Source organism: Phalacrocorax carbo, chromosome 7 (genome assembly GCF_963921805.1).
Source record: "Phalacrocorax carbo chromosome 7, bPhaCar2.1, whole genome shotgun sequence".
NCBI lineage: Eukaryota > Metazoa > Chordata > Aves > Suliformes > Phalacrocoracidae > Phalacrocorax > Phalacrocorax carbo.
In genome coordinates, this window is record NC_087519.1 from 28,433,459 (window position 1) to 28,721,816 (window position 288,358).

Genomic DNA, 288,358 nt, shown 5'->3' on the forward strand with positions numbered 1-288,358 from the left:
ACACACCTGGAGATGCAGGACCTGCCTGACTACAGCACAGCAACTGGGGGATATCAATTTGCTGAGCTGCTGAGCATGCAGGTGTGCAGGAAGCACATGGCACCCCGTGACAGTCCCACTTAGAAAGCAAAAATTCTCATGACTGACCTTTTCCAACTCTGAGAGATGGGAGGGGAAGGACTAAGACATACACGCATCTTTAAGAGAGAGCAGCTGGTAACTTAGCTGACCTGGGGGTGGGTGGGGGGAGCGCTGCCTATCATGCACTGTATTACCAGTTCCAGACCTCACTGGTCACTGCCTGTTCTTCAGAGGCTGTTATATTTCTCACCATTCACCCTCTACTAAGCACAGTCACCTCATGTACAGCACACCCTCTCGGCTTCCTCCTAAAAGATATCACAGAACAGAGAACCAACTGCTTTGTTTGATTAAAATTAATTCCTAACCCTAAAGCCATGCTGTTGGTTTTTTTCATTTTAAACTTCCTCTTCCCCTTTTCTGGGGAAAGTTTCTGCCATTCATACTTACTATATCTTCTTTCTTCGCTGAAAATGATCGGTTGCAGATCTTAGACTCTTATTCTTCAAACTTTTCTCTCCTTGTAGGTGTTTATTTACCACAACCAACATACAGTAAGGACTTCCAGAGCTCAAAGTATTTCCTTCAGCCTTTAGACTGTTTTCTTGATATTTTCTCGTTTGCTTGGTTGAGTGTGTTTTAAATAAAGAAAATCTTGGCACCAAAACTGGATACATTATTCCAAGTATTCCAGGATCAATTTCATCAACAGTGCATAAAGAAAAAATGTTTGCGTTCATGTATATTTCTGTACATCCACACTCATCCTACTGAGTATTTGCCCTTTATACCATCAGCAACCACATCCCACTGAGAATTTCTTTTGAACTGCTTGTTCACTACAATCAATAAACACCCCTTTTTTTGACTCAGGAATATAGTCCCTTATTTGTTGGAAGTCCTTGTGCTACTTATTCCTAGACATCCAATTTCAAATTTGCCTTACTGAAATGCTTTTATTGTTCCCCTCCAGAAAGAGGCCCCAAGAAATTTGCATTGCTGTTTATGATTCACTGCTGCTCAACAGCTGTCACTGCGATTGCTTCCAGACCTATGAGAGTGCACTGAAAACAACAGATCACTGCAGAGCAAAAGAATCTCAAACACCTATTTGATAAGGATTTCTACTATTACTACTAAAAGCTTGCTAACTGGTTCTTAATCCTTTTAACGCATGCTTTAAGGATATACTACAGAGTTACATTATCTTGGAGCAACAAGGTAGGCTTTTGTGAAGCATTTACGTATACGTTCAGCGTTGCTATTAAATCCAAACCTGTAATTCCTCAAAGTCACACTTGTTTGACAAGAAATACATCCCATAAACCTCTCTCAAGAGTCCTTTCAGCTCTCAAGGCACCACTGATGTCCCAGGACCTTTCCCCTCTGTTTTGTTTCAGACAGATACCTGGACAAGTAACTCCTTGCCGCACTTTTCTGGAACATGTGCTTTATCTTTCACAGTTTATTGAAACCTAACATCATTGGGTCAGTGATTTCCCCAGTCACCTCTTCAGACTCTTCCTAAATACTAGCTATTGAGCTGTCCCTTTAGAAAAATCTTAAAATATCAGCTGCTTAACGCATATTGCATCAGGCTGATGAAGCTATCCCAGTACTGTCAATGAACAAGAGCACACCATTCTGATTCTTTCTACGTACGTTACACAGACACCTAGTAATCATCCCACTTTTTATTAAACAATTTTGCAGTCTTCACCTAGGAACAAAGCTAAATGAGTTAAGAACATTTTTCCTAATGTTCTACTTCTTGTCCTTAAATTGAACTGTATTTAAGATGTGTCCAAGATTGTGTTTCTCGGGTAAACAAGGCCTTATCTGTCACTATACTGGCAGCCACAGAGGCCAATTAGCAGGCACGCTGACCGAATTAGGCTCCTACCCAGGAACATCTTTAACTCTGAATGGAGGTATGTTGGCAGGCTTATATGGGAAAACTCCTTGCTGCTGTTGATCTGTGCAGATCTCTCTAAGAACACATTGCTTTGTTTTCATAAGCCATTTAACTCAGGTCTTTCAAAAAACCGTCGAAAATAAGTAAGCGACTTACTAATAAGTCTTACAAGGGGCTTTTGCCTTCTTGAACATCTTAACTGTCCCAACAACACTGCTGACTGATGGCTTGAAAGGTGCCATCTGAGTCACCAAATCCATTACCTTGATACCACAGCTACTATTGCATGATCCCGCTCCCAGATTTATCCAGATCACTTTAAAGGATTTGGGTTTCTTACTCTTCCAGCTTGCTGCTGGGAAACAGTTCAAATCTCACCACACTGACAGTGATGGAAATAATCTTCCAGTTGCCCACCTAAACTTGCATATGGCAACCTCACACTCATTTCTCCCCTCACGCCAACGTTTAAACATTTACTTTTGACTTCTACCGGTTTGTTGGTAGTTTTTTTTAACTCCCTGCTACCACCCCACTTCACATGTACCGACCTCATCCTTTCTCACTGAACAAAAAATCCAAGTTTTTTCTCCCAAAGAAACTACCCTTTGGAAGGTGAACTTATGGTTCACAATCTTCTGTTAAAAGCTGGTTGCTCAGAGTCACAGCTGGTGGACCCTGTGAGGTAGCTTTTTAGCTACATTATGGTTTCATTAATATAATTGAAGGAATGCACTCTGACCATGCTGACCAACGATGACAGCAGACATTTTGACCTGTAGATGGAGCACTTGCACTGCTGAAAAAGATCCACAAGTGCCTGCCGACCCCATCCTGGCAATACCCAGCGTTTTTAAATTGGGAAATATTAATAAATTGAATTTCTTATTCGTTAGCCGCCACTATCGAGCAATGCTATTTGAGTTGGTTATTATCTATCGGTGTACAATAAAGAAAGGAATCAAAATTAACGAATCAATCATTTTTATTAATAGAGTTAATATCAGTTAACATCAATAATAAACTATGTGAAAAACTAATATTAATTATCGATTAATAAAGTTCAATTATTTTATTAGTTTTTTACAATACTCTATTAATTAGCATGTATTATTATTTACTATTGTTATTTATCATTACTGTTATTTACTATTTATTATCGATTGATAGTTAATTATGAGTTAATCATCATTAATGATGTGCACGCACTCTCAATAGAACAGCTCTGGTCCTGATCTAGAACTTGTTATCAATACAATAGTTCATTATTAATGTGATCTTAATCCAGTAGATGTTAATTAATTCTAGTAAAAAGTAATCCATATTGCTCTATCACTGATTATTAATTTATATATTAATTACCCACTGATGAATTATTCATTATGTTCATTAACCATCAGTTGGTGTATGTTAATTCTATCAACAACTAATAGAGAGAGATAGATTAAGATACATCCTAAATCCACCCTCCCTACCCTGTCTCTGCACAAACTGACCCATCCCGGAGAGGTTTGGGTAAAGCAAAACACACACACCCTGCCTCTACACCCCCATTTCTTTTTTATTTATATATTCATTTATTTTAATTTATTTGTCTATTTATTTCGGTGTTTGTTTTTGTGGGGTTTTTTTTGTGGTTTTTTTTTTAACCCTTATTTCCTTTTCTTTATTATTTTCTTGCTGCCAGGTGCTGCGGACGGGCAGACTCCCTCTGTGGTGCCAAGGTAGACATGGCCTCCCTGCCCTGCCCAAGTGTCTGGAGTTGTGTGGTGGAGTGGGGGCACTGGGGGGTGCTCATGGTGGTGGTTTTTTGTTTTGTTGCGGGGGTTTGTTTTGGGTTTTTTTAATTAATTAATTAATCAATCATTGATTGATACCCTGGTAAGAAGTTAGTAATAAAAAGGAATAACTAACTTGTTAATTTATCTTCACTGAATTTACTATTAATCAGATATTAATTAGATTAATGATTATGTATAATTATTAAATGATTGGATTATAATTATTAATAGCTATTAATCAACTCTATTTTGGTTTTATTTATTTGTTATTGGTTACCTCCTTGCATACCCTAAAGGAATTAATGAAAATTTAATAAAAGAAGTCATTATTTTATCAGCTTTATTATTCATCATTGATATTTTTAAAAAGTAATTCATGAATTAATCATCCTGTACTATTTAGGGGCCACCAGGGTACTATAAAGCTATTGGCATGTCATCAACAAATGAGTACAAAATTAACAGGTGATTCATTATTGTTAATTTATTAATGGTTAACAAATACACTTCGTTTGCATTGTTTACAGCTTATTACCTATTTATTTATTGATCTATTGCTATCCATAAGTCATTACATAATATAAATGTATTAATAGCCTGAGAAGGAATAAATAAACACTACATTAAAAGTAACGGTAATAAGTTATTAATAAACATTAATAAATTGTTCACTATGCATTATTAAGTTATTGATTACTAATTCTTATTTAAGATTTTTTTCTTGATTATCAGTACTGTTATTAGTCACTGTCTGAATGCGTCATATAAATCTATGGGTGTACGGTGAACTAATCAATATAAAAAATAATCAACCAACTCTTAATGACATATGGTCTACTGTGGCATTCTGTTAAAAAAAATGGAGGGGAAAAAAAAAAAGCCCAAGCCTGAAGACAGAAGACTGGAGCTTGGCAAGCTCTACTCGAAGCAGCCCAAGTAGGAAGCACATTCTCATGCCCTGCAGCTGCACGCTGGCTTCACTGCATGCATGTTAAGACATGCAATGAGTACCATCTTTGTGAAGCACCAATACATTTGCTAGACTTGCTGCTATTAAGCCATAGGCTTTTCAGTGAAGTTCAAATACAGTTACCCTGAAAAGGTCCAAATTCTTCCAGGAAAAGCAGCAGCCACACAGATCACTTCTGGATCTACTGTGGGTGGGTTTTTGTTCACTTGTTTGTTTGGCTGGGGTTTTTGTTTTGTGTGTGGTTTGTGCGAGTTTGGAGTTTGGTTGGTTGGTTGGTTTTCTTGTTTGTTTGGTTTTTTTTAAACTATTTGTTAATAATAAAATCCTTTGGAACTGCTTTTATTCCACTTACCATCAGCTTTCCAGTGCAAATCAAGAGCCAATTTATTCATTCAAATGAAGACTATCATCCCCTTTTAGTACTACACTAGAATTAGGACACTGCTTTTACAAAAATGGATTGGTTCTAGGAGAAATGGGCTGGAAACACAGAAATCTTCATGCTACATTGAACCACGTTTATTTGATCCACTGTCTTGTATCTGACAACTATCAGAAGCTCTTTGGCGAGACCGGGTAAGAAAACCCTGAAGTAATATAGAAATGCTGCATAGTTTGAGAATCATCTTCCTACCTCCCACAGTGGCAGAAAGGACTCAGACATAAGGGCAGAAGTCTGTATTACTTACATGGAGATCATATTTCCAAGGGAAGTTGTCATCTCACATTCTGCTCAGAGAAACACTTTTGCCTGGGTAACATTAACACCCAAAGACTCATATAAGGCTCTACATCAAATAGACATTTTCAAGACTTTAATTTTCATTCTGTTCCCTGATATAACTGATAAACTTACTTTCTTTCTGAAGGGTAAGCACTGGAAATACAGTGTGTGTTGTGACTGCCCCCCCCCGCCTTTTTTTTTTTGGTAAAGCAACCAAAAGCATACAGTGATTGAGCTCCCTCATAAAAGTACATGCTGTTGTGTGAGTGGAACAGGAGAACTAAACCTATGCTCTGTTTACCCTTTGAAGCAAGTTTATTTTTCCGAGTTTCCAAGGGTCTTTCTGCTTACTTCTTTCGGACAAACCCATTGAGGAACAAGAGGCACTCCTCTTCCTCATCGTCAAAGTTCCTGCCTTGCTTTACTTTCCCTCCGCCAGATAGCTGATGCATGAGAAACCTATTGCCAGCTCATATCCATGGAATAATAAATGTACCTGATCACTCTGTGTTTCTGATGAAAACAAGAACTGGATTCTAAAAGCAGAAATGTAATCTGAAGACAGTGTTAGCCCCATCAAGCATAAGCTGAATATTTTAACAGCTGGAATTCAATTTTAAAAGCTCTTCAGCAAAGCCCAGGTATTTCAGGGATGAAGGTGTCAAGGAATGAGATATTAGAAATCTCTCACTCAAGGGATTCAACCTTGCAACCACCTAAAAGCTGTCCAACTTGTTTACTCATTCATTCATTTACTTAAGGCTGTAAAGCTTAACGCCTATGCAGCAGAAAACAAGAGAGAAACTGCTCTGACAAGTCAGTAGCTGCTAAGCACATTAACTAAAGCACCAGTGCACATGGAACCAAGATGCTACAAGAAATCCCTCTGCTGCCAGCAAACAGCACAGAATTTGAGGAAGAAATTAAGTGGTTGCTTTAGATACTGCTCAGTATCCTAAACTATCACTATCTGGTTTGAAAAATCCTCATTATAGGCACACTTTTTGTTTGTTATCCCTTTCTTATCCCAAGTTACACCGGGAAACGTGAGGAAAGCCCCCCCTCCACTTACCAACCTTATTATAGGCAAGACTCATCAGCTTCTGCTATTTAAATGGCATTGATATAACTGAGAAAAGGCCATTTCTAGGTAGGAGAAAATTTTCCAGCCCCTTTAACAAAGATGTCCCTCAGATGGGCAACTCTACCAAAGTAACTCATCACACCATCCTTCTGTCTGCAACATGCACACTTTCCCTTGCCACTTCTCAGCACAGAACTAACAAGCCCAATATATGCACACTTCCCACCTTTGTACAGCCCTACCCTGGGGGAGGAAGGAAGGAATAGTCCCAGGAAGCCAGGCGTGGGGCTAGAGAAGATATCTTCCTGGGGTTTAGGAGGGTCTCTAAACAGAGTCCTGTGAGCAGCAGAAGGGGTGAAGGAAAAGGGAGAGGTACACAGTGCCCCTCTACAGCATCCAACCCCAGAGGATGCACAGGTCTGCAGCACCAAGAGAGTAACAGGAGACGACACGCCTGCAGGGACTGGAGAACTGCTGCAGGTGCGTATATCCAAACATAGCACCGTGATTGATCCAGATGAACTCTGGAATTGTGGCTGCACACCTGCAGGCTCTTGGGGATGGGAAAGGGGAGGGGCTTCTAAAAAAATTGCACCCAGGACTGCTAATTAATGTAGTAATCATGAACACCCATTTTTCTCTTAAAACGAGATGATTATCCACAAAAAAATTGAAGAGCAAGAAACAGCCACTACCCTAGAACAGCCACAGAAAGTCAGGCCCTAAAAATAAATGCTTTTCTGACTTCCTTTTTATTTCCTTTTATTTTCTTATATTCTTCATATCTGAGCATGATAGAGATGAATCTGAGCTACAGCCTTTTCATGTAATCCCAGCATGACCATCGCATTCAAACTCAGACCCAAACTCCCTTCTGTTTTGGGCTACAGTTTCCTCAGATTGGGTGGGAGGGGAGTAAGAAGTCACATGCCTGGAACACAGCAGGAACCTACAATTCAGTGTCTTTCCAAGACACTGTTTGCTCGACCCACTACAACATACTCAGGCATGCCCGCAGAGAAGAGAGCGGTTTCACAGACTCTCTCCTATGCTTTCTCCAGGAAGAGTTCAGAGATGTCACATTCACTCCAAAACAAGTACTCTACATGCTCCCAGTTTATATGTCACAGGAGAACTACCAGTAAATAATTAAAGTCTTACTGAAATCAGTAGCCAGGCTACTCTGATAACAGAAATCCAAAGCAGAACCAGAAGGGAAAGGAAAGAATTAATTCATCATCTAATTAGAAAACAACACACAGCCTTTTCTAACTAACCTAATGGCAGGAGGCAAAGCGATCAAATAAAAACACGCAGTACTGAATAGCTAAGCTATAAAAATGATGCAAAGAAACCCACTATTGTTTAAATGATGGACTCATGACCTGAAAGCAGATACATTATTTCTTTCTACTATTTATGTCCTTTTTGATTCCCTTTTGGCTCTGATTTGCTGTCACTGGCAAGTTACAAGGTTATTAATAACGCATAGCAATGAATAATGTATCCACAGTCACAACAACTGAATTTTGTCTGTCTGTATGGCCCACTGAGTATTTGTAAATGAATTATACTTGGGGCTTTTTCTGAATGGTAGCTAAGGCCTGTATACATAGACTAGTTCAAACCTATACAACAATAAAAATATTTTGAAGTCATTTCTGGAGAGGTAGCAAACATGGAAGTAGTCAGTTGTCAATTTTAGTTCAGACAGCTACCAGGAGACATGAATCAAGGCACCAGAGCTTCGGTTAGAAAGTCCCATACAGAATACCTCCTCTGTCATTCAAACAGTCTTTTGGAGCCACAACTTGCAAGAACATTTTCAACTGTTTGAATTTATTACAAAAAATGAACACCCACATAAACCATACAATCCATCAACTCCCCTCTTCTCCTGCACTTGAAATGGAGTTTCATGACAGCAAAAGAGCTTCTCAAGAATGCAAAAAGTGCCATTCATTTAAAGGCTTGTTCCACACAATACCATCCAGCTTCCTTGTGAAGCCTGGGGGAAAAGAACCCCTGAAAACATAGCCCAAGGTCATGCTAGAGAGTGGCCCTTAACAGCACACAGTTAACTCCTGAGCAGCTCAGGATACCTAAGCATTTGTATAGAAGATAAAATCCAACATGGAGAATACCATTGTCATTCATATAAAAACAACATCATGTGACCATACTTACACGTCCAGAACGAAAAAATAAGTTAGTTATACAATAAGAACACAAAATAGAGACATCCTAGCTTCAGAAGGTGAAATTTGGATTTTTAAAAAAGTTACCAACCCGTCACTGTACCAATGCTTTTTATTATTACTAGCAAAGTTGTAAACCAGTCCCTTCTGAACATCTCATTGTGAGCAAACTGCAGGATGGAGTAACACAGGTACAGTCTGACCTATATCTAGTTTAAGTGTAGTCCCAGAGAGGGCTGCTCCCAGCCCCCTTCTTTTCACCCACAGAATTAACTACATACCTTGAAAGCAAATAGATTCAGCAAGCTGATCAGATGAGAATAAATGTTTGGGGTTTTTTGGTGGGGTTGTTTTTTGCCAGGCCAACTTTCTAAACAGGCTGATTTTAAGGCCAGGTCATCACTACATACAACAGAAAGAAAAGCAGCGGGACCACACGACTTAAAAATACCTATCTATATTGGAAGGGCAGAGAGTGGGCGGTGGGATGGGACTAAGCTTATTTTCCATAGCTGCTGAAAATGACACAAAATTAGATGCAATGCAGAAGCAAACCTTTAAAGTAAGAGTAAGGATTTAAATGAAGCAAGCCTGTAGTAGTTATTGAGAAGACAAATGAACTTCTTCATGTCTGAGCCAAATCACTGCATAAATAACTGTTCCATTAAAGCTGTAAATAAGCAGTTTAGAAAAACTCCCTATGTATTCCCCTAGTGCTGTGTGATATATTAACACTTTAAGTATTTACTAAGCAGTCCCCACCTATTATTTAAACACATTTGAATACAGTACAGCAAAGTATGATCACATTCCAGAACTGTGTCAACTCCCTGCTATAAAATGCAGAGAGAAAGACTCCTAAGCAAATTGTCATTGAACTGTTAGTTAATTAATGAGGAGATGAGCAAATGATAAGATCAAGCACAAATCTGCCAACAAATTTTGAACTTAACAATTACGACACAGCTGCATGAGTGTGCAGAACCAATATTTATTTGCACTGTTAAAAAGCAAAGGAAAGTAACTCAACAGAGATCCAGGGTCCTGCTGCTGATTTAAGGTCAACAGAGAAACAATTTGTGACTGAGCTGAATGTTGCTTACTTGCAGGAAGAGCACTACATCAACAGGCATCAGCTCCCATGCATTTTCTGAGACTAGATCCAGAAGAGGTGTCCATTTTCTCTGTTATCAAAAATCCTGTAATGAAAAACAGAGCTCAGTCTAATCCACAGTTTCAAGGTAATAATTTCACACTGCTCAGCTGAAGCAGAACTTCACAGCTCATCAGTTCGCAAGTGGAAAAATGATTTTTGTCCTAAATGAGTTTCTGTTCCTCTAGTGAAGATACCAGCAAAACCTGTGCCATCAGGTTTTAATGGAGGCCTGCCTAGTGCAGAGGCCATGCACAGGAAAGGATTTAATCACAAAGCTCAACACTCACACTGACCAGTGACTATGAATTCTCACTTTCACTTATCAGTGCTCTGCAAGATACTAAAATACGTCATATGTGTAACAGCCTGTGTATGTATGTTATTAAACAGGACATATATATGGTATGTGCATAATAAATGCAGCATGAGCTCAGTTGTAACACAGCAAATAAAAAGCCCAGGTTACCTTTGACAGTCTGTATCTCACACTGCAGGCACAGAGACACCTTGCTAACAGATGTGCTACCTGAAAATGTTCCCATCCTGTGTTTATTTTTTCTGCAGGTCAACCAGTATAAGATGCTCACATAAAACACTTCAGGCAAAGCCTGCCTGGTTAGGAGGTTTGAATCACTCCACTATGGCACGGCAGGTTAGGAAACTCCACGCAAACCTCTCTCACCTGTAGGGATGCTAACTCCTGCAACCCCTCCCTTGGCAAACAGCATGGGGAAGCATGGTCTGATCTGAAAACCATTAAGTTAGCCACAGCCCTCAATAAAATTATTACACCTCCATGATCCCTACAGCTCTCAGCTGGGACTTTTTTAAAAAAATATTTTTGTTTACATTTAAACCGGAAACATTTAAACTGACCATGGGTGGAGTTGAACCTGTAACAGATAATAAGCTTCTGGAATAAAAAAGCTGCAAATTACAAAAAGTTCAATCCTGCAAGGAGCTGCATGTGCGGCTCAGTCATGGTAAAGCCATTCAGCATGTACCACCACATGAACAGCTTATCATGAAATCAAAATATCCTACTCTGGTTATTCTGATCTGAAAGCCTGCAGTATAAGCAGAATCCATAGGCTCTGAGGTTCTCAAAGTTAATGAACAAAACACAAGCCTGTTCCTTGTACAGTTAAAGCATACCATACAGTGGTACAAAACTATATTGGAAAATAACAATCACTAGCCTGTAAAAATAAAAATTGAATACTACTGCTCTACATCTTTTCCATACCAAAGGTAGCAGCCAAATTGTGTTTTCCTTACATTTGTATCCAAAGCCAGTACGGAATATCCAGAAAAAAAGATGCAGAGTAAATTCCCTGAAAACCAGCTGTAGTTCTACATTGCCTCTAACACTGACACTCTATTACCTCTTAAAATCTGTTGCAGCAAGTCTAAAGGCTCATGTTTGGTCAGACTCCTACAGACATCAACTTCAAGGACAGGGAGAGAAGTTGGGGCATTCTGGGCATCAGAGAAAACCCCAGGCTCAAGCTAAGAGAGAGGCTTTGTTAACTTCAGCCCCTTCCCACCCACCAAAGATGGCTATTTTGGGGCCCCTCACCCACTTTCTTGCAAATGCTATCATGTCCACAGCATGGCATGGGATTTGGCTCTGGGGCAGAAAAGGTGAATGTAACAGCCAAGCTTTCAGACACATGGAAGGGCCAGGAGATCTGCACCCCCTGTGCCCTCGGTGATGCTCTGACAGCTGCTCTTGCCAGCCTAGTTAGGCATGTTTGTGAATTGTTCCATTCCACCCCACCAGTATGGAGAGGCAGGTTTTGCACGGAGTGAAATAATTCCTGACAATTTAAATGGCTTTTGGATCTGGACCTTAGTTTCCAAGAAAGACAAACGCTTGTCTCAGACTATTTAGGAGAGCAGAACCCAAGATTCAGTGAATGGGAAAGAAGAGCTTCCTAAAACCTAGTCCGCAATACCTGACACAATGCTTATGCGGTAGACTGAGACAGTAACTTTTCCAACAGAGCTACAGAGGAAACCACCCAATTCTGCACTATACTGTACACAGTATCTAAGGCCCCTTTTCTTAAGTGACTCAAAGCTGAACTGTATTTTAATATGCAGAGCATGAAAACCAAAGGGTTTACTCAGGCTTTATGCCAGGTACTTTGCTCTATACCTAAGCACCAGACTACACTGATAATGTTTTTTAGACACTCTCAACATATAGATGGATTTAGGATCCAATTTTCAGTATTGGACATGCACTTTATGCCCTCACTGATGGGCCAAGTTCACGTGGCTCTGGGCACTTCGGTACTTCAAGAGCAGCATCACAGTTGCTCAGCAGCTTACGGCTAGGCATTCAGGCTTCTGGACAGGTTAGTTAATCTACTTTTAAATATTCTTTTCCTCCTTCCCCCTCCCTCCTTTTTCAGAGCAGAGTTGTTTTTCTCCCTCTCAGAGCGAAGGGCAGGGAGGCAGCCATGCATGCACACATCTAGCAGCTAACTGTGCGTGATTCCCTCTGGCAGCCCTGTCAGGACCTCAGCATTTTTATGTATGAGATGTTACTCTGGGAAAGGTTTTTACACCTGTACTGAGCCCCTTCAAAATTAAAAACCAAGAAATAGTCATTACAAATCAAAAGCCTTTTCTTTTCAATTCTCATTCCTTGGCTGGGTGTTCTTTGAGAGGAGACCAACATAACAGTTGGGCCTGATCTTCCACAAGATCACATGCTGATTTCTTGAGGGCAGGGGGGTGTGGGGGGACAGAATTTCAAGTCCTGCATCAAAGGGCATCTCCTCTCCCTGGCTGCAGGAACCACACAGTTTAACAGCAAGCTCTCTCCAGCTGCAGTGGAGCAGCACAAACCCTCCTTAGCATTATTGTGGGAAATTCCCTGATTTGGAAAGGTCATTACTCCTTGGAGCTTCAACCAGAGCAGGTTACTTTCCTTCTCACCAGCACACTTCTAAACAGGGAAGCACGAGTAATTTCTCAGCTGTCTTCTCCTTTTTAAGTGTACTTACTAGTGTCCCAGTTGGGCAAAATGTTTTGAGAACTGAACACAACTGTTGTGGTTTAGCTGGCAACTCAGGCCCACACAGTCGCTTGCTCACTCCCCCACCGGTGGGATGGGGAGAGAATCAGAAGGGTAACACTCGTGGGTTGGGATAAGAACAGTTTAATAATTAAAATAAAAAAACAACAACAAATATGCAATGGAAAGGAAAACAACAAGAGGCACGACACCCGGGGTGGGGTGGGGGAATGAACCACTGAAACAAACCACACACAACACAGCCACTCACCACCCACCGACCCAACACTGCACCTCCCGAAGCACAAACTGCCCCCATTAATATACTGGTCATGGTGTCACATGGTATGGAATGAACATCCCATTGGCCAGTCGGGGTCCCGGCCGTGGCCCCGCCCCTCCCAGCCTCCCACCGACCTGGCAGAGCGCAGGAAGCTGGAAAGGTCCCTGACCACCACAAGCACTACAGTGAAGAAATTAAGCCCTTCTCAGCCAAAACCAGCACATTCTCCACCCCTTATTCCATACCATTTAGACCATGCCCAGGTCCCATATGATCTAACAAAACCTCACCAACCACCACCCCTCCCCTTCCCATCCTTTAACATAATACACAGACATCATTCCCTTAGTTTATGGACCTTCGCTGTAAAATGTCCATAAAAATGCCTGTTGGGTTCACCCAGTCCATGACTCTGGGCTCCATCTGTCATATCAGTCTTTCAGGGTGGGAGAGAGGGTGTGTGTGGCCTTGGCTTGCTGCATGCCAAGTTAGTCATCGTTCCATCACTGCTGCACTTTGCTTGTTTCATCAAAGTTTATCTTCCATGGATTGAGAGGTTTGTACTATGATATCATTGATACAACACAGAGATGACACACAATATTATATTGCAGTTCGCATTGTGCCATTCAGTTCATTGGCTGTTTTTCCCCAAAATCAAATCCCCTTGAGGCACGCATCGGATTTCTCCATCCTCCCGTATCACCCACCAAGTGCACCCAGGTCCTTGAGCAAAAGCAGTCCCACAAATGGGTCTGCCTTTGCCTGAGGCAGGAATAACCCAGACTGTTTTGCCCAGCATACTTTTTGCGTGCACTATAGGGACTCTGTCCCCTTCCACAGTATGTAGGATTTCTGACTGAGCAGGGCCAGCTCAAATGGCAGATCCCCTCTGGCTTTTGCTAAATGTGTATCCCAGTGCTTGAATGTCCCACCCCCCATTGCTCTCAGTGTAGTTTTTAACAGTCCATTGTACTGTTCAATTTTTCCAGAGGCTGGTATGTGATAGGGGATGTGATACACCCACTCAATACCATGCTCTTTGGCCCAGGTGTCTATGAGGTTATTTTAGAAATGAGTCCCATTGTCTGACTCAATTCTCTCTGGGGTGCCACGTCGCCACAGGATTTGTTTTTTTGAGACCCAGGATAGTGTTCCGGGCAGTGGCGTGGGGGACAGGATATGTTTCCAGCCAGCCAGTTGTTGTTTCTACCATTGTAAGCACACAGTGCTTGCCTTGGTGGGTTTGTGGGAGTGTGATATAGTCAATTTGCCAGGCCTCCCCATATTTATATTTCAGCCATCGTCCCCCATGCCACAGAGGCTTTACCCGCTTCGCTTGCTTGACTGCAGCACACGTTTCACATTTGTGGATAGCCTGTGCAATAGCATCCATGGTCAAGTCCACCCCTCAATCAAAAGCCCACCTGTATGTTGCATCTCTCCCTTGATGACCTGAGGTGTCATGGGCCCACCGAGCTAGAAATAGTTCACCCTTACGTTGCCGGTCCAGATTCACCTCAGCCACTTCAATCTTGGCAGCCTAATCTACCTGCTGGTTGTTTCGATGTTCTTCAGTGGCCTGACTCTTGGGGTCGTGAGCATCCACATGACGTACTTTCACAACCAGGTTCTCTACCCAGGCAGCAATATTTTGCCACAGTGTGACAGCCCAGATGGGTTTCCCTCTGTGCTACCAGTTGTTCTGCTTCCACTGCTGCAGCCAGCCCCACAGGGCATTTGCCACCGTCCACAAGTCAGTATAGAGATAGAGCACTGGCCACTTGTCCCATTCAGCAATGTCTAAGGCCAGCTGGATGGCCTTTACCTCTGCAAACCGGCTCGATTCACCTTCTCCTTCAGCCGTTTCTGTGACTTGTCATATAGGACTCCATACAGCAGCCTTCCACCTCTGGTGCTTCCCCACAAGGCGACAGGACCCATCAGTGAACAGGGCATACTGCTTTTCATCCTCTGGCAGTTTGTTATACAGTGGGGTTTCTTCAGCACGTGTCACCTCCTCCTCTGGAGATATTCCAAAGTCTTTGCCTTCTGGCCAGTCCATGATCAATTCCAAGATTCCTGGGCAACTGGGGTTTCCTACCCAAGCCCACTGGGTGATCAGTGCAACCCATTTACTCCACGTAGCATCAGTTGCGTGGTGTGTAGAGGGGAACTTCCCTTTGAACATCCAGCCCAGCACTGGCAGTTGGGGCACCAGGAGCAACTGTGCTTCAGTACCAACTACTTCTGAAGCAGCTCAAACCCCTTCATATACTGCCAACATCTCTTTTTCAGTTGGCGTATAGTGGGCTTTGGACCCTCTGTATCCCCGACTCCAAAACCCTAGGGGTCGACCTCGGGTCTCCCCTGGCGCTTTCTGCCAGAGGCTCCAGGTAGGGCCATTCTCCCCGGCTGCAGTGTAGAGCACATTCTTTACATCTTGTCCTGACCGGACTGGCCCAAGGGCTACTGCATGAACTATTTCCTGTTTAATTTGTTCAAAGGCTTGTCGTTGCTCAGGGCCCCAGTTGAAATCATTCTTCTTCCGGGTCACTTGATAGAGAGGGCTTACGATCAGACTGTAATCTGGAATATGCATTCTCCAAAAACCCACAACGCCCAAGAAAGCTTGTGTCTCCTTTTTGCTAGTTGGTGGAGACATGGCTGCTATTTTGTTGATCACATCCATGGGGATCTGACGACGACCATCTTGCCATTTGATTCCTAAGAACTGGATTTCTCGTGCAGGTCCCTCCACCTTACTTTGTTTTATGGCAAAACCAGCTTTCAGAAGGATTTGGACTATTTTCTCTCCTTTCTCAAAAACTTCTTCCGCTGGGTTGCCCCACGCGATGATGTCATCAATGTACTGAAGGTGTTCTGGAGCTTCTCCCTGTTCCAGTACAGTCTGAATCAGTCCATGGCAAATGGTAGGACTGTGTTTCCACCCTGGGGCAGTCGATTCCAGGTGTACTGGACACCCCTCCAAGCGAAAGCAAACTGTGGCCTGCACTCTGCTGCCAGAGGGATTGAGAAGAATGCATTAGCGATATCAATTGTGGCACACCACTTGGCCGCCTTTGACTCCCGTTCGTATTGAAGTTCTGGCATGTCTGGCACAGCAGCACTCAACGGTGGAGTGACTTCATTCAGGCCACGATAGTCTACTGTCAGCCTCCACTCTCCATTAGACTTCCGCACTGGCCATATGGGACTGTTAAAGGGTGAGTGGGTCTTACTGATGACTCCTTGGCTCCTCAGTTGGTGAATGAGCTCATGGATGGGAATCAGAGAGTCTCAGTTGGTGCGATATTGCCCCTGGTGCACTGTTGTGGTGGTGATCGGCACCTGTTGTTCTTTGACCTTCAGCAACCGCACAACAGCAGGGTCCTTCCAGAGACCCAGCAAGGTAGACAGCTGTTTAATTTCCTCCGTCTCCAAGGCAGCTACACTAAAAGCCTACCTGTACCCTTTTGGGTCCTTGAAATACCCTCTCCTGAGGTAGTCTATGCCAAGGATGCACGGAGCCTCTGGGCCAGTCACAATGGGGTGCTTCTGCCACTCATTCCCGGTTAGGCTCACTTCGGCCTCCAATACAGTTAGCTCTTGGGATCCCCCTGTCACTCCAGCAATACTGATGGGTTCTGCCCCTGTATAGTTTGATGGCATTAAGGTGCACTGTGCACCGGTGTCCACTAAAGCTTTATATTCCTGCGGATCGGATGTGCCAGGCCATTGGACTCACACAGTCCAGTAAACCCGCTTATCCCTTTCCTCCACCTGGCTGGAGGCAGGGCCCCTCTAGTCCTGATCATGGCAGTCACAACTCACTTCCTGTAAATGTGAATCAAGAGTGTCTCTATTAAGCTCAGAAATAAAATCAGTGCTTCTACTCCTCTGTCTGGGGACCTGCTCACTGGAAACTGGAGCAGCAGCTGTCCTGGAAGAACCTCCCTAGGTGACTGTTCTTCCTTGCAGCTCACAAACCTGTGCCTCTAGGGTTGAGGTAGGCTTACCATCCCACCTCATCATGTCCTCTCCAGGGTCACGCAGGTAGAACCATAGGGTGGCCCGTGGTGTGTATCCTCTCCTTTGAACAGAAGTATGCTTATTCCTAACAGCTGAGACACTACTCCATATAGGTGGGGAGTAGGACATATCTTCTTTGAGTTGCTGGACCTCTTGGGATAGTTTCTCCACAGCAGAGACAAGCGAGGAAGAGATATTTGCTTTGTAGTCCTAGAGTCTATCAATCAACTCTGCCACTGTTGGTGCCTCGTCATCTTTCCAGGACATCACTGCCAATGAGTTTGTATACGAGGATGGTACACTCCGTACAAACTTCCACCACATGGGTCATGTGCACTCGGCTTCATCTAGATCTGTGGATGACTGCTGATCGTCCAGGTCACCATAAATCACCTCAAGCACAGCTAATTTCCTTAGATACTGGATGCCTTTCTCCATAGTTGTCCATTTCCCTAGGCGATATGTAGCACCTTCTTTAAAGGGATACCTTTCCTTCACTCCAGACAGGAGTCGCCTCCAGAGGCTGAGGGCTTGTCTTCTTTTTCCAATTGCTTTGTCAACGCCCCCTTCCCCAAAAAGGGATCCCAGTTGTTTGGCTTCTTTTCCCTCTAGTTCCAGGCTACTGGCACCATTATCCCAGCATCAGAGCAGCCAGGTGACAATGTGCTCACCTGAACGATGGCTATAATCTTTTCGCATATCTCGCAACTCACTCAAGGACAGGGATCAGGCGGTCTCTATTTCATTTATGACTTCTTCCTCCTCTCCTTGTGACGGCCCTGCTTCTTCATCATCCTGCTCTAAACAAGTTGACGTCTGCTTCCAATATTTCGTCTTGTATATGGGGGGAACTGATACTGGCACGGGTTGATTCTCTGAGTCAGCTCCAGTACTTGTCACGGGGGTTTGAGTAGCCACAGTGCTTGTCCTGGGGGTTTGAGTGGCCGCAGTGCCAGTCACTTTGCCTTTCAATCCAGAGACCACCTCTTCCACTTGGGAGCACTGAATACTGTTGAGCAGGGATTGGTACACATGGGCCAGGCCCCAGCACGTTGCAGTTATCTGTGTCTCTCTGGAGTTCCCAGCTTAACAACATACTTTCTCCAAATATTCTACTAGTTTTTTAGGATTCTGCACTTGTTCGGGGGTGAAACTCCAAAACACTGGGGGTGCCCACTGCCCTAGGTATTTACCCATGATATCCCACATGCCCTGCCACTCGTAACTATCAAGCCTTGGGGCAGATTTCTGGGTGATATTCTTAAGTTGCTTAGTCAAAACCAAAACAACATGCCCCAAAACTAACAATAAGTATATCTTAACTACCCAAGGATGTTCAAAATACAAAAAGGTTGTTGTTATAAAGGTGGAGACATCATAGAAAAAAGTTGCAAAGATACCATTCTGTATTTCCTCCTGTTTCAGTTTCAGCTGGGATAGAGTTAAATTTATTCACAGTAGCTAGTATGGGGCTGTGTTTTGGATTTTTGCTGGAAACAGTGGTGATAATGTGATGTTTTAGTTGTTGCTAAGTAGCGCTTACACTGGTCAAGGACTTTTTCAGCTCCCTGTGCTCTGATGGGTGCACAAGAAGCTGGGAGGGGGCACAGCCAGGACAGCTGACCCAAACTGACCAACAGGATATTCCATACCATATAATGTCATGCTCGGTATGTAAAGCTGGGGGAAGAAGGAAGGGGGGGGGGATGTTTGGAGTGATGGCATTTGTCTTCCCAAGTAACTGTTACTCGTAATAGAGCCCTGCTTTCCTGGAGATGGCTAAGCACCTGCCTTCCCATGGGAAGTGGTGAATGAATTCCTTCTTTTGCTTTGCTTCCATGCACAGCTTTTGCTCTACCTATTAAGCTGTCTTTATCTCAAGCCATGAGTTGCCTCACTTTTACTCTTCTGATTCTCTCCCCCGTCCCACCAGGGGGGAGTAAGCAAGCAGCTGCGTGGTGCTTGATTGCTGACTGGGGCTAAGCCAGGACACCTCCATATAATATCTCTCAGAGGAGGAGGTATAATTGCTAATTGCCTCAACAAGGTGGTATCCAAAGTACAGTAACAGTTTCAGCAAAAACCCCAAATACCAGACAAAGCTGAAATCCAGTGTTTGCATAACAAGTCTCTTAGGCAAAACATTACTAATCACAGCAGAACACAGCAGACTAAACAAATCAACACCAATCTTTAACACAAACTGCAAAAATGAGAACATGGTGCTGGGACCAGCAGCTGCTACTACCTCCAACCCTTGGGCCTCACGTTGGGCTACAAAAAAAAAAAAAAGACTGCTGTGGTTTAGCTGGCAACTCAGGCCCACACAGTCGCTTGCTCACTCCCCCACCGGTGGGATGGGGAGAGAATCAGAAGGGTAACACTCGTGGGTTGGGATAAGAACAGTTTAATAATTAAAATAAAAAAACAACAACAAATATGCAATGGAAAGGAAAACAACAAGAGGCACGACACCCGGGGTGGGGGAATGAACCACTGAAACAAACCACACACAACACAGCCACTCACCACCCACCAACCCAACACTGCACCTCCTGAAGCACAAACTGCCCCCATTAATATACTGGTCATGGTGTCACATGGTATGGAATGAACATCCCATTGGCCAGTCGGGGTCAGCTGCCCCGGCTGTGGCCCCGCCCCTCCCAGCCTCCCACCGACCTGGCAGAGCGCAGGAAGCTGGAAAGGTCCCTGACCACCACAAGCACTACAGTGAGGAAATTAAGCCCTTCTCAGCCAAAACCAGCACAACAAGCCTCTCTGTTTTCAAGTGTGGAAACAACTAGCAGGTACTTATACTTCCTCAGGGCTCCCAGGGAGAAGCCCTGAAACACTGGTTACCCTTCTGAGCACCCTCAGCAGCAACAGCCTTGCGTGAAGCAAGTGGAAATGCCCTCATAAATATATTAAGACTCCCATAAGAGCAAACGCTCACACACTTACTTGTTTTATCACTGTGTCAGGGATGAGATACAAACATGGCAGGTATTGCACAGAGCAGCACCAAAGGGAGAAGCAATCAAACAGTGTCTGCTACCAAGAGAGTATGGAAAGAATAGTCCCTACTGAACTGTTGCCTTTGAGAACAGGTACTACCTAATCCTTACTTAAACCCTGGCTCCCTTCCTTTCCCACAGGATCACTTTACCTGTCAGAAAATGTACTTATTCCCCTGACTTCTGAATGGGTTTTGTCCAGGAGAGTCAATCTGGACTGGCAACTCCTTCAATACTGCCTACTGCACCAAGTCTAATACAGTGAAGCATGGGGTAATTAAAGGGAGCAGAGAATTTGGACTGAAAGGCAATGAAACCTGAACTTGGAAAGGAGTAAGAAGGATTAATTTGTAAGAAGCTCTGCTGTGATAAGAAACTCAAAATAAGCAGGTAGGTTGCAACAGGATAACGTGCTGTTGAATACTCTGGTTACCATGCATGGCAAGCTATAGCTGCAAAAGCTTTGCACTCCTCACAGAGAACGTGCATGTATCAGAACAGATTCATGTCCTCTCTACCACTTTCATTTGCAGTTCAAAAGCTACACAGGTCTGGCTCCCCACACCTTTTACTAGTTGCCACAAAGGAACATGATTACTGAAAATAGTCCATGTCTGGGCATGGACTTTAATTCTTGAATAAAAGTGTGGAAGCAATCTATTTTTCTGCAGTTTCACAACTAAAACTCTTGCTGGTGGGGCTGTCAAGACTTCCTAGCTCGATTACCACAGCCTCCCCTCCCCAGGCTCTCCCACACCCACACTGTCTGCTCCCATCCATAGGGAGAGCTGCTGCCTACAGCTTCCTTAGGCTCTGATCAGATCATTTCTCCTCCCTTTTCCATCCCCAACTCTTTTCCTCATGCGCTGTACAACATTCAAACATGCTGTTCTAAATCCCAGGACCAAGCACAATTTTACTTCCTGCAAACAGTCGTCTGTCACATCCCACCCTCTGCCCAGATAATAACATGGACCTTCCTTAAGTCACCTTGGCTGCCTCCTGCCTTGCAAAAAACAATCCAGATGCAAATTTTTAGAGCTGGTCCACAAGAAATTTCTGTGTAGCTTAATAAAAATCACACCATAATGCTTATAAAGCAGACAGCTGGATTTTGGGTAATAGTCTGGCTACTGCTATCTCCAGTACTTCCAATCCCAGAATTTTAAAATTACTAAAAAAAAAAAAATTAAAACCCACCACCACCCTTGCAAGTTTTGCATCCTCAGGGTGTAAGACAACCTTTGTCACCTAAGGACCTAAAAAGAAAAAAAAAATCCCAAAAAACCAAATACCCTCTCCCCAAAAAAGCCCTGTTCTACTCTAGGTAAGTTATTATTTCAACTTCCTTCTTTATCATATGCTGCCACATACTGAACATTAAGAAGTAAGGGGGGTAAAGACACAAACTCCTGTGATAAAGCCAGCAGCACTGTGAGGGGCACAGTTGCCCCTTACCGCTCGTGAAGCACCATACTTGTGCTCATTCCTCAAACCTAGCCTGCTCTAGCACTGCGAAGAGATCTGGGGATGAAAACCAAGAAATTCCTGTGGTTAAGTGGGTCAGTATTTTCCAACTGGATGAAGGAGAGGGAGATGGGGTCAGTTTTTGCAGACTTGGAAGGAATATTATGCCATAGAGAGCAGCTGTTACAAGAAGTTGGTTTCCAGCTCCCTGAGATATCCCACATTTTTAAAAAGACTCCTTCAAAATAATGAAAATTCCCCTCCAACACTACCAGAATGAACAGTGGATGTCCCCACAGACAGAAACCTTGGATCCAGCGCATCTGCTAGTAAAGGAGAAAAATGACTTCCAATACTTCAGCTCAGCTCTCCCACCAACTTCCAAGAAAAATCTTGGCCATTCTTCCCCAGACTTTCCTGTGATCTAACAGCACAGTCAGAGAGCATGACCTGGCCCACCCAACATGCACGTGCCCATAGCGAATTCATAGCATGACGGGGCTTGCCCAGGTGGAAGTCCCCAAGTGTACTAGTAGCGGGGTTGCTCCTTAGCAGCAGAAGAGACACCGTACAGCACCTCCAGCAAGCAGCAGGGCACACGGGGGACTGTGCCTCCAAGAGGGAGAGAGCAGTGGGGCTTTCCACTAAACCTCCAGATTCCCTCCCCTCTGTGATAAGCCCTGCACTCCTCGCTTGGAAGGACATGTCAGGAGAACGCGTGGTCCTGGCTCTCCACAGCTCCTGCACCACAGTACTCGCTTGGCAGCACCACTCAGAGAGTGGCAATTAGTGGCATTGAAAATTATGTCCTGCTTTTAATTCAGTAACTGATACTTAGTCAGGTTCTAATATAATTTTCTGCATATAATTGCCTATGAAACTCCAAGCTGTAGTTCCAACTCTGTACTTCTGTGAAATAGAGTATAACCTTGGAAAGTTTTTACTCAAAGAAAAGAAACTAATATTTTGCACACTTATAAAAGCCCCGTAATATGAAGAGGTTTTGGCAGAGGAGAAAGAACAGTCCATCTGGATATAATAATAAATCTGACAAGAGACAGAAATTCTAGGATCAAAGACAGAACTTCATTATATTAGGAAAAATGACTAATTAACTTGAGAGAAAAATCTTATGATTCATGCACCCTAATGGAGTTTGAGAGTTCAGTTTTCCTCATCAGTGTCATCAAACCATTGTCCCCTCAAAAATTATGGCTCATTCCCTGCTCTGCAGATCAGGAAAGCATGATAGATTAATTGGGTATTTAAACAGGGTGACAATAATTTTAAGGAGGAATTTTGTATTTTTACATGCTCCACTAGGCCATTTTTAAAAATACTTAAGAAAAATCTTAAGTTAGTAACATTTACTTTTTGGGGGACTAAAAGTAGATCTGACAAGAGCCAGCTTTTATTTATTCTTAACGAGACAAGTTTGCAGATCCTCACACCATTAACAGTGAGAAATTCCTAATCTTACCTTACTGTTAATGCAAAGATTACTGATTATGCCATAGTCCAGGGGTGAAGCAAAACTAATTCTCCTTTCTCATGATTTAAGTTACAGCTTCCTGAGGCAGGGTCTCCTAGTGTTCTGTGTTTTTCTGGCACAGTGAGGGCATACTTGATGAACTAGCATACAAATGCTACAACATTTCAAAATAGTAAGATATGTGAAAACCTGCAGTGTTTATTATGTATCAAAAAAACCCAGACAAGACAGGTCTTTTTTTTTTTTAGGCCAGAAGCTCCACAGAGAGGGGAAACAACTAAGTTCTTAAACAGATGAGAAAAACACCCCTCCTACATCCGTGTTTTAAGCAAGTTTTCCTGCAATTCTTTATTGCCACACACCACTGTTTAACAACATGAAGCACCTTAAGAAATACAACAAGAAGAATAATTTAGCTTATACTCAGAGTACTCACACTTAAATGGAAACTACCTGACATGGCTGATGAGTTATGCCTGCAGTTACCAAGATGGCAGGGAGATCAAGATAGAGTTAGGGTGAGAAGTCATGGGCAATTAATCAAGATGACCTTTTCATTTATTTTCTCCCAGAACATCATCTCTTCCAGCACTCTGTGTATCACCCTGCTTTTGCATGTTAACTGTAGACAGACACTTCTCTGTATTATCTGTTTATAAACAAGGCTGCAGAGTGTCTAGAGCACAGCACCATGGATGCTTCTTGGCTTCTGCCCTTCTCCACCATTCCATGCTGAAACTTGCATTGTGTTACTGTCAGGTAATCCACAGAAGAAAAGTAAAGGATTAATGTATAAGAAATGGTCCTTTATAACAATGACTGGATAGTGTGCTGCCTTTCCATCACTCCCCTCCTTGTACAAAGTGAAGGAAATAAAATGGACACTTAAGCTTTCTTGGCAGGACCAAGGAAGAACCCATGCTTACCCCAGCCTCGCACTCCAGAACAAGGCAGCCATTTTTTGGATATGGTTCAGAGCATGGAAGAATCTATGTACTCCTTTTTAAGAGCGTGAAGGAAAGGAAGGTCAACAATCTCACTACAGTTATTAAAGCTATGGTCTTAAGAGCCCCATTTGCAAGAAGATGCTTGAAGTCAAGTTCTACCACAAAGCCTTCTGCCCTGGCTCTGATGCAGGGAACTTCCCACATGTGGTCTGACACCAGGGTGAGGAAGTGGCAGCACATCACACTGGGTTTCAGGGATGGTGCCTTTTTTGCCAGTACAAAAGAGGGGGAGAACTTTGGGTTCCATCCTACCCTTAAAAAGGATGACATGGTTTGGTGACCACCAGCTTGTTTGCCTTTATCCCCTTATGCTCATCCTCTAACTTTCCAACATTTCAGCCTAATTTCAGTCACAGAAACTTCTGCTTTAATTATTGAAGCTAGTATATGAGTGAATATATGGGAGTGCAGAAAGCGTCAGCCACCTTATAGGAAGAACTAATAGTTTTGCCTGTAAGTCATCTATGCCTAATAAAAAACAAATATAATATCAGTATGAGAAGAAGGACTGAGGGGAAAACACTACGGACAACTAGAAAACAGATTTTGGAGAGGGAAAAACACACCTAAGCACTTTCAACACAGAAAAGGCAGCTCCAGACCACCTAAGAAGTGAATGATAGCAGCAAGGGCTCCTGTAAGAAACATATCACTTCCCACCTACCACCTTCCACCTCCCCACCCAAGAGAGTGACCAGAAGAGGTATCTGCTGCCTTGGGTCCTCTCATTGCCAGTTACTGTAGGTTTTGGCTAACCCAGACCTGCAGGGTTACCCTTACAACAAATGAGGGAAGACAAAGCAATTTGTTTTCACAAAGAAGCCACAGGAGGGTTGGGGGAACACAATCAACAACCCACAAACAAAAATGTAAGATGGCTAATGAGATTCCCAAACAGAGAGAAAACAAAGAAGTAAAATCTGCTGATATGGTTTGCAACTCTAGTCCTGCAACAGATGTTACAGACATTGTGAATTATAAGTGCTTCTACTTAAGAGTTCTTTTCCCTTGTCAAGATGACTAAAATATACACAAAACCAAGCATGGGCCTAGGAGAAAAACCCTAACAAGCAACTGCTAACAAATGGCAGATCCCTTGATGAGGAGACAGTAAAGCCTGCTACTTTGGCATGCGAGCAAAAAGCTTTATTTATTGCTGTGATTGTTCCTCCCAACACACTGCCCCTGCAGATGTATGGTTTGATATTCTTGTGGATGTCCTTAAATGTACATGTAAAAAGTCAAAGCTTATGATCCCAAAGAACTAGAAACATTTCTTATTTTTAACCAATGCTTAAAGTTAACAGTGAAATAAAGTCCAAACAAAAGCTTCAAGCATACATCTCATATGCATCGAGAATGAACTATTAATTTACAGACATTATTTACCCGTACAACAATGGAGTACAAAATAAAGCCCAACAGTCCAGAAAAAATAAAATACTTCTAGGGAAGGGAGAATCCTGCCCAGACTTATTAGGGAATCACATGAACAACATCTGCAAAACCTAGCTGCCAGGCTAACAGCCGTCTTTGCTGGAGAATACCACTGTACCACAAACAATCCACACCACAGCTGCTCAGTTTGGCCAGTGTTAGGACCCCCCTACATTTTTTGCCTGCCAAAAGTGTGCTATGTTGGCAGAGCTCATCTTGGGTTTGTTCCTGCATTGGAGAAGGCAGCCATGCTAATGCCTCAGCTGCAGCACGCATAGTAATGGCATGGCATGTGGCACTTGCCAGAACAGAGGCAGACAGGCAGATGGACTGTTAAAACGACCTCTACATTATTAAGACGTTGCAAAGAAGAAACAAAACCCCTGCCTACTTGCTCAGATCGAACGCTGTTTCCAAAATGTCTCCAAGGGTGACCGCAAAGAACCAGACATAAGGCCACGCCCATGAGGGGCAGGTCTTCAGCCAGCACTCGGGCTTCCAGCTTTGCACACTTCCCTTTGGCAAGCTTTCCAAGTGGGGGAGAAATATCATTTGCCTCACAAAACTATTCAGAAATAAATGCATGAAGATCTGTGCAAAACAGTTGTGATAAAGGGTCCTATGATAACATCAGCTAGGTTCCTGTCATGAGATTTCTCCTCAAACAGGACTATTGCCTCTACTCCCACCCCCAAAACAACTGAATGTCAGTCATTTTAGCTGCTTCAGAAGGTTTGATTGCCCTCAAAACAGATGACCACACACTCTTGCATTCTTTGCAATTACTCCTCACCTGATCTTGAACAAAACTTAAGAAACTTTAACAGACTCACAGCAAATCTCACAGTTCAGGAGGTCATACATCTCTCCCAGTAGCACTGTTCTCCAAGGCCCAAGTTCTCCAGCCTGGAAGCAGAGCCTCCGTTAATTACCCCAGAACCCAGTACTAAGCAGCATGGCTTAAATACTTCCAGTAACAAAAAAGGTCTGATCATGCATTAACCTGGCAAAATTTAATAGCCTACAAGAAGTTGTGGCTAATTGGCATCAGTTTAAAAATTCTCATTTAGCACCAAAATATTTGAGATTAAGGAAACAAAAGAACACATGATCAGTAGAAACATGTACTGATGGGGGTTGTTGCAATACGCAAAACGTGAGCGTTCACTAATTTGGCTGCAAGCTCTTGTTCTGAAAACAGTGTCTGGCAATAATAAAACAATTGCCAAGAAAGGGCTCTACAGGGAAGCTATTTACTCTCTCACAAAGGCCATATGATTTATACATGTTGTCACTGCCTATGCCAGAAAATTGATGACTGATTACCGCATATTCATTTCAGTATCAGGTATCCAGCCTGAATTAACTAGATTAGGCCACATGGAATTTCTTTACTATTTACAGCACAACTGAGTATAACATTTGGTTTAAGTCAATATAAAGAAGGAGCTTTTAAACAGAATCCAGTAAGAACTAGAATATATTAAAGTCGCATGACTAAATGTTTATTATTTATCACTATTATTCATTTATTGCACAAACATCTGGATTCTATAACCATAGCCTAACAGAATGATATTATTAGTGGAGAGAGCAAAAAAATACATAAATAACATCTAGTTCATTAAACATCTGCAAAGCACTGCTATCACTCATCCATTCCCAGTTCCTGGAGGACAGGTATTCAGCTTTCCCCTTGTGTTGCTGGCTGGATATTGATTAAAAAGTTTTGGTATCTCCATTCTGTAGCTCCCTGTGCAAAGGACACGAGATCTCCGCTTGAGATACTGCATGTCCTCCATCACTGGGGACAAACCTTCTGCACAGCAGGACTAGGAGTGGGGAAGAATAAGGCAGGGACATGAAAAGAGTAAAAAAACCTTTTGAGAAGAGCATCACCAACAAAAGAAACAAGTAAATTCATACTGGGCAAAGAATTTCTAAAACTTAAAAAGGAGTATCACATACCAAAGCACCCAAATATGCTACAGTATGGTCTGATTAATATTAATAGAGACTGATGATTTTATTCATTTTAGGCTTATACACAATGCTTGCAGAATATGAACATGTATGGCTTCTTTTCCAAGCCACTTACTTCCCAGGTCAATTAAAGCATGCAGGGTCTTGCTAGTAAAGCCTTCCTCACTTGCAACCTCTAATTGCTTTAACAGATACACGGCAATGGTCTATTAAATATTGTTCAATTCATGAATATTTCATTGACTACTCCTTTTAGCTTGAATTTTATGAAATAACTATAGTAAAGCTCAAACTGCTTTATTGTTACACCTACAATGTTGGGTTTTTTTTTAATATAATGCATGAATGTGTCTTAGTTTCCCGCTGCAGCAGAGAGGGTCTGAGCTGATGTGCCCAAATCAGTCATGAACCTTTCCAGCTGCAGAAAGTCTAGAATTTTATTTTAATCTGTATATAAATTTATTTTTGTCCCTACTGTAAGTGCCATCATAAAGTTTTATGAACTGCAATACATGGGGCTTTCCTAAAGTCTGCCCAGTTTTACAAAATCCACAGAAACATGCAGTCATTGCTAGATATAAATTTAATTATGCAAGAACCTCTATTCCTCTTTCTGCTCTTTGACAAAAAGGCTGTTCAGCCTCACATGACTCCTGAACAAGGAGAGAAGGAACCTCTACTACCCAAAGATCAATCGATTGGCACTGAAAACCTTTGGCATGATAGTGTTAAAGCAGACTTGCTCTGCTTTTCCTCCTCCTTTAGACAGCAGCAAGAAAGATATTAAAGAGTTAAAGTAACTCCGTGTGAATTTGTGAGCCAAAGAAACAAAACACAACCCTCTGACAAGAGCTCAGCACCACCTCCTCTGATATGATACTGTCAGGATCAGCTTTTCCATTCAGGAAGAGCAGGCTGTCATCTGGGGCAGCAGAGCAGCCAGGGGCTGCTTATTGTTAGGGTAACAGCAGGATGTATAGGAGGGCACTTTCCAATTAACCTGAGGCAGCACATCCCCCACAGGCAGCGCTGGATAGTGTAAAATGACCAAATATAACACGAACAGGAACATCCTGAACTTAAGCATAAGGAAACTAAACAATCATCAGCGTGACCAAGAAAAAAAAAAAAAACACCTCTGGAGGCTCTCCCTTTCTTTTAACCCTCCTTCAGCATCCTTCCTGCTCTTTTCCCCTTCCTACACCAGTTCTTGCACTAGAAGCAGCCTTCCTTCCACCGGCTTGCTAGCTGTCCTCCCTCCTTTTCCTGTAAGCTTCTAGCAACGATCGAGAGGAAAAACCATATTAAAGATGATACAGAAGACCATGTGCAAATGAAAACATTTTGCCTGCACAGACTTCTTGTGACAGAGTATCTCTAGCTTTTGGGAAAGGAAGGTAAAGGAGGAAAAAAAGAAAAAGCACTTTCAAACAGGAACACTGCCATTTGGAGGACAAGTAGGGGGACAAGCTGTATCCATACCTAGGCTGCCACACCCTCTTAAAGCTCTGGAAGGATCACAGGCCACCAGCCCCTGGTGCTCCAAGCTACTGATCATCTGGAGACAGAAGCACCCATGTTTCAGCAACTGAAACGCCCAGACTCACTGCCCAGCCTGCCCCAATTCAGGCAGCCAGGCTCTTTGGTGCCTACTCTGCTTACTGGGAAAGTGATGACAGTGGATAACATCCCATGCAAGCAAACTGCAGGAGGGGGCTCAGCTGCTACCCAAAGCCCCTTCAGCAGCAGCCACTCAGAGGCCCTCACAGAGCAGCCATGTGCACAAACCCCAGGGAAGCCTGCAGAGCACCGCACCCCGCAGTCCGTGGAGAGCCCCTGCTTCAGCTCCTTCACGCCGGGCCTGGCGCACCGCAGCCCCTGGGGGGGGCGCTGGACCACCCTCCAATAGCACCCTAAGGGGGAGCACATCGGTGCGAAAGTGCTAGTGCTCCACTCCCCTCTCCCCGGCCTCCCTGTGAGAAGACGGCCGCCAGAGCCGGGCACCGTCGCGGAGGAAGATGAGGCTGTTGCGCTGCCGCCATTTTAGGGCTGAGGGGGCAGCGGGGTGTTGCGTGCCTCCCGCCGCTTATGGGAAATTTCTACACGTGTGACCGCGCGGTGCCGGTGGCAAGTGGCTCTTGTTATTCTAAAAGTAAATGAAAGTAGGAAATAATAAAAGCCCGGTTCCTTTGGAGCGTGGCTCCTTTTTCAGCAGTAGTGATGGTTAGGAGGAGGCGTCAATGGGAGGCTCAGTGTGATGATGCAATCGAGGAACCTCTCCCTCATGGTTATGGTAAAAGGCAGTGAGCCAGAGGAACGGGATTTGAAGGGTCTTTTTGCAACAGGCCCCTGGCACAGCCTGGGGCAAGTGCCTGCATTGCTCTTGTGCCTTCGCTTCTCCTCGAGACCAGTGATATTGGCCTCACGCTGACACCTGGACCTTCCACCAGCACCTGCACTGCCCAGCAAGTAAAATGAGAACCCCTCAGCAGCATGCATTGATGCAGCATTGTGTGCCTGCTAGTTTGTACATTTTACTTAGTTGGGCCTCCAGTAACTTGAGTGGAATTACTTTCACAGGTGGAAGAGAAAAAACGCCCAAGCAGCCTAGCTGGGAAGGTCCATACACTCTAGCTCCTCCAGCATATATGGTGCAAAGTGTGGTGTGATGATGCTTGGGTAAAATAACAGTGGTATTTGCTACACTTGCATAAACATCTAGCTGTTCTCACTTAGGATGCTGTACAGTGCTTGTAACATTTTCTTACCCTCTAACTTACCCTCACTGTATCAAAACCAGGTGCAGAGCTTATTTCAGTTCTGTTAACAGGAGAACATTTTCAGAGGTCACATTTGGTGAAAGTACTTCTGAACAAGAAATAAAAACATTTCTGTTAATTATTCTGTAATATTTGGTATAACAGCCACCATTTATTGCCTGCAAATCTGTTCATTGCAATGACTGAAAAAGAAAACTAAGAGGACTGTACAGTATTAAAGGTAATTAATTTTTAAAAGATGATGGGTTTTAGAAGGCTCAAGGGCTTTTTGTAATGTTGGTTCAAATGTAACAACAAGAAAAAACAGACTGCAGTTTCTGCCTGAATATTTCTGTGTTAGGAGTCTGTTTTTTAGCAGAAAACAAATATTCTCCATCAACTCCACTGGCAGCTTTATCTCTCTGTAATAGGAAGGCAAGCAATATTACACTGAAACAGCTTTCAAAGGCCAATGCAAGGACAACACACACGACAGATGCTCAGTTTTAAGGTTTATTTCACCTGCTAACATTCATTCTTGATCTAGACAAAAACAATTAGATGATTATTTTTTTAAATCCAATTTTTCTTGTGGAAGAAAAAACTTTCAACACTTTTTGTAAGATGCTATAAATAAATATATAAAGCTTTAAGTGTTACTCGGCTCAAGTTAAACAGTTGTCTTTTATTTTTTGTTGGTTTTAAGTTCCTGAAGTGGGAAAAAAAAGTGCAAACCATACACATTCAGCCCAATGGAATGACTCCAGCCACAATCACTTTCAGAGAAGCTGAATCTGTTTGATCTACAATATGGAGGATGGAAGGCAGGCGGGGGGACATTTGTATTTGTTTACCCTCAGTCACACAACTCCTTGAAGATAAGAACTGAGTTCCTTGGTAGGTAAAGCACACAAGACGGGGGAGGAAGAAAGTCCCGCCTGCATTGTCCTTTCCCTTCCCTGTGCAGATTGTGCGGCAGAGAGGACAGAAGAGACAATATAAGCAAAGCCTCAGACAAAACCAAATGACAATAAAAAATAAAATCTGATACCAGTAGGGATGGTGAGAAATGCTGTGGCTGTTGCATGTTTGCCTGGCAGACTACACGCAAACACGGAGGAATTTCACATTGAGAGAGGGTGCAGATTTTTGCCTTCTCCTTACAAAAAAAAGATGAAAAGGGGCAATAAAAATAAGTTAAATCATATTCCAATATGTACAAAACAAATCATGCTCAGTAAACCATTTGAATATAAAATTATTCATTATAGTACAACTCTCTCAATCCAGTCTGCAGAATTGACACCTGGAGGAAAACAGGGAGGGAGAATTGTGGGGCTTTGAGGGATGAGACAGGCTTATTTGCAAATCTTGGGTTTTTTCAGCTTGCATGGCTAAAAATTACAGAGAAAACCACCTGCAGCTGGGACAATACAGGCTTTAATACCCACATGCTTATCAGGATTGTATTCACCTTGGCAGAACTCCTGTAGGTGGGGCAAAACAAACAGCCACAGACAGCTCAGACTGTGTGCGCAGACATGAGCTCCGTTGCTTGCTGCCTGAACTGCTGCTAACCAACCTGTCCTTTAAAGGCGTGGCTCTGCTGCTGATCAGGCAGCAAAGCCTGCATTCGCTTCTGTCGCTGGAACATGATCCGCTTATATTAGTGAAAACAAGAACAAAAAGATAATGCAGCCAGCCCTGTGATTTAAATCCAGCAGGAAGTGAGAGTTGCATTCCAAGATACAGCCTTGGAAATACAATGTTTAGCATAGTCTGGGTTGCAAATTCCTGTAGTGTTACCCATTTTTATTAGATCTGGAAAATTCTACAGGATAGTGGAGGGTCTGACTAACTCTAAATGTCAGTACAAAGCTAGAGAAGCTTTAACCCCAGGATATAGATCTTGGTCAGGCCCTGTTCTGTAGTGTTGGTCATTACCTTCTGTACCTGTTCAGTGGTCTCTATGATTTAAGGGGCTCAGAGTGAAAACTTTGTAACTGACATCTGTCTGTACTGCCACCGTGCTGGTTCTTCTGCCTTGCTTGTATTCTCAGCAACTGCACTGCCCTTTCTGCTCCTACGGGACAGCCCTGGGAGAGGCTTCAAAAGCTTGTTGGGATCTTCTTTATGCTGCTTTCATTGCCATCCCAGTTTTGTAAGCAAGTAAGGGACTATGGGGTGGAAAAATCAGACTGAAGTGCTCCCCATTTATTCCAAAATGTTGGACACAAAGAAAAAATTCAGGCAAGCCAGAAATTCACACTGATCATTGAGATTTTTTTTTGTTAGTGAAGTTAACACTGTTCAGGTGACTAGAAGCAAAAAAGACCACCTCCTTCTCAGCACTGCAGCTCGTCTTGGCATTTCCACCTTCCCAAAGCAGGAATGGAGTCTGCTGGGAAGTCCCCAGAGCTTCACCTTTGTTTGTGAATGTAAAAGGGTCAGCAGAGTGTAAGATGGCAGAGGCTAAAAGCCCTCATCTTTGGCCTGGTACCACGTAACTGCCTGTCCAAAATACTCACACTAATACTGCTGATGGTATAAACCCTTAGAAATACCTTACACAGCCCCAGTTTTTGTAAGGCTTTTCACAGGGTGTCCCTGGAACCATGGCAGAAACACTGTGGGATGGACACACATCTGAGTGTCAGAGAACCAGGTAAAATCTGAATTCCAGGGGAACTGCTTCAAGAACTCCAGTAAGAGAGAGGTCGCAGTCTTGTACCTGGCCTCACTGTACCCAGCACTCACCTATCCTGACCTGGATCATGATGCATTGATGGGCCCTATGAAGAAACACCTCCTGAAGTGAAGAAGGTCTCAGCTTGTCTAGAAGTCACAGGAAAAACATTTTGGAAGAAAGGGGCATGTATTGAACAAGAATGTACTATCTGGCCACTACTTCTGCCAGATTGCCTTAAAGCTGTTGTTCTCCATTCATTTTAAAACTACACATACATTTTTTCATGTTACTGTAGCATCAAATAATCAGTCCTAAAAATAAAAGAGGTTGTACCACTTCAAACTGTAGTACATACAAATCACAAAAAACTACATTCACATTATGTTAAAGAAGTTCATTTAAACCCACTAAAGGAAGAAAATAGTGCCAGGTACGGCCTGCAACCAGTGCTCTGGCACACAGCACTTAGAATAAATTAAAGCATGGCCTACAGCTGTAAACACACCAGCACAGCAGCCAGGGTAAGCAATGGCTTTGGGGTCATTCTCTTAATGTCCTATACTTAGAATCTGTTTCAAAGTACCCTATACTTCTCATACCTTGGAGTACCTCTTTAGAGTCCATAAATTTGTTAGTCCCAATGTACAGGTGGAGAAACTGAAGCATTTGCCGGGCGCAGGATTTGAATCTAGAAATTTCCACCTCAGTGCTAAGCTGAGGTCAGCCTTCCTTTTGTGGGTTGAAGTGAAACTGTTACCAAGACATTTTTCAAGATACTTCCATTTCTTTTGCTCGTTACTGTAATATAGTACAAAGAAAATGATGGAACAAGGTCTTCTACTGACATGTTTCTAGGGTCAGAGGCTGCCTCTGATTTAGAGAATGCTGCAGATAGATCCATTAAAATCCAGCTGGTTACTCAGAGCCCACAACACAGAAACAACTCAGGCAGACCAGGCCAAATTATGCTGGTCCTAATCATCCATGATCCTGTTTACTGTCACCCTTTGGTAGATGAGAACAGAATTTGGCCTTCGGTACAGAATGGCTATCAGAAGTCAGTGCCGGCACACGCAGACCTGCCTGGGCATTCACCACACGGCCCTGCCAGAGCTGTGCCACTGTGCACCTCGAATATGGATTAACTGCAGTAACCATTTGTGCATTATGGATCCATAACACAGGATGCACAGTGAAAAGCCTGTGGGGAAAGCTGGTAACTGTGCAGTTGCTTTTTATATCATGTGTATTGATTTTGTGGGTAAACAGCCTGTAAAATTGCATTTTTTTAAAATACAAATGTTTTCTTTAGTTACAGCAACACATAAAAGCGCTGGGAACTAGCAGACATAGCTCCCCCCAGTCTTGGAATTCAGAGATGAGCAAATGTATTTGTAATACCTTCTGCCCCCAAGCCAAAACCCCAAAATTGCTTCATTTTGCTTCCCACTTTTCAGCTAGGAGGAAATGCTTATGGCCAAGCTTCACATCTCTGGGAACAGGGGCCATTTTGTGGCAGAATCTTAAAGACAGAGACACCACTAGCAAATATTGGTATGAAATGCATGGGTAACAACATCCCACTGTGCTTGTAGAAGGGTGAGCGTGTGCTTGGGGACTTTGCAGCACCAGGATGCAGATCCGATCAAAATTAATCTGAAATCAATAGGAAAGACATCCTTTGACTTTGGTGGACTTTGGATTGGGGCTGTAACAGGGTTGTATTTGAGCCCTAAGTGCTGTTTTTACTTCCTGTTCTTAAGTTTTAGTCATCTTCACTCTTCTGGAGAAGATCTCCAAAAGCAAGGTGTATCCCCCAGGGTGTACACAGAAGAAGCAAGGCAGCTCCTCTGCTTAAGGCAGCTACCTCTTTTGCAAAACTTAGTCTGAATTTGAAACTGGTGGGAACTGTGTACAGAGGCAGAAAGAGCGAATTAAAATACAAAACAAGCAGCACTTCAGTGGATTCATGTGATGGGAAAGGAACACACTAAAAACAACATGCTAAAGCTGAATGGATCAGCTCTCTGCCTCTCCTCCAGTGATTTCAATGCCATAGTTGATCTGCAGTTAACATGGCCTTTGAAAATCAAATCATATTCCATTTGGTTTGTAGTTTACCCTAAACTGGGTAAGCTGGTTCAGGTCTTACAGGCTGAGTAATAACAGGGTGAAATGTGAAACAGGCAAAAACTGCTTCATTTCCATGCTTATAGCCAAACAAAGAAGTGCTTGCAACAGCAAGAAAATAAGCCATACTTTAATTTGGTGAGTGGGAAGAGGAACTAGAGAAGTCATTGCTGTTCTGTGACTCGAAAGTCAGTATGCAGAACCTGGTTAGACTGTCACCACACTGGAGGATTAAACTTACATGAGTCCCTAAAAAACAGCATTGAAAGAGTTCTGCTTTGAAAGTGGTCTGAGACTAAAAAAAAATTATCCATGATTCTCCTTTCCAGTTTTATGAACACAGCTTGTTCATTTAAAGTAAGAGCTGCAGAACAGGCACTCTGCCAAAAGACAATGTACACTGTCTCATAATTTATTCAGACCCATAGTCAGAAATTTTCACAGCTCTGGAAGACAGCCCCATTCTATTCCCACTTAAATCAGTTCTAGTGACTTCACTGGAAGCAGGCTGATGCCCATTATCTCCTGATAAAAGCAAGTAAAAATAACTGAAAAAAATACAGATATGGGTACTCTGTATGCTTGTTCTAGTCTGGTATTTCACATAGCAACAAACAAAACAAAATCACCCCCGGATCAGTTTGCCATTAATGACTGATTATTTGCTGAGTCTTCTTGGAACTTGTCGTGCAGATTTGTCGTCTTCCTTTTTTTTAGTATTTAGGATAAGTTTTTCATGTGCTCTTAACACATAATACTGATGAAGGCATGAGCGGCAGTTGTGTAGGGTGACAGGATGGCATGTGAGTGCATGTTTGAGCCTATGTGGAATTTGGTGGGCTTTTAACTTGTTTTGGGACCTGTCTGTAAAAAAAATCTGGGAGCTCAGTGCATGAATTCCCTATTATTTTTGTGATGAAGTTGCATATGTAGATGTGACACCAGTGCAACGTATCAAAACCACTGTGCTAAGTACATATCCTAGGCTGTAGTCAATTTGTTTTAATGTTTCTCATCCTCTGACGTTTTTCTTCTTTTATTTTGATGGCGCTCTACTTTCTGGCAGTGGCTGCCAGCTGAAACAAAGTGACCACCCTTGTGCTCAGATCACAGCCTGACAGGATAGTACATTATCAGCTTAGTCACCGTTGTAATTTACTTACAAGCAATGCAATTCCCACCCCAGCTCCAAAAACACCCACAAAAGAAAACCTCAGTTTCCTTGTTTTTTAATTACATATCTTTGTATCATTGTGCTCAGGGGATAAACAGATCTTAAAAAATCCTACTTCTTCCATTTGTGTTTGAATTGTGAGGATAAGAAACATTCTTTTGTATTTGTCCTTAAGAGTGGGTAACTGCATTTGTGCATTTTTTTACCTCTGCATTATAATGTTGACCCTTTTTTTATTTTTATGCATTTATATTTTTTTTAAGAATCTCATCGGTCTTGTAAGAAACAGTAAAAAGACCCTATGCTTAAGGAAGCAATCTATCTTCTGTTTTACAGACTTGCTTTTAAATAAAATACTTTTTGTTGGTTTTGTAATTTTACTTCCATGATCTTTTATATGGAAACCCTAGAATATCATTAATATAAAAGTCTGCCTACGCTACCACTTCTCTATAATATGGCTCATGTAGTCCTCAGTGGGCAAGCGTCCTTGTTCTTCGGTCTCTTCCTTGGGAAGTGCTTCATTGGACCGGTGAAGAAGCCTCTCTTCCCGATTCTTTATCCTCTGCTCCATCCTCTCTAGCTGCCGTTTGTATTGGTAGCGCTGTTGGAAGAGGTCCTTTGCATAGTCATAGAGTTGCATGTCCAAGTCATTGAGCTCCTCGATCCTCCGGATGGTGTCGTTATCCACCTCCACCCCTCCTGCCCTAGTACTGTTGTACTGCATAAAGGGCCGGATGAATTTCAGATTAAAAGTTCTCTCAAACAGGTACTGAGTCTTTCTCTGGAACTCTGTCAGGCCGAAGAAGGCCATGTCTTTGAGGTTCTTTTTTGCGCTCTCCAGCAGGATCTGTGCTCGTTTGTTTTCTGGGATGAAAGACATGTTGTAGCAGCCCACTAAGCTCAAGTCAGCCAACATCCTCACTTGACGGTTGTTGGCCAAATTATATGGGCAATCCATGAACTCCTGCAGCGTGCAGCCTGACCAGTCCGTGCCTTCATAGCACGATGGCAGCTCTTCAGGAGTTGGTGTCCTGCCATCACACATGTGCAAAGAGGTCTTCCAAGTAGCACCTCGTTGGACATGACGCCATTCGCTGAGGTAACGAGATACAGGGTCTCTCAGCAGTGTGATGTAGTAAAATTTTCTACAAGAAGAAAAGAAATAAAATAAATATTCTGCTAGTAACAAGAATTATGTTTGGGAAGCTGAGATCTAGTGCAGATATCTAAAAGACGAGTAAATCAACATTACAGTATCCATTTCACTGTACTCTTGGATTATTTTCTTCTTGCAATATCTCATGCAAAGCACTTTGTGCAACATTAGACCCATGTTTCTCTTTCTCATTGCCCACCATTTTAGCCTTGCCAAGTAGTAATGCTTTCACCAGGACATCCATTTCCAGAAACAGACTGCAATGTCAGAACAAATCAGGATTCAACCGATCTACCAACTTCAGAGAGCAACTGTGACTTTAGGGACTGCCTGGCCTTTCACACAACCATGCACTCCCTGAATCAGCCAGGACTGCTCTGTTTATGAGCTGAGCCTATCATTTTCACTTTGTGCAGATGCTGACCAGGACACCTACTGCTTGATTGATCTGGCTGCTGAGCTGAAATCTGGGAGCCTGCACCAAGTTGCAGCATAACACCACAGGAACATAAGTGAAAAATAATGGGAAATCAGGAATGCAATATGCTTTGTAGAGAGAGAAGGCAAGAGTTGACAACCAGCAATGGTAGCAATAGTCCTTATTTCAGCTAATCTGCTCTCAATTCGAACAAACTTAATACACACTTTTGACACATAAGACTAGAAAGGAGGGACTTTCACGCCTGGCAAAATTATGGAGAAGATTATTCTGGGAGTAACTGAAAAACACCTGAAAGACAACATAGTCATTGGTCCCAGCCATAACAGGTTCACGAGGGGAAAGTCCTGCTTAACAAACTTAATTTCTTTCTATGACAAGGTTACCCACCTAGCTGACCAAAGAAAGATAGTAGATGTAATCTTTTTTGCATTTCAGTAAAGCTTTCAATACTGTCTCTCACAGTGTCCTCCTGGACAATATGTCCAGCGTACAGCTGGATAAACACATAATGCAATGGGTGAGCAATCGGCTGAGGGGTTGGGCTCAAAGGGTTATAGTAAATGGGGTTACATGGGGCTGGTGGTCGGTCACTAGCGGGGTTCTGCAGGGATCCTTCTTGGGGGCCGGTACTCTTTAATATCTTCATAAATGACTTGGATGCAGGACTGGAAGGAATACTGATTAAGTTTGCTGATGACACAAAACTGGGAGGAGATGTTGACACTCTTGAGGGCAGAGAGGCCCTGCAGAGAGTCTAGACAAACTAGAGAGCTCGGCAGTCACCAACCATATGAAGTTAAACAAGGGCAAGTGATGGATTTTGCACCTTGGGCACAGCAATGTCTGGATGTACATACAGACTGGGGAACAAGAGATTGGAGAGCAGCCCCGTGGAGAGAGACCTGGGGGTTCTGGTTGACGGCAAGTTGAACATGAACCAACAGTGTGCCCTGGCAGCCAAGAGGGCCAACCGTGTCCTGGGGTGCATCAAGTACTGCACTGCAGCTGTTTGAGGGAGGTGATTGTCCCGCTGTACTCTGCGCTGGTGCAGCCTAACCTTGAATATTGTGTGCAGTTTTGGGCGCCACAGTATATTAAGGATATAAAGCTACTAGAGTGTGTCCAGAGGAGGACCGCAAAGTTGGTGAAGGGTTTAGAAGGGAAGCCATATGAGGAGCGGCTGAAGTCACTTGGTTTGTTCAGCCTGGAGAAGAGGAGACTGAGGGCAGACCTCATTGCTGTCTACAGCTTCCCCACAAGGGGAGGAGGGGGTGCAGGTGCTGATCTCTTCTCTCTGGTAACCAATGATAGGACCTGAGGGAATGGCAGGAAGATGTGCCAGGGGAGGTTTAGGTTGGATATTAGGAAAAGGTTCCTCACCCACAGGGTGGTAGAGCACTGGAACAGGCTCCCCAGGGAGGCAGTCACGGCACCAAGCGTCACAATATTCAAGAAGTATTTGGACAACACTGTCAGACACATGGTGTGAATTTGGGGTTGTCCTGTGCAAGGACAGGACAACCTGTTGGACTCAATGATTCTTGAAGGTCCCTTCCAACTCAGAACATTCTATGATACTATGTTTCTATGAAAAAGCAAGACAATCAGGAGGAACACACATAGAGACACAGGGCATTCTTGCTCTTCTAAGAATAATGAAGTCCCCAACAATACAAGCTGTCCTGTGAACCGAAAACATGACAGCTGTCTTGTACAGACAGACCCTCCAGCTTCAGCCCACCTTGAGTCTGGATAAAGTTCTGGGATTGATAGCAATGGCAGTCTGCAATGACACTCCCCAGACACAGAGAAATGGGCCCTTTTTCCCTGACTTCCAGTAGCTTGGGACTACAGTGCCTCTGAGTGTTTCTAGAACAAGGAAATACTCTCTCTACTTGCTAAAGCTGGCAGGGAATTAAATCCACATGTGCTCTGAGTGCATGGGGCTGTGTGACAGTGCAAACGGAATTACCTGGCTTTGGCGGGGTAACGCATGCATGCTACTGGAAGTGGTGGTGGTGCACTCATTTCCACATCTTTGAAATGCTGCTATAGCTCACTGCCCTGCTGACATGGCTTGGGAGAGCTGAAAATGATGGCCATTATGAGGGCACTGCACAATTTTTTGAGGGAAAAAAAAAGTAAAAAAAAATCTGCTTTGGCTAATATTAACACCCATATTTTCCTAGTACCTTCAATATTATTATTCCAAGCAGAAACCTAAATTACTGCAATATAGGTAATTTAATTTTAAGAAAATACATTGAAGTCATTGCCCGGGAAGTCTGATTTTAAGGAATGTTTGCTTTCCCAATTTATTATTAACTTGCTGAAGGGTTGTTCCAAAGCAGTAAATTTTGTTCTTTCCAACAATGGCAATGGGTGTCCACTGCAGGTCCAACTCGTCTCCTGCTTTCTGCCTTCTGAACTAGGGCTGGTAAAAACATTTGCTATTTTTGGAAACTTTTTGATCTGTCTTCATAGTAGGGATATCATGCTGTCTAGTGCTGTCTAGTAATACTGTCTAGTACTGTCTGTGTACCGGGAGAGGGGAGAAAGACGGCGATCCGAGTGTGTAAGAGAAACACCTCCCTTAAATTTCCCTCTTTTTTCTTCATTTACATTGCAGCCTGTAATGATTCAACTACCCAGACTGAGATGCAGCTATAATTTATATAGACAGTGCTATGAAACCTCTAACAGATGGGGATAAAATATGACAGTGGAAGGAAAATGAGAGCAATGATAAATGCCAGATGTTCAAACAACAGACATTGATGCTAAACACTACAAGCAGTTTTTGACTTGTGTACTGCAGTGGACTTTTTATTTACACCAATGTTCCAAAGGTTGCACTTTTTCCTGAAACAGGTTGAAGCCCAATTATTATTATGTGGCTTACAGAAGCAACTAGAAGTTTCACCTAAGATCAGGGACTCATTTGTGAAGCATTCAGAGGTAAAGGAGAAGCTGATTCTTGTCCAAACCTGTGCTCTATACAAGTATGGATGGGGAAACAAAGAAGAATTAGTACCTGCATTAGACGGCGGAACCACAAATATTAAATGATGTGCATAAAGTCAAATGGGTGTCTGTGGCAGATCTAGTATAAACCTGATTGCTGTAAGCCTGAGTCCAGTTCATCTTTTCTTGCTCCCTCTGTTTAAATTTTAGGAGTCTATTAGTAAATCAGATTAATAAATATCATGCAAAGCTTCTAGGGTCCACTGAAATAGAGACAGCTTCAAGAGAACATGGACTGAAAAAAGGTTCAGGAGCAAGTATTTCTTTCTTCATGCCTGCACTATAAGAGCTATTATTTTAGTTGAGGCAATGCACTGGTAAAGATTTCACTATGAGTGACCTCTCTCTAAGATTCATCTCAGTGAATAGAAAGCAGAGTAAAATAGGTTACATTTTTTTAAATTATACTGAATTTGATGTGCCCCTTCCAGGTCTGTCACATAGAAAAGTGCTTGAAGGAGGAGAGCTGGCCTCCTAACATGGAAACATGATACATCCTTGGAAACTGAAACAACAGGACCAGGCCCCTTGTGGTACTTTAGGAAGCTGCCCCCCCCCAAGAGCATAAATTAAAAGCAAACCAAACCAAAACAGAGACTGCAATGCAAAAGAATAAAATGCAAAAACTGTCTAAGCTGAGGTGCGTCATTGACATACTGAAAGTCATGCTCCTAAACCTGTATTTAGCTTTCTAGAAGGATGTTGGTTTCAGAGGTGCAGATTCACTCAGCTCTCAGGAAACTGAACAGCACACCTTTAGGAAGACTGGAGCCTCAGGAATCAGAGAGATGAGCCACTTTGATATCAGATGAATGACCATGGAAGCATTCACCCAAGGTTCTTAAGGTACTGAACTTTCCATTGTCAAACTGTTATTTGGGGATTGCCTTGAAGTTCAGAGAAAAGTTAGATATCTCTCCAAAGCATGATCCATTAGCAGCATTGTTATTAACACAGAGAGCCAGAAAGTCATGGAAACTTTGCACCAGTGTAGTTGAGAACACAAGCAGTGCCACTTGTCAGCAGTGGCTTGAAATTTATGAGGAACCACATGACTAGTAAGTTCTCTTTTGTCATCAGAGATAAAATAAACCCATAAAATACATGCAGCTGTGAGTGCCCTTCCTTTCAGCATGGTGCCCCAGACAGCTACTTAACTTAAGTAATCCTAAAGGCTCGTTTCAGAAGTGTGGTCTTCTAGCCCAGATGGTTCCACTCAATACTGCCTCATAAAAAACCCAAACAGCCCCAGTTTGGTCATGCAATGCCAAGTCTCACTGGTCTTCCTGGAGTTAACAAGCTTGAGCAAGAAAAATGGACATTCTAGTTAGAAAGATACTTCTTTTCTTTTTCTTCCCACGTGAAGGTGGGCAGAACAGTGTTACTACTCTTGCAGGCTTCCCTTCTACATATCCATGGGGTCGTGATCCCCAGGAGGACAAAAAAAAAAAAAAAAGCAGAAGCTGGAGTCACACTTCTGCCTTCCTTTGAATTATTATCCCTGTCGGTCTGAATGTGAAAATGCACCTGAAGCTCCCTGGGGCATTTGTAACTTCAGCATTGCAACTCAGATCTTTATGCAAGCTGCATAGTTTTGCTGAGGAAGGAATCACTAGCATGTTTAATACACAGAGCAAAATGAAATAATGTTTCTAATAAACAACCCTGTATTAGAACTGAAGTTTCAGGGAGAAAAATATCCGATATTAGAAAGGAAGGGCAATTTTGCAGTTGTAGTACAGAAATGAATTCAGGAAACATGAGTGTAAGTACCCCTTCTGTCAAATTTAGTCTATGTGCTCCAGAAAAATCTTCCTTTCTCTGCCTCTGTTTCCCATGTGTGAAGGGCTGACAGTATCTCCTTTGTCTGTTTTGGCAATTCAAAACATAACATCTTTTGGAGCAGGAACTGCCTCCTTCAATGATTATGCAAAGCCCATTTCAGCATGGATTGAGGTCAGAGGGCAATAGTTAACTTGAGGCATATTTTCATGACACAGGCGTCAGGGGCACTGTTGCCCTACAAGATTCCCACCCCGGACCTCTCCTTCCCATTCTCACATAGCAGCACAAAGCAGCCTTAGTTTTGCCAGCAGAGTGGGTTTTTTTTTTTTTTTTTTTGCAGGGCCATGCTGCAAATGCAGTTACTGAGCAGATCTGGGTTAAAAATAACCCTTTCTTGAAGATATGAGGGATTGGCTGAAGCTCCTATTTAGTAATGTTCTGCCTTAATTCCTGTCAGCAGGTTCCTCAGCTAATGATGGGGAAATAAAACCCTTCTTCCTCTGAAAAAACAATTCCCTTTCTTTTGCCAATAACCAGTCATCATAAATCTGATAAAGTGACAGATTCTAAATATGATGCTATTATCTCTCTTCAGTTCATTTCCATTTGTTCTTTCCTACACTCCTGTTTGATACACCCTTCTTACTTCCCACTGCTGGTCTCTAATATCTGCCAAGAACTACTTATTTGACTGTGCGATCCCCTATTCTTTGCTGTGATTAAATGCTTCCCTCTCACACAGCCAAAATATCTTTTTTTTTTAATTATTATTTCTACAGGTTATTCACTGAGCTTTCAAGCATCCCTCACAGGAAAAGCAAAATCTATAACAAGTCCTTCTTTGCTACTGTGGTGGCCTTCCATCAGATAAAGAGCAAACTAAGGATAGCCACTGCCAATCATATATGCTTCATCCCGCCTGCCAGGAGGGGGAAGGGGAAGGAAGTTGCATAGGTCAGCTTCAACCATATAACCCCAATCTGTCAAAGCAGCATGCCCCCAGGCTACAATTTTCTACTGCTAAAGAAAAAAAAAAATCTTTCTATGTCCTTGCTGAATTAACTGAATTGAACAGGGTGTCTGCCGGCTTGCAGGAATGAGAAACGCTCTGTTTTGTTTAAAAGAAGTAGCAATGTCAAATTTGTGGCTGATTTAAGGCATCTTTGTAAGCTAAGCCCATGTATTACACACTCCTCAAATAATTAATGGGGGTCCTAATTCAATTCATACTGGCTCTCACTGTAAATAGTTTATCACTAAAACAACCAGTGATTTTGCCTCCCACCAGCGAAATGAAAATGTGCACCTACCCTGCTGTTAGTCTGCAGAGATCCAGGGAAGAAGAACTAGAGCAGTCAGCAGCCCTACTGCGATCCCTTAAACCCTCACCTTACAGAGACAATTAAGGGGATCATTAGGTAACCATTATCTCTGCTGAAAATGGACACTGTATTCTAAAGAAGCCATTCCAGCAATGACTTAGAGATAAATAATAAGTAAAGGTGAATCCGGTATCTCTAATGATGGAAGAGCTGAGAATGTGGCAGATGAAAGTTTGTAAGGAATTTATATTCTGATTACAAAGTCATACCAAATGTTAGCAACAAATAACAGATGTAGTAAAATCTCTTTTACCCTTCTGCACAGAGCCACAAAATGACCTTCCACTATGGTGGGAAACGCTGGGGTGCAGAACACTCTCCACCCAACCTCAGCATGTGCTTTGGTAAAAGTTGCCTTCTGCCTTACTTACCACCAGTACACCAAACCCCTGCTTACAACTTTTAAAGCCCAAACTTGGGAAGACTCCACGTATTTCCATTTTGGGTTACTCTACAGTCAGATTTCTTGCATAGCAAAACACACTCTCAGCTAGAGATTGGAATTTAATACATGTACAATGATTACTTCCTTTGGTAGCAAATAGCCCCAATTTTCCTCAGTCTGTTTCCTCTCATCTGGTGTTCATTTAGACTCTTCCTGCATTTCGCACACAATAAACTCTTCAGCCCTTTAAAGTGATAGAAAAAGAAACAAAGCCCCAAACAAACAAACAAAAAGTCTCTTCTGTCCCCTATGTTTAAATAAAGGTTGCCACATGGAACACCGAAAGCCATGAAACATAATAGCAAGGCCAATCCTCCACTATTCAGACTGTGTAAACACCTACATCCATGTTTTTCTTTTCCAGTAAATGAGGGGGGTGTCTTTACAACAAGCCAGTGCTTGCTTTGGTAACCGGGTTTGTTTTGCACAGTTGTATTTGTTTTGCATGATGGTCTCTGCTCCTGGGAGTCTGCTGTATTAAAAGATAGGATGTTTTGAAACTTAATAACCTACCATTGCACAGGCTCTGCTCACCCTCCAGATCTTCACTCAGGGACTCTTCCTAGGGTCCAATTTCATCATGGGCCAATTCCTCGTGCAACGACACCTGGGTCATGCTTCTCACAGCCCACTGAGAGCAAACCCCTAAAAACAATCCCCAGGCTGCTTCAGGAGTTGGAGGCAGAAGAGGATACTCTCATACTACAGACAAATTGACATGCTTTTCTTCCAAATGGAAAAATTAAACTCTCAAAGGCTTTCTCAGCTGGATGCAATCCAAAGCATGGGTTTCTAAATACACAAGGGTGGGTTTCAGCAGGTAAAACTGGGTGTTTCAGTCCACCTCCCCCTTCTTAAAAAGGAAGCAGAGTTGTGGTGAGGCTACACCCTTTCACAATTTGGCTGTATTTTTGAGAGCGTTTATAGAAAAAGCTGCTATATGAATGCCTGTTTGTATGTGGATGCTCCAGAAACAACTCACCTGCTTATCCTAATCTCAGGTATATGCAAAGTGGAGTCTCACATGTCACAGCAGCGCCAACAAACCACTAATAATTGATCTGCACCCCCAGCGCCTGTTATGGCAATTGGGAGTAAGAAGGGCTGTTCTTCCAGAATAGCTTAAATGCAGTTTAATTCAAAAATATATTCCTCCATTCCCAAGAAAGGGGTTTCAAAGCAGTTTCTGGAGTCTGTGGAAGACCCTGGCCTAGCAACTCAGCCTCTGAGTGCTTGCTGGGTGCTTGGAGCTTCGGATCCTCACTGACATGACATGTCTCACTCCCTCTGAAACACAGGATGGGGTGTGAGCACCAGCAGCCCCTGGAAAAAGAGCACTTCCATAGCTGGCAACATTTATATGGCTTTTGAGGCTGCAGCCTTACCTGCTGCTCTTCCAGTTCACAGTAACTGCCCAGGAGAACTGCAGATGGACTAGAGGATCATTGTAAGTCCCTCCCAACTATTTCTATTTCTATTTCTATTTCTATTTCTATTTCTATTTCTATTTCTATTTCTATTTCTATTTCTATTTCTATTTCTATTTCTATTTCTATTTCTATTTCTATTTCTATTTCTATTTCTATTTCTATTTCTATTTCTTTCTATTGCTAAAACCTCTTTGTGAAGAACAGATTAAAAAATGGGAAGACAGAGTCAATTCTAATTCCAGCAGCTACAACAATACTGGCTGAGGGTGTAAGTAGATCTATACCACATTTCAGAGTGTAAATTATCCTGAGATTACTTAGGTCTGATGTTCCGGATTTAAATAGCTGTAGAGTCAGACTCTATGACGTATTTCTGTCTTTTAGCAGGAATTAAAATGTGTTATATTCACTAAATATACTCTTTAAAATACCAGTACTATTTAACTCTGAGTTTAAAAAATAATTTAACTGTGAGCAAGCACGCATGAAAAGACACACCTCTTTTTTGACCCTGTGTATTTCATAAAATGTGAAGGATTTTGAATGCTTCACAATCCTGGTGATGCAGCCTTTCATCATACCATGAATGGTCATGCAGCAGTGTCAGCCAGGGAGCATGAAGCTTGTGAGTGGGTGTTCCTGTGTGTACCAAACACAACACATCTTTCTTGCAAAGGCAGTAGAAAAGATAACAGAAGCTGACAGTGAAGAACGAGACAAAAGAGCAAGCAGAGCTCAGGCATTTCACAAGAGGAAAAAACACCCCTCCATCCACTCAGAACAACTTTAAACAAAAGCTCCCCTTTTGGTGTTTGCAAGACAGGCATGGGCTCTGAGTCGCAGCTTTAAAAATGCTGTATGGAGTCAACCACAATTGCAAGGGCCTTCTCCAGCGTGGTGGTGAAGAAACCTGCAGGCATACAACCAAGGAACTGTGTGCTCGATCAGGACATCCTGCAAGCAATCTAGCCTTGATTTTGGATGTGATAGGAGCTGCTATGTGATAGATGCTGCGTTTCTGCACAAGCCTCCGCACACACGGTGGCTGCAGCGCAGTAACAGCTCAATGTGAGACGTCGCTTTGAAAAGTTGACCTTTGTAGGTCTACAAAGCAATAGTTGGAATACTATTACATATATGTTCTTTTTACATAGGTATTCCTTCTGAATTATATTGGCAAAGGCTGCAGAGCTAGAGTGGAAGTATAAAGGATGTAAGTCATCTGCCCAAGGGCCGATGGGTGAAACTGTAGTTTGTTAGAAAGCTGGGAGGACATGTAGCCTTGATATGCACCTTGGGAGTGGCAGTATGATACAGACTATTCTACACTGATGAGTATTTTATGTCTGGTATCAAATGCAGCATCAAGATAGGTAATGGGTGAGTATTAATTCCTCTGAAACCACCAGAAATGGACATTTCCCGGATCATTATCTCCATAAATGAAATGAGAGTATGCTTTTACCTTTGATCTAAGTGTTGTGCAGTACCAATAGTTGCGGTGTTCATAATACACTGTTACACACACAGCCCCAGTTCAGATTTGTTAGCAATATACTACTAATAGGCTTTTACTTAGGAAACAAGTATGGTTGTATCATCCTCATGTCTCATGACTGTTTTATATCCAATTAGCAGAGTAGAAACATACTATGAGTTCTAATAACATCTCTGCTTTTTAAGAAAATTGAGCTGCTGTGTAAGCACAAGAATTTCCTGTTGCACTGTCTCTTACAAACCAGTTAATCTAGAAAAAGATACGTGACATGTTATGAACCTTAGGAGCGAACTGCCAGTTCATTTTTCAAAATGACAGATGTGATGAAAATTGGCCAAAGGCTTGGGAAAAAAAAGTGGGGGTCAGGGTGAGGGGAGCAGACGGGGTGGAGAGGAAGGCATTCCAGAGCCCCCTGGAGCCTTGGACTCTTCTAGGACCCATTAAATGCTTATGTTACTTGTACCATTTATAAACAAGTGCTTTCTTTTGCCATCATAACCTTCCTCATGTCAAGCGCTTAGGAAGTGTTGACTGCTGTCTTCTGCTGAAGCAAGGCACCGAAAATGATGGCAAGTTACAAATCAAATTCCTTTGATTTATTACCTTTCCCAAGTTTCAGGAGGTTTGTTGTGATTCCTAAGTGACCTTAGTAAACTGACTAATCAATAGCACATCTGAATGCTGACGGACTGCAGCGGAAAGTTGCACTGCCAGAAGGATTACATCAGCGCTGGCAGAGGACAGATGGTAGAAATGTGGACTGCAACCATGCCTATTCTTTGCATTCTTTTGCTTTGATTATTGCCTCTGCTGTCATCAAAGTAGGAAATTTCAGGATGAAAAACCACTGCAATCCTCCATAAACTTTTTCACTCCCTTCACTTATTACCTAATAAAGCAGGATTTCTGCATTTGATTCCTGCACACTTCAGGACACAGAAGAAAGAACAATCATGGTATTGCCACAAAGAAAAAGAAAACCAGAAGCAAGTTGAAAAAGTACAAAGACAAAGCAGAAGTAATATGCAATATGCAAATATACTTTATCTGAATCAGCTGCAAACAAAGCAGATAGGCTGGAGTTTGCCTTTTTTTTTTAACTGTAAGCCAGCTTCTCTTCTGAATTACAGGAGCTCCAATGGCAGTGAGATTCAAGAAAGATTCAGAAAAGTGTAACAGCATGATTGACGGGAAGTATGTCTCCTTGAAGAAGATTAAATTATAAAGAAACCATACAGGACGATTAAGGAAGCACAAGTAGTCAGAGGAGCAGATACTGATTGCTTATGCAGAACGACTGAATTCCTCGGCAACTGCCTGCCTCAGCCAAAAGGGATGCAATATTTGTGTCAGGCAGCTGCAGCTGCAACACAGACACCCATGAGTTGCTTGTGGATCAACAATCTTGTTCCAATCAAAAACTGATGGATGGCTACCTTTATTGATCAGGGTGGTAAGACTCAGGAAACAGAATCTAGAAGCACAGAATTTTGAAACTAGCCTGACATGTCCTGGATGCACAAGTAAACATTATAACTTTCAAACAGCCAGGGTACATCAAGAAACAAGACATCCCAAGGAAGAAAACCACAAAGAGCAGCGCAACCCATTCCCGGAAGCAGCCACGGTGCAAGCTGTTGCAAGGACTGGTTTCCAAAGAGCTCCTTCGCATGCTGCCTGTGAGCCACGGAGGGCTGCTAATGAAAAGGAAAGACTACTGCCCAGCAAAGCAACTTAATGTGAACTAAATACTGCCATACCAATGGCAGGAGGTAGGTGACTTGTCCCAATACCATTTACCCAGTTCCTTCTTAAAATTAGTGCTGAGAGAGGTTCCCAAACTGCTTCTTTTCTTGAGAATAGCTGTATCAGTGGCTTACAAAGAGTACCAAAGCTCTGTCTTCTCAACTAACTGACTCTCCCTTCCTCAGGAATAGCAAATGCTGTCAAGCAACAAATATATAATCCTCAAGAAAGCAGAGCTACTAATCAGTCACTTTTACAATTAAGATCCCTTGGAGTTGCCACTGCCTTATACTGTTTTTCTAATTAACTGCACTGGAATGCACTTAAGCAAGCCCCGCATCAAAGAATCATCTGCACAGATTGAAATAAATCCTGCCTGTGTTGCTAATGCCTTGGAAATGGATGACTTGCTGTGCATTCAAAATCCTGGGTACCACTGGCTTAAAACTGCAGATAGTGTGAGACACTTTCAAAGGAATAGATTTAAGAATAAAGAGGAAAAAGCTCCCTTCATTTGCTCGTAAAAGACAATTAAACAAAGGCAATTGTCCAACTAACTTATTGTGAGGTTTGTATATCTTAAGTTCCTTATCCTCTACTTTCCTATCACCAGAAGTCACAGTGTAGGAGCATCAATTTTTGTTGCAGCAAAACTTTATCATCATTACAGATTTCTTTCTTTCTTTTTTAATCCACTTTTATGAATGGTTGAAATATTTTTAAAATAATTATATATAAAAATGACTGGGGATGGATGTGTTACCAGTTGGTGCAATAAATCATTGTCTCTTCCTGCATGAGTCTCTCTCTCTCTCATGGTTTAGAATATCATCAGAATGCTTTTGATTGATTTACAATTTAGTAATCCAGCTATCATCATCCATAATTCTACAATAAACCACACCACTTAATGTAGCTGTTACAGATGTTCAGAAGTTCATTCCCTGCCTTTTAGGAGGTGATATTTAGACAGCAGCTGCAGACACCAGGATTAGCTGGGGAAGAAAAATCTGTCTTCAGCACAGGAAAACATCCCATTTTCCTATAACAATTCTCTGTCTTTAAAGCTGAAATACATGCTGCCAACCTTGATATATCGAGGTTCAATTATTAAACACCAAATATCTATAAGCATACATGCACCCCCCTTGCCAGTTGGCAGGAGTAACAAGATGCCTGGCTTCTGTCTAAAACACATTACTTCCTGGGAAATCAAGACATTACTACAAGCTGTATGCAACGAATCCATCAAAGGCTATGAAGCGAAAAGCAACTATCTCGCACAGGCCATGCCAGCATCAGCAAACCCATGTTGCGGTACATTCTGCATGTGGCACAGCATCCAGAGTCAGACCTAAGGAAGTGCCCAGAGTTTACTCTTAAAAACACTGCAGAAGTTGGGCTGAGGCAGGCAGGAAGGGCTGCAGCCTGATGAAGAGGGTGCTATTCATTATGCTGTTACTGTAACCAATACCAGCCCTTCGTGACAGCACAACTGGAGACTTCATGGGCATCATTACTCATTTTCTCACAAATTACTGATCTGAAAACAGTAAGTTAATTCTTGGTTTCAACTTCCTTTGGCTTGAGCCTGAAAACAACACAGCATGAGCTGACCTGCAATTAACACTTTTGTTGATACTGTTTCTTAAAGAAAAGGAAAATATGTAACACGCACAATACAAGGTGCACATATTTTATACCCAACAGCAGTACTGCTTTCTGCCAACCCCAGCAGCCACAGTTCATTTAAAGCAGGCCTACAGAAATATCCAACAGGAATTGTCAAAGTGATGGTCTAGGTCACAGAAACAATTTCTCTCCTAAGTGAATCACCATACTGAGGAATCTGACAAAGACTGCAAAATTCATTAGCTGAGCAGTGCTGGAAAGGTCCGCTCCAAATCCATCACTGATCGGTCTAGGCCAGCCAGCATCCTGTCTCTGACAGTGACCTGGCCCAGGCACTGCCGACAGAGGTGCAAGGAATCGCAAAGCTATTTCTAATTACAGGAATCCGCTTGTTTCCTCTTAGATGCACTTGCAGGAATCACAAATCAGACTTGTGGTTTGGGTCTTCGGAGGGACATTTCAGCCTTCAAAACTTAAACAACGACAGGATTTCTCTGTTGGGTGATCTCTCAGGTCAATACATTATGAGGCTGAAAGAGTTAGCAAATCTGAGTGAATATAAGGCCCAATGAAATACCAAGTGGGTATTTCACAAGGACAGCACCCCTGGACTGTGAAGAAGGGATTATCATGCCCTAACAAACCATGGGTTCTTCTGCTTCTAAGGGTGGTAAATGAGATCCCTTGCCCTGTGGCTAGCAGGAGCACTTAAAACTACCACAGAAGCAGCAATGTGTTGAAGGTGATTTTGAAAAGCAGCTTTTTGGTTAATAAATCCTTGAAAGACTTTTTTTTTTTTAAAATACAGGTCAATATTATTGCTTCATGTTCCATTTGAAGGACTCTGGAGGTGTCCTAGCTGGCTGAAAGGCAACCAAGCTCCTCTGCAACTCTACTGCAGATAAGTCTAATTATATGCTTAAAAGTGTACATTGCAATTCCCCAAAGCACTGCTTTCAACTTAGAAAACCCCTTCGCATCTCTCCAAAAAAAGTGTTCAGTGGGACTCTTCCTCCTGCTTCTATTGCGGCCTGTGAATACCCCAACATCCCAGCGCAAAGGGAAAACCCAGCTCTCCCCGCGACCCAGCCCGGCTGCGGGGCTGGATGTGGCCCAGTTCCCACTAGGTGGCACCTGCCCGCTGCTGAATGTCATCTGCAGCTGAGTGCTGCCCGCCTGGTCCAGCAGGGAGGGGAAGCTCTCCTTATGGCAATATTTTTCTTCCCTTCTCATGGGATTTGTTATGTCTTATGTATTAAGGCCACAGTGCAATTTCATTTCAGTGGGTTGGTGGGGGAGGACAACGACAGGAGTCAGTAACTGTGAGTGTCTCCGTTTCCTCGCTGGGGCTGGAGGCGGCGATGCCAGTGTGCCACCTGACAGCACCCCATGCTACACTGAAGTCACCGTACAGCAGGGTACCAACTGCAGCATCTGATAAGGTGGCAAAACCAAGTACAAGAGTCAGCAGAAGCACATCCTCCCAAGGCAATCCTCTGCACACACAACTTTGCTTCCAGAGGGACTTACACAACTTGCCACCGGTATTTACATTTCCAATTTAACGGCATCTCTTCACTGCTTACACAAACACTGCATAGGAAGTGCCCCCTGGCCGGCAGGTGATGTTGCATACATAACCGTGGAGCACTGGGTTTTGCATTGAGCGATTACAATTCTGTACCTGTAGAGCCTTTTGCTTAAGTCTCTGCCTCAGGCTTGACTATGAAACATCACCTCCAAAAACTATACACAGGGTTTTTCTCCCTCATAGGCTTAGATTACATGGAAAAGTTTTGCTGGCATAGCTGTACTGTGAGAAGTAAATAATAAAAGAACATTGTCAGCCCAACAGCATTGCCAGCAAAAAGCTGTGGGTAGTTATATATACAGTTGTGGGTATAGCTTATTCTGTCCAGGGAAATGGGTTAAGTTATAGAGGCAGAGGAACGTTTGCCAGTGTGAGTTCTCTTCCAAAACGGGTTTATCAGCACAGCTCTACTGAAATAATCACATTTTGAATGCAGGCATGTGCTTAGTCTCTCTGTCAAAACAATTATCGCAGAGAAAAAGTTTCTTGTGTTTGGTAAATTCTGAAATAAGAATGTGGCACTCTACATCCCTAGAGCGTGCTGTGATAAGTCTCTGCCCACTGGGGTCTACTGGGCTGAGGCCAATAGTTCTTTCAGATACACTGGCAAACTGCTGAGCTTGGAGAGGCTTTCAGTCACCACCAACCTAGGATGGATGAGAGCTGGTGATCTTGTTATATGAGGCTCCATATCCCACAGCCCTGAGTCATTCAATCCCTTGACTGTCTCCTCCCATAAGAATTTATCTTTTCTTTGAGTATTTTGCCAACAGGAGCTGGAGGGTAGCAGGGTCATTGCAATCCACGTCTTTGAATACTCTGTGGGATCTCAGCTTGGTGTATTTCATTTTTCCATCCCAAAGAGGGGGTGAATGAAAGCAAAAGATCTGGAAAGCATTTAGCATCTCAGGACAGGGCAGCCTGTTTCCTTTGTTTGCTCTTTTTAGCCTGATGACATTTTTATCATCATTAGCTCAAACACAGGAAAGCTGCATCTCTCAGTTGACTGTGGGACATGGGCAGTGGGGTTCGAATTCCCCTTGTTAGTCTTTCTGGGAAGCTGGGCGGATGCTTGTTGTGCATCCTGTTATTCCAGTCAGCCTAGAGACAAGTGCCAGAGCTGGCATGAAAGGCATGTATCAGAGACAGAGAAATCCAAAGGTAAATTCCTCCCACTCAGTGCTTGGGCTTTGTGTACCTGTTACTACATGTGTATCCTCTTTATGCCAAACATAACAAAGGCAGAAGCAGTTGTAGGGAGGGACAGAAAGGGGACTGCTAATACAGAAAATTAATATTGAAAGAATCAGTACAGTAAAGAGTCACAATATTCACTCTGGGAAGACAAGGTCTTCCTATGGGAGAATTCCCTGAAGGGAGGAACAGTAGCAATAGATTTGAAAAAAAAAAAAGGAGGGGAAAAAAGAAATCCAATCATATACTCTATATTTAAAAATTAAAAAGTCTAGCAGATGCAATTACATCCATGATTAAAAGATCTAACAGAAGCATATTTAAATTCATTAACTTAGTCCACACTTTACTACCTCAGGAGACCAGCTGCTCCTGGAATACAGAGCAGCAAAATACAAACTACATCTTGCTTGTATTTGATCAAAACCTTTTGGAAGTTTCAATGATCTGGCTGTTAACATCTCTTAGGTGATAATTAGGCTCTTGGGGCAGCAAACATTGTTTGGGAGAGAAAATACACTGCGGAAACATAAGTAGTGGAGCCTTCTGCCTTGCGGAAGAGTCAGTTACTGCACTATCTAAAAAAAGGCAGGCAAGGGCAAAACGAAGCCATTTTCATACAGAGACTCGTTTTGCCAGTGTGTATCAGCAATCTGCAGCTGCCCACCTCTGTGTAAACTTTAGGTTTTGCTCATTTCTTGCAATGTATGTTTTAACCAAGAGATTTTAGCCCTTGCGCACTGTGGCTCACAAGCATGGCTCTCCTCTGGAAAACAGACGCTGCATGGTTTTTCCATCACTTTTTGACGGCTTTTTGGTAGGAGGTACCAGCTGGGGCTGAACAAACACTTCTCCCAATTCCCATCCTCCCAACCAGAGTCTCTGGTCTGCCCCGGCCTCCTGACAGGGCTGGCGTGTCTGCTCGGGGGATGCTCCAGGGCTTCTGGCTGCAGGACAAGGCTTCAGGACGCTTTTGGAGACACTGGGAAGAGCCAGAACCTCTCTGTGGGATGAAGCCTGTTAGCAGGGCAGATGCACAACAGTATTCTCCATCTATCCCAGGAGGGCACTAAATTAAGAGCAGAGGCACTGACTTACTTCCTTACTGTTATTGCCATGGGACCTATTTCCCTGTGACTGGACAGGAAGAGACTTAATTAACGAAAACTGGGAATTTCTGCTTATTATTGGATCTGACACATATCTGTCCTTCTAGACTTTCTCTCCGTATGCTATGCCTGGTTTTGGTCTCCTCCATCCTGCAAGGCAAAGCTCACCTCCTCTGGATGAAGACTTTCCTTCTCAAGAGATCTTTTAAATAATCCTGACAGTTGGAGTCTTTCCTGTCCTTCCTGCACAGTCCCCCATAATCAAGAAACATCAAAGGATGGAGTTGACCTTTCAGACAGACAGCTACATGTGTGTGTGAACTGTCAGGCAGATGTTTTCAGGACCCATTTCAGGATTTTACTCTTGTGAGTTAGTTATGATTCATGGCAGGGAGCTCTGCATTATGGAAGCATCTGCTCTCCCTCCATGCTTCTGGGGCGTTGCACCATTCCTGAAGAGCTGTAATTCAGCTTGAAACCAGCAGATTTAGACTCCAGCTATTTGTGCCACATAAATGTTATTTTCTCACTGTCTGCGAATGTAACTGAAGTGCTTGGTCTCTTCCAGCACTGCTGAAGAAGCCCTGATGGTATGCACAGGAGCAGGAATAGGCTCCTGCTGTCTGTGTCTCCCAACCAAGCCAGCCCCATTCATTCCAATGAAGTCGGTGGAGATGTAGCTACACCAGTTGTCCCGCTCAACTATATTTCTCCTTTGTCACTAAAGGACTGGAAAGATATATTTTATTATACTTTGAAAGCCATATAAGGCAGCTGACTTCCATTGACAAAAACTTGAAAGCCAAGAATTATTCAGGTGTGAAAATCACCGCTTCAGATGTTCCTTGTTTGAGTGCTAGCCTGGCAATACCTCACTGCTAAGGGCATGGAGGTGAGAGCTCCTGCAGGGGCTGGAGAAAGATGCTCTTCCATGACTCATCAACCACCCCTCCAATGAACAAAGACATAATGACGGGATTAGTCAGAAAAATTGTAACTGTAACCAAAAGCAAGAAGAAAACAGAATTAAAAATAGGGAAGAGGATGGGAAATTGCACTGGTCCAAAAACACTCAGCACCAACTTTCAATTATAAAGCTGTTTGCTACCAACTCAGCTCTAGACATGTGATTCTGGACATGTTTCTGTGTCATAATCAGAATTAAATGCAGTCTCAGATCCTCGTTCTGATGAATGGTAACTACATTTTTTTCTTGTTACATATGGGAACATGTATCATACATATTATACTGTGTTTCAAATATGTAGGAAGATTCCCCCTATTGCCATATTTTTGGGACAATCCTTAGTACTGCTCCAAAAGTCAAAAAAATACATGCTTAAGGCCATTACAATATGAGAAAACTTTCATGAATGGGACCTGGAATTCAACCTGAGCTGAAGTTACTTATAGCAAAACCCAAACATATTTCATGCAAAACCTGTGCTGTGCATATGACTTGGAAAATAATGGGATTCTATTTTGCGAGGAATTTATATGAAATTGTGAGTGGATCTTTCTAGAGTACTCAGTCTCAGAGAAAAGGCAGATTATTTGCATCTAAGAACAAAATGCCCATTAATACCATGAACAAAATTCTACAAATGAGGCTTTTGACGGCGCTTAGAGAGACTGGGTGCCAAAAGTGCCTTCACAAAGAGAGATGTGCCTTGCATTGTTCTCATCATCTAGGAGCCTGTAAAGGCTGCTGTGAGTCTTGAGATTAGGTGCTGAACATGGTGGGTGGCAGATCTATGAGTCACACTCCAATTTTTTAACCCAAAGAGCCTTCAATACCTTTTACTACCCTTTCCCTTCATCAGAAAGTTACCAGTTATCCTTGACAACAGATAGCTCAATCTGCACTTTTATTCCATCCCCAGTGAATACACAGATTTTCTTTAAACACATTCTCATCTGTCTAAGATTTATGGAGTAGCAAAATATTCTGGGAGGAAAACTCGGAATGATCCAGGTGACAAGATAGGGAGGACAAGGAAGGAAGACAAGAAAAGAGGATCTTGAGATGAGCTGTGATTAGACTTCTAAGTTTAAATTTGATTCAATTTGGTACATTAAATTTGCAAAATTACCTAAGAGTATTGAACATATCAGCCTTGAGTTCACCATCAGGTCAATCTGGTCATAAAACAAAGGGCTTCCCTTTTGAAGAGGTAAAATAAAAATATTAGACATTTTCTCTTTTAAAACCAGTTTGTGCAGGAGGGCATGTTCTGGCTGTAAATTACATGATTCTTTTTTTTGTGAGTGTTTGGGGTGAGGTTAGCTGCATATGTCATCATACAAAAGGTTTATATTTAGACCTATATCTACTATAATCCTACCTTTTATTTTTCTTTATGTGGATAAGGTTTTCACGGGTCTTACTTAAAAAACTGCATTAATTCCAAAATGAGAAACAAGCACCTTTCAAATGATTACTATTAATACGGATGCATTACAAGCAAACCTGGCCTTGATGCAGGCTGAAAGCTGTACACCTCAGAGGTCAGTTGTCACTTTTAATATGCTGAACATGCCTGTACTCTGACAGAGAACTGCTGTTGTTACAAATGTTTTTTCGGGCATCAGTGCTGACCTCTCCTATTCTGTCTGCTTTTAAGATGAGCGCTTGGACTGTTGAACTCATCTTAAACTGTTGGTTTGCTGAAATCTTTTTGCCTAATTCTTAAGTCACAACTACTCCATGTATTCTTCTGCCAAATTTTCATTCCATAATGGCACGATCTGAAGCTCACTGAACTCAAAGGAAAGATTTGCACTGTTTTCTAGGATTTTGGATCATACTTCACCTGCCTGCCTGCCAAATGCCTTCCTTGAAGACAAAGAAAACACTGTGCTTGAGCTCTCTTATTAAGGAGCGACAACTGCTAGGGGAGGACATGAGAGGAAATGTGAGGAGAAGCTTGAGGAGCCATGGGGAGGGAAAGACTGCTGAGGACAGAGGGCTGGAGACATGCTCATCAAAGCAGGGACTGTGACCTAGGGAGGACCCATGTCAGGGCAGGGGCTCTCCTGAGGGGCTGGAGCATGCTGGTGATCCATGCTGGAGCAGCAACAGTGAGAAGAGCAGAGTAGAAGAGAAAACCACTAAGAACTGTGGAAGAGGGGCAGACAGAAACCCCTACACCATTACACATTACAACAATCACACACAATCCTGCCATTCGTGCCCAAACACTAATTTAGAAGAATAATCTCTAGGTAAAGCAGGAACTTCTGTCTCCGTGTTGTTTCAGTACTGGGTCTTTCTCAGAAAAGGACAACTAGGACCCCACTGGTGTTATCACCTTCCTGCAAAAAGAGCAGATACGTTTTACTGAAGATGTGTGGACCCTTCCCAATTCATGTTCAAAGAAAGAGCTTTTGAAAAATATCAGCTGGAGCTACTTTGCTTTCTGTGCCTCCACCAATTCTCTCAGGCTATGTCTAAGCTAATCAGATCCAGGAACTCTTATCTCGGTGGGATAACCAATTTGTCCTGGCTTCCAGGGGTGCTGCAGCCATGCTGTGCTGTGGTTTTGATGTGCTGGAGGAGAGCTGTGAGCTGCTCCAGGCAGGTACCTTGTTAGCATGACAGAGGGATCAGGGTATAAGGGATTGCCACAAAACACACGTATCTCATACCTTAGACAGAAGTAGAGTGACCCACATCCTTTGGAGGGACAATTTGTGAAAAAAGTGATTGTCGAGCCTTGTTTAGGGAACCAAATACTGTCTTCTCCACAGAATTATGTCTTATTTGCCATTATCACAATGTCAACTTTCTGTGCCCAGTTTGTCACCTGGGACTCTGCTGATCTCATTGCCTTCAGTAGAAGCACTGGGGACTCCCAGCTTTTCAACAGCAGCCAAGAAAATGAAACACTTCTCCCTTTGCTAATTCAGTAAGAAGATAAAAGGTAGAAAATAAAAGCCTTAGTAGAAAGTTGAGGCCTCTTAGTTCAGTTAGTGCTCTGCCATGAAAACACCAGAGTCTCTCAGTACATTCATGTGGCATCTACTGACCCTAAATTCCCTCCTGTCCACATGTACATGCAGGTTTTATACTGTTTGTGGCTGATGGTTATAAAAGCCAAAAGACTTATGAATTGCCAGACTCATGCATTCAGCAAATTTGACTCAGACCTCTGGAAAACCACCAGACCAGCTGAAAAAATCCACCACATTAAGCTGACCTCATTCTGCTTAACTCCAAGGACTCTGGCAGTGGAGCCCAGGATCCTTCCAGCTCCAAGCCATTCACTCTAGTAACTGCACGAAAGCTGCAAGAGGTGTCCTCTGCCAAACCTCCTTCTCTAACAGCAGTGATGCCTCTGTTCATCAGCAGGCAGTCATGATTTCTGTTAGTTGTGGCCCAGTTCTGGTCTATTTTAGGATCTCTAGAAGCTGTTAAAAACTAATATCCTCTCACTCCCTCCTCCTAGAATCTCATTTATCACTCTGCCTCCTGCACAGTTACACTTCTCTCTCTTAGCTGGCAATTTCTTTCCTATGATATAAATTTTGGATGACCCTAAGGGGTTGTCAGCACATGGGTGCAGTGGACAAAACTACCAAGTGATGGGGAAAGATTTAAGGAATTGGGACTGCTAGGCAAGGGGGAACTGTGCTAATTAAAAGGAAAAGGAACAATAAATAGCCAGAGACAAAATGTGAAGATACCCAAGCAGGAGCATCCCGGCAGTAGAGGAGCTCCTTGTGATCTGTCCTGCGTACAGTACAGCTCTCCTCCAAAACTAGGCTCCTCCAAAAAGGGCTATGAAATGCACCAATTTAGTAATAGACAGGTTCTCTCACTGAGTGTATTCATTGTCATGTCTGCTGACTTGAGGTATTTTTAGTACATTCTTACAACTATTTGCAATACAGTCACTATAATTACAAGCATGTCAGTGAACTCAGCTTTGTCTTTTGTCTCATAAATAGAACAATTGTTAATTAAGCCTGATAACCAAGTTCTGTCCCTAATGGCCCTTGGTTAGCCACATGGTGGTGTAAAGATCAAAACAGTGACCTTAGTTTGCACATATGTGATAAGGGAAATATTTTGGCTTACAGATTCCCTGTGATAAGGAATGATGCTTCAGACAGTGTGGCTTACTGATCAAATACAAGGCTGCATTTGTTGGACCAACATAAGAAGTTCTACCTACAATTTCAGTGGACCCACATGACTGCTGATCTCATTTATAGGTAATTTTATATGTAAGCAGATGCTAACTACAAATAAGGTGTGAAACTAAGAATAGGTGCCTGGAAAGGGAGGTAGTACAGGAGGAAAGGAAGCTTTCTAAAACCACTAATCAGACTGCACTGTTTCTAAATGTCAACTAAAGTTACTGAACTCTCCCTGTATGAACAGCTCAGCTTTGCACTAAAATATCTATATACCTGCCTGCATAGATATGAGTGTGCACACACAGGGAGGAACTCTGAGAGCCCCTTCCAGGGCAGCAGCTTCTCAGGCTGGACTATAGTGAAGTAAATGAATCACTCTCCAGATCTAACAGGGTTTTTTTCTCACAAGTGCCACCTGTCTTAATACACTGACAACCCACTGGTTCAAAAAGGAACACAGGTGTTCATGGGACTGTCATTTGGTATAAAGCATTTGTAGACTGTGAAACACAACCAATCACCGACCTGCTCTGTCTCCAAGCACTATGGCATGTCTGCTGCTACAATCAAGAAATGTGTACTATGGGTCAAGAAAGGGCCAGAGGTAGCTGCTGAATGCCACTGAGCCCGAATCTGCCTTGTGCCTAGTAGTAAATGGCAATAGTACAAAAACTGGCTTAAGTTTACAAGCTGTCAGTGGCTCCTGTGGGCCAATAAAGCACCAGGAGATCAGTGGTAGCATGTAGAGAAACCCACTCCGGTTCCCTCAGACTAACACTGGGGAGCCACAATAAAGGCTCCAGAATGCAACAGGGTTCCCCTCTGCTGAGATCACAATTCAGCGATCAATTGCACTGCTGTTAAGTCCCCGACTTAGTACCAATGCAGATCAAAGTTAGCACCACAAGACTTCTGTCTTTGTCTGGAAAGGCAATGGAAGGTATATGCTATACAGTCCACCTGGTGCTGAAACACCGCATAATGTCTAACAGACTGGTTATACCACCAAACATCACTGGGCATCGCATTTCATGCACAGCTCACTGTCTTGCTTTCAAACAATCAATATTCCTTCTGCTTTTTGTGCACATTCACACACAAAAAGCAAACAAACAAAGCCAAATTTTCCCTGCTTCTCATCTCATTACTGTGCAGCTCACTAATTTTATTCTCTCTCAGGTGTGAGCACTCCCAGCAGCAGGTTTCCAGCAGCAAATTAGGCAAGCTAAATTACTGGAAGTTTACCAAAGGAAAGGAAATAAAGACCTCAAACACCTTGTGGACTTTTCTCTCCCTCAAATCAGTAGCTTGTTTATTCTAATAATAATAAAGCACCAGAAGGATGTAATTAATGTCAAGCACAATTCGCTCCTGTTACTTTGAGGTTCTAAAATCAAAACCAGAAATCCTGACTTTGAAGCAATATACACACAAAAACACAAGAAAACTTTTATATGTACGATTTTCTAATTTAGGAACATCCATGTGCAATGTGAGCTGCTCAGCAAATTGAGCCAGGAAATACATTAACTGGAAGCTAATTTAGGGCAGAACTATTTTACCTCATGTTTTGAAACTGTTCCATCAGGTTATTTCACTGCAGAAAGTCAGAACATTTTGGAGAGGAGAAGGAGCGCACTAAGGGGAAGAGAGAAGGCAGGAGATTTTGAATGGTGGGGTTTTGGCTAAAAGGGAAGGGAAGCTATTTCTGGTAGACTCTCCCCCACACCCGATTAATGATACATCACGTAAGAAAAATGTCTCCATCCCAAGGCAGACCCAATTATATTCTGCGTTAACTGAAACATATGGGAACATTTCAGTATGAACAAAAACTGCACTGTATGAGCTTTTTTCTATGAGCTTTCCAGTTCATTTAACCCTTGCTATGGTGTGCATTAAGGACAGCCTGAGATTACTGGTGTAACACTCCACTGAGTATTTTTTTGGCTCAGATAATGCAACAGTAACTCCCAGCTTTTATACTGATAAACTGGAAGCCTACTTGCATTTCAAAACACTGTAGGCCCCCTTCTTCATGCCAAATTTTTCAGCTCAAGGGGGTGGATGTTACAGTGGGCTTCCTGAGAGCACCCATGTTGAACAAAAAACAATTTTTTGAACAGAGGATGGCAACACTTTAAAATAATCTGTGAGAAAGATGATCCTAAATGCTATTCATGGGAGCTTAGGTTCCCATATTACCAGGCTGCCTTTGAAAATGCTGCCTCTGAGTAATCCCTAGTTTTTGCTTCTTCCCTTTCCTGACTGTGCCCTTGTTCACCTTCACGTTGGGGTTCCAGAAGCACTTTTTCTTGATTGCAACAATGAATACCAGTGGTCATGGTGAACCACCACAAACCAAACCTGCATTAAAACTCATGCCCCTCTGGGGTTCCAGAGCAGCCCAACCTAACTGGGCAATGCAGCAAAGCAGTCTGCTTTTCTCTTGCCCTTTCATCTTCTTGCTTTCCTTGTTGACAGATGTGCCTGGCTGAGATGATCAGCTGCACCACCACTTTTTTGTCAGGTAGATGAGGAGCTATCAAGACTTAGACCATTTTCTAATGTTAACTATTCGACTTATGTTTCAGTACTAATGTTTACTATGTCAACTAGTTTACTTTCCTCTTTTGAGAGCACACTGACATTAAATGAGTTAATGTACCTCCAAACTCTCATATTTTCCTGACTGTCAAAACAAGCAAACCCCAGCAGCTCGGGAATAGCTGTAATGAAAAGCTTTGGTTTTGTATTTTCATACTGTGGGTGTGGCAGGAAGGAAATGCCCCAAATCAAAGCGGAAGGTCCTTCTGCCATGGGAAACAAGGGAAGATATCTCTCCAAGTCAATGCCACGGTATTGAGTGACAGGATACACATTGGTTTTCATTTCCGGACAAATCTCAGCAAAGCCAGGAACATATTCATCTCATTGTCATTCATGGAAAGTAAAACCACAAAAAAGAATGTTGCAATTTTGACTTCTGAATTTCAGGGACCATCAGGCTTCTATGAATTAATTTTTTTTTCATTCAGCATGTATTCTTAAAATAATCTTATTTCAATTTAACACCTGTCAGCAATGCTTCACCTATATAACCCAGTGAATTTTGTACAATTTTTAGTCCAAATTTGTCTAGCTTCAGCTTTCATTTGTCTGTTACTCTATTGCCAACTTGCTGCTCCCCTTACAGACTGCAAATCAATGGCCCTTTAAACTTAAGCTTGAACCCAACAGACTGTCCTCTGCAATTTTTCTCTTGAGGCCTGGTTTCCAGTCTTTTTATCTTTCACATAGTTTTTCAATGACTCCTTCCCTATTTATTTGCCATCTCCTCCAACTGTGGGCACCAGCATGGAGGAGGGTTAATGCTAGACTCAAAGCTGCAGGAGTGGATACCTGTCGTGTACCTATAGTACAGCTCACACAGAAGGATCCCAAGCAGCAAATCCCACTAACATCCCCTGGGCTGCTTCAGATGCGTTTGGGATACAAATAGTATTCAGAAACTGATCCCATGTCAGTGAACAGATTGTCTTTCTCAAAAAGAGTACAAATGAAATAACCATAAAGACGAAAATACTGCCAGGGATATTCTGGACAAATTTCACTTTCCGTTACACTGAGAAACAAGGACCTGAAATTGCTCAGGATTGAAAACGAGATGTTACAGCATTTGGTTTCTGGATCAGGAGTTCAAATCGGATGGAGGAGGGTAATGAACAAAACCTCATTATCAGCTAGCAGCCACTAATGAGTGCCAGTAGCTAGATGAATACAGGACTTTGCTAACTGACAGTGGCAGCTCCTGTTTTAGCAAGAGCTGTCTTTGTAAGAAGGTCTGGAAAACTGAGTCAAAATTCTGAAACTAAATAATCCTGGGCTACAAAATGACTTGCAGGATGGCAAATAAAGGGCAGTGACTTTACTTCTAGGTCATATGCTTTTAACCAGACTGGAGAAACAGTAATGTGAAGCAGTTAATGTTTAGTAGCCTGTGTGTAAATCATTTACTTATGTCCAGAGGGCAAATACCCAGGATGAGTACCACAAGCAGCAGCTTCAGCAAAAATGGTAGAGGGGTAGATATGCCCGACTCTCCACACTGGAGTAAGCGGGGAGGCACAGCAGTGGTGCTGAGTAAAACTGTGGCAGAGCTGCTGGGGCAGCTCCAAGCCTGGAAGTCCAAGAGCCCACAGACCTTTCAGGGTTTTGCAACCATCAGCTTCAATGATTTTAATTTGGCTGGCTGGAGAAGGGGCGGTCAGTGTGTAACTGTCCTCCAAGCAACTGTCTCACAAAGATAATTGTATTCTAACTTTTAAAGAGGACTTTCATTGCATAAACAAAAGTCTTTTTCAAAGATCTGTGATACAAATAAGGAGGGTGCCTGTCCTCCCTCCAAAAGTTTGGACTGCTTTGACAGCGCTGTGACACAAGGCAAGTCCCCTTCCCTCTCCCTCTGTGTGCTCTACCCTCACTGTTTGACTGCCTGAGAGATTTTCATCTTTTTTTCCCCGAACATGTTTTTTTCTTTGGCTATTTTTTCTTTCCTATATAAAGCACAAGCCCAGTAATATTTAAGATGGTGACAACTGTCAGACCCACAGTTTTTGAGTCAGCTAAAATGTTGATGAAATTATTTTGCTTCTCCCCGATCTTCACTGCTGTCAGTTCTGGTACTTTTCACACAGTTTGAGATTCACTTTCAAATGTGTCATCTTGGCTGAGGCAGGCTCTTTGACCTCAGAATGACACCCAGGCACCTTAAATCCTCACACCCCAGAGCAAACCTGCTGCTACGGAAAAGCCTTGCTTGGTTTGCAGACAGAAGGGCTGGCTGCCCTACCCCACCTAACTCCCACAAATACCCACTGCGCTCGGGTTAATGGAGGAAGGGACAGTGGAATTCACTGCTCTGCCATGGCTAGCCATTGGCAGCAATAACAAACCAAGAGAAAGAGAGTCAGGAAAATTCCTGGGTAGAGAAGCCCCAGGAGGAAGCATGTGGTTGAGCCACGTTGCACAATTTGCAGCAGAGGATGGAAACTGGAGGAAGAGCATACACAGCCTGGGTAACTCTGCTGGAGCACTGGGGCAGGCTTGGGAAGCGGAGCAGAACTTTTTCTAGACATTAAGAATGTGGTAAGAATCTTCTCATAACCCTTTTTCCACACTCCTTAGTTTAACTTTCCTTGATGACCTTCCCTACTCCTAAGGTGTGGTGTAAATCACAGACACAAAATTACATGCAGTTCTGTGTGAGCAAGCATTTCTCCACTGCAAGGCTGACTCACTCCCTAGGTAATGGGGGATATTAAGAAGTTAAATCCTTCAAACTACTGTTGTGAACAGCAGTACTTGACATGATGACCCAGGACCTGAATAATCTTGGACTCTGATCTAGTTAAACACCCTTGTCTAATAACCGCCCCAGGCTTTCAGACGGCAAAACTGGAAAAATAGAGCGCATCACAATACAAAAAATCTTACTCATGACATTCTTGGCTAAGAACCTGCTCACCTTGAGCTGCCAGGTCAAACAGGCAGGTAGGAAGCGCTGGGGGTATAGATGGCCAGGCAGGAATGGACAGTTCAGGCTGCAGTTCAGCTGTGAATGAAACCAATTACCCTTCCAAGCTCTCAGCACTTTTGTTTCAGCCCATTACATCTGCTCTGTAATGTGTGCTTCACTGCTCGGTGAGGTGGGCTTTACTAATGATGGGAGTCAGGCTCTTTGTCTTGGGCATGCCAGGCTTTTCACATCTACGCTCACTGCCTGTTTCTGAGAAGGAATTAGATGAATTTTTCCTGAGTATGCGCAGGAAACCCCTGGATGCTGACATTTGGAAATGGGGTCAGGAAAGACTGTTATCTTTCGGTCTGGGAGTGCACAGCCCTTTCTGGAAGCAGCATGCTGCCAGCATGTTTGCAGGGAGAATTGCAGGATAAGCAAGAGCCTCCAAGCAGAGCTATGTTACACATCAGTGATCCCTAGAGAGCATGAAGAAGCTTAAAAGCAGCAGTTCTTAAATAAATAATAATAAAAAAGAAATCTGGAGTAAATGAGTAAATAAAGCGAGGCCATACTCAATGATGGAAAAAACCATATTACAATAGGCCATATTTCCCATTGGTGGTGTCCGACTCTCTCAAATCACTCTGCCTTTCTATGCCGCAGCACTTCGTCCTCTTTAAAATGCCATTTCAGCGAATTAGCCTTTTGATAGCCACTCCCAGCCCTGCCAGCCTTGGTTAGTATCTGCCTTGCTGTCAGACAGAGATTTGCAGAACTGGAAAGTGACACCAGACCAGGGACATGCCACCCCACCAAACTGCGGGGCCCCTCAGAGGGGGAGACTCCAGGATACCGCTTTTGGCTCCTAGTCCTGTTTCAGTCTTACGAGAATTACAGTACAGTGCCATGTCAACCACTGGGATAGGATGGAAAAATTAGAGCCTTTGAGCTTCATTTACTGCATGACAGGTGTAATATTCAGAGACCTTTCTTTTGCTTTTCAACAGCAGGCAGCAGTTTAAAAAGACCCTTAAAAATTCTTTTTTGTGCACTGTTCTAAGAGCTGCAACTATACACACCCACTCCTGGACAGGATCCAGAAGTGTCAGCAATAGCCTGAGGGTTAAGTCCCTTCCTTTCTTATCGAAAACAATAGTCTAAAGCTCACCATGAAACTCTTTGTTCCATACCCTCTACAATGAGGTGGAATGAGACCCCAGGGCATTCCACCACGGTAAGCCCAAACCAGCCTCGTGTAACTTGCCTGAGGGCCTGTGAATTAACATTTGCAGTGACTGGGTAGGTAAAAACTTTCCTCACAGCCATTTTTTGGCACTGCAACACCCATCAGAGCCTCAAGTATTCCTATGGCGGCCACACAATGTGTAATGTTTATTATGGCCTTGTACTCAGCACTTTGGTAGATATCCAGTATATGATTCCTCCCACTTTTTCCATGTTTTTCTGCTCTTCTATCAATTAACTTTCTTATAGATACGTATCCTGCTATAAAACACATTTTTGATGTAGAAACCCCAATATTCCTAACACGTTTTTATTCTATAATGGTCAGGAACAACCACCTCCTCAACAAAACCCAGGAACCCTAATGTAGTTGATTTAATTTCTCGTGACACACTTGCAGTGCTTGTAATTTCGCCTCTGGCACTGGCATCCAGCCACAGTGGTGAGTCATTGACAATTTCATTTCAAGGGTTAAATTTACATGTTTTACATAATGAGTACACACATTTTTCCGTTCCTACTAATTAAATTCATTGAGTCTTCTGTGACTCCACTGTCACTATGTAAATGGAGGCAACCGACCATTGTTGAGAGAGGCACAAGGCGACCGGTCCAACCCTCTCCATCAGTCACTTCCTGGAACACAGCCAGGCCTTTGCAGGACTGCAGAGATGACCCAGATACTACAGCACATATTTCTGGACCTCTGAGAGAGGGAAAGTATGAGGTCTGGAAAAATAATAGTTTCTTGCAGATCTGTCAGAGACCAGGACTGTCTCCATGCAAGCTGGGAAGCATCAGGACTTCACTATTTGCCACTTGCTGATTACATATAAAAGTGCTAATTAAAATAAAATTTCCTACTTTAGTTTCTGTTGCTTGTCTTCAGCAAAATTCTGTACTCAGAAATTGTCAGAAAATAAACAGCTCATCCTCCCAACATCTGCACATTTCTAAATTCCTCCTGCAAAAGGTTCTCATCCCTAAGCGTTCCTGAGGAACAGAAGGTACTGAAAAGGCATGAAAAGGCAGCAAGCTCTGGGAAGGAGTGGTTTGGAGATATTTCACCTCAGACTTGGCAGACTCCTGAGAGCGGCAGAAAAATGCAGTCTAAACCAAAGACATAACACAGCCACATAAGGAAAACACTGCAAGCTTTCAGGGAGGACACAATGTCTCTGCCTGTCTTTTTACACCTATCACTATATATTCTGATCTTGAGTGGCATCCCATCTCTCTGTTGTAATTTAAACAAGCAGATATATATGTATCTTTAATTCAGTAAGCCCCCTCTCGAATTCTCTGGAACTCCTGTGTGAAGGGAAACATGAAGGACCTTGTTTTGCTCCTGAGCAGATTTGCTGCTCCAAGGCTGCTCCAATGCCCCTGCTCTAACCTTTTGCTTGCCTCTCAGTTGTGTTCAGGGAAGCGCTGGCAGAGCTGGGAAGCAGCAGGAGGGAGACAAAGCCCAGCATGGCACAGTGGCACTGCATACAGTACGCTGTCAGGGGGCTGCCCAGCAAAACCCGAGCCTCTGCTATTGAGAGCATCCCTACTTGCAACCAATGGTTAGTGAAGGCAAAATATAAAATGTACTTCTTAATTGGACTTCTTGCACTCCAAATGGCCACTAATTATTTTGCCTCCTTAGTAACCTCTTCCCCAGATGGCTTTCAAGTTGTATTTCTGTACCTCTGATACATGTGTAATACTGACTGAGGAAATAATGATCTTACCTTTAAAGTAATGAAGAAGAAAGATCACACAGGGATATATCAAAGACACCAAAAGACAAATCCAGGTCAAATGAGGAAAGGCAAAGAGAAAGACAGAAAAAAACCCATAGTTAGATTTGTATTTCACTATGAGCATGCCAGCTAAACAGGAAAAAAAAAGACATTCTAATCCAATTTAGTTTGCTTTCTCCAAGCAAATGATAAAGTAAAAACAATGGAGCAAATGAAATAGAGTGACACAAGGTGCTTTTGTCAATGGATAAAGATTTCAAAGATCTATGCAAATAATTTTTCACCAGCATTCCTTCGTGTCACTGATCTGCTGTCATCAAAGGAGTAACAGGAAGATCTTTGATGTACTATGAAATTTACCACAGACATGTACCATTCCACTTTTGAATGCTAAGTATAAGTTAATGGATGCAGACATAGAAAAGAGGTAGGCTATGTATCAATATATCTGTCTGCACACACTTAACAATATTAACACTTTGGCAAAACTCCAATTCTCGGTGGTACCAGCCCAGCCCATTGCATTTGCCATGCTATCATAAAGCCCCGGGTGCAGTTTTAATATCCAGTCACTTTTCTCTATATTAGCGGTATATTTCCAGCTCTCAACCAAGGAAAGTGCTTTGGAAACCTGTTAAAGCTAAAACAAAAATCCATAAAACAATAGAAGTGTGGTGCACTGAAGGGATAAAAAGGGGAGGGAAATAATTACTTGCAAGAAAAGAAACACAGACTCTTCTAAAGTCTGAAATTCTGTGAGTTTCCTGGGGAATTTATCAGAAAGACTGAAAGATTTCTAGTGCTACTGAAGGAAGCAAGCAGGAGGCTCAAGTCCTTTAACTGTCTCTTCATTAGTGCTCCAAAACTGTGGTGAAAGGTTTGACATAGCTGTCTGTGAATGAAGGACAAAACCCAGGGAAATGTGAAATTCTGTCTATGTTGTGTGTGTGTGTCCTGCCTGTGTCTGCATACAGGTTTCATTATTTTGGCATGGCATGTTTGATTTATTTTTATAAGGCTTTCCATTTTCACTCATGATAAAATTACAACGCTGATTTTATTTTTGCTTTAATATTAAGAGGAACCTTTTTCAAGAGCTGCAAAATCAGGTTTGTGTTTATATTAAAAACTTTAACAAAATGGTGTCATAAGATATCTCTGTTGTTTTCTACTCAAGCTCCAATGTTTGACTCTAAATGGCACACATATAAAGAGAAGTTCTTCCAGAGAAATTAAGATCATAATGTAAGAAAAAAGACCACAGACAGCTACAGAAAGGAACAGGAATGTGCTGGGGTAGTACAGCAAATATGTCTACTGTGGTGGATGGAGGAAGACATGCACTCACTCTCTTCATCACAACCTTGCAGGAATATATTAACTAGACACCTGGTCCAGGTCCCTCTGGGCTACGATTGCTCAGTGCTGCCTCCACGCTAATTAGCCCTACTGATGGCAACATGCTGCTGCCTGGGCATCTCTGCGCTGGCTCTGGTTCACAGGGCAGAAATACTCTGTGATAACAATGAGCTGTGAAACTCCTCTTCTCCCCTAGGCCAGAGCTGGGTGCTGAGAAACCGGCCCTCTAGCCGTGAAACACCTGTGGGGACAGGCAGCAGACAAGTTTCAGCTATGACGCTCGCTCTCACTCATTGTGAAGCTATGATGAAGATAAAGAAGGGCCTTCTGCCAAAGCATTTCTGCCAGCATATTCTTCCATCCACCTTTTTTTCCGTATATGCAAAAAGACAGGGAGGAAATGAAATCTTGGATAAAGTCACTCTGCTGAAGGACCCAACAGGGTGGAGAGACCATAGCTGTAAACAAATTCCAGTTATGATCTCACTCCTCAATAACTACTGAGCAAAAATGAATGAAAAATGAGCAAGCACACGTGTAAGGAGACATATGTTTCACTGGGTTCATACGGTCACAAAAGTAAGTGGGAACATGACCTCTATCTGACTTTCACCCCAAAACCTTTACAGACTGTCTATTATCGCCTCAGTACTCATCAATGTATTGAATTCAATACGTAAATTTAATTTTTGATACGGAAAGCAGTGAGAATGGAGTCAAGTGATTCAAAAAAACATGGTAAGTAGAAGACCGAGCTCTGTAAAGGCAGGAGAACTCAAAGGATCTGGAGTTTGTGCAGAGAGTTGGTCTGAGGGCTCTTCCCTCCTACTGAGATCTGCCCCCAGGATACTTCTTGTCTCTGGGTTGGGGGAAAAACTGCTGGTTCAGCTGGTGTTCTGAAAACGATACAGAGTTTTGCAAGAACTTCTTCTACAAGATTATTTATCTTTTCTTCTATCTATCCTCTTCCTCTATCTCTAAGGCCCTGTTGCTCCATTTCCCCACGGAGAGCTGGAATGAAGTATAAAGCACATGTCCTGCTGCTGCGGGGGACTGGCACACTGCAGAAATCAAGGGAATTTACTCTCTGTATTTCTAAGATACTCTGATGCCTGGAGGTGCAATATTAAGGCTGTACTACACAATCAGAAGAGGAAAAGAGCCCTGCACAATTAACTTCAGAAAGAGATACCCTTTTCTATGTGAATACATAATGCTTTGCATCTTATCAGTTTGGCTTTCAATTGTCAGCGATACTGCACTATTGGAAGATTAACTTAAAGACAAAATGGAATTACTAGTCTTTATTCCTGTGCCAAATGCTAGATGAGCTGTGTGAACATATTTGTTTATAAAGGTAACAACATATGTGACACTTAAAAGCACCTCCTACTGCAGGGTCAAAATGAACTTCACAAGAATCAGTAAATACAGCCCTGCAGTATCCTTGAGAAAGTGGCAAAGACTAATAATTCCAATAGGCAGGCAGGAAAACTGAACCATAAGAGAGCCATAATTAATGATACTTAGGACATGGGTGCCATACAGCTATACTGTCAGCAGTAAACTCCTCAGCCCCAGCCCTGGCTTCTGTCAGGCTCCTGGTACCAGTTGGTGCTAATGCCACATGCTAAGCGGAGAAGAGACAGTCAGGCTGTGCTGAGGGGCTCGGGAAGGAGGCAGGGATAAGACATGGTGGCAGCTGAGACCTGCCACTGTGACCACTCCTGCTGCCTGTGTGTCCACCACATACAGCTTCCTCTGGCTGCTGTCACCCTTGCGATGATGGCTGGAAGAAGCCAGAGGAGACTGGGAAGCCTGGAGCCCTCGGGATAGGCATGTTGCTCTCATAGCATCCTTGCTGCTGTTCTGGATGCTCCTGTGCAAGTTGTAAATGAGCAGCTGATATAGGAAACGGCGGGCCCTCGCCATGAAGGAGTTCAGTTCAGGCTATTTTCAGCATCATCACTGTGTTAATCTGGTCCTGCCACACAAGCAAGCACAGCTATTTATACCACAGCCTTGATCTTGAGAGGACTGTAGCATGACCATAAAGATGGCTGAGGTATCAAAGGGACTTTTAACTTTTTTTATCTTGAATGGCACAGTACTGATGGAAATATGTTCTGTTACTAGAGATGAACTGAAGATAATGTTGTTTGTACGGAATTGGACATGCACTCTGCCTTCACTGCTCGCTCTTAAACAAGAAAGCACTGCGCTCTCTGCTGCACTTCCTTCCCTGCTGAGCCCAGGGCAGATTCCAGTCATTCCAAACCTAAAGACAGTCTTAAGGGTCTAAGATGCAAGCACATCAAAACTCAGATTTCCCTTTAATTTATTTCCTTTTACCCTGTACTGATGGGCACAGTGTCTCCTATCAGCAAAAATAAGAGCATCACCCAGTAAATGTCTTTCCAGGGGTCAGCATAAGAGCACAAGACAATTGTCTAGGGAGAGCAAGATTACTTGCTTAATTCAAAACCACTTTTTTCTCATTAGCTGGCAGAGAAAGGGAAGGGAGTAGAAAAATCAATAAATATAATAACTTTAATAATAATCACATGGGGAAAGTTGAAATGAAGTTAAATAAATGAAGTTTAATAATGATTTTTAATTACAGGGGCTTTCATTTCACTTTTCAAATGGATCTTAAAAACTTTGCCCTTGGAAACCTCACTGTATTTATAAAATAATGAATAATTCAACACAGCTGCAGTTGACACTTTACACACCATTGACAGTAATAGCATTGCTGTGATCAATCTGCAGAATGCCTTTCTTTAAAGTTCCTACATCTGGCTGTTAATACAGCTCTGAATCACAACGCCTTTTGCAGTCCCTAATTTTGTGAAGAGATGCATGCAAGCAGAACTGAGCTACTTCCTAAGCTTCTGCATGCCAACTTACAAAGGCTGGTTTGCTCCATGCAACATCTCATTCAGGGCTGGAGTCGGAAGAATGAAAGAGTGGTCTTGGAAACTACAGCAGGAGGGTATCCTGGCTGTTAGCTTTGGGCACGGAGAGGAGAATGCTCAATAATGTGCCTGCAAGAGAAAAGCGCTTAGATGTGCCCTGGCATGGCAGCTGAACAAGTGAGAGTTTTGTCTCTCCGAGGACGATAATTTCTGGAATCTTACAAATGCCAAATTGTTCTTAAGATCTGAACAGGAGAGTAGAGCAAGACGCCTGCTCACTGACCATAAAAGAAGTCTTCCCCAACCCCTTTTCCTGGAATATCCCACTAGCATCAATGCACTGAAGTACTGTTTGCTTGCATTCAAAATGGAGAAAGCTACACATTGCTGAAGCGAGTTCCTCACAGGCTGGTGGGATTGTCAGCAAAGCACCAGGGATGTACAAATCCATAAGCATAAAAGAAATGAAAAGACTACCATTAAAAAACAACAACAACAAAGCAACCTCCAAAAAACAAACAACAAAGACATTCAAAGTTCAGAAGGAGGTTTTCCAGTGAGTGACAGAGCTGTCACTATGTTTCATGACAGTAAGATAAGATACGTCTTTAAAGTTGTGCCTTAATCAGAGCAAACAACAACTTGAGAAAGATTCAATTGCACTTCAAGCTATTGTTTTTAAGGAACTGCAAAATTATTAAGAAATTGTCTCAAGTTACATATCAACCCAGTTTGACAGTGGACTCAACTCTGTGGGAATACATCCAGGGGACAAACTCAATCCTTTATGCACATCAATTTGTGGACATTTGAATCTGTGGATGTTTGGAAACTCAAACGTACATGTGATGCAGATGGTGCTCTGTAAACAGCCACGTAGCTGAATAACTTCATTCACATGATTCACTTCACTAGCAGGTTAATGTACGAAATATTCTCATTCATTTTGACTGGCAGGATTGGGGTGCCTTGACGTAAACATGGAGGGAAATAGGGTGTGATTGGAGTTCGTGAGGTTTGGAAAACTACTCACATCTCATTAGCAAAATCTGGTTTTTCTTCTCATTCTCCTTTGAAACAATGCTTGACTCTAAAATGTCGGTTGCCATGCAGAAGCGCCAGAAGCTGTGATGTCTCTACAGATATAATTTCATGACCCCCTTCCAAAACCACATCCCACAACTACCAGGTGAGGAGCAGTTCAGATTTCTTTCAGATCCCACTTGTGGGAAATCCCACAAGTCTTCAGTACTGCTCAAATTTGGTCACTCATTGTTGTCAACTGACTTTCTTGACAATTAAACACCAAGACCCTTCAAAATAACTTGTATGGTTAACTTCCAATCAAAATTTTAAAAAGTATCTAAAACATACTCCGGAAATATTCAAACAGTAATGGCCATTTCATTTGGGGCTAATCCTAGAGAAAAGCCCTAGGCCTCTCAGGAGATTTCAGGTTTTATTAGTCATTTGGAAATTAAGACATTTTAAAGTAATTTGTGAAAAAAAATTTGGAGGCTTGTGTTCTCATTTACCTGCTAAACCCAAGAAAGAAGTCGTATTAAGGCTTACCAGGCAGCAGAAAAAAAATATCCTCAACAGCTACAGGAGAGAAATCTGAGCTGAGAGCCCGTAGGCATGCTGAAGGGGAATGAGAAGAACCCGTTTTGTGGTGGCATGTATCAAGATGTCCCTGTGGCTGACTCAGAGGCTTCTGTACTTTTTCCCTGTACCCAGCTCAGAGCTATCCACTGATATGGAGGAGAGACTGTGGCTTTGGATCCTTCCCTAAAGCCACCTACATTGGATCACCAACTCCAGCAAGGCAGCAGGAGGGAGAACAAACTAGGCTCCCCACAGATTTTAGATTTAATTGTTTCTGATACTTTTTGCAGGGTCGCATGCTAGGAAAACAGGATTTCCTCTGTTACAGGGCAGGAATACAATCTCAGTCCTAAAGTTTGGTAGGTAAATGTAAGAAAAGGTTGGAAATGCTTTCTTTCCCTTTCAAAATAAAAAAAACCCCTAAAATGCAACAAAATGAGATTTACAAATTAATCCTGCTTTAGGTGTTAGACCTACTATTGGCCTTACTTGTTTTCTGTGTGAAGCCATTGTTAAACTGGAGAAATGCTTTCAAAGCATGGAAGACTACATGCCAACTGATAATTCTGTCATTAATTAGGGATCTTGCTGTTACAGTCTGGGTTTCATATTTAGAAAATACCTTTGAAACCAATCTTTAAATGCTAATAAGAGAAATAACTCCTCAGAATGCCTTCCATGATGAAGATACTGCATCAGGGTTGCTATAGCTCTCAAGAGCCGGTACAGTAGTCTCTTTTAGCCAGCGTTTTAATATTACAAAACACAGACATGCTCTTCCATTTGCTAAGATATTTACCTAGTGATGCAAAACCTGGGGACAGAGCTGACATCCTACTGCGTTTAGGCCGACCAATGTATTAAGCAGATCTTAGTACCACATCCCTGAAGTCACTGAGATAGTGCAAAGTACTGAGGTGCTGTGGAAGCTGAAGTGCTGTATCACTTACAAAGAAAACACTTGCTTTACAGGAGTGCAAATTTCTGTAAAACTGCCTTTAGATGGAAGACGAGTACATGAAAACTCCTGCTTAGGAGGCCAGCTTTGGTTCTGCAGCGCTATCTTCTCTGTAACCTGATTTTTCTTAGCCAAAGAGAACATAAAGCAGCAAACCTTGACTGAACAGATTTTGTTTTGTTTCTTTTTTCTCTTTCCTTCAAAAGAATTGCTGATGTCAAAAATGTCAAAACACAATTAGGGAGGCCTTTCCTCCTCTTCTCTATGCTTTTTGACAGTTTTTAATCATTACCTTCCAAATTAGTTTCAGAATGATGGCAAATAAATGGGAAAAAAAAGAAGTACAACCAGGGGTATGGAGCTGACAGGGCCAATGCTTAAGTTTGAGCCTGTGCCACATGTCCACTGATTTCAGCAGGTCTTTCACATGTACTTTGGCACTTTCCTGGGAGATGATGGGCTGCTCAGTTGAGATCTCACCTGATTTTGGTATTTCAGTAGAGCCCATCATCAAACAAGCTAAACGGACGTTGATCCAATCTACAGATAGCAAACCTGATCCTACAAACCCCTTATATTTTGAGAAATAGAAACAGCAAGAAGGACATTGTCTTTAAGGAAGCTCTGCAGGTTTCAGCCCAAAGGTAGCACTAATGAAAAGATCAAAACCCAAACCTAACCTATAACAATGTCTGATCTTTGATTATAAGGACTCTTGACAAAAGCTACCATCACAGGAAGATTTGCCATACATAGGCGTTTAAAGAAAAGCTAAAACAAGTAAGTACGAAAGCACTGACAGGAATTTGGGGCTGGAGCCAGCATGGTGTGATTGATGTGGCTTTGCCCACGTGGAGCAGAATAAGAAACTATTTTGAAAAAAAGCGACGGGGGTTCAGAGCCACAGAGTGCTCAGTTCTGGTTTCAGCATCATCACTGAGAGTCAGGCCAAACCGCACTCTGCATCAAACCTCAGTGAGAGAAAAAGTTGGCTTTCACCTACTTTTATTTTTCCCACTTGCAGGCTGAGGCTGCTGCAGAGAGTTGCAGTGAGCCACCACTTCAGGCATTCATTTCTGGCAGACAGGAATCCCTGACAGCACCGAGCTGCTTTCCAGCCATGCCTCTTTCCCCACCTGGAATGTCCCTGCCGTCCATCCTCTGGGCTAGCAGAGCTTGTCACATCTCATGCATCTCATTAGGCTGTAAGCAGTTGGAAGCTGGACCAGTGCTACATGTCTTGTAAAGTACCTGTTCCATCCAAGGTGCCATATAAATCAAAACAATCACTCGATTTGATGTAACTTTGTCTTCTATTGCTAAGTGGAAATGTCAGGGAGAAAACAGGGGGGAAAGTGGGTTGGTTTTTTTTTTTACACCATTCAAATTGCTTTGGTCTGCAGGATGGCACATAGCTTACTCTTGCAGGTTGCTGAAATTGTTTCCTTTCCTCCTATCCCTTTAGGGAGTCTTTCTTCAACACTTGCACCTCCATGTTTCACAAATGCATTAGCTGCTTTCTATGTCCCAGCCTCTGAAATCCTAGTTAGAGGAGAGAAACCCACCAAAAGACAGAGCAAAGCATGCAGCTGGAGTGGAGCAAAGCAGACGAGCATCCCTCCAAAGCTGCCTGCCCTGCTATCCCTGCCACTGCTGCCTGTCAGCCTCAAAGAGGGCTGACTACAAAGCTGAGCTTGCGGTACAGGTGATGACAGTAACACTGCTGATAACAGATTTGGTATTAAGCAGCTTTGTCATTTAGCTCTTGAAACCTCTTAATTTTACAGAATGGGGAAAAGATAATATCTGATCAGCTGGATCAGCTGGCCTACTGCACACCACTGGGGAGAGTGGTGCACAAGCAGTGACTGCATCTTTTTCCTTCATATTACTCTACTGTATAGATTTCAGTGAGAATTTAGGCAGATTAGATTCTCCTGCTGTCTTCTCTTTGCACACCCATGTACAGTAGTGCCAGGCCAAATACAGGAAAAATGAATGAGTCAGGACCTTCCAACTACAGACATGCATGCACACAGTCATAGCTTTTATTAAATAGTAAGTCCTGAATTTTAAAACTGTTCTTTCCTCGCTATAGGAGGAGTCAAAGGTGATAGTGTAATTTCAGCAGCTGAGATATAAGGAAAACACTACAGTGGTACCATTTGAAAAGCCTCCAATTAGCAATACTGCTATAAACATACATACTAGTTCCCAATTCTTGTGCATATTTCAACTATTCCAACTCAGTTTACTGAAATTCAACATAAACCCCTCTCTGTGTACAATATTAGCAATATAAGCACTACTTCTTACAGGTTAAGTCCGTGTAGTGAATAATTAAACAAATCTATATATCTATTTATCTCGAACCCCCCTCCCATTTGTAAAAAGCTCATGAATGTAATTTTTGTTTTATGGCTCACTCACAGTGTTTTCTTCCCAAAAGAAGAAATCAGGCAAAAGAAATACAAGAAATACACTAGCAGGATAAGGTGACTGTTTTTAAAGTAACTTGCAGCAACAGAGTTTCTCTGAGTTGGTTCTGTAGCCAATTCAGTTGCAAATATACACAGAACATGCACAGAATTGTATAGGTTGGAAAAGACCTTTAAGATCATCGAGTCCAACCGTAAACCTAACCCTGCCAGTTCAGCACTAAACCATGCCCCTGCGCACCACATCCAAATGTCTTTTAAATACCCCCAGAGATGGTGACTCCACCACTTCCCTGGGCAGCCTGTTCCAATGCCTGACTACTCTTTCAGTGAAGTAATATTTCCTAATATCCAATCTAAACTTCCCCTGGCACAGCTTCAGGCCATTTCCTCTTGTCCTATTGCTAGTTACTTGGAAGAAGAGACCAACACCCACCTCACTACAACCTCCTTTCAGGTAGTTGGAGAGAGTGATAAGGTCCCCCCTCAGCCTCATCTTCTCCAGACTAAACAACCCCAGTTCCCTCAACCTCTCCTCATAAGGCTTGTTCTCCAGACCCTTCATCAGATTTGTTGCCTTTCTCTGGACACGCTCCAGCAACTCAATGTCTTTCTCATAGTGAGGGGCCAAAACCGGCCACAGTATTCAAGGTGTGGCCTCACCAGTGCCCAGTACAGGGGCACAATCACTTCCCTGCTCCTGCTGGTCACACTATTCCTGATACAAGCCAGGATGCCGTTGGCCTTCTTGGCCACCTGGGCACGCTGCTGGCTCATGTTCAGCTGGCTGTTGACCAACACCCCCATGTCCTTCTCTGCCGGGCAGCTCTCCAGCCACTCTTCCCCAAGCCTGTAGCATTGTACAGGGTTGTTGTGACCCAAGTGCAGGACCTGGCATTTAGCCTTGTTGAACCTCATACAATTGGCCTTGGCCCATCAATCCAGCCTGTCCAGATCCCTCTGCAGAGCCTTCCTACCCTCAAGCAGATCGACACTCCCGCTCAGCTGGGTGTCATCTGCAAACTTACTGAGGGTGTACTTGATCCCCTCATCTAGATCATTGATAAAGATACTAAAAAAGACTGGCCCCAATACTGAGCCCTGGGGAACACCGCTTGTGACTAGCTGTCAACTGGATTTAACTCCATTCACCACAACTCTTCGGGCTTGGCCAGTTGAAATACTCATTTACCTCAAGAGCTCAAGACCAGCCGCAGCCTATGCTCCTAGGGCCTCTTCTCCTTGCCATATAAAAAGTCAGGAGAATTTTCCTCAGAATTGAAAAATCTGAGGATTTCAGAGAGGGAGGAAAGGCAGCTGGGTCACCAGGTCTACCTTTACTGAAATAACTCCATAGATGAGGTATTTACCTTGCAGTACACAGGGATGTAGCCTCTGGCATACAGTACCTTACAAGAAGAAATCTCCTTTGGAGAGTGGGAAAGAGAAATATCAGCTCTGTCAGTCAGACTGATTGAAGCGTGGCTCTTCCAAATGTGGCATCTGAGCTGGCTACCATATGTAGTACACGGTGTTTAACAAAGGTCAGGAGTTTGCTGCACAGATCTGCTGACCAGATAGCAAAGATTGGCATGTTTCTGAAGCAGGTGGGAGATGCCACCTGCCTCCCCAAGGAAAGTACTTTGACATTCAGAGAGAAGGGCTTGGGCACCAGCTGACAGCACTGTAAAAGAAACCTCGGGATCCATTTTGAGATTCTCTGGGATAGGGCAGTTTGCATTTCCTATTTCCAGATATAACCAAAAGGCAGGGAAAACACTGCCCTGTTGAGGCAACGCAAAGTTTGGGATATATCCTGACTACATTCTTGGGAATGATAACTGATGACAAACTGCTTAGGTGAAACTTCAAAAAAACCCACGTGGCTCAATTTTTTTTGGCTAACTGGTCCCTGCAAAAAGATATAATTAAATCATTTTTAGGGACAGAGGACACAGAAATTGTTTAGCTGCTTGATGGCACACTGAAATGCACTTCACCACCAGGAGAATTCAGGAGTTTGGATTTATTTTCATGGATTGTTCTGGGATCTGCAACTGCATTCTTCCATCTCTGACAAATTATAGGCATGTTATGCAAGTCTTGTTTCAAAGGACTCTTGCAGGTAGAAGAGGCACTGAGAGTTCCCATTCTTCTACGTATTGTGAGACAGTAAGCAAGCCCCAAAAGCTGCATGTTTAGACACCACTGCTAGGGAATGCAGTGCAGCAGAAGTGCCCAGCGCACGTGAGAACACGAGAGCAAGAATGTCCCGAGAATTCTCAAAGGACACTTTGAAGGAATTTGGGCCAAACGTATATAAAAATTAGATAAGATAACAGTGAGGCTCTGTTCTGAGCACCAGCAGAAAGGGAAAGCAGAGTGAGGGTCAAAGCTGCCTTGAACTTCATGACCTCATTTAGAATCCTGTTTTCTTATGCACCAGAAATATTGGTCCTGCAAGGGACTCGCAAAACCACTTTCTTGAAGAACTTCTCATTTGCTTGCTAAAGGACTCCTATCCACCTCTCTTTGTAACTCTGCAGTGGGCAATGAGAGGAGATGAGTACGCTGCATTATTGCTTTTTCTTTTCCTTAGACTTTTGGGGTTAGTGAATGATGACACTACAAAACATATGGAAAGGAAGAGTGGTCTGCTGGCACAAAAACATGAGTTTTCTGGCAAGTTTTGATGAAAATTAATACGAAATACATGCAGTCATGGTCATATTGGCCAATGTTGACTCTCTTGGACTAGTTAGCAGATGAAATAATGCCCTGGAATGCAGTCTGCTTTGCCAGAGATATTATTTCTTTCTGGAATTCAATTTTTCAACCCAAGAAACAACCACGTTCTGTCTAAACTGAAAATACCAGACAAGAGTGTCACATTTTAAGCATGTACTGAAAGTTTGAGTAAAAAGGAAAACAAACAACCCTTCTGCCTCTTTACCTAGCTCTGTCACTGCATTCAAATATTCCTTTCAGAGCTGCAAAGAAAAAGACTAACACTTTTAGTGACTTGGCTGGCTTCCAGCACTGTCAAAAATCAAGGATGGCCTATTCTGCTGCCACATTTCACTCAAAATGAGGGGTCTTCTTGCATGGGACCAGTCTCAACCCTGATTCAGAGAAACACTTGAGCTGACCCCAGATCCATTCCCACTTGGGCTAGGAAGCCTTTAGGCAGATATTTAACTTCAGGCATGTGCTTAAGCCATTTGCTGTCCAAGACTGGACCACCCAACTGGGAAAACGTGCCTGTGCGTGTGTGCCTGGGGTAGTGGGTAGTGCCAGAGGTAGCATGTCAAAGTCCTGGCCTGAGGACTGGCACACACCTACGCTGGCAGGTTTGGAAGAGGCAGCTCTGGGGTGTCCTATATCAAACCCTGTGCACACTCACAGCTGTCATTCAGCTAAGACCTCGGAGCATCTGGCAGCCAAGACGTCAATAGGATGTCACCTAAAGGGGTAATACAGTAGTTTATCCCTAAAACCTCTATGGATATATAAGGAATTATGTTTGCACAGGGGATGACTGAATGTAGGTGGGTAAGAACAAGCATATCATTTTCCTAATTGTAGAACAGAGAAAGATGAGTGAAAGCTGGTGATGCTGGACCTTTTTTTTTAAAAGATTGCTGGTAAACTGCCTGTGAACCACACTGCAAACAATAGCAAGCTGTTTGTGGTCACCCAGTCAGGAAAATCAAAGCCCTAAGGTTTGCCAGGTTATTCTGCATCTATTTGCATGAATGGGAATAAACTTACAGGTCAGAGAATGAGCAAGCTATGAAGCAAAGCAGAGAGCAACTAGGCTGCTGAAGGATGTGCCGGGCCACGAACCATGAGAACGCTTCCCTGTGCAAAAAATGAACGCGCTTTAATTCCTGCCTTACATTTACAATTTTGTTGGCTTGTCCCATACCTGAGAGGAAGCTACTAGAACATGAACAGAGTGGGGAAATCACTGGTATGGGTGATACAGCTGCATTCAGAACAGATGCCTGCTTTGAATGTAGTTGCTGCATGCAAGCAAAAATAGGACGCTTTTCAGTGGGGATGCAGTATTCAGAGACTGCCAGGGAAAGACTGAGAGCATGAGGCACACCTGTCTTATGCTTGTTTAGACTAAGTACAGGGGTGTGAAGAGAAGCAGTGGCATTGGGCTGCGGAGGGAAATGCATATCCCAGCAGGACCTGTTTGTTGGAATGACGTGCTGTGGGAGCTGGGGCAAAATTGGTTTTTGGGTTTCCACCAAGGCAGCTGGCACTGACCTGAGAACATGACAAAATTCGCAGCTCTTCTGGGGTGACTTGCTTGAAGTGAGTGAAAAATGAGACTGGGGATAAGAGAGCCTAATGTGGGATTCAGAGGTGCTCTGCTTTGGCCCAGTTCAGCTACTGCTGAACTCAGTGGAGTTTTATCAGTTAATTCAGTGAGAGTGAAGCCAGTACTGAATGCTACTTTATTTGTGGCTGTGCCTGAGGAGGGACAGGTCATCCTTTACATTTACCTCTCTGTATTACAATAAAGCTCCACACAAAGGCACTTAATCTTTACTTGGGCTGGCAGGAGCTTTTTTGCACTGATTGGTATGTCAGAAACATGCTGTCTTTGATATTGAAAGGGCAGCGATTTCCTTGCAACAAATATGCATATATGGCATGGAGGTGATATGTTCAGAATAGGGAGATTGGAAAGAAGGAGAAAAGGGAGCCAGCAGCAATCTTGCTTATCTGTGGCTTGCTGTGTTCACAGCCCAGGAGAACTGATATCTGTATCGTTGAGATATGGCCTCATTCCTCTTGGGATTGCAGTAACCATCTCCACATGGAAAACAGCTAACAACATGCTACATATAAAAGAGCATGCCACAAATGATCCTCAACTGCTCCACTTGAAGACTATTAATCTAATTTCTTCATGATTATCTTTTCAGAAATTGGATCCAGCTGTTCAGCAATCTTCAGTGGGAGGTTAATGAATAATGCTGAGCTTGCAGAACAAAATGTTGAGCTTCAAAAAACTTCTGGGTTCATTTTTAATGAAATGTTTCAAATTCTTCGCTTTTATCTATTTTGCAAGCTTCAGAAGTAGCCCTGGCACTCTTTTAACTTGCTTACTTGATATTTTTCTTTAGAAGAAACTCAAAACGCATGTATTAAAATGTATCATATTGTTGCCCTTTTAGCCCAAACAGTATGCAAAATTCAAAGCGTTCTTATCTTGTTTCCATGAAAAATTGATATGGCTCCAACACTTTGCAAGTAAGTAAGACTGCACAAGAATCTACAAAAAATCCTTTTTTTTCCTGAACACACAAGGGAAAAAAAAAAAAGGAATAAAAATACTCCTGGAGGCTGGGAGAGTGTTAGGGGCAGATATTCTACATGTTTGACATATTCCTGGCCATCCCTCAGCACCACTTCTGACTACTACTAGGAAAAGGGGGATGTGGCTTGACCCAGTGTGGTTGTCCTCAGCCTTCTCCAGAACTCACCCTTTTACTGGTGTTCTGTCTCAGGAAGCCCTGCCTCAGCATCCTTCACAATGAAACTTACCCTGTTTTTGCCCTTTCTTTCATGGTTGCTGGCAAAGAAGGAGCTAAAGAGATGCTGGGAACTTGCTGATTCAGTGGTCCTGCCCTGGTAGGCACCATCCACAGAAATTGTTTGGGACTTAGCTTTGGTCTGGCCTTCTTTGCTGGCCTTCTTTTATTGAAGTGTTACCAAGAAAAGAGCATTAAATGGCTTCATTATTTAGCCTCAATGTAGAATGCTTACTGTATATGTAGACGCTTGCCAGGTCCATGACTGATGGCTATTTTTATCTTCCACCACTGCAATATATTTTTTCCCCCAGGAGAAAGAGAATGCAGCAGCATAACTACCTCCTTGTGGAACATTGTGCTTCTTGTCAAGCACTGCATGCCTTCGCCAATGCCCAGATGCTTCAGCTGAGACACACAACGCAAACACACAGTGAAGGTGGTCCCTGGCTCGGAGAACTTCTCACCTTACCACACAACACGGCACAAGATCTCCTCTGAAGATGTCAGAAACTTCTGTCTGAAGCTCTAGACCAGATGATATAGGCTCTACCTCCAAGAAGTCCCCCATTAGTGTGGGTAATTTTGCTTCTTATTTTATGGGTGGCTTCTGCTTTACATCTCCTGTGTATACTCAAGTTACTCAATTCTAGCGCCCAAAGATTTACCAGTAGGGTCTAGTTATTTACCTGTATATTTACTGTTGGTATTTCACCCTGTTCATCTCCTCTAGGGAAAGAATGGTTGGGCACCCTATTATTACACACTCTCAGTACAACTCTGTTTTAATTCTATATTCTCCTCATTTGCATCACTATCTGTGAAGTTCAAAGTAAACTTTTAAGGGTGGAGACAAACTTTTATACAAGGAGCATCACTTCCCCGCTCACCTTTGGGACCAGCTCCAGGCACAGCAACACAAATGGCTGTGCTGTCTCTTCTCTCAGGCCAATTTTTTCACGTAGCTGCCTTGCCAGCCTAACAAAACCATTTAACCAAAGAAGTCAGGAACAGATCTAATCTATACTTCTATGTATAGCTTTTATATTTTCCAGCATTAGGCATTTACAGATGGACCTTTGTGACAAGTTTATTACTTCCCATGTTTATGGCCCGAGCAAATGCTAGCAGAATTGGGGTGCTGTCTGCTTTGGTCCCCACTTGCTATTTCTCGCCAAAATAGTTTTGCAGGATCTGAATGCCTTTGGGTCAGCTCCACAGCTCTCTAGAGCAAGCTGGTTCTTTTGTCTGCTTATTCCCTAACTAAACACTTGCAAATACAAAAATGACAAGCCACCTCTTTGCAGAAAGAAATAAACTGACCTTCAGCCTGGCTTTGCCCTTTGCTATGTAAAATAATAAAAAGAGTAAGAAAAATATGTACTTAGTGCACAGTCCCAGTGACTTTTAGGCAAATCTTAAGCAGATCTGTAGTGCACAAGTGGACATAGTTTATTACTACTCTAGCATTTTTTACATCGGTTCACTATCAACAGGAAGCATATTGTTTGAGAAATGCCAGACAACTGGCTTTGTGAAATGTCGCAGCCTCCTAAAGTAATGCTTTTAAGCAGTCAAACTGGGGAAGTCTCTCAAATGAAACTGAGCAATAGCTCGCTGTCAGAGGTGCCGACAGAAGGCCAGAGCACTTTTTCAACCACAAGAATATCTACCCTACTATCGAATTAAAAGCTGCACTAGGGTAGTTACGAATACGGATAATAATCATGAGAGGAAGCAGGAAAGACTGTTCCTTATGGGTTGTAAAATGCATTTATCCTGCACAAAACTCCTCTTGCAGCTCTCTAAGCACATGGGCTTGCACTCAAATGGCCTGATTTCCAGCACAGGTTCTGGGGCTAGGGATTCTTTGCTGGCTTGCTCATTTCTAACTTGGACCCTGTCAAATCATCTTTCAGGGGTACAGCTTTCATCACCAAAACCAAGACATGAGTGGAAATTCAGACTGCCCCAATATAAGGCTCGGCTTAAGAGCCAGCTGTACATAATCACCTTTGAAAGACACACTTCTTATATTCAGACCACAGGTTTCATGTGTTGTTGGGCATATGCTGCATAACAACCTGATGGATCTCATAAATGGAGAAGGAACATCCTTTCCCAAGTTTGAAAAGGTCAGATATTTGTAACTTCTTTTCTCTTTATCTTGGACTGTTGGATAGCAACCATGGGAAAGGGTGAGCTTTAAAATATCGCAAAGATTCACAACATAAAGGTATAATTATCTTGCATTTCTTTCCTGCAAATTGAGAAATCCAGTTAAAAACACCCTTGTATGTAATATTCTCCTTCTTTGTAATATTCAGGATATCGGTACTGACTGGTGTAACAGTACTTGGCACTGCAAATGAATTATGGGTAGACTGCAATCTTTCAGTATAATTGCTGGATACTGTGGTATTATAAACATTAGCAAGGACATCACAGGTGGAAAAAGCCTCCTCATACATAAGGCTTAAAAAGATCTTACTCTAAAATGACATTTAACTCCTTCATAATGTTAATAAAAAGCTTCATGAGCAGTATGTATTTTAAGATCAGCTCTGATACTCAAGAGTAGGCACACACATTTAGAAAGATATAATTTACACTTTGATTCTGAGTACATGCAACACTTACTGTATAAAAGGGTTGACTTTCCTCTATAAATATTTTTGAGGTAACTTCAAAGGCCAACTGGAATCTCTTCTATGGAAAGTACGCAAACTCTAGGATTACACACATCGGGAGAGCAACTCAGTTTAGGGGAAAGATAATGAACAGCCAGGCTCTCCTTCCAAGGTCACAGCCTCATGTCCAGCCTTGATAGATGTTTCTACCTAGAGACTGATCAGTGCTCGACGTAAACTGGGGCAGTCCTAATCCAGTCCCTAGGCAACAGATATCTATATTAAAAAACAAACCCTTACACAAATTGGTGGATAGTAACCGGCAAGGCCAGGAGAGATGCAAAGGAATTAATGACCACTTTGACATACATGCATCCTCATCATAGTAATAACTCAGCTAAAGTTCTTAAAAGGGCTTCTTCATGCCTTTTTCAAGAGGAAACACTCTGCTTGGGGACTGCAGGGAAAACTATTCTTCTTCTCTCCATAAGTCATCTAAATGGGGAAGCAGGGAGCCCATGCACAAGTGTTTTCAAGGCAGACACTTCTCAGCTGTGCTGCATTTAGGTGGAAGAATGATCTACACTCCTTTTGGCAGCAAGGTCAGCTGAAGCAGCTCCCACTGTCCCTTCTTGCCCTGCACAGCTCTTGTCCACCCCCAGAAGCATTCACTTCAGTGGTGCCAGAACAACTGCTTATTGGGGCTGAATGCTGGGCTTGGTCAGGTAACTGAGCCAAGTTAAAAATAACCCAGCAAAGAAACAAGCTCTGACTGCTTTCCTGATCCAGTTTAGCATGCAGCCCTGGAGCCAGCAGCTGCAGGAGGCAGGAGAGAAAGGAGGGGACAGCAAAAGGAGCTGTTAGCCAGCGAAGCCACCAATAATCAGATTCCCAAACCATGCTCTAATTTGATTCCCACATCCTCCCATCTCATGGAATTGCACTTTTTTTTTTTTTGCCTCATTTTATGTATTACAAAAAGAACGAATTAGTGACATATCCCAGTGCCAGTGCCCTGCCTGCATAACTGGAGAGGTGGGAGCTGATGGGGCGAATGCCAAACCCAGAAGTGCCAAGGGTCCTGGAGGACAGAAGAGACAGCGTAAGAGGAAAGAGATGTAACAGCTGATCCTCAGCACCAGGCCCAGACACTGGAGAACAGCTCTGATGGGGCTGCACACCAGTAGTGAACTGGGATTAGGGACAGGATGCTGCAGTACTGGGCCCCACTCAATAGGGCCTGAGTATCTCTGACCCTTGTTCACATTGCCTCTTCAGATAAAAACAGCCCCTGCCAGCTGGCTGCTACCTGAGTGTACTTCAAACAGATGATTTCTCCATAGGGGCTTCTCCAGTCTCTGATGTGCTCTATGGGGCATGTGAAACTGCCTCTACAGCCTAGACAGTACTCCGGCAGCGAGCAATGCTGTGGGGTAGAGGACAGACAGGCTCCTGCCCCAACAAGGGACCAAGCAGGGAATTATAAAATTAAATTCACCTTGTGTAGCTCCAATTTACTAACGAAAAGATAATTCCAAAAACATAATATGAAACTACATCCTACTCCTTTTCACAGTGTTTTGGGTTTTTCCCAGTCAGAACAACTGTGTCTCTGTTGTCCTTGCAGTTCAGTTGTACTTCCCTTATACACAGGTTTCCCGTGAGTCCAACCAAACTCACGAGACAATCACATTATAAACATTTACCAAGAAGATGCAGAACTTTTGGCAAACTCCACCATCAACCTGACATAGAATTACATCCCTTTTCTAGATTAAAAAACAGGCTCAGAGTTGTTAAACTGATACCCAAGAGACTCTGTTAAGTAGAGAAGACTCAGAAATACCACAACATGGAGTATCACAGTCTGTCTCAACACTGAAAGAGTCTATTAAACCTCCAGGACTACATACCAAAACGCAGACATCCACTCAACCTACACTCCCACTTTGCCCTGTACTTCTGAGGTTTGCTATGAAATTCTGTGCAGGGCAAAGCAACACCCAGTGATAGGATAGTCTGTGGTGGGCAAATATCCAGCTAGCAGTGAAAGAGACCACCCACAGGACCTCAAGAACCTCCATCACTAGAGGTTTTAAGAAGAAGTTAGACTAGTATCTGTCAGGAGCAGTTTCATTGGAATTGATACTGCCTGGGGGCAGCAGGATGGAGTAGATGACCTCTTGTCCCTTCTAGGTCGATCTTCTGCAATTCTGATGAAAGCAGAGAGCAGAAGCCTGATTCCACTCCAATCCTGACTCTGACAATGACTTTTCATTCATCCTTGCAATTACCGTTAGCTTCTCAGACTGCTCTACTTGCCATAAAACAGGGATTAAAGCACTTCCTAATTCATATGAACATGCAAAGTGTATATACACGCAGACAGAAATACATTAGATGACGTACATCTCTAGCTATATTTTTATCTATAACCATTTATCTACAAAACATACATATACTGTTTCTATAAACAAGAGCCATTCCAGATAATCATGAAAACAGTAGATGAGAATGAAAATGGAAAAGAAAAGCATTAGGGCTAAAGATACTGTAACAGTAATTCCAAAGCTGATACTCATGACTGCTATTTTTAAAGCAGGGAGAGTTTACATGTCAGACTAGTCAAACTTTTCCTATAATACAAATGAGTAATTACAACTCCTGAAGCCAGAACAAATAACTGACTGCCATGGTATGCCGTAGCCATCATATCCCAACATATCACGCGCATCAGTAATATCTCCCTTTTGTGTCAGTACGTGCCAAACCAAGTAAAACGTAAGCTCTAAGATAAAGGAATATTCTCCAGCTCATGTCATACTGAGAGAAGCCATAGGAGAGGGACAGACTTGCAAAACAAAACTTCTGAGTGAAGGCCCCATAAGGCAGAAGCAGCTAGCTGCATTTTAGTGGTTGCTTTTCAGTCAATGCCTGAGCAGAGTCGTGCTTTAAACTTCACTATACCACACCACAGAACAGAAACAGAAAATTCTTTCTTGGGTTATCTGTTCAGCTAATGCCTCAATGTGCTCTATGCCAGCAGCTGAACTATAACATACGGTCTTGCATCTTACATATAAAATGTAGTTTACTAAAATATATTTTACAGATAAGTGTACACAATATAGGATTCATACATAACAAACCACCCTCCACCTAGGTTTTCACAAAATGCTGGGCAGCCAAACCTCATCGCGGCTTGTTGACTCACGTTCATTATATCTCAAAATACGCTTCTGCTCTTTGAAGAGGATGCATACACAGATATTGCAGGCACATTCGTCAGGGCCAGCTGAGATATCTGGTGTCCTGCACACATTTACATACATTATCTATGACTGTGCAATAGCTGAATATGTACAGACAAGTTTTGAACACTATGTAACTATTACACACACACATTTCTGCAGAGATTAGACGTCTGTTCTTAAGAAATGACAGGAAATGGCTGGGGAAAATTTATGAAAACTGATATAATCACCATGCAAATCACCGAAGTGGGTTTGAGAAGTAAAAGGATTTAATTCATCAATTTGCACAGATTAGGCAGAACTGAAATTCACTGCATTAAGAGCTCCTATTTATTTCTTAAAACCTTTCTTGGCTGGGAGCCATTAGGTACTTGTAAAAGATGAGAATTATTGGTGTCTGATGGGCTCTCCTAAAAGGAATGGAAGAGAGAAAATAGCAGATTTGAGTCATTAGGATCATCTTCTGTTAACTCCTGTATTTTATAAAAATATACTTTTAAAAGCATAAATAGATGACAAATTGCCTAACTATCACCTAGCATGATTCCTGGCCATTTCCACTTTCGGTAAGCACACTTCCAGGCAAAACACCTGCACTTTGCAAGTATTCCTCCTTACTCAGGCTGACACATACCATAGGCTGAAAGATTCATTTGATAAACTGTTTTGTTTTGTCCTGCCATGTGAACACTAGACAACTCTTCCACAATAGCAAAACAGCAATTACAGACCACTAACCTAGCTCCCTTTTTCTTTTAAATAATGTAAGTGGGCTGACTTTATTCAAGATGAAGGACAAGCCATCCTGACAGCAAGACCCCATTCATTAGGCTGCCTGCAAATCTTCCTCATGCAGCATCTGTCAATATACCTCCAAGGCAAGCATCGAATCTTCCCTGCTCTTCTTATCCCAGATCCACTGCTATTGTCCTCCTAGACACCCCTTGTTTGCCTGTCCCAAACCCACCATGGTTTTGGTATGCTTCTGGGAAAGAACTACAATTATTCCGACCAATTTGATTTACAAGCTAAAACTTAATCTCAGGTTTTTATTGGACAAGAGATTAGCACCTTAATGCATTTCAGCTATCCATATATCAGCAGACCCAATTTGTTGATTGACCAAAGTTATTTGATTTGCAAGGCTTGTGGAAAGAAATGCTTATGTTCACTTTGTAGTCCAATAAAGAAGAAAACCAGCAATCTCTAAGACAGTTCTACAATACAAACATATGTCCAGAGTAGACAAAGCAGTAATTTGTGGTCTTAAAAGTAATTAGTTTTTAAAATTACATTTTTACAGACCAGCTTTCTCTTATACTTTAAAAAGTCCCTTAACTTGCCTTCAATACTGCTTCTGCATTAGAATAATGACAAATGGAACTTGAGAAATAACCAGAACTCAAAGGGCCCAATCCTGCGAAAACAGATTTTGGTAGGTGAGACATCTGCTTGACTTCAGCAGATATGGGATTGTGTGTGAGATTGGGTTTACTACTTATTCCATCACAATGGAACAAATTTTAAAATTCTGCTACAAACAGGTTACATGGCATTTGAAGATGTTAGCTCCTGTACAGTTCACCCATCTATGATGCATTGAAAATGCACTGCTTATTGTGAGACAAAATCTATTTGTCTATTTGTCAAGAGTAATGTTAGCCACAGACATGAGGCTGCTTAATCCAGTATTTTGCAAATATTAACTCTATGCTAGCTTTTCCTCCTTCTCCTTGTTTTATAATTTATATCAGGTGCTAATAGTGATTAAAGTATAACTAAAATTTGTTTGGGTCTTTAAGGGATGGGTTAAACATGGCACACAAAGAGGAGATTTGTCAGCAATGCAGAGTGCATTCACCAGTAATCTGGTAAGGACCAGTTCTGTGCAATTTGTTGCGCTGCTGGAGGCTCAAACCTGCAGCTCTTGTAGAGACTGACAAGACTTTTAGTCTTGTTATCCATGTACATTTTATAAGATCAGTCAATAACACTGAGCACAAAGGAATCTTGCATGAATTAAAAAGGTGTTCTCTTTCTTACCTTGAGGAGTTGCAAAGAAACCACATGGGGTTTGTACTTTGTGGGATGAAAAAACAAACTTAAATGACAGGGGTTTCTGAGTTGTTCCTTTTTGTTTTACTAAGTTTTCTTCCCTGATTCTTATGTATAATAGATTTATGTCTTGCATACTTTGAAAGTCCATGCTAATGCCAAAAATTATGACAGCACGAGAATCAAGAAATGAAAGCTGCGTAACAGAGAAGACCTTTCAATTTAGGGTCCCTAAAAACTAATATTTTGTTTAAAATTCCAACAGTTAACGAGCATTTTTCAGAAGGGATGTCCTTGTTAGCAATTCAATAGCTCTACTCTTTCAATTATCAAGTAGGATCACACTCATGCTTGAATACCTAGGAGCAAAAATGGGTACAAGCCTTGAGCACAAGAACATCCTTTGAAAAGGTCACTTTTAAAAGACATTCCAGAATGCAATATAGGGCAGCTGTGTTACCTCCCCCAAGAGCCTAGCATGTTTTCACTCCTTTTAAATGTAATTCTGGGGAAACGAACAGGCCTCATTTTTCTCCTCAGCTTTGCAGAGACCTGCAGGTAGTACTTAACTCTTGGTGCACAGGTACTCCTGTTTCATGGCATGCTCAGCATCCAAATTTTGACATTTATTCTAATTGCCTATGTTGGGAGTACAAGCTTCCCAGCCAGTAAAGGACAGAAAGACTTCCCTGCATGGTGAAACAAAGCATATGAAACAGGAGCATGTCTCTCTGTTAACAATATAAAAAGCTTAAGTTAGATGCTGTGCTTTTATTCTGGTCTAAAGCTGCACATTAGCCCTGATTAAGAATGAATTAGTATGAATATACATGACTGTGCTTAAGCACCTTCAAACGACATTTTGGAAAAATCTAGATAAAATTCAGTTATTATTTACAAATTGTATGTTCTTATGCCTTATGTTCACATATATATGTGTATAGCCCCTTTGCGTGTCTATCTGAAAGAAAGTTTTCACGATTTCATTTGCTCCTGAGTGTAACCAAAGGAAAAGGAGCTGTGTAGCCGAGGGATCAGGTCACTCCTCCAGACCCTGTGCTGCTGGGCTGGGAGCAGCACAGGGCTTTCACGCCTCTGGCAGTCGCTCTGCTTGGCAGCTTGCCGGAACCTCTACCTTCTTACTGAGCTCCAGAGCAGGATGCCATACATTTCTTTCTGAATTTGGCTGTGCATCTGCCTTTTTGCTTTCTTTCTGATAAAATGTCAGTGATGTTACCAACACTTGGCAGCCAGCAGGGGTGGCTTGTGGGTTTTCCCCTCTCCTTCCCATCTAGATCCCAGGCCTGACAGCAAATATTTCTTGTCGCTTAAATCCCCTTCCCCAAACTCCTCTTTACTCTGTGTTAATAACATTAAAATTATTAACAGCAGTAGTTCAAGGTAGAAGTTTGCTGCGCACTTCAACTCCTCTGCTCTACAGTAACAGCAAGGGAAGAAACACACCTCTTGTTAGAGGGAGATAACAGCGAGGTTGGGAGGCACAGGGTTTTTTCATTTCAGCTATTATCTGTATTTTGGAGTTCATTTCTGTAAACTGTCACAACAGATGATGTATAAGACACAGAGGAAAAAAATCACAGTATTTTGAAATTACACAGCTTTAGGAAAAGCTATAGTCACATGGATGACTGGTACCTAACCAGATCACCACTTGGGAAGAAAAAAGCCCAGGACTTTTGAAACCACGTTTCACATTAGGACTAGACTTCACACAGTAGAACAATCAGCCACCACAGCTTCCAACAGGGTACTCCTGAGAAACTGCCCTTACTGCTCTGAGTGACAACAGGAAAGAAAAAATCAGATGATGGGGGGATGCTAATTTACACTGTGATAATGTATAGATTCAGCACATAAACCAGGTAGCGTTGTTTCCACTCATCTTGGAATAGCTGAAAAGAAGAATGAAAAATAAGCAAAGGTTTTCTGGGTTAGAGAATCCTCTCGTGTCTCTTTGCGAGCTCACTTGCTGCTTCCTACTCTGAAATGTGAGAGAAAATTATCTAATTCAAAAAAATAAACTAATGGAAAACAAGGAACAAAGCCACAGGATGCTCGTTAGACCCCTGCCTTTATTATAATGCCATATCCCACTGGGGTAACTTGCTTCTGGCATTGCTGCTGCCCTGCACTGCGGAGTCACAGCTACGCAGGGCTCTCATCCGTGGGCCCATGGGGTCTGCTCAGAGTGAAACCCTTAGAAGGAGCTGGCAGATCTTTTCCCTTGCTTCTCCTCAGGAAGAAGGAAACAAAGCACCACATTTATTTGTTGTTCCTTTGCCAAACTGTGACATGCAAACAGGCACATTGGGGAAAGGAGGCCTTGCCAGAAAACTAGCTGTTACTGCTTTTCTCTGCTGTAAAAGAAAGCATGTGTGTTCGTGCATACGTGTGCACATGGACTTGGATGGATAGAGAAGATGAAGTAATGATTTCCACCCCCTTCCCCGCAGGCCAATTAACATTCCCTTGGAGGTTTTTAATTAAAGCGAATGTCCGCCCAACAAAGAAGGCAAGTCTGGGAGGTTGACATCACACCTCCTCAAAAAAACACACACAGACACACCTCCCAGATAAAGGCTATTTATTATCTGCTCAAGAGACTTTCTGGGATACATTCCCCTCTTTTTGCCTCACTGTGGCCAAAGAGTCCCTTTCTTATCTGTCTGACAGGTCCATACAATGCTTAATTGACTTGCCTGGGGTCTTGGGATTTCTTTCTTTGGGGGAAGCAGGGCCTCGGAGTGGTGATGGAGAGAGATCCTGTCCTTTTGGCTTTTAATGAAAAGACTCCCATAATAATGCCATCCATTTGCAGCCATGACCCCCTAGAAGATACTGTGCGGACAACTGTTTTCTTCACAGAGTGGGAGCTGGGAAAAACACAGGGCTGAATTCTCAACTACTTTGGCTTTTGTTTTCCTAATACAAAATACAGCATTCAAGAGATGGAACTTCCCTTTTGGTGAAGCTGGATTTCACAAACACCAAAAACTTCAAATAAGTCAGCCTTCCTCAGATACAAGTATGGCTGACTGCAAATATACTTTTGACAAGTAAGAAAATTTGAGAAGGGTCACCTATTGCTGAAAGCCTGTAGAAATCCTAAATAATGGCCTGAAGGTGGCTGAGATGAGTACTGAAAGCTCAGAGAGCCACAGGTACGAACACAGTCCCAAGCGCTGGTTCACTGCTGTTATTAATGACCAGGAGATACACACCTTCTGTCCAGGATGCTTGGGATTAACTACATTTTACCCCAGCAGCACTGGATGGCAGCATGGACCCTGTGAACGTGGTTGGATGAGAGGAGTTGAGCACTTTAGCAGCCTGCTGCTGCCAGCAGGAGCGATGCTTCTCTCCCCTCACTGTTTTTGGGCACATGCTCCTGTCCTCTCCTCTGGCCCTGCTCTGGCACAACATGATGTCTCTGTGAGTCAAGTCAGCATGGCAAGCTTTCATGTGAAAAAGCACATCAAGTCAGCGCATAATTTGTACCCACCCTTTTTTTCAATATTGTTTTCTTGCAACTTTAGTGAGGGAAAACCACTCACTAAGGTGCCAATTACACCCCAAAGCCAGTGCAAAGGAAAAATCATGCGTGGAGTGGAGGAGGGAAGACAGGTGACTGTGCCTGCCCCTTTGGCAGCTGTTAGTTGTCATTTCAGCTCAGACTTCCTGTAAATGCATCCCAAGCAGTGAAGGGTGGTGGGATGGGGCATGGGGTAGCGTTTGAATATACTTCTTTCACATGAAAGAACACTGTAATATATCTTCCTTAGTAATCAAATATATCAGTGAGCATTCCTGACCACTTTACCCGACCACAGTAGTCTAAATCAAAACTTTGCCATAAATCTAGTCCCAGTGACGACTACACATGAGAACATACATTTATAAACTGATCAAGGTTGGCATCGAGTGTCTGCACAGCAGGTAGCTGCCTGGAGTGGCAGACGGTGTGGGCAGCCACACAGCCCAGCTGACACAAACCCAGGCCCATGTAGTTCCCAGCTCGCCCTGCTCCCCCACCCTTCTGGCACGGCAGGGCAACAGCCAGGAGGCACTGCTATTGCCCTCAGCAGACCACGCTGCTGCCAAGCTTGCATCCCTGACCAGGGCGAGACTGGGGAAGAAGTGAGGAGATGATAGTGTTTGCATCCTTTGCATGTTTTGGCTGCTGCTGTAGCCAGGCCTTGGTGATGTCACTGCACTTGGTGAAATCTGGATACTAAAAATCTGTTTCTCTTTTCCTGAAGATGAGGGAGGTGGCTAGCCCTGCTGGATGGGACTGACGGTGGGGAGCAGCCCATCTCATTCACACATTGCCTCAAGAAATTATTTTTTGTCTTTGACTCTGTGGTTGTGAAACTCAGTTTTTCCTAAACATCCTTCCTGATGGATCTATCAGAGGATGTGGAAACTGCAGCTGAGGAATAGTAAACGAGCGAAGAGGGAGTGCTCGAGAGAGCTTTCCTGTTCTTACCCCTCACAGCTTTAGGGCAGCACTTCGGAGAGGCTGCTGACAGCACAGGGAATGAGCCATGTGTTGCCACAGGGAAGGTGATGGCAGAGCACTTGCCATCTGTGAACATCTGTGAGATTCATGGGCCTTTAATACACCCTTGGGCTGAGTGAGGTCTGTATATGCTGCCAAATGTATGGAATAAAATGCAGGAAATTCTCAACAGAAAACCAGGAAAACTGGGATTCTTACAGCTATACTTGCAGTTCAGAAAACTGACCCATCGCTAGCAGTTTGTACTGGAGAGTAAAGAACTGTCCTGTGACTTGTGTTCACTCAATATACTTAGTGTCTATTTGTTGTATTAAAATCAATTTCCATAATTAGATAACAAAAAAGAGAAAACAGAGAGACAGGAACTGTCTGAGTGCATGCTAGGGAAGCATCCAGATAATGTAATAAAACTGAAGGAAATCTGCAATTAAGAACTAGGACATTCCATAAACTGTTTCTCTAATTCAACAGCTTAGTATCTCTTCTATCTCGCATTCTGAAATTAAAAGATGCTGCTTTTGCATCTCACCAGTGCTTTCACTGCTGTTCTCACACAGCAGTGTAATTCAATACCCCAGAACTCTGTCCCATGCTTACAGCTGTACGCTGTATGCATACACTAAGCAGTATGTTCCCAAGGTATTAAAATAGAGCAGAGGCTTTCTAAAGATTCCCATCCTCAGATAGTATTTGCACATACCTAAAGGCAGACAAAGTATACCGAGATCCTCACGTGAAAGTATCCAAATGCAAAGAATAATAAACAAAGTTAAAGAACAAGTCAATTTCAAGAGATGAATGCATCATACATTCTATGTTTATATATTAATATATTATAATTAATTCCCTCTAGCACTAATGCCGGCTTGGCCTGGAACCAAAGCAGCTGTCTTGGGGGATTCTCTGCATGGTACTCCCTCTTAAATACACTAGAAGCAGACACTTATCCACTTTTAGGCCTTTTATAATGTTTGCATGGACAAAAATAGAGAAAGAGGCAAAGACGGGAGGCGTGGGGAGAAAAGAATAAAAACAAAAAAAGAAATGCAGCCTGGAAGTCAGGAAAAGCGAATTTCCCGCAGCACAGCTCCGGGGGTGCTTTCTAAGTCTCTCAATAGTGATTCAGAGAGCTGACGCTTACTGGAGGAAACCAGGCTAAAGAGATTATCTGAGTTTGCAATTGTATATCGGTTTGGTTATTTTACATGAGGCTTCTGATGTCCATTTCTATTCCAGAGACAGAGCTAAAAAGCTTGGCTTTGTTTGTAACAGCTCAGAAAAGGGGATGTGGGAAGGCAGCTTTTATCAATGCTGCAATGCAAGAAAGTCCATAATCTCTCCAAAGTCCAGTGTTACCTTTCTTTGTAACTTGGCCTTTGCTGGTGTAACAAATCTACAAATTTCAAAATGGTTTCCAATGTACACGTTAATGGGTGCTGCAACGTATTCTAGTGACCTACTGGGATCTGACACTCTGTGTTAGAAAAAAGCCTCGCTATTTAACCTCCTCAGCTGCACTATGACCTGAGCTGGAGGCTAGGAGCGTGCAAGGGTACAGCCACGGTGAAAACAAGTACTTCAAAGAAAGACAAAATGATCTTTGCAGAAAATACAGAAAAAAAATACAACAAATAAGTGATGAATAATGTATTACAAATTTTGCATCAAATAATATATGCAGCACTGTATTTGTAAACTTTGCAGAAAAGAAGGAATCAACACCAAAAACATTGAAGTTCTCAAACTTTCAGGAACAGTAACAAATTGTATGCTCTGTTAACAAATAACTGTAACCTAAGTTTAAGAAAATAAGTTGCTCAGGCAGAAGAGGTCTCATTACAGGTGGAGCTGAGAACGGCCTCCTGCAAAAAGATTTCCATGTCAGACAAGCATCCTCTCTGACCATCTAAAGACTAAGATGCATCTGCACAAAGTACAACAAAGGGACATTCCTAACTTTACCACCTTGGTTCAGATGGGTTAGGCCTATCTTTGGTCTGATGTGATTCTGTGGGCAATTTAACCTGCCTGATCATGTATCCTGTGGTTAAACTAGTTTCTTTAGAGGTGAAGAGTTCACTATTTCTAAAGCTTCTCACCTGTGACCATTTCCAACTCTCTTTGACCTACTTCTCCTAAAAGCCTCAATTTTTAAAGTATAAAACTTACACCTTTATAAAGCATCCAAAACCCTACTAAAAGGGGTTTATGCTCTGTTGGCATTACTATAGACCTCTGGCTTTTGTACTGGCCTTCCCTGCTCTGCTTGATGGGTCTGGGTCTCTCAATTCCTCTGTGCAGAAAGCCTGGCCTGTAGCTGAAAATATAACTTTTTACTAAATGTCGACATTATTTTTCATATCATTCAGGGGTATCAAAGTATTTTCAAGCATGTAAATAGCACTACTGGGGCAAAGGATTTCATGGACTGTCCTGTCACATTGTTTTATATAAATGGATTCAATTAGTGCAAGCTGACTGTCAATAAGATGTTAGTCTGCAAGCTGCATCCATAGGTGTAACAGAGCACAGGAAGATATCATGAGATTAAGGCCATATTGAATAAATAAGAAGAAGCAGAAAGTCCATAAACCTATCTTTGTCTGTGGACAGCTATTTACAACACTGCAAATTGAAGCAGCCGTGTAACAACCACCTGATACTTGGAAAGTCAGGCACAGCCCCAAGTGCAACACAGAGAGCGCCCAAAGGAGGCGAGGTGATGATTTCATCTTGGCTATTTACAAAGAGCAGGTGCCCCTGCACATATGGCTAGTTCTAGCACTGCCTCGAGACTGCTAACCACAACATCATCACAGATTCTCTTAACGTCTACAGCAGGATGTTTTGTTTGTACTTCAGCACACTCCCCAAACCTGGCTTTGAATGGCGCTGAAGTAGAGATGTGCCGACATCGCTGGTTCTCTCTTACAGCATTGAATCCAGCCAGGTCTTTGGCATACCTTGTTCAGCATTTGAAAGAAAATGGGGCATGGATGAGAACTATGTGGTTAAAAGAGGATCAGGGACAGCAACATGGCAACAACAAAAGACACAGCAGAAATAGCTACCAACATCTCCTCTGAGACTTAAGCATTCATTGGACTGCAAAGCTGCGATGCAGAGCTGTCGTCAACCCCAGAGAGCAGCATGAATGGGAGAAGCCTATAGCAACAGCAGTGGGCAAGGCATTTTTTTATCAGATACCAAAGCTTCTGCATGAGAGATGCTTGATATGAATGCCAGTTTCAGGCAAAGTTTTCCAAATCTTGCTACAACAAAAAATCAATCCATAGGACACAAATCTTAAGAAAACAGGGTTCATCCGTTCTGCTGCTCACAGAGTGATTTCTGTGCAAAAGCACATAGTCTGGGACAAGACTTTTTGCTCATATGAGATCCTCTAATGCTACCACTGGCAGCTTCTGCTGAAAACGGCAGTGTTTCATTGCATCTTCTTCACCACACAGGAAAAAATATTAACTTCCACTGAAGTCACTGTTCCTGGAATCTGAATTTCCTTTGCCTAGCACACACTGTAGATCAAGCAGCGTGACAGTATGGTGTGTCAAACTAAACCAAACTAACATAGTTCAATTCTTGTTGGATCTTCTACTATAGCTACTTTAGCAACTAAAAATAAATGCCAGCCAATGAATGTCACCTGGTGACATACTAAGCACTAATCAGAGCCTCCCCTTTTTATTTTAGGAGGTCTTACAGTATTCTGTTTGGTTTTTTTTTGTCAGGAAATTTCCAATCTTAAATCTTATATCTGCTAAGGTTAATAAATCTCCCCATGTCATCCTGTTCTGCTCTTTATTTCTCCTTTTCTCACTGTGCTCTTGCATGTTCCGAGAGCAGTGGCATTATTATTTATGACCCTACCAACCCTCTTGCCTGTTCAGACGTTTTTATGACTCGTGGCCTCATTCCAAAGCACAATGTTAAGGGGCTTAATGGCTGTGGCAGAAAACTTTTCAGATATCACATATGTGTCAGCCTAATATTTTAATCATTCTCTGCTTCAGGTACAATGCTTTGCCCTCCAGGGTTTGCCAGGTTACAGCACACTAATATATGTTTCAACAACTCTTTGCCTCAGGAAGGCTTCATCAAAATTTATAGCAGGGCAGTGCATTCTGTGCAGGGCATGAGCAGGCATGAATCTTGCACATTGATGTGCATCATCTTCCCCGGCTTGTAGTTGGCTTGTTTTGTATGGAAACAGTTAATGCACCTGACTGAGCAGTCGTTTGTGAACTTGCTCACATTCCCAGCACTCCCTAATTAAAGTGAATTGACTAATCCACTTTCAGCCAGTGTGACAGGGACGAGTGGGTCCTCAAGCAGTGTGGACCTTGTGTGTGAATTCCTGTGGGTCTCCTTGTGCTGGGAGCATGCAGCGGGGGAAGAGGCGGCAGAGGGGCGACTGGGACAAGACATTGAAAACCGGAGCTCCTGGTATGTCAAAGGAGTAGGTTTCTAGGACTTCTTGTTTAGGTGATTCTGTACATGTCTTCAGTACTTAATAAGACATAAAAATGGAAGCAGACTTGGATTAAAAACCTGTCAGTTCAAATAAAAATACAAAACACAGCCTGAGTGGGATGCCCTGGAGCTGCAGGCAAGGCCCTGACTTGACCCTTTCTGTGCCATCTGGCCACTTCTAAGCACTGGTGCCAGAGAGAGTTTTCAAAAAGCAGCTTTCAGAAGGCAACTGAAACTATGGAAAGCCTTGAGGCACAGATACATACCCCAGCTACTGCCCCTTCAAAGAATGGAAGGCACGGCTCAAATTATACCACTCATCTTTTAAATGATGGGGGTTGTTCCCCAGAAGTAACCATACATGCATTTTTACTTTGCCATCTGCCCAGCCTGCCACCCTAAATAATTATGCTCTCTCCTCAAAGGTTGGCCTTGTTTGTGCAGAGGTGAGGCATGAAAAGGAGGATTAAGTCTCCTGACTCTAAAGCTTTGTAGGAAGGACTGATCCAAGGTCAGGCACACACATCTCTTTCCCACAATGCCCAATGGAAAAAACTGAACTGCAGATGAAGAGAAATGGCCAAGAGAACTATCGTTATCTGTTTTCAATCTTGCCTGCACCAAAATTAAAATAAAATATGCAAGCAGGATAAAAATGTCTCTGGAGCACTGGGAATCATTTGAACACATGGTTCTGTATCTAAACTCAGACTAGCCTGAAGGAGAAGCTTGAGTACAAAACACACCCCTAAGAGAGAAGACAAGCATGCTAAGACAGGCTGCATTTGGAGAAGACCTTTCCAGAAACTAGTTCCTGGGGCTGCATTTAAACCAAATATGATGACAAAACCTTGCACTCACAAAGATATTTTCTGCCTCAGGATGCAAACACACCTGTCTACAAGCTCCTGTGTGACTACCAAAGGCCAAACTGCCACTCTTTCTACTGTAGAGTCTAGCGCTAATTCGCATTTCTTAAGAGTATTTAAGAGACCAGCTCCTAAGTGAGAACCTAACATACCACTTCAAAACTAAATTAACATACCCTTCAACACAAAGTAAACAAAATCAAAAGGGCACTGTTTAAATATCGCAGAGCAAAGAGGTTCCAGTTTTACCTGTCTTCTATTTTTAACATCCCACAAATTAAAAGACTACTGGAAGAAAATCATATCGACCACTACTGGCTCCTTGTGTCCTTGCATGCCAGCCTCAATCTGCACCTGCAGATCTTACATTTAAATTAGAAACTGTGCAGGACCAAAAATACTGCATGTCTTTCTGCTGTGTTTGTCCAGCACCCACCACAGTAAGAGACTTGTTCTGCTACCTGGGCTCCTGTGCAGCACTGCAATGTGAATGTGAAGCAGGACTAAAGCCAACACCAATGCAATGCAGCTCATATAAGCACTCATTTCAGTGTCTTCCTGACCCAGAATGTCTCACAGTGCAAAATGAATATAGCAAAAAAACCCCAAACCAAACCATAATGTGTTCTCTGCATTTATGACATTAGAAACCTAAAATGAACGCTCCAGACTGAAAATTATTCCTCAAGGGGAAGGAGGAGTTGGAGGCAAGGATTAGCAAAGGCTGGGAAAGAAGGAAGCCTCAAAAGCAGCACTCCTTGCTGGGTAACTGCTTGGTATCAAGGCACCATTTAGTGCAACCACCATTCCAACTCTGAACATGACAAAGACCTAGGCTTTGAGGGGAAATCAAAGAAGCACCTCCAGCCTTGAAGGGACAGAGAAAGAACTGCTCCAGCCCTCAAAAGAACATCAGAAACAGGCCATTGATCAGTGCTGCTCTCTGTAATGCTTGTAGTCCTTACGAAAAACTCCAGGAAAAAATAAAGTAATTCTTACAACAGGAAGGCTTAAAGAAATGCAGTGTTGCAAAAGCATCCTCCTTCCCTTCCAGAAAGAGGCCTTCTGTTCTTAGTCTCTTCTCAGATATGCCCCTTCCCTGTGCTGCCTCTGGGATGAGACATTTCTGCCACCAGCGTCTTGATGCAGAGGAACTATCTCTGCCAACAAGTTGACAGAGAATTTCAGTCTTAATAATCATCCTGCCCTGCACTTCAGCCTGATCCACGTCCCAGAAGGAAGATTAATCCACTAAGCCTCTCAGCTCCTAGAAACGATACTTACAGGCAAACAACTATCCCCACTCATTCTCTTCCTCAGATGATAATCAGAAAAATGTCTGTATTTGGCTCACTATGACAAGCTGATTTTAAACCTCCTAAGGAGCACGAGCTCGTTGGCTCTAGGGATAACCCTGCTTGCCCCTCTGCTTTAGCCTAGCAGCCTTGGAAAGAACAAGGCAGGCCATGTACGGAAGGGTTAACACAAGCTGGTTGCATAGGCAAATCCCGAGCTTGGTGCACACCCACAGCATGTCAGGCCTCCACAGGCACTGTACAGTCAGCTAGAGACCAAAGGACCCGGTAATCCTTAAGCTCTTTTCTTCTCCCAGACAGTACAATCACAGGTGCTGTTCAGCTTGACTTCAGTGTATTCATCACTATTAATGCATTCTTTTGATTTGCAAACGACAAGCAAATATGGAGATATTATGGACATATTGGCACCTTGGTGAACCAGAATCCATTTACAAAGCAGTCTGAAGCTAGATGGCTTGTTAAGAAGCCAGCTAAAGCCTTCCCTATAAAGAAATCAATAACTTTGAAGTTTAATCCTGCCACACCTTAGTTTAGAAAAGGTATTCTGTAGAGTCTTTGCAAGGATGAGAAAAGCAGTGAAGACAGACATGAAATATCGCAGTCACAGCATTTAAGAAAGAACTGGGTACAATTTTTTTTCTTTAAGTTCTCCATTTTGATGCAATTCTCTATAAATTATGTTTTATTCTACAAACTTTATGTTTGTTTTTCTTATTTAGACTGTAAACCATTTGAATGAAGAACCATAATTTTTGGCATATTTATAATGCAATCTACAAAGATAACACAGGAACTGGAGCTAGTAAATTATACATTTTTTTATATGTAGACACGTGATTTCTGGCTGAAAAAAATTGTCTTTTCTGTTTTATTCTCTCCTGGAAGCAAAAGACGCTGGAGGAAGACAGGACAGGCAATAAAATATGTACAACACAAACAGCTTGTGATAGTCTATGGCTACTTCACATTAAGAGGTTAATTAGAGCAGCAATATAAAGGATGCAGCAATGGAAACTAGAAGTAGCCCTGCAGGGAGAAGAAATAACTTGCCTAGCTCTGCTAAGCACTCGCCAGGCACCAAAGTAAGCAGAGAGGCTGCACAGCATAGAACAGATGGCCAAGGAGTTATGTCCTCTTAAGTCTTAGTAAATCTTCCTCTAGCTTGGGCCTCAAACACATGGTACGACAGGTCAAAGTAAAAACTGCATTTCTGGGAGGGAAGGTTGAATTGAAGTGCACGGGTAGCTCAGGTCTTCCATGGAAAGTAATTCTGGTTGCTCAGCATGCCTACATCTAACACTGTAGATTTAGTGTCTATGTGCTGTTTCATTCCAGATTCAGAATTTTCCAGAATTTTGCCCACTAGTGAAGGTCATCACTACACTGGCAGTTTTTTCTAGGAGATTTAGCAAACAAGACACGTACATGGAACCAAAACTTTGGATGAAGCTATGTCCTCATTTGACATATGTTAAGGAAGCTCTAGGAAGAAACTGTAGGCATCTCATTGCAGCAAAATAATGAAAGTGGATGTACATGGGAACGACAGAAGCAGAAGAAGAATTTATTGTTAATGTTTCATTATTTGACAGCTAAGCAAGTTGGGCAAACTGCACAGACATAACAGGTCTTCACCTAAGTGTCTGCGAAAAGAAACACTGTTCTTTCAGCAGTTCCACATTGTGTTCTCGCTCTTTCGGCAAAGTGCTTAAAATGTTTAAGGATCATATATTGTCTGAAGGCCTCAGAGCATACAAGCCAGGCAGGTCATTCAAGAAAACCATGAACCCACAATATGCTCTAATTAATTCATTTCTCTGTAAATCACTCTGTGGAGCCTTGATTACTTCAACACCTTCCTAATGCTGCTCTCAGGCAGCTTTCGCAAACTCACACCTACGTTTTGTAGTCTTAACAATGATCCATTCTGCAGTGAGCTGGTTAGTTTCTAACACATTCTCCCACTCAAACTGGGCTCTTTTAAGGATAAGAAATCAAATCAAAGGGCTGTGCTGTAACTAATCCTTCTACCCTTCAAAAAATAAAAATCAACTCAGCAAGCTCAATAAAACTAATGGTAAAAAAACATAAGCCTGGAACAACTGAGTTAAACAGAAGATTTTATAACAAACCCTCAGCCCTCCAGTGTTGAAATTCAACTACACAGGAGGGCCTCTTTTTTCTCCTTGCTTTTCTGAAGGCTTTCTTGATAAAGTTCTGTGACAGGACTAATTCTGTGTATCCAAAGTGTGCTAATTGAAATGCAACCCATCATTTCCTTCTAGGTTCTTAATATCTGTTCTGCATCAGGGTTTTGAAACTTAGATGCACCCACTGTGCCATTGGGAGGGAGGAAAAAACCCCTATTAGCTGTAGCAGAGATGATGAAAAGGAGAGAAATCAAAGAGGAATGGAGACAGAAGGCTTCCTCTCTTTAGTCAAGGCTATTTCATATTCCCCATGACTCTCCAAAGCCAGGCCAGTGCAGGCAAGTTGGCACTTGATGCCCTGAAGGAACAGGCTGGCAGTTTGGCATAAGCCTTTGAAAGATAGCCTGGGTTTGGATCCCATCCTTGCTCTCCAGCTGACACCTGACTTTGGACAGAGCTCAACAGGAAGCAAGGCATCTGGAAAAAAGCCTGCAATTCCTTATCTAGGGAACAATGAGAAGCTAATACAGCAGCCTAAATGAGACATGACTCAATTAATGAGAGCTGATGGGGCTAATGACTAAACAGATGGTATTCCTAAAAAAGGATGAGGGAAAGGAAACGTAGCTGTGATACTCGACCTGCTGCAGCGTACATGGCAACTCTAACGCTGTCTCTTGCAGAGCATTGAAACTACTGGGGGAAAAGAGTGCCATTTTCCTCAAACACAATACAGAGCAAATTGCAAAAGGAAGCTACCCTGCATACCTGGACTAAGGCACCGCATCCCTCCTTCTGGCAGGCAGATGATTTTATTAAAAAAGCCTCCTACTACAGTCACCAACAGGCTGCTAGGAGTTTTGTTACAACCATGATTTCTATCTCTACAGGCACCCATTCTTTATTTTTGATTGACGACAGTAGAAACTTTGAGAGACTTTGTCTAAGTCTCTCAAAGACAGAAGTGCTTAGAGCTGAGACATGGCTCGAACTGAAGGAGCTTCTAATTGCAGAGTACCTACCATACAGTGCTGTTGTCAGCATCTTCGTGCAACGGTAACTCAGGGACAGACAGACTGTCCCCTCTTGAGACACTCTCATACATTCCTGGGGCAGTCTTGTGGAGGTTTGACTGGACTTGATCCCATTTACTGTTGCAACTCTGTTGAGATTACAGGTCAAATGTTATGGGCCACTGGATTGTCAAGGCGAGTCAACATTAGGGTAAAGAGTGGCCTCTCTCCTTTTTGATGATATGTCAACTACAATTATATTTGTGACATTTTATCATAGGCCTGAGAAACTGCAATGAGCGCAAACCTACAAATCTGATCAAAATACAATGCTTCAAGCTCCAACTAGTAGCCTTCTTTCAAGCGTTACCCATATGTTCATTCATCAGCTATTCTTCGATTAAGCTGCTGTGATCAATACATACAGTGCTGCTAAAGCTTCCTGTGGATTAAATATGCCACTGTAGCATGTCTGTTCTGATAACAGGTTTTGCAACAATGGGCCCCTTTATGGTGTTTGCCAGCAGGAGGGAGGAGGGAAGGTTCGTCTTGCTCAGTGATGCGTTATGACTGACAGGAGTGTCTGCTCTGGGGTGAACTTTTGATTTCCTCCCCTATATACTGAGATAGCACACAGCTGTCTCCCTCCATGACCATCAGCCTAATGCAGCAAGCATTAGAAGCACTTGTATCTCTTCAGATTTTTGACATACAGAAACAGGCTAGAAGAAAAAAAAAAGAAAAATAAATTAAGAAAATGAAATTTTATATTCCTGAACCTATAAAAATACTTTCCTGAAAAGGGTAGTGCCCAACGCATCCCTTTTCCTACTAATGGCATTTCTGAATTTCATGCTCTGATGCACCACTTTTTACACAGGTTGGTCCTGCCATCGGAGGGCACCTTGCTGTGCCACCCAGCAACCCACAAGAGCCCATTCATGGAATAATCACCACCACAAGCAAACCTTCCCATTACATCAGGTATTTTTTCCCTGAAGAGGAAAGTCGTCAACAGTTAAGTGTTAAGTTCTAGCCAACAAGTGCAGGATATTTCTGTCTCCGTAACAGGGGGACTAGGATGTTTGTGAGATTTATAGTTGAGCCATATAATAACATTTTTTCAAGGAATATTTGAACAGCTGCCATCATTCCCAATTTGTAAATGCAATCGTCTTGCTATGCCTAGTGACTAAAGACAGCATGTGACAGGAAATTGTTATGAACACAGTTGGCCTCACCAATTGCCACTAACATACTGGACACAGTAATGAGTAATTTTGTGGTTAAGATGGGGAAGAGATTTACTCCTCAGGGATTATTCTGGGATGACCTGCCAGGTGTATAACGTGCCAAGGAGACAGGGGTGAGATTCTGCCCTCGGCTCTCCTCAGCTCTGACCTCTAGGACAAGGCTAACGGGGAGATTAGCGTGAGGGTTCTGCCCATTGTTGTGATGTCTAGTGCAGACTTTCAGCCTCCTCTTTCAGCTGGAGAAAAGAAAGAAACAGCAGCATGGGTGTGTCTAGTCTTGAGTTCTTTCTGACAAAAGAACATTAAAATATGCTCATTTAATTCATCATAACGGTTCAGGGACTGATGCAGATACGATTTAGGAAAGAACAAAAACAATAAAATAAAATCCTCCGCTTCTGTTTGATACCTGCTTTTGAATGAGTGCCCAAAGCCAACCAAGGCTGAATAGGTTGAACCTTTCTGCTGACTCTGGCAGCAAGGAGCAGGGCCTGCCCATCTCCCAGTGAAACAACATGTCCATAGAAATTAAAAATTATTGTTTGTGGGGGAAGGTGAAGGAAAAGAAAGCTCTCACTTGACAGTCTGAAATTACAGACAATAATGCAGGATTTGTTATTGTTTCAGCCTTAGCTATACTAAACAACTAGACCAAAACTCTTCTTTTTTTTTTAACAAATAGAATATTTTATCTGTTTCTTTGTCCCTGTTCAGACTATTGAAAAAAGGTTCCTCCATCTCCACTTCCACAAAGCACATGGTAGCATGGAGTATACCAAGACTGGTTCTGATCAGCTTCAACAGTTCAAAGCAAAAAGCATCCCTGTAAGTTAGGTGAACCATTCTCCTAAATTAAACTGCAGAATTCTTCTCAAATAAACAGTGCTGTTCCTTGTACTGCAATGGAAAGAACGATTTATCAATACAGAAAATCTTATGCAAAAAGCATAGAAGGGGATTCTTAGGCAGAAGCACAAGAGAATTAAACTGAACATACTGGCACAGCATCAACAAATCTTTCAGAGAAAGGCTGACAGTCCTGCACAATAAATCTGCTCCCTCTTCATTACAAGCCTGTCTGCAAGAACACTCTCCACTAAAAGCATTGCTCTAGCAAAGTTCTATTTATAGCAATCCTCATGGCAATTCCCTACTTCTCCCCCTTCCCACCCCTTTTCAACAACCACAATGATTATCTCTCTTGGATGGTATTAAAACAAGGGTGAAGCTTGTGCTTCCCAATTTTAAGAAATGTTATGTATTACCAAAGAAAAGGTACTAAAATAGTGACACTCAGGTTTTACTGGTGTGAAGTTAGTTCATATGCATATGATTTTTCTTGATTTTGCCACCCTCTCCTCATTTGATATCCTTCCTGGAGCAGAACCAGCCACAGGGCTGCTTATCACACCCTAGGGAGAACACATGCAAGTACACATCATCTTTTGTGTGCGCTTTCAAGTGAGTTTTAAGGCAGAGATTTTTGAGGGACTCATAAGAAGTCCCTGATTGACAGTTGCAAAATCTGTGCTCCTCTCTTCAGGCAGGAACAGGTACAGCAAAGACAACACCAGCACAGTACTGTCTCCCCAGTTTTACTGGAGCAGATGAAAGCCTGTACATTCTTTCCAGCTATAATAGTTAGCAATATTTGTTTTTTCCAACAAAACATACTAACTACCCCTACAACCCTTTCTTCTCTTAAATCTTTTTATTGTTACGGCCATAACATTATCACTGTTACAATTGATGCTGCAACATTAGAGATCACATCTCATCAAGGGAAGGTGGCTTGTGTTCTTTATTTGTTCACTCTTTGATCTCTGAAAAAGTGGCAGTTGTGAGAATGGAAGGTGGCAAGGGAGTTGCATTCAATTCCCACATTTGTTACAAAATGGAGCACTTCTTGATCACTGTCTTTTTAATGAGCAACAAATCGTCCAGGAGTAAGGCTGCACATGTGCAGCAAGACTTTCTGGGTTTCCTCTCTTTATTCTCCTATTTTCAAAACCAAAGATTCTTCCTTGCAGTCATATTTTCCATATGTGGTTTGAATTTCTGGGCCAGGGCTCCTTGCATTTGAGGACTGCAAAGAAAAATCCAGAGCAGGGATATCATTCTTGTGGTTTCAACCCTTAGGCACGGGTTGTTCAATTGCTGGGAGAGAAAACAGTGGAAACAGAATACTCATTATTTTTGTTCCCAGGAATTTACACTTCTTAACAAAGATTCTGCTGACATACACAGGTTGCTAAGCTTTCCATTCGCTGGGTGCAGCTCCAGTTTTAGTACTCCAACTAAAGCAGCTGTGTCTAAACATCTTCTTTCAGACAGTAGCTGTTTCCTCGAATCGTTCTACCCTGGGCGAGTGCTGTCCCCCTAACCCCTGCTTCCAAGCACGTTCAGGGACCTCAGAAGCCATCACAAACAGCATCACAAGCTCAGGACAACACAAAAGCAACCTGTGCAGTGTAGGAGCAAGATGCTGATTAGCCAAAGGGCAACACAAAACCCAGAAGCCTCTGTGAGAAGGGTTAGTGAAGGATTTTAAAGGTATCTGAAACATCGACATATTGAGACAAGCCAGGGAATGGCTGCACTATCTATATATCCCTGCTGATTAAATTTTCACTATACTATTTCAATTCAATTAGGATTTTCACAATTTTCCCCATTAAAATGCAAACAATGCCCTTTAAAAATATTTAAAACAATTAACATTTCAACTTTCTTCAAAGTCTGACATAGGCAGGTATCTGCCTTTATATAAAAGCTACATTTCCAGTCTGATACTTTCATTAAGTAACTCGAAACAGTGAACTATTTAAGTTTCACTGTAAACACTGGAAAATGAGTGGTGACACCTCCCTCACTGACTCCAGCTGTAGCGCCAGTTTATTCTTAGATAGGGTTTACAAAGACCTAGCCAGGTGAGTGTAGTGTTATGAAAAGGCAACTGACCAAATGCCAAGTAGACCAGCTCTCAACGTCATTTTCCATCCATCTTTAACGTTGCTTAACCTTGGATTTGTAAATTTTCCAAAGGCTTTCGTGGTCTTATGAGCCTGCAATTATTAAACCATAATTGAAGTCCACAGAAACAGGCATGCGATATTCACAATAGAAGTCCAGCACCTTCTGGAGCGCCTTGAGGAGCACTGCTGTTACTGTAATGCCGATTTATTCTCTGTTTATAAATAAGAGTGAACAAATGCTAGTGCAAAACTTCTCGTCATCACAGTTAACAGGAAAAAAAACCTATCACATAGGAATGAGATGCTTCTGTACACTGATTATGCACAAAATGACATCCTTCTGAGTTTTGTTTTGGAGTTTGAATGAGAAATTATTTAACAATACTGATGTTTTTCAGTAACCCCCTAGCAAGCACTTTGGAATTTCTTATCTTCCTTACAGTAAATGAGACTACTCAAAATTACCTGCTTGGTTTTTTTTACTAAATTACAGTATATGGTACTACTGCTTACAGATGATGGAATCTGAAAAGTAATTTCTTCCACTTTCCCGACTCTTTATGGGAAAAGTGGTCTTTTGTGCTTGTACTCAGTAAAGCACGCAGTGTCGGTCCAACTGTAACTGACACATGAGCCTCCAGCTGTGAATGCCTATATTACAGATTTTCACTTACAGTTTCAAATGCTGAGTTTAACAATCACAGATTTAAAACAGGATCTCAGAAAATCAAGAAACATACCCAGAACAACAACCTACAAGATTAATGAACAGGAAAATGCTCTTTTGCTGAATTACTTTTGATGCTCACCAGTTGCATACCTGCAATCAGAAAGAAAAGTGCTATATATATGATGTTACTCCTTCCTTTATGTATTGTATCTATTTCTTCTATATACATAAGAAAGTATCACATTAATCATCAGTCTTTTATTTCAAATACTATCCCTTCCATTTAGGATCTTAATTCTCCAAAGGGTTTTGTATTATTTTCAGTGGAAAGAAGCCCAAACAAACCCAAAAGTCACATTTCTACTGCCAGCAATCACTGTAACAAGCTCTCTAGCCAAATCTGGGGGGATGCATGCATCAGGAGAGCTGCCAAGCCTGGCAGCCCGAAGTACCTGTGGCAGCTTCCTGACCCCCAGCAGGTACTGCTCATCCAGCCACAGCTCTAAGTCTGCTCGCATGAAAGGTGAAATAAACAGAATTTGGGCAGGTGTGAATGAAACCTTCTGAAACATCACTAAAAAACCCCAGTGTTGTATTTTAGTCTCTACAGTGCTTTGAAGTAAAAAAAAAAAACCACCCCAGAATCCTAGACAGCAAAACCTGTTAAGGTAATGAAGGATTAAAAGCAGTAACGCACAGAGGCTGCCCACAGCTACTTGGCTCAGAACCTGAGCTGCTGTGTTAAGTGCCCCATCTCAGTGGGGCAGCAGATGTGAAAATGAGCAGCGTTAACAATAAGGGCAGCTAATGATGCCTCCCTCACAAAAAATGCAATATTTTAACATGGAAGGTTGACTTCTTGTATTTAATTTCTAACCAATTTTATTTCCTAAAGATTTCCTTTGAGAGAGGTGGTTAATAAGTAATAAGAAAGGCCCTATAGAAATAAAGAATACAGTTGATTGCATATGCAAATCTGTGTGTGAATTTTCTTTGGGGAGGGGGATTTGCAGCTGAATGGGTTAATGATGAAAGCAACTGCTGTTTTCTTCCCTTTTTTTTTCCCCTCTCCCAAGCTCCACAGCTGAACACGATGAGATGCGAGAGGAGGAAGGATGGTTAGGGATAGAGAGATTTAAAAAGTACAAAGCCATTTTGACTGCTTAAAATATTTCTGGCAGGTCTGACAGTGCCAGAAAAATGCAGCATTGCCTTGCCGGAGGACTTGCCTTCAGACGTGACTCTGAGACAACCTTTTTCCTCCAAGCCTCCAATTTTTGTTATTTGGAAATCAGGCAAAGAGTAAGAGAGGAGCAAGCTAGTGGAGGGGCGGAGTGGTTATTCTGCTCTCAGGTGCCAGAGCACTAACGGGAAGGATGCCTACGTTGTGAAAGGCTGGAATGGTATAAAGAAACAGAAAAATAAACAGAGAAATCAAAAGGCAGGAGCCTCAGCCCCCCAGAAGCAGTAAACCTTCCCTTCTTTTCTCTTCCATGGTATCTTTGGAAGCTGCTGCTAAGGCATACTGAAAGGGGGTTTTGTCAGAAGCCTTCTCTGCAGATGTCTTCTGATCCCCTTGGAGGCATTTCAGCCCCTAATACAGCTGTCACTTTCTCCCCACTGCTCTAACAAAAAAAGCGGGGGAAAATATAATACTAATAAATTTCTGCCTAACTGACTGAACTGCCACTGACAGCCACCCACTGGGGACTTTGGCCTGCATGGGACACCCTGCTGACTGAAAGAGAGGCCCAGGGCTTTAAACTGCTTTCACGCCACATTAACACCCTGCCTCGCAGAAGCAGGAGGGAAGAATCCAGGGCTGTCTGATCCCCTGAGCTACCAGGAGCTGCTGCTTTCTCTCACCCTCTGTCCCTCCTGCCTGTCTCTGTGCAAGTGGAAGTGAACAATACTTTTTCTCTCAATGCAAATGCAAGGGAGAGGGAGGCGAGGAAGCACCTTATCCTCGCCCTCTTCCCTCCCTCTCCTCCCCTTTGTGAGTTCAGGCAGATAATAGTGAAAGCCAAGGCCCATCTGTGGCTTCTGAGCAGATTTTTGTCCCAGTTACTTAGGCTCATCTCTAAGCCTACTTTAGGCTCCCTGCGGTTTAATGCATCTTTAAGAATTGTCATTCCACTGCTCCCTCTCTCTGCCCCCTCCTTGCTCTCTCCCCTGTTCCAGCTCCGCCTGCTCTCAGTCTCCTTCTCCAATTAAAAATTCTTCACATTTGAATGAGCGTTTTTCACCACTGCTTAGCTTGGAAATGTTCGCCCCCAGCTCCTTTGCATCCATCCTCCTGCTGAATAAAAACTGGGCTAGTGGGGCTCTTTCCACATATTATTTATTTAAAAGCCCGCCCCTGCATTTCATACTGAGCCATCAGTGTGTCAGGCTGCCTTGGGACAGCCTCTCGCTCCTTACTAAACGGCCATCTTAAAGTTTCAATGCATTTGATCATCTCCAAAATTCAATTCTTCTGCCTTTATCTCTCATTTCATGCTGTACAGAAGGGTGAGGATCATGTAAGGAAGATGAAAAAGCATATTTTCTTCAGAATTATTCACTTATTTTGCTCCTCCCCCTGCCCTGTGCTAGTTGGAAGGCCTGAGAATTTTTAAAAGCACTGAGTACATGGAGTTACTGAGAGAGCTGCTGTTTTTGCTCAGCACATCTGAGAGGCAGATACAAGTTCAGCATGAAGAAAAACCTGAATTACCTTTATCTACATCTATTAATATTTATTTGTAGTAGCACAGCATCAAGACAGACACAAACCCTGCCATGAACTGAATATATAATACCCAACCCACTGGGCCCTGATGGGGGCAGGGACAAAGCTTCCTCCATGGTTGAGACCAGGCTTTTTCCTTTGTTCTGTCCTTCTCTGTAGCCAGGGGCACAGTCCCCTTTTTCAGTGACCAAGCATTTCACTGGAACCTCTATTTGGTCAAGGACCTAAAACACTGGTGATGTCCACAGTTTTGGGTTTTGTTCCTCAGGGAACCGGAAAGTGTTTGGCAGCCCATAGATATGTGTACATCTGAGGCAGGTGTTTTACAGACTCTCCTCTACTAAATATTTAATGTATGACTGCCTGCACCTACAGCTGAAGAGATAATATTCAGTCTTAGGTTCCTAAACAGATAAAGCAGGAAGAGGATGGGAAGGAAAACAGCAACTTAAGGATGGTAAAGTGACTTCCTAAAAGACATGGCAGATCATGGGTAGAGCAGGGAATGAAAGTCCCAGTCCTGTTTTTGAAGATTTCCCCTCTGGTCAGGATCATTTCAGTTTCAATGAAGGGAGGCAGGGAGGGCTTGAGCACAAAGGCATCAGATCCTTCAAGGGCAAAAGCTCCAGTATATGCGAAAAAGCCTTATTTCTTGAAGCATTAGGAATCTGTGAAGGAAAGGGCCTTTCTCTGAGGGATGAAAGTCCTTTGAGTTGTTACACGACGGCAGATCCACATAATTCTGAAAGCAGGAGAGCCAACTTCAGCCACCAGCTGACCACCACCTCTGATCTTCCCTCCCTCACATGAAGTCAGACCTCTGATGTCATGCCCTGGTAAATGACAGTGGCCTTGAGCTGAATCTGGCGTGGAATTAAATATAGTAGTAGCTTTTCTAATTATACATTGCAGGGTCCATTCCAAAGTTGGTGACCACAGCAGAGCAGAAATGATGCTCAAAACCTAACCTTAGGATTTACAAGTCACTTCAAGTAGAAGAAGAAACCGAGCCACTCCTCTCCCTCCCTCCTGCTGCCCAACTGCCTGCCTGACACTGATACAAAGCACCAGTGACTCTGACAAGTCCTAGGTAAATCCCAGATTGGATTTCTCTGCTTCCTCAGCACTACAGTTTTGACACACGTCCCATGACACTGGCAAGACACGACATTTGCAGAAACCCCAGCACAGCATATTCCTCTACACAAATGAAAAATGTAATGCTCAGATCAGAGAGAATGACTCTGTATTGGCATGGAATAGTACAGCTTTCTCCAGATTGACTGACAATGCTGTTTGATACACAGAAGAAATCCTGCAGGAAATGCACTGGATTTGCTCATAGACCCGATGCTTAAGTCTTAAGACTTCTTTGTATTCAGGACATATATGAGCAAAAGGAAATCCTTCTGAAAATAAAGCCATTTATAAGAGTTCTTGCACACAGAACAAGCCTGACAAAAAGTGGAAAGATCCATAACTGCTTTGAAAGGATCGGGAAAATCTATTTTATGAGGTGGAAGAGGGAACCTGTATGTTAGCCTGCACTCTCACTATCAGAACATGCAGTAACAGTGATTCTGTCCCCCATTTCTGGGCTGAATGAAGAGCAAGTAACTCCCAATAACAAATTACAAGCAGTGTTATGGCTTCCTCAAACATACATGAAATCAGGCTGCTGTTTTTAATTCACGCATATTTTGTGCTACTCATATCATATGACATATACTTATGCCATAAGAGGGGAAGCCATCTGAGGCTGCAGTTTCTAAAATGTGGCAGCGTGACAGAATCTCTGAACAGTTTAGGGGTTCAAATGCTCCGTACAAACGTCTTCCCTGATGAGCCCAAATGCTCACTGTAGTGTAAATGATCTTGTTTCACTGAAATTCATGGGGTGATGTTGACTCATATCAGTGATGATTTGGCTCGCTCTGTCTGCAAACAATGTAATGAGGATTACCTACCCATGCAAGTGATCAGTCAATACAAATACAAGACTGTAGACTTAAAATGAGGCTCAGAGCTACACAGAGTAAGGCTCTCAAGAGCCTAAGTCACTAAGTTCACTCAGACACTTGTGAAAATTTAATCTACTGAGCTATATACTCTCGCATTGTCCCTAACAACACATACTGCGGAGTGAAGCAGGTGGCAAGTGTATTAAGAGGCAAGGTTTAATAGGTTTAGCAAGGATTAATAGACACACTGACACAGAGAGGCTGGGGTTCATGAACAGCACTCTGCCACACTATACTCAACATCACAAGGACTTCTACAAAAGTGGATGAATAAACAAGCTCAGCTAAAATAAGGTCATGTATATACCAGAGGCTTCTCCTGCAGAGCCCTCTCTGTGAAGTATGAGAAGAGGTGGATCTTTACAGGACAGTGCTGTGCCAGCAGAAGCCCCTCTGTGTAGACATGTTTATACTGGCAGCACATGCTTTTGGTTGGAAAGCTCATTTCATGTGTGCACACTCCAGGGAGAAGTGTTACTAAAACAGTACAAAGAACAGCTTTGCCAGTACAGCTGATTCCATAGCAAGAGCACTTTGTCAGTATGGTGGTTATTTCCCTGAAAAAAGCACTTCTGGTATAGGTTTCTTATCAGTTCTTAGGTTAACCAGTGTATTGACTCCAGCTTTCACCCAGGACTCAGATCTTGAACTTGGAAAGTTAGAAAAAGCTCCTTTAAAATAAATGACCTCAACCAATTTTGCCTTCAGGCTGAGCTCCGTATCTTTGACGTGTTACACTGCTGGCCGATCTTCAGCAGTTGTGTGATGCAATTAGTACTCCATGTTCAGACACACATAGTGACAAACTAAAAACATAAAAACATGAGAATCTGGATCATGGAAGTATCAAAGGCAAATAAATGAGCCACGGGATTTAATTATGGCAAAGGAAGGACTGCTGTCAAGACATCAAGCCTACTTCCTATATGAGAATGTCTGGGCAAGCGCTGAATCAGACTGCTGTGCGTCGTCGTCTAATGCCAATGCCGACCATAATTCCAGTTCCCCATCCCAGCAGTAAGCACTTTTTAAGGGGTTTTAGGCCAGAGAATGGATTAAAGTTTACACTGATATGTAATATTTTGCTGTCTAAACCCCCAATTTCCCCATAACTAAAATTACAGGAACTCTAAATAATGTATTTCAGATGCTAACCCTTTGAAATGGGACGCACTCTTCAGTCCAGCCTCATGGTGGAGAAAGAAGGAACAGCTTCTAAAGAGAGGTTCTCTGTGGACTACTCTAAACACTGTCCCTGTCTCACTACCTCTCTCAGACTGAGGAGAAAGATGCAATTGGCCATCAGTTAGGAAGAGTTCCCACTGAACATGCAGAAACTCTAATTCTTTGTTAGCTCACTAAATGTGGGAACATTTGTAAAGGTTCAAATGGGCTTTTCAGGCTTCAACCCAGCAAGAGATCTATTCCTGTTGCTTGTTAGATAATTGTAAATTAATGAGTTTAAATGCTTTGTGGCAGTCTAAATGAGGAACTAACAGCTCTTCACAATCCAATAAAATCAGGTGAAATTAAGATAAGTGGAAATGTTTTACACAGTATCCCAAATAAATGACACTTGGGAAAGCACAAGTGTATTAAAAATGAATGATCTCACAGTCTTTGCATGGGCCCATTTCATGGCTATAACCACCAAGAAAATATCTTATGAGATGGCATGCAACATTTCAAAGTGGCAATGCATCAAGCAAGACTTCATAAACCTCTGGTAGCTCCTTAATCTCGTAACAGACTGTTTTAAGGACTTAAAGTTATAGCCAAATCATTTACCACCCAAACCACATGCATGTTTCCCTTTATTTTTCTTCTCATTTTCACAAAATGGTAGTAACAAGAGGAATTTATTCAGAACTAGTCAGCACAGGTCTGAAAAGACCATACTGCATCTGCCACACATCACTGGTCTTTCCTTCACTGATCACTTCCCCTACCTGCATTCACCTAAGTTTCCAACAGCATGGCAGGAGTAGGATGCACAGAACAGGGGAAAGCAGACGACAGTGCTTATTTAGAAATAAGCATCTTTGTAACAAGAAGAAAGGTAAATATTTTGTCTGGGGTCCTGGAAGAATACACATAACTTCCCTAAGCACATCAGAGACTTCCACTTCTACAGGAGAAAGGTGCTGCAGTTTTAAGTGGACATAATTACCATCTGTTCCACCACGCTGCTTACCCTGACTGACAGCTGTCTAGAAGGATGCTGGAAGAGGGTGATGGGGAGGCTGACTCATTGCCCCCCCTCCCTGACAGAGATCCCTACCATGCAAAGAGGGATGTATTCAGTACATCCCAGACCCTCTTCATGGTGAATTTACCACCTGACAATCAAAAGGGAAGGGACTAAACAATGGGTGAAGCATAGTAAAAGAGGAGAGATGGAGTAGAAGAGGAAGGAGAGGGGACATACTTGGGTTTCCACTACTTCAAAAAAGTTAGGTCTGTTAGATTTTAGATTTTTAACCATTCTTAGGTAGTTTCAAAGAGCAGCATATTTGGGGATACAGAAACAATAAAGCAAAAGGGCAGCTGCAGCACTCTCTGATAAACTCATACAAGAAACAGGTTAGATGGTTTAGCTAGTAAAGATACAGGAAACGTCTGGGAAAAGCTAGACTAGTTCCTATTCCTGGATCAGATCTTACCTAAAGGTGAACTGGGGTCTCAAACCAGACTGCAAGGTTACCAGAAATTCAGTAGTTTCCCTCATATGTGGCATCCCCTGTGCTCCTGTAACATATTCCATATTTCACACCACTTGTAATTTGGAGAGAAAAGGTAGTGTAAAGAGAAAAGCTGCCTCAGAAACCAGCTGCAAAAGTGTCACTGGCCAAAAAAAACTAGGGACTATGCTGAACTTCTGCCTGAGCAGATGTGGGTAAAAATTTAGCAATCCTGTTCTAAACATTTTTAACAGTTAGAGAGAAGACCAAAAGATGTATCTGCCTCCACCATTTCATGTAGTCAAGTTTCAGGACCACCACTTAGTGTTCCTGTTTGGAACAGTCACAAGACGCCATGTCAGCAGCATCACGGAGAGATGGGTTGGCAGAGAGGACAGGCACTGTTCCAAACTTTCTTACAGTTGTTCCTGGTATCATCACCCCAGGCAGATGCCTCTACATAACACAAACAGATCTGTGGTTGCCAGTTTTCAAATACTACTGTCCTGCAGGACCCATGCATGTCTGTCACCTTAAGCAAATAACTGCATGTTCCAGCAGTCTCCCCTGCTTTGAATGCTGTCAGAAAGCCAGCTATCTGCCTGCTGAACTGGAAATGAAGATGTATGATTGAAGTCCTAACTGCGAGTCAGGAACTAAAACAGCAGGCTCTAGTGGTTCAAGGTAGAGTCAGAAGACCTGATATTCCCAAACCCTTTACTGACCTGTTACATGCAAAGCGCACTCCCTCAGACTCTCCAGCTCTTTATTTCTCCTCCTGCCTCTTGCCTATTTTCCTGTTGGTTTGCAGTGGAGATTGGTTCTGCAGAGAATCTCCTAGTGCACTCAACCGCCCAGACCACCTTTTGTCTGGGCTGTGGTTGTTACTGTTTCTGTGTGGTATTCCTAGCATTACACTAAGAGTAAGTTAGGATTATGGAGTAAATTTAATCCTCTTTCTTAGGTAGTAATGTAAGTACCATCTGACAAATGGAAAGTTATTAAAAAAACACTCGAAGTAATAGGACAAAGGACTGTGAGATATCTTCTTTTGCACAACTTGCAACTCAGCAGTGGTGATGGGGTGAATTAATTATTTGAGTTCATTTGATTTCTACCATTCAACATGCAACAGCTCTTCAGTCCGGGCTCCTTGCTTTTTGCCTGCAGCATCTGAGATTGCCAGGCAGTCTCTCATCCCTGTACTGGACAAGCCCAAGACAGTTTAGTTTCCAGGATCAGCAGGTGCATTAAGTCCACTATAATCAAACAGTATTGGGCTATGCCCCCCAAACCACCTAAAGCTATAGCAAAACCCCTAAAGCTAATGGGGCCTTTCTCACTGTATATTTTGCTTCCTTACAGACAACTGCTACTATATGCTATTACTAATATTATTATCACTGAAACCTTACTCTGTTGTGCCATTTATAAGCAGATCAATATACCATTTTCCCTCCCACCAGAGTATCATGCTGCTTATCCATTGTCTCTAATGCCCTGTTTGGCTTTAGTTACATGTCACATGGAAAACAGAAAAAAAGCTTGAGAATCTCCTCGATGAAAATCACTTATTAATTGGTACCATACCTCCAATACTCATGCAAATGAAGAGATACAGTGAGTTCCTAATTGTAATTTTCTGTTTTCCTCTCATAAGCACCACTACCTTATCTCTCTTGCAGGCTGGAGTGGGCCCGTGAGGGACCACAGCAACTCTAATCATGCTGCAGTGGTGGTAGAAGTCAGTAAACTGAGGCAGATGCCGGAGCCACACAAAGCCTGCTAAGGTGACACAGCGTATTCACTGCTATGAACAAATACTGGGTTAGTCCTGCCATCTGTTCGTACGAAAAGGTGGACGTGCTTATTGAGGAAAGTTCTTGATTTTAATGCTGGCTGAGTTGCTGACTGCTGTGACCTGAGACAAGCTGTGTGATTGACGCAGTTGACAAGGCTGTAAAACTGGCAAAAAGCCCATCTCAGGAACAGTTGCTGAGATAAGGCTATCAGGCCAATATGATCTAAAAAAATTTTAAAAAAAAGAAAAAGTCAAGGGACCAGAAGCAATTCCATACACTTTTTCCTATCCAAGTATACATACTTAAAAACAAGGTTGCCAACTCACTCAGGAAGGGCACAGCTGAAGTGCTGTGGTATTTCAAACCCCAGTTTGTTAATCTTGGCCCCACCAGCACATATGGAATCCAAGGGATAAAGCCCCAAAAGACCCTTCCTGCACACAAAGGTACATCCCACAGCCACGACAACTGCTCAGAGTAAATGAAAGTGCTGCAAACAGAGGCTCGTGATCCCACGCAGCTATATTGGAGTGCCCTCATCGGTGTGGGACTGCAGGTCAGACGCCACTACACTGAAATCATGCATGGCATCAAAACACTGGCTCGTGGCCAGAGGGGTTAAACAACATCTGATTGTCCACGGCTGTGACAAATTAACAGCATTTTGATGTATAAAAAAATAGCAGTTTCTAGTCTTCTCACTTGCAGAATGACACCAATTGCTGAAGTTTACGTAATTTGATGGAGAACATCCAGGCTCCCCTGGGCCTGGTAAGAAAAACCCTTCGTTAGCAACAGATTAAGACAGTTTACTTGGAAACTCTGAGCAGCAACATTAATTTGTGTTGTCTCACATCATTCGCTCCACTCAAAACATTTCCTTACTGGCTTTTTAGAGCAGGATGCACAGGGAACACCGAGCCTGACAGCAGTTTAGGAGCGGGCAGGGGAATTGTGAAAAGCTAAGCCTGAGGGTTACCTCTTCAGCTATGGCTGAAGAAACTCCGAAGTGAAATGCCTCCTCACAAGTACAATGTATTCCTGCCTAAGTAACTTCTGAACCCTTTAGCTGAAACCTGTGATTAGGAACTTGAATTTCCTTACTATACATGGAACTGATTACCAGTTTCTGTCTCCTACTAATGGCAATAAATACTTTGGAGTACTGATGCATCAGGACTAGTATTTTAAATGCCAAAGCAGATGAAGTAATCTGAAATTAAACTGTGGCTTTGTACTCAACTTTAACAGCTATGGCTAATTCCCGGCAGCAACCTTACTCTACAAACAGTGGAGGATGTCTCACGCTATTTGCCATTAGGATTTGATTTTGTAACACACTCTTTCTCCTTTATAGTTTTGGAGACATTTTTGGACCTACTGATTTAGAACCTTAGAGGGGATTTTCTCCTGCTGTCAGCAGGCACGTCACAATCTTCCTAAAAGTGACTTGAATTAAATACAATTCTGTTGCAGATGTTTCACAAAGGTAATTTTATTTAGCCCCTGCAACAAAACACCAACTAAGGATTCTATGAGCTGCCTTTGCCCTCCAGCACATAACTGCTAAGGGAAACAGATAAGGCTTATACTTGGGTAGATCATTTCTGTAATAGGCTTAAGTCAGGAGTTCCCCTGAAGAACTGAACTGGCCCTGCACAAGAAACTATTTGACCTTATCAGGAAGGTCAAAGGTTCAGTGAAAGACCACAAGAAAACAACAGGCCTCATAGGTTCAGGCAGAGGCTTCTTTCTGCACCCACATTTAAACCAGTTAAATTTCTATGCAAAAAATTCCCTGCAAAACAGGACCTACTGGCAGTGCTGCCAAATCCCACCTTTCTAAAGACTTTAAAAAAAATTAACCTGCCTCTCCGTATTTCTTACTAGTCAAGCTACTCTTCAGAAAAAATGAATATGAAAAGGGGAAAGGGCAAGTCCAACAATTTTTATGTTGGTCAATTGTACCAGCAAATCGTTACATGAACAAAAGATTTCTGCAGCATCCAGAAATTCTGTATCTTTACTTCTTTCATCCTAAGAAACTTATAATTACCAGTCTTTACAGAACAACGCAGTAAAAGTCAACAGAGTAACTCACCAGGTGGCATTACTAATTTTGTTAAATTTCAGTCTTTTTCTATAGACCCAAACATTGTAAAATCGAGCTAAAATGAGTAAAAAACTCAGCTGCACTGCCAGCCACATTTACTTCTAAGAACCCTAGTGAGATCTGTTTCACCACCCTTAAAAAACATAAATATTTGCCAGTTTATGTTTGCTAATCAAGCTCCTCTCTACAGTAGATTACTTATTTATCTTAGGTTAGAAAGACAAAATAACACCCTGAGGCAGGAAAATACTCCTAAGACACTATACAGTAGTAGCAGGAAAATGAGAGAAAACTATCTGGGGCTGGAGCAAGACAAACCAGGTCACATCCCTGTCAACGTCTTGCTATAAGAGCCTGGGAAAATTGCAGCAGTGCAGCTTGGTGCTATTTTGCTGATAATGATGGCTGTAATAGGAAAAGAGAGGTTTTACAGGGAATTGGGAAACAAAATTATTAAAAAGGTGTATGTTGGTAAAATCAGACCTGTACACAAATTTTGAGAGTGGGTCGGTGCTTGGCATGGCAATTCTTGACAGCCCTCCACCCTTCTCATAATATACCAAGGGCAGAATAGTCCTTCATTTTCTGACTTGTTTGGCATCTGCTCAGAAACACACTCTCCACCAGAAGAATAGTTCATGGAACTATTCATGGAACAGTACATCCTGGAGGTCATCTCCAGGCATGTAGAGGAACAGAAGGTTATCAGAAGTAGTCAGCATGGATTCACTAAGGGAAGATCACGCTTGACCAACCTGATAGCCTTCAACAATGGTGTGACTGGCTGGGTCAACGAAGGGGGAGCAGTGGATGTCGGCTGTCTTGACTTCAGTAAGGCATTTGACACTGTCTCCCATAGCCTCCTCACAGGCAAGCTAAGGAAGTGTGGGCTGGATGACTGCACAGTGAGGCGGATTGAGAACTGGCTGAAAAAAGTTCTCAGAGGGCTGTGATCAAGGGGGAAGAGTCTGTTTGGAAGCATGTAACTAGCAGTGTTCCCCAGGGCTCTGTACTGGGTCCAGTCCTGTTCATTATATTCATCAGTGACCTGGACGAAGGGACAGAGTGTAACCTCAGCAAGTTTGCTGATGACACCAAGCTGGGAGGAGTAGCTGATACACCAGAAGGCTGTGCTGCCATCCAGCAAGACCTGGACAGGCTGGAGAGCTGGGCTGAGGGGAACCGCATGAAATTCAACAGAAGCAAGTGCAAGGTCCTGCCCCTGGGGAGGAACAACCCCACACACCAGTACAGATTGGGAGTTGACCTGCTGGAAAGCGGCTCTGTTGAGAAGGACCTGGGAGTGCTGGTGGGCAGCAGGCTGACCCTGAGCCAGCAATGTGCCCTTGTGGCCAAGAAGGACAACGGTATCCTGGGATGCATTAAAAGGAGTGTGGACAGCAGGTCGAGGGAGGTTATCCTTCCCCCCTCTACTCCACCCTGGTGAGGCCACATCTGGAGTACTGCGTCTAGTTCTGGGCCCCCAGTTTAAGAAGGGCATGGAACTGCTTGAGCAAGTCCAGTGGAGAGCTACCAAGATGATCAGAGGACTGGAGCATCTCCCTTATGAGGAAAGGCTGAGAGACTTGGGTTTGTTCAGCCTGGAGAAGAGAAGACTGAGGGGGGATTTAATCAATAATTATAAGTATCTGAAGGGCGGGTGTCAGGACAATGGGACTAGACTCTTTCCAGTGGTGCCCAACAACAGGACAAGGGGCAATGGGCACAAGTTGGAACACAGGAAGTTGTTCCTCCTAAACATGAGAAAAAACTTTCTTTCCTGTGAGGGAGCAGTGGCACAGGCTGCCCAGGGAGGTTGTGGAGTCTCCTTCCCTGAAGACATTCAAAACCCACCTGGACGCGTTCCTGTGCCCCCTGCTCTAGGTGTGCCTGCTTAAGCAGGGGGGTTGGACAAGATGATCTCCAGAGGTCCCTTCCAACCCCCACCATTCTGTGAACACAAGGGCTAGAGATGCAATATCAGAATAATTTAAGCCTTGAGAACTGTAAGCAATGGGTGTGATTTTCTAGGAGTTATTACAGTTTATCTCAGCTGATGTCAAGGGAGTTACCCGGGTGAAAAAGACTAAGATGCTGAGTCCACTGCTTTATTCTGATGGCTTGCATTGCTCGTTTGTTCTCTCTGGATATTTGAACTCCCAATACATCTAGTAAGAAAGTCTGGATTTTGGTTTGTTGTTCCTTTCCCTTTCTTTTTTCTTCTTTTTTTCCTTTCCCTGAGCAGGAAGAACTGATCTGCGCTGGAAAGAGAGGGATCAACTTCTTTGCTTGTCTGATTGGACCATCTGCTGATATTGCAGGAGGATGTGTGTTGGTATTAATAAACTGCACATTTTCATGTAATACTTTTCCCTGGGAAACCAGCTGATTTGGTTTAGCCTGTTTTCAATATGATGATGCCAGCCACTGATACTCAGAAGGGAAAGTCATAAATACTTTTCTGAATCTGATTCATGAAACTCTTTAAAAATATCAGAATGATTGCCATGGTTTTGCCTGGGAAATTGCAATTTGCAAAAATGCATTATAGAGGGATGTGGGAGATTTAAACAATGCCAGATGTGAATGCCTTGTTTTAGCCAGTGTACTGCCAGGCACTTCCCAATCTCAGTAATTATCTTCAGGACCACAAAACCCACAGGATGAGGAAAAAATTACTTTGCGCATTTCTGTGAGACACACAAATGCAAATGAATGTCTGTGGCCCATTCATTGATACAAGTCTGAAGAGTTACCATTTTCTCTTAAAAATCTTCTGTCCCTCCAGACACCCACCAGTCTCCCAGCAAGAGAGATTTAAGTGCTGTGCTTTTTGCAGACACCACAGTCACTGAACTGAAGTAGCAGCCTCTGAAATGGCAACTGTACCCACAGCAGTAACTTTTACTCAAGCATTATGATTTTCTTCTTTAACTTAATAAAGCACTTGTATAATCACATAACAGTATAGGAAAACCAAAATCATCCCGCAACACAGGCCATTTGTCCACAATGTCATCCGTCAGATACATGTTCGAGGATCCAGACTGAAGAGGTATTTGCAAATTCTCTCCTGCCCAACAACATCTATCAGTAGGATGAAAGGACAAAAGCTTGATAGTAAAACATCTTGCTCTACAGGCTGTGTAGGAAAGGACACTCATGAGCAGCATATCTGGACTCACACTGAGCCACTTGGGGCTTCAGGGAAACAAGCTTAGTGAGAAAGCCTGCTCTGCCTTTTAGGCATCTTTTCAACATATCATTTCTTTTTCCCTTTACCCTGTATCATCACAAGCTTTACAAGCCCCTGCGCTTCTTCCTCCTGAGTGTTCTTTTATTTCTGCAGTTTGCAGCCAAGTTAAATGCCACAATAAAAGCAGGGAACAGAATATACAGAGGTGATACAACAGCATGAAGCCAGTTTACTTATTCTTGTCTCACTGTTCTCAAAATCATAGCTTCTATCTGTTGGCAACAATGGCACAAGAAACTAAGAAAACCAGGAGTAACTCTGTCGGTAAATTTTCAGACAATTTCATGTAAGAGATAAAGCAATTCAATTTACAGACATAAACTTTTTCAGTAATGTTCATATTTTGAGTGCAAGGCTATGAAACAAAACATATTAAAACCACCTTACTCTTGTATAATTAATGTCCCAAAGAAGAAAAATATTTTTGCTAAGGAATGTGTTGACTGCATTCTCACTTGAGTGTGTGTTATGGTACAATATTTAATTACATGCTTGCATTTCTCAAATACGTATTACAATATATCTTCTGTTGGACATGATGCATGTGTATTATTTGGCTGAACAGCATGATAATATATCAAAAGAAATTGCAAGAATTGTTTTCCAGTTTTCATAACAGAACATCAATTCCCTTCCACCACAGACTTGCACCCAAACTGATGAACCATGGCAGTCCTCCCTCCCACAGAAGCCAGCTTTGAGCAGGAGTACCTTAGCCTGAGACATTACATTTTCAGAATGCTACAAGCAAGAGAAAAAAGGAAAATATAAGAACTCCTAAGCAACTTTTAACAGGGGGACTTGCTACTGATACCAGCATATCATAGCTGCAATGCAGGCAGTGATTCACATGCCACTTTGAAGAAAATAAAGCAGAATAAAATCCAGGGTCTTCTGTAATTGATGTATGCTTTCTCTTCACTCCTTGTATCAATTCCAGAAACTGAAGCCAACTACACTTAATTGACTTGAGAATATATGCAACATATCCGAGCTTTCAGACATATTCAGCTTTAGTAAACTGCAAATTCTGGATGCATTTTCCTACGAAAAGCTGTGAAGTAGCTCTGCAAGAGTATTTAACATTTATGTGAGACCTCATACACACAGTCACATAAGTATATCAAAGTTTAGTGTCTAAACCAGCAAGCCGAATATCTCACTTCAAAGATGTGTTAGTACCTTTGATATGGCTTTAAACCAAGATGGATGACATTGTGCTACTAATGCAGGCCAACGCTCAGTGATGTTAGGTACTAGATTGGGAAAGCTGTAATTGCATATAACAAAAGAAATGAGGAGTTAAATAAATATATGAGATAGAAAACACCTCTGATACATTTTTCTCTCTTTTATGCTAGATTTTATTCAGATCTGTAGGATTCATGCACACTGTCTTCGTCCTACTGTAATTTGACTTGATTTTGCCCACCTTGAGATTTCTGTTTATCTCAGGATCTGCAGTTCCTTACTAACTGCTAAGTTGGGAAAAGTTTGCTTTGGTTTGATGTGTTTCAATATACAGTGTGTTAAGACACCAGAGACTGAAGAGTGTTCAGGAAGTGAAGAAAAGGAGGACAGGAAAAATGTCAAGGCCATTAAACTATCTAAGAGTCAATGGATTTCTAGTGAGGCAAAAATAAAACCTTGCTTGACTTTTTTATAGAAAAGTTTGTTCTAAATAGGGACTGTTCCTTCTGAACAGAACTTTTATGTCTTTAAACCTCCCAATCACAGTTGACAACACCCCAAGGGCACAGTTTGCCAAAAATGGCAGACGAAATTTCTGGAAATCTTCCACATGTTACGGCTGGCCAATTTAGACTTCACATGTCATTTAACCCCCAGCAATGAATTCTTTTTCCAACATCAACCAAAAGTAAAACTGAGCTCTATCCTTTTCAACTGTGTTACCTTCCCAAATTTCTGTGCATATAAGTACATGTACATTTTGTAAGAAGAGTAGCAGTACTATTAATAATAGTGCTATCTGATCTTTCCTGCACTTAAATAATGCTTACCTTTACTGTTTCTCTGAAGAAGCCTTTACCAAGCATAGTGTTTTCAGGAATATATGCCCCTCAACTACCATATTGGAAAGACCGGTCTTTCATTTTCAAGAATAATTTGAAAAAAACCTCCCAGAAAATCTACCATAGAAACCCACAAATTGTGACTGTGACTTGGTACACAACAGGCAAGCTGCTCGTGAGAGAACCTTCCTTTAGGAGAGCGCAAATGCAGTGACTTCATTCCCCATTTTTTCCGTAATACCATAAGCATGTCCAGCTCCACTCCTCCAACGTGTGCACGTTGCCTGCCTTGAGCTACATTTTAATTATGATATTTTGTAACCAAGGCGAACATTTTCTCTAACAGACAACAAATTATTTCTGATATAAGTCATTTCACAATGATGACCTATTATTTTTTTCTGCAAGGAAAGTAAAGGCCAGGTATTTACGCTGGATATGGAGTTGAGAATGTCACTAGCATTACTGGAGGATTAAACTAGGGCTCACAATATCCCTTGTGCACTGGAAAGGACAGCAGGTAAATACTCCTAGCAGATTTACTTCTAATACTACATAAACCACCCACAGTCATGAAGACTTCAGCATAGACACAGATTCCAACTAAACAAACCCAGAAAGAGTATTTATTAATGGCAAGACTGGAAGATAACATGTGAAAACCACAGAGAAGGGAAGTGATGACCTCTCACACAGCCCTGTGTACTGCCTTTGACATAAGCAAGAGGAAAAGCCTTCCTCTTCCCCAGAAACAGAACTGCTTTGAATTTTCCAGCACTGACTACAATTTCATTTGATAACTATCACTTACACTGGAATAATTTTAAGAGTGCTACACCAAAGGAACCTGTAAACTGGTGTACATTATTTATTCGCCCTCTGGGAGAAAGTTAACATTGGTGGGTGACAGGGGCTGCAGCGCTGGGAACCTTAAGCAATGGGGGACTTGCACAACAAAGTAATATGTCGCTGTAAGCAGTGTTTAAATCCTTAGGTGAGAAACTCCATATTCTGTCCCATATTTGCCTTGTAAGTTTAATTTTTACTCGGAATGTCCTAATTCTGCAATACTCAGGAAGCCACTAAACTGAAAATAATTGGAAGCTGGAGAACTGTTAGGGGGAAGTATCATATATGCTTGCCCTGTTTTACTCTTCCCCAGGCTATCAGACTAGATTAATTTTTCTCCTGCTCCACTACAGCTGTTCTTACTCCTTTTCTTTCAAAAATGGTCACATCCCACATGAACACAACTTAAGATCAACATACACTTGTGCAAGTGTATCAAGATTGCACATGCATGTGTGTACGTGAGCTTACACAGGTGGATCGCTTCAAACTCTGCGTTTATACACAGTTCAGTTCTACAGCTCAGATACTTGCACACTCCATATGTGGTACGTGCAATATCAATGGCATTTTGTTACAGTTCAAATTTTAAAACTGTAATATGCACACAGCTTTTAAAACATGCAGTTTACGAGTGCTTTTATGCTTGTAATTACCCTTTGCTTATTAGTTCACTTATATGGCAAAACAGCTTCTCAAACAATGGGAATTTCTAAGTGTTTTGGCTGTTGTATCATTTTGCAGTACTGTATTAACAAAATGTTTGAAAGTAAACACATTTAAAACAAGATTTAATCCAACTTAGACAAAATTATGACTGGTGAGTGAGTAGCAGCACAAAGACAGCTACTCTGCCTTTGTAACATCAGCAGAGTCACAGATATCTAGGAGAGGAAAGATGCAGAAAGCACAAGGTTGAGAAAAAACCTGAATTATCAGCAGTTGCCTACGAATTGCTATGAAAATAAATTGCAGTGCTGGCAAGAGTGTGGGAGATACCTGCAACACCTTCCAAATGACACAGTCATCACCAGGGAGCTCCAGAGCAACTATAAAGCTCTTTGAGAAAGCATGTAGCTCAGGTCACAGAGAGGATGGGAGAAGCTTGGGATGTATCCTGTGCTACCGAACTCAGGTGCAATAGCCCAGGCTTCAAATGCCTCTCTGAAAGCTCCACTTTTAGATCTCACAGACCCTTTTGGCTCTCCACACATCTTCAAAGGTGAAAGAAGAGTTTTCCAAGACTCCAGAAATTAAATATCTCTTATTCTCTTTTATGTACTCAGTAATTAGAGGCGGGTTGGGGGAAAGAATTTGGGACAGGTTTTGAGTTTCCATAGACTCACATATTATAGCAAACTTGTCAGCAAACACTTTGTGGAAGTGTGTGAAGAGTTTTGAGCACAAAGCTATATTGATTAAGTAAATGTACAGGTCAGTTTTCTTACATTTCAGATCCACTACCATTTTGAATTACACTTGGAAGTTATTTGTGCCTTCCTGTGGAGGTCTACCTCAGTGAAGGAAAGTAAAGAGCTTCTTCATACAGAGTCCTGATTTCCAATGCTTTTCATTACAACATTGGCACAAAGCGGTGGGTTAGCAATTTCATTGGCAAGAGACTTGTGTTGCCTCACACTATATTGTTTCTGGGTTAAATGGGAAACTTGGGTTTGGATTTTCTTTTCTTTTTGTGAAATGGCTCATTGTTTGGGAACATGTATTTAGAGAGCACTGGGGATCATGCCATATCTTCCTCTCTACTATTTCTCTCTTTGTGCAACACACTCCTCAAAAGTCACTCACAATAGAGCAGACAATCAGGGAAAAGGCAAAGAAAGAAATATTTACAACAGATATTTGTAGAAAAGGATTTTACGCTTACCTGTGTGTTTCAGTTCATGAAGCAAGAGAAGAAGGAAAGATCCAACAGCAGCAAAAACATGGAAAAGAAAATTTAAAAATATACTGTTAATTCTGAAAAGGAATAATCAGCTATAGCAGCAGATGTATAACACGTACAACTTGGTCCTGTAGGAGCAGAGGCCTAAAGATCTTGCCCACTGTCCCTTCAGAAACTAGATCCCATACACTGGATTTCAGAAGGTATAAATTCATGGCAGAATCGCCCACCCCCAGGTTTCTTTCTTACATCACAATAAAAGCCTGGTCAAAGTATTTACTTTCCTGAATACACTTTAGATCAGCAATATCCTCAAGATGATGAGATTTTTGGCATATCTTTTTGTGTGTTCTAGTCATTTTAAGAAAAAAAGCAGAACAAAACACTGGCAGGAAAAAGCGCTGTTCTCCATCCCTGAAGAGGGCCCTTACTTGCCTGTTTAAAGGTCTCTATACTCACAGAGAATTAACACTTATTTACCATCAGAGGGCTTTCAAGAAGTCTGAAGTTCAGAGGATTCCTCCCCTTTCCACATGATGAATTTTAAAAACCTGGACAAACCCAGGCAGACAAGACTCTCTCTTTTCTAGAAAATCCTTTTCTCCCTCCCTCCATCCTGCCCTCTCACCATAACTGAGGAAAACGCCGAGATGAAAGACTATACTTTAACTAAGCCCTCTGCCTCCAAGACTGAGGCTGAGTTTCAGTTCCTGCACTGTACACAAAGAGAAGCCATTAGAAGCCCGAGGGTTACGGGAAAGGCACTGACAGGTTCCTTTTAATTAGGCTGAAAACTAACTTGGTGAGAATAGCTTGTCTGTATCAATAGCTCTAATTGACTGTTCTGAAGACAGACAGAGCGAATAAAGCAGGGGGTAATTATTGTCTGTGACAATTTGATTGACAAGCTTGTCCCCTAGAGGAGAATCCAGAGAGTCTATTGTCTAGCAGAGCCCCCAAAATAAAGCATTCACTTTCAGAGGGCTCTATTAAAAAACACACTGGAGGGCTGGGAGATTTGGCATTTGTGGTAATGGGCTAACAGTAATTTCAGACGGGGAGTCTCTGAACAAATGGCTCAGGTGTATTCACTGGGGAAAGGGGGGGTGAAGAGGCTGAGGAGTAGAGAGGTGTGGTTCTGCCCTGGGCAAGGGAAGAAAAATGAGAACAGATGACAAAGGTACTACCTTGGTCTTGTTGCAATACAACCAGTGATTATAAGGCAGCAGATTTTCAATTCGGCATCATGGCCTGTCTTAGAAAAGAGCACTGCTTGAGGTCAGCCAGAAATAAATAGAAAGCAACTGAAAAGGATGATGTTGTCCAATCTAACTTATCAAACACAGAAGAGCTGCTACCCATGTTTGCTTTCCAGACCACCAATCACAGGCTCAAACGAATGCAGGCCGTGTTTTCAAATAGCATCTTAGAAACTCTATTTCAGCAGAAACTAAAAGCTCCCCAAAGCACTGTGCTACCTCCTGGGCATCCCGTAGCAAAGGTAAAGGCCCCCAAAAGACACAAAAAAAGTTATCAGGGCAGAAAGAGGAGGGAGAAAGCATGAATTAGAACACAGTTTGACTGTTAAGTTGGAAAGCAGCTAATACAGACACCTCAGTGCTCACAATAGTTCATCTGCTTTCAATCTTCTTCTACAAATAAAGAAACAGTACTATGGGAAAGTTTCTTTACCAACTGCTGGCACACTTGTTGTCTTCCTTTGAAGACTGTCTAAATGAGTGTGTTTAGGGAACAGTGAAAATGAAAAGTCAGAATCACAGTGTGGGAAAGTCCCGAAATGGAGTAACAGTCTGCAGCCAGGAACAGTACTAGGGGGTCTCAGGCACGTGGTATGGGGCCAAATCTCGCTGAAGTCAAGGGAACAAAGATATTCATCAGTTCCAGACTGTCAGTCTTTGCACGACAGCAGCAGCCAGACCACAAACAGTGCTTGGTACAGGTAGGTACCACATATTTACACAGTGAGAAAGATAGTGTCTTTTAGAGCTTATACTTCAAATGTCTGAGACAAAGGAAAAACAGCCACAGGGTAAAGCACGCTGCCTAAGGATTCAAAAGCAGGCCAGGGGCAAAACTTGTGAAACCCCCTAGATCTCTTGACCCCAGGTTCAGTGTCTTAACCACTAGCTGAGGGGTCAGCAGCCCATCAAGTGTCACATGCCAGATAGTTTCCATTTTGTGAAGGAAAAATACAAAGCATGCTGTTTAATCTTCCTCTTGCAGACAGGCAAATCATGTCTGTGAGTGGCAGTACTCCTGACTCCTGCAAACTCTAGTTCAGTGGGAATTTGTAGTTTCCCTCTTTCAGAGGCGGACACATCAATGACTGCTGGTAGCAGCTTCTCTCTGAGAAAGGCAGTGATCTCTTACTGCTACTCAGCCTCCATCCAGCACCGGAGAGGCACCTGCCTCCTACATACCTTGGCTGGCATGAAGCGGGGCTGGTGCACATCCTGAGAGGCTCTGTGAGAATTCAGGTTTGGCGCATGCAGACAAGGCTTACTTTACGCCAGTCAGTCTGCTTCCTTACTGCTTTATCTTACCTACAAGGTGCCATAGGTCAGCAATCCCCAGACTATATACCAGCCTCCCAGGACATGGTCCCAGGAGAGTTAAGAATTACTGAGACAAAAACAGGGGTCAGTTTATAAAGTTCAATCTGTTGCTCTGCCTGGCAGGTCAAAGACATTACTTTGAGAGCTGAAACTGTGCTTAGAGGTCATTGCCCAAGCACAAATTGCAACAGAACAACCACATAAACCACAAAATATCAAGAGATGTAGCTGGTGAAGTCAAAGGCTTAGTGAGCATTGCATCCTAGGACTTGAGAAATACAGAAACCTTGAGGGATCCTAGGTCTCAGCTCAGGATTGTCCTTAGTTGGCAGAGCATAGGCTGAACTCAAAGAAAACTTAAACTTTGAGCTACAAAAAAGAATTTTTTTGAACGTCAGTGACCAAATCCATGCAGAAGTTTCATTTTTGCTCATACCAAAACAATTTAATTTCCTGGATCATAGACCTTTGCCCCACATACATAGAAAAAAAGTTTCTTCTATATTTTGACTGAAACTGTTTGCCAGATGTAACCAGAGTTTGTAAATAATGTTGATTCTCCCCCACCCCCAATCATATTTCTTGGCCAATTTATGGTTCACTAATATTTTGCTGCCATCTGTGTATGAACAACTTGAAAATAGAAGCTCACCATGCTGAGGATGCTGAAGTGAGAAAATACCTCAAAATAAATCACAGGCTGGATTTCTACAGGAAAAAGTTTAAGAAACAATTTGAGCAATACAATCAAGAGGAAAACCCAGCAGGTAATGTGACAAAAGGCTTACAACATGCAGATAGGTCTTACTGGCCACTGCCATGAAAACATAAGCCATGTCTAAATCTACAATCAGGCTCACAGCAGCAGTTTAAAAATGTAGCCAGGTCACTATAGCCCAAGTCAGAGAAGCCAGGCTTCTAAATGATCTGGACTAAAGCCAAGACAAAACCAGTCTTTAAGCTGTAGGAATATCAGACAAAAATCCCAGATTGATAGCAAATTCACTGCTGACTTCTTCCTACCTCCCAGATGAGACAGATAAAATTCAGTCCCCTTCCAAACTAAATTTTTGAAACTATGACCATGTAAGTGAAGTCCCATTTAAAAACCCTCCTGTTCAAAGGCACTTCAGTGTTGGCTTAATGAAGTTCTTCTCTGAAACACTTCAGAGAAGTGCTTAATGAACAGAGGCTGGATTTAGGCATTCAGGTGTAAGCAGTTAGCACCATGAGCTACCACTTGTCCCAGGCAGGACTGGGAGGCTAGAGTTTTTCCCTTCACACAGAGTAAGTGCCACCCATCGCTCAAGGTACATATTCTCATCAAAACTGTAGTACCAGGAGCACCTCAGATTTTAAAGTGTTACTCAATATGCTAACTAACTCAGCAACCACAAGAGAACAGATGGAGCTGAGATAAATATTTCTGTGTCGCAAACCCGGGCTTTGGTTAAATGTCCACAGTTTGGTGTGATGGTGGACATTTTAGCTGACAAAATGGACTGAAACAGCTGCTCCTGGAGCCATGAGCCTTGTTTTTGTCTATAGTTGGAGCTAAAGAGCCAGGCTCTGTAAAAAAAGGGCTCACATCCCCTAGAAGGAGCACAGTATACATCTAATACATTCACTCCCTAGGCAAAGGATATTGGCATTCGTGTTGCAAGGCAGTGAATATGGATCAAAAGGCTGCTTCAAAATGATGGATAAGCCTCAGTGTTGCAGTTTTTCCATGTGGGTGGAACAGATGGCTGGGCAAAGGACAAGCGTCCCACTCCGGAGAAACAGAGATATTTTTTCTAGAGTGGACCAGGCAAACCTTGATCTATCGAAGCAAGCAAGTGAGCAGTGTGACTTAGAAAGACTGATTTCCCAGGGCTTGGGGTTTGATTATCCCATACCTACTGGAAGCGGAAGATCTACTCAGAGCTCCTCCTAAAGCAGAGGCATGTGTCCCGTGTGGATTCATTAATGTCTAACAATGTACCTGAGCTTACCTCTAACCCTCGCCTCAAGGGGGGATTTAATTTCTGTCTTTTTGCTTCTCCTGGCCACCTATCTTCACTGTACTTTTTAGCTGAAATTGCCTGATGGATTCAAAAGCTTTTTAGAACAGGAGTGACAATCATGAAAACAGATGATACAATCACATAAACCTCATTCCCTTAAGAAACCAGGCTAAAAGTGGCTTAGGACCTTTTTTGGCACAAAACTCCTAATGGCTGATCACTTCAGAATGAAGATTGTTATGTATTTATTACACTGTTATGACAAGTAGGGATAATTAAGGGATTCAGGATTGAAATGTGGTGCACTCACCAGGCATCTGAACTTGTGGGTGACCTGGGCAGAAAGCATTTCAAGTATGACGGCTACGCTAATTGGAACCACGCTGCCACAAAGCACAGCAAGGCATGGCAGCTCTTCCTACTGCCACCAAAGTTACCAGGAAATACTTTCTTCCTTAACTGTTTCTGAAAGGACACAATACTAATGACTACTGCTAATTTGTATTGTAAACACCCAGCTCTCAGACCTAGAAAAGTATAGATGGCTCTGCCCGCAACTGGGACCCAATTATTCGTCCAGGTCTTGTGCTGGGATGCAGGTTTCCAAGTATGGCACAATGACTGACCCGATAAATAAAGAGTCACTACTGTCTTGCATGTGCTTCGTGCTTTGAATCTATTTGCGTTTTTTAGCTGCTGGCACCATTAAGGGAGATGCTGTTCTCAATTAAAACCAGCCCATTGCTTCCCTAGGCTTAATTAGGAGCAGGGCTGTACATTCTGGCACCAGCAGTATTTTCTTTTCAATTAATGGACTTAACAGGCAGCAGATGCCAGTGTCTTCCTTTCTCCCGTCTCCAGCAAGCTCCCCACTCCTACTTTAAAATCATTGACAATGATTTCAGAGAGACAACTAATTCAGTTGCTGCTTCTAGAATTGAGAATAGTTGTTAAAAAAACAAAATAAACAAACCCCCCATGTACATTTCAATGCTGAGACAGCCCACAGTAACCTTCCATCTTCTCTATACTATTGAACAGGTAATAAATACTGTATAAAAAGGAGAATCTTGAGTTTAATAACAGTGCAAACCATGATAGGCTAGGACTAAACTTTGTGTGATTTACCATCAAGTCCAATGATAAGGTTAGTAGGGAATGGGACATGCAAAAAGATTGCAGTTAATTTTTTTTACTGAGAGAATTCACACATTTCAACTGTCTTGCATTGTTTCCTTGAACACAAGATGCAAAGAGTGAGGAGTTACTCCTCTTACTGGAAAACTGTAAAATTCCGATTAAAAATACACCAACTGTATTTCAGACTTTTCTACAGTCATTCCCTGATGGCAGGACATTAACCTATGTCTGTCACTTCATATAAACCTCAGTGCTGTAAGCGTAGACTTTGAAATAGGATTTTTATTTGATTAATAGTGTATGCAAGAGTGTAGAAAGCTGAAAATGAAAACAAAAGGAAAGTTTTTAGAGAACAGTTTCAACTCCTAGGTGGATTTTTCCCCCAGAAAACATCTTCACCTGCCTTTTTGTATAGTCCTATCTTAGGCAGTAATTGTAACCATTAGGCTACTGAACATGACACCACCTTTCCTGGTAGCCTGGGAGCCAGGTACCAGTGAGCAAGCCCAGGCCAGAGGATGCACCTCCTATTCATAAAGGAATGTAAACCAGCTAAACTCATGCCAAATTGAGCAGATTATCACCAGAATACACATAGCCCTGGCCAGCCTGGTGAGATCTGTCAAGGTTTCAGATAAATGTTCTTGTATTGGTATTGACACAAACCAATGAACTATAGTTAGGGGTGTCTTCTGTGGGAGAATAAAACTGGAACAGGGCCAAGAAGTGAGCATTCTCCTAACTCAAAATTACTCAGGAATGAACATTTTAAACCATAAATGCAATGTGGTCGTTAAAAAGTGTCAAAGGGGCAATGCTGAAGACATGGCTCTTTGTTCAGCTGTGTGATGTCTTTCATAAAGGTAAAATGAGATCTTCCACAATCTCCTTCACATGTAGCTGACGTTACCACTAAGAAATGTCACCTCCATCTCTGCATTCACTTCAAGTTCAGCTGGCATATTTGCCAAGAATAAAGTGCTGCCTATATCTTTATGCTGTACCTGAACAGCAGCATGATGATTGGACTCCTCTACTGCTAGGCATTGCAGGCAGCAGTGAGACAGTACCTGCTTCTCAGACATTAACATCTAAATTACATTTAATCACTACCCACAAATCATCAGGTCTATCTACACTTCCAGAAAACCCTTTTGTGGGTAACAGACCAGTGAAGCCTGGTTTACAATACATCTGAGCATCAGTTTTACAAGCTGGTGTTGATTCTCTGATGTATAATAAGAAGCTGTAGCCATTACCCCTGTGAGACTACTGCCTGTCGCTCCTCCACATTGTTGCCTGCTTTCATTAAACTTTTTAGACCTTCCTCTCTCTTTAAGATGACTACTCCTCTGGCTGGAATTTTCAAGACTTTATATAGACCTGACAACAGCACTACCTTTTTGTCAGGCCTGGGCAGAAGTGTGTTTAGGAGCCATGGATTAATCGCATGTAAAATCCTGTTACAGTCTATCAGATATAGCTTCCTTTTAAATCTCAAGGGCTAGTAGTTACAAGGTTAAATATTGTTTTCATAATATAATCCGATAGCTGTCCTACTCCTGTTTTTCCCTTTACTTATAAGTAAGGGGAAATATATTGCCACAGGACAGAAGCATCAAAATCTATGCATTGAATTGCAGTGTCCTAAATCAGGGCTTCCATTTTACAACAACAGTGGACCACCACTACTTAACAAAGCAATCTTGAAACCTGACCATTTTTAATGATCGAGAACATCCATCTGTCCCAAGCACTGTGATGAATTTTGTGATACCAAGATCCTTCTTTTACTAAGACTTGTGAGCGCATTACCACAACTCTGTCCCCTACAGTCAACTTTACCTGGAAATAAAGGGCAACATATGGCAATATTGAACAGGTTGGCAAACCTTGTTCAGTGTTCCAAACATCTAAAATCTACAAAATTCCATAGATTTCATTTTTGAGCACAGTAGTACAAAAGGTCTGGCGTCACCCACCCTTTTCCTGCCTCTACAACCCAGGTCAGTATCGGTGTTCATTTCATGGCAGTAAGCCAAGAAGAAAGAGGAAAGGAACAGTTTGCTTTCCTTCAGTCTAACAAAACTAACTTGTCTTTCCATTAAGCAGCTGGATCAGATCAGGTTTAAGAGAAACTGTCCCTAATTAATTTGATAAGATTAAATTTAATTTAGAAAAAGCATGGAAGTTGCCCAAGGGAGAATCTCCCCCTCCCCTCTATAAACCAAACTGCTTCCAACTCTGTATTCTCTTTCATAGAAACTGTGAACATGAAAGATAGGGTCATGCATAGTATTTAAAAGGGAAATATAATGTAATTGTTGCTGACATAAAAATCATTACTCTTATTCAAGGTAAGTACTGAGCAATTGGAGAAAATACTCAAAGAGAAGGGGAGGGGGAAGGCAGCTGGGGGAGTTGTTATGTGGATTCTTCAGTCTGCTGTTTGGAAATGGAAAGGAATTTGGGACAGTTTGCAATCTAAAAGTATTGTTTACATCAGAACTATGCCCTTCTAATACTTTCTTTTCTACTTTTTTTTTCTACTTTTTTCCTACTTTTTTTTTTTACTGAAAAGAAAGCAATGTAACTATATCCCTGTATGAGCAAACCAAAAAAATATATATAAAAAAGCATTTCTCATGCAGAGAGAGAAAAGAGCCCAGAATTGTCCCACCCAACTTTTAGACATTTACCTGAGATACATAACTTGGAAACTTGCTTGATGACTAAAACCTGAACCACACTCCAGGATGTGTCATTCTGTTTCTGTGGACTATATTCACAATCTATATAGTAAATACCTCTTAATGAGGGCACACAAGATCGATATCTCCAGTTAGCTGGGATGGACCTCAACTAAGTGAGCTGAACCAGACACTGTGGACAGAATGATGCTGTACTGGATCACAAGGATGACTGCAAAGCGTCGTTTCTGGTTCTCTCACCCAGCACTGAACTATTCCAACTATTTTCCTATCACTTGTATGATAGAAACTGCAATATATACGTTCTGCCTGCGGTGACAATATTAGAGCAGTCTTTAAGCATGATTAGTGCTGATAGCAGATACAGAGAATTTTATTAAAATATTTTATTTAATGATCCCTTTACTTGCTTCATTCTTCCCAGCTTTCTGAAACTTCTTTTCCAAGTTGGAAGACTAAGAAATGAATGGTATTTGCAGTAAGCTTCCTGACCAGCACACCAAGAATTAAATGAGGCAATATAACTGAAAGAGCCTACTTTGAGGCATACAATAAAAGCCTCCTTGGGCAAGATTTAAGGGAACCGAGAAAGGAGAAGAGGAAGTACTGTGACACCAGGCTGAAGAAGATGGACTCTGCCCTGGAAATCACACTATATCAGCTTATGGTAAGTCTGACTCAGTCACCCTAACTCAAGCATTTTTATTTGATGCAATCCATTTGACATATGCTGGTTTGATTTAGAAAATGCAACTTTGTCCAGATGAGATTTACTGATATTTTGCCTGACATCAAGAGTCCCTACTTCAGAGCTGTCTGATGTGCACAGAGATGCTAGAAGAGATCCCATGACTTACAACCCAGTTTCAAAGCCAAAGGCTTTAAATAAAATCCCCTCCAAGGCCTCAACTGCCAGAAGCATGAGAGAAAGGTCTTGAGAAAGACCCTTTGGCAAAAATCCACTTCACCAGGCCAAAGTGAATTTTGTGTGAACGAGATTGAAGGAAGGAATTCACTAGAGCATTTTTGGTTTTGTTCGATAGGAGTGAGATGGACTTTACCTTCTACCATCACTATTACCACAGACTGGGAATAGGTCAGCTGTTCTCACCAACCTGCTTTTCATAAAGGCTGGTTACATGGGCTCACGCTGGCAAGCAGTCTTTCTCCCTCCATTCTACCCCTGCCATATGCAAGCAAGCAGGGATCGACTGGGATCCTACTTTTTTTGGTGGTTGGGAGATATAAAATAACAGTGATAAGAAAGAACCAAGGGGTACCACAACAACGCAACCACATGGTGAAAGAGCGTGTAGATGAAACCACATGTTAATTTGGAGAGTACCATGGCATTTTTATTTATTAAAAAAGTTACAGTAACTCTCTTGGATTATTATAAATGAAAGATCAGGGACAAAACTCATGTATTCTTCCCCTACTTGCTGAACTGCTTTTAAAGTAAAAATTCAGAGACCCAGCAGAAGACCAACACCCCAGGGAAGCCCCACTACAGCACCAGTTAGAGACTGTAAAAGGAGCTTACATGGAGATTGGCTCATTACACACCTGTTAATTCTGGGTATTGTGCATTGAACAGCTTCTGGTTTTTATAGTCTGTCAGTTTTGCTCTTTGTACAGACAGCTTATGCAGCAGGGAAAAAGGTTGTAGGATGGGAAAACAAGGACAAAACCATAAACGCTAACAAAGAGAAGCTTATGAGAGAACTGAGACAGACTGGTTCCAAGTGGCTGATGTTCCTTTAAAATACTGGTGCGAAGAATGAGGAGCTTTGGGATTTGAGTGAGGTTAGACTGTCCTACTCTGAGCTAATAACATTCTTCCTATTGTAATTCTCATCTCAGTGATAAGAATTCAACTCAATTTCCTAGCTTAAACAGGACCTTCTGGGATCCAGTATTTATATGCCATCCAAACACAGAAACCAAAAGAAAAACGAATGTACGCAGTGAAATATAGGACTGCTTAAATATTATATATTTTTATATATACTTCAGAGTTCTCAAACATTCAGTGTTGCTCCTAAGAGTAACTAAATCTCAAAAGAAGAAAAGGCACATTACAAATTGCTGCTAATTGTGCCATCATTTCATCAAATGCTAAACATTCCTGCCCGAGAGACGCTGCTGCTTTTCTGCCATAGATCTAACAGCTGGGAGCCCTCATAATAATACAGAAATACAGCCTGAGTGAATTCCCTAGATGGGAATACACTATACATCCTGTTGCCACACTGAAAAAATGCATTTGGCAGCTGACTCATACAGCTTGCCATTAAAAGAAAGGCCAAACATCTGAGGGCAGGCAGGACAGCTCTTCCTGGAGTGAGCAATTTCTTTCCCCTGTACACGATACCACTGTTCCATTGCTCTCATTGAGTCCATTCATCAACCTGAAATGAGCACATCACTGCAGTACCCCAGCATATGAAGGACTGCTGAATTTCAACTAGTTTCTCTAGGAATACTCCAAAACCACATACTGAAGAAATCTTTCAGACATCTCCCAAGCACACTTAGTGAGTCTGTTCTTAACACTCAACTTCTGCTTGTGGCAAAACTGCAATTCTTCATTCCCGCTAGCTGATTTAAACACACTTTAACAGTAGTATTTAAAGAACTGCTGAAATAATCGTGAAAATCTTAGAAAATATGACCTCCGTGCTGTACAGATAAGAGAATGCGCTTTGATATTTCAGCTGATTAAATAACTGTCATCAAAAGCTTGTCCTGCTTTCCCATGCATATCGGTTAGGGTAACAAAAGATATCATCTGTCTTTGAAACTCATATACCCTTAGACTTTCATCACTGCAAGACTGCTGCTATTTCAATATATTGTCTTCCCATTGCCTCGAGAAAAAAAACAACAAAAAGGCATTTGAATGAATGCAGACTAATCTAACATGTCATTCGCATCTGCCTAATCCTCAGTTGTAACAAAAAATTCATTGCAACATTAGCTTAAAAGTTGAGTAACCAAGTCTGCAGCTTGACTGTTTATTGAGCCCGAACTGAAGAGCAGTAACTCACTGAGTGCGTGCTCCAAGCTCCTGGCAAACACAGTACAAGTTGCTTTAAATCTCAGAAAACAGGTAACATTCAACTGCTTAGAATATAGATAATGGGTGACTATATTACTTTTTTTTAAAAGAAGAAAAAAAAGAAACCCAAACCCCTCTAGTTTAGGTTTTCAAAATAAATCAGTACCCAAAAGCTCTTGGATGTTTCTGAAAGATGAGATTTTGTTTTTCTAACTAAATCTAAGTGTTGCTTTAATATACTCTGCTTCTGATCTTGTTCTTTGTCCTCCCCCGACATATAAAAATGGACATTTGCCCTAAGATAAGTAAGACAATTTATGTGAAGTTCATTCATCTCTTGTGTTTGATATAGATGTGGTTTAGATTTGGAACTCAAACATGCACTTAATTATTTCTTACTGTTACAGGTGACATTAAATGAAATACGTTATCCTGAGGAAAACAAGTAACAAGAGATAAAATAACAAAGCTTGTGTTTTTGAAAAGTTTCTATTACTAAAGGAAAACAAACAGCAAAAAACAGCAAAGAAGCACTGCAGTGAAACTGTGTGTTTTAGCGTATCTACTTAGAAACTGAAGATGTGCATTTTCAAAAGATAAAGGCATATTAGGTTTCACCCAGACTTTTAAAATAATACATCAGCAGTATCTTAAGGGTTAAGTGTTCAGCTAGTTAAATACTACAGGCTACTAGAAAAAAAATCCATCTCACCTAACCAATAATGCAAATGCACCTCTCAAAGGGTATGCCACGGGATGAAAGAAATATGGACTCACTTTTCAGTGTAGCCCTTGCAGCCACATTCTCATGTTCTAATGGAGAGCACCCCAAGGCATGTTAGCAATGCACATGGCTGAAATTCGTTGAGAATGTAAGGTCTGGACTTGCTAAGTTCAAAGCTAGGCCAGGCAGCTGCTGATTTTTGTTCCTTTTGTAAATTTTGTAGCAATTCGTCCTAAGATTTCTTCAAGACTCTGCAACAACCAGAGTATCAATTGGGATTAAAAATATGCTTACCACTCTGTGTAACCATCCTGAGTCTGTCTTTCATTTTACTCTGCACATTGGATAAACAGAGTAATGCAGAATGTAAGTTCTGCATCAGGTTAAGTGGGTGTTTCTTTTCGCAAGACTGATGAAATAGGCTGTGATCAACAAAAAGGAAAACAGCTCCTACTTTTTGGTCAGTAACTGGGCTTTCACACATTAACAGTTAACCAGTAAAAAAAACCTATGCAAAACAACAGTTACACATTAAACAGGCTAAATCAGTTTAGACTGTCTCTCTCTCATTACAGTTTTGTTCCCTACAGTATGTACGTATTATTTGTATCAGTTGAGCTTTATGTATCCATTGGGAGAACTATTAAAAAATTAATTTATTTCATTGCCAGGCTGTTTCCCTTCCTTCCTCCTGATATCCTCTCAAACTTTCCTCTTCCTTAACTTCCTGTTCTAGCTCTATAAATCACTCTCCTCCTTGCACATTTGCCTTGAAACTGCATTCCTTTCAGCCACTAATTTTGTAAATTAGCAAATGAAACAATAGGATTTCTCTGGCAAGAGTTACTCTACATAAACTCTGGCTGTTGACTGTGGTTGTGCTGCTTTCCTTAGGACGAAAACACTGGCAGTACGTGCACCACGTTCACCTCTACATGTTCTTTCCTTCAAAAACAGAACAACATCGTCTTCCAGCTTCCTCAAGCCAACCCAAACCCCCCAAAAATATCCTTTATGTGAGGTGACTAACTGAAGCCAAAGCCTGTGGAGATACAGTAACCTGCACAAAGAAATTCGTCTACAACATCCCTCACCACGCAGATGCAATATTCTTTTAATTATTAAATACGATAGTTGAATTTGTAGTAGATACTCCTTATGTGAAAGAACTTTTGAGCTCCATTATCACAACCTGCCCTGTGACAACCAGTAGAGTGACTAATTCATGAGAGAGGATTCTTTGCAGAAGGTAGAGCTAACTAAAATAATAGAAGAATACAAGATGAAGACCTACAGAAGGCAAGTAGATAGCAGGTCTAGAACAAAACCTGCTAAAACACAAAATCTGCTGCACAGACCTTCAGTCAATTGGGGTAGTTCAGCAAGCACTGGAACCTCACTTATGTGTACTATGGATTAGATACAAACATGGAAGAGAAGCACTCCTGCGTAAGATTTCGCATTGCCACTATAACATGAATTACCCTGACAGTGGAGATCACTACAGGAGCTTACTTCTCTCCATTCCCCTTTAAATATATCCCTTGAGCAAGCAGGGGAAAATAAATGGTTTTTAATAGACATAACTTTCGCCAAAACTATTCTTTGGAGGAATCAAAACCCCAACTTTATGCCATGTGAAGAAATGCATACATATGCTTTATTAGCCACCCACATAAGGGCAAAGAAGACAGACTGGATTTTATTTGGTGTTCATTTTAAGCCCTGTACTTTAAGCACTATTCTTCATTTTGCTTCAACTGACCTTGACACTTTTATATTCATGACGGAGTTTAAGTAGAGTCTAAAGGTAAAATTTTCTCTTTGGTTTCCTGCTCCTTGGCCCTGTGAAGCTTAAATTGGTGAGCACAGAGTACCTCTGTGGTAAAGTCTTACAAACAACCTGTGGGACAGTTTTTAGATAGTAAGCCAATATAAATGTGTACATCATAATCTGCTTCTATTTTATAGCTGCAATTCATACATATTCTTTGGACTTAATGCCACAATATACTTTAAACAGTATTAACTGTATGGCAGACAAATAATCACAAGAGGATATAATTTATCTATATTTTCCATGAAAGTTTCATGAAGTCCCCACTTAGAGGCCATTAATGTAACACAGACCTAAGAATGAGAAGATCCTGTCACAGCTAAGCAATGGGAGTCATAAACAGGAGAGAAAAACTCTTAAATGAGCTTTCCACAGCACAGAAAGGATACTGGGTTCAAGCCCTGTATTCTTCTAGGTAAGTGAACCAAATTCCCACCAGGTTCAGTAGTGTTCTGCCTGGCATTTGAAGATTGGAAAGTGAGGGGGAATACAGTAGCATACCTTTACCTATGACCAACAGACTGAAAGCTTCCCAAGTTGGGGGGGGAAAAGAGGGGGAGAGTTTCAGAAAAAGAGCTAGCTCACCAAACAAAACTCAAAACCTAACTTCTTGAAAACACATTACTAGGAGAGAAGCATCAAGATGCCTGCAATGACCTGTGACTCCTGGGTTATGATTTACGCTGTGATAGATTAGCCTTCCAGAAAAAAGATCTGGACTTCGTGATGGGCAGCACTTTGCTCAGGTTGCAGAGGTAGAGTGAATACAACAAAATTGATAACAATGAAATTGAAAATGCAATAGTGGGTAAGTCAGTGGCATGTCCTCAACATGATTACTGCTGTCTGATGGGATCTTATCATCTACAAACCAAAAAACACCTAGAAAAGCTCAATGAGAAAGACAAAGCTGATTTTAGTGAAGATCTAAAACATATATAAACAAATGCAGTCAATAATACAGTACATGATTACACAATCCATTCCAGAGTTCAACAGGGTCTATAGCAACAAAGCAGAGCAGGCTATGCCTTTTTCATGCACAATCCAGGGAAAACTACATGAAATATCACAGCAACAACCAAGATGGAGTTTACCACAACCAAACCCTGTCTCCTCTCCATTGCACAGGCAGGGTAAAAGGGATAAATTCCATGTGGGGAGTTATTACAAAAAATAGGTACTAAAATATTTTTTTAAAAGAAGCATTTATTTGAATTAATAAAAGACACAAAGAATAATACTAATTAAATTACTCTCTCAGTATAAAAGGATAGAGGAGGCATCTGAGTAATTAAGCAGTACCAATTCTACAAAGAAGGAAAGTCTAGATTAGAGAAATGACAGGAGCCAGGACAGTCTTCTCTGAACTGTCTGGTGAAATGAACTACCATGTACAATCACAGGTTAGTAAATGTATGTTGCATTCACAAAACCTCAGACATGACCATAATTTGTCAAAACAATATTTTTACCAAATGTTATAGCTGATACAGGGAAGTCTCTTAGTGTGAAAGAGCAGAACCTGGCCCACATTGTTCGACAGAGCTGGGACTGACTGCACAAGTGCAAGACTGCAAGGATACCTCGACTAAAGCCTGCAACAGACTTCCCCTGCAGATAGCTGGTGAAATCCAATAAAGAAGTAGTAATGTGAGTCCCTTGATATATTGTTTAAAAAAAGACAACCTAACTGCAAACAATCATCTGTGGCTCTCAAAGAAAGCAAACGTTGCGTGTTTTCAATCTGGCAATCTACCCACCTCATCTATGTGCTCAGTAGGGTTATAATGCTCAGGTCTGCTTCTCCTTCTTAAATGAGGAAAGCAGTCCAGAATCTGTGTGAGATGAGAATCTGTATGTTTAAACTGCCTAGAGGTTATCACAGACATTTGGAAGAATTGGCCAGATCCTAACCATATGACACACCATAAACAACTACTTTTCTTTTTTAAAGAAATACATAGTCTTGAGATAGTAGCTATTACTGGTCCCTGACAGGCAAGCACTGATAGCAGCAGCACCTTGCTCTACCATTGGATTGCCAGGAAAACCGTCACCTGCAGGGAGGTGGAATACTTCACTCAACATTTATATGTCTCAGATTTATAGGTCTATAAATTAAGAAACTACCTGCAGCCAAAATGTGATTCTCTACAATTGAGAAAGAAGTCTCCTGTAAATGCACTGCCATGTCAACAGCAACACTGACTGCATAAATGTAGCCAAAGGATTACTAAATATGCTTCGCGACAGCATGAAAAAGCAAGAAATTCCAGGCCACAACTCATCTCCTCCTTATTTTAAAAGGACTCAGTAGCTGCCAAGGTCTCTAACTGCCTTGCCCTGTCAAGGATTTTTCAGCCAACACCACCACTTCTGAGAGCCATGGGTAGGGTCTTGCTGCTCAGTCCAGTACCTAGAGGCTAATAAAGTCTTGGAGGAAGGGGCAGCTGGTCTGTGGTACATAGTTATACAGTGACTTACAGAAGGGATTTTTGGTCCACAGGCACTAAGGGAAACATCTACTGAAGTGAAGTAAGGTCACAGATATATCACTAGTGTGCCTCAGGGAGTGATAGAGGGCGCACATTATGTGTAAATCCTCAAGACTGTAGACCTATACTGAAATGTTCATAAGGAATTATTTTTCCTTAATGTTTATACTGTAGGAAAAAGTAGTGCATGAACAGTAGCATACTTCAGCCTTGAACTTAAAGAGACCTTTTTCTCTGGCTAAGGGGAGATCCCTTCAAACAAAGATGAGCAGACTGATCCAACTCTGAAACTTCCCCTCATTAGCCACCGTGATTTCCTATTTCCGCAAGTAATATATTTCCCACAAAGATCAGACTGTTTTTCAGAGCAATGCTATTAACAGATATCCTTTGGGATTCGGCTTTTTTTGGTGTGTTTTTCATTGTTATCCTTAACAGTAACAAAGCTAATTTCAAAACATTAGGGTATGTTGTCTTCATAGCACAAAACTAACAGATGTTCCATATGTTAAAAACAAACCTTAATGCTATTCTTGTGCTGCCCTCAATGGGTTTTTCCTTTTATTTTTCATATTTTTGGAAGTCACATTACTCATACAGAAATTAAGCTGGGATAGGTAGTTCTTTTAACAAGGCATGGGAAAAACCTGGGTTGAGGTGCAGGTTTAGAGTATTCAGCAGATAGTTGTTGCATCTCTTCTGCAATCTATAACATGCTTATCTGGCTATGCTCTTGAGTTGGGACTGCTCATAGCGCAGTGTATCAGCAAGCAACTGAAAAAGGAGCTGGACACTCACGTGTCATATGAAGTGATGTGAGAGTAAAAAATACCTGTTTGCTCCGAAGACTGAGCAAAAAACAGGCAAATACAAAACCTGCATCTGTATGTCTGAAGATATGATTGGTGATGAGCAAAATTCAAAGCAACAGATTAGGCTGTGCTTTGCCCTTTACGGCACCCGAAGGGGCTGGGGGTGAGCAAACACCACCCAGCTACAGACACCACCCAAATACTTCTAGCTTTAATGTTACATACAACTTTGGGTTGTAATGTTTGCTAGAACTGCAAGACAAGGTCTATATAGTTCCAATAACATATTTCTGGAGCTCAAGCTCAGCTGCCCTATGTAGCACTTCACCAGGACAGCACACAACCAGATCCACATGGGTACAAGCCAGCACGTTGCTCCATGAAGAGAGACTACTTGGTGTCCACAGATCATGTTAACACTGGCAGCTTCCTCACAGCCAGCTGTTGGCCAGACATTTAAACTGAGGTACTGAGGATGAGGTAAGGAAAAGCATGGCTTGCATCCAGCCATGCAAATGTGCGTTCAGGGGAAACACACTCTCCTGCCATGTCAGGTAATGCAGTGAATAGGGCAAGGTATATTGGTTGGAAACTCACAAAAAGACTCAAAAGGAATTCCTTTCCCAAATTTATGTCTAGGCAGCACACAAAACCTAAGGCCCAGGACACCACTTCTCCATGCAGCAATTAACCAAATGTTAAAGAAAGATGGTATCAAAGGCAGCCAAACTAGTTTTAGAAATCTTGTGCCATTCTATGCTCGAGCATGGATGGTAACGGCAAAAAGTCAATCCCTATCTGATTTGAAATTCTTTCAAAATAAATCAATAAAGCAGGGACAAACCATGCCCATGGGCAGAAAACAAGAAAGCACATGCTGTATCTTCCAAGAACAGTCACCCTGCAATTTGTTAGCCTGCAGATCCTTTGCTCATCAGAAGCAGCTCAGAAACAGCTCTGCAAAAACCTCACTAAAACACTCACTTTTGAAGCGATGAGAATTTTGTTTCCTCAAACTAAGAACATACAATTTTAAAAAGTTACAAAACCAGTGGACTGTCCCACAGGAGAACCCAAATTCTGGTATTCTTATTATTAAACGATGACAAAAATAGTAAAATCTATGAAAATTTATAGTGAATTTTAATTTACCCTGGAAAGACAATGAACTAGCTACATCTTGCTATGCAAGTCTTGATGAGATTATTCTTTGCTAACATGGAGCTTGACATCAACTGCTCATGCCAATCTGTGCCCATAATCTCTACATGCTTAAGTATCCAGATAATACTATTTCTACTGTTAATAATGATAATAAAAAACACCTCCCCCACATCAGACCCAGTAAGAAATCACAATCTGAAAGCATTTCAAATGCTGTCAACCATGAAAATCAATCAGCGCTGACAACCTCAGCCGAAATGGAGCTCACCAAGGCTGTTTTCAGCATCACTGGAGAGCTGCCAGCCTAATCCCTTTGCTGTAAATACAGCACTGCGAGCGCCTCCTGACAAGGGAAAATGAGCAGATTACATGGGGAGGTAACAAGCTTGAACTGCACCACGTAATGAATGGTGGGGTGGAGGGGAGAAATCAGCCTCCCTTTGTACTCCCAAATTATTTGCTTTTGACAAATCTTTTGAATAAATCTTCCAGCAAGAGAAGTTATCCCTACACACGTTACTACAGTCTTACATCTGAAAGTAAGGTGGCAGTTGTAAGAGGCAAACTCTTTTGCCCCGTCAGACAGAAAATAATCAATTTGCAAGTTCTGAGCTTCTCTCAACATTACAATACCTGCCTGATCTATGCACTTGATAGGTATCAGAAAGCAGGTTTGCTTTGTGACCCTAGGAATCATTCATCCCAGACAGAACACCTACACCCAGGGGCCTACGTGTCCTGCCACATCCTCTGATAGAGAGGAGGCTGTTGCACTCAGCATCCTCTGGGCTCTCACTGCGGCCACCCAGGAAAGAGTATTTAAAGGCAGGAGATGGTCACTGAAATGGACAAGTAATCAAACTGGTAACTCACCCACATCTTTCAATATTCAAGGTGCTCTTAAATGAAACTGGCACTTCTAAGTCCCATTTGTTCACCCTTTCTTATGCTCGTGACTCCTTTGAAACGGTGCTTGCTTGCTACAGTGAGAAACTAAACCCAAATCCAGTAGTCCATTGATGAGTCCCAGATTTGTATCATTCCTTAAATCCCATCCAGGATTGCTTAAATGTTTCTTGACCCTTAGGCTTTACCAGTGCTATGACCTGAGTCAGTTACTGCTCTCCCTCACACACATGCAGCCTTTGGCCTGTTATGCAAACAGTTGGCAGTTGTACCCTGAGAATTATCCCACCAGCTAGAAACTGCAAATATTTTACAAAGCTTCCTCCTTGCTTTAAGACCTTCACCGAAAGAAGTCTGTGCAGAGGTCTATATGCTACTGAAATCAGCCGTGCATCTGCGCAGGCGTGCATGCTCCCATAGGTTACTGGCGAGAGTGCTTAAATCAAGTAAATACCAAAATCCTCAAACGTCCTCTGAGCTTTTGTCTTTGTTGTTGGACACCAGGGCTTTATGAATTTAATGGCTGCATTTTTTCAAGAACTTCACGCTCTTGAACAAAGAGGTGAACCCTTCAAGATGCTGCTTTACATGTTAGTTCTCACCAAACAGCTGTTACAGATAATATTTATGCCTTATTATTATTCATGAACATTCAACTGAACCATTTTTTTGTTTCCACAAATGTTAGGGAAATGGCTGCTTTCTCCAGAGCTGAAAGGGTGTTTGTGCAAGAACAAGAATCCCTATTATTACCTTGATGTTCATTATTCTCAGTTGTTCATTTCCTCCCTTTAGAAATTTAAATCATGCAATCAGAACAGAGCAATAACATCACCTAACTTGTAAGACCACGCACTCACTACCAGTTCCAAAAAGAAAATAATTCAAATGAGCTTTTTCTAAATAACTGTTTATCCAAACTACTCTGTGAATTAATGTCATGTTTGCTGAAATCAGAAGGAGTAAAATAGCTTGGAAAGTTCTGCCCACAGTGAACACTGGCATTATTTTTTAGCAATAAGCCACTGATCAGCCTTACTTCTGAAGAGCTCTACACAACCAGCCAGTATTCGTGCGGATACTGGTGGTGAAAGCAAGAGGATCATAAACTCCTTGAGAAGTTTGAGAGAATCTTGAAACTTTTAGCTACAAATATTTCCTTTTCTACTGCACCTTTGGTGAACATTATCCATCTTAGGGAGTTTAAATTAAATTTAGTAGTATATTTTGATACAAGAAGTTGGCATTCTCTAACCTACTTATATGGCAAATGGATTTATGTGATGCATAAACAGCAGATAAAGTATTAGCAACCTGAAAACATCAGTAGGAGAAACATATTTTTCACCTCTTCTTCAAACTTGTTTTCAAGCTTGATAAACTGATGGCTTCCCTATTTGAAAAGCTTCTTTAGCATAGCCTTTGAGCAACAAAGTTGGTCCTTGCTCTGCCTGCACGTCTGGAAACCAAATCTCACAACTAATTCTGAAACTGAAAGAGGGTAGATTTAGGTTAGATATTAGGAAGCAATTCTTTACTGTGAGGGTGGTGAGGCTCTGGAACAGGTTGCCCAGAGAAGCTGTGGCTGCCCCATCACTGGAATTGTTCAAGGCCGGGTTGGATGGGGCTTTGTGCAACTTGATCTAATGGAAGGTATCCCTGCCCATGGCAGGGGGGTTGGAACTAGATGATCTTTAAGGTCCCTTCCAACACAAACCATTCTGTGAATTTGTAGAGTTGCTCTCACCTGTGTCACCGGGCACCTCTGTGTTTTCAAAGTAGGAAGTGCAGATTCAGAAGAAAATCTGCCTCAAAAAAGAAGCTTCTGTGGGTGTGGGGGTGGAAGGATAACTGCTTTAAACAGAGGCAACAAAAGATAAGAAGAGTCATTTTTCTTAAGAGCACAAAGGCAGACAGAAAACTGCACAAGTATCTGCGTTGGGGTCTCTCCCGGGCAACATATTCCCAGATGTTATGAAAACAGGTGACTAATGACACAGCGTTCGCAGGTACCAGTATATCAAGAAAGACAGACAGCGAATTTCAAATAGTTGCGGAAAGACATCACTAAGTGTGCGAGGAATAAAAGGGCAGATGAAACTCAGGTAGAAAAATGTTAAATCATGCACACAGGAGAATGTAATCCTGACTTTACATATGCAGTGATGGACTACAAATTGGTCATTTCGGAACCCAGCCTTGGGACTTAATGAGACTGCTGAATAAAAATGCCAGCTCAGTGCTCCCTAACTGTCAAAAAAGCAGAGTGACAGGAATTAAGAATAGAAAAGCAAATATGGAATAGTAACTATGATGGATTTATATACAGAATAAGATTGTGTAGTCTTACCATCTGAAAAAGGATGCAACTGAACTAGAAAATACTTTCAGTCTGAAACAGAGACAACCAGGTAGGCACACAGACAAGGGCTATTGAATGTCAAGTGATACAAAGAAGGTGCCTGGAGATTAGCTAGCTGTCCACTGTACCTTCTAAAAAAGGAACTGGGGGCATCAAATGAAACTTGCAAGTGGCAAACTCCCAAGCAGCAGAGGAAGTGGATCTTCACACAATATCTAGTTAGACTGTGAAGCTCATCTCCACGCAATACTGTAAATGCTAAGAGGTGCACAGCTTCAAAAATCAATTAGAAAAATTAATGGAAGTAATATCTGGAGATGCCACCTCTAACTCAGGGAAGCCTTTGAGGTTGGAACGCCACTATGATAATTATATTCTTGCCCTGTTCTGGTGCTACTTTCTAGGCTTTCAGTCTAGTTGCTGTTGCATACAGGGGGCTAAATTTACAGATTTAAATTGGCTTTTAGTATGTTATCCGTGTACCAGTCAAGACCCCTTCAGTGGAGTTTCTGTAGTGAAAGCCCTCTAGAAGGAAAATATGACAGGTCCTTTCAACACATTTATAGATCTATTCTGTTCCACTTGGACAGAGAAAGGGTCTTACTTTCAGAATGAGAAAAATGCTTTTACTTCATTAAAAGTAAAACCAAAACAGAAGCCTAGAGAAAAATAAAAATGTGCAAACACCCTCCCAGTTAAGTCCATTATGATACTATTGCTACAGTAAGCTGTCTGAAGCACTTAGCAGCTTTGGCTGGCTGGCTGGCTGAAATACATGTAGGAGAGATGAAGCATGGTTTTACTGTTGTCAACAGTGTGACCTGATGATCAACTTCCATAAGTTACTATCCACCCATACTTTGCACTATCCCTTCATTAGCCATGTCATAAGGATACATACTTATTCTGGCAGGAAAATCCTATCCACAAAACATACTTCTATTCTTCCTACACCAACCCAAACAACACTCCCAACCAAAATCAAACAAGAAGTTTGTACTGAGAGGATTCCCCAAAGTCTGTAATAGCAAATGGCAATGATAAAAAGGAAATTCAAAATGAAAAAACCAACACCTAGGATACTGGTGGTAGAAATTACAAAGGAAATTGAGCACTAGAAATCAGGAAAAATACCTCTGTGATTCAGAGAAAATACGTAATTAAAAAGAATTGGGAGACCCCCATGCAATCAAGGCAAGAATCAATTGTGTGTGCGCTGGGCAGCTTCTCAATTCACAGGAGGATTTGAGCTGCCATTCATATGCTGAAGAGATTTCCAAGAACCAATTAAACCCTACCAGAGGGAGGGGAACAGAAAAAGGGAGAAAAGGAAACTAATACCCTGAAACTCTTCCACAGTTTTCAACTGCAGGCTACTACACATCTGCAAAGGTGGCCGCAGCGAGAGAGCAGGTCAGGCTGGGCAAGGAGTGTGGGCAAGGCGGTATTTTAAGCTCAGGGGGACCGGCTGGCTGGGCTGTGTGGCTCAGGCCGCCGGCTGGAGAGCGGGAGTCTGGCATGAGCCTGTCAGCCAGAGCATGCTGCTCCCCATTAATCATCTGGTGCAAACCTGGGTTTCAGCAGCAGGCCTGACAAGAGAGCCAGGATCTAATAAAACCCTGACAGACTGAAAGTGAGACTGCCTCCTGCCTGTCTCTCTCCTTCCCTTTGAAATGTGGGGTAAAGGTTGGGGGAGAACAAAAAGACACTGATGATTGATAACAACTTAATATCTTTGTGCAGCTTTATCAGGCTTTTTAACTAATGACTAAGGCAACTCCACCTCTACAAAATCAATCATCATGTCATAAAATTCTGAAACACTACAAAATTAAGTGCCTGCCCCAGGGATATAGAGTGTGTGTCATGTTTAAAGTGAACCTAATTCTGCTGGGGGTCCCTGGATGTTATTTTTACTTTCATTTCCCTTGGAGATATTCAGAGATGGGGAGAGACATGGCAAGAGAATCCAGAATTAGTGCCTTCTTTAAAGAAATGATTCAAGTAATCCTTTAACTCACCAGAGCAGTGTGCTTATCAGAAAAGTGAACTCAGAGATCGAAATAATTTAACCACAAATACATTACCGGGAACAACCCTGCAGCAGTTGACCACGATGGACAGTACATTCTTGCTCTTCCCCAAGATGTTTAGTCTTCAGCAGAGAAGCAAATAAACCCCACATGTTAGATTCTGTGTCCTCACTGTAAGGACTACAAATTGTCTCTTCTTTTTAACTTTAACAATGTCTGGAAACCATCCATTCTGAGCCACCATCCTCAAATACTGACAAGGGCAAGTGGGTGAGTAAGAGCACATGGAGTATTTGACATGTACAGTATTCTTGTTTAAAGACAGATTAGCAGAATCTTCAACAGACTCTCCAATCTGTGCTTCTCCAACAGGTGCATACAGGTACATAGCACTCCTTGAACTTCACTGGGAAATTTTCACCTTGCCCATGAGATTGCATTGCATCATCAACACTCTGTCAAGTTATTTCTGAGATCAATATATCACTCTGGATTGCTCTGGAAAGATGATTTACTCCTTGTCACTCAAAGATACAGAATTAGAAGATACTGAAACTTGCTATCAATTTTTAAGAGGGAAATAGCTAGGAAATCTTAAGGAAGCAATTGATGGCAGGAAAGAGAAAGAGCCAATTAAAAATAAATAAGTTCGTTCCTAATTTAGGACTCTAGCTTTTAGCTCTTCTCCCGGCTAGCAGAGAAAAAAAAAAAAAATTGCTATTTCCTTCTCCTCTGTACAGTAAAAAGGAAAACAAAAACTTCTACATTCTACCTCCCATTCTCTGCAGCTTCTTCCTGTTGGCAGAGGAGTTGAGCAAGGGCTACCAGGAGCATAGAGACCTTTATCTGTTTGCTTGTGCAGAGGCACCTGTATCACTGTTGCTCTCCTCCTGCACCACTGAACTTACTTATGCCTTTCCTTCCCCTGCCACTTAGGCAAAAACATTTGCCTAACTTATGAAAAGGAAGATTTTTCTCAAAGTGCGTCAGACAGAAAAAGTGTGATCAAGGCTTACTTTCCTAAGCGATTTAAATGCTTCAGAAAAAAAATATCATCATAGTCTAGTTCAAGCTTTTGTAATCCTTGATTGGATAATTATGTGACAAAGACTTAAATTGTCATCATCAACAGCTGTTGCACCCTGCCAGGTGAGATCATGAGGGCTTTTCTCTATAGCCAGAAGAGGAGATATCTGTACAGTGCTTGAGTTTTAAACTCTTTCTAATTCAATCCTGTTTGGAATCATACTAACCTTCTAAAAGGTGGGGCTCCTGCCAAGTGTGAATTACTTGCCAGGGGATTTTTTTTTTTTAAAAGCTCAATTTTTAAATAAGCCTTGGAATTTCCCCCCCCCCCCCCCTTCATACAGTACGTTATTCCAACCCCTCCCTGTTCATAAACTTTTCAAGAACTGAATTTAGACAAAAATCTAAACTGTCTTATTTTTCATATACTTAATGGAAATATTCCTAACTACTTTTTGCAAGCAGCTGAAGATGTGCTTTTATCTTGCCGTGAAGCCATAAAGTTTAATTTGCAACATCACAATTGCTTCTATGGCAACAGATGGTGACATCAAACACAGGATCATGACTTCACTATAGGATCAAGAAGGATTAGCTTTGCACTGAGGAAGTTAAGATCTAATACAAACAAATAGCTACAATGATTGCAAAGAGAATTTATGGCAAGATAGTTTACTCATTGTGTAAATGTTGTTCTTGTTTACTCCAGTATGAAAATCCCTTTAAATCAACCAGCTGTTTGTAAATTAAACACAAATGGATTAGCTTTAAAACAAGCTCAAAGGTTCAAGATGGGGCTTATACATGTGCCCAGTTATGACCGCACTCGGGCCTACGAGTTCCACTTATTCTAAGAAAGGAAAGAGGCCAAAATTACAATGTCATTCCCTCACCATAACCTCAAGGACTTTTATCTGCCTTAAGCAGGTTATAGTATGAGTGCAGCAGGTAGACTGATCATTTTTATTGAAGTGTCTGCTTTAAGCAGTGCTTGTTATCCCTGAAAACCTTGTGGGGACAGTTATTTAATTACATGACATATTCTCTTTCCTAAGGGAGGATGATTAAGTGGATGAATTCCCTGGCCTTTCACCTCTACGTTACTGAAACAGGACCAAACAGAGGGTCCCAAGCTTTAAAGGCCTCTCTAGAGACACCTATTTATTATTAACTGTCCCTAGCAAGAGTCAGCCTGTGGTGGGACAGCACATGCAATCAAAGAAGCAACTTTCCCTAAGGAGAAATATGGAGATGGATCTTCCCAGGATACAGCTGAGTCTGCTGGTGGGATATGGAAATCCACATTCTGCAGCTGTTCCAAGGACTCTTGCAGGTGGGAGAGGAGACAAAAGCCTTATTAGCAGCAGCACAAGAGGGAACTACCCCTTGGGAACCACCTTTACAAAACGCTCTGAACCAATTCTACTCTTCTTTGTTGGGTTCCCGGGTGCAGGCACTCGGCACATTGATTCTACTATGTATGAAAACATGATTTGCTACATATGCGCACTGCACTGTGCAGCTCCTCAGTTACTGACACATTTTTTTTCACCGCAGTAGATGCTAAGTCCTTTCAACAAGTGGCATTTAACTTTCTGATGAGTGTTCAAAGGAATTCTGCTGGACTACAGCATTCACTGTGTCGCCACAGACAATTATCATTTTGAAACTGTGCCAGCTTCAACAGCTTTTCTGCCTCCAGAGGCAGTAAGTTTGCAACTGCAAGCGTGGCCTGCCATTGCATCGCCATGCCCTGAGAGAACCACCATCACAGGGTATAAAGGTAATTCTGATTTCACACCCAGTAAGTCTCATGCCTCTGTTGAGATGCCAACTAGGGTACGAAATTCTGCTCCACTATCAGAGTTTTCTTTTATATGGACACATCAATTAGACTCCTAGTCCTGTTGCATAAAGCAGATTATGTTGATTAGCACAGCCCTTAAGGAACGGAGGACTTTAATCAGTTCTCTCAAGAATTAAAGCTAGGCAATAGCTGAACCACACAGCAGGATAGGAGAATCATTTTAAATCTCACAGTCCATTCCCATAGGTTTGTAAGTACTCTCTACTTTTACTCTTAGAGGACTCATCAGACTTTGCAGGACTATCCTTATCAGTGTTAATGAAGTGACAGATTTTTTTGACCCTTTTCCACACATACTTATGTGATAATGAGAAATCTTTCAGACTATGTTGTCACCTCTACTCTTCCTGTTGCCTCTTAATTCCAACCAGCTTCCCCCATGTTCCTACTGAGCCCAGCTCCTATCTCAGTAACACTATTAGCGTTTCCTCACCAACTGCTTCTAAGAGGAAGCCAAAAGGTTTTCATTCCTAAAAACTTGTTGTCCAGAAGTAAAAGCATTTCACCTCAGAACAATAATCATTTAGTGAAAGAGAAGTCTGAATATAGGGAAAGGAGAAAAGCCAACCATTCAGAATGCTGCAGACACCTGACAAGCCATTTAAATTTTGTGCCTCAGTCACAGAAATTAATGGCGATAATATACCCTCTCCCCCACTCCTTGCCTGTCCAGTTATTAAACAGGGCACTCACTATGTGATGTACACAGTAGACTGCTCTACCCAGAAGAACCACCCAGTAATTCTTCTGCCAGCTATGTGCAGACTCACAAAGCAGAGTACTGGCTCCACCTAACACTGCCTTTGAGACCAGAAAGACTCCAGAAGCATACATACTTCACTGGTGTGAAGGAAGAAAATATGAGGGGATGCACATATTTGGATCTTTTAGCAACTGGCCCAGGCAACAGGAGGAACAATCACTAAATACACAGTTAACAGATGCTGAGGGCTGCCTCCAGAAAGAGCCAACCTGCAGGAAAATATTTTCCAGTCAGTTGAACAGCTGCGAGACCCAGAAGCATTAAAACTAACATGCAAATATTCCCCAAATGGTGGGCAGGTTCTGGGATGAGCTGTGTGCAGGAGTCTCTGGTCCAATTTATCTCTAGGTCTGAAGAGGTGATGGGGAACGATCCTCGCCAAGGACAGAGCAGGAAAAATTACAGTTCCTGCACAGAAAGCTAGGAGGGGTGAAGGACAAACGCTTCTGGGCAAGGTTAAAGAAATACATTACTGAAACCCCTTCCTAATGGAAACCAGGACTCAGCTATTAGAGGAGAAAGCATAGCATTTTATCCATGAGGTGCTGCTGTTGCTGAGTAATGGTCAGTAGCGGTGTTGCTTTGGCTATGTTTAAACACACTCTTGTAAAAATTATTAGGATGGTTTGAGGCCTTTGGTATTGCTAAAAAGACATGTTTAAGATCTAAGTTCTTTCAGCCTTCCTCAAATGGCTCTTAAAATTAATCGGTGGCCTGCATTTGACCTACTTCTACTCACTACTCCCAAAAAAGCAATGCTTCCCTGTGAGTCACAACCAGGAGACGCACCCAGGGCTGAGTCTCACTTGGATCCACCTCGTACAACCCTGCCTATTTGAGCACAACCTCCAGAGGCTCAGATCCCCATTCATATTTCATATTCCACAGATGTTTTACCCCCCACTTTTGCTGCCTATTTTTAATGCCCCACTGGACCTCTGTATAACCCCCACTTTAAATATATCTTATTTTTTGTTGTAAGAAAGCAATGAGTTGAGAAGCAAAACTGAAAGGCTTGGTAGTCCCAGCTTCCCACTGACATACTCACTTGTTTACGTCAAAAAACAGAGAATGTGACAAGCAAGCAGCAGAGAGCAGAGGGTGCACAGAATCATTTAAAAGGCAGTAGTGACTTGACAACCTTCAAAAGGCCAAAGTAGACGTTTGTCAGGCCAGGAGGGTGGGACTGCATTAAGCTGCATTTCATTAAGAAAAAATAATACTCAGAAACTACTAAGGGGTCCCATGTGGCTACTTCACCACATTTAATTTAATGTCTTTCCTCTCCAGTGACCAATCCACCCCCCACTTTCTTACAAACAATAACTTGTGGGTCTTAACCTTACAAGCGAAGATACATTTGACCCATTAGTTACCCTATTTAACAGTTTTTGTTAACCTATAGTTTAGAGCTTGAGCCATGATTTTACATTGAGGCTCCAGATCACAGAAGCAGATGGTGTCATAAAAACCCACCTCCCCCTACCCTATTTATTCAACTCCGGTTGTGTAATCGACATTCGTTCTTTATGCACCATTTTCTAGGCAACACGTTATCCCCACAGATCTCAAGCTGGGGCAGTGGGTCATGGGGAATGCCTCGGGCAGTATATGTGTTTGAAGCTGGTGTTTCTGGTCTATTTCTTGGGAAGAATGCCCTACTCATCAAAACCCAGACTCCAAATGCAAAAGCCTCCTCAAATATGTAGAAACTCTAGAGAGTCAGAAATTAAATAAAAGACAGAAACTATTTCATTTAAAATACAGCCTTGATGCTACAGTGCCTTCTACCTCTGTTTTAATTTTTTAAGCTTCCTATTCTCATGGCCCAGAACCAGTTTCCCCACCAAATTTATTTTCTCCTTCCAGAAAGAACTGCAGGAAAGATAATAAATCTTGACTCTGCTGGCTACAGAAGAGGATTTCCCAGTAAGCTGCAAAGTTCACAACCTTCAAAATTCATCTCTTAGGAGAGATAGATGACTCAAAAATAAAGTATGCAGAATTAACGAATGGAAAGAAAAAATCCAAACACAAGCAAGTCTCTCTCTTACATTACTTTTCTGAAAGAAACTGCAAGGCTAAAGGAGAAAAAAAACCCAAAACCCTAGCACTCAGTACTGAGAGCTGTCAAGAGGCATCATACATGTGCATTAATAATAATAATTAATGAACAATCTGTTTAGATATCCTGCCTCATAGCCATTGAGTAAAATCCCTGCAGGAAAGATTTCCAAAGTCTGGTCTGTTTGATTTTCAGGAGGAAAGGAGAATGATTAGTATTGTGACTTGATGGTAAAACATCTAAATTATAAAGCAATGTTAATTCCATTGCTGCTCAGCACCACCAGAACACCACTGTGCCTTTTGTGCTGTGGGGTACTGGCCCCAAACCCAGCAAGCATGGTGGCTGTCTGATAATGGCCTAGAAGCAAACTCCTTCCCACCAGAGTATCACTTGCTGAGCTCTAATACAAAGGCATGTACGGCAATGAGCTTTTATTGATTTTTGCATTTGGACCTGGCTCAAATACTCAGGCAGTCTCTCTACAGGAAAAAAAAATTATGGGAGAGTGTAGGAAGAACAAATCTGGTGCTAAAAGTAGCATAAACTGAACAAGTACTACTTCAACTCTTCAAAATAATTGAGTTGTTTCTCTAAAAAGAGAAAGAAAGCTATATAAAAACATAATATATACTGGAAAACCAACAGAAAGTAGAAACACCGAAATGCAGAAAAAGCTACTGAAAAAGGATATTGGGGCTCAAATTTTCAGTTGAATCTGTTCCAACAAACTACCTTCCTTTGTTCAATTCTTTGTACCTGTAGTCAGTTCCACGGGGCTGAGGGTATGGAGGGTAAGCCTCGCTCTGCTTGTTTCACATGTGAATACCCAGCTCTGCCACCATAGCAAGACCATCCTGTGAGCATCTTTCCACACTTCCCAGCACAGGCATGCCTCGCGGGAGAGTCAGCGAGGCCGTCAAGTCCTTGCAAAGTGTCCTGCAGGAAGGGCTGTTCTGGGAACCACACTAACTTGCCTCTGTGACCTTCTCAAAATGGACACTGGAGAAAAAGCCTGCACTCCTTCAATGATCAGATAACATGTTCTGCAGAAAACTGAAGTGTCATTGCCAAAAATCTCAATGGCCAGAGAGCCCAATGAACACTCTATAGACAGACAACAAGCAATGCCATCAGCTAATGGAACCGATGTCAGGTGTACAAGATGCCCTTGGCTGACTCCCAAATTATGGAATAAACCGCTCTGTGGAGTCCATCAACAGTGGAGTCCCAGGGGTCACTTAGCTCGTAGGTATGGGCTACTAGGACTAAGGTGCTGCCCATCAGCAGCTCAGGCAGAGCTGGTGTAACCATACAACTTCAAGTAAAATCTTTTCCTTTGTATCTAGACCAGACACCAGCCTCAACATGCAAGTCCGAGACTGCCAGTGTAAGAGTCTCTTCTCATAGTATTAAAATCAGTGGTGATTGGCCCAGCTGCAAAACACAACAGCTCATCATGGTAAATCACTCTGCAGAAACCGGTTACTTGGACAATAACCAGGCAGCTAAATGTCCACAGGTGGACAGACACATTCATGGACCCTGTTCTTGCCATGATTGCCAGAAGTCCGGCATTCCCCCTGCTCCCAGGGGTCCCAAAGCCAGGCCTAGATCCTGCAGATGCAGTCATGCAGCTACAGCTGTGGCAGGTGCAGAGCAATGGCAGAGTGCTCATTTGGAAGGCTCAAAGCCAGGCAGAGATTAATGGCCCACAATGACAGTGCAATCATCACCAGAGGTATCATAATCTCTGCCTCTTTTCTGCATACCATTTATAAAAGCCAGGGCAAGGTATTTAATAGCACATGAGCTCAAAGGGCCATGAGATTTGCAGTGCAAGCTGGAATGACAAACAGTGCTACCTCAGGCTGTGACTTACATGACTTGCTGCTGGCACTAGGCAAGTGAACCAAACTGGAGTGTGCACACTTTGCATGACTGCATAGGGAGAGGGAAAGACCAAGGCTTGAAACAGGCCGTGTTCAGCATCTGTATTTTCAAGAGTCATTGTTTGTGATCTTGAGGTCAGATTTCACCTTTTCTAAAAACGCAATCTTTCTCACCCTTTTGGCTATAAATTTTTTCAGTTCATAGGAATTTGTGAGAGGAAGTTCACTAATTTATGAATTGGTGATGTATAGAAAACACGCTGCAGGCTACTAATAGGTTATTAATAGAGCAAAAATTGCTGCAGATTAGAGTACATAAACATACTGCCTAATTGCAAAGCAAAATGTATATCACACTAAGTATGTGACACCTGAAATGAAATACATATCTTGAAATCTTAGTTTCCTTTGCTCCACTTAACTTGGTGAAGTGTCACGGTAATCCACAGAAGGAATCAGGTGACAGCGGGGAAATTCAATGAGAGGGTTTTAAAGAAGAGGCAACACACTAATAACATAATCCTGCTTCTATTCTGTCAGGTAATCTGGAGTCTTAGAGCCTCTGGAAATGTGTTTTACGCTAAGCAAATGTTTGACGTTCCCCTTTGCCCTGCAAAATTAAAAAAGAGAAATGGATTCAGGTCACAACTGATAAAGCTCACCAGAACTGATCAAGCTAGCAGAGGACTCTGCTTCGACTTCAAAGCTGGAGAGATCAGATAGATAGAAGCTGTTTCCTCTCTCAGGACTGCATTTTGTCTTTTTGCACAAGCAGAAATGGTTGGGGAAAAAGACTTAGGAAAGAGGACTGGAGGAGAGCATGAAGAGTGCTTAAAGACCCTGAAGAGATCCTGGTCCCAAGACAGATACGGCTCTACCTAAAACTTTTTTTGATAAAATATTTGCCCAGTTAGTCCTTAAACTTTGAGCAAATTCCCCCCACAGGCCCTCAAGAAACCTATTCCAGTGTTTGCCTAAGCTCACTATTTTTTCTAGTATCAGCACAAGCTCCTTGGCTGAAATTTAAGACCATTAATTCTAGGGTCATGTTTCCCAAGTAATAGAACATGGAACACCAGCCCCTCACACCACTGGTTAATGCTGTGATGATGGAGCTGGGAGCAGTTGCTGCTGCTGTCTGTGGATGGTCTGCATGTTACCTCTCCTCCTTCATCCCAGCTTTTGCCTTTTTGTCTCATCCTTGAATGAGATGACAAGTTTAAGCTGAGGCAGTCATTAATTACATGGTTTATTCTGAACTTAGCACAACATGGGAGCTAAAATAGTCAAGTCTCTTCAGCACTACTACAGCATAAATGATGCATAGCCCCCTTCAAAGCTGTCTCCTGCCCAGATGTTCCTCCTCATTGTCTTTGCATACATAGCTCCTGAGCAGGGTTATGAGGCCCCAGAATGGGTTTAGGCACAACTGCTCTGACACTGGACAGTATGGCTGATGACCTCTTTACCCTGGTCCCTTACCAGACTGGCACTCAGCTCCTCAGAACTGCTCCACACATGGGACAGGCACCAATAAGATGATTCAGTTCTTTTAGAGAAGGGAATATCTTTCCTTTAATAACCTAGAGTAGTTTCTGCTCTTCCTAACCCTGTTAATAGGGCCTACAGATCTGTTTCCTTTCTCCCTGGCAATGACTTCTAGAGCTGTTGATACACCACAGATAAACTGGCTGCCATAGAACAGGGTGTTTCAAATTACAGAAGATGGCTGTGCTGAATCTCCCCTTCTTCTCCATGTGCTCACAAGTAGCCAACCCACAGTCACCCGAAATCTTTCCCCGCAAAGCAGCTTCTGAGAGACGGGCTCCAAAGAGGCTTTCTAAAAGAGCATACAACAACAGGTAGTAAGTTAGAGCTGTCAAGAAAGTCGAGGTAATGTGAAATATTGGTCGTTTAATGCCACAATAACATGTGGGGACAGAAATTCAAAAAGCTATGTCACCTCGGCTGTAGCTGGGGAATGTGGGACTGTGGGAGTTGGATAGCTGAGACGAAGTAAAATCTGCTGCTACTGCTTGGGTAGAAAATGACATGATGGTATTTGACATAGCATTTAGCTTTGCTGAAGCAAGTACAGTCCCTGCAGAAGTACTGCATAAATGCACGTGGTTAGCGATACATTTTCCCATGCGTCAGTGTGATGCGTTGGGGCCCAATTGGCAAACTTTCTGTGGTGAAGACAAAGCCCTTCTGCTTTTGCTGTTTCTCTGAGCGCAGCGAGACAGATGTGGTTAGTGCTACGCCTTCTACAGAAAATACTTTTTTAGTTGGAACAACTATCTCTGAAAAGAACCATAGCAATGCTCACAGAGCTGCTGAGAGAGTACTTTGTTTCTCTGCAGGCAGTTAGTAGCCAGCTCACGTTTGGTTTCCCAGTTGAACCAGTACAGAGGCAGAGTATCCTGTTTGCCCCTTGCAAGAGGGCATGGGCAGGTGCACATCTGCCTCCGGAGTTAAGCTCTCCTTCTCTACCCTCCCTGCTGGCTGCCTCAGCCTTGCACCCACCCGCACGCAGAAACGCGGCATACAGGGAGACGTCAGCCGGCGCGTGAAGCACCTTACAGGCTCCAGGGCAGCCTCACCATCTGTTTTTGTAAGCAGCCACTCTGCTGATGGGCTGGGATTTCTGGAACGTGAATTCTAAACCGATCTGCCCTGGTTTGCCCATAGAGACAATACTTACAGTTGGGAACCTGGCCCCCATGGGAGTATTTTCCTTTCCTCTTTTTTTCTCACCTCGCAGCCTCACAGAAGTGAGCAGGATAACTAGCTGCTTTCGCTGTGCACAGATCTCAAGGTTAAATCCACAAGGTATCTGTTTCCTACAAAGGAAATCTAACAAGTAGGCTGTCCTCTATGCTTTTTCTTTTGTCAAGCATATGGGATCCCACATTAGGCATGCAGGCTTTCCATAACTGCATGTAAAGTGATATTTCTCTCACATAAATACTCATGAAGGAATGACAGTTCATGCATCCTCATTTTGCAATTCAAACTATGCCTCATTTCTATCAGTGGAAATCCACTGTGGTTCAGTGAAGTCATAACTACTCTACAGTACTACATTATGGAAGAGTAAAATGCTGCCCTGCTATGTCAGTATCTCTATATTCTGTATTTTTCTTACAAAAAAATTAAATTAAAAAGTCACACACTGGTCACAATTAAAGATGGTATCACCAGTAGATTACAGGTACCTAAGTCAGTTCCCCAACCATAGGAAGTGCTTCTCTTGTCTCTGTCACACGGCTATATTAACATTCTCCATAGATGCCAGCATATTCTTTATCTCTAGATACGTTTAAAACCTAAAAAAGCACTTTATTTTGAATTTAAAAAAAATGGCTATGTGTAATAATGCTTTAGGGTCATTATCAGATGGTAGCCCTACTGTTCAACAGAAGAATCATTTCTGTCTGCATTTATGATGATATGGATTTATCTCCTCAAAAGTTTATGAACACATTTCCTAAAAGGGTGAGATTTTCAAGAAGCCCTTCATGGAAGGCTTCATGAACCACTATTTATTTTTAAGATTTAAGTTTTTGGAGAATTTTAAAAAATCTCCAGCTCCTATTAAGCTTGCTTCCAACTACATGTGAAGGTCCCATACTAAACAGCTCACATCTTTGATCTGTAGGCACAAAACAGAAAAGGGGAAAACAAGTGACAAAACTGGAATTCTAGGTAAGAGAAAGTGCCTTTTACACTGCAATCACCTAGGTAACATCACAAAGCTTTTGTCATCAGGTGTAAGTGTGCTCAACCTGTGTGATATCACTTCTATATTACTCTGAGTGTTTCACCTAGTGATGCTCTCCTTGCTCCAACAGGCAGCTGCTACCTTCAACTAAGGCTGGGGGCCTAATGATGGCATCGTCACAAAGAGCCTATGAGGTCATCTTCCTTTCCAAGCCTGCTGCTGAAGGGACTTGGAAGGTGTAGCATCAGAGCTCAGCCCATGGAAGAATAATGGGAGAGATTGCCAAGGCTGCTTCCTAACTGTGGGAGAAACAGTCAGAAAACCCCGTGTGATGTACAAAAGGGGAGAAGAAGGGAATAAAAAAATCCCACAACAAAACAACACTCTTTTAGAGCATATACACTTACCTAAACCACATCAAATAGCGAAATAGGTTCAGGTCAGAAGACATCAAGGAAACATGGAGGGAAAAAAAAAAAAAGAATAAATTACTTCAAAAGACAGGCAATTCCAGTTAGCTTTATGATAGGAGCTAAGAGCACCCCAAAAAATCAGACCCAACCTCTATGTAAGTAAGCAAAGTTTAACAAATTAATTCTACTCAAGTGCTGCATTTTTGCTGTGTGTTGGTTTAGTAGCAGCATGATGCATGCAGATGGGCTGATACAAAAAGCAGAGAAATAAAAACAAAACCTTAGCGCACTACGGACAGAACACAACTCCATCTGCAAGGTTCACAGAAGTTGCCCACCTAAGACTGTTTCTGCACAGACTCAACACATGTAGCTTGGGCACACAAAGGCCTTGACTTTGCCTTCAGATCTCATTGACTTTGGCTAAGCAGTTTTAGGAACTTGATTCCTACTGAGCCCATTAACTCTTAGCTGCTCTAAGCCCGGAGCAAATTTCAAAAGCAGATAATAATCAGGAAAAGAATTGCTTTAGGAGGAAAGGAAAAAAGACAAGAAAAGATATTTGAAGATTACTAATTTATTTTGCAGTGTTTTCTTCTTATTGAGGCTCCTGTTACAATAATATTTATTTAATACAATATAATCTTATTCTTTCATCCTACAGCATGGCAAAAATCTTAATTCTTGACAAAGATTTTGTAGGGGAACAGCCAGCACCCAGTTCCACCAGCTGTAGTAGCTCACAATAACCTATGTTTCTACTGCAATCAACATTAACTGGAAAAAGGATGTGTTTTATTTACCTCAGCTACACCTATTTTCATTTCAGCCAAATCTACCTTTCTACTTTCTTTCCCTAAATCAGAGATGGACATTTCCAACAACCAGATGACTATACCATTGCTCCTCCATGTCTTCTTTTTCATAGTCTCATTTTCATCACCTTATTCCTGCCAAATCTTATTATGATTTTACCTTGAGTCTTGCCATTGCTTTTATATAAAAATTCCTTGTAACCCCTCTGTTAGCTCAAACAAATGAAAGCATCCTTGCTAAATAATGGCCACAAACTCCCATCGCTTTCATCCAGACCTTCAGTGAACAGAAGAGGATCAACTGTTCTCCATCTTGTCCATTCTCAGGGCTGGGGCAGCAGATGAGGAGATTGTGAGCGAAATTCAAAATAAACAACAGTAACTAAATCTTTCATGCTGTGGACAATATAAAAACATAGACACCTACAGAAAGCACTGCCAAAGGATAGCCATACTAATAGCAGACTGGCCAAATTCAAAGAAAAAAAATCCACTGATAATTACTCAATACAGCAGAAACTGCATCTAGTTCAGAAAATCTCTTGAGCTGAAACAGTTGGAGACTAGGAGAGTTTACTCAGTGGGAGCAGCACACGCCCTTGCCGTTTGAGTTATCTGTAAAGATCCCTTTGTGATCAGCATTGGAGACATTGTGGTAAGATCGGCTTTTAATCTGACCAAGGATAGCTATATCCTAGTATTCAAAGGTTCAAGCTTGGCTGTTCTCCAGGAAGGCTGTCTATGGCTAGAAATCAGGGCAGGTGCTCATGGAGACAAAAGATGCTGAAGAAAAGAAAAAAAGAAAATGAAGATTGAGGAGGAAAGAATAGCTCCTCTTATTTCATGAGATTAATCAGAAAAACTTAAACAAATAAAAAAACCCTACAACACACAAAAAACCCAAAACAAAACAAAAAACCAAACACCAAAACCCAGACAAAAAAATCCCTAAATAACCTCTGCATCTCTGCATGTTTGGCTTAATCATTAATATTTGAATTTTGAACCATAGATAATCCAGAACTCAAAGTATGAAGCTTCCTTTATGTAACCATAAACACAAGATGGGAGCAGGGATTAGAATGAGGCTTACACTGCCTGAATGGCAGGACAGCAATACAACATCAGTCCTCCATCTCACAGACCCTAAGCATTGCCCAGGGAAGAGCACTTGCTTCCTAACCTGTGTTTTTGCATAACTGGGACTATGTTCTCCAGGGCCAGAGGTTTAAAAGCAACAAAGCAAATTATAACCCTCTCCTTCCCAATTTGAAGAACTTCATCCCCTCACTACCAGCCCACATAATACTCTGTGTTACTCTGTGCTGGCAAAACCAATATTTTCTTTGATTTCTTCTTAACCTAATTTACAAATGAACATGAGGAACTCTTCAGGGCAGGCTAGAGCTAGGTAAAGTGCAGATGCTCCTTCAGTCCCACGTGGTCTTTATCAGCAGTAACACTTTAGTCACCGTATGGTTCTGCTGACATAACTCAGTACCGATTCACAATTCCGGACCTGCTGCCTCATTAAGGAGGATAAATGTGTCTTTATCTTTACAAGCAAGGACTTCTGCAGGATTAGAGCTGCAGAGATATAAAGAAGAAAGACTGTTGTTGGCCACCTTCTGCAGTGTATTAGAGAAACCTACATATGATCACAGAGCCAGACAGTAATAGGAATTAAGATTAGAGGTATGCGGCATTGCCAAGAAAATCATGCAAGCTTTCCAAGGTTGACAGATGCAGCAGGAGCAGTGAGGAAACAAAAAGGAGGCAAAGCTATTGGTAAGAGGAGGAGAAAACAAAATTAAACACCTACAATATTAACTTTTTCCCAGTTTAGGTTCTGACTTCAATAATTATAGCATAACACAAAACTAACACAAAACTAACTCCATTTAAAACCCTCTCTTTTTTGCGTTTTTAGAATCCTAATTCCCACTGCCTGAGGATGAACAAGCCTTCACCCCCAGATCAGACAACCAGCCAACTACGTTATAAGGGAGCAAAACCCAGTTAGTGTTCTCCACTGCAAGGAATTTCCTAAGGAAAAGAAACACAAAAGCAACCTTTTCTGCATACCTGGGCCTTGGCTGAGTGTGGCAAGGCAGCGGAGTTCCTTGTTTGAGCTTTTAAGCAGGGTTTTCAAAGTCTTGGGCATGGAGTGACCGAGGAATACAGCTCAAATAATTTTGTAGCTTAGACTCAAATTATATCACTTGGAATTTATGCAAAGCACCCCCTCAATCTCAAAAGACTTGTATAGCAATATTGCCTCCTTTCTATGGGCAGGGATGAATAAAGCAAAATGTGATATGATCTGGGCAAGATCTCACACAGCATGAGATGCAGAAATCAGTGCAAGGCCAGCTGGCATAGGGACCTGCCGAGACCTTATCCCAACAGCCCTTGTGCAATCTGAAAAGATGATGAAAACCAGTTCTACTAAAAAAACCCCATATTTCAAAAGCCTTGATGACTTTCACGGCTTCTAGAAGCAGCTAACATTTCACTGAAATAAAAGCAGATGAAAAATGCTATGGTTTTTTCAGATTACTCATGAAAAGGTTTGTATGGAATTAAACTACACTGATTCCTTTTAATTGTCACTGAAGAATTTTCATTTTCTATTCCTGTAAGAACTGGGCTGATTTTATGTTGGCCACTGATGAAATCACAGTTTTCTCCCCTATACACATTTAAAAAGCATTCAGTATTCCACTTTGGGAGTTACCATATTTAACAAACTGAAAAATAGTAATCAGATGTCTCTAAAAATGTTAGCTTTTCAGGCAATAAAAGTGATACCTTTTTTTATTGGAATTGCTTTTAAGTGCATTATTGGAAGATTTGTTTTACTAAACACCAAAAAGTATTTTTTCAAAACCAAGAAGAAAACCTATGGATTCATCGTGACTCTGTGATACATCGGCCATTCCATTTGGTTTTTGAAACCAACAGGCAGTTTTGGGGAACTGGAATTTAGTTTGTTTTCCTCAAACAAAGCAAGTACAGACATAAACCTGCTGTTACCAAAGTCAGTAGTTTTGACTTCAGTGACCATAGAATTAGATCAACATCCTGCGCTCAGTGCAGATTGCTCTCGAGGGGCAGGACCGAACCTGCCTCAGAGAGTTACTTTATCACAGAGATGTTTACTTTACAAAACAAAAAATATTTAGTATTAATTAATTAATATTTAGTATTAGTAAAATATATACTATTTTCACTAACTTTTCTTGTAAAGTGTTTTTCTTCCTTTCCGGTATATATCAGGATTAAGAAAATAGTTTTGTTATGAGAAAGGGGGACCAAAAGGTTTGCTTTGAATGAAAAGGAAGTGGTACAGAGAGGCAAATGCAGCCCTGTCTAGTTGTGAGTGTGCTAGATCATAAAGCACAAGGGTTCCCAGATCCTTGTTCTGTTGTACAGCTATAGCAGCATCATTTCACCTTCCTGTTCCTGTTTTCCTCCCATCATTGACTGCAGGCATCTGAAAGCAGGAACTGTCTGTTACCATTAGCTTATATGATGCTCAGCAGAAAAACACACCCACATTATGTTACTTTGTTCCACCAAATCACAATGAGTTCACTGATTTCCCTCAGTATTTCTTCTCAGAATCAATCTGACTACAGCAGCACACTTGCTCTGGCTTAGCCAGAGAGAACAAGCACTTTAGTAGCCAAAGTGCTGCCTTATTTCAGAGAATTTGTCATTGTCCATGAAATCATAACCTTACTTCAAGGGCAAGTAAACTGTGTCCTATATATGCTCTTCTCTGGTTTCAAAATTCTGTTGCTCATTAGTTGAAAGGGTGAAGCTGAGCTCTCAGCAAAGGTTCAGAAGACCACCTCTCTGCTGCTGTCTACTCACACCACCTCACTGACTGTCATCACCAGTTTAAAAGGTCAGTGTATCCAGCACTCAATGCCAGCCAAATGCCCTTCCCTCTTAGTTGGCTGTGCCATTTCCAAACTTTGGTGCCAGACTTGCTGACGAACAACAGAAACAAAAGCCACTGTGGGACTGCAGCTGTATGGGGAAAAACCCAACCAAACTGCTAAAGATGATCTGGAGTCCACTTGTTCTTCCCTTCACCATGGCACTAAAAGATTAAAAATGACTTATACACACATATAGAGTACACAGGCATAATGGCTTAGCGCAATTGCCAGGACAAAGAAATGAGTGCTGAGACATGACTTCCCCACTCATGGCTTGACCACAGTTACTCACAGCTCTCACTCGCCTTCTGGTTGCAAGGCAGCTTGAACACCAGCCTGGTTTCTCCCCCAACCATAAAAAAATGCATTAAAATAAAGCTTTTCTTTTTTACGGTTATCAACTCCAAAAGAAAGAAAAGTCTTAATTAACAAAGGGGTGTCAGCCCCTGAAAAGTATTTTCTCTGCGGATTCTGTGGTTACAAAAACCTTTCTAGACTCTTTCAAAAGGGCTGCCTGAGTTTTCCTCCCCTCTGCTCAGTCTTCACTCTACAAAGCCTTTTGGTGGTAAAACCTGTATTCAGACACAAGCAATCAGAGATAAAGTAGCATAAAAGGTTTAGAAGTCAGTAGGTATGAAAATCCAAAGAGGCTGTAAACTTCCATGTCATGACACTTGCATCTGGCTCTAAAACTTAGAGAGGGAGGGAGGAGTCTTAACATTGTCAGTACAGAACTTCCTCAAGTCCACCCAGGTCTGTCATAGTTCAGCCTCAGTCGGCAACTAAACACCACGCAGCCGCTCGCTCACTTCCCCACACCCCTGTGGGATGGGGGAGAGAATAGGAAGAGCAAAAGCAAAAATAAAAAAACTTGTGGGTTGAGATAAGAACAGTTTAATAATTAAAATAAAATAATAATGATGATGATGATGATTATTATAGTACTAACAATAATGATAATATAATAAAAAGGAAAAGGAAAAAAAAATAGGAAAAACACAGAAACACAAACGATATAACCGCTCACCACCTGCAGACTGACATGGCCCGTCCCTGAGTAACAATTGTTTCCCTCCTTCCCCCCAGCCAGCTCCTCCCAGGTAACATACTGGGCATGACGTTACATGATATGGAATATCCCTTCGGCCAGTTTGAATCCACTCTCTCAGCTGTGCCCCCTCCCCTCCCGGGTTCTTGTGCACCCGGCAGAGCATGGGAGGCTAGACAAGTCCTTGACTAGCACAAGCACTACCCAGCAACCACCGAAACATCGGTGCTTTATCAACATTGTTTTCATACTATGTCCAAAGCACAGCACTGTGCCAGCTGCAGTGAAGAAAATTAACTCTATCCCAGCTAAAACCATGACAGTATCTACCCCTTATTCCATATCATTTACGTCATGCTCAGGTCCCATACTATCCAATACAATTTCGATAACCCCTACCCGCCTTCTCATCCTTTAACAGAATATACAGATTTCATTTATCATTCCCCTAGTCTATGGACTACCCCTGTAAAATGTCTGTGAAATGTCCATTGAGTTCATTTAGTCCATTACTTTGGGTTCCATCTATTGTACAATTCTTTCAGAGAGGTGCTGTGTGTGGCGTTGGATTGTTGCATACTGAAGTCAGTCCTCATTCCATCACCGCTACACTGTTAGTCCTTGTTCTATCACCACTGCGCTTTGCTTGGTTCAATGAAAGTTCTTTTTTTTTATTAATTTGGGAGATTCCCACCACGATACCACTGATATGGCATATAGCAACCATAGTAGTGATGACATACATTTTCTAGCAATTAACAGCATACCAATCAGTTCATTGTCTGTTTTCACCCAAAATCAAATCCCCTTGAGGAACACATCGGATTTCTCCATCCTCTTGCATCACCCACCAAGTGCACCCAGGTCCTTGAGCAAAAGCAATCTCACGAATGGGTTTGCCTTTGCCTGAGGCAGGAATAACCCAGACTGTTTTCCCCAACATATTTTTTACGTGCACTACAGGGACTCTGTAAGTAACTCTGCACGTAACCCTCCCATAGGACATAAGGGTTCTGACTGAGCAGGGCCAGCTCGACTGGCAGATCCCCTAGTGTTGACTAACCAGGTGTATTTTGCTAAATGGGTATCCCAGTGTTCAAATATTCTACCCCCCAGTCACAAGCCCACCTGTATGTTGCATCTCTCCCTTGATGGCCTGAGGTGTCATGGGCCCACCGAGCTAGAAATAATTCACCCTTGTGTTGCCAGTCCAGACCCACCTCAGCCACTTCAATCTTAGCAGCCTGATCTACCTGCTGGTTGTTTCGATGTTCTTCAGTGGCTCCGCTCTTGGGGATGTGAGCATCCACATGACGTACTTTCACAACCAGGTTCTCTACCTGGGCAGCAATATCTTGCCACAGTGTGGCAGCCCAGATGGGTTTCCCTCTGCGCTACCAGTTGTTCTGCTTCCGCTGCTGTAACCAGCCCCACAGGGCATTTGCCACCATCCACAAGTCAGTATAGAGATAGAGCACTGGCCACTTGTCCCATTCAGCAATGTCTAAGGCCAGCTGGATGGCCTTTACCTCTGCAAACCGGCTCGATTCACCTTCTCATTCAGCCGTTTCTGTGACTTGTCATGTAGGACTCCATACAGCAGCCTTCCATCTCTGGTGCTTCCCCACAAGGCGACAGGACCCATCAGTGAACAGGGCATACTGCTTTTCATCCTCTGGCAGTTTGTTATACAGTGGGGTTTCCTCAGCACGTGTTACCTCCTCCTCTGGTGATATTCCAAAGTCTTTGCCTTCTGGCCAGTCCATGATCAATTCCAAGATTCCTGGGCAACTGGGGTTTCCTACCCAAGCCCACTGGGTGATCAGTGCAACCCATTTACTCCACGTAGCATCAGTTGCGTGGTGTGTAGAGGGGAACTTCCCTTTGAACATCCAGCCCAGCACTGGCAGTTGGGGTGCCAGGAGCAACTGTGCTTCAGTACCAACTACTTCTGAAGCAGCTCAAACCCCTTCATATACTGCCAACATCTCTTTTTCAGTTGGCGTATAGTGGGCTTTGGACCCTCTGTATCCACGACTCCAAAACCCTAGGGGTCGACCTCGGGTCTCCCCTGGCGCTTTCTGCCAGAGGCTCCAGGTAGGGCCATTCTCCCCGGCTGCAGTGTAGAGCACATTCTTTACATCTTGTCCTGACCGGACTGGCCCAAGGGCTACTGCATGAACTATTTCCTGTTTAATTTGTTCAAAGGCTTGTCATTGCTCAGGGGCCCAGTTGAAATCATTCTTCTTCCAGGTCACTTGATAGAGAGGGCTTACGATCAGACTGTAATCTGGAATATGCATTCTCCAAAAACCCACAACGCCCAAGAAAGCTTGTTTTTCCTTTTTGCTAGTTGGTGGAGACATGGCTGCTATTTTGTTGATCACATCCATGGGGATCTGACGACGACCATCTTGCCATTTGATTCCTAAGAACTGGATTTCTCGTGCAGGTCCCTCCACCTTACTTTGTTTTATGGCAAAACCAGCTTTCAGAAGGATTTGGACTATTTTCTCTCCTTTCTCAAAAACTTCTTCCGCTGGGTTGCCCCACGCGATGATGTCATCAATGTACTGAAGGTGTTCTGGAGCTTCTCCCTGTTCCAGTACAGTCTGAATCAGTCCATGGCAAATGGTAGGACTGTGTTTGCACCCCTGGGGCAGTTGATTCCAGGTGTACTGGACACCCCTCCAAGCGAAAGCAAACTGTGGCCTGCACTCTGCTGCCAGAGGGATTGAGAAGAATGCATTAGCGATATCAATTGTGGCATTCCACTTGGCTGCCTTGGACTCCAGTTCGTATTGAAGTTCTAGCATGTCTGGCACAGCAGCACTCAACGGTGGAGTGACTTCATTCAGGCCACGATAGTCTACTGTCAGCCTCCACTCTCCATTAGACTTCCGCACTGGCCATATGGGACTGTTAAAGGGTGAGTGGGTCTTACTGATGACTCCTTGGCTCCTCAGTGGGTGAATGAGCTCATGGATGGGAATCAGAGAGTCTCGGTTGGTGCGATATTGCCCCTGGTGCACTGTTGTGGTGGTGATCGGCACCTGTTGTTCTTTGACCTTCAGCAACCGCACAACAGCAGGGTCCTTCCAGAGACCCAGCAAGGTAGACAGCTGTTTAATTTCCTCCGTCTCCAAGGCAGCTACACCAAAAGCCTATCTGTACCCTTTTGGGTCCTTGAAATACACTCTCCTGAGGTAGTCTGTGCCAAGGATGCACGGAGCCTCTGGGCCAGTCACAATGGGGTGCTTTTGCCACTCATTCCTGGTTAGGCTCACTTCGGCCTCCAATACAGTTAGCTCTTGGGATCCCCCTGTCACTCCAGCAATGCTGATGGGTTCTGCCCCTGTATAGTTTGATGGCATTAAGGTGCACTGTGCACCGGTGTCCACTAAAGCTTTATATTCCTGCGGATCGGATGTGCCAGGCCATCGGATCCACACAGTCCAGTAAACCTGGTTATCCCTTTCCTCCACCTGGCTGGAGGCAGGGCCCCTCTAGTCCTGATTATAGTGTTCGTCAATCACTTCCTGTAAATGTGAATCAAGAGTGTCTCTGTTAAGCTCAGAAATAAAATCAGGACTTCTACTCCTCTGTCTGGGGACCTGCTCACTGGAAACTGGAGCAGCAGCTGTCCTGGAAGAACCTCCCTAGGTGATTATTCTTCCTTGCAGCTCACGCACTTGTGCCTCTAGGGTTGAGGTAGGCTTGCCATCCCACCTCATCATGTCCTCTCCAGGGTCACGCAGGTAAAACCATAGGGTGCCCTGTCGTGTGAATCCTTTCTCTTGAGCCAAGGGACGATTACTCCTAATGGCTGAGATACTGGTCCGTACTGGTGGGGAGTAGGACATATCTTCTTTGAGTTGCTGGACCTCTTGGGATAGTTTCTCCACAGCAGAGAAAAGCGAGGAAGAGAGATTTGCTTTGTAGTCCCAGAGTCTATCAATGAACTCTGCCACTGTTGGTGCCTCGTCATCTTTCCAGGACATCACTGCCAATGAGTTTGCATACAAGGATGGTACACTCCGTACAAAATTCTGCCACATGGGTCATATGCACTTGGCTTCATCCGGATCTTTGGGTGACTGTTGATTGTCCAGGTCACCATAAATCACCTCAAGCACAGCTAGTTCCTTCAGGTACTGGATACCTTTCTCCATGGTCATCCATTTTCCTAGGCAAAATACAATATCTTCTTTGAAGGGGTACCTTCCTCTCACACCTGACAGAAGTCGCCTCCAGAGGCTGAGGGCTTGTGTTCCTTCTCCAATTGCTTTGTCAATGCCCCCTTCCCTAGAGAGGGATCCCAGTTGTTTGGCTTCCTTCCCCTCTAATTCCAGACTGCTGGCCCCATTATCCCAGCATTGGAGCAGCCGGGTGACAATGTGCTCACCTGAACGACGGCTATAATCTTTTCGCATATCCCACAACTCACTCAAGGACTGGGATTGGGTAGTTTCCATTTCTTGTACAGGTTCTTCCTCTTCCTCCTCCTCTTCTCATGATGGCCCTGCTTCTTCATCATCTCTTTCTAAACGAGTTGACTTTCTCTTCCAAGGTTTCTTCTTATGTATAGGGGCGACTGATGCTGGCACAGGTTGGTCCTCTGATTCAGCTGCAACGCTTGGCACCAGGGTTGGAGTAGCTGCAGTGTCTGTTGTGGGTGTTTGAGAGGCTGCTTGTCGCTTTCTTTGTCTTTGTCTTTTTAGGTCCAGAGACCTTCTCTTCCCCTTGGGGGTACTGAATAGTGTTAAACAGGGCTCGATAGGCATGGGCCAGGCCCCAGCACATTGCAGTGATTTGTATCTCTCTGGAATTGCCTGGGTGACAACATACTTCCTCCAAATATTCTACTATTTTTTCAGGATTCTGCACTTGTTCAGGGGTGAAGTCCCACAACACTGGGGGTGCCCACCATCTTAGGCATTTGCCCATACTATCCCACATACCCTGCCACGCATAGCTATCGAGCCTTGGGGCAGATCTCTGGATGATATTCTTAAATTGCTTATTAACCTTAGACATAACTGAAACCATCTGCCAAAGCAATACCAGCAGATGTATCTTAACTACGCAAGGATATTCAAGACACTGAAAAGTTGTTGTAATGAAGGAGGAGGCATTATATAAGATGGTAGCTAAGGTGCCATTCTGTATTTCCTCCATAAAAAAATATCTCAGAGGAGGAGGTATAATTGCTAATTGTCTCCATGAGGTGGTAGCTGAAGTACAGTAACAGCTTCCATGCAAAACCCAAATAACCGATAACGCTCAAGGTCAGTGTTTTAATAACAAATGTCTTGGGCAAAAGACCTCTAATCACTGCAGAGCACAGCAAACTACAAAAACCGACAGCAATATTTAACGTGTACTTCACAATCAGCATGGTAAAGACTGGACAAACTAATACTGAGAACAGATGAATCAATGCTGTGACCAGCAACTGTTATTGTCTCTAACCCTTCGTGCCCCACCTTGGGCACCAAAAAGGGCTATTGTGGTCCAGCCTCAGTCAACAACTAAACACCACGCAGCCGCTCGCTCACTTCCCCACACCCCTGTGGGATGGGGGAGGGAACTGGAAGAGCAAAAGCAAAAATAAAAAAACTTGTGGGTTGAGATAAGAACAGTTTAATAATTAAAATAAAATAATAATGATGATGATGATGATTATTATAGTACTAACAATAATGATAATATAATAAAAAGGAAAAGGGAAAAAGGAAAAAACCAGAACACACAAGCGATACAGCTGCTCACCACCCGCCGACTGACGCTGCCAGTCCCCGAGCCACGATTGCTGCTTCCCTCCCCCGGCCAGCCCCTCCCAGGTAACATACTGGGCATGACGTTACATGATAAGGAATATCCCTTTGGTCAGTTTGAATCCGCTCTCTCAGCTGTGCCCCCTCCCCTCCCGGGTTCTTGTGCACCCGGCAGAGCATGGGAGGCTAGACAAGTCCTTGACTAGTACAAGCACTACCCAGCAACCACCGAAACATCGGTGCTTTATCAACATTGTTTTCATACTATGTCCAAAGCACAGCACTGTGCCAGCTGCAGTGAAGAAAATTAACTCTATCCCAGCTAAAACCATGACAAGGTCTCATTCTCATTCTTGTTTAGGAATTAGAGAAATACAAATGTTGCAAATTGGCTGAAGTCTTTTCAGAATGAGAATAATGAATTTTATCATTCACATTCAAAAAGCAAATAGAAACCTCCCCTTCCCCCCACCCCCTTCCTTCCATCGTTTCCCTCAATAAACTACTCCAGCTGTGACATACGAGAAACCTTAACCCAGCACACGCTTTCATGGTAAAAAAACCCCATGGGACAGGTGTGACATTATTATCCTGTTCACTTTACTATGCAGAGAAGGGTCTCATGGCCAATTATAACATCCCAAGATGCAATATGCCAAAGCAGCTCAATGCTTCCCGAGACTAAAACACCATTGCAAATCATCAGTGTTATAAGCATAGTTGTTTCACTCAGGACACTTTTTATCTCAGGAAAGGAGAACAGGAAGAGAGTTAAAACCCAAAATCCTCTTGGGAGTCACTCAACTCACAGGGAGCAGAGGAGACACCACTGCTACTGCTGGTAGAACAAGGAGAAAATTGAACTTTTGGAGACCAGTGATGTTCATGACACACACTGAAGGAAGCCAGAACGACAACTCAGTCAAGTTTGAGCTAATGGCCTGTAGCAGCTGTCTGTAAAAATGACTGAACTGTAGTCCCCAAGGAAGTTTTCTATTCAGATTGAGCATCATCCTAAACCAACTAAGTGTGCCTATCAGCTCTGCCAAGGGAGGACAGTGAGAAGGGACAGAAATGCTGAACAGACGTAAAACACAAAGGGCCTGTGCTGGTTTTGGCCGGGGTAGGGTTAATTTTCTTCACAGTAGCTAGGATGGGACTATGTTTTGTGTTTGTGCTGAAAACAGCCTTGATAATACAGGGGTGTTTTTGTTACTGCTGAGCAGTACTTACACAGAGTCAAGGCCTTTTCTGCTCCTCACCCCACCAGCGAGTGGGCTGGGGGTGCACAAGAAGCTGGAAGGGGACACAGCCAGGACAGCTGACCCCAACTGACCCAAGGGATGTCCCACACCATATGGTATCATGCTCAGCATATAAAGCTGGGGGAAGAAGGAGGAAGGGGGGGACATTTGGAGTGATGGTGTTTGTCCTCCCAAGTCACTGCTATGCGTGATGGAGCCCTGCTTTCCTGGAGATGGCTGAACACCTGCCTGCCCATGGGAAGGAGTGAATTAGTTCCCTGTTTTCCTTTGCTTGCATGTGCGGCTTTTGCTTTACCTATTAAACTGTCTTTATCTCAACCCAAGAGTTTTCTCGCTTTTACCCTTCTGCTTCTCTTCCCTACCCCACCAGGGGGTAGTGAGCAGCAGCTGTGTGGTGCTTGGCTGCCGGCTGGGGTTAAACCACAGCATAGCCCTAATAGCATAAGGCACGGCTATGGTGAAAGGGGTAACATACAAACATGCAGCCCTTTATGAATAATATGCAAGGATGCCAATGCCTGTGGTAGTGTGAAGGCAAGAAAACAGACACACAACAAAACCAACACGTGGATATGAAAACAAGAGAAAAAATTACTGTTTCTTTCATGTGTAAATAAGACAGTCTAAGCAGCCCTCAGACTTTCTGTGCATACACTCCTGGCCATGTGGCAGGAGCAGAGTTACGTAAGATACATGCAATTTTCAGATGCCAAACAACAGTTCTACACCAAAGTGATTTATATGCCAGCTACTGTCAGGAAAAAAATGCTGCTCATGAAAAATATAGTTCTGTGCATCAGCAACAAAAGGAATAAAACAATCTTGGAATAATTTCCCTAGGGCTAGAAAAAACCCCCAGCTAACTGTTTACCATGGTAAACTCATTTTGAACACTCCATATTGATATAGTGAAGCATAACATGCCTCCAATTAAACTCAATATAAATTTGAGGGGCATTGATCTTGTCCTTCAGCCAACAGTAACAAATAGGATATTTAAAGGTCCGCATCTAAATCTCAGCCAAGTTAAAAAGATTAACACTATCCCACCTATTTCAGTAAGTTTTTATCAGAAGATAAGAGTGGTCCTATATTTGCCTTTTAGCACCCCCTAAAATTTAGGAAGATGTCTCCACCAGCACATCTAAGACATCTCTAGCTCAGCGGCTCAGTACAGGAGCCTGCCAACTGTCTGCAAAGAGTAGCACATCTTTATGCTACTGTGTAAACAAAGAGACATCAATTTTTCTGAATGTCGGTGCAAGTCAGTAGATTGTATTTCAGCAGAGCTCAAAGCAGCAGCAAAATGACAGCTGCCTTCTTTGTTGTGAAAAAGTACTCCAAGAGAAAGATTTTGCATTGGTTTCAGGCATGTTAGAGGTATACGTGGACACCCATTTCCTTCTCAGCAATCCATCCCTTTCAGATTCCGCTAGGATAAATCCACTCTCCCCTATACAAGCATAAAAGGATTTAGATTTGAAAGTGCAGTTTGTTGCAAGATCAGACTGCAGGTAGACACATATTTCTCCAAAGAATAAATTTTCATAAACCCACTCTTGGGGTTTTATTTGTTTTGCCAATCATAGCCTGACATTTATTAAGTTTGAAGTAGTATGTGTTTGTGGTATAGAAATACCAGTTGCATAAGAAACTTCAAAATACATATAATTCTTTGACACTGAAATGAGCAGAAAGGTATTTAATCCTCTAAGATTTAATATGATGAATTTAAAGATAGGAAGCTCCCATGTTTTGACCTTGCTTCCCAGCCCTTCAGGTTGCTGGCTGAGAGCAGCCCTGACCCACTATCAGAGGGCAGCAACATTTTTCCTAGCCCAGGCTGTTGCAGGCATTCCTTCACACCCTCTCCGTATGCTACTACAGGACACAATCTGGCAATGCAGAGCTCTGGATCCCAGCACGAAGTAGAATTATCCAGAACTGGAGAACACAGAGTAAACATTTGCCCAGATGTGGGCATTTATCCCAGGGAACCTTTACTGAATTTTAATCCTTCTAGGAATAACCTGAAACTGACACAAGGGAGCTATGCCATGGCTGTAGAAACTGTAAAAACAGGAAAACCGTTTTCATCTCGTGGCCACAGTGCAGGAGGGCAAGGATGCAGCGATGTGGGGTCCAGTCTCCATGCTCTGCTCCGAGCAGCAGGGCTGAGGGGAGAGTGCTTTACTTTTCCTATGAGGATTTCACAAGCCCCGAGACATGCTATAGCTTCCCTCCCATTTTCTCTCCTGACCAGTCAGGAAGCTAGACATTTAACATCCAGCCTCGTTACTCGTCCTAATGAAATGTCAGCAGCAAATGCACAGGTGTTTAACTGCTGCTGGAATGCCTGCAGATGCCAGTGACCCCTCAGGCAGGGAAATCATCACAGTCAACAGCCTTAAAAAGGTCACGAAGGCAGTGCAAGGTCATAGGAGATCTCTGACCTTCATTTGCCGCACTCAGAGCAGCTTTAGCTCTCCCTCCCTTTGCTTTCCCAAGCCCCAAACGCATTCCCTGCTCTCCCCCGGCCCTCTTTGGCCAATGCAGTCTCTCAAGGGTTCTTCTACCTTATTCAAAACAAGTGCAAATGTGTGACCTAAGGGAGACCTGACTGGGACTCAACAAAGGCGAGTTACAAACAGCTAGACGGCTCCTGAATGGAGAGACAGCTCTGCCTCCCTCCCTCTCGCTGCTCTCCCCAGCACTCCCCTGAGAGGCTGAAACGTTAATCTGCATTACAAGCCCTGAGCTCACTGAAAGCATCCTTCTTCCCAGTGCACAGCAGTGGGCGTGATTTATTGCTGCACTCGGCCCTGGGTTGGGAGCCACAGCTTTGGCTGTAGGCAATGAAACAGTACAGAAACTAGTTGACAGGAATCCAAGGGGAAAGGACGTACCAAAACCAGGAATAAAAAGAGAGCAAAGAAAGAGGAGACCAATGGACTAATTTAGTCAGGTTCCTTCCACCCTCAGCTTAAAAATTAAAGATCTTAAGAGTGTGAAATCTTCTACCTGGCTTGCCCTTCCTAAAAGGGGGAACAGAGGGTGGGAAAAGGATTGAATTTCTGCAGATTCCCCCCCGCCCCCCCCCCCCGCTTTAAGCCACACAACAACAAAAAAAAGACTGTAGATATTTGGACAGCTAGAGGCTGCCGTTGCAACTGTGTGATGTTTTTAGAAAGCAAGACAAAAAGGAAGGAAAAATACAAAGCAACATTTTCAATAAGGCAGCAAGAGCCGCTGGGTTTTTTTTAGTTCTCGCGTCAGTCACAAGCATACAAGTATTTGGCAAGTCCCATCCTGCTCCTTGGTTGCTGCAAAATCACACCATCTTTTGGCACAATTGGCAGCATCTGATCAGAGCTTGATCAGAAAGAATACAGCAGGTCACAGAAAGAGCTTGTTAACCTGCACTTACCTAGCTTGGCTCAAATCAGTTCCCTGTAAAACCATGTTAAAATGTTGTTTACTTCAACAACACCTGCAGTATCTTGGACTCTCAGAGAAAATACTGTAGTTAAAGTTATGAATTCCAGTTTCTGCTCATTTGTGTCTGCTTGAAAAATTCTCTAGTCAACTTCAGAGTTTGTGTTTAGTCCCACCTAAAAAGTGAGATGAGGAATTGCAGAGGTTTATGACATCAACTAGACTTTTTCCAAAGTAGAAGGAGACCAATATCTATAACGTCGCAAGACTTGAAACTAGGCACAAAAATTAAGGGCTCATTTTGGAGTAAACACACAATAAAACCTGAAGAAGAAAAGAATTAATAAAAAGATTGTGATATAAGGCATTTAAAACCAAGTAAATGAATGAAAAGTCTTTCTGGTTCACATGGGCTGCTTGTTTTGTTTTTTGGTTTTTTTTTTTTTTTTTTTTTTGTTCAAGCTGTTGCTTGGAAGTTTTTACCTCATTTATAGTGCACTGTAAAGTAACCTGCTCCTTTAAAAAGAAAAACGTAACCTCTTTGGGTCTACTTCATGATGTGTTGTGTTTTGAATTTCCCTTTTCTTTGTCCTCTTCTACCGAAGAGCCACATCATCAAATATTTTAAGACATTGAGAAATCCTTACCAACACACTTCCTACTTCTCCCTTCCCAAAGTCAGAAGAATATGGTGTGCTGCTGGTGGAGCTGCACCTTTCCAGGTTCTAAGTAAAATTATCTTTGCCAAACCATTTGGAAACAATCTGTGAGTGCTGAGGGATTGCTCCAGCCACACAACATTCAAGCGCATCCCTGAGTTCCCCAGCGCTCTGGAGAATGAACAGTGCACTATGCTTCTGCCCACCTCTCCCCAAAGCAGACCACGATGGTCCTCTGGTATGAGGCCAGAGATTAGGATCTCAAAACCACTTTTGTTTTGTATTTGCTGCTGTGCAGACATACGGAAATTCAAATAACTCTCCCCCAACTAGCGTACCTGAGCTGACCAGGTGTAAGCACTGTGGGGCTGGCGCTCCTTTCTGCCCTGTCTGCTCGGCGCACATGTAGCAGGTCTGCAGGCTGTGAGGGTGCAGGCACAGTTGTGGTGGAAACTGATACTTAGACAAATAAATAAATGAAATCTCACATGGATGCTCAAGTATTTCCACAAATTGAAACCTACTTGGGCAACTGCTCAAAGAACAGCTAAGGATTATACTAAAAACACTCCAGTAATGCCAGGGCTTTTGCTCACATTCCCACTATGACAGCTTAATTAACAGTTTAGTTACCTGGCCCAGGACATTATATTATCTTCACAGAAAATATATCAGGACTGAGCCATGTACACGGTGCCGGACACAGGATTTCCCAAGTAAATGGGGCTGCCAGAACTGTTTTAAAATTCTCTCCTCCTCCTCACATCAATCCTCTCTACAACTTCTTTTCCCCTTTTAAATTTCACCATCTTAGTCGTTCATCAGCAGGCAGAAAGTGGCTTAGTAAATTATTCTCAGCTCAAAACACTGAGCTTTCAAGTGTGAGCAAATTCCACCCAGTCCTGAACTCCCCTCGAGTTTATCAGAGGTCAGGGCAGCGCCAGGCAAAGCACAGAAGAAAAAGGTTTAACCCCACATTCCTGACTCAGACTACTCTTTCCCTTCCTTCTTACAGCCCCCAGCACTCATCCTGAAAACTCTGTATTTCAGGAGCAGAAATAATAGGATAATTAGAAGTTAAGTTGAACAGTGATGAGAACAGTAAGCTGTGTTCTGTAAAAATCCAGCCTGGTCCTTCCTACTTCTCTTGGAAACAGGAACACAAGGGGACAAAACACAGTGGGTGTAAGCACGGGGCAGCTAAGTTCACAGACTACAAAGCATACATAGCTAGTCATCTCATATGAATGCCAAGCAACAGAAAATACGTTAAGTGCATATAAGAGGAAGTTTTTACCTCTTTAGTGAGCTGCCTTTTTTTTTTTTTACCGTTAATTTGAAACAGCATAATAAATTATCTGTTCACTTTGTTTGCTTTTATTTCAGAATTTTAAATAGTTCAACGTACTGTTCACCCAACTCTGTTATGAAATGGCAAATTCATCGCTAGAGCAGAGAGTAGCAGGTGGTCGGGGTAAGATACACACACTGCTGAGGTATGCAAAGTTTACTTTTAAGATCTGAGGTTTCAAACTAAGGAAAAAAACAGGAAGTGGTTACCTACAGCTAGCTGAAGGCCAGAAGAGCAGCGATGAACTGCAAGGTGAAAAGTTTGAGTTTCTAAATGTAAAGATTCTCTCTTCGGACCAAATTAATATTTTCTGTAGTTGTAATAAAAGCCATCACAATGAAGACTACGTACAAAACTGATACTTGCAAGCTGATACTTGTGAGCTCTTACAGATCTAATTATCATGTATTTGTTGTTATTACTGTCTACAGCATTATCTTGTCTTCACGTGATTTAAACAGACAGCAAGGGCAAGTGGAGGAAGGCAGATCTAAACCATGGTTTTGATTGCCACTAACTTCTTCCATAGCGCTGTATAAGCCACATCACTTTTTTACGTGTCTGTGTAATTTGGAAGCCCTCTGTAGGGCTTCGGCCACAGCTCACTATTTATATAGTACCCAGCAAGATCCCACTATCACACATAACTCCCCACCAACCTAAAAAATAAACTCCTCAAAAATTCAGCATTTAGGTCACTGCTTTACAATAAAGATCTTAAAATACTGCAACTCCTGAGCCAGCTTGGTGAGTGCTGGTGAGCCCAAGGGAGGGAAGCACTGGAGGACTCCTGGGCAACTCAAGTTTTTCTCTCATTAAAATTCTGCTCCCTGGCCTAAGGCCAAGCTAGATAGATCCCAGTCTCTGACAGAGGCCTCCACTCCCCTTCTCCCTTTCTGTGAGTACTATGAAATCACACTTGCTAAAGACAAACCTCATAGTTAGCCTCATAAAAATGTTTCTCAGACACATTTTCTCTCTTTGCCATGTACCAGACTGCACCATTTTCCAAGCATATCTTTTCCACAGACAGGCTAAATCCAGCTCTTTTACAAAATGTCCACATGGTGCCTCAGGTAAATCTCAGCTGGACATCAGCTGGCACTAGTCCATTTCATTCTGCGTATTTATTTATAACTTTGATAGATAAAACTAATTCTCAGGAATCTGCAAATACACTTGTGGTTGCCTGTAGAGGTGGTAGATGCCCCATCCCTGGAGCCATTCAAGGTCAGATTGGACGGGGCTCTGAGCAACCTGATTTAGTTGAAGAGGTCCCTGCTCACTGCAGGAGGTTAGATTAGATTAAATTTAAAGGTCCCTTCCAACTCAAACTATTCTATGAATCTATAAAATAACTTAAAAAGCATAAGCGTACCTCACTTTCTTTTTTTTTTTGTTCAAATGTAGTGGGGGAATTACAGGGAAGTGTACCCCTCGTCATCACATTCTCTCTCTCAGCATGTATTAGCATTTTTCTGAGAACACAATACCAACTGCATTTCAGCAAGGACAAAAATTCCATACACAGACTTATCCATTGCTTTTCATTCCAGTTACCTCCATCACTGTTCTTCAAGCTAATGGCATCTACTAAACAGATTCAAACATCATGTGGTCATTTTGAAAGTTGGCTCATGTATGTTAAGGAACAGAGATGAAGCTCAGGGATATTCCATTTTGGCATGAGAAGAGTGATAGGGCCTGCGCCAGGGGAGGTTTAGACTGGATATTAGGAAAATTTTCTTCACTGAAAGGGTAATCAAACATTGGAACAGGCTGCCCAGGGAAGTGGTTGAGTCACCATCCCTGGGGGTATTTAAAAGATGTGTAGATGAGGCATTTAGGGACATGGTTTAGTGGCGAAGGGGGACTGAAGAGAAGACTGAGGGGGATTTCACCAATAATTATAACTATCTGAAGGGCGAGTGTCAGGATGATGGGACTGGACTCTTTCCAGTGGTGCCCAACGACAGGACAAGGGGCAATGGGCACAAGTTGGAACACAGGAAGTTCCTGCTGAACATGAGAAAAAACTTCTTTCCTGTGAGGGTGACAGAGCAGTGGAACAGGCTGCCCAGGGAGGCTGTGGAGTCTCCTTCCCTGGAGACATTCAAAACCCACCTGGACATGGTCCTGTGCCCCCTGCTCTAGGTGTGCCTGCTCAAGCAGGGGGGTTGGACGAGATGACCTCCAGAGGTCCCTTCCAACCCCCACCATTGTATGATTCTGTAATTCTGTGTGAACTTGGCAGTGTTAGGCTTATGGTTGGGCTTGATGATCTTAAAGGTCTTTTCCTACCTAAACAATTCTATTATTCTGTAATATGTCTAGGAGTAAAAGTTTATCTAGCACAGAAAAGAGAGTACAAAAGTTCTTTTAACCCCATCACTGCACCCTCTTTCATACTTCCTGCAGAAAAATTAGACCCTTCTTTAAGGTACTGATGGCGATTTCTCTGCATTGGCAATTGAAGCAACTCTTCAAACCTAAGGAAAGAAACAGATATGGCAATTTCCTGAATAAATAGGCAATAAAGGAGATAATTTATTTGCTAGAGATGGCAATTGTATCAATTCTAGCCAGCAGGTGCTGCTCTGGCAATAGGAAATTAAGGGTTACAAAAGCTACATAAAAACAACTGAACCATGTGAAGACAAAGGAACGTCATATTGATGCATAAAAATGCACAATTAAAACTACAACTCTACCTGGAGAAGAAAACCAATAATATTTCACCCCTATTATTATTGCATCTGCATGCCACAGTCACATTCTGTGCTATATCATTACATCTTCACTAGCTAATTACACAGATAACATCCTTTTTAACAACAAGATGACTTTAAACCATTGTTATCCCTCCTCTTCCCATTCTCTGATATTTGACACTAAAATCATTGCACGGACATTAGAAATGTCAGCAACTAAATAACGAGATAGTTTCTTGCCCCACTCTAGTGTAAAAAGCAGCCCAAACATGTTGTAAGTAGAGGAAGAAGGAAGGAGAAAGACACAAAGGTTTGGGGTATTTCTTTTAAGAATTAACTGAAGAACTCCTTAGCATTTGCCCCATCCCCTTACTTCTGTAACCTCTCCTCTTTCTCTACCACTTCCAGTCCAAAGGGGAAGCGTAAGGGGCTTTCTGTTCATGGAATATTTATGGACCTGGAGACCTGGGGGCCCTGAAAAGAAGGAAGATTCATGCATAATACAAGAATGGGACTTGCCATATGAAGGAACGAATTTACCACACTGACAAACTGAACTGAGGCAGAAAACCCATTAGAAATAAAAAAGATGGTTCACAAGTTGTGAATACTGGGTAAGAAACAAATGTGAGAACAGGTAAACAGCATACGCTGTAACAGAGTAATGACATTTCCTATTACAACTTATTGGCTGATAAATGATCAAGCTTATTAAATTAACTTTTCCCCACTAGCAGTTGATTGAAAAGTTCTATCCTCTCTTAATTACAAGAAGATTAGGAGAAACCAAAAAAAAAAAAATTGGAAGTAATTTATATAGTGGAAGAACCCTCAACTCTTCAATATTGTATACTAAGTAAAAAAATAAATCAGCAGGAATTATTTGCTACCTTTGAGTAATGAATGATACAGGACTTGATCCACTGACTGCCAAAAAACAAAAGAAATGTCTTCATACCATTGTTTTATCTTCCTGAGCTTTCAGTGGCCATTTGCTCATTCCTGTGGTCCGTATCAAGGCATTCAAAGAGCCTCTCATCGTTCCAGTCTTAGAATGAAAAAGTATACATGCAATATTTTTTAACCTCAGTAAATACAAAAATGATAAATTTCAAACAGAACAGGGGGTGTTTCAGATGACAGAGGCAGGACTGTGTATTACAGATCACCTATAAAGCCAGTGAATAAAAAAAATATAAGACTTGAAGGTACAACAACTTCCTTTAGCAGTCACAGAGAAACAGGGAAGGAACACCCACTCCTCTACAAAAAAGGACAAGCTCCTTCAGATCCCCAACTCCTTTCATCTATTGTCTCTGGAGGTCCAAAAGGAAGAGAGTAAAGATCTACAAGCACAAAAATCCCTACACAATGGTAAGATGTGCATAAGACTCTTTGCTGCATGAATGCAACCTGATGTCCTTCAATATTGCCTTAAAGCAACCATTACAATATCACGTATCTTTTCCCAGATACATCCAGTGTCTTCAACTTGTCCATCAGCATTTTACAGGGGAGGCTTCTAGAAAACTTTTGTAAGGAAACAGCTGTGGTGTTTCACATTTTCCAATTTGCATAATTGCTATTTTCTTAAGCAATTGCTAATGGACATATGGACTACTTTATATTTTTTAAACTATATGCAAGCTTCTAAATAGCATATTCAACCTCACTGTTCTGTGTCTTTCGCAGACCCCTCAGAAGTAGGCCGTGGTATACAACAGGAGTTCATAGAATCATAGAAAGTCCCTAGCTGGAAGGGACCCACAAGGATCATCGAGTCCAACTCCTGTCCCTGTACAGGACCACCCCAAAATTCACACCATGTGTCTGAGGGCGCTGTCCAAATACTTCTTGAATACCATCAGGCTTGACACCATGACTACATCCCTGGGGAGCCTGTTCCAGTGCTCCAACACCCTCTGGGTGAAGAACCTCTTCCTAATATCCAACCTAAACCTCCCCTGGTACATCTTCCTGCCGTTCCCTTGAGTTCTATCATTGGTCACCAGAGAGAAGAGATCAGCACCTGCCCCTCCTCCTCCCTTTGTGAGGAAGCTGCAGATTGTGATGAGGTCTCCTCTGAGTCTCCTCTTCTCCAGGCAAAAGCAAAGGCTGAAACAGGACGTGAAACAGCAGTTGTGGTGATGTTTTTAAGAGATTCATCCAGAGTCCTCAGTCGTGGTTTCTTTGTTCAGAAGCTTTTGAGTCCCCAGTTCTGTGAAGGCTACAGAGAGAGCAGAATGGGCTGTCCCACTGTGGTTTGTGCAACTGGAAATACAACAGCCTTGTGCCAAATTCCACATTGCTTTACTAGAGGGCATGGAAGTACAGAGTTAATAAAAACACCCTGTCACCAGGCCTGAGAAGAGGGACCAGACAGGGTGGGATTTTTCTGCTTTGTTCCTGTTTTTTTTTCAACTCTGAAGAAGCCCTGAGAACATGAAGGCAACATCATCATTTCAACTTTCTCTGAGAAATAAAATGAGAGCATGCCCTTCAATTCTCTTTGAAAAGCATCTGAGTTCAATAAACTCTTTTATCAGGATTAGAGGTGAGGCTGAAAGCAAATGGTCTCTTTTAGCTGATAAAATAAAATGCATTCCAACTCTCAACCTCCCCACCCCCTGGGCCGGGAGTTTCATGCATATTTCACATGTTTTCCATCTAGACAGCAATATAGCATTTCTACCCACTTTCTTGTTTTCTTTCAAGTGACTAAGTGCGCAGTGTTTCTTCCTGAGAGACAACTTATTTTTTAATTGTATCTGACTACTCTGGGGTTTTTATTTTGACTTCACGTATTTTAATTGATTTTAAAAAAAGCAAGGTATATATTATGAACAAAGGCTATTTGTGATAAACTAGAAAGTCCTTACGAGGTTGTTATTTACTATTTATGATTTTCATTACTATAACAGTGGAACCCCGAGGTTTTTAAGCAAGACCAGTCATTCTACCATGCTAGGACATACACAGAGCAGAAAGGCTGTTCCTGGCTCAAGGCACCCACAATACTAATTTAACAAAACAAAAACAAATTAAAAAAAAAACCAAAACCCCCCAAGAAACCCAGAGGGTGCAAGAGACCATGCATGCTAGTAAGAAAAACATGGGAAGAGGGTGAAGTGGCTTACGCAGTGCCATGAGACAAGTCAGGAGAAGAGAGCTGGAATAAGATGTAACATGCAACACTGTAAACTTATGCTGTGATTTCAAGCAACCTTAACTGAAGTCCTAGTGACAACCTTGGGGATACAGTAGAAAATGTTTCCCTGAACAAATTTAGAGATGCAATAAAGAAAACTTTTTAATACTTTTAATAAGCCACAGATCAACTGTAGTAGATTTCTGCAGCATTTATCCATTTGGGTACTACTGAATTTTGTTTTAGAAAAGTCTTTAGTAAAATTCAGGCAATTTAGGCTCAAAAGAATTCCTTGACCTAAGGGAAGTGAATGCTGATTTACTGATGCCATCCTACTACTCAGGAAGTATATTTATTGGTTATAAAAAAACCCACATATTTTTATTTTCCTTTTAAAAGTCAGAATGTGTTGTGCTTGCAATGATTGCTTTTGGTCAGTAATGAAGTGCAAGGTTAAGTTACAACATATGTGTGGTAATGACAGCAAACACTGATCTAAGTGCAAAGAAAGCAACTGCAATAAATGCTTAGAAAAGAGAAAAGGCAGCAGAAAATTGTTTGTTAGACCATTTCCACTGTGATGTTTGTAATCAGAATGTCATCTTCTCTTTTGCTAGACCATATTAAGTTTAAAAAAAGTTAAACAACTCTTAGTTTTAACATAAGAACGTCATCACTATCTTTTGGTATCTCCCCTAAATACATATGTACCTTTCCACAATACTTTTTATAGAAATTGAAAGAAACATAGCAAAAGTAACATTGTGTTATTTGAGACCCATTTAATCTTAACCAAGATTGGTGGTCCATGCATGTAAATGGCTTGTAAGGTTTATGAAAACACTAGGTACCTTGCATTCACTGGAAATCATTTGCATATCAGTCAGTAGGTAGGGTAGGCAATTATCAACCCAGCTGCCACAGCCTGACACTCCTCAGGTCATTCTCTCCCTGGACTAGGGCTATCTAGCAATTCTAAAAAGCACAAGTGACTAAGTGCCTGTGAAAGCATATGTGTCTTCTCCTCCTCTAAAACCACTCTTTTTATCCTCCATAGCTAGAGCAGAGAGTAATAGCACTTAAAAATCAATGTGGAAAAAGCAGAGTGCTACACTTAAAAAAAACAAAAATTAAAGAAGCCAATTGGTATTACTGAACTTATCCTACCCCTCCACCAAATTGCAGGATAGAAACTCTGACTGAAAATGAAACTCCTACTGAGAATGAAAGTTTTTGAAGTCTCTCAAATGAAACATTTGAAGGACTGAAGGAACTATGTTCTAAAGTGCAAAAGTTGGAAAACAGATTAAATCACTTGCAAATGTATTCCACAACCATGGCAAAGTCTCTTTTTTTCATACTAATACAGCTGTGAAGCTCAGAGGGCCACCAAATGGTACATTAGATGATAGTACATAAATAATACCACCCCCAGCAGGTGCCAATTCATCCTCTGTTTCTTTTTTCCACCCAGGTGAACATGCAGAAAGTATGAGCCGCATGCAGGCTAGCCTCAATAGGCTATACCAAATTTCAAGACAGCTTACTGCCAATACTTGGCTTCTGCACACTGAGGCTTAGGAAGAAAACAGTTCGTACCCTGCAAACAGGCAAATGCAATGAAACAATTTTAGATAACAAAGCATACACAGATATAAATGTAGCTGTTGTTCACACCAGTTCTACCGTTCTTGTTTTTCTCACTTACATCTTTTATCCCCCTGCCGCATCTTTCTCCAAGAAGGATTTTGGATCCTGCTGTTAGTGACTTCTCAAGGTAACTGTTAACAGATGCAGACAGCAAGCAAATGGTACATTTTCCTGATCAAAAACAGTCAGATATATTAATTGGTTGCTTTGGCTTTACATTTTCAAAGCCTGTGTCAACGCACAGTCAATGTGATCCAAAAGTCAATGCAATGGATCCAGTCATCGGTTGTGAGTTAGTGACCTTGAGCCTAAGAAAGATGGTCTCCCTTTTCTACAGTTAATTTGTCTATGAAAGCTGAAGTGCTGTATCCTGGCCTAAAATTTCTTTGTGCCTATCTATTTAGCACTGTTGCCCTTTCCTGTTATAGCAATCAGCAAACCTACTGTCACAAGCAAACACTTTTCACAAACAGCCTGACACACTCTTCCCCCTGGAAGGTAACACAGAACCCTTTAAATGATTTGCTTTTTCACATCTCACTACCTTACACTGATAAAGGTCTAGCATGTTCATAACTAGATTTGTACTAACAGATTTCAGAAATAATTACATTAAAGAAATAGGTAGTGGGAACAGGAAGAAGAATGTCACAGGAATAAAAGACTTCCTCAAGCATTGTGGGGTCTTTCAGCAAATTATCAAAGTTGAAGAAATTCGTGCTAATGTAGTCCATGTTAAACTTGCCCCACATTTTGACATAAATGCATCAGCTTTGTAAAGTAGCATCTAATCATATTCTACATCTATTGCGCAATTATTTTAATATACATAAAGTATACATATGCCTTGTCTTCCATCACTAGCATAGCAGGAGCACTTAGTATATGTTCCTATTTGCAGAGGAATTCATTATAGGAAATGGAAGGCTTTTCTCTGCAAGGAAATTTGTCTTAATGGATGCAGGAGTGGGTTTCTCCTCCCTCTCCCCTTCTTCTGCTATTACTCATTAAATGGATAATTTCCTTTTATAAACAATGGAGTCCATATAATACGCACGCTTATTTGGATAGATGATTAATGAAATAATAACTTCCTGGTTTCCCATTCTGAGAGCTGAAACCTCAAACCAGGGCTCCCAAAAGCCAACACTTTCGCAGCTCTCTGGAGGAGGAGGCTGGACTACCACAGCACCCAGTCCCTCCCTGCCCAGCCAGCAGAGCCCTGCTCTTCCGAGTGCCAAGCAGCAGCTTGACTGACCTCTTCTTTTAAATGCCTGTTAGGCAGAGTGATGATTTAATCAGAAGCTGCTTATATACAGTCTAGAGAACATAAATCTTTCCCATTTCACTTCTATAAGTATATTTGGAGACCTCCAAAGAGATCCAGAGAATATTCCCTCTGCAGTTTACCTCGATCATAATGTTTCATATGGAACCTTGCCATGGACAGATATCGTCAATGAGCATTCCTTAGAAATCCATCATGGTTTCTGAAACATCAAGCTCCCAAAGAGGGAGCCAGGATTTTCAGTCAGCCTTGCAATATCTAGCTTTTTGTATAAAGAAAAAAAATGAGGTGGGTGCTAAGATACTGGCTAGGAAAAAAAATGAAAGAACAATGGGCAAGTTGGCGTTTTGGGAGTATTCATACAAAATGGCTTGTCATTGGGGCAACTCCCATATTGCAAACATTCACTACCTTTGGGAATCTTTTATTAAGTTTCAGTATTCTTTAATTAAAAAGGCACTCAATGTGGTCAGAATCCATACTGTGTTATTCTACAAAATGTGCTTTGATTTCGCTTTCAAAATGAGCTAAGAATTAAACCATTCGAGCATTCAAAGGTATCAAAAACAAAATCACCATATCAGGCGAGATAAGCGCCTGAGAAAATAAATATAAAATACAAAGGTATTGTATACGCAGTTTCTCTTCTACAAACTTGCTCTCTGTTGGGAAAGCTATCACAAAATATGGGACTCCTTCCAGCTTTTGTTTTTTTGAGAGGATACTCCCAGGTTAAAAACAAAACCCAGACAAACCAAACCAAAACTACGATTACAAATTGCCAATTGTTACAAACTCAAAGCACAGAAAAGCAGATTGCACCTGGCCACACCAAAGGGGAAGGGGAGCTTTTCTTCCCACCTTTGAGCAGGTCACATACAGCTTGAGTGGTTTTAGCTCCATGTCTCTTTCTGCAGAGTGTTACCACTAATCTTTTTTATTCCACGCATACATACACTTTCCCACCAGGGCACAGTTCAGGTAATTGCAATACAGTCAGGTTTTTGATTTTTCTTTAAATCACTACCAAGTACAAGTGCTGGAGTTCAGCTCCTCAGGGAAGCAGAGGGAAGGGCTCAGCTCATTGTGGGCACGAAGAGGGGTGTGCTGCTGAAGGGCTCTGGTGGCTAGCTGTTCCCTCTCATGAGACATCTCTGGCCAAAATCCTCAAGCGGAGACTTAGACACCTACCAAAACTCCTACCTCTAACTCTGCCTTCTTTTTTTCTCTTTTAAATAGGGTGTGCTTATTTTCACTTTGCTATCCTGTGAGTAACGAAGCCAATCAGGCTGGCTGACCTCTGAAAGGGAAGAGAAGGAAGATTCACTGAAAGGGGTGAAAAAGTAGGTGTGCTCCTTGTCATGTCCAGGGATGCTGGAGGGTGCTCCTCAAGACAAAGATATCTTTAGGGCCTCTGACAGGCAATGGGATGCTCCAGTGTTCCTGTTCCAATATGCCTTTTTTTTCCTCCTTTTTTTTTTTTTGGTCTTTCTCTTTTACTTTGAACAGAACTTTAGACATTTTTTAAAAAAACATTACATCTCAAAATCAAGTAATTGCTAGCTGCAGTTAGGAAAGATGAAATCTCCTGCCTTTAGCAGTAGACACTATAGTATCAAGGATCCAAACTCATTCCTGCCCAAGTTCTTAGAAGGTATTTTCACTGCTGTCTGGGCAGTTCTACAGCCTGAAATGGCACTTAAGATTAGGTCTAAATTCAGACTTATCCAAGAAATTTACAGGCAGAAAATTCTCAAGAAAATGATGATGTAAAACACAAGATCTGTGAACAGAAAAAAGTAATGAATTGCACCGTATTCTAGTTTTTGGAATGTTTTGCATTGCATTTCATTTGAACTTCTCCCTCTACATAAGTTTCTTTTATTTATACATACATATATACAGACACACACATGTATATTTGGCCAATAATGTGAAATTTGGGAATATAATACTCAGCACAGCAAGCTAGCTGCCTTGTGCAGGAACAGAGATGTTGCAAGCTAATACATGAGAAGTTTTAAGGCTCTCCAAGTGCTCCTGTCTTCGAATCACTTTGTCTCTAAACAGGCAAACGGATCCTAGGACCTAAAACTACAGAGCACAGCCTGTGTTAGCACTGGGATCCTTAGATATGACTTGAAAGATCATGGATTACACCCATTCTTTGGAGTCTCTGTTTGGGACAATAGTTAACTGCCAGCAGTTAGAAGGGCAACTGTTGCATCCCCTGTGCATGGCAGGAAACACAAGGACAGCACGTGAGTCATTTACACTGGAAAATCATAGTCAACATGACTGGAATTAGATAATTTCCCCATTTATGCAAAGTATTTACAGTGTCTATTCTAAGGAATTATGTTGACAACGTTTGGACAAAACAATAAACCCTATTTTTCCAAAAAGCATGTAACAGCTTTCAGCATTACGTAGGGAACACTGCTGTCTAAAGAAGTTGAGGACCACACCTTACACCCATGGAGTGTATCTGGGCAGGCCCTCAAGGGGTTAAAACTCCCAGCAAAGTATCAAAATGATGATCAAAATTCAAGAAGTTAGGCCCAAGGGTTCCTCTAAAAGTGTGTATCACGAAAACTGACTTTAAAAAAGGATAATTGAGTTAAAAAGAACTGTGAAATCAGGGTCATTCCTTCAGGGCAGTTTCTGGTTCCTATTGTCCAGTCCTTCATCTTTCAACATAATTTAAAATGTTTTGGCTGACTGCTTAACAGACTCTGATGAACGACATTATCACCTAAAGATCTTTGTCTCATTATGCACTTAGAGCTTAAGCCAGCAGAAACAGAGAACTTCAAGAAAGAAAAAGCATTGTGAGCTTATTTATCACTTAACCAGAACACTCTTTTGGTCATGTCCTGTCATGTGTCGTTTCCCCCCCTCCCCCAATATCCCTAGAAGCTTTTGCTACTTATTTTCCATTTATCAATCATCTTTCTCCAGGCAAACTGGGATAAGCTTATTTTCTCTCCCTTTTGATTCAAGACACGGGCTATGGAGTTGCTCTCATCTCACACCTGACAGTACCACGTGGTTGAAACTCAGATCTCAGAACTGCAAATGAGCCATTATGCTTCATGTGTTGATGGTAAATAGAAATAGAGATTTTAACCAAATGAGTATCATTTTAATTTCACTTTTATTTTAAAGGTTCGCTACTCAAATCAAGGGCAGGGTTACTGATACTGCAATGAAGGCTACACAGAGGACACAAAACTAGACGAAGCCTAAGAGGTCTAACAGGTGCTGACTTCTAGGGCTCAAACAGTCGTATCAACACGGCAACAAAGAAAATTTCATTTAGAGTCTCTACGGAGTTTCTAAAACTCAGGTTTCTCGTGCAACCATATTTCAATAAACAATTTCTGATGCTGCATGTATCACTGCATCAAAACTCCCAGGTCTATCACATGGAGTACTTTCTTTAAAGATGACTTCTACACTTCTGGAAAGGAAGTGGAAATTGACCATAAAGGTAGTACTTTTCTGCTTTTAAATATATTCCTTGGGAAGTATCCTTAAAAGTATATCTTATCATTGTTAGGAATAAGAAATTTGTCCACACATCAATAAATTGCTATGAAAAAATTCATTCCCTGGGTGGAGGGAGGGCAGGAGGGGTTACATTTGTCCATGTCTGTCCCCATCCCAGCAGCTTACTAATTAGTAAGCTAAGATTTCTGAAAACTAAAATTGTCAAGACTGCAGGGTAAGTGGGGATGCGCAGTACACAAAACACTGTACATATATAATTTTTTTCCTATTTACTCCTATATATTTTGAAAAATAACTCTTCTTCCTCTCTTCTGAAGATAAATAATTTAAGCTATCGGCCTATTGAGCTTACATAGAAAAAAGGAGGAACTGCCGACTTCTGATCCTGGTTAAAAAAAAGCTCTAAGTTCTTTGCAGAAACGGAGCTGGGTGCTCATTGCAGAGTTACTGACAGGACTCCAAGCACCTTTACCTGTTCATATTAGATCTAGAGACCCCAGATACACTTCTGATAGTCAGACTTTTTTTTTTTCCATGCTATATCTTTCACCCTTATTTAATTTCAAGAGTAGTCCTAACAGAGGCAAGGAGGCAGAGTTCCCGGGATGGATCCACAGCATGCAGCAATATGCAAGATTAACTCAAACACTTATTTTTAGAGTCTAATTCTTATAGAGAAACAATATCATCCGCTATATTTCTACCTTCCTTTCATGCTTCACTGGCATTAACTCATTTGTTAATAATGTCCATCTGTGACGGTCCATTTTTATATTCATATATTTCACGGCAGATTACAGGCTTTTACGGAGCTCTCTGAACTTCCGCTTCTTTACTGATAAAAGTTTTACCCATACCCTGAGATCACTTGCATGCTGAACACAAGTAAAGGTGCAGCATGTGAAACTGTTTTGCATCTGTGGGCCCCAACCAGAAAGGAGCGGCCGAGACCCCCAGAAGCCTCGTGAATGCAGCCGCAGCCCTGGCAGGGTGGTGCCGACAGAGAAGCTGACACTCACCACAGTTAAGCCAAGGGCAAGAAAGTGTGCTCCTGCTTTCTACATGCTAGCTGTTGCGTGGATGTTAAGAGAATAAAGGTTGCAGAACCATCAGTCCCCTACCTTTCGGGACCTCTAAATTCAATAAGCAGCAATTTTAAACAGTGCTGGAAGTGGGAGGGGAGAAAAGCAGGTAGAAGCAAGCAAATTACAAACCGGGAATGAATGGAAAGTTTGTATAAGGAAATTTTAGGGCTTACATGCTCTGAGAAGTACCATTTGTGCATGCCTTATCTCAGCTACCAAAAGAGATTATCTGATCAACAAGGATGGAACAACAATAGAAAATCTATTAGCTGGTGGCTGTGGAGCATCACAGGTCTATTAGCAATTGACTGATTAGCCTGCCGGGTGAGAGTCAGACTTTCTCAAATCTCATTTTCAATAAACTGTTAAAAGTCAATACAACACAGAAAGAAAATTCAATTCAGGGTAATGGGGAAAAAATAGTTAATTATTCTTTTACAGCACCATTGATCCTTCCAGGTCTCCTTTAACAAAGGATTAGGCAAGATAAAAGATCATTTATATATAGATTACCAACGAAGATAATCCGGGAATTAAAAAAAAATACACACTGAAAGAACAATTTTACACGCCAAAATTCAGAATTTTAAATACTAAACTACAAAGTAATGGCTCTCATGCTACAGAATCACTGTGGAAGACCGAAAAGATTACAGAGTCAGCAGAAAAAATACCTTCTTTCAAAAAATCTAAGACAATTTATCATCTTAAAATTGCAGAATATCAGCTGTGGAACACAATGATCGTTATTATTTCAGTGCTTTGCATATAAAATAAAACCAAGTATAGAGACACTAGGTACACCAAATCAAGTAAGAATTCAACAACTATGACTGCCCAAGAAGAAATTTCTTGAATGAAACAGTACGAAATAAGAAAGTATTCACAGGGGTTTCAACCAGAAATCGGAGCTGTGGGTAAAAATCTGCCTACATTGTGAACACGCGTCCTTCATCACAATTCTGTAGGTTAGAACTCCTTAAGATACACTGCAGGTTTGGGATGATGTTCATCAGCTCCTTTACATTAACACACTGCTAGAAATAACCATCCAGTTTTACCTGCTGTGCTAATGATAACATTGTGCGCAGCGGCAGGCCCAGCTTGGGAGGCTCTGGATATATGGCAGAGGAGGTGAACAACAGAATGGCCAGAGGGTGTATGTATTTTAAACTGCATGGAGAAATGAATAAGGCAAAGAGGGGCAGTACTTCCAGGAGTGACAGCCATCTATCACAGCACTGCCTGCCATCACAAAGGTAGGTTACGCAGAGGCTGGAAAGTGTGTATTTACACACTGAGAAAGCCAAGAACCTTACAGACATCCTGGGCTCACAGGTTCAGCTTCGGTATGGTAAGTGACTGTGTACAGGTGAAAAAGGCAAAGCAAAGTTTAAATGCTGTTGATTTTCTGTGAAGATTGATAACAGTAGCAAGGAGAGCATCCAGCAAGACACAGTTTGCAGTTTGGCTTGTGTGCACTGTGGCAGCTTCTACTCTTGCAAAGCCCAGTGTTCCTGCTGCATCGCACTAACTCCTGTCACACTGTTTCTGAATGAGCAGCTGTGCTAGTGGTCTTGGGACATAACATCTACAGCAACGGAAAACACTGGGTATAGAAGGAGAAAAACCAAAGCAAGGTTTTGTTCATGCTTCAACATCATCTTTCTCCCAGCTATGTTGAGGTAGACATTTGTGGGACCTTGTGTAAAAATTGAAGTGGCATGGATCAGAGAAAATCTATTCAAAACATCTTATTTCAGCAATATTGTTTTGAAGTGTGGCCCCCAAACACTTGCATAAGTACAACTAAGACAGTCATGATATGGCATGGGATAAAAACAAACTACAAGAATAAACTACATAAGTCAGTTGAAGAATATATGTAGTGTCACTTGGTCTGCAATTAAAGTGAACTGTAAACTGGAAAGCAGGGGTTATCGGTAACAGCATAATTCTGACTGCAGAGACCTCAGTGTGAGCTGTAAAATCAATTCATGCTACTAGATAATATGCAGGTACTTTGTGCCAGGCAACATGACTTACTACCAGTACCAAAAATAAGGTACTGCATAAAAGGATGCTCAGGACCCAGCAGCTGTGATCACAGTGGCTGCAGCGCAGAGGTACCTGCCTGTGCCTTTGACTACAGCATTTCACTTCACCCCACTTGCCTGAAGGGCTGTCAGTGCAAAGAGTAAAGGAAAGGAAGAATAATATTGAATGCCATTCCAGAACTTGCATATTTTGCAACTTCTACTGTCTCACCTTTGACACAGTAGAAATTGCTTATTGTTGGCATGCTAAAGACTAACACACACTGATACTAACTCATACTAACTGAATGCAATGTGAAAACATATCATTAGACAGAAAAAGTAAGTGAATGAAGAAAGGAATTCAATATTGATTACAGGTAGTGCCATAGATTCAGTGGAGTAAAGTGGGCAATGCACCTTTTTTAAAATTACATCAGCTTTAAATAGAGGGGCATGGGGCCTGAAATCTCCCCAGCTTTGTAAACTCAATTAAAGATATCAGGCCTGGATGACTTTTTTCTGATGTCACAGAAACACTAAGAGATCTTTAGAAACCTAGGTTTTTTGAGAAAAATCCAGTGAAAAGCAAATTAAAGTAATGCAAATGCTTGTTTTCTAAGCTGAATGTAAAGACCGCAGTGCTCCTCCTCTCCCAACACTTTGTCAACTGTGAAACTACAGGGCTGCAAGGCAAGAGCCTTCCAAAAGGCTTCCAAAGGCCAAACAGTGTTTGCTTCCAAACTCCTCAAATCAGATTTTCTTCAGAAAAGAAACAGATTTCTAGAACCACACCACAAATTTTCAGGCTGATGAAAAAAAAGGAAAAAAACCCCCAAACACCCAAAAACCAAACCAACCAACAAAAAAACTCCCACCAGCCCGGGTCTGGTACACCTTACTGTGGCAACTGGTATGCTTTATTCTGAACAACTTCTCAGTCTGAGAATTCTGCAGTCTACGTAGCCACGGTTATCCCTTGACTAGGGAAAGGCCTGCAGAAGTCTGACCAAGGGTGGGGAAAGCACATGATGATGCATTACAGAGATGTCCTTCAATTGGTCAGAATTTCATTGCCTCATCTTCTGGCACCACTCTTTTTCACCAAGACCGAGGTTGCATAGGATGATTCACATTCCTGTCTTACAGACACACCTTCCCCTATAGAGTGGAAAAATGGTCATGGAAAGAATCAAAACTTGCAGACAGCAGCACTTCATAGTGAGTTAGACAGGGCTATAGCCAAAACTAAATCAGAAGAACAGTTGATAAAATATAGGGAGAAAGCTCTTGAGCCTGGGATCACTCTCGCGAACATTGAAAGGGAAGTTCAGTCACCAGAAGTTCATTAATTAATTTGAAAATAGGAAACATAGTATAAGAAGCAAATCTTTAAAACCCAAAAAGCGCAATCCTGTACACTGTCTCCAGCTGTACAAACCTACTTAAACTTCCAAGACCAAGAAACTGAACAAGAATCTGAAACTGCTGCACTAAGATTCCCAGAGCAACTGGAGATAAGGAAGATCAGGAACAGAGCCATTTCAGTATTTGCTGGCAATTCCTCCTATCTCCCCTCCCCCCAGAAAAACCAGTTTAAACAGTTGAAATTATATGTTTAGCCTAGCTGGGTAATTTTTTTTTTTTTTTTTTTTGTCGAAACAGGAATGTGCCATTTGGGTAGCAATCAAATAAGCTACCTAGTCTGAAATCAGCAATAAGGACATTTGCCCTCTGTGAAATGCTATTTCTTCAGAACATGCACACAGTGTAGAAAAACCAAACAAAACCCTAAACATCCCCACCAAAACTAAGAAAACCCAAACCAACCCAAACCCATTCTTCTGCCCATTCTTGCCAACATCTACTCCATGTTCTTTTCCACCACTTCCAAACACACAAAAAGCTGGGAGTAATTGCATTCCTTCCTACGCAGGATGAGCATGGAGAAGACAGACTGAATTACTAATTATCAAGCTGCTTAGAATAAAGAGCAACGTGAATCATGGCTGCACCCAAGCAAAAGGGAGAGCAGCTGCTGAAGCCAGGGGATACTGACTCTTGCAGTAAAACAAGGGTGTGGAGCTGGGACTTAAATCAGTTTCCTCTCAGTTCTCGAAGAACCACCAACTCCCATTTCACAGCCCAGTATCTGTGTGTGGTAACAGAGTCATTTCCCTCTCTCCATTCTTCTCAGAAGAGCAGAAGGTTTTCAGACCTAAGGCAGAAGCAAGTCGCAGGGTGGCTCCAGCCCACTGAAAAAGGGAATTGGTCTGTGGGACTATAAAGCTCCTCCTGGGTGCAATGAGCTCTCTGAACAACCACTGCATCTTATGCTGTCAGGTATGTGCCTGTTCAAAGCCTTGCCATAACCCATCCCTCCCTTGGTGTGCTCAAGTTTATTGTCAAGAGAAAGCAAATGCATCAAAAACTTTAGTGTGAAGGACACATTTAAGCCATTTTTCATCACTTTAAAACTGTTGTTTAAATACAAATTCTTTCCACTTACAGCAAGGCATTAACAATTAACAAAAATAATTTTTGTTCCTTTCTCATCACATTCTCGTGTCTATTTCAAGGGTGCTTATAATGACTTTTTGTCGTTTTTTAACAAAAAAGACAGACTGATTACTTTTGTTTCGGTGATTATTCACCAAACAGAAGAGACATGGACTACGTAAACTTTGGCTTGGATAACATAAAACTCGAACAGCCTGCCAGCATGAGAAGCAAGCACAAATTTAAAATGCACTATTTACTCTGTGTCCTTTTCTGCACAGGCAAGCCCATTTAACTAACCCCATTTAAAACCAGTAAGCTCCAAGCACAAAGCAGCATAGGTAAGTTGCTTAGATTGGGGTCTCAGTACCTGGGCCTCCTCTGTATCTGGAGGGAACTGCACTAACGTCCTTCTTACCCATCATCCTGCAAGCCTGGTAACGTGTATAGATAATTAAACTTGCCAAGCTAGGACACACACAAAGCTTATGTAGAGACAAATTAAACTATACCACACCAAATCAACACACCTCTCATTTTATCCTTCAGAAATGTTAATTTTAAGATGTTTGCTATACTTCTTTTGAAATAATTATTTTCAAGAGAGACTTCTTCCCTCAGGGAAGAATCTTCCAGTAATCTGGTATTTTTAACTGACCCCTGCATGTTTTCAGAGTCCACTGGCATTGTTGACTTCCCCTAAACTTATTACTAGGCCCACAGATATGATAGCTGGATGTTTTTGTAATATGTTTTTCCACATTTTTGTGGGTTGTTTTGCAGTCCCTTGGCTCTGAACACTCTTTTCACTGTGACAAATCAAGCTGATCAGAGCATCTCCTTTTCCCAGCAAGAGGACAACCCAGTTCTTGCTGAAATTAATAGGAGCTTTGCCATTCATGGCAATGCAAGTGGGATCACACACTCAACATCTGTAACAAAAGTAAATAAATATTTTCATTTTCATGTCTGAATTGGTAATGCTGGAATAAGAAATAGCTTTTTTTTCCTCCTAATAATATGAAAAAAAATATTTAAGTATAATTGCAATTCAGCTGCTGCCTGAAGGAAGGAAAACAAAACCCAGTGAAGCTTTTTATTTCATTTGCTGTTTGCAGAAAGGATCCATTTGCATCTTCCTACCCCATTTCGGAAAACTGCCCAACTCTGGTAGAACATCCATGAAATTCCTCTATTTTTGTGGACATTATTGCCTTAGACCTTACCCATTTACCACAGAAATCTCCTCCACACTTTCCAGGCTGCACGCCATCTTGTTCCAGTTGCACTGAAAGTTTTTTTCAGTGGAGTTAGTTTATGACCCTAAATACCAAATCTTACTGCCAATTTTGATTTTAACAGTCTCAGCATTGCCCTGGGTAGAAGAGGTATCTTTGATCAGAAATCCAGAACTTAATGGTGATGTTAAGGGCAAAGGAAATAGCTTAATATGGTCAATCTGTCTTTCTCTTCATCAGCAACTCCACAGCTCTTGTTTGCACCAGACCTCTGTCTTTCTAGTTGCTGTAGGCTAAATGCACTAATTATGTACTGAAATGGAAACTAGGATATATTTTTTTTCCACACAGGTAAGACCTCGGCTCCCGGGTATCAAGTACCAACACTGCTTCACTGCCTTGTAATATTTGTTTGCTGCAAACAAGAAGCACAGCTGCAAGAAGCGCTCTCTCTCTCTCACTATTTTATTTCTATTAGCATACAACAGTCAAAAGCAGCAAAGTTACACAATATTTTGTTAGATAACAATTAAAGCTTCTTTCTTTAAAAAAAAAAAAGACAGAAGACAGCCTCAGATCTCATGCACTGCAGTGTTACTACTTCCTATTAACTTACAGGATACAATACTCAGTGAGCTTCACTGCTCGTGCTTTCACTAAGAATACTACACAAACAAATTTTCACCACTGCCAGCTGAACTATGCCAAATCTGCCTCCATGCAACATGCAGCATGCAGTCACTGGGCACGTGGCAGAGGAGCACTGGACCTTTGCTACAGGAAAGCTCGCTGGCTCAGAGTCTTCAGCTGTAAGTCCTCAGCTCAGCACTGAGAGTAACTTTGGTTAACAATGAGATACCTATATCAATTTATAGCAACTGAGAAAATAGCTATTCTTCTCTTTTCTTTCTTATCCTTCTCTGTTGAAGCATCAGCTGTTCAACTGCAAATACAAACACCCATTAACCAAAGTGTTTAAGAAAAAGCAGAAAACCAACTGATCTGTAAAATAGCCCTGTTTAAACCCAACTTCCAAAGACACTCAGATGTTTCAGAAAAGCAGACTTCTCTCTTTACACAAGACAGGACAATCTGTGATCAAACAATGATTCAGATAGGAATGAAGGGTACATATTCTTTTGTACCTTTAATTCTATTTAGAATCTGATGAGGCTGACTATACACTTTCCCAGTGCCACCCAAGCATAACCTCTAACAGCACAGGACCCTTCTCTATAGCCAAGATAGGGAAAGGATTTGGTTTAGACTACAAGAAAATATAAACTTTGCTTTTTTCCAGATATTCTGTAACCTGTAAAAAGAATGAACAGCTGTAATACAAACAACAGGCTTTTACGGATCAAGATTTCAAAGACCACCATCACAGATTTCCTCATCTTGAGACACCCTTCACTGGGTGCTTAACAAGACACCTTATCAACAAATGCAATTCATAACAAGACCAAAAGGATACGCTCAAAATAAACGAGCCACATCTGTTAATAACACCATGAAGACTCTGTTCATGTCACAAGTACCATTGCTCCTTCTTGGAGCCACTTCAGGTGAGTTTGAGATCATGATTCCTTTCAGAACAGATAGTTACTGATCACAAGGGCTGGCTTTTTCATAACTAAAACATCCGCCTATTGAAATATTTCTTATAATTTAAGTGGCAGTCAGTGGGATAATCAGATGCTGAACAGAAAGCTTCCTGCATAAGCAAAATAAGAAACTGCTCCTTCATTTGAAGTACTGCAGTGAATACAGAAATCGAAGATGGACCCTCTGTCATTTACTCCCACTTGTACTTCTTTTGTGTGTTCACTCTTACAGATAGTTGAGAGTTAAAATGCTGTATTTTTAGATGCTATAATGTCCAAGGCAAGCAAAGACCTTAAGGATTCTCAAGCTTTAACTCTGCATTTCTCAACTTTTATGAGTTGATGTCAAGCTTTTAGTGTCATTTGCAGTGCAAGCATCTAATGCTTCTTCTTAAAACAGGCATTGTAAACATATAGTTTCCTCCCCAAAAAACATTACTACATTCATCCATGCCAACATATATCTACTAACACTAGTCCATCAACTAAATAACCTGTTGACTGACTGGAAGCATATTGTTTCTACTGCTCAGTATCAGGTGCATGTGGCTCATTTATCTCAGAGTTACTCAAGGCACTGACCATAGGAACGATTAAAGCCACTTTTTTCTAAGCACCGTATCCACCTACCAGTAGGCAACGAAATCCATTGTTTCATCCGGTTACACAGAACAATCCCTTTCTCTTTCAGAAGCTGCCTTTCTAACGGGACTTAGAAAGGAACAAGTTCTCCAAGTGTACAGTGTGGTGCAATCGTTCTGAATTGTAATTTTTCATCAACAAGTTTTTAATAGTCAGTTGGCACAGGAGAACTTGATTTTCTTCATAAAGCCTGCATTTCTTCCTGTCCCAGTAAATATTTAAAAATCCTCTAGTGATACTGTGTTACGAACTCATGCATGGTATGTTGGTTTAATAACTCTGTCTTTGGGATACAAGATGCATGTCATAATCTACCACAGGAGCCACTCCAGTCAGGCAAAAACAGTCACTGATGGGAGTGTTGATTTGTAAAATGATTGTATTATTTCACTGAATCTCATCTGACTGCTTTATTGAACTCCAGGTCTTCCACCAAGTAGCCTGGACTTCAATTAGTGATACTAAGAATAGCTACCCATCAATTTAAAAAAAGGCAAAGAAAAAGCAGGAGTCATACAGTGCATGCGTGGGCTTCACTCCCTGCTTATATTTACTGTATAGACAGGACATAAGGTTTTATTCTCACTTTCCTCTCCTTCTTCATTTCCATTCCTCACTGTTTCAAAGTACCACACTTTGTGGAGGTTATTCATTGCATGCACCTCCGTCCAGAAGATGAGCAGTAATAAGGGCCAGTACAGAAAGGTTGCCTTGCTCCCTTGCAGGATAAGGCACTGCATGACTGATTCCCCAACCTCAGCTCTGGACTAAATTACTTTTGTAGTGTCAAGAGTTTTATGCATATTTTTCAAAGTCTCACGTTCAAGATACTACAGAAATGTTTGAAGACTATCCACCCTTAGTATTGTCTCACTACCATTACCAAGGCTTACTAAGGAAGTATGAGGTATTGCGTTTTTAGTAAGTTTAGTCACAAAGAGGAAGCAAGATAGTGTCATCTCCTCTCCACCACGCTCCCTCTTCCCAATTTCTTCCAACTTACTGCGGTATTTCTCTCTGCGTAACATACTTAATGTTAAAATGTTACAGGTATAGCAGAATAAGCTGTGCAACTTTATTATAATGCTGCTGACGAGATCAAAATTAAAAACAGACTTCAAATACATCATATGCCACATGAAGTGTATCATTAAAGTTTTTCTGCTCAGCAAGCAAACATAGCTAAACCAATTTCTCCTTATTGAAAATGGGTAATTAAAGAACCAATAAAGAAAATTTTCTAACACACAGATTGGCAGCTTGTCAAGAAATACATCTATTGTATGATCAGGGTAATTTTATCAGATTACTCTTACTTCACCATTTCCTCTTTCCCTACTCATGTAATTACAAACATCACACAGTAGACCTTAAAACTTTTTTTCTAGAGTAAATTCAAAGCAAAACCAACAAAACCACTGAAAATTCCATACATCACTATAAAAACCTCAATCCCTTCAAACCTATTTTTACAAACACTATTTTTACCATCTGGATGGGCTTACCGCCCCCACCCCAGCTTGGCATAACACTACTCTTATAGAGCAAATCCTACATTGCACTCTTTTTTAGAATGACATTTACAAATTTCAAGTAAATTTCTCTATTAAACTCTGCTTCAACAGAGTTGCCTATCCAGTGTCAGGGTCAATGCAAACTTAGAGCTCAGCTTTAAACTCCTTACAAGAGAAGACTGAAATCAAGCTGCAGAAAAATTAAATGAAACCATAATCCAGTAAGACCCTACGTGAGTATTCAAGAGGTACCCCTGCCCCACACCTTCAATCTACTTTGACAGGAACAAGGACTTTAGCTTAGGGGGATGGAACCTAGGTCCTCTGCTCATTCTCTGCTTTTCTGTTTCTCTCTTGTTCTCATTGCCCATGAATGCAGTAAGAGCCGACAAACATCTCATATGGAATTGATAACGGACCTACTGGAATTCAAATATTTACCAGAGGGGAATCAGTCATGCAGTGCTTTTTCCTGCAAGCAATCATTTATTCCCAGCACAGGTAACATTTTCACATATAAATAAAACCACATATCATTCCTGCTTCTACTTGGAAAGTATTGAACTTTCAGCTGTAGCAGCTACGGAAAAAAAAATACACTCAGAGTGCACCAAAACCCAGCCAAACCATCAGACTTCCATGCTAAAGTTTTAAGTCAAAGAGACTATTCACATGCTTAAAGTCATGCTTGTGCAGTAGTATCTACAGATTTAAAATCTCATTCACTACTACTGTAAATCACATAATATACTACCACCTATAAGCACTGAGGCTGCAAAGCCAATTTCTATTAGTTCCAGTTCTGACCAAGCCACTCTACGGAAATATTCCAATTGTTCGTACCGCTTAAATTATCTCAGTCAGATACCTAAATGCCGTTGTTGTTCACTCCATTTCAGCATAAGGTGTCATGCTATGCCAACACACTTCGGTCCTTGCAGAGTGAAATGGCATATCAGTGACTATTTCTTTCAGCATGGAACAAGCAGTAGTGCAAAGTGCAAACCAATTTAATTTAACAGAAGGGATTCACATCATGGCACGCAGTTGTCCATTAACAGAACAAACCCCTGTCCCCCTCCCTTCTTCCAGTTGGCAATTGCAGCAAATCTTCCATGAAAATACATTTCCTGTAATGTTCTGGTCATGGTTGGCAAGAGCTGCAACCCATTTCCATAAAGCCACCATGTGGAAAATTGCCTTGGCTGTTATAATGGACTAATGCAAAGGAATTTTTTTTAATGTTGAAGGCATCAATCCTTTTTAAAAAACTCCCGTTTCCAGAATATTACCAGGTCACCTACCAGCAACACGGCAGAGCCCTCAAACTAGAAAGCAAATCAAAGAGCTTTAAAGAAAATAAGAATAAAAAGCCTGAATCCAAGTATCACTTACAGACTGTTAACCCAGCAAACATAATAAGAAGACTGAAGGAACCTGCAACCGCAACTCTGCTCTCACCAGAGTATAACATTTGTGCTACAACTGCTAATGAACAAACTTCCACAGCATTAGTTTGCCCCCCAAAAGTTAAATCCTGAATCTGCAGACAAGTGACTCTGTATCCCAGGGCAAGTCAGATGGTTAAAACAAAGGAGATGCATTAAGGTTTTCAGGACTCAAGTCTCATTTTCTGATACTGCTGTTACCTGGTGCAATTGACTCTTTAGCTCTCAGTGGACTTGCACAGATCCTGTTCTTCACTCTTGCCCTACAGGGCTGATTCAAGTCCATAACGCTTACTTAAACCTACCAAAGTCCTCTCTGACATTGTTTCTGCATACATGAATGAAACAGATCTCTCTTGCCCACCTCCCTCCTGCAACTTTTCAGCTGTCCCAGACCAAGGAGGAGAGACACAAATTGGGTACACAGGGTGAGGGCCTGCAGCTTGCACTGTCTGGAATCCTTTGTCGCTCAAGGAGGCAAAATATATTATATTAAAATATATTTTATATATATTAAAAATAAGGACATTTTTTAACATAAGGCTTGTGTCAGAAGCCCAAGACTTCACAAAACTAAAAAAGAACAGAAAATAGGTCCTAGAAAGCTTTAGTTCCCAGGTGTTATTATAAGCAGTAGGTCAATTTTAGATTACTCTACAGGAAAGAAAAGTAAAGATTGTTGTAAGCCTTAAGAAATGGTCATCAAAGCAAAAGGAGGAAAGATTTTTAAGGAAATTAAATATCTATGACTAAAATAACTGATAGAGCATAGAAAAATAAAAGTTTGTGAGCACATAAGTTCTCTGAAACATAAATATTTTTGTGATACATTCCTTGGCTACTAAATTCTCATGGCTGTGGTTCCAGGCTCAAAGCTGTGTCTAAGGCAATAGATCTAGAAATACAACAATAAGCTTTCCAATTTTGTCCTTGCTTGCCCAAGTAAGAAATGAAGAGGCATCTCAACTGTATCTACATTAACAAAAAAGCTACTTTATGATGTTGTTCTGTCTCTTCAAACTTCATTGGTTTTGTTTCTGGAAAAAGAACTCCATCATATTATAACCTTTTTTTGTTCCTTAGAGGCAGAAAGGGAAAGAAACATGAGGAAACAAACAGGAACAGAGGAGCACCCTGTGTGCATGTATACTGTACATGCAATCAGAAGGGTATAGTGTTTTGTTACTGTATGTGGTTAAAAGATGCATACATATTGCAGAGTCCAGACAATGCAGTTTGAAAGGTGCATCAGAAAATCTACATAATGCTGATTTCTTTCTGTATAATCTTGTTTTATATTCATCATACTCGCTATGCGAAAATTCAGCATGTGCAGGGTCAGTGAGCCGCTAAAGTATCTTTAAAGAAAAGTCTAACCTTTCCTACTCATCTGTGCTTCCTGTAAGCACTCTGTTAGCCATCTCCCTGATTTATGATTCCCACACTGCCTCTGTGATTAAAAGCATGACGGTTTGTTTGCATTTCTACTTAGGCTGATTATTTTTTGCCCTTCCTCCAACTTCAGGCAAAACCCTGCAGATGACAGGTTTAAGGGTCCAATACTCATTTCAAAGAGATATGTACCATGAACAGGAAGCTGCCCTACAGTAAGAGGTCTTTTAATTCATCTACTCCCTTCATTTCCACCATACTGCAGAGCTGAGAGAATAAGCACTCTAAAACTGTCTGACAGTTTCAGCACTAGCCACTGGGTTTTACTGTAACTACAAGTAAGCTAGATTCAATTTCTTCTCTGTCTAGACTTGAAAATCTAGTCTCCAGAAATAACATTTAAACTAAAATCAGAAGAGAGTTTTACCTTCAGGTCCCTATAAACCCCAACCTGAAAAGAGTCATGGGTTTTGCCTGACTAGCAAAGCAGCTCCTAGGTACTTTTGAAGAGACTGCCTCCCAGTTATGCCGGCAACTTGTGTGGGGCAGAGAAGCAACTTGCTGGTCAGTCTCGCTGGTTACTTAACACCACAAGTGGTAGAAGAAAAGAAACTACATTTTAATGGAAATGAGGTCCCATGATATTTGCAGAATAGCCACAATAACAATAGGTAGGTTTGGCCTGAAAAACAATATTCATACTTGTAAGACACAGGTACTTAAAAAATTCATGTGCGTCCTAACAAGTAAACACCACAATGAATTTACTACTGTGAAAACACGAAACGGAGCCAGATGTCATGGCCAAGATCAGCACCTCAGTTTACTATGGCATGTATTTTTCCCATCATTTCTTTTTTGGTCTAGGCAGGAGCCTGATTTTTCCTCTGGAAAACTCAGGCCAATGCTCAGCCAGCACCTGTTCCCTCCTGGGGTTAGTTGGGTCCAGCAGAGCTGTCGAGATTTTTGGTTGAAAGGAATGGTTCAGTTGAGCTCAAAACTTTACAGAAAGTTAAAACAAAGCCTCAGCTCTGAATGCATCAACAGACTCTAACCTGGTATTTAAATCCGTTTTGCAAATGATCTGTGCTACATTTTGCACATCTGTGACTACAAGATTCTTGTCTCTCACTTACCTTCCAGCGCTCATAAACAAGCGAAAACCAGTCATGGGAGCAGGTTAAAGCTGTATTAGGTGACAACAGTTGAAGAATACAAGTCAAAAGACACTTGCCGTGGTTTAGCCCCAGTCAGCAACTGAGCACCACGCAGCCGCTCGCTCACTCCCCCCCACCCCAGTGGGATGGGGGAGAGAATCGGAAGAGCAAAAGCAAGAAGACTTGTGGGTTGACATAAGAACAGTTTAATAATTAAAATAAAATAGAAGTAGTAATAATGGTAATGATAATAATAATGATTATGATAATAACCATAATATAATGAAAAGGAAAATGAGAGAAAGAAATGAAACCCGGGGGAAAAAACCCAAGTGATGCAACCATTCACCACCCACTAACTGACGTCGCCGGTCCACGAGCCACAGTCACTGCCCCCTCCCTCGTGCCAGCTCCCCCTAATTAATATACTGAGCATGACATCATATGATATACAATATCCCTTTGGCCAGCTTGGATTAGCTGTCTTGGCTGTGCCCCTCCCCTCCTGGCTTCTTGCGCACCTGGCAGAGCATGGGAAGCTGGGAAAGGCCTTGACTGGTATAAGAACTGCTCAGCAACAACTAAAACATCAGTATGTTATCAACATTATTCTCATCCTAAATCCAGAACGGAGCACTACACCAGCTACAGTGAAGAAAATCAACTCTATCCCAGCTAAAACCATGACAACACTTCTTGCCTCCAGTTATGCGCACATACTTTCTATAATCTTTTCCTGGCAAATCTGCTGAACTTCTCTCCAAAACCAAAGCATTGTGCAAGAAAGCCTCTGAAATAAGACATCACTTTAATAAAACTGGTTGTTTGGTTTGTTTGTTTTTGTTTTTTTTTTAAAAAAAGCTTTAAAATTGCACGCATCATTCAATTTCACTGCAACATTCTAATGCAACCCAAAATATAGGACTCATTTCAGTTTGCTTTGAGACACATACAGGAACAGAGGAAAAGAGCAGGTTGGACAGCAGAGACTGCAGTTTCTTCAGCAGCTGCTCAAAATTTTTATTACATGTAGGAAAATACTTATTGTGCAGAAAATGTTAAGCCAAATGGGTGCTTAGATTCCTGTCTTTTCAGCCCACACCCCCAAATCTTTTGCAGCTATGCGGTTATCGAAGATGAACCACATTTCCTGGGAGGCTAAAAGAATATGGTAACCTTGCTACTGGCTGGTTGCTATTTTGTTATGATCTTCGTAGCTATGTGAGTGTACATCTGTTAGTACACCATTGGAAAATGCCAGTGTTTCCACGCAGGAAGCTAACTGATGCAGCTTCCTCAAAGCAAAGTGCATTATCCAGAGAGAGTATGTTAGCTCATGTATGTTTAGTGCCAACTCTTGTTACAAATATTTGCAAGGCCAGAAACACACTTCTGTATACAAAGTGCACCCATTTTTGGACAGTCAAAAAGAAATTACCATGCATGAAAAATTAATATAAATCTGACTGAGTCTTGGCAAACTTTTATGAAGCTGAATAACACACTAAAAATGCATGCTTTCTTGTCCAGACATGTCTACCGACTCATGTCTAGAAACTAGCTTAATATCATCTGCTGAAGGTAACAAGAAAAACAACACATTGATGGGGTTTTGTTAATAGTTTGGCTAAAACAACGACGTTATCGTCTCTTGCACAATCTCTGGAATCACATAAGTCTTCCTTTCTTTAGAGAAGTGGCTGTCAGAGTTAGTAACTTTGCAAGGTGGTGTTTCCTTAGTAAGAAGTCTCAGCCATTTTTACTGTGCCTCATCAACCTATCATCCCACCCACTTTTGCTTTTCATTTTTTCCCCCCTAAGATGACAAAGACACTACAAAGAATTTTCTTTCTTTCACAGATTTTTTGTTCAAAACCAAAATTGACAACAATCCTTTGCTATCACCATGACGTGCTAAAACAATAGATCTCCACCCATGACCACTGTTTTTAATCTCCTACAACTGGATTATTACTGGGTGGCACATCAAATGTTAGAAAAACGCCATAGTTAGTGTCTGCCAAGTTCCGTGATGTTACTGCCCTTGCATTAAAAGGATATGATGAACTTTAGCTTGTACTGCATTAGTAATTTTTTCGCAGTCACAGAATTCCCATGTATTTACAGTTCATGTGCACAATTCTGTGTTCCTTTCTGAAGTGAAATACAGTAATTTCAGCAGAAATAGGAATTTCATTATGTTTGACTGACAAACTCAGGCCACATAACTGACTTAGCATACACAAGGCATGCTTCCTTTTCTTTTGATTTACGAGTCCCCACTATAGTTATTTTTTCTGTAGAAACAGAGGCAGAGTATATTTCTATAGCTATATTTCTATTTTTTCCCCACTACTTTTATCCTGAAACCTTCACATAGAACATCTCGTGTTGCAAGAGTAACAGAAAGTTACTGTGAATGTGCTACAGTAACAGACCTCACAGCAGTCTAATACCACTACCAAAAACCCAACCCTTCGCAGGCAGGATTTTTGACGTACACCAACACCTTTAGAAAAGGTACTGACAATTGCAATAACACTATTTTCTATACTGACCTGCCACTAAATCATGCCATCTCTTACATTTCATTTCAGAATAACTGCCAGAAGGATAAGATTATGGTGTCTTTTTCAACTGTCAGTAAATTGTTTCAACTATGTACTTTTTTGTTATGTGATTTAATTTCAGACCTCCTTTTTCATTAAAGAATCCACACCTAATACAGAGCAAAACAAGGCTCTATCCCTGACTTAGTTCTAACCCCAAATATCTGGCACTTACTTCTGCTTATTGAATTTACATGCATCGATTTAAAAGTCCATTAAAAATCACTTTAAAAATATAAAATTTAACACACAACAGTGTAACAATAACGTACAGTAGAATCCCTTTAAAATAACCACACAAACAGTGGCGATTATGTCACGCAGCTTTCCATGCAAACAGCTTTGAAAGGAAGCTGACACAACAGCCGAGTACCGAAAGGTGAGAAAATCCAAACACAAAAATTCTGCTTCCTCTACACATGCTTTTAGCACAGAAAAGGACAAAATAACATGCTCTGGCTACCTTCTGCTTGTGAAGCAGTCTCTGATGAAATAAAACAGACCTCTAGAGACCTCATCATGTCCTGCTTCCCTGCCTTCTCCCTGCACATGTGACAGGTGACACCAGTCACGTCTGAGTGTGGCCCTTGGACATACAATTGCTAACGCAACATGCTATCAAAAACATACTTGCAAGAATTGTTAAGTGCTTCTGATTTTTCATATACCAACCTGAAAATCCTTGAAACAGTGACTGCCAATGTTTCACTGACGTAAAAATCAGGTTTTGTAACTCTGGGGTGAGGAAACACAATGGCAGTCATAAAGGGTTTACTAGACAACGTCAAACTAGCTTATTAAGTTATTAAGTTGTTTCTCCTATTACTGTTCAGTTAAGACAAACAAAATGAATCACTGAGGCTTTCTTTCCTTATGCAGCTGTATGGCACACTCACATTTTGCAGTTTTTTTAGGTAGTGAATCATTGGGGAATAAAAAACGTCTCCCTTAAATGCTTCCTTTTCCTCTCTCACTGCACTGTTCCTACCCAACTCCCTCAGAATTAACCACAGATTAAGTGTTCTCACTATACAGTCAGAATCTGTACAGTGTAGTATATACACATCTGTACATACACACTTCATCCATTTCTTTAAAACACTGCTTTAGAGTTACCGGGTGGCTTCTCTTCAATAGAGTCCACCAGTAACCTTTGGTACAGAGGGGAAATCAGACAGAAGCAGCTTCCATGACAGATAAAGATATGGCAACTTTTGGTTATGAGCTACAAGGTATTCACTTTTAATTATCCCGTCTTCTCTGTCAGCCTTTTTCTCCTGACCTCCTCCCCTTTCTTCCCCCAACTCTTTCCATATTTAATTCTTGAAACTCTTACTTCAGAAGGACCACATTCATAGTTTACACTCTGTACTCAACTACCTTACACTGACCATTGCTGAATTTTAAGTATCAACTCATGAAACAGATCTTTAAGGGACCATTCAACAGTACCAAGCACAAAAATTTTCATAGGACATATCAGGCCAGGATCACCAAACTGTGCAGAAATGAAGTTTCATTTTAAAGAACTTCTCTCTCTCCGCAGCTAAGATATCTGTCCAGCCAGCAAACTTAAGCAAGATATCAAAGTTGCCTTTATAAATCTGCCAGTGACTCAGCTACAGCTCAAAAAATTTTTGTACGAAGACAGTGAAACCAATTACCTAATTAAAAAGAGGAAATAATACCTACCTCCTGTCTCTCCATCTTCCCCACAATGGTCCAGGAATTCCAATGAAAAAGCTAGATAGCACCTTTCTCCTTGATCTTTTAGCTGTAGAAAATGAAATGCCTTAAGAAAAAGGACTGTAGGGAAGGTGTGGCAGGCAAATAAGAATCACCTGTGAGTTATCTATCCTGTATAGAGGAGCACCCAATCTTTCCTATTAACATTACTCCTACTAAGGCGGCACCTATAAAAAGCCTCAAGGGTTAACCCAGGACTTAAATGGAACAGGGAAAACATTGATCCTGTTCCCTTCTGAGTATTCTACATGAAAATAGTGGCATTTTACACTGTCATACGTAAAATTCATTGAGAAAAGACAGACCAGTCAACAAGAAGTGGCAACTTCAGCGAGCTAAAAGGAAAGGGAAATTAAAACAAGGAAAAGAAAAAAAATTGACCTATGATTCCAGGATTTTAATTTTCAAAGGAATTTCAATCAAGATCTTGGGCCTGTGGGATATTCAGCAGCCTTCCAAGGTAGGAAAAAGCATAAGCTTACTGTGATTTCAGTGGCATAAGTCCAAGCACATTCTCAGTAGTAATTCTGCCTAAAAGCATATCACCAAGTTAAACTGCATGTTTTACAATATTCTATGCATAGCAAGAAAAATGTAGTAAAAACACAAATTAGATTATTCCTTGCAACTCACTACTAATATATCTGTTTCCAAACTGCAAATACTTCTGAATGCCACAGAAGAGTAAGGATCAGAGAGGTTTTGGAGAGTTTTAACCCACTGTTCCCAGTTATTAACTTGAAAAAAGTACCCACTACGGATAGTCTCCCTTATGCCTCTTTTCAATAAATTGTTGCTTTATTGCCATTACAAAATGATACCTCTTAGCTCTACCAATTTATTTCTTTATATTAGAATTATGCACTTTAAGAAACCAAGATGAAACACATTAATTTTTAATATTGTATGCAAAGCTTAAAAAAGTGAAGTAGGCCCAAATTTAATCTATTTGATCTTAAAGATCTTCTGAGCCTCTGTCACTACTATTCTCTACAATACCCTATTTGTTGTATCACACAACAGAAAGATTATTTTGACCTCATTTAACCACCTATAAATTGTCATTAACTCTTTGGACATCATTTCCACTTCTGATAGGCTGTGTGCCTTTTGTTCCTCTTCAGGAACAAAATGCCATCACTCTCAATATCACAAATGAACACCCAAGCCTCCAGGAGCCTTGCTTTGCCACTCCTGAAACAAGACAAATTGAGCTCTGCAGCATGGAGCTATGGACTGGGACCGAGCATACAGTCTTGGTACACTTTGAGAGCCACAATTCTTGACTCAGACTTTCAAGATTAGGTAGGAAACACACAATTACTTTCATCTTGCTCATCGCCACCTTTTTGATAGATGGAAAGCACAGAATTTTTAATAAACTGTCTGAGGCCAAGGCACTGGCACTGGCTCCTTTTAAGGGAGCCACTGACTGTTTAAAAGGTTGCCAGTGTTAGAGGCTTGAAAATACTTGCTCCTAGACAGACAGACAGCCGCTTCTGCCTACAAGTAGTATGCAAAAGACACATGCAAAACTCCCCACTAGACCATGCAGAAAGTGACAACATTCACAGGAAAAGATTTAATCCTGTCTTGGATGCAGTTTAACACTCCTGGGTGAACCCTACCAAAGCACTCACAGTTTGGATCAGCTCCTGTACAGTCTGTTCAAGATTTCAAATTAGGCTTCCTGCTTCTACTCTCTCCAGGAGGGAACTTGTAGATGTTTTAGCTCATTTCTTAGTCCACATATATTCACTCATTTGATTATCAAAGTATTAGCCAAGGGTGAAATGATAATTTTGTTCCACTGACAACAAATGAGTAGATTACATTTAAAACAAGACATGACTGCAGGCACCAAACACTGCTGCTTCTATTAGGAAAGATTTCCTCCTGTCCCCTCCTTGCTTGTTTGAGGACTTTTGGTCTTTTGCAAGTGAAGACTGAACAACCATAATACACTAGAAAAGATACAGAAAGCTACTCATTTCCCATTTAAACACATTTTTATGTGTTATTTATATGCATAGCAGATAATGTACCTATTTTTCTTTTCATGTCTTAGAAATAAAAATAAATGTAGTGGATTTTTACTGTGTACTTGCACTGATCATTGGATATCATAAAATATTTTGTAGGCACAGCTTTGGAAAAGTCAATAACTAGGAAGATGCCAGCTGTGCAGCTCCATGGTGCCAGGCAGTCATGCTCCTTATTGCCTCCTAAATGAGAGAGGCAGAAGAGGATGGCTCCAGAATTGAACTCCACAGAATTTACACTAGGACAAACATAATTTAGCATGAAAGTGTCCTAGAAAAATTCACTCACTTTATATCAATTCCTATTTTTTCCATATTTGCAGCAAGGTTACACCACTGGCTTCAGCTACGAGATATCCGGTTAGGGGCATTTAAAGGTGAAGTTGAATCAAACCCACTCTGTAAACACTAGTGTCTAAGGGAAGTCCAAGCAGACATGGAACCCATGGCAAATGGTTTGCAATCCTCACAAACATGCTGCGCTATATCTCATAAAAACACTTGTGAGAAAAGCAGCTCTTCAGTTATCAATGCACCAATGCTGCTTGGACAGGCTTGCATAGAAGAAAGTTTTTTCCAAAACAAATCTAAAAATACAGGTATTAAAATAGTGAGAAAAAGGCAGGGGTAACATTATCCTTCCTGGTGCTGGAGTTCCCATTCTGAGATGACAACGTGATATTTGTTTGCGCCTCCCGAGAGGCCAAAGGCTGAGGCAGGAAGGGACATTCTACTGCCCTGCACGTGATACAGGGTTACTTGTTTCTTGCGAGGTGCCTACGGGTCTGATCTCCACTGAGGACTCCCTGTGCCTGCCATACAGATGCTGCCCACAGAGAAGCGTTCCTCTTCCTCCTTGAAATGGAAGAACAAACAAAAAACAAGGAAACCACAGGCCAGCTTCCTATTCTTGAGCTTGAATGCTTGCAAACAACTTCCTGGTTCCTCTTTCCTTGTTCCAAAGTCAAAGATATTTCAGCAAAGGAAGACGTGGGCATGCCTGCTGGAGAGTTGAGAGGGAAGAAGTGCTGATTCAAGCAAATCTGTCATCATCCTGGCATCTCACACCCTGTTAGCATTTTACTTGAAGACTGTATCACTGTGCTGTTTTCAAAAAAGATAAGGACTGCTCAATTCATTTGCAATTTGGACATGGAGAAGGCCCAGTCTGCCCCTCCTTTAATTGGATAAGAAAGAGCAGCAAGGAGTCATTCAAAGTCAGGGAAAATAAATTCATTCCTAAATGTCAGAAATGGTGCTGGATTGGAAAAGCTAATGCTGACTTTGCTGCTTTGTGCGGCATTTACTTCTTCTACAATCAAACCCCAAAACCCACTCTCAGAGTTTTCTAGAATTCCTACATCTTTTAATTTTACTTCTAAGGAAAGGCAGAGCCAGAAAGAGAAAGGCAACACTAATCCCAGCTTCCACTTCAGTTACTCATCTCCAATTTCCAACAGATGGTTGCTTCCTTCATTGACTAGCCTCTCTGCTGATTCCCAGTTAGGTACGGGACAGCCACATGGCAGTGTGGGATACAGAGAAGGTAATAGGGCACTTCTTCTCTAAATCCCTTAAATATGCACTGCAGATGATGGATGCTATAAAGCGGGGTGGGGGGTGGGGGAAGACTTATGCACTTAGATTATGCCACCTGAAGAACATTCCTCTATTGCATTTTTAATTGCTGTTCCTTAGGGTGATTTTGGTCCAGGCCAGTCAATGATCTCACCAACAAATTTTGGGCATAGCTCAGGAATTAGCAAGGGCCTGTGACCACTGCCAACAGAGAGTTTGCAGTCACTCTATTTTGAAGAGGTCAACATTACAGACACAGGCTGTTTCATGTCAATTTACTGTAGTGCAAAAGAAAGATCTGGGAACTTCTAATTCACTGCTAGATAATTATCTTTAATAATCTTACCAGGGGTCCGTCTTTAGACCATGACTGGTTTAGGTCAGTTTAACTCATGTCTAATGGGAAAAGCAGCATGGGGATCAGGTCTGCTCTACAGTGATTTCCCACAACAGTATTGTGGACTAGCCCCTTTTTGAGGGTAAAGTTACAACCCATAGCAAGAGAAACATTTGAAAGAAAGGAAAGTAGCACTGAAAAATAAAATATACAGACAAGGAGAGAAACAAGCTTCAAGAGAAGACAGGGAGCAACAACTCTTAATTCTCAACCAACAGGTTACAGCAGAAAGGATGTCAAGGCATCTAGATACCTTGGAAGGAATTATGTGTCTTATTTCTGTTTACCCTGATAGGTTTATTTGTAGTGTTTATATGTAAGGTTCAAATGGCACTTACTCAAAATAAATCCCAGGTCTGCATTTCTTGTTAACAGCCTAGCAACAACAGAGATAAATGTTTATAACTGAGGACTAGTCAGGACCAGATTCAAATTTATGAGAATCCTGCCAATTTAATTTGAGGAACCTTTGAAGCACTTTGTGCCCCTGGGTTCTGAAAGGACAACTGACACGAGGAAAGAGTTCACCAGAAGAACATGAATGTTATCACAGCACTGGTTATGCCTTCTGTACGTAGTTTGAACTGTTCATACATGAGAGCATGCAGAAAAGCTTCAGAACAGTATGAGTCATTACACATGTATCTGTACAGATAAACAGACTCACACAGTGGACACTACAATTAATGCCGCAAATGCTTAATTTCAGTCCAGTCCACTCCACTCCACAGAACACAGAAATCCCTGTGGAAAAGGCAGTGTGCTGCATGCCAAAGTAGACTGTGCTGGAGTTGAAAATGTTGCTCTATTTTGTTTCTACTGCCATGCTCCCGTTCAGCAAACACTGGCTCTTCCCTTGAAATGTCAGTGTGCGGGGCAAGAGGCAACAATTGCCCAACATATAGATATGCTGTCACCGCTTAATGGAAGTTCAAGCACTTTTCCAGAGTCCCTTGCCAACATAATTAAATAGTACCATTATAGATGCTTTGGGCAGGGTTCCTAATAAAGCATTTCCTGCCTAATTTCCTGTGAAAATTTAGAAATGCAAGTCAACATTCTGCAGTAATTCATACATGCTTTGTGGCATGGCATAAAACTTTTCTTTCTTCTTTTTCTGTGGTAATGCTGCTGCTTAAGTCAAGGCAAGTGTTTAGCGCTGGAATGACATCAACATAACTCCGACATCTGTTCTCTGAAGGAGAAGAAAATGAAACAAAAGAATAAACCATGCTCTTTTACTCTACCCCTTCAAATTCCTCAAATATAAAAAGCAGGAATCTTTCTTGCTAATGAGAGCATCACTATCTCTTCCTTTACTCAAAAAACCAACGAACAGAAAACCAAACTTCCAAAACCTGAGGGACACCTTTGATGTTTCTTGCTGAGGATTGATTGCACAGGTAAATAGGTATCAGAGATACTGAACCTGATTATGCTAAACTTTATGCCTATACACCATAAAATGACAGGGTTAAAAAGCTTAGAAATTGGGCAGTAGCCTGCTCATGTACAGAAATTCTAGTAAAGATGATCAACCAGTGACAAGAAGGTTTTTCTTCAAAGCTGCTGTTGCAAATCTGTTTTTTCAGAACCTCTGGCACGTGCGTGGTGTCTATCAAAGCTTCCCACAATCTAAACTTCCCACACAGAAACAGAAAGTTAGACATGGTCTGGTCAAACCCAGGAAACAGCCTGTCTGAGACTGCACCTTACAGATTAACTCAATAATGGGGCAGCCTCACTGATGTCATAGAAAATTAAGCCAGAAAAAGCCTGAAGGCAAATGGAGATTCTTGGCCAGTGAACTAAGGTACCTTCCAGTGTCCCCTTGCTGCCTTCCTTTTCTACACGGGTGCAATCAGATGCAGCATATAAAACCAAGCAGTGTTGCCACACAAGGCCAGACAAAGATGAATTGCTTCAGAGCCTCTGTCTTGTTGCCAGTGAAACCAACTGCTCTGAGCTACAAGTTTGCACAAACAGCCCAGCCCTTTTTTCTGTCAGAGACATGAGTCTTCTTTTGTTCACTCCAGATTAGATCAATACTACAACAGTGCTCTTCAGTGCGACACCTGATCTCGCAACAGCTGGATGAGCCACAGCCTAGCCCTGAGCTCTCCTACTGCCACCAGAGCTCTAAGGACAAAGCTGGAAACTAAGTCCTTTAGCAAACCTCTCCTGAGACTGTGAACCACAACTGTTATCCATGCTTGAATTTCATTACTAAATTATTGAAACTAAACCCAGACTTTTCTCATAAGTGGCTAAGAATCCTATGACAGGTTCACTTAGTTCTGTGGCTTCCGGCCAAATAAACCAATTCCATCTTTCTCAGGTTGAGAGTTAGCTGAGCGCCTGCATTTACAATTCTTTTCTTTCTGATATAGAGGAATAGAGGGGAAGGGGGAAGGGGAGGTGGTACCAAATGGTTAAAAGAAAAAAAAATAAATTGGAAAAGGATGTTTTGCTGCAGTGTGTGAGGAACAGAGTTAATGCATGGAGGCCCTGTACAACATTTGTACCCGACCTCTTGACGCTCTGGTGGTACATTACCTCTGGTAAAGATTGCTGTAGCAAGCAAAAGAACCAGCAAATACTTTTGACTCAAGAATACGGCAGAGATGTTCACTAATCTTTCCCTCTGAGGTCGTAGTACTGTAGTTCCTCTCAATCTAAATGCAATAGGTTTTAAATTGTAATATTTGAAGGTATGTTATCATGGAAGTTTATAGCACGCCACCTATGCCATGAAACCCGTGGGCATGTTTTTGTTGCACAGCAGGCATGAAGCAGCTTACCCATTTCTGCTGAGGTTGAAACACCGCACCTTACCACGGAAGAAGAGCAAGCACCAGGCAGGCTGAGCAGAACAGTGACCTGCCAGCAATCCATGCCCTCACCTTGCACTAACTTGTTAACAGAGTCACACCCCTCACAGCTTCTACTTCAGAGAGACCTTCCTTCTCCCAAACAAGGGGAACTCTAATTAGATATAAACAGGAACCAAAAGTACAAGACAGTACGAATGTTGAGAAAGCTGAACTCCATGTCTAAAGCGCAGATCCATGTTTATTTCTGGTACTAATGCAGTGTCTCTATCTGTCTTCCTGCCAGCTGATACCGGAAAGCTGCCCCGTCTCCTGCACTAGCTTACAATTCATTGTCTTTATAAAAACTTCTTCAGAGCTGTATAGTTCCATTACAAAGGAAAGGAAAAATAAGAGCACCCCATAGCTGCCCAAGCTACTGAGGTGACTCCTGCTGTGACTATGCCCAAAAGTTTCATTTCAAAGGCTGGGTTTCTCCTACTCCCCATTTTGTGTGCCTTTGGGGCAACTTTTCTAACCTGAGTAAGTTCAAGTTAAATATTTTGGTCCTTGTGTCCCAGGACCACATGGATACAAGTCTGGATACTCCTCATATCACAGAACTAAAGTGAGATGATTCACAGATGTCAGGATTGCAGTTCTGACACTGCAGTAGATATGCTCCAACAGTAGTACAGACATACTCTGTACCTGTGTCACATTCTACCATCACTGTTTTATTCACAAAGAGCAGAGGAGCCCCCTGGCATGAGAGAGGCTAGCTGATGAAATCAGAAATCATCAGAGGAACCCTTATCCCATCATGAATGACTTGGACATTCACATAGCTGAGCTCCTCTATTTAATTCAATCTTACATGCTCAACAAAGACTGCAAAAGAAATAGGGGTCTATTTAGTGCCATATATATAGGTGACAGATGTCCTCTCTACAAATGCAACTAAGAGCGGCACTGAAAGTAATGACCAGATGGATATGGGCTTTTAGCACATTAAGCATGTTCTGCATTGATCTAGTGACCTGGGGACAAAAAGCTCCAGATATCTCCTTACATGACATTAAGGCACTGGTCCTAACTCCATCCCTACCCAAGCAAAGCACTTACAAGTACCATTCTCATGCTTGTACTCCTCCTCCCTCTCCCGCCACACCGTCAGCTCTGTGCTGAACAGAATGAAGAATGCGTTTCTCAAACTTGCCTGTAGCTTTCCCATACAGGCTTGGAGGTGTAATTTAAAAGCATGTGAACTTCTAGAGAGTTTAAAGGGAACTTAAACAACTAGGCCTTTGTTTCAACTTGCATCATCAATCTTTTTTTTTTTTTTTTCCCTGCTTATGTGACATGTAGTGTAGTTCTAGCTTTAGCTGTTACTCACATTTAAATTATTTATAAATAGGAAGGGAGAAGAAAGGCCAATAACCAGAATGAATTGGTATAACCAGCTCCTACTCTGAGTTCCCTCACCACTATAAACACTTGCTTAATTATTTTCTGGAGCACAAGGCCTGTATTCTTAATTGCAGAAGTCCACTAAGATTCAGAGCTCCTACTCACACCCAGTAATTGGATTTGTTTGAAGGGAGGACTGTTTGTGCTTTATCCTGTGGGAAGTTGTTAACGCCCAGTCATTTCCCCCTCGTATTCTCTCTTCACTGATCCCAGAGAGATCACTTTACATGAAATATTTTCTTTTCTTTTTGAGACAGGGATATTACAGCAGTATGCAATATACAGTAAATTCTGGGGTATACAAGATCATAACAGCCGACACCTTTGGAATTCACTAGTTCTTGTTCCGATTTATACTCGGGTTTGGTTTTTTTTGCACAGATTACAAAATTATTTTCAGAATAATTCAAGATGCCATGGCTCATACAGATATTGCATCCTGCTTGAGTTTAATGCATCTATTTTAACTTGGTTTGGTTTAAATTTTTATGAACATCCCAACATAAACACATATGCCCATGAAAAGGAGTAAAGAGCCATATAAATTACTCAGTATGAAAGTAATTCTTCTGACTTCTGTAAGAGAAAGCTGTTCTCGGATCCTTTCTGCACTAGGCAAGAGTCTTTAAATCTCACTTACCCACAACAGTATAGCTGACATAGATAACTGTTCTTTTTGTTCTCATGAGAAGTTATTTCCAGATTTGGGATTGGTCAGGCTTCAATCCAGAAAACAGACTTTTCATGACAATCCCCAAATAACTTCAGAAGCCAGGAAATATCCTAGTTAGGAAAGGGGTGGATTCATCCTGCCTGAAGTATTTGGCAGGCCAAGCGTCCCACATCTCCCAAATGTTCAAGGAATCCATCCTTCAGTTTCTGAAATATTTCCAGCTGAGTGTTATGCTGACAACCAGTGCTTTATCATAGCCAGCCACTATCCACGCAGTATTCAGGAGAAACTATTGATCATCCAGCAAGTTTTATATATTGCAGTTGCACACTTCCTGTTGTGATTTATATTGTCATTATAGTCCAACTACACCTCAAGTGTCAAAACCTCCCCCTCCTAGCTAGAGAACAAGGAAGAAAATGCTCTCATCAAGAACGCCTTTTGAGAGAAAGCCTCAGGGGGGAGTTATTTCCAAATGAAAGTAGTCATGCTGTGGACAGTCTGCAAGATTTACTTCTGCATTTGTTTCAGGATATTTAGAAAACTGATTTAGAAGATCTTTACTTATAGCACCTGATGGAGAGACAGAAAATCTTCTCACAGTTATCTTTTACACAGTCCAATTCAAGCTCACTCCTTCAGCAGATTCCAAGAAGGAAAGATCATACTGTACAACCCATCTTGTGGTGGGGCATAACCTACTAGTGTAAGAACATGGATGAGCACTTAGCATGCACCTATTGTAATCCTAGATTTGGAATCCTGGCATATGCCATGGCAAACAGTTTAACCTTTGCCTCTGTTTCTGCATTTCTAAAAAGAACACATAACATCCCAGCTCAGCATGGCATAGGGATTAACAGTTACACTGCAGAGGAATTTGAAGAAACGGAGTGTGCACACATACACATCCCATGTGTACACGCTTCAAGAACAATAGCCCCTATGTACCTTTGCTAGGTAACAGCTTTGTCATCTGTAGTTTTGAGGCTGGGAAACTAATCGGATACAAACGCTTCTCCAGTTTTGTGCAGGCAACCTGTTTCAAAAGAGCTCCAAGGTGATACATGCAACAGACAATACAATAAAAAATAATTACTGTTAAAATATTTCAGGTGAGGTGGCAAGTAGCACTATCCCTGGATATGAAAAGTAGGCTGCCTTTTAGAGGTGATGCCTGGGCTATTCACAAATACAAGCTGACATCTACGTATAGCAAGAATCGTCCTTTTTTATGCACCAAAAGAGTTTGCTGCTGGTGCTGCTTCCTTCACATGCTGCTGTCCTGGGCCAGTCACCAAGGAGAAGCTCTCTTAATGGCTTTGGTGACAGGGTGGGGAAAAATGCATGGTTCCTGCAGGTGTCATGAGAAGCAACCCCTGTACTTGGGAGCTCAACTGTTTGGGAGGAATATAAAAGCTCTGTTGAACAGCTACAAAATCCAGCATCCCCCAGCTCCCCACATGTATCACCTTACGGTTTAGCAACATAAAAGCTGGCTGTGCAAATAGTGTGCATAACCCAGTCTTAGCTTTGTCAAACGAACCTAAAAACTTGCCTGAGCAAGCTGGGACAGACAGCTGGGTTAAGAACAGTTTCTTCTAGCTTCCCTGAAGTACCTAATAATACAGGCAACTGTCCAGCTTTTGTAATACACAACTTCCACACCCCTGGCTGGGCCTTTTGCCGGGATGGAAATGGGATGGACAATTTCCTACTGCTTTCCAGTCGGTAAAATCCTATTAGAGTAAACAAAACTGTTTTCATCAACCAATTGCAAAGATTCAGACAAAACAAGTGTATTTCTCCTGCTGACAGCTACTGTTGTAAGCACTGTGGAAACATTTCAGCTAACTACAGGAATATTTCTTCCCAGGAACTGCTGTCATAGGCAGGTTAACACCTAGATAAGAACTGCTGGCATATGCATAATCTACAGAAATCTTCAGTAATGTTTCTGAGTTCAAGGAAGTTCAAGGAAGACCTGACAGATACAAACACCTGGCTGACAGGCCCTTGAAAGTGATAAGGTTTCAGCTCCTGCTTGAGCAAGCCGGATACTCCAGTGTATGCAAAGCCAGCCACCTCCAGACAGCAAGGATATGTGGTTCTTTTCCCTCATGCAACACCATGTTTGGCCACAGCGGTCCACTCATTTACCACGTCGCCAGCTTAACACACACGAACTTGCTTCCTGAACTGAGAAAACTGAAGGGACTGTGTAAACCTTCTATATCACAGCCACTGCAAGTTAACCCATTTCAAAGCACTAATCATGATTTTTGAGACCTCTTGAGCTTCGATTATGCTTTCAGGGAAAGACACCTCCTTTAATGCATTGCTACATCACAGAAGCTGCTATAAGCAGCACGTCACAACATGGAAAACCTTCAGACTAGCTGAAGGCAAATCCACGACCTTCTCAGTTGTCTCAAGGCAGCTAACACACTGAGGAAAAAGTAAAAAAATTACACAGAATTTGCCAAATTATTCTTCCAAGGAGTTCCCTACATCACATTATAAAAATATAGTCTTAGCCATTGCCAGTTAGAGATCTAAATATGTTTTAGAAGCCAGGGACAAATGACTAAAATTTACTCGGCTAGTTGTCACACATACTATATTTATTCACACTAGACTTTTTGAGTATTTTTCTTGCATGTTGTAGTCTAATTTTATTCCTTTAAACAATTACACACAGTTTCAGTGTTAAATCCTACGTAAGTCCTGGGGCAAGGAAATTTGGTGGAAAGAACAGCAAGAAATGCAAACTATGTCTTCACTAAGTCAAAAACTTTATGGTTATTTAACAAAACACTTTACTTGTAACTAACAAACTGATTAATATCTAAAAATCCTAGTCAACATAAGGTATGCCTGGTTTCTTTTTTTTTTTCCCCTCATCCTCAGTTATGGACTGATTATTTCATTTTTCTTCTATCCCCAACCTCAGATGCTCTTTTTACAACCAGAAGTTAAACACAACTGCTCCTGCCATTGAACAACCTCCCTATACTCCCTTTTTGGTGGGAGTCATATCAGTCCTCAAGACACATGACCAAACCCAAGTTCATACTAATAGAATTGTGGAAGCTGTTTTTCAGTCCCTTCTTGGCACACCCAAGTCACAAGTAAGAGATGACCTATAGGTAGCCCTCTCTTGTCAGAGACAGGTAATGACAGGGTTATTTTTTTAAACCAAAACTCATGTATCCTTCGGTGATTTTTGTTTTATCATTTCAATATTTGGAGCTGGCATTTTCTTATGAGCTGCCAGAACACTTGTCTGCTTGGAGCCTGACTGACTTCTGAACACTTGGGGTTGAAAATTGGTAACTGGTTATTAAAGTGTAACTGCTGAAAATATTTATTGGCTAATTCCTTGTTTCCGTAATACATGTGTTTGCTGTGTATGACTGACTGCACAAACAGGTATCAGCTCCATCCAATTTAGTAAGAGTCATGAAAACAACCCTTTCTGAGTAGTGTTAAGAGGCTCATCCTAAGACGGTAATACCTCACTCAAAAGATTTAAGTGTATTGACTCTATTAAATTTGACTGTTGAGATTAAGAGCTGTTTCTGATGTTGGCATAGTTACATTTTATAAGCTTAAAACTTTCTGACCTATTAAAAAAGGGGCTTTTCAAGAATCAGAACAAAAAGAAACCCCAAATAAAGATCTCAGGACACAGGCAATATTTAAAAATAGATGCATGGATTTTCTTCTCATATTCTGGAATACACAGGGTTCACAGTGCTGGACTATAACCACCCCCTTAGTCATAAGAAGCCTATGAATTAAATATAGCAGACATGGCATTTTTGCAGTTACTTTCTGCCATGTTAGGCTTCAAGCTGCTAGTCTACTCAGTTTCAGAAATGCTTAAATGTATGCGAATGGTAAATGGACAAAATTCACATCATGACTAAGAAAGGTGGTAGAAGGCGATCACACAAGAGTTTTGGTGAGAAACCTTGTTTTTTTAAAAAAAATCCTTGGTTTAAGAAAAAAAAAAAAGCCAAAAAACCAAGCACCGGTTTAAGTGAATTATTTCCCCCTCTTCAGACTTACCCTAATTTAGCAAAGCAAACAATGTCTTGCAAGACTATAAAGCATTCAAAAAGTAATAATACACTCTCAAATAAATTTTCCCTTTTTAAGAAAATAGACCAAATTTCAATTCTTTATTAAGTGATTACTTTAGAAGCACCCAAAAAGTGACCAGATGGTTTGGAGCACATTGCGGGATGTTCTAGGCATAAGGGACAACTTTGACCATGGCTTGCATACCACACAGGATGAAAAGTCAAGCCATGGGCATCTAAACCAAGGTGACAGCGCCTTCGTATGAGCTAAGCATATGACAAGCTAGGTCCTTACCCTAGCTTGCTTCAGCACCAAACATTTCTGAGGATGTCTAATCCAAATATCAATGCTAAGCTTTTCCATTGATAGTAGCACTCATCGTGTATAATAGCGCAGGTCTATGAGCTCTCAGTCATGAACAACAACCAAGGAACTTTGCATTTCAACACAGGAAACTTCTCCCTTGATAAGCAGATTAGGCATATTAGAAAGTCTGACTGAATTTGCCTGAAAATTCAAGGTGTGATGGAAGTGGGGACTACTGGCTGATTCAGAGTTCAAGGTCTACTTCTAGTAACTTATGAGAGTGAGAGGGTTAGACAGTGAGAGATATCTCAAGTGAAAGAGGAAGATTTAATTTATCAAGTTCAGGAATATAGTATTGAAGTAATCAAGGTGCAAGAAGATGCCAGCTTGGAGGAAAGCGTTATTTCAGGGAACGGAAAATAAAGGTTGCTCAGATATTACAAAGAAATGACGCGCTGCTCAGACAAAGCCTGTTTGCAAAGTACAAGAGAAAGAGGCAGATTAAACGCTGTGCTTATATAATGGCTTGAATAAAGAAGGGCAATATTGAGTCATTAGTCTTTAGAGTAATATTACATTTCAAAAATCAAATCTACTGGTAGCAACAGTCGGAATCCTGATACATGTAACAAAATATGGTTGTTAAAAATACAGGACTTCACTACAATAATGGTGAAATTAATAATGAAGCCTTTAGCCAGGTCTAAGGCTCCTCTGGAGTCAGGTTATCTACACACTAGAAAGAACTTGTCATTTCTAAACATATGTGGAAATCTGGTCAAATAAATCAAAGGAAAACTTCAGGGAAAAAAAAGGCTCAAGGTGATTTATTTTGGGTGTGTTGCAAATAATAACACCAACCACAACAGTATAACCAGTGATGGAAACCCCACTCAGATGCTTGGAACAAGAAGTTCTAGTTCTGCACCCCTAGAAAAAATGCTAAGGCATTTCCTTATCCAAAAGGGCTCCTATGCATATGTACTTTCCTGTATAGTATACAATAGATGAAGTATTTCCCTTAATGAGCGTTTTCATCTAAATGACCCCTACTGTAATTGCTTCAGCAGACAGGATATATCTGTTCAATCTTCCCCCTTGCAGAACTACCCAGGTCACATCTGTGTTTCCTCTTTCAAAGATGTTAAAAAAGATACAGGTGGCAAGAAAGAGAAGAGGCAAAGAACAGAAGGTAATCCTGTCTTTTATGATTTAAGGCACGTTAACAGAAGGGATGGTTGACTGATTATGATTGTACTCTGCGATTCTTGTGCTCCTTGTTCTTTTCCCATCTCCACTAGGAAAGAAAAACCTGTCAGGAAACTGGTGAATCAGCATGCTGCTGCTGTTTGTCTTAGCTATGAGGCATTGATTTTCCTCCCCAATGCTTTGATATAGGGTCATGGATATCCTAACTAAAATCTTTTCTGAGAGCAAGGGTGTCATGGCAGCAAGAGCTGTTAGTTTAAACAAAAAAGTCAATTCTATTTTTACAAGATTTGTCTGGACATTTAAATTTTCTGAGAGACCTAAGAGGGGGGAAAAAATACTTTTTCTTCAAGCTGTGTAAGGATAAAAAAAAAAGGAAAGAACAATCATGCCCTTCACAAGATCTTCTTTCAAAAGTCACTGAATATTTCCCATTTCCCCGTATTCAGGTATCTTATACATGTGTATGTCTAATTAACATGAGAACTAAGGCTAAAATGTAGAGTAAATGCAATACATGGAAGGAATTTTTAGATGGCAGCACTTTTACTTCTTTAGCACTTGCTCAGAAACCAGGCCCCTTTCAACCTATCTGAAATTAGACAATGAAAAGTCAGCAGGCATTTTGAAACTCTAAGCAATCCTATTTGGCAAAAAAATCTCAAATAATCTTGTAATTACTTGAAGATTAACATTAACCAAAAAGGAGATTTGGTGTATTTTAAAAACAAAAATGCAAAGGCAGTTGAGGAAGCTCAGAGGTCTTCCCCCCACCCCAGTCACGTAGAGAAGCTCCATAAAAGGAATTACAATATTTCAATCTGCAGTGAGGTGTAATCAAAGAATCTCTGCTTAATAGGCTGGAGATTAGTTATGAAGGAAAACACAGACCATAAAAAGTTAATTGCAGATCACTGTTTTCTTGTTTAAATTGGCAGGAAATTGTGAAATATTTCCTCTATAAAAACATAGGTGAGCTATTATGTAGAACTTACTATGAATAGGGTGGAAGGCAAGTACAGAGCAAAGTAGTAATAACATGGTAAGAAACCAGTTGCTTCTGAAAGAGACAAAGCCACTGGGCAGGAAAGATCTGTACATTAACATATGTCTGAAATTTATGGTCAAAGCCAGCTTTTAGACAGACCACTTAAGAGTTGTTTTAGGTTGTAAATGAATATAACACCAGGTGTTATTTACTAGATACTTTGTAAGAGGTTTTGAGTCATACAGGTGAAAGAGCAAAATAATTAGTACTGCTAAGAAATTCAGGTTACAGTTAGAGGTGGACAACAGGAGTTTCTTAATCCTTTCTGGTTGCATCATCAGAACCGAGATGCCCCAGAATATTTCATATCCTTAGCTGTACTCAGCAGTTTGTAGGGATGAAGCAGCATTCAGTATAGTATATCATACTTCTGTGGCTAAGCACAGAAATGAGGACGGATGTATGCCATTTAATACAAGTAGAAACAACTAAACCCTATTAAGTGTATGATGTGATTTTCATTGGACAACCTCTCTCTGCATGGACCCTTCCTTTTTCCAGTCATGAGGGATCTCAGGCTCAAATAGCCATGCATTGGTAAATAGCTCCTCCTTTGGCAGTAACACACCAGACTATCTGAAGCATCCTCTTCAGATCTGAAGCTTGACATGCTGCAGTACAGAGGTGTTTAAGGTTCTTTGTGTCTTTGTGGCAATAATCTCCAAAGAACTCTTCAGAGAGATTCTCAGACTGGATTTTCAGCAGAGTACTCCATTACAGAAATAGAAGGTGAACAAAAATACATCAACAACAGTTACAGAAACTGTGTCACCTTCAATCTATGCTAGTGGTTATTTTTCCCTCATCAATTCTACTTTAATTCCTTTAGAAGAAGTAGAGATTTCTTTGTTTTGCTTTTAAAGCCAACCATCATTTCAGAAACAAGAGAATTTGTAACGGACTACTTCAGCTTTGTGTTCCTCCTGTGCTTCATATACTCTTTAAACACACTATCACTAACATCTTTGTTTAGGAAGATACTTGCTTCTGATGTAAAAGTATCATTCCCTTCCATCCACATCAAGCAAGACTCCATCAAAAAATCTTCACACAGCGGTTATCACAATTGTGATTACTAGGAGTTAAAGACCGTGTTTTATCTTTGCTTGACAAAGCACAATTTCAGTCAATAATGGGAAATTTCTCTCTGCTCTACTTTCTGGAAATACAAGCACAAACAAAGATAAGCTTTGTGGAGTTATACTATGCCACTTTGGCTTTCTAAAGCAAGCACAAGCCCAAGTGTTCATTGACAAAATATTACCTATTTAAAGCATTACTACCACAAATTTGGTAAAGTTGCTGCGAAATAACTGGGAGTTTAAAATAAAGAGTCACAAAGCAGTGACCTTGGTTCTACAACTGACTGAAGGCAATTGTCCGTGCTGCTTTCCCATTTTTTGAGATGTACAAAAGCCATAACATGTAAAAGACAGCAGGACATACAGTAGGGAGACTCAGAATGTGTGCAATACATTTGATAAGCCACATATTCCTAACTGAATTTAAAATCAGGTGTGTTCTATTTGTACAGCCACTCTTTGCTTCCAGGTCATTATAACTAGAATACCACAGCCACAACCCCTTTGACTAATTTCTGTCATTCTTCTGTGGCTCTGCTTGTCACTGCTATGACTAATATTTGGGTTAGGAACATGTTGGCTAGGAGTCACTGAGGACTCTAATCAGAGCCAGACGCATGGGCATTGCGTACAAATATGACTTAGATAAGGCACAGCAATTTCACCTATGAAACGAACCCACAAAGAAGTTTTCTTAGATAACTCCGGGCCTGAATATTCTGAATTACTTTCTAGAAAACAGGTCCCAGGTTACACTCCTCCAATTTCTGTAACAGGCAGCCAAAAGCTTCTGCTGATTGCTGAACAAACCCATTAAGTCTAACCCTGCAAATCAATGAAGGAAGAGGCCACCAGAGGAGGCTAATCCCTTCCTCCTTCGTAGAAGAAACAGATGGCCCAGAGGGAAGGCAGTATTGTAATAATCTCCAAGTTATAACATAATCTCCTCTAGCAGTGCTTTCTTAAGAGGTAATATGACCTCTTCCACATTCTAATATCCAACTAAAGACCTTCACCAGTCTCCTGCAGGGAAGAGGCCTCACTACACATACCCAGGCATGCCCCAGCCAGTCACATCAGGTAAGTCTGCAGCTGTTCTATCAGGTGACATCAAATTCACATACTTGCAGATCACATTTTTCACCTAAAGCTCCTACAGCACTAACGAACTCCAATTTTCTTAAATCACATATTTCTTTCAAGATGCGACACAGTTCACAAGGTGGCATTGCTCAAGATCACATTAATTTGGAAGAGATACACGCACACTAAAATTGCTCAATAAGTGACAGAGAACAGGCCCTCTATTTGGCATTTCAAACTGACAAAACAGGACGGCCCAGCAGAGGCTCGAAAACAGGGCATGGCAGCGGTTTGGCCAAGATGTTTCACACAAAATTTTACAGACTGTAATCTCTAAGCAATTAGCCTCCAAAAACGTGCATGCACTAGTGTGGTGGAATACAGCAGCTGTGCATTTACAGTGGACTGTTCCTTAAAGACTGTCCTTACACTGGGAGTACATATCAAAGCATCTAGTTCAGTCATTAATAAAATTCAAGCCAGCTCTTTTAAAGTAACTATTTCACAATTGTTGTTTTTCTTTTTTTTTTTTCTTTTTTTTTTTTTTTTTTTTTTTTTTTTTTACAGTGATTATCAAAGGTTTTGCTCAGAATGGGATACACTTTTATTTGGAGAGTAGGAAAGGATAAGGGCAAAAAGGCAAAATCTGAGGTCTGGGCAAAGAGTGTTTGCAAATTTCTAAGCAGAAAACCAAAACTACTATGTTATGATGCAACTTTTGTTTAAAGATTAATGAAGAAGAGCCAAATGTCCGGTTTTACAAAATCAGGTTAGTGTAAGTATACACTCAAGCAGGGACATATCTAAGGACACATCCTTCTGCTTTGCCAACAGCAGAAAAAAAAACAGTAATTAAACCTGGTGTACTAGCCAGAAGTCTTAAGCTCAGCTAAATACAGTACCTCAGACTTAAGGCCGCTATTTGAAGAGTTCCAGCTTTCAGTTACTTTTAGTTACTATGTCAAATTTAAAGATTTTCCCTACAAAACTATCCAGCCCTTCAGAATTGTTTGGGTATGAAAAACCAACCTGGCTTTATGGATGAGCACAACTGGGTGCAAAAGATTTCATATCAGACTAGCAGGCTTTAAAATACTCCACATGCTAAGGATTTGAGAGAATAATCAGGCTACTGAAAATAGGCTTATATTGATACTTCCCTACCGGTCCTTGAGAGAAACAAGTCTGAGTCAACTGGTGAGTGGAAAAAATGCCCCTTGCTCTCTGCAGACAGGTATTTCACAACACCCAGTACACACAGATCCACAAAGAATGATAACCCTAAGCTTTAAAAAAGTGGTAATATTATAAAAATTATGTGGTAAAACCTTTCATTCTCAAACAGTTGGTCTTTGACAATGTGTCTCTGCAGCTCCTAAGCACTCATATAATAAAAACCTCATCAAGAACAGATCCCTGCAAAGGGACAGATATGTGGTTGGAAGCTGTGAAAGTTCACACTTCAAAAAATCAAACTAAAACTGCTGAGCCCTGTTAATTGTTTCTTTAAAAAAAAAAAAAGAACCCCAACCCCAAAACATAAAGCCTATATAGCTTATCAGAGAGATTCTAAAACTTGGACTGATACGTTTAACAGCAGGTTTTACTAACCAGCCATAGATTTATTATGTAAGAGTATGTGGATTACAATTTTCTTATTTCTAAAGCATATGCAATCTTGAGAAAGAATATTGAAATTGGAATTGTGGACATGCTTTTATAATCACAAAGAAATACTTTTGACGATCTTTTTTGTACATAGATGAACTCAGAAACCAAACTTCTATGACAGACCAGTACAGAAACACATACACAAAGCCAAGATTAACTATTGTCTTGAGGTGGTTCACTAAAAAACAAAAACAAACAAAAAAAACCCGACACACACAAAAAACCCCAAAACAATCCCACAACAGCAGCAACAAAAAAACTCTTGACAGAGAATAACAGAAGTCAGAGCATGCATGTGAGCTGTGGGAGCACAAAGCCAGCAATGTCCTTCCAACACTCTACCAGGTAAATGGGTTCTCCACAGCAACAGGCAGCTGGCATGAAATGCATTTTTAAAGGAGCTGTATGCCCTAAAGTTCTCTCCACATTAATAATGAGTCTTCAGGAAACATCCAGCCTAGACGCTCTTGTTTTCATGTGACAGAAGAAACCACCAATATAGCAACAAAGCCTAGGTTGGTTGGGTTGGGTTTTTCTTTGAGAAGAGGTAGGAGAGTAAGCATATAGAATTCCTTCAGTGTAATTTATTTGTTTTATTGTTCCTGCAGCACATTACATTAGAGTCAAGCTCACACATGACGTGTCCTACAAGGACAACTTCAGAACACCTAGCTCTGCTGTTATGCTGGGAGCACAGGAGGAGGATGCAGCCAAAAGGGACACTGAATCACATTTCCTCCGGGGGCTAGGAAGGAAACCTTTCCAACACTTCTAAGGGCTATCATTCAGTCTGATGGAGGAGACGGAAAAGTTACAGTGGATCACTTAATAGATTTTTCTAATTCTGGAGGTCAAATTAAAGAACTGAGCTGACAGAAAAGTTTGTCTTTTTTTCAGAATCAACTGGGGAGATTAGATCTCTTCAGTTTTAGGTGAGACAACTTTAAGGGCGCAGTTCACAGAAACTGCTTCACCTCTACTTTCTGAAGTATCATCATGATGCCTCAAAGCATGCATCCTAGTATTATCTTCTTTTTTAAAAAAAAAGTCTTTCCCAGCAGTTTTTTTATGACTAACACTACAAGGAATGATTAGGCCTACATTCCCAAAATCTTGGAATTTGCCCTCTACTAAAGCCATGAAGAAAACTGCAGCTAAGTGACTTAACTGATAAACACAGCCAGCTTCAGAGTTCTTGGAGTCCCAAGTTTTACAGCTCCCAAACAAATCAATCTCTTTCTTTTAGTGGCTGTGTATAAAACATAACATTTGCTTCAAGAAGTGCTTGTCCAGAAGTCTTTTGAATACAAAAACAGGGAAAGTCACTAGTAGAAGGGTGGGAGTAGGATAAGAACGAGTAGTTTGTTGTTTGTTTTTGGTTTTTTGTTTGGTTTGTTTTTTGGTTTTTTTTTTTTTTTTTAAGAGTGCTGACCCATAGAGCTAAAACACCCATCTCTAACTGCTTACTGTCTCAATAAAAAAAGAAAACTAAGAAAAAAATTGCAGTCTTTGGCAATCTAGGGCTCCTAATCATTAAGGCTAACACAGAACAGCAGAACAATAAAAAGAGCAATTGCATTGTAAATTTATGTACCATGCACGGGTTATGGAATGCAGTGCAACAGGGCACTGTGCAGTGATAAAACTGCATTCCTTACAAAGTTAACAGCTTTAAGCTCATGATTTGTACATGTGGGCAATACTGAATGACCTTCATGCTTTCCAACATTCACCAGAAGACAGATTTATTTGTAATCGCAATTCAGCTGTTTTGTTTTTGGGGATAAACATACAATTGGAAGAACAAAGGTTTAAACTTCACATTAAGTAGTAAATGCAGAGGCCAGTACATTAGCTTTAAAAGCTGAATTTGAAGACTGTGCTCCAAAACCCAGAGTGGATAATACTACAGTCTGAGTGAACCCTGCCGGCATGGTTGCTTACTGCTCCTTCCCCCCCCCTTTTGAGAGTTATTTTCATAGTTCAGTTCCATTACAGAACAGTAGCCTCTCTAGCATATGCCTTATGTAAAAACATGTCCTGTTTCAACATAAGAGAACTGACATTCACAATGGAGAAATAAAGTTATGTTTCTCTCAGTGCAACGAACGTAGTACAAGACTATCCTTTTTCCAACAAAGAAAATGTATCAAATTCTTATTTTAAACAAGCATTGCCTGTCTCTTATTCCCAATTTTCTTAGACATAAATAAATAATAGTTTGGAGAAGGTGCCTACTCAGCTGGGCTGCAGTACAACAGAGCAGTATCCTAGGACAGTATTATTAAAATAACCAGCAGCTGTTCATTGCACCAAAACCATTCCCAGGATACAATGAACAGTAAATTCCATTTTTTGTTCAACAGACCAAGGCGATAAACCTTAGATTATGTAAAACTTCCACATCATGTTCTTACACTGCGGAAAACAAAGTTCTAGTTTAGATTTAAGGGAAGTAAGGAGACCACATTAAGCAGAACTGTTTCTGGATATGCAGAGACATGACAGAATCGGACAGGATTCATTATTTTTCCTGCACATCCAAAGATCAAGACAATTAAAAAGCATATAGAAGCATATAGTTCCTCATCTTCCAAAACAAATGGCAAAGAAAATCTTGTTTACAAGCATTTGAGATGAGGCAATAGGAAGTTGAGAACCAGAAGCCTATGAGTCCCAGTAAGGAATTTAATAGCTACTTCACAACCTGAAGTGCCCTGTTCTCAGGCACCTATGCAAAAAAGAACTGCTAAGTAGGATGAGACAGTTAAATACTGAACACATAGCAGATTTTAGTACAAAACCACCAACGGAAGCACACAAAGCTCTGAGACAATTAATAAAACTACACAGGTCTTTATACAAGGTTAATGGTTTGCTAGCCAAGTGCCAAGGTTTGCAAAACGGGTAAATTTTTTTTTTTAATAAGATTTGAACTTTGTACATTTTCGTTAGAACACTTCACTAAAATCTCAACAACAACCAGATGGGCTGAAGGTATTTTACTTATTGGTGTTGTCAAGCGCCTTATTAATAAAATAAGAGACCCCAGTAAAGCCTGGATACTCAGCCCTTTAGATACAAGCTTCAATCTGCTGCTCCAGGGTCAGGCAGCATGACAGCAATATGAGCATAGTACTTGGATGACTAACACTGAAACGGGTTGAGAACAGCAGTAATCATGACAAAGAACCCCAGCAATGGCACACAGCTCCAATGGAACAAATACGATTAAAAATCACCTTTAAAAGATGTAGAGAAAAAACTCTTACAATGCCAAAACATACTTTCTTAAAGGCCACTTTTTGCTAAAGGGATTATGTATGGTATTAACAATGCGCATATAAATACAGCATATGGCATAAGCAAATGTTAGCATAAGATCTTAGACACCTTTAAGAATGAAACTTTAAGGCAAACAGATTACAAAGCATAATAAAACCACTAATATGTCAAGGAAGGCGTGCGTGGTGTTAAAAAATCGCAATCAATTAAAAAAACTGGCTCCTGAAATGAAAGACACAGAGGTATATTCAGCTAAAGGAACATCATCTTTGGACATCTTCATATAAGCCACAGTCTTTACCAGAGTACTTCAGACAGAAAATTCCTCTGAAGCTGATTATTTATAGAGGCCAAGGTAGAGAAATAACGGGGTAAGAGGGCAGAAATACACTGAGTGTTCAAGGGGGATGCACTGAGGGGTGCTTTAGGATGGCTCTCCCTCTTTCCCGGCGCACAGATGAGCACCAGGAGAGAGGGAACACATACAAGGTAGCTCCTTTCCGCAAAAGAGTTCACCTCAAGTCTCCCATCAAGATAAAGAACAAGGAACATATGGAAGGATGCTTAAGGGATGTTTTCTGCAGTGTGCAAAAAAGACTAGGGGGGTAAAACAAGGGGGTAAACACGAGGACTGGAAGTCTGCTGTGCCTCTCAGTCGCACTGGAGAACAATTTCAGCTAGAGGAAAAGGGGCGCGCAGGTTAGGGCAAAGCTGATTACAAAGGCAAGCTTGAGACTAGGGTATGGTGTAATGGGTACTAATAGGTGGCAAGCGAGGTCTGAGATAAAGACTAAAGGTTTAGAAAAGAGAGTAAGCGGCACGAATACGTAGGCTTGCCAAAGGGTCCACAGTGGCCGCTAGAGCAGAACACGGGCTGAGGGTGCCGCGTACCAGGTACGTGCGAGGGAAAGAGCAGAGTATGTGCCTGGGAATGCCGAGGAAAGGTGCAGGGCACTGCCTGGAGGACGGGAGGGGACAGGTGAAGCGGCTGGGGAACGGTTCGGGGCAGGTTGGGGCACAACACGTTAGCAGCGCGCTGCAACGCGCGGGAAGGGGGGCTCAAGAGCGGCAGGGCTGGGGCGAGGGGCGGCAGGGTGCGCGGCCCGAGCGGCGGCGGGGACGGGGGAGCGGCGGCGGCCGGTACCTGGGCGTCTTGGCGGCGGCGCTCTCCCGGCGGTCCAGCACCCCGGGCACGCAGTTGGTGAGCTCGGTCCAGTCGGCGTGCAGCCCGCAGCTCCAGCCCGTGGAGAAGCGGGAGAAGAGCCAGGTCTCCCGGCGGTTGGGGCGGTAGCAGGTGCACTTCTTCTGCCCGGGCCGGCAGTCACAAGGCACCTCCAGCCGCACGTTTTGTACCAGGTGGCGGCCGAAGGTGGTGCCGCCGGTCTTCTGGATGTGCAGGAAGACGATCACGTCCTCGCCCTTCATGTCGAAGGCGAGCTCCCGCTCCAGCTCCCGCACGGGGAAGTAGTACTTCTTCACGTAGTGCGGGTCCGGCGTGGGGAAGAGGTCCAGCTCCTCCGAGTAGGAGCGGCCGCTGGGGGAACCCAGGCTCAGCCCCGGCCCCACGTACTGGTACAGGATAAGCATGAAGCACACCGAGACGGCCACGATCAGCAAGAACTTGCTGGTCCTCTCAACCATGGTCCTTCCCGCACGCTTCATGTGTCACCATCTCCCGGGGCTGCCAGCGCTGGGCGGACGGCGGCGGTGCCGGGGGGCGGGCGGCGGAACCCGGCGCCTGTGCCAGCCGCCTCCCCCCACCGCTCCACAGCGCGGAGCCTCCCCGGGGGCGGCGGGCCGCTCCCCGGGTTACCTCGGCTCCCCACTGTCCCCGCCCGCCCCGCCGCGGGCAGCGCCGGGAGCGGGTCAGGGGCAGCCCGCAGCCAGCCGCTCCGGAAGGGCCGCGGCGAGAGCGGCGAACTTGGGAGCAGAGGGGCAGGAGGGGGGGCGGAGAGGGACCGAAATGCAAAACCAGACCCCTCCCGCCCTCCCCCCTCCCGCTTCAGGAAGCCAACCCCATCCCGCCGCCGCCTCCGTCGCGGCGCTCTGCCGTGCCCCAGCGGCACCGGCACGGCAGCGCCCGCCCCCGCCGCCGGCGGCTGCACAGGGGCTGGGCTGGGCTGGGCTCGGCTGGGCTCGGCTCAGCCGGGAGCGAGCGCTTCCTGCCCGCGCCGCCCCGCGCCCGGCATGCACAGCGCCGCCGCCCGCGCCGCCCCGAGCCGAGCCGAGCCCAGCCCGCGCGGCTGCGGCCACGCACCGAGCGGCGGCGGCGGGAGCGGCGGCGGCGGGAGCGGCAGGCCCGCACCGCGCCCGGCTCTCGGGTCGGAGGCCCCGCCCGCGGCCTTGCCCGGCCTCGGCTCCCCGGTGCGGTGCGGCCCAGCCCGGAGCTGCGGGCGCCGCCGGGAGCGCTCCGCTCGCCCGCAGCTCCCCCGGCCCCCGCGGGGCGGCCGCTTAAAGCGCTCGCGCTGCAGACCCGGGTGGGCTGCGAGGCGGCTGCGGAGCCCTGAAGCACTCGGCTCTTATCGCTTTATATGCCACCTTAACATTAACCCCAAACAGCCAGCCTTGGCGCTCTTCGGGGCTAGGTTTCCAACTCCCTTTTTGAAGCAACAAATACTAGTAGCAAGAAAATTTGCATGGAAATAGGTCTTCCCGCATGTGTCCGCTCCCGCTGCCGCCACCCCACGGGACACCGCAATCTTTTGGTTATAATGTCGCAACTGGATACAGTGGGAAAATGCTCTGGTCACGCAGGGGATGATGATGTCTGTGAGATAATAATAGGAGAGGTTGAAGCAAGTATCAACAGAGGTGTTATTTACAAAAACTTTCCCAGCGAAATGCTTTCTGCTGATCTGCCAGGCAGCCTTCCGTCCAGCAGCGGTGCTGCTGCAGAATCTGTTTGCAATACAAATGAAACAAAAACATTGGAAGATCCAGGTATGTAGCTGGCTTTCAGCAACAGCCTCTGTAGGGCAGTATTTAGCAGGTTGAGATGCTGTGCGAGGAGCAGTACAAGGAGGACCTAGGGAGGCCAGCTGGTGTGCTTACAGCTCGGCTTGATCCCCTTACCCAAGCAGAGTCCTCTCTGGATGGCGCACAGCAGGGTCCCGCGGCTGGTCTGTCGGCCAAGGGCCGAAAAGCAGGCAGGATTCACTGCCGTGGAGTCTCCGGGCAACCCCAGAAAGTCACCATCTGATGCCTCTCTCTGCTGCCCCTAAATGGAGGATGAAACATGGCCCTGTGTCAAAGAGCACAGTGGGGCTCAGTGTAGCGGCAGTCACGCTGGCACTTCATCTAGACATGAGTTATTGTCTACGCGGAATAAATAGCATGAACAATTGATAATTTCTAGCAAAAAGTTTCTAACTGAAGTACCGCATCTGTAATTACTGCTATGAGTGACAGCTTTCATAAGTTTCTGGTGCTCTTTAAAATACAAGTTATGACTAGATTTTAGCGCTCCGGCACTAAAATATTCCCATCAGATTACAGTTTTTAATCCAGGTTTTGTTTTACGTCAGTGTAAGGAGCACGTGCAGATGAACCATTGTTAAACGCTGGGTCAGATTTCAAAGGGTTTAGGAGGAAATGAGATCCCAGATTTTCATTTGAACACCATGACTGATAAATCTGCTCGATTTTGAGATGGCCGCATTATTCACAAGTTGTGGAGCCCCAGTGAGTTATGCAGTTCTTCCCAAACAAGTAACAATAAAATTTTTATAGCACCCAAAAGCATGATATGTTGTGTTCAAACCATTTATTTTGTTTGATATTTTCCTCTTAAAAGTCTGCTTCTGATTCTCCTCTTTCATGTAGGCTAGTAACTCCAGAAACAATGATGTCATTCTTATACATAAAGTTCCGGAACATCCAGAAGCATAGCATAAACCCAATTTAAAGGTTTGAAATTTATATTACATTTTGGGAAATCCAGGCATATATGTGAGGTTTACATACATGGTTGGACTATACACCGCAGAATAAAGAACGCAGAGCCGATTGTAGGATTGCATTATGTTTGTTTACAACATTTGTTGTATACGTATAAATGTATAAATATTTAGAAATGACAGAACTATGAAGAAATCAGCCATAAAGTGAGCTATTTCCTGTTAATGAATTGTTTTAACTGCAAGATATAAAATACTTTGGTCTTTTTCATTAGTTATACAGATGGAGATATTCCAGTGGAGTTCGTTATTGATTTATATTTGTGGTAAGTATAGTGCCTGTTAGTTTGTGAAAGAACATACTAAAATACAATCCACGAAAGACAAACAGACCACAAAGGCAAATACAGAGTTACGGCTGAAAACGTGCTGTTTTCTTTACTGCAGCACCTTCTATCTAGAAGTGGGGGTTGGCGAACATGCTGGAAGTGCAGGGAAGGCCTGTGCCACCCGCACAAGTACGTGACAGCCTGCCTAGGAGACACTGCAAAACCAAAGCTCTGGGACCAACGCCTTTATGTTTACTGAAATGCTGTGCAATCCTTCCCTGCTAATTCTATATGCTGCTCTGAAATGCTGGTGTTTCAAAGGTGCTTACAGGTATGACTCACCTAAGATGATCACTTAAGTAAATACTTAAATCAATCCTTATTTATACTCAAGGTAAAATCCACTGAAGACAATGATAGAGTAGTTCTTTGCTGCACAGGGAGTTAAACGTCAAGTACTGTATCACTGCTGGTTTAGACCAGCATATTTCTTAGATCAGAAAAGATCTGAGTGGAGTTAAAATAACAAGATTTACACTTTTGCTGGCCTTTCCATTGGAAACAACAGTGAAAGAGATTAAATCTGAAAAATACAAGTTGTTACTGCTACCTCCTGTTACTGCTACTGCTTGCTTAGCCTCTGAGGTCACCTAGACTGTGCGTTTGGCCATTGTCCATCTTTCCAAGCTGAATCTTCCACTCTCAGGCCAGACCTCCCTAGGCGTTCCTATGGCTCATCTGGGTCATCACAGTAGGTCTGACTAGCTCCAGGAGCAGAACTTTGTTTCCCGTGAGGCAGTGAGAGTGATGATATGCAATCACTGAGTTGCCTAAAAACTAAATGTTTATGTAGAACGAAAGCATTTTAGAGGAAAAAAAAAATTTGTATTTTTATCTCTAACCTGTGGGCAGGGGGAGATGTATTTCAGATTTCCTCTCTGCATTCTTCTAGGCAAATGCAAACACAAGACCCCCCTTAGCCCACTGAAAAACATCTTCAATGCTTTTGTGTCAATCTGATCCTTTGCATCCTAGTTTGGAAAAATAAATTTTGCAATCCGTTCCTGGCATAAGTCCTACCCTCAGTCGTCTAATGGCTTAACTTGCAGTCACTCAAGTGTACGCTGGGATCCGCTGTCTCTCCCCTGTTTGTACAGCCCCCAGTAAGTCACATGGAAACTCTCATACTGCAGTCTGCCAAACGTCCCTTGTTCCACTACCAAGGCTCAGATGGCGATACTCCATCTCTGAATTCATAACATTTTACATCACGTTCATGTCCAGCACAAAGGAGGTTGCATCAGCCACACAGTTAACCATCACAAGCAGTATGGGTATCCATTTAAATATCACACCAAAAGCTGTGGGAACTCAAAAATCAACTGTTTGAAGGTCACATTGTATTTAAATCTGCATTGATGCAAGCTAGGACTTTAAAAAGTGGTGAGAAAATAAGCCACATCTTAGGTGGTAGGAGATTAAACTTCAACATGGACTCCACATGCTTTATTTTTTCAATACCTTTTCCTTTATTCTGTGGCTGACACTAGACAGAAGACCAGTTTTAGCAGTGGCTCAAATTCTGCTTATTTATACTGACATAAAGCTGAAGTATCTAGTGACTTTCCATTCCAGATCTATGTCAGACTGCGCAGAACCTCTCCTAATACAAGCAAATTGAAAGATTATGTTTGGCATTTTCATAGGAATCCAGTTGATCTAGGACTATGAGGTCCATTGATTTACTAAGTCTCTTCAGGTACATTTGAAAGGTCTATTGTTTTTGTACATTCCCTCATGCTAGCCCCTATTTGTGACGCATTAACTTTGGATTCTCACTACAAAATAAATCAGACCGAGGTCAGCCTTATGCTAGCTAAGTTACTGAAGGTCAATCTACACTCAACGGCTTCCCTAGTCAAGAGAAACCTAGACAGTTAAGCCAGCACTCGTCATTTATGGTATGACATTGCTAGGAGTGAGATACAAAGATTAGAGATCCTCTTACAAATAACAAGAAATAAACACAAATTTTGCAAATGCAGTTGAAAAATATTTTATGACTGCTTGCTGCTGGCCATTGGGTGCCTAAATATTTATCTTAAAATCTAATAAAATATTCTGCTTTGTATCCCACAGGGGCTATGCCTTCCCTTGCAGAGAAGGTGAGAGCAGCAGCTTTGGTTTGACTTGGAGTAAGCTGTTGCATTACAAAGCCATACTGGCCTACAGCAAGGTGCAGTACTCTGTGTTCACCTGGGACTTCTGAGGGCCTCGCTTTGGTTCCCGGCACAGCAGCCTGTCCCTTTCCTCCTCTTTCCAAGTAATTGCAGAATGCAGGCACTGAGGGACTAAGCCTTCAGACAGTTTAGCCTGCATCCACACGGTTACCAACAGTGACAGCAAGCAGCACTTTGGCTTAGCTCTTAGACCTGTATGATGGGATGGGTCCACTAGTTTGGGTGCAAATTACTAACACAGACCTGAGCTCCAGGTTTATATATTTACAGTTAGAACTCAGTTAAGGGTGAGTCTGAGTTAATACTGAACTGAGGACAAACTCAGATATAGTGAGAGTACATCTTATTGCAGAAAGCCTCTCATGAGAAAACAGCAGTAGGAAACATGTAAACCACGTTCCACCTCTGCCACCAACACCTCAGTGAAATACTTACCTCAAAGCCTAATAAATAAATGGTAGCTTTATTAGGCAGGGGAAGTCTAAAGGCTTCTCAGCACAGAAGTTACACTAGTTTGCTGTGAACTAGGATAACTTAGTTAACCAAAGCAGTAAAAAAAACACCCCTCTTTAAACACTTGCAAATCCTAAGAAATATCTCAATAAAAGCACCTTAAATAAAGTTCTACTACTCATAATTAAGAAAAAAGAGCGTATTTACTTTGTTTCCCAAGGGTAAGGTCCCTGTTCCCCCAAATGCGTTGAAACAAACCGTTTACCTTGTTTATTCCAATCTAGATTTTTTTCCCAGTGCCTTTAGGAGGGATGGGCATGTGATATTCTCATTTGCTTTGGTGATATGCACGTGTGTCCGTACTATAGACAGAGTGAATGGTGAGGAGTCACAAATGATAGGATTTAGCAGTTGACTTGCAATATCAATGCTCAGACCTATAGCGAAGTGCAGAACAGGGGTTTCTAAACTTATTTTACTCATCCACTGCTGTTGCAGCCTCAGTAGCTGTTCCCAGTCATGCACATTTGCACAGTGGCAGCATTCACACACCATTTTTCTGTGATACTTGTACTCCTAGTTGGAAACCCATAGCAGTTTGGAAGCACTGGTGTTAAGACCCTGTGGCTTCAGTACTAGTGCTGTAGGTTAGCCACCACACCACAGAGTTCTCACAGCCAGCAAGGTGGTCACTGCTCCCTGAGTACAACACAGTTCCACTTCAGTCAGGGAAGCAGGTACTGAAGATGCCAAAATCCATCAGACCCAGCAAGGCTGGTTCTGATTTCAGGCTATTGCGCTATGTTTTTTAGGGCCACTGGAAGGGTCTGCTCTTTGAAAGCTACCAAAGACAGTCTTAGAAACCTTAGCAGGAATCAAAACAGTGAAGCCACTAACAGCTGTCCTAAACAAAGGAAAGTATATCTTCAACAGCTACCGAGATCAAATCTGAGTTTTAGAACTACCTTCACAGACCATGTGGTTATGATATCATCCCACTCCCTCTTCTCATGTGGATCTAAACACTTGTGTCTTAGCAGAATGTCCATGTATGAATGGTAAGACAGAGCTAGTTACCTGATGATTGTCTTTACTATTTTGCAAAGAGAAGATGGTTGAACTAGATCCACCCCATGAGCCTTCATTTGCAACTCACTGCTTCAAGATCTCCTGTGGTCAGACATAAGCAAAAGTTGAATTTACCAAAACCTCATGTACATGCTGCTGTATAATAACTACAGATGACAGACGCAAATTTCTGTCGAGACCTTGAAGCATTGGAAAGACCTTAGCTGATCTCTCAAAATATACGAATGCCCACAAGTGCAAGCAGGGAGTTGAGACTGCAGCTGAAGCATATATAGTTTCTAAGGTATTAATGCACCTAAGGGAGGAGTTTGTGGATCCACAGGGAAGGCACAACGTGCCAGCTGCTCCTTATTCAAGCCCTTTTTTTCCTACTTGCACTGCAACAGCTGCAAGATGATGCTATCTGGGCTCGATAGAAAGGACAGACCTATTTGTTAGTGGCATATTATTACCCCATCATACATGGGGATTAAATAAATGTAAGGGGAGCTTGGGTTCTACAGGATTTCACATCCCCCCGACTCATACCGCAGCTGTCCACTGTGACATGCCTGTTAGCAGGGAACAAGCGTAACCCTTTCAGCCTTGCTCTGTAAAACCCCTCAGAACACAAATGGGACACAAACACTTGGCTTCTAGTAGGGACATTAGTGTGACGTGGATCTAGAAACACGAAGATGGTGGTCTCATCGTGGAAGGAAGTTGGTGCAGCTAGCAAAGTTTCTGCATGTTGACTCTATCCACACCTGTAACAGGTATCTAGATAATCAGAAAATGGTGCTGGAATAACTCCTGTATGAACAGCTTCATAACTTTCTGCAGTGACCTGAAGCTTAAGACTGGTTTATGGCCAAGCTTACTGGCAAGATTTTTTTTGCCTCATATGTATTAATTTAAATATTATTGGAAATACAATCTTGTTTTATTTTTATGCTCTTCAGTAAATGCTACAATGCACGAGGAAGATCCTGGCTCTTTGCTACTGGGACTTACATAAACGTATAAATGTCCTGTTAACACATGCACTGTTTCTTAATGTTTTTTACCATTGATTCCTTCATCTTGATCAAAAAACTGACAACTCGGTTTGGAAATTGCATTCTAAAGCAAATGTGCTTGCAGGACTTTGACTTGAGATGTCTGTGTGATCCTCCAGCAAAAGAACTAATTAGAACAGGCATTCATCCTTCTTTGCTGATGTTGTAACATAAATGGTGAACAGACAAAGCAGGGATGCTAAAGTTCATGAGAACTGATATACATGCACAAAAGTAACTAATCACTTTCCCCTTGAAGTCCCAAATTAAGAAGCTATGTAATGAAGTGAATAAGCTGAAAGCTATAATCTGTCTGTATGGCAATTATATGCTTAGAGATGTGCAGCTAAACTGGAAATGGTCACAATTCAGCTCTCTGAAGGCTTTTAGACAGTAGTCAACCACCTGAAAAGTGTGAGAATTTGAAGTGTACTGATTAATGGATTTTTTTAAAAAAGAAATTGACTGGCAAAGCCAAGCTGTGGGTAATCACAGCCTCTGCCTTGTGCCTACAGGGTCAGTTCTTTCAATTATGCTGCTTCTACAAGCAGTGTAGCAGAAGAGCTGTAGACTTGACCAACAAAAGTCTGAATGCTTTCTGAACAAATAAAAGCTGCTGGCTTAAAAATCCCCTAATGTAAAAAAAAAATGCAGAAATAGAAAACCTCGTCCACTTCACAACACTTGGAGCACCATAAAATAAGCTCAGTGGTAAAGGAAATGGGAAGAAGTTTGCATTCCAGCTGCCTCTGTGCAGTAGGAGCTACATGTGTGAGAACCAAGAGATCAAGGGCTTCCCCGCACTGCTGCCCACACGCCTGTGCCATGTGGGTGCTCAGTGCCGCGCAGGGCACTTGGCTGTGGCTCCAGGCACTCCCAGACCTGTTGATGCTGCAAACCAAAGGGATTTTCCACAGTTGGTTTTATCACAGTGATGTGATTGTCAGCATCTTATCAAAACACTCTTTATAGAAGATACCAAGTCAACACTTGAGAGCACGAGGAAAAGGAATTTCATGAAGATGCAAGACCAAAATTAAGTCCACAATATTTATAATTAAAGAAAAACTACCATAAAAGGAGCTCTTGAGTGTTAAATATTTTTTAGGCCACAGCAACAAGAAAATTGGGAGAAAAGGCTGAAATGCCACCAAGCAAACAAGCTCTTGGTTAAAATGAAAACAGTGGTGCCAATGTAGCATACTGGGGCTGTAGTGTGAGGCTGCTTTCCTGGACTGATTTTCAAGTTTACTTTTCTGGTCTGTTCAGTCCTCAGTGGCACTTCAATCCCTTTTTGAACCTTGCCACAGGTAAACTTACCAGAGGTAAGACCAGTGATCTACCCAAACTGTACCTGATAGTGGTGACTTAAAGTTATGTCAGCTAAAGGAGTGACCAGCTCCAGAGTGGATCATCAGTTAAGCCTGATACAGGCACACAGGGGAAATAACTGTAGCCCCAGCACAGTCTTTGGAGTGAGGGCTTATGTATTTCAAGCTTGATCTACTTAAGGCATTATACATAGTATATCAATCTCTTAACTCTTTTTTTTTTTTTTGATTTGTACACTGAGCATCAGTAATATCTGGTGGCACAGAGTTTTCTGCCTCTTCAATTTTTATATAAATAAAACATCCTATAAATAAGCTTAATACATACAAAAGCAGTACACTGGTATTTCAGTTAGTTGGTGTGAAGAACTCATAAAAACAATAAGAGGAAAAGCAGAAGAAATGAGCCTACTAGTCTATACATAACAGAAATAGAGAATTAAACTTTTAAACACCATAAAAATGTATTCTTTTATTTTAGTGGAAACACAGAAGTCCCAACTACCCTTTCATTGAGTCTCACAAGCCAGGTAAGCATAAAACTGTCTGGATAAAAAAAAGCAATAGAGCTACACTGAACTTGTGCTGAATTTTGTCCTAGATTTGACTCCTAGACACTGAGAGTTTCAGTTAACTGATTCCTCCCCCTGTCACTACAATTCATCTAGCTCCATACTTCCATTTAAAAATGTGTGCTGCAATAAAATAAATTCCTGCTTCATTCTCCTCTGCCAAGACGAAGAGAGGTTGTGATCAACAAGTGTTTGCAGCCAGTATTACTGGTGAGAATTCCGCATCATTCCCTGAGAGGATGAAGTGCTACCTTCTTTTTTGTACCACTTTCTAACCACTGGATGATGCTGGATGGAAACTGGAGAAATTCCAAGACTTCTTCATTACTGACAATAAAATGGGACCTAAGCAAGACCAGCCAGTCCTGCTAATTTGTGCATGTTTTAAAAAAAAACACAGAGCACATGCACTCTGCTGTAGGAAGCCCAACAACCTATTTCCTGTAAAACATGTATCACAGAAAAGGAAAGAAACTGAATGCATAGACAGCAACTTTCTAGTAATTTCACAAGTTTTAATCTCTCCCTTGGATACATCTATTTTACAGTGGTTAAAACAATTCAAATTTTAATATAACTAGGGCCTTTTCTTTGATTAGCCTTTTTGTCTCCTTTTTCCTCCGAGTTGGTAAAGTTTTGTTTATCACCAATTAACTTCCCTACTTACACTGCAAAGCGCATTAAAATGTTTATAACAGAGGGTACCTTGCTGAGGCTTTGTTACAGACAGTGCAACAGGTCTGTACTGCTGGTATGGGCTTCTACATGCTGCTGTAATACAAGATGCTTGTCCCTGCCACATTCTCAGATGGAGCTGATGTGCACGTACTGTGCTATGTGATGAAAACCTAACTCTAATATTGCTTTCCTTAATTAAAAGAGCATTAATTTGTAGTTAAAGGAAATGCCTCCTTCTTGTTTGGAAAAGTGTTACAGGAATATTCACAGTTAAGAATGGAAAGAGCTGCATCTATGAAAATATGGAACATTATTTTCAAGAACAATTACTGTTTCAAACTCAGTTTCCTAGATTTGATGAGAATTTTCATGAAAAGGCTACTGACCCTAGAGGCGAAAGATAACATTTTCTCTAACACTGGTTGAAACAGATAAAAGTATCTGTTTCACAGAAACATAGTTGTGTTTTCCACAGGAGCTGGACAAGGTAGGGTTTAAGCACTTCCTAAAAGCAGCTAAGATTCTGCAGTGGACCAAACAAATTTAAGGGAAAGGTACGATAAGAAATAGAATAAGAAAAATTTCTCTTTCTAGCCAGAATATTAAAGCTTTCCACAAATCTGTCATTTTGGTAACCTCCTGGAAGCAGCTTTTGCAAACACTGAGACAAGAATCTCAGTCTAATTGTCTAATACTATTCTTAACAATGGAAATAGCCTTAAATAAAAGGAGTTCACACAGGCTAGATATTGTTTAAAATCAAAGTATTATTCCTTCTAGTTTGTGCTTGGCAGTATAGTGAAACGTATTATAACAGTTCCCAGTGTGTGATTTATTTTGGAATAATCATTTTACTTCAAATGCAGTATAGTTTGTTTTGGTATAACCCCCACCCCCACTCCCACCCCAGCTATTTTTCCTACTGTGGCCATTTACTACCTATATTGACATGCTGTTAGCTTATTTAGGAATTGGAAGAGATTATAGAAGTGCTCCTTTCTGAGGGAGAACCACTTTATGAGTGAGACCTCTTCTGTTTTAAGGAGTATAAGACCAGAGTTTGGGGCATTGTATCAATGTTAAACTATTGCATCCATTCAGAAAAACGGCTGACTGTTGGCTAGATATTTGCATTATTAAACATTGAAATGCAAAATAACAGGCAAAATTAGGGCTGTTGAAAAGCAAAAGCCAAGTTGGGTAATTGTAATGCATTGGAGCATTTTAATTCGGCGCTTCCTCTGTTCCTGCTGCTGGCTTGCCAGGTTAACAGTGGACTTTTTCTTGAGGGAAGAGGGTATAGGAAGGAAGGGGTTTAAACTTTGTCCATGATAGAGAAATGGAAATTGGAAAATCATATGTTGTATTGAAGCAAATGCTATAACAAGGCAGTACAACTGCACTCGCCCACGGCATCCCTTGGAGGTATACATGAATCTTGCTGATAACTACTGCTGCCACCTCTGAAAAGAATCTGAACGTCCTCAGTGAAGCAGAAACCAAAAGAAGTTGTGAGCACTTCATTATTGTTTTTCAGATAATCCAGCAAAACATACTAGAAAAAATTCCACATCATTCCTGGAGATAAATCCTGGAGAAGGCTTTGTGTTGGTTTTGCAGAAACTTGAGTAAATTGTGGTTAGCGCTTTACTCTTCATAGCTTCAAGGAGCAAACAATTGCCTGCTGGTAAGGTCAAGCCTCTGTAAAATGTTTGTTGCCACTGAACTGGCAAGAATTCCTTTAGATAACTGCAAGATAGTCAACAATTCCATATGTCAAATTCTAGAAACCATCAAAAAATGGGTATGCATCAAGCTGGTCAGCAGACTGCTTTGGTTTGGATATATGACAAATTCTAATCTGCAGAGAATGAGAAGTGTACAGTGTTTTGTTATCACAGCTTTTTATGCAGCTGTGCAAAAAATAGATGAAGTAGCTTGGTACAGTCCAGCCTTCCATTGTCCGCATAAAGCATTCAAGGTCACAGTTGACACACAGTTACCAATAAAGTGCCAAAGTGGATGCACTCCAGCAGCACAGCCGTGTCAGCAGCTCTAAGCCCTGGACTAACGGTGCCTGATGTGTTTTGCCAATACAACCTCTGACAAAGATTCTCAGCTCTAGAAAAAGTAGCTAAACGTGCACATATTCCAGCAGCAGATCAGCAACAGCAACTGGAAATCCACAAAATGGATGTGGTCCCTTTGCCAACAATATCAGTTATACCACAAAATTTCTACCTTTACTAGCATTTGTGTAGGCACAGCGGGTGCCTGAATAGATGAGTGTGTCTGGCTTGACAGCAATGCTCAGAGCAAATTTTATAGCAGTTGTACTGGAAACAGCTGTGGAAGGCTAGTTCTCAGAAACCGACTGGCCCAGTAGCAGTCAGAGGGAAGCACATGTGCATATTGACCAGCAATGTTCTCTGGCAGTAGCCAAAGGAAGAAGATGTACTATTTTCTGGTACTCTTGCACTGCTGAACTGCGAGATGCTGTGGAGGTGAACGTCACAATGGGAAAAGCAAAATACTCTTTCCTTATCTCCCATCTTAGGTCCCTCAAGACTATTTTCTAGAAGTGACTCTCATTTTGGGAAAAGGTCTGGTGCAAGAAACACACATAACTGACCAGTAGGAATAGCTGTTACAGTTTCCATAGATAGCTGACTGTCCCTCTGTTCCCTTAGCTTTTTAAGAGGTACGAGATGAACTATAATAACTTACAGAACGGTTAACTGGCATTGATTTTAGCTTACCCTATTATGTCAGCTATAATTTGCAGTGGTTTGGGAGCTCTTCAAATAACTGAGCCTTCCTGCACTGGGATGGAGCAGGAACCTCTGTGGAAAAGATAACGTGGGCAAGCTGAGAGTAGTTGTTCTCAGGCCTCTCCCTAGGTAGACAGCCCCTCTAAGAATTTTAGCCCCAAAAGACAAGCCTAAAAAGTATAGTCATTTGTGTGTAGGGAAAAAGAATTCAGACACAACATTTGCGGCATGCTGGAGAAAAGAGGCTGGAGGGAAAATGAACACCTTCCTCCCAGTTTAGATCCTGGACACTAACCTCCACGAGAACTTGTGCCTGTTCTGTGCCACTCTGTCCCCTCACCAAGCTGAGGATATTGATGCCATGCAACACATTTACTTTCTCACAATACATCTGAGGCAGATAGCTACACACTAAACCATAAAAAGATCTTGCTGTAGATTCACATACTAACAATTCTCAGTGGAAAACTTCATCATGTGCTTTTTTTAAAAATACAACTTGAGTAACACGCATGTAGAAACTTTTTAAATGTACTGATATGAGAGTGTGCAATAAGCAATCAAAAACCCTGTTTTTTGAAATGGGTTTAGAAAAACATCTGTTCCTGGGAACTGAAATCTACGATCAGTGGCTTATGACCTTGGCTAAAGAACGATAATCACAGTAACAGACAGGGAAGTTTTGAGAAAGTATCATATTCAGAAAATTATTTTAACTAAAGCTGTATCAGTGTACTGCCATATCCTGTATTACTCTCTTGTTTGTACTGTGATATGTTTGGTAATCACTGGATCTTGTGCTCTTAAGTTTACTAACTCAGGGTAAATTTTATGAACTTCAGGCCATGAGGTGTGATCTTCACCTACGTTTAGTCCGAACAACTCCCTAAGTCCCAGAATTTGTGCCATCCTGCCCTAGTCCTACGCCAAGAACAAGCCCTTGCTCCCTGCTGTATGGATGGAAAATTCAGACACGGGTACCCAGATGTGGCTTAGATTTAGACACTTGAATATCCAGTTTTGACAATATTTTACTCGAATTCTCTTTTGTCTTTTTACAGAGACTATAAGGGAGAGAATGAAGGGAAGGCTAGTTAGTATTTAATGTTTTCCTGCAACCAACTACCTCAAAACAGACAAAGCTGTTACTGTAGTAAAAAAATGCAAGACAACCCAGTCCACTCAAATCTGAGCTCACCCCTCAATCTTTTGAGTTGAAGCTAATGTAACTCACTGAAGAAAGAGACAGTGGAAGATTCTCAGGGGTCACTTGAAGAGAAGAATTAACTCCAGTGAAAATAGAGTTATATCTGTGCCAAAGCCTAAACTTAAGACACATGAAATTTAGGCTATAACAAGGAAGATGAGAGTCCTATAAATTGCCCTGATCTTTACAGCATGGTGAACTAAACCATTAGAGGCAAATGCTCTCTGATCTGGCATTCTTGAAGACAAATTTATTTTTCCTGTGTCTAATTGAGGTACTTTCCCCTTCTTTCCCCTTTCAGTTTTTCATGTCATCATACCAACCATCTTTTTTCCTGGAAAAGAAAATTAATCTATCCCAAATTAACAGATGTCTGTGAATACAGCCAAAACACAGACACACACACGTGCGCGCACAAACCACCCCCCCCCCCACCCGTTTATGTTAAGCAGCTTGGCGATCATACAGTTTCAGCAAGTTTATTTTTTATTATTCTTGCTTTATAAGTAGTAGTGCATCACTCTTTAAAACCTCATCATCTTTTGATCTTGTTCTAAATTCTCTTCAACTTTACCTCTTAAAAGAACAGAGTTCTCTTGTTATCTGGTGTTTTGTATCACTACTCATTTCTAACAGTGTATCCTGCTGATATATTAAGCTGAGATCATGAATCAGTTAATCTTTTATCTGACTATTCTTATCATTTTCTTAGCAGTTCTTCTGACTTTAGACACTGGTCTAAGTCAGTGATACAAAGTTTTAATATATTGCTTATTTTTAATGTGTTTTGTATTTCATTAAAATTATAAGCCCTCCTGCCATAGGCCTCAAATAAAGTTGTCATGCTGATACCAGAATTAAATGCATTTAATTGTTTCAAAATACTATGTATCATTGGGTAAGCTGAACACAAGATATTGTGTCAGGGACTCATCGCATTGGATCCCTGGGCCCTTAAGCTTTCCTCAGTTGCTATAAGTCATGTCACTAGCCTCTTCCTTAAACCCTCTGTTGAGCATCCGGGGCACAACTCTTTCCCTTACCATCACAGAAGTAGGACCCTGCAGCCTAGGTGGGATGCTGGTACTCTCAGGTAGCTTAAGAACGCCATTTCTCTGGGCTCTAACCCTGTGAGCACTTAGGGCTTTCTGTCAACCTCTTCGGAAACATATGGTCATCAAAGGAAAAGGGCGCCCAAGATCTGAGAGGGCTCCAAAATACCCCCACATTTACTTAATTAAATCTGTATACCTAATTTGTCACTAGTTGCTTGCGTTCATTTACACACAGCTACTTCCTTCCTGCTCTTCAGTATTCCTAGCTTTGAAGAGTCAGGGCCCTGTTGGAAGTGAGCATTGCATCTCCTCTCAGCAACGGAAACTCTTCCTTTTCCCTACGCCACCAGTTTCTTTGAGCTTTTGCTAATCAAACAGTACATCTGCACCACAAACATGTAACTCTTACATCCCTCCCCTCTGCACAGACTTGCTGTATCTGTAAGTGATTCTTTTGATTCCAGTTCCTTATGATTACAATACCCAGATAATATTTCAACCTTGCTTGGATATTGTTGATTTACCAAATCCCATCCTTCATGTTGCATTCCTTCCATTCTCGCATCTGACTGCTTTAGCTCAGCCTCAGTTGTTCCTTGCTTACTTTGAAAGGCAATCAGTTTGAGGCTAGCCTTTTAGCAGTATTTTGATGAATGGAATATGACTTGCATTTCACACCTAATGCAATTTAGGAGACATCAGTTTGAGATACTAGAAAACTTGGCAATAAAATGCCAATTAGCTGTGACTTAACACAGTATTTGAAATACTCAATATTCTCTTACTATTCTCTGTTATTGAATTGTATCTGTTTAGTCCCATTTTGCCATCTTGATAAAGAGATTGTGCAGTCCTTTCCTTGCCTGTCCACTCCATGGATTCTCAGGCGGATTCTACAGGCTCTTCTCAGCTCCACACTGCTGTAACCAGCTGCTCTGATACCAAATGTAGCATATTTAAAGCAAACTCTGATATATCTGTACTGTAGGAATACTATAACATAACATCTGTGAAGGAGGCTGAGGCATATCTATTGATGAAAGACAGTTGCAACAAGGGGAATTCCAGCTGGATTTTGCAAAAAAATTGAGAAGAGGATGGTGAAATACTGAAATGGGCTGGCGGCTGTGGAATATTCATCCTCGAGGTACACAAAACTTGACTGGACTGACCCTGCACAAATGGATCTAACTTTGAGGTTGGCGCTGCTTTGGGCTGGAGGTTGAACTGGATGACCTACAAGAGGTATCTTCCAGCCTAAATCATATGATTCTATTGTTAAAATTGTATAAACCCACCATGAAGAGAGTTTTATGATTTTTTTTTCTTATTTGCCTCTCTTTTAGAAGTCCTTTCAACTAAAATACACCGGAATAGGAGAGATTTAGTCTCTCTAACTAGACATCCAGTTGAGGCATGCTGCATCAACTTCTGGAGTTTCTATTTTGACTATATCATGAACATAGGTGTATGAACATAGATGCTGCCAACTGCTGCTGAGATACATCAACAGCCTAAAGCAGATGGGAAAAATACTCTACCTTTCCCCCATGCTAAATAGTCATATTTCAGACCTGATGTTACAACAGCCTGAAGTACACCTATAGCCAAGACCCCTTACACGGAATACAGAAAAGGCCCTTCAGGAGACACAAAATATTTAAAAGCATGGCTGTTATGTTCCTAAGTAGTAAGCAAAATAAAAGCCTTGTTCTTACTTTTTATTACATTTCCACAGATAAAACAGTCAAAGACAAAGCAACATACTCTCTGGCTGTAGTGCCCCACTTCTGTGGGCTGCCTCTATCCCTAAAGAGTAGTTCACACAACACCGAGACACTTCTCTGTCAGTAAATCCACACTCAGTTCATTTGTTGTAATTCCTTTCTTCTAGTCTTCTCTTCCTCTAACTCACCCTGTTCCTCAAACTGCTCTTGAATACGTTTTCTATCAGCCTTCCCCACTTAGTGTTACCATAATAGTGCCATTTACTGCATAGTGCATATACTGCAGTGCACTATATAACAGATGGATACCTAGGGATAGGTACTGGCACAGTGTGCTTGTGGACTTTCTAGAAAAAAAAGCACAAAGCAAGTGCTAGTTGTACTCTCTAGCTGAGAAACCAAGACACAGAGATGCGCTCCTCCCTGTAAGGACAGCCTGCTCTTATCGTCCCACTTCTGGTTCCCTCCTACTTTCTCCCATGCCTTTTCCCTGTTTCCTAGTCCCAAAAGACACTTCTGCTGAAAAATGAAAATCACAACACAGAACCTTTTATTTTGAGGCAGAAAACTCTCCTCCATACCTGACACAGCCTTTAATATTAAGTATTGCTGCTGTAAAGAAGGTGGTAAAATTCTTTATTCATGGGATTTCTGTTGATTTAATGACAGTTTTAAAAGCATAGAATTTCCTTATGCTTAAGCTATGGTTTGCATGCAAGGTTTCTTCCTCACCCCCACCCCTGCCTCACAAGCTTAATTTTGGTTTAAATCAAAGGCTTTTTTGTACATATAAGCCGGAGCTCTGGGAATTGTTTTACATGGGCATAAATACTTAATTGGGCTCTAGTGCCAAGCTAACTGTTTGGCAACAGCTGGTATGGTTGCGTAATTTGGACCAGCTCACAGCGCAGTGGTTTGTTACACTGCATTTTAGCATTTGGGATTTGGAGTTATCCTATTGAGCCCTAATACTGGAAGACAATTAAAAAAACTGGAACTGGGAGTTTGGTGGAAGACAAGAAGTAAGGCCAGTACAGTGTTCTTTACATGTGAATAGTTTGCTATGGTGCAGGAGAAAAAATTTTAAACCCCACTATTTTTATCATGATCATTTAATGAATTTTGATTAAGAGTGCCCTGGAGTTTTAGGAAGTGTCTTTTCTAATGCATGGAAAATCCTTCAGTTAAGAAGGAAATACTTTTTGCTTGTAACTGGATCTTTGTAGCAAGGGGACAGCTTAAAAACTAGGTTACTTTTTAATTTATCAGAGTTTACACTGGGTTGTGGCTTTCTAAATCTCTTTAGAAAACAGTCTCTACCCCTCTGCTAACTGTCCTTATTCAAGGGCACGACAATTCATCAACGCTCATTTAACTGTGACGACGACATGTATATGCTTACTAGTTTATGAAGGATAACCCACTTGCCTGTCCCCTAAGATTACCATGTTCTTGCTGGAGAAAGAAAGCAAACACAGAACTAAAAGTCACAACCACAGGTGTCAGTGGAGAGTCAGATTTTAGCAGATATGGTTATTGATGATTTCTTCCTCCCTGATCATGCTCAAACCACTCTCAACTTCCTCTATTGATCTGACTTGAGGGCCATCCTCTCAGAAAAAAAGACAGACTGAGGAGCCAGGCAGCAGAACAAGCACAAGCTTGGAGCCTAGTGACAAGAGTGACTGAGACAGGCTGGAAACTGGACAACAGATGAAGGAGAAGTTGCTGCAGCTTAGGAGGTGTCTGTGCTCACAAAAGCAAAGCAGTAGTTCCAGAGTCTGGAACAGCACCTGACATTTTATTAAACTGTAATTTCTTTCTTGAAAGCAAAAATTTCTAAAGGTAAGACAAGCCCCTTTCCCCTCCTATACTGCCTGGCTCTAGGGGAGCTATGGGGAATGCTACCATAAAGTACTAGCTCAAGCGATAAACTTTCTAATGGCGCTTGTTGATTATGTCAATATTCAGATGATGTAATGTGAGGAGGGAGAGGGCAAAGAATCACTTTACTACTTTGTAAATCCAGGAATTTACCCATTTAAAACTGCATTTAAGAAAGAAAAGGAACATATGTTTACGAAGTCCAACATTTGAAACTTAAAAAATACTGGAACTAAAGGTTGCTTTTGTAATCTCAATCTGGCCCTTCTTTTCTATGAAGGATACAATATTGAATTACATCATTGCACATGTACTTTTTACCATAGAGCTACATTTTATCCAGTACACAGAATGGACATTGCCTATGGAACAAATATCTCTTTAATAGTTTTAACCTTCATTATTATGGTGAAAGACCTTTTTTATTAAACATTACTCCCATTTCAATCTGAAGAGAAAAATAAAAGCGCCCTTTTGAAATTTGTTATCCTTATTTTCAAATAATTAAAAGCATTTGTACACATGAACAAAATACAGCTTCACATGCCCATCTGAGATGACATTACCTACATTACAGAAAGGATCTGAGAAACATCCAAGTTAAGGCAAAACTACATCACCTAATATTAAATGCCCGATTTGTTATGATGAAGACCTATCTTTAGGAACATTTCTGCATTACAATTGTAATTGTTAAGGCTTAACAATTGTTAAGGCTTAACAACAGTTCTGTAATTAGGCCTCAAAACCTCAGCTAGCCATCTAGAAAGAGTGGAACATACATTTAGTTATTTTCTAAAGGACTAGGTCAAGCAATGATTTGTGCAGTTTCTAACACTGAAGTGTTTGACTTCTCAACCTTACAAATATTTTTAATTTGGCATGTGCATAGCATCACAGAAGTTCTGTTGTTAATTATATGATGCTACCAAACATCCACTATCAAGAAAAACTTTGAAATAATATCCAGAAACCTCAGTGCAAAAAGTTTGTGGTCTTCTCATTCAAAAGTTCCAAATTAACTTTGCTATTATTCCAGTTTTTTTCAGAATTAGTGCATCTCTTCTTTTGAGAAACTGCAGGAGCTATGAAGATGGATGTGTGACTCAGTGTCTTGAAGCATTACACAAAGGCTTCATACAATATTTGTCAATAAGAAAATAATTCTCAAACCATCCTGTGCAACTAATGTCTATGTTTATATTACCATTAAAGAGTGGTCTGGGAACAATCATGTGAATGATTTATTTCTGATGCAAAGTCCACTTACCCTTGTCTGGCCATCATTCCATCATTCTGACTGCCACAATGTGGTTCCTAGGTGAGTTCCTGGCTGAATTACTGAGTACCTTCAGTGACCCTGGGTCGTGGAGGTCCCTAGCACACCACTGCTTGTTGGTCAAGCCTCAGGTTTGCTGCCTGAAGAGGAAACAAATCTAGCCTCAAGGGTCTAGGCAAAAAAAAAAAAAAAAAAAAAAGAAAGAAAAAAGTTAACTAAATTACTCAATGGCTGAGTAGATTCATGCAGCTGTAAACAGTTGTCAGCCTCTTTTCCCAAACATCCTCCATGGGTTTGTGGGCTTCATGGCCCAGGTCCTGATTAGCAGTTGTTAAGAGTATGAATAACATGAGCATTATCAGTAAAAGAGCATCAATAATATTAGCCATCTGTTATCTCTTGAGCCTGACCTGTAAGAATTTCTTTTGTACTGTGAGAACTTTTCAAGAATGCTTCTTAAAATCATTTGCCTTAGCTTCTTTATGAATGAAACTCCAGGTCAACAGCTCCTCAGAAGGTGAAAATGAATATGCTAGAGCAAAGTACTAGATAAATGACATCCACATGCAAGGGCCACAGGAAAAAGTTCTCTTTACTATCACCACAAATTATAAATCAGCTGCATAGCAGTATATTGGACATGACTCCAAATCAGGAACCCAGATGCAATCTTCTGCCTTCAGGACAGGCAGAGGTCAGTGATCTCACTAAATCTGGGGTCCCTCACACTTTGGGTACTACAGAAGAATGTTTCCAACAGGTTTTAAACACTAAGAGAATACAAGATGAGGCTAGCATGCCAAATCCCTCTAAGACTACAAATTCAGAGGATCATATTTCTTTTCCCTTAACGCTTTTGATATTACAGGATTAGTATCTATTCAACAACAAATAAGACAAAAGTTTGTTTAACCCACAAACCCAAAAACGCCATAGTATTATTTGTAAATGTGCCCCATGTAAGCTTTACTTCCATTTGATGTATATTTGTGAGTTTAGCAATTACAGTTATTGCACTGCTGCTCAAAAATGTTTGAAATAATACAGATTCTGGTCCCAAAAATATATCACAGACATTTGTTAAATAAAAAATGCAAATGCAGATTTTTGCGCCTGGAACTCATCAATTCTGGGATGCCAGACACAATTTAGTATTATTTGGATTGCTAGGAAAACTTTAGAGGATTTGGATATTTTAACACATCATGAATCTTAAAAAAATACAAATCAAATACACCAGTACTGTGAGTATTAGTATTTTGGTTTTGGACATATTGCTAAAGATGTAAATACTATTAAAATCATAATATTGACAAATATTTTAAAATGCTTTTCTTCAGATGAGCGGATTTATATAAAAGCATGTGTGTGGAAGATATTCCCACCGTCCTTGAAACAATCAATAAATTAATGTAATAGAAAAAGAGGAGCATACTTGTAATTCTGAGTACAACAAAGGCATTGGAATTCTGCAACAGGGTTACATTTTGCCTTGAGCAAGTAATTTAATCTCTCTCCCTTCTAAGTTTTCCTATTGGTAAAATAGCAACAGCCTACATCAAAAGCATGTTGCAAGCATTATCAGGAAGAAATTTTATCACAATTATCGAGGTAGGTAGGCTACTATCAGTATACAGTAAAACATCCTCACAGCAAGGGGCACTGTGACAACGTGGCAGTCGTGAAATTGAAGATTCTGCATTGTTAATATAGGGAGATTAGAAAGTTCATAACACTGCAAGGTGGCATTATTTTTGTATTTGGCATCAGGAAAGATTGCCTCCATAGCAGCACATTTGCCTAGCTGAACATCGGTTTGGCTTCTCTGATTACAAACAGAACCTAAACTATTTAGAGAACAACTAGGAGTAAACCTATATGAAAGGGTTTCTTTTTTCTCTTTCTTCTTCTTGGCCAGTTAACTTGATGTGGCATGAATGAATTTGCCTGTAACTTTGCTACCAACATGCAAAACCAGGCAACAAGACCATAAGTTATCATTGCTGATCCAACTATGAACTGTAAAAATAAAATACTTTTAAAAATCTATTTCTCAAGCATGACAACCCCTGTCATCTTTAGTTGCCTTACAAAGGAATAAGAAAAACCTAGGTACGGCTTCTTAGGAAAATAGTCCCTTATTACATCTGACCTTTGTGCAGTCTTGCTGAAGCTGCACTGCTTAATGCAGGCTCTTGTTTGTCCCTTTAATTGCTTGCTTAAATACTAATGTAACAGTCTAATGGAAAATTTGCTGTGGATTCACAATAACTGCCTGATCTGAAAGAGTCTAATAATGATGAAGTCTAAAAAAAGATTTGCTTTTAAATTTTATCACCAGGAACTAACGCTCAACGCTATTCCACTCACAGTTTGTACGTACTCCTATGCTACGTGAACAATTTCTTTGTACAAATAACTTTTTTTTTTTGTTCTGTGAACAGCAAAACTAACAAAGCTTGAGTTTGTACAGATTTGTACACTATGTTCCAGAATTCACCCCCTGCTCCACATAACTCTCATGTTTTTACCAGTCTCCCAATGCTAACTGCCTCCCTCACATCCTATATCTGCAGTTATACAACATTCAAGCTACACAAGGGATGACTCATCATCTCAGACTACTATATCTATCAGAATAGAGAAGAATATGTGTATGTATATCTCTATATAACTGTATATATCAGAATATTTAATATTATATTTAAGAATTTGCATGTATCAGAATGGTAGAATTCAACCTACCTAGCTTTCTCGCAAAAGTAGGTAGCTTGTCTGTTTCCTATATACAGCTAAAGATTCTTCACAAAACTGCTAGGAACTTTATGTCTTTGGAAATACCGCTCATCTATAAAAGTTAATTGAAATTGCAAGGAAGGCAAGAACAGAGGCAAAAAGAAACAGCCTAATGGTAAAAAACATGGCATAGATACACATATAACACAGCTGAGCTATTTTATTCTGCTGTTATGGCTGTTTGTCCCTGTTTTGGCACAAACCCAGGCAAACTAGTCTATTGCAAGACGATGTTGCAGCTGCTGCTTATCACTTGGCCATAAATGCTATGTGCCATGGTCTGGATATTTGCCACCAATATTTCCTTTAACTTGAAGAACAGCTAAGTTACACTGCTACAGCTGAGATCAGGAAAGGCAATGGAAATCTTTGGATCATTACATGAAGGAGCTACTAGCAGCTAGCTCTCAATCCTTTTCCATCCTTTGTTAGTCAGTATTTAGACATTATTTTATTGGTGGTTTCTAGCAAGGAGGGCTTGGTGGCTCTCATGATGTCAAGGACTGAAGGATAACTTCAGAGGTCCAATAAGATGGGTGATTCTGTCTCTCTAGTCCAGAAGAATTCCGAAAATGAAAATATTTATTTGGCATGCTAGGAGGGCTTATTCAGGAGACACAAGAATCTACAGATCTTTAAGGAATTCACTGCTCTGTAACTTGATTATGGGAGAAAAAACACCCACCTTATAGCTTATGGATTTAAAATCTAAATCTTACATCAGCTCTCTGCTTGTCATAAACCATCTATTTACTGTGCATTTTCTCCATAAGTTGATAAGAACAGCTTTCAGATGTTATGAAAAGCTGCTAGTTTTTGCATAGCTAACACTTAAAACAGGTTCCCTCAAAAAAAATGGACTCATATGCTCAGCTGCAGTAAGCCAGGATATGGCCTCCACATGTCACACATTCTCCTCTGCAACACGGGAAAAGGGCTCTTGGGTTTCACATTTGGCAATGCAAGTATTTTTAGATTTAAAATGCTTTATAATTACTGTTCGTTAGAGGTTTATGTATCACTAATATTTATGCTGTGGTGAAAGACCTTTCTTCCTATTTGACTGAAGAAGCATTTGTTACATGTGAAGCTTAGATTTGTGATGCCCTCAGTTGTTTCTTTACTTTTATGGTCCTAGGTTTTGCAAATGATATGAAGTACGTAACTGTCACTTAGCAGCCTTGAACAATTCTCAAGACAAAGTTTAGCTTGTGATTATAATCAAGGGTCCTTTTTCCCTTTACCCCTTTTGACTAGCATTTATTCATTCTGCCTTCACATAATATATCCATAAACCTACCAGTTTAGGCTTTCTAGATCATATTCCTATATATGGTGCTTGGTTTTTTTTTGTTGTTTTTTTTTTTTTCCCTTTTAATTTTGATTTTCTAAAACAAATGTCTTCAAAACACATTCTTCATCACTACCAAGAGTCACTCACAGAACCATGTTCAGTCATGCTACAAACAATTTTCTTTATCACTGCTTTTTTATGTGGAAGAAAAGTGAGACAGCACTGAATTCAAAATATACTTAAGAGTATTTGGAGACGAGAGGCCAAGATTTCTTGAAGTTACAGTACCCCAAGTACTGAAGTTACACTACTGGCAAATATTCTTTTGACCAATGCTTCTTCAGTTCTTGAAGGGCATGCAGCCCTGAAAAAAGGGAAAGAACTTGGCCAAGAAAAAGCAGCGTTTCTGGCTGTTGCAAATAACTTAGGATGGTAGCTTGCAGAAAACAAGGGAGAGAGAGGAGCACAGTGGGAAAAAAGGAGAGACAGGAACCATTAACATTTTTGTGATTTAGGTGGGTTAGACCATTACCTTGAAGATTTAAATTTTCCACTGTTCATGGGGAAAAATGAAAGCTATTTTGACTGAAGGAAAACAGAAGCATGTAATGAATTACTACTTAGGGATGATCGTAGTACTGCAATGTGTGCTCTATAAATATTCTCCAATTAAAAAAAGACATTTAATTCCCCCTTACATCAAACAGAGAACAGAAAATAGACACAAAAAAATTGCTTGTCCTCTTCTAAACTAGACCTAGGTCTAAAGTGTATATGTAATTGAAATCCCTAATCAACATCACACAATCAGACAGTGCCGACACAGAACATTGGCATGAAAAACTTCTCTTGGCCTTTTAGGCTGTCCAAATTTAAAGGCAACATATAACATATTCCTTCCTTTGTAACTAATAATATTTTGCTGGAATGATCTTAAACCTATGTGGAAGTATTCTTCCTCTGTCATGGGGTTTCTCCCTCAATTGCAAGGGAAACATTCTATTTAGGTGGTGTTTGTGAATATTTAGACATAAATACATAGGAGCAAAGTAGAAGAATCTCACTATCTTAACCGTTATTGCTATAAAGGGAGCTCAGGCAGGCAGGCACCATTTCCAAACTCAGATAATTATGGTGCAGGTCCTGCTGCATTATAGTGTGGTCCTAGTGCTCTTCCAGAATTAATTTTTTTGCAAAAATGTCACTGAAATGGCAAAAGGCAAAGCAGAATAAAAACACTTTGGGGATACTTTAAAAAAATGTTAGTTAGATCAAAACTCAGACTTTGATAGTTTCTAAGCTTAAATATTTTTTTCCTTTTGGTTCATCTCTCAAAATGGCATCACATACATTTGGGATATATCCCTTGGTCATACTATGCTCTTCTCGTCCTTGTTTCCAGAATGCAAGAGGTGGTGTTTGTTGAAACGGTTTTAACCAGAACTGAATATGTAGCCTGAGGTGAACAAACTAAACATTTTAGCATGGTAAGTTTGCTGCTGTATACCTTCAGCCACTTCTGGAAAGGCTTGAGATGCTTAACAGTAACTATGACCTCTGCAGTAAAGACTTCATTGAACATATGGAACTTGTGATGCTCTGATGTATTGGTGTAAAAGCACATCATCACTATTAAACGTTCTCTGTTAGACTTCCAAGTTGAAACAAGAATAGCATTACTTCTTTGGATATTTATTGGACGTGTAACAGCAACAGCAGAATACAAAAGTGGTAATATTTTTGTAAGCATGTGAAAGAAAAAAGGGAAGCATAAGTTTCGGTAACTCATATCCCTGCCTTCAACTGTTTGGATGTGTCTTGCAATTTTGCTAAATTTAGCTTGTTTCTTAAGGTTTATTTACTAACAATCCTCAGACAGAAATTAATATGTGAACCGTTTACAAGGAACTTCTCAGTACATCAGAAACTAAGGCTCGTTTTGCTTTATCTACAACTCCTTTCACTTTGTGAACATTCAAGTAAGTCTTGACTGCTGATTGTTAATCTATACTACATGTTCAATTTTCATGTGTGTAGCAGGAAAATATACAACTTCTTTATGGAAAAAGAAACTAGCAACAAAACCCAAATAGAAAACAGCAACTAGTGCAAACAGAACTGAAAGTCATTACCCCAAATCCTCACAGGGACCGTAAACTGTAGGCATACAGGTGCCAAAGAATTCCTGGGTGATGTTTGCAACTTTGCTTATGTTATTCTTGGGAAAATGCTTTTGGTTTGCTGAAGGGTTCAGTTCTATGAGATGTGGTATGAGCTTTACCTCAAAGGGCTGCTATAAGGTACCAGATTGCAAAAATTAGATATACAGAGAATAAATGATCTTGGCCTAGTTCTGCAGCGTTGAACCTCCAGCGACAGCCTCTATGGACAGTACTTTCTTTCTCGTGGGGAAGATCTGGACTTTTAAGCTCTTTGGTGTATTTTCATCCACGAGATTGCCTCACTGCTGAGTTGTGGGGCTTTCTGGAGTAGGCAGAACACTGAACTACAGACTACATAGACAGATCTACTTCTGTCCTAATACTGGGACTACCTTCCGCAGCTGAATGCAGAATAGCAACATGAAGTATTTGGTCCCATTCTCTCTCCCTCCAAAGCAAATAGCTTCTTTGCTAGCAATTCTGTGCCTCTGCCTGATCCCTGCAGACACATGGAAGAAGCCTTTGTGAATCCCAGTATGGGATTTAGCATTAAGAGGCAAATAGCTTTGCCTGTGCAAAGCAGTGAAAATTGGCAGCAGGCAGCATCTGAGGAGCCAAGAAAATAAATGTATCATAGCTACCTATTCTTCCCCTCCATATCTTAAAGACTTTCAGGGACTTTGGGTGCTCTGCAGTGTAAATGATTAGCTAGAAGTCCCAAATCCAGCATTTGAGAGGGAAAAATATTCAAGTTGCTTACAAGCTCTTTAATCACCCAAGTAGCTCCCATGCTCTTTCATCGCTCAGATGGCTCTTGTATTTCCTGTAGAGCCCAAGTGGCACTCACCAAATCATATCACTTGATTAGCTGACCGTACGTGACATGATACATTTGAAATGCCCTACTAACTGCCAGACTGTGTGGCTTATGTGGTTTCTTTAAACTGACTTCTGCAACTATTCTCTCAGTGTGTAAGTAGAGGTAGAAGTTCACAAACTGCTCCAGCCTTTCAAAGTTGTAGCATAGGTTAATAAATCTTAAATAAATCTGCTTGCTATAGCTGTTACCCAGACAGTAGCTACTCTCTGCTTGAGAGCAAACAGCCATGGGCAACAGCAAAGTGCTCAAGAGCCTGATGAAGCCTACAGGAATTGGTACTGGTATTTTGGTATGATGTTTTCCCTCTCTTTGTTCAGTAATGGACCTGTGCTGTCTCCCTGCTGTGAAGCAATGTGACTGTTTGCGGTTACTGAAATTACCACAAGGTAACCAAAAGATGCTATAATATCATAAGCAAATTCTAGCTCAGGGAGATGCACTTGGCACTCTTCCATTTTCCTTCCCACAGCTCAGGCTATCCATGTTCCTCTGCCTGTTCGATGGTACGCCACTGTGCGGTACAGCTGACTACTCATCCTTAGACAACTTTTTTAAGACTGACTTCCCCAAAGTGACCTTGTGAGAGTCTACACAACGTTTGCACCTGTGCTTTGAGCCAGGGATCAAAGATACTACGTAGGTATTTCATTCATATTACACAGAAACTAATTCTGCTTACTTACAAAGAAGTAAATGGAAAGAATCACTGCACTGATTTAATACTGCCACAGATGCAATGCCCTTCATTATTGTCAGTTATTCTCTTGAGAGGGAAGAGTCTACATTTATTACACTCTTCCAACATTTTCTTTGCTTTTTTAATTTGTGTTGTCAGAAATTCTTCACTACCCTCATCTTAGCTGAGAAACATGGGACAACTGAGCCATGACACTTTGGAAAAGGTCTAAAAAATCTGTCTTCCTTCTCCCCACTGCTCTTGACCACTCAGACAAGTACTCATTGATCATGCTATGTAGAGTGAGTGATGGGGCCTGCTAGCTGAAGCAGGAAGAGTGCCTGAAGCATCTGAACAGCCTGGAGGCCTGTTCATACATTTCCCTCTTGGCTGAAGGCAGAATTTGCTTTTGGATGGCTTTGACATGTCTCTGATATTTACAAATCACTCTGTGTAGGTTGGTTCCTGGCTGTTCTACTATACCTAGTCCAATGCAATATGCTATTTAAATGCATGACCCTGAGCTGAAAGGGATGCCTGCCCTTTCTGTACCAAGCGAGCAGTGTGAGTGGGAAATGTACATGCAGGGAACTGCTCTTTACCCTGAACACACACAACCACCCCAAAATGTTTCACAGGCACCTCTGCTTCTACTGGATCTAAAAACGTCTGGAGTGAAGGCACCTGGGGCATTTAGGGAGCCTGTTCTACCAGCTCCTCCCGGTGGTGAAAAGGAAGTAGAGCACAACACAACTCACTTTTTTAATGTCTACGCTTTGCTCTGAGAACGTAATCATACCTACTCTCCACAGCCTTTTCTGGACAGTATCTCAAACACCTGAGCTGCCCCTTCACCTGACACTTCTGAACTGTAGCCTTAGACTAGCAAACGAGGTGCTCAAGACAGACTTGTAAAACCTCAAATATGCGTGTGCATTCCATCACAGCTTGTCAAATCTCATTCAACACATATAGCTCACTGTGGCAGTCTCTTTCCTTAACCTGTGATGCTACACAACGAATAGGTCCAGCAGCCTGATCTCTCACCTATTCTAAGTTCTTTGCAAAATCTTGAAGGAGGAGGGAAATGAAAATACTACAACACCCTTGGATGTTGTCCTGCCCAAGAAATACCAAATTGGAAGACGCTGTGCTGGAAGGTACACTCTGCAATTACAATATAGCCCTTCATTATCAAATGACAAAGTACAGGGCAGGTCCCTCCAGCATGGAAATGAATACATTTGAGAGATCTGCTGACAGAAAATCCTTCCACTGCAGGCAGAATCTTTGCAGCCAGCAAATTTAGCAGCAATGAAGTGACTACACTGTCCCCCACACATTTTACCTATGTAAAAATCATCCTTTCCGCTTCTACAAAGAGTATCTTTTCTGCCAGCCATTCAGCCTCATACTGCTGCAGTGCAAAAATGAAACTACTACTGGATGGAAGAGGTAGGTGATTTATGAGAGATTTTTCTATGAAAAACTAATAATCCAATTATAAAGACCAGTGATGGATGCGTGGTTAACGATATTCCCAAACTTAGCGTCCTTTGACTTCTCTTAGCTACCACATTTGGCAGCTAAACAACAAAAACAAACCCTTCATCCAGGCTAATGGCTTTAGCGGTCAAAAGCTAAAGAGCATCCACACCTTCTCCATGGGATTCTAACTCCCAGCACAGACCACGGAGGAGTGCTCTGCCCAGCCCCACTCACTGGATTGCAATCCCAGGTCTCAGAGGCTGAAAGGGACCTTGTACAGGGCATGTTGCAATTAGCACTAAAAAACCTCTTAGAGATGATGGCTCTTAGTATATTTCACAGCAAATTTAGAAATTGGTCTGGTTTGAAACCACTGGAAGCCTCATCCACAGTACAAAACATGAGAGCACCATCCACTTTTGCCTTGACCTGCCTGTGACCCAGCATCTGAATCTGTTAGGAACTGGTGCCTTCCAGTTCTCATAGAAGTGACCTTAGAGTGGGGTTATAAGTTCATGAGAGGGGAAATTTTTTTCTCTACAGTAATTTGAAAAGATTCCCATTAACTTGACATGCCATGCTTGCAAATGTCTAATCCCACTGCTGAGGAGAGGGAAGAAGTGCATTAGCAGTAAATCCATATGACAGTACGTACAGTAAGAGCCAACCTAGTCTTCAAACCTGGTACAATAATGTCTGTGCAGTCAAGGGAAATGGAACTACTTCATATTTCCTTCTTCCTTGCCTACTAGGGAAGTGACCGAGATTAAGTATTTCGTAGTGCGTGTTAGTGTAGCTTTGCTGAAACTATTGGTGTTGCACCACTTCAAAGAAGCAATCCTTTTAGTTTGAAGATCCTTACTTCAACAGTCCACTGAGGATGGATGCATCCTGCATCCTGCACTGACCCTCTTATTGCTTCATTAAGACCAGATAGAGAAAGAAAATAAAAGAGAAAAGGAATAAGGTGAGCTAAGCAAGAGACAGAAGGGCATCTCTACTGTGATGCTGTATTCATGATGAATAGATTGTCCTTAACAAGCTTGTAGTTCGGCATTATCTCCTCATCTACCCGCGTGGCTTTCTGCACCATCTGCATGAATCTAAACTTGTCAGCTAATCAAAGCTGGTGACAGTTACTCCAACTAAATCCCTTCAAAATGGAAAAGGGAGGTGGTAGCACTGGCCAATAGTTGCAGACAGCACAGAGGTTGTGTGAAGGCTCTGTTCTTGCTCAGTGAGATCAACATCTTCTCAGCTCTTGCTGTTTCTGACACATTGCCATAAATTCTGCTGGTATTATGCACTTCAATGCTCTACTCAGCAGAGAAATAAGCACGCCCTTCATGCCATCAAAGGGGTATGCTGAATTTCCACGAGGATATGGGGAAAATGCATTCCAAACCAAGTATTTAAGAGCCTGGAAAAGACTGGGGTCTGTATACTAGGAGGAGCATCCTGTTCCGTTCACCACAGTAGAGCAAAATTTCACAGCAAGCCTGGAGAGCTCTCCTGAGAGTGATAGTGTATCTGTTGTGGGGCAGAGGAAGCTGGAAACCTTGTGAGAATAAAGCAGAACAAACACTGCATTTACAACAGCTTCACAAAACATCAGAGACACTGAATGTTGGATGTGGAAGGATGAGAACACTGCAGTGGAACTGGTAAGGTGGAGAAAAGGTTTCTTTTTCTTTAATTCATACATTTCCTATGCCTTTCTTTATCTCTTCCTTATGGTTTCCTATACATCCAGGGTTCATAATCCTGCTTGGCATTTCTGCATTTACCCCTGCCTCAGTAATCCAGCAATCTTCTTGAGAGAAGGGAGGCAGCAAGTCACTACCAGCATTTCCTCAAGCATTAAGTTATCAGAATGGAGAAAGGGAAGGGACTTTGAGATGTGCTGCTCCAAAAGGACCAGTTTTCAGTGATCTCCTCTCTTTGTTCAAGAGTGGAAATAGTAACAGTCTGCGGAAAGAAAATCAGGTGTTCCTTGAATTTTTTCTCCAGCAATGCAGCCTGCCAGTGCTTCTGCCTCAGTTTCCCCTTACTCAGTTCAGGCTCCAAACCATTCTCTGCTGGGTTGACTAAATCCTCCGCTGAGGTAACAGACTTTCTGTCATTTTAAGATGGTACTAAAGCCCTGAAATAAGGACCAAGACATGTATATTCTGCCCATCCTGGGTTCTGGCCTGGGCAGGCACTTTTATCCTCACTGGAATTACAAAGTGTCAAAAAACAATATGGAATTCTGTTGACAGCAAGGCTAAAGTAGCTGTTGGCCAGCAAACCAGTCAATCATTTTCTGACAGCCCTGCTTTAGGGGATGGAGGGGAAGTGTCCTGATTTCAGCTAGGATAGAGTTAAATTTCTTCATAGTAGCTAGTATGGGGCTGTGTTTTGGATTTTTGCTGGAAACAGTGGTGATAATGTGGAGATGTTTTAGTTGTTGCTAAGTAGCGCTTACACTGGTCAAGGACTTTTTCAGCTCCCCATGCTCTGACGGGTGCACAAGAAACTGGGAGGGGGCACAGCCAGGACAGCTGACCCCAACTGACCAATGGGATATTCCATACCATATGGCGTCACGCTCAGTATATAGAGCTGGGGAAGAAGAAGGAAGGGGGGGACGTTTGGAGTGATGGCGTTTGTCTTCCCAAGTAACTGTTACGCATGATAGAGCCCTGCTTTCCTGGGAAGGAGTGAATAAATTCCTTGTTTTGCTTTGCTTCCACGTGCAGCTTTTGCTTTACCTATTAAACTGTCTTTATCTTGACCCATGAGTTGCCTCACTTTGATTCTCTCCCGTTGTTGACTGGGGCTAAACCATGACAGGAAGCTCCTGGAAAAGCAGGATTGCTTGGCTCTAACTGCTGCCCAGCTTGCTGTCTCCCCCCAGTCACAGCTAAATGGCTCTGCTGTCCTGGTCAGCTCTCACATGAGGAAAGCTCTCTCTTCCTAGGGTCTATGAAGTGCTGTTACCAAGAGGGTAGCTACAGCCTCAGCTGCTTCACTAACCCTTTCATGTCTGTGCTCCAATACAAAATGTCGCAAGTTTAATTGGTATTCGAACAAGAGTAGCATTACCAGATTATACCCCAGCTAAAGGGCGGAAAAGGGAAAAACACACATTTATAATCTGAAGGCAAGGCACTGTCAGGGTACTAATATAAGAAACACAGGTGCCAGCTTTGACAGGTAGGACCAGGAGTGCAGCACAACTGTGCTTCTTGCTAGCAGAGTAAGAAAATTGGGCAGAAGTTTTTTTTAATGTTATTTTTTTAAAATTTTTTTTAGCAAGATAGCAATTTACCTTAATAATTTGTGTAACACTTTCCAGTAAACTGGAAATACGCTGACTGAAGGTTTGTGCCCTGCTTGAAGTGAACTCCTCATGCTGAGAGTGAGCAGATGCGGTAAGGGATGGAAACTGCAGAAAAAACAACTTTACTGATATCAGGTGGCACGATGCCTCCTGGTAAAACTCTTCACTTGCTCCTGGTAAAGAGTGGCTGAACACATGTCAGGGGAGGCCTTTTTATTTTTTTTTTTGCAAGACAATGAAAACACACTTCTAACTGCACCCGTTTTATACTTCACATTAGAGTATTTCCTGGGGCTTTTGCCAGCCTTTCCTTTATTTCATTACTTCCTCAATCAATAAATCATCATGAATCTAATTTCCATTTGTACATCCATTACTGCAGCCACTGACTCTCAGCTGGGATGAAGATCTGAGTTATTAAATGTCACCTACTATGGTATTTCTACAAACACTGTGCCTCTTATTTGAAAACTAATTTCCACTTGATTTTGAAAACATCTACCTGGAGCTTGAAAGGCTGACTTATAGCATGCCAGTTAGTGGTGTCCTGGCAGAGGTGTTTGGTTGCCCTAGTAAAATAGCATCTCTTCATTAAGTCACTGGAGGAATTTTATGTGCCAACAAGAAAAGAAAGGCAACAAAAAAGAAATGGGAAAGAAAGTACAAAAGGAGCTAAACTTACAGCTGATGGGGAGAAATTGTTACATTTTCCATATACAGGCTAAGTTTTGCTACAAATAAAACTTTAAATTCAAAGTCAATATCCCAAAGGTTGAGGAAGGAGGTCAGAAGGGATCAACTAGTACTGCTTGATCATCAAAATGTATCATACTAATCACATCATCTTTTAAGGTTCTCTAAGGCAGCGCAGCACACTGGAATGGCATATCCTATGGATGATATCTCTTCCTAGGGATGGTTCATTATAATCCAGTGACTACCAAGCTTCCAAATTCAGTGCTTGAATAAACTGGATTGTCCAGCCTATCTTCAGGACTGAAACCTCCCAATGGCAATGATCAGAAAGCACAAACAAAATACAATTTTTAAAATCTAACAGGAATATCGTCCAGGTAGCATTATAAGCTTTACTGAGCAAGAAAGTATTATAACATTTTTGGAAGATTTTCTGGTACAACAGTTTCTAATAGCTCCTCCAGGTCATATGCCTACAGACCTTAGTTTTAAATTTAATTACTAGCTAGGTAAAATTTGCTTGAACATGTTCCCATGTGCCATCAAAAAGCCCAACTCTGCCCTCAACAATCAGCTACAGCAAGAGAAAAACAGAGTAAATATTAATCCTATCCATTTCTTATGCTACTGACTCTTCTTTCTTCTTGCCTTGCCAAAACATGACGATTTTGGGGAACCTGAAACGAATCTCAAAATATGATCAGGATATTCCTTTGTATTCTTTGCAACATTAAGGTTAATTGAGCCTCTCCCAGATACAGCATTCTCTGTCCTATTTTATTCTGAAAATTTTAGAGTAACTTCACTCGCTTAAAACTATTCAATTGCTGTTGAATAGAATCATAGAATAATTTAGGTTGGAAAAGACGCTCAAGATCATTGAGTCCAACTGTAAACCCAGCACTGCCAAGTCCACCACTAAACCATGCCCCTAAGCACCACATTTACACACCTTTTAAATACCTCCAGGGATGGTGACTCAACCACTTCCCTGGGCAGCCTGTTCCAATCCCTGACAACCCTTTCGGTGAAGACATTTTTCCTAATATCCAGCCTAAATCTCCCCAGTGCAGCTTGAGACCATTTCCTTTTGAACCATCTCTTGTTAATTGCAAGAAGAGACCGACACCTGCCTCGCTTCAACCTCCTTTCAGGTAGTTGGAGACAGTGATAAGGTCTCCCCTCAGCCTCCTTTTCTCCAGGCTAAAAAACCCCAGTTCCCTCAGCTGCTCCTCAGGACTTGTTTTCTAGACTCGTCACCAGAATAGAACTGATGCTCTTCTATGATTTTGCACCATAAAAAAAACATCCTCAGGACACTGATAATTAAGCTTCCAAAAAGCTCAGGCCTTTATACCAGAAACACAAGTCGTTAGGTTTGACAGGCTCTGCGTTACCAACATATACAACCGCCATTCCAGGTTATATCATCTTTCACAGGGTCTCAGTCACTCATTACCTTTATTTACTAGTTTGGACTGAGTTACCATTTTGTTTAGTGATGAACGTAGGATGCAAGTATCCTCAGCAAGGTCCAGACATGCCATCCATTAGCAGCTTCCATGCTGGAGATCTGCCAAGAGCAGGGTCAGTGCTGTCTCCTGCACTGGACAAGGACTATACTGCTTAACTAATCTGTGCCTAAGGTTAAAGAGACTTCCAGTTTGCAGAAGTGCACCGAGAACCAACATGCTGGGGAAAATCTGCTATTTCAGCTTCTCTATTCTCCTCCCTTAGCAGAGGAACATGTGAGAAATATGTTTTAATTCCCAAGAGTCCATTTGCCACTTCCCTGACTATTTTTGCGTTCCTGCATTACATTGAAGTTATTTCAGCTATTATGATTTCCACATCCCAAGTTTAGCACTAAGAGCATAAATCATAACAGAAGTACTTTAGAAAGAGAACTTTGGTACAATTATCCACTATAACTGATATTTAAAAGTATCATGTCACAAAACACATGACTAAATTTACAAAGAACATTTAATTATGATTACCAAATCATGCTTATGCCCAGAGCCTTTTCCATGACAAGTGTCACAAAGTAATTGCACACAGGAAGCAGAATATGTGTTAAAGTACAGTAAAATTCACAAATTTGCTTTTTATGGGTACAGTGAACACTCTTTTTAACAGCTAGGCTGTGCTAGGATATGACCCCCAAATACCTAACCAAAGATAGCTAACTAGGGGTTGCCTACACTGATAAAATATCCTAAATGCCATGCTAAAAGGACAAATATTGATGTCATTGGTCCTTTATAGCAGTCATGTTTGCTCCTTTTTAGCCAACTAATTCCTATTTTAAAGATAAGCCTCAGCCAGGAAACAAGAACTGTAGCTTCTTTTAACTAACAGCCTCAAAATGACCCTAATCCTTCACCCACCCTCAGAGAAAAGAGAAAGAACCAAGAGCAAGCTTATGTTGTCAGGTAGAGTCTCTATCTGATCTTCTCTCCCACCTAGTCTCCTCTGCCATATCTGCTTCTTGTTCTACTGTCGCTGGACGCCCACGCTCATTTTACTTCATGGTTCTCATGCTGTTTGACATTCCTCATTCCTTGCTGTTAACCTCTTTCTCACAGCAGTCTTTTGCTGTTGGTTTTCTGTTTTGCATTTATCTTCAGCTGCTTGCCTTTGCTTTGCAAAGTCATTTGATGGTAAAAAAAGTTTTTCTCCTAAAGTTGGAACACAAAAACCTCTGAATATAACCAGTTTGGTCAATGTTAGCTGTACAGAGGGCTCAAATCTCTAGGAACTCTACTGAGGGGAGGGGGAAGAGAAGTGGTTCTGGCTTCTTTCCCAATAACGTCGAAAACATAATATCCTCCTTCAGTACCCACAATAATGTTGCAAGCCTCTGCTGCTAGTTCAGTGTGCAAGTGTAAATAAACGTGAAGTACAGAGTTACACTTTGGATAATATTGGGCAATCACGATACCAAAATATTTATATTGTATGCTTATGTAACCACGCTATATTCTTGCAATGTCCTTGGAAAAGTCCTTTGTCTATTTTCCTACATACTCCAGTGAATATACTGGTAGTGACACATCTTTTGATATGCCCATCGTGTGTGTGCCCCACGTAGGACTTGCTGCCAGCATTTACTTAAGTCCCTTAGCTTGGGGCATGACCAAGAAGGTCTGACTCCAGGCTGTGGAAATGCTGCAGCTTCTACCCTATCTCTCACTACATCATCTCCTTGTGCTACTACAAGTAGCTACAGCTAGAGGGATGGGTGGAAATTACGCTTCCAGCAGTGTTGGAGCAGGGTAAGTTGAGAGGGAAAATACCCTAAGTTCCTTTTTGGTTCAGCCACATTAAAACGGCATTGTTGATTATTGTCCCTAGGCAAGGATAGCATTAATTCAGCACCCCTACTCCAACTGTCTCGTAAGATTCTCAAGGCTGCTTAAAATTCAGTTGAATCTCAACCCCACCGTCGGAGCCGGCGCGCCAAGAGATGGCAGCAGAGAGCCCCGCCGGGAGCGCCGCCGCCGCCGCCCGAGCCCCCGGGCGCGCCGGCCCCTTCTTGCCACCCCGAGCTGAGGTCTGGGTGCGTTTGGAAATTAAAGGCGGATTTAGTAATCTTAAAGTGACCTGAAAAAATCTCACCTCAGTAACTGGCCTGTAAAGACAACAGCACTCACCCCTGGAAGGATCCCAAGGCTATTCACCTTCCTGAAATTTTTATCATTTTTATGGCAAGAAAGGAGCTATAGCAATGACCAGGGCTAGCTCCTTCAGTAAGTGAAAAGCCCTGGAACATGCCAGAGCTGTTCAAGGAATGGAACAAAAAGTAGCTTCTTCAACAGTGCAGCAGCCAGCCTGCAGGTAAGCGGTCCCTCCGTGCTGCGGTGAGCCGCGGTGAGCTCTGCCAGCACCGTCCGTGCACGCCCCTCACACCAAGACAAGCCCCGCGTTCCCCTGTTTTGGCTCCTCAATACGTTTCTATCCTGTTATTTTTTGCTTGGGAAAACAGTTCGTTGTCCTGCTCTGATAAGGAAGTCAGATGCCTTCTTCCTCGTTTTAGTTGCTTAGCGGCCAAAAACGCCTGTCACGCCAAATCATGCGCTTTGGGTGGTTCCTCTATCTGAACCACATGCACAGTTAGAGGAAATGCATGGGAGACTGTATCTGAAGCTCTCATTCACATCTTGACACAGAATGGGCTTGTGCCCATACGTTCCTAGCTAGAAGGCTAGGAAGAGACACTTGCCCAGCTTTCCAGCTGCTTTGGGGTTGCGTACAAGCTTGGAGAACTCAGGGAACAAATCCTCTCCGTCCCAAAGCACAAAAATGAACAAGTATGGAAAACTAGGAGGTAGCTTTGCATGCCCAGTTGCCCCCAAATTCCTGAATAATCATGTTTGTTCATGGGAAATTTGCTTTTCTTACATCAGCTTTGGCAGCAGTTGATATAATGGAAAGATGTCATAAAGGCTATAAATGACATTAAGATCTGGAATGTTGCTGCTGTTAAATTAGTATTTGTACTTTCTTACACAGCATTGTGAGTTTATGCCGCGCATTAAAAAGAATGGTATCTCTGCCATTAGCGTGAGCTCTTACTGCTCTGATAGCTGACCTTATAGGTATGTTAATGAATACTTTTATTTGCTATTTAACATAATGGGTGAGGAAATAAGCTTTTCTGTACTACTCTGTAGGACTAGCCCTCCTCTATTTCTGTATCACCATGCACAATAGGTTCCCAACATGGGTAACTGCTAGGGCTGACTTCTAATGGGCAAGATTTTTCAGGAGTAATTTGAAGAATTGTCAGGGAAGGGCTTGCTTCATTTACCAGTCTTCTAGACTGGCCGCTCCCCGTGGATGTAATACAGGGTAAAGAATAGGGACAAACTCTAAGTAGGAGGCCAAATACATTTCAGAGTGGCTGGAAAGCTCTGAGTACTAAAGAACAGTAGCTGGGGCCTGGAGAACTTTTAGCTTTGCAAAGGTCAAACAAGATGAATATTTATCCGAAAAGCTGTACAAAACTATCAGTCCCACCATCTGAATCTCTACTGATTTCTTCCAGACTTGTCAAAACTTTGATACTGCAGGCTGTTTCTTCTCTGATTACACACAACTAAATCTCCAATTGTGTTAGTCTCCAGTTCTGACTTGGGTAAGGTAAGGTGATCACCACTGTTTATTCCTGCATGAAATAGGTATATAGAGCTGGACTTCTACAGAACAATGGAAAAGGAAAAAAAGTTGGTTCTTTTTGTTTCCAGGCCTCTTAACCCATTTTTCATTTTGATTCTATTTTATGAGCCTACGCACCCTACACCCATGCATACACACCATCTCTCTCTCTTTATCCAGTATTGTGAGACACTGACCTTTCATTGTATCCAAGGTCTGCTCTTGCTGGTTTACTGTCTTTTTTTGTTCTGCCATCATAGCCAGCATAAATTCTCTCTTCTTTTGAGAAGATCCAACATCAAGGGGTTAATTCTGTCATGCATCATTCTTGTGAATTGGTAAGAGTGATGCTTGTGCATGACACACTCCAGAGGTTTCTGCAGGATGCAGATGAGGTGAATATTTTAGTTAAGATAGTACCACATAAATTCTTTTCTAACAACTCTCCCCTTGGGAACTGCAACCCCATTTAGACTTGTAGCGACTTGTCATCAAGTATGAGACTTTGAAATCTTCTAAAAACGTAACCTAAAAATAATATCCCAAAAGTTGTAGACGCAAAAGTAATATAAAGTTAAGAGATTAAAAGCCTGTAGAAATCAAGCTATTATAATGTCAGGATAATTGTCAATCCTTTCTGAAAGTCTTTCAATGGATTATCAAGCACAGCTGTTTTTTTTTTTTAATTACTATCTTCAGTGATACTTCAATATCCTTGATTTGCCCTTAAATATCAAGCAAAGGCACTGTTTGATTTATGACTATTAAAATCTCTTTATTAATCATATTGTAGGGATTTCACAATACATGTAACAGCATGTTGACCAGCAATAAAAACCAGAACCTCATTCACACTCACAAGTGAGAGTTACCATTACCTTTTAGCCATCAGACTAAGCAAAGTGATGAACTCCTTTAATGAACAGGTGAATCGGGGGTCAAACCAATTAGCAGATAAGCTTTTATTTAAAAGAGAGGTTTCAAGGTTTTTGTGAGAAGGAAGATAAAGCTTTTTCTTTCATTTATTGCAGGCTGTTTGAGAGAGGTTTCATCAACAGGAACACCGCACTGAGGCCAGGTGGTGTGTACCGTCAGTCTCTACCCCTGCTAAGAGAAAAAAATGATTTGGTTCTTTGTGTAACTGTACCTACCAGGCCACTCGGCACAGCACTGAAGGGACTGAACGTTACTGGCGTGGTAGGATCCTGGTAATTGGACAGAGTAAGACTGAGAAAACAAGACACAGTAATGGTTTGAAACTTAGAGATAACAGGAGTATGGCCAGAAACACAAAATTGTTCTTCAAAAAAAAGCACAATCCCTATCCTGTAGTAAAATATCCACTGAGGGGTGTGTGAACACGTATAATTCAATTAATGCTTCCTACCCAGGAAAGCATTAGTGAGAAAGGTACAGGGACAAGAACTGCAAACCATTCTGCAGAAACAGGTTGCAATTTCTTGCAGCATGTTTTAGTGTACTCTTAGTCCATGTGATCTAGCTTGTTACTTCTTAGTGGATGTGCTTTGTTTCCTTTAATTACTTCCACAAATGGTCAAAATATTAGGTTTATTTTTTTAGCCTAGTTTATATAAATTCCTTTGTCCATGTAGTTGTCACAGAGGACTTTGCTTGTTGTGTTTCTTTCTGAAAACTTTTTCTGAAAAGCATTGATAGGAAAGTTAAAACACCTGCAAGATAGTTAGTAGGAGAGCTTTATTTGTAATAAACACAACATTTAGAATTGAAAACTATCTAGCACATTCAGCAGCCATCCAATCAAAAGCTGAAGGAGGATAACCTACCTGAAAACCACAGTTACCAACCTAACACATATACAAGTTCTAATCCTCTTGAAAAGAGGGATTTAGTAGCCTAAAAAGCTGTATTCCAGTTCAGCAATTTCAGAGTGACATTCAAAGGGATTACACAGAAGAGTTGAATGATACTTAAGTGCTCTTAGGAGCAGGTCACAAAATTTTGCTTTCCCTTTTGTACTTCTGCAAAGACCTTGGTCTGTACTCAAGCTTTGGTTTCTAGAAGCTCTTTTCCAGGCTTGCTCTTCAAACTATTATCCTTTTCTCTGGGTAAAATATTTTGAGTTTCATAGGATCAGATGCAACTGTTAAGAGGAAAACACAATACCTACTGTATGCAGTTTAAACTCAATTTTTTTCTTACCAGTGTCTCCCATTTATTTTGTGTAGGCATTCCTCCAGAGCATACTAACTCTATTCTTATTATTAAGTAACCCAGAACAATGGATGGGTGATCAGCCTGAACCTTGACAGGAAATAATTTACATCTATTTCACAATTTAGTAAATAATTATTTCACAGTTATTTCAGTTGTGTCTTTATCTTTTTAATCTTTTATCATCACAGAGAAAAACCGTGTTACTCAAAATCACACCCAAGCTGTCCATACAACATCACTATCCACCGTCTGACAAATCAGGAACATGGCCAAAAAACCGTGTGAATCCTTATACAGCCCTTCCTTTGTTTACACTACACACTTCCAGTATTTTCACTGTATCTAGGCTTTCTGTGATTATAGAGATGGTGAGTCGGAGTGTTCAGGAACATGGGTGTATAATTCACTTTGTAGTTTAAAATAACATAGTCCTCTAATTGTAATTTGGCATGACTTAGAAACATGCCAGCAAGGGTAAGTGACTTATACAATGCCCACAAATGTGCTAAGGTTAGATAGGAATCAGAAACCCAGAATGATGGATGAATCCCCTGGTGTGCACAAGAGATAAGAGAAAGTGAAAAGGAAAAACACATTATGAGGCCAGCTGCGAAACCAGGCAGAAAAGGCTTTGCAGGTTAAGTCTACGTAAGGTGAAAAGGGCAAGCGGAGGAAGACTCAGAGCCTTCATCACCATGACCACCAGAGAGACCACCCAAAGATTCTGCACATGCGCAGGCAAAGAATTAAGGGTGAGGAAAATGTAAATTGATTCCAGGAAAAGGCAGGGAAAATGTAAATTAATTCCAGGAAACCATTACCATAATGATGTAATCAGTAGCAGAAACAGTATAAGAGGATGAATATTGAAACAAGGGGGGTGTGTGCCTTTGGAGGAGTGATCCCCCATGCACCTGGCGCCGAAATAAGCGTACCTGCTTTATAACTCTTTGAGTTGTGGATTTTGTTCCACTGCTCAATGTGAAGAATTGGATTAGCATTGTTACATCCCCGTTCTATAATGATTCTTGAAGTATTTAGGAGATACTCCTTGATGTCAAGAGCTGGGGCACAATCAGGTTACATTTTGTTTTATATCTATTTCCAGCATTTGTAGTTTTGGAGAAAAGCTTGAAGTTGTTCACATGTAGAATAGTCTAAAAGTGAGGTAAATTAACACCCCATTTGGAGTCTTTAACCTTTAAAACAATCTCAAGGTTTTTGCAAGAGCTTTCGAAGAAATACAAGGATTTAGGTGGAGGATAGCCTTTAGAAAATGTTGAGGCTTTGTCCATAATGGTTCTGCAGTCAACGTATGTATGATACACAGAAGTAATACTTGTTCCACCTTTTTCCACTGTAAAAAACCTCAAAATTCTTTCAAGCGCTACATTTGGCAGCCCAGCTGCGTATCTGGAATCTCAGCTCTCACCACAAGAATCACATTGTACACCTATCATGCACTTGACCATTTATTCTACTTTTTGTCAGATCAGCAGTTTATGATGCTAATTAAAAGTAAATTTACTTATCTCAAACTATTTACTTTTATTTTTTGACATGACATTAATTCACTCTTCTGAATGAATTAAGAGTCTTGTCTGCCTGTGTGTCTTTTCAAAATATTTTTCCTCAGCTATCTGGTCACTCAGCCCTAAAACAATCTTGAAATATTATCATGAGATATGATAGTACATGCTGTAAATATTGTTTTCATTATTTAAACACACAACACCCTTATTTATTTCTTACTTAATTTAAATATAATGACCAGTTCACGGATAAGTTTCCAACTAGAATAATGTTTAAAAAGTGATAAAATGAGGAAAAACTTTTAATTTCATCAGGTTCATTACAAAATATTTAGCTTGTACTGATTCTTACAGTAAGTACAGCATCCTAAATGTTGACCCTGTTAAAGATGGAGGAATGGATGGACTTGTTCTTCTAGTGCTGTGTGCAGTTTTAAAAAGGCCCGTGTCTCATGGTGTGGTAGTGTGAAGTTTGCCCTGCAGTAGAAGCCCTGAAGTATCTCCACTGGCACAGTGAGCTAGTTTTACTGTTTAGGCAGCACATTTCGCTCAAGCTCATGTGAGGGGAGATGACACAAGAAGTGTAAAAGAACAGCAAATGCTTTTCCAGAATAGGGTAGAATGGAATATATGCCAGCTGCACAGTATCTCAGTACGTGCCAGTGCTGGAAGTTGAATTTTGTCTCCACTTCCCGTCTGTATACAGTTGACATGCTCTCCTTTTATAAGGAAGTGACACTTGCACTGTTTCATCCAGTAATTTCATGCAAATACTAACACATCAGAGTTGAAGCAATGACTTATTTTACTCTTAAGCATGATGAACAGGAAAGCAACACAGTACAATTCCTGTTGACGTGGTATAGACAGATCTCTACGTATCCACAAAATTTAATATGAATGCAAATTCAAGCTGTCCTGACAAATGTTTGGATCTCAAACTGTACAGTCCAGAGCAAGTGCTGTCTTGGGAAGCTAAAACAATAGCAGAGTCAAATTGTTTGGAAACATGCTGTTACAAATACTTCAGATTATTCAAAGTTTGCCTCTATCTGCAATTCACTACAAGCAGCACTTCTTGCAAAGAAAATAAAATAGAATATTTAATTATAAATTAATACCTTGGACCAGCTTAAGGTTACTTATATCAATGCTCTATTCAACAAACTGCTTGCGCATTGAACAGTATTGCTGATTTTCACAATTTTATATTTGAATTGCCTAGGAATTAGAATGAATATTGGACCATTTGCAGACAGGAAGGGCCAGGAAAACTATCAGAAACCATGCAGAAATAAAAAGAGACAGAAATAGTATGTGTGAATCAGCAACACGGGCACCAAGTAGAAGAAATAACTGTTAACACGTGACATGACTCATAAGATTTCACAGCAGATATTCACAATGAAACAATAGAGACAATCCAAGATGCACATACTTTGATTTCCTTCAAAAAGGTTTTCTTATAAGGTATTAAAAGGTTAATGTGATACATTACAGCAGAAACTGTGTTGTCCTGTGCAATGGGACTATTCACTGATGTGTTCTTTTACAGCCTAGGTTGCAGTAAAGCCAAGTATGCAACTATGTATACTTCCATGCAACAGGTTCTTTCCTGTGTTTCTATCCAAGATTATTAAGATTATTGCTATTGATTCCTCGAAAAGAAGGGAAACTGCAAGGAAGTAGCACTCAGCTTTTCTGATGAAATACTTAACCTATTAATTTGAAAAGGCTGTATAAGACTAATGGTGATTCTCGCAGCAATTACACCTCAATCTGTTTTGGAAAAAAAGAGGCATATTAACAAAAGTGTCAAAAGGCATGAATTACTTTCCAGACCATCGTGCTCTTGCTGCAGCTCCCATTGACCACAAAGAAGCTGACAAATTATGTGCTACCTTTGCTCTTTGCCTTCACATTCATAACATACTTAGAAATCACTTTCTTAAGTTATTTATAAAACCTGGTGCAAACTTGCGATCCTTGTAGTAATATACTACCTCCCCACCATAATTTTTCTTCCTTTTGCTTGATATCTACAAAACATTTTTCTTACCAAAGTATAAAAAGCAGATGACAAAAAGGAATAATTCCGTAATTTTGTTTCAGCTGAATCTATATTCCTGTTCTCACTAGCTATGCTGATTTTTCTTAACACCCCTTGCAACTGTTACAAATAATAAAATGTGAGAATCTAAATCTCTCCTGCACTTCTTTTGTCTTTTACTTCCATTTTAGTTACGCTTAAATACTTCTAACTCCCAATCAGAAACTCATTATTTAACAAAGTCATGCTAATGTCAGTGAGCTTCAGATCAAACATCTAATGTTAACAAAGCAATTACAGAACTTAATTCTGCCCCACTTTTTAAGTTAAATGTCAAATAATTTTTAACTAATTTAAAAATTCAAATGTTAAGTTAGTGCCATGGGCTTCATCCTGTTCAATTTAAGCATCTATAAAAACATGCTTTTAAAGAAAAACTCCCCATTGATACCCCGACAACAAATCCATAGACTTCAGGGAAAACTTTCACACTGACTTTAGTAGACTTTAGACAAAAGCTTTATAACTTGAGGAGCTCTGTTACAAATGGTTCTGTCCAGGGCCATCTGCCAACGTAATTCAGATGTGAAAGAGGTTGCATCCTGAGAAAACTGACCTTACTGGTTGGCAAAGCCTGAGAAGAACTGCCTTAAAGAAGCAAAATAGGAGTGCTTTGTGCCACTGCCCTTGCTTCTTGCAGAGGAATGAAAAGTGTATGTTGGTAAGAGGAAACGTTGGCCAATATCCAACTAATTCCTTTTATTTTTCATGTCTTTGATGTATAATTTAAATGCAACTTCCTCCCCTTTTTGAAAGGCTCCATAGATCAACGTTTATATGCACATGTTCCAAAATGCTACTCAAAACTATTTCCTAATTATATCTGACACCAATGCGTACCAACTGGTAAGAAAAATCAGTAACATGCCTCCAGCACTAATAAAAAAGTTCAGGTACTTTCTCCCCATTGCCATTGTTTACCTAGAACATGAGCTCAACTCACACCTACCTGGAATAGTCATAAACATCAGCAGACACACATGTTTGCTAGAAATGGTATATTATGACTGCCATCATTGCTTCACTATGCTAGGGTCCTATAAATGATATAACTGGAAAGAGTACATTCTTCAAGGTTAGTACTGAGGGCAGAGTGGTGGGAGCAGAAAGTTTGTTCATTTTGCAGATGAGCTGGAAATAATTTCCAGTTCATCTAGGTATCTTTCCTTTGTCTAGCACCTTCAAGAAACAGATGATTTCCTTTTGAAATCAAACAAGTACTTCCCCACACCCCCCTTTACATCATTGCATTAGACTGATTTTGACACAACCTTTGTTAGAGGCATGGGAAACGTAAAGGCATTAGCTGATGACCATGGATACCATGCTGTATATCACAAAACAGATGTTCTTGGTACTTCAGTGACTGGTAGAAGCTCTGATGACAAAACCATAGGTTTTGTTGCCACTTGGGAGTTTAATACTTGAACACTTGTTGCCGAAATTATTTGCAACTAGAATTCCTGGTGACAGTTACATCCCTGGGGGTATTTCACTGTCAATGTAAATGTCTAGCTGAAGAGATGAATATATGACAAGCAAATCACTTCATTACTCTGCAAACACTGTTTCACGCCAGTCATTTTAATACAGTAGGAAGTTGTATTTGACTTGCAAGGGTCTCATCAGCAAAGAACTAGTCATTCGGGGTGGGTGCAGAGTCTCCTAAAAATACTGGAAACTACACACAGCATTTGTATTATCACTGCCTTCCCTGATGTGCTAGGTATGCAATAACAATTCTTTCTATTTCAGATACACTATTAACCCTGGGTCTTCCTGACCTTTTCACAGCCAAGAAAGGGCCTTTCAGCCCTTTGCAGCAATGAAGCATTGAACTAGTTCGGTAGTGTAAAACGGCCACAGGGAGTCCTGTCTCCGGACCTTTCTAATTGGTTCTTTTCTCTTTTGAAAAGGAAGAAAAGGGAGAAGCTAGCATACAGTTCAAACACATATCTTGTGGTTAGCTGCTGCAAAGCATTTTTACGGAATTAATTGGTGAGCATTTCAGGGTGGTCAAATACATTCTTTCTGTAGCTGCCTGACAGGATATGGAAGAGGCCAGATTTTCACTGATACAATGGGTAAAGCAATGGATGACTTATCTCAGATTGACTTATCTCAGATTGACTTATCTCAGATTTTATTTCAAGAAAAATCAACTAGTTATGCCCATCACATGTTTTTTTAAAGGAACCATTTCTCACCTTGTGCTTGCTGGTGATTCATTCAAGAGATTGCAGTATGGACAAGGAGCTTATACTTTTTTCCTGGAAGAAGATTTTCCACAGTTCAACCCCCTCTTTTGACATTTCCCTGCCTACTATACCAGCTTCACGTTGACCAGCATTTTTTTCTTCATGCCAGAATAGACACTTGCCTTTCACAGTATTAGAGTCTACAAAATCATTTACAAAAGTCATACCCTAGAAGACTTAAGACCTTATGTCATACTAAAGGCTGAGATGCAAATAAGAGTAATTTTGGAGGACAGCATGGTGGTAAAAGGTTTCTGTCATCTGTGTTTGGAAGTAAGGATCAAACCTCAACAATCCAAATGTAAATCTTGCCTGCTAGCATGTTTTCTATAATTTTTCATGGTCCATCAGAAGGTATTGGTGGTCTACACTGTTTTGGTTTCACCTCCTTCTGGTGAGGAATGGAAGAAGCCTAGCTTCTACGGAATTATAAATCTGAGTTAACATTTGTATCAAGGGGCTGCAATGACCTGAATATGGAAAGAGTGTGAACGCAAGAAGCTGGCAAGGCTGGCAATGGTGAAATGAATGGTGGTTTGCTACTATAAAGAGAAGAATGAGAAAGAAAGCAAGAGGATGTCACAGGTAAATAGCATCATAAAAAGGGGTAAGTATCTGTAGGGGAATAGACAGGGATCGGCGACCGGAAGATCATGGGCTGTGACGGAAAGATAGACTCCTCCCCATAGGAGTGGCAGGAACAGGAAGCGCAAGAGCTATATAAGCGTGTGACGCAGTTAAATAAACGGACATTTTGTATCCATCATATTGATGTCTGTGCATCACTGTCCCCAGGGTGGGTAGAGCCCTGTGTCCTGGAGATATGCGGCCCAAGATAAGTTCTCCCATAGAAGCGTACAGCAACAAGTATCTTGAGCTGTCACCCTCTTCCTTATGATTCCTGTTAGGTTGCCTTTTTTTGCCTGTATAAAGAGATAACAGAAAATTATTTCCTTTTGCCTGTATGGAGCTGGCCTGTGACTGGAGAAAGTCCTAAGACAATAACAGTAAAGCAAGGGGCTGTTTCATAAGGACCAGCATCAATCATTGTGAGCCCAAACAGTCTTTTGTTCTGTTTGCAAAGTACTTGACACAATAGGCTTGTCCACAGTCAAGATTCTGGATATTGCAGTAAAATAAATTAAACAGTCAATTGGGTTTCATGAATAGTAGAGATCCATTAGTATAAAAGCAGCTGCAAAATCAGATATGAATTTAGTCAAAATTTGTGAAGACATCACTTACTGAGATTAGCAGTCTTCTGCAAACTGAGCTATTCTTTTGAACTTTTGAAGCAGTTCTTCAACTGATTGGGAGCTTTTGGACAAGTTATCTGCATTACAAAGGAGGCACTAGCAGCCTCCACAAAATATTGATAGGAAAAATCTCGTGCCAGAATTTGAAGTGTTCAGTTGAAGGTTGACTTCATTGCTCAGCAGCATAAACTAAATTCCTCTTGCCAGACTTCTAATGGTTATATCTTTTAACAGCAACGTTAAGACAACCTCAAAGAAGAACCTTCATCTTTGAATCACAGTCATGACATCATAGCTTTTACAGTTTGCAAGCACATACTTTGCCTTGTTGTGCCTTGTCATTCATTTAGAAGAAACCATTTCAATAATTGAGCAAAATGTAAGGTTAATGGCAAGTAAGGCATGCAGTTACGGTTTAGTAACCGTATTGTTAGAACATAATAAGCTAAGCTTCAAATTTAGTACTGTAATTAAAAAGTGTGTTTGGTCAGCAGCAGTGCTACTAAGGTGAGTGAAGAGGACAGAGGTCTTGAAAAAAGAGATGCTGCTGCATGTTTCAGACTCCAGTCTGGTTTTGAGGCTAATGGCTTGTTTACAGCAGGAGCTATATACAGTTACATTCCATACAGTTGCAAATACTGTTTGATACAACTTTCTCACTCTCTACTACACCATGCAAGAAAGGGGTCATGTGATAACATTAGACCTGGAATATCTCTTCTAATCCTAAAGAAGACACTAACATGAAAAGAAGGAAATACTATCATCCCTAACAGCATCCACCTTTCCCCAATTCACTGCAGAACTTAAGCTGGAAATCTTCTTTAGCTTCCAATTAAGTATTTCAAGCAGTTTGTTTGTGCCAGGGAAGTTGCCGAAAAGTCTTTTCAAGGATGCAATGTTGAAATGCAAGGAAAGAAAATATTTCTTTACCAAATGTACAGGTCTTCGGACAAGAGACCCACCATTCTGTCATTTAATATCACAGAACCACACAATGGTGGGGGTTGGAAGGGACCTCTGGAGATCAACTTGTCCAACCCCCCTGCTTGAGCAGGCACACCTAGAGCTGGGGGCACAGGACCATGTCCAGGTGGGTTTTGAATGTCTCCAGGGAAGGAGACTCCACAACCTCCCTGG

At 41.7% G+C, this 288,358-nt stretch overlaps 1 protein-coding gene and 1 long non-coding RNA gene across 2 annotated transcripts; one reads left to right on the plus strand and one right to left on the minus strand.

Moving 5' to 3' along the window:
- Positions 1-30,914: 30,914 nt before the first annotated feature.
- On the minus strand, positions 30,915-239,983 carry HS6ST1 (heparan sulfate 6-O-sulfotransferase 1). Its single transcript, XM_064457271.1, has 2 exons — positions 238,986-239,983; positions 30,915-37,555 (listed from the first exon to the last, which is right to left on the minus strand). The coding sequence occupies exons 1-2, from the start codon at positions 239,501-239,503 to the stop codon at positions 36,847-36,849; spliced, it is 1,227 nt and encodes a 408-aa protein (XP_064313341.1). The 5' UTR covers positions 239,504-239,983; the 3' UTR covers positions 30,915-36,846.
- Positions 239,984-276,287: 36,304 nt separating this feature from the next.
- Positions 276,288-281,614, plus strand: LOC135314192 (uncharacterized). Its single transcript, XR_010373640.1, has 3 exons — positions 276,288-276,546; positions 277,757-277,851; positions 278,898-281,614. It is a non-coding gene; the product is annotated as an uncharacterized LOC135314192 (long non-coding RNA).
- The last annotated feature ends 6,744 nt before the right edge of the window (positions 281,615-288,358 follow it).

What these genes read in the sequence shown, in the direction of transcription:
- HS6ST1 (XM_064457271.1), bottom strand. Translation starts at nt 239,503, where the DNA reads ATGAAGCGTGCGGGAAGGACCATGGTTGAGAGGACCAGCAAGTTCTTG. An exon ending in GCCGCCGCCAAGACGCCCAG is followed by an intron (nt 37,556 to 238,985) that starts GTACCGGCCGCC and finishes TTCTTCTTGTAG; the next exon opens with AAAATTTTACTACATCACAC.